This window comes from Myotis myotis, unplaced genomic scaffold (genome assembly GCF_014108235.1).
Source record: "Myotis myotis isolate mMyoMyo1 unplaced genomic scaffold, mMyoMyo1.p scaffold_m19_p_10, whole genome shotgun sequence".
Taxonomy (NCBI): Eukaryota; Metazoa; Chordata; class Mammalia; order Chiroptera; family Vespertilionidae; genus Myotis; species Myotis myotis.
In genome coordinates, this window is record NW_023416314.1 from 22,161,626 (window position 1) to 22,395,803 (window position 234,178).

The following is a 234,178-nucleotide window of genomic DNA, read 5'->3' on the forward strand; positions in this document are numbered from 1 at the left end:
AGCTAACATGTTTCTGTCAAATGGGATGGAGTCTGCACACCACCACACATTAGATGCAAAGCCTAGGGAAATTTTAACATCAAACGATACATGAAATAAAACTTTTGGAACCTGGCCGGTGTGGGTCAGTGGTTGAGTGTCGACCCATGAACCAGGAGGTCAGGGTTTAAGCAGGCTCTATGCCCAGTAGGGGCCATGCAGGAGGCAGCCGATCAATGAATGATTCTTATCTCTCCCCTCCTCTTTTCTCAAATCAATAAAAACATATTTTTAAAAAACAACCTTTGGCAATTGGATTTTGCTTATTTGTTATCTTGGGAGGATGTGTACATGTAAAGTGGAAATGTCTACTCAGCTAGGAAACGAAGTTTTCCATAAACCCAGGCTGTGATTTTAAGGGTGTCATTTGGATAGTAAGTTTGGGACCAAACATTGAGCCTTCTACAGACACATAAAGACCCATTCTAAGATCTTATCCACTAGCTGTGGTCGGCAAACTACAGCTCTTTGGCCCCTTGAGTGTGGCTCTTCCTAAGTCTTAGGAGTACCCTAATTAAGTTAATAATGTACCTACCTATATAGTTTAAAAAGTTTGGCTCTCAAAAGAAATTTCAATCGTTGTACTGTTGGTATTTGGCTCTGTTGACTAATGAGTTTGCCGATCATTGCACTACAGCATTTCCCCAGTGGGAGCCTGAACAGGGATGTGTGCAGCCCTAGTCGGGAGCAGAGCTGGAGATAGCCCAGGTGGACTCATTCATGCCCTGCACTTTATTTTCCAACTGAACTATTGACTCAAGATTATGAATACTTTGACTAGTTTTTTTAAAAATTATATGTTTATTGATTTTAGAGGAAGGGAGAGAGAAACAACAATGATGAGAGAATCATTGATTAGTTGCCTCCTGCAGGCCCCCTACTGGGGATCGAGTCTGCAGCCCAGGCATGTGCCCTGACCAGGAATCAAACCCTGAGCACACTGGCTGGGTGACTAGTGTTTTTTTTTAAGCTTTTAATATTAAAACATTTTAATCTCCAGCTTTACAATTTTAAAAAGTGCATTTCCATCCATTTGGATAGCTTGGGTGATAGGATCCAATTCTCTGTCCTAGGGTGGACTTTGTGGCCATCAGGGTTTCTCCAGGAGACAACTATCTGCCTAGTGGTCCACTATGAACACAAGGTCAACGTCCATCAGATGACAGGCTTGCTCCCTTCAGACTTCCCCTGCTTACCTTCCCCTCATTGTCACTAGTGAGAATTTTTTAAAATTTAAATTTATTATTTACTGTGGGAAGCCACCTATTGTCTTCACTAGCAGAGAGGTGTGGACAAGGGACCCGGAAGGCTGGTGACCCTTGAAGCCCTGGCAAAGGTCAGAGCTATGTACCACTGTTTAGTCCAGACAATGGTAGCTGAAGCAACTTCCCCACCAAATAGTCATGTAAATCCTTACTGATAAGATAGCCTGTCTGCAATTGGAACTTGCCTGCCTAAGGGTGATGGGTGGATCCCAAACTGAATAAAAAGATGGCGAGGCCTGAGCACAAGCCATCCTCTTGGGATGGGCTCTCGCCTGGCCCCCCAATTTCCAAGTTATCTCTTGTCTCTCGTTTGTGTGTGGCCCCTCTTCCAGATACTGAACCCTGAACCACGCGGGACATGGGGAAACATACAAATATACAACATCTACACATCATTTACATTGCTTTTGCTTCACTTTACCTGTTTTTACAAATTTGATATATAATTTCACATAAAAATAAATATATCTCATGTGTTATATGTGATATAAAAAATAAGATAAAAAGACCCAGTATTTTTCTATTACTTGGCTTCTTGCTCTCTGTTTTCCTATTTTCTCTCTTCTTCCGCATTAGCGCCTACTGGGTAACCCATGGGTATCATCCAGGTTTCTGTGCTCACATTCTCTCTCTCTCTCTCTCTCTTCCCCCCCCCCCCACACACATACACACATTTGTTTGTTTTTCATATGAGTCAATATGAGATAATTCTATGATTGTTATTTTTATTCAACAAAATTTATAGAAATATTTCTAAGACAACTGGCTCTAATTCATTCTTCTGAATGGCTATGTGCAAAACTCTGTGATGTTCTGGAACCATCTGCAAGATAATTTGATAACTTAATAATTACCTCTTGCAAAAGCTACTTAGTAAATAGAAATTTTGCAATCCAGTTATAAATCATAAGAAGCTTGAAATCAACCATAATGGAAGAATTTACACCATGGAAATTGGCAAATACTACAAATCAGGACTTTTATTTTTTTCAGAGAGCTAGTACCCCCCCCCCCCCCCAATGAGAGTCACAATAATCTAATCAAGCAATCACCTTTTGACTGGCTGTTTATTTTATATCTCTTTCTGGTTTCTTTTCTGTCTTTCTTCCCCCCACCCCCCACCCCCTACCACCACCACCCAGTGTTACAATAAACTCAGAGGATTTGAGCGATGCTGTACTGAAGAGACTTGGGCAGTTCCCCAAAATCATTCTGAGTCCTGACTGGACAGGGGAGTACCAGGTATCAGACCCCAACTGCAGCTCACTTATTATTTCCTTGCTGCCTATGAGGATGGACACTTTCTATGGGGTCCTCCCATGGTGTTAAACCTCTCCCCTTCCTTCCATTTCATGTTCTCCTCCATTTAAGCCCTTCCTACCTGTTGCCCTTCGCTGCTCCTTCACCCTAGCATTCTGAAGACCCACATGGAATAAGAGGTCCGAGTTCCCTGGGTTTTGGAAATTCTTCACCTGGGGGGATTGTGGGTGGTGTGGAGGTTGGGTAGCACCAGGAAGAAGTTTGCTCTGCAGGGTTAAGCTCTTAGTAAGCATGGCACAGCTTTATGTCGCTGAGCCCATAGCATCTCCAGCCCACATCCATTGCCAGAGCTCCTGCCCTTACTTCCAGCTGTCTGCTGAGCGTCTCCACTCGTGGCCCACAGCAACTCACACAAACATCTCGGAAATAGAACGCCTCCTCTCTCCTCTCCATCTCTGCCTTTTAGTAACCGCCCGCTGGGGGCAGCACTGCCCCTGAGAACAGCAATTTCTGTGGGGATTTCAATGGTAGTGTACACATGGAAAGCCTAGGTGTTCAGCAAGGTTGGTTCCCTTACCTCTGTCCCTCGTGATTCCTTTTTTCCTTCCTTCTCTCTTTTTTTTGAGGAAGAAAATTCTCAATTTAGGGAAAAAGTAAAGTTCATAGAATTTGCTTGCACTTAAAGGTAGAACATGTTCTTTGGACAGGAAAGCCAGGCTTGACAACAGGAAAGTGACATTCAGATTAGATACATTTTGCCACATTTTTATTGGTAAAATGGGCTGAGGTGGTGATGACAAAGGAGCAGGTTGGACTCCTCCTGGCTTTCTTGTCACCACACAAAGGGGCTCCAGGCCAGACCCACTGAAACCGATCATCGTAGGCCACGGGCCAGGCTGTGGAAGGAGTGGTTTCACTGAGGCCAAATAACTCAGAGGGGAAAACTTCCCCTTGAGTTTCAGTTTTAACCCACTTGAAAATTACCGAAGGCTGCAGGCACATCCACCAGCCCCCGACGAACACGACTACATCCATCTTCCCATTGTCTCCTGAGTGGGTTACAGGAAAAAGCTCATGAAACATGTGGAGACAGAACATAATTATTAAAAAGGCTGTCAGAAGCCTCTGAGCACCAAAGCAGCAATACCAGGAGAAGCGGAAATTGCCCATGCAGAGAAGTCTGTGGTTTTGATGGGGGGAGAATATATATGGGGTAGATACAGCGCTGATGTGCTTTGTGTATAATACTCAGTGCTTTTAGAAGGTGGATCTAAAGCATGTGCTTTAAAACTGAGCCCCTACTATGTGCAAGACCCTGTTCTCAATGTGACCTTCGAAGATGTCAGTTGTCTGCCTGTCTGGGGGTCAAAGGTGGGTTCCAAGCACAGCTGCACAACCTTCTTGACGTGGGTCCACTCATTTCACCTCCCGGAGCCTCACTTTGCCGATCTAAAAAATGGGGATAATGATTTCATTTTGTAAGAATAAGGCAAAACATGTGTAAAGCTCTTTGCATAATGCCTGATACATAGTAAATGATCAATAAACCTTAGTTCTCTCCTGCCCCCACCCCACCTTCTCCCACTCCCCTATCAACAAGCTACCTATTTTCTTCACTGCTGTGTTGCCCCTGCCTACAGGCATGCACACTGGCACACGATGAGGGAGCGGGGTGGAGGGAGCGAGGCGGCAAGGTGCAAAGCTGCACTTGAAGAGAAATAAATGAACATGTTCAAAGAACAAGAAAAAACAAGAGTGGTGAATGGGAACTGTTGAAGGAAGCCCACGGTTAGACCAGAGAAGAAAAGATTCAGGATTTGGCTTGGAGAGGTAGGAGGCCGTGCTCTCCTGTGTAGGAGGCTGCTGTGGGTACGAGCTTGGGCCTTGATGGGTCTGGACCTACACACAGAGTTCAGAGCGATGGGAGGAAGCATCTTCCGCCTGCAGAGCCCTTACTGTGCAGAGAGGCGCCCTCTGGCGGTGGTGAGGGGCGAGCGTGAAGGTGAAGGTTTGCAGGTGGAGTGATGGGACTTAATTGCTGAGAAGGGGGCGAGACAACCCCTGACGACTTTCAACACTGAAGACTCTGATTCTGAGAATTCCGCACTTTTATAAATAGTCAGTGATTAAGGAGGTCAATGGTTATCACTTGTGGTCTTCCAAACTTCACTTGGAATTTCCCTGCTTCCTAAATAATGGCGCAAACTTTGTTGTTCAAGGTAATAATCGCTATTTCACTCAGCCCCTATGTTCATCTGCTTGCAGTATCTCAAATATTCCAGCACTCTCCCTGCTTCTTTTTTCTTAAAACATTTGTTCATTTATTTATGTATTTATTGTTGTTAATCCTCACCCAAGGAGATTTTTCCATTGATTTTTAGAGAGATTGGAAGGAAGGGGGAGAGACGGAGAGAGGGAAACATCATATGGATTGGTTGTGTCCCTACTGGGGCCAGGATTGTGCCTGGACTGGAATTAAACCTGGGACCCTTCAGTCCACAGGCTGAGGCTCTGTCCACTGAGCCAAACTGGCAAAGGCTGGCCATGCTTCTTGTCCTCACTCCCACTGTTCCTTCTCCCTCGACGGCCATTTCCCCCTGACAAACCATCTTTCCAAAGCATGCCCATTCCTCCTGATCCAGCTTAAACCTATGGCACACCTTCCCAGGTCCCTGAAGGTGCAATCAGCAATTCCCCTCCCACTTCCCACAGTATTTTCTCTCCTGCTGGGTTAGGAGCTTCTAGCCTCTCATGGAGGCTTATAGTATGATTTACTCTCACTTCCTCTGACCCTCAAAAAATAATGAGAGCTCACTACTTAATTTTTAATTGAATAGTACAAGTAACTACACATTATTGTCTCCTCTATAAAAACAAAGAAAAAAAGCAAGCAAAACTGAAAATCCATTTACAATCATTTTCTGTTTGTCTACCATGTTTTTCTCTTCATATGTGTGCCTAAGAAAAGGAGCTATGCAACTGTTTCCTACATTGTGAGTGCCTGTGAGGCAATGCTTAATTCATAGTTTTAGGCCCTTACATCTCATTTTTATTCCTTTGTTCGCCATCCCCCAACAAATCTCCAGTAGCGAGGAGCACCATTTTGTTTGTATTTGGGCTCAAGTTGTACCTAGCCCAAGCACAGATGACCTTCAGCAAGGTCATAGGATGGAGGAGATGGGACCCAGGTTTCCACAGCTGTCACCTGGGGTCGATGACAGCTTGCCCTCTGGATGATGTGGGAATCCAATAAAATGCAAATTTCCTTACACGTGTCAGTGGCTAATCTCATTAGTATCTGGTGCAATAATATTTTCTTTGTCAAGCAGCTAATTCCATAGCAGATGCTTTGAGAAGGGCACCTGACCCACTGGTCTCGATAGAGCTAAATGTGAGCTCAAAGGGGAGCAGGGAGGTCCCTGGCCCACCCCACCCCTGGTGCCTGCTATTTCTGCAAAGCACATTTCCTTTCCCTGGGTTTCTTGCTCTGAAAAAGAGAGACAAACACCTGTCCTGAAAAGCCAGGGCATCATTAAAACAACCCCTCTCATCTACTCTCAGTCCTTAAAAGGAGCTGTCAGCTTCCCATTGCTAAAGCATGAAAGGAGGTTAATAACAATAATAGTTCATGGAGATAATGTTCCATGAAAAATACCCTCCGTGCTAACTCAGTTCAGAGAAATGGGGCCTAAGAGGCAGTGGAATCGATATGATTACGAGCCATCCAGAGGGAGAGGTACAGAAAGAACTTAATCACCCCAGAATCCTGTCGCTTTCCCTACCTGACTCCTCCATTAAACTCAATTTGCTTTTCTCAGCATCGGCCAAATTTTTTTCAGCCGGCCTTGAGGTCTGAGCCCGCAGCACAACCCTATCTTTACTTAAAGTGATCAGTGCCTGGTTTTTGTCATTCAGATTAATGTAGTGGAAAGAGTATTTAGATACTGTCTCTGTCCCTTCAGGCTGGGTGAGCCTGGAACATGGGGAGGCTGTGCAATCATTTAAAACAATGGCATAGTGCCGACACCGGTTTGGCTCGGTGGATAGAGCATCGGCCTGCGGACTGAAAGGTCCCAGGTTTGATTCCGGTCAAGGGCATGTACCTGGGTTGCGGGCACATCCCCAGTGGGAGATGTGCAGGAGGCAGCTGATCGATGTTTCTCTCTCATCGATGTTTCTAACTCTCTATCTCTCTCCCTTCCTCTCTGTAAAAAAACCAATAAAATATATTTAAAAAACAAAACAAAACAAAACAAAAAAACAATGGCATAGTAACGAGACCATGGGTGATTGCCTGTGGGTGACAGGAATTGGCTAAGGTTTTCTCCCTTCCCTCTTCCTTTTCTTCACATTCCCTCTAAGTGCAAATGTAATACTTGTTTGTAGATTATCTTCCCTATACCACTTCCAGGCTCCTGTCTTTTTTTTTTTTTTTTAAGAAATGTGATTTTATTTTTTTAAAACATATCTTTATTGATTTTTTACAGAGAGGAAGGGAGAGGGATAGAGAGTTTGAAACATCAATGAGAGAGAAGCATCGATCAGCCGCCTCCTGCGACACCTCCCACTGGGGATGTGCCCGCAACCAAGGTACATGCCCTTGACCGGAATCGAACCCTCCCGGGACCCCCTCAGTCCGCAGGCCGACGCTCTATCCACTGAGCCAAACCGGTCAGGGCATGTGATTTTATTTTAACATAAATACTGAAAACACATAAAATACAATTGTTTGCAAACACTCTCACACACCTGATCCTTCCCACAAGTATATTATGGACTCTGTGGTTTGGTTTAAGATGTGGTCTCCCTCTGGTGTCCGGGCACCTGTATTGATTCAGTCCCTTAAGTTTCATTCATTTTTTTTTTTCTAAATATGTTTTTATTGATTTCAGAGTGAGGAAGGGAGAGGAAGAGAGAGAGAGAAACATCAATGATGAGAGAGAGAATGCCTCTGGCACGCCCCCTACTGGGAATTGAGCCTATAACCCGTCCAAGTGCCCTGATTGGGAATCGAACTGAACTCCTGAGTCATGGGTCGATGCTCAATCACTGAGCCACACTGGCCAGGCCAGTCCCTTAAGTTTCTAAGGAGAACTTTAACCCTGCCCTCACCAGGTGATTGACACAGCACAGGGATTTACCCCTTATCGCAGGGGTCCTCAAACTACAGCCCGCGGGCCACATGCAAATACAAATATTGTATTTGTTCCCATTTTGGTTTTTTACTTCAAAATAAGATATGTGCAGTGTGCATAGGAATTTGTTCATAGTTTTTTTTTAAACTATAGTCCGGCCCTCCAACGGTCTGAGGGACAGTGAACTGGCCCCCTGTTTTAAAAGTTTGAGGACCCCTGCCTTATAGTATCACATAATAGTAGCAAATCAGAAAGAGTTCTCACCAGACCTGAATCTGCCAGCACCTTGACCTCGGACTTCCCAGCTTCCAGAAACACTGAGAAACAAGTGTTTGATGTTTAAGCCTCCTGGTTTATATTTTGTTATAGCAGACTACAATAGGGTGTAATTTCCCCCCACTTATTTTATGTCTCTCATTGTGTCAGGTGGGTGCCAAGACAGAATTAGACATGCAAGAGATGTATTGGTGGGGGAGGGGGAACATGTTTGGAGGATAAAGGGGTGAGGGAGCGAGAGGAAGTGGGTGGGGCCTTCAGTCCCGGGAGGAAGGAGCACTGGGTGGGAGGAGCCTCCCCTTGCAGGAGCTCTGGGGAAGTCTCAGCCAGGCCAGTGGGGAGCCCAGGTGCAGGTGTCCCACCTGAGGCCTCTGCATTGTTGAGGGAAGGCCAGGCTGCCAGGCCTCCTCGTTGGCTGTGAATGGTGGGGGTGGGGGAAGCATGGCCTCAGCGTGAAAGCTTGGGGAGACCTAAACATGCAGCAGCTGGAGGCTGTTCCCCAGCTACCCTTCTTGCAGCAGGTTCTCTTGATGGGAGGTCTGAGTGGCCATCTCAGTGGCTGTGACACCCTGTGCCTAGCTAACTATAGACCAGCTACTCAATACCCGGCAGTCCAGAAATCTCTTTAAGCGGTGCCCACGTTCCAACTTTCCACTTTCTCTTCATCACCAAAACTTAGCTGTTTTGCCCTAGTTGGTTTGACTCAGTGGCTAGAGCGTTGGCCTGCGGATGGAAGGGTCCCTGGTTCAATTCAAGTCAAGGGCATGTACCTCGGTTGCAGGCTCCTCCAGGGTCCAGGCAGGAGGCAACCAATCCATGTGTTTCTCTCACATCAATATTTCTCTCTGTCTTTCCCGCTCTCTCCCACTCTCTCTAAAAATCAATGGAAAAATATTCTCGGGTGAAGATTAAAAAAGCAAACAAACCAAATTTAGGTGTTTTGCATGCTGTTCTCTTAAGATTCTGTGTCCTGTTTTCTTAGGACCTTAATGCCCCTCCAGGAAATGACTGTCATTGGAGAGTGGTTAAGTGTGCAGCCCGGGTCAGCGCCTGAATCCACCTACTGACTGTGGAAGGTGGGTCAAAGCACTGAACTTTGTGCCTCAGTTTTCTCATTTACAAAATTCTGACAAAAATAATGGCTATCTTGCGGGGCTGTAACAATTGCTATTTAGAACAAAGCTTTGGGAATAAGTTCTCAGAGCCCCCATCAATAATAGGATTAGTGCCCTTATAATGGAGACTCTAAATCAAAACATTTTTTTGCTTAATCTCTTTACCTTTTTCACCCAGCCCCCAACCTCCTTCCTCTCTGGCAGCTGTCAGTCTGTTCATATTTATGAGGCTGTTTTTATTTTGTTTCTTAGATTATTTTGTTCATTAGATTCCACATAGAAGTAAAATCATATGGTACTAGTCTTTCTCTGAATGACTCATTTCACTTGGGGTGGCAAGCACACAATACGATCTACAGATGATGTATTATCGAATTGTACACCTGAAACCTATATAATTTTATTAACCAGTGTCACCCCAATAATTTCAATAAAATAAAAAAAGTCTCTTCAGTTAGAGAGAGATCTTGCTCCCTTCCTCCCTTCGCCATGTGAGAATACAATGAGAAGTCTGCAGCCCTGAAGACGGTCCTCACCTGACCAAGCTGTAACCTGAACTTGGACATTTAGCCTTTAAAACTATGAGAAATAAATTCCTGATGTTTATAAGCTACCCGGCCTACTGTGTTTTGCTAGAGCAGCATGAACAGATTAGGCCAACAATTAATTAAAAATTAATAAGTTCCCGGTCAAAATTAATATTAATATGATTAATTAATATTAAACTAATATTAATATATCTCCCAGGAACACGTTTGCCTTTGAGTTTTTGCAATTCCATTTATCCTACGTGCTAACTCCTAGTAGACATTTAAAAAAAGTCTTGCAGAGGCTTTAAGGAACCCTTCATACCATTGCATGTAGGCCGGTATCCATTCCGCCTGGTTTTGGAATCAGACACAAGGTTGTTAGCATAAAGCCGAATACATAGTAAATACTCAAAATGGGAAGGCGATGTCAGCACCAGACCAAAGAAACATGACTCTTTTGTTTCTCCCTTTACATTTACAACAAATCAGACAACTATATCTCAACCAAGGATCTCCTGCTCAGCACACCAACATGCCTGAAAGATCTACAATCGAAATGGCAGCTATTTCTACCATGAGCACTGGTAAACATAGTCTCTGCCTTCATTTTTTTGTCTTTGTTCTTTTATTTACTCAACATTTATTGCGCATCTGTGGGTGTCAGACTAACCAGACACAGTTCTTGCCTTTCACAAGACCAGATGCTAAGAGGAGAGAAGGTACAAGCACAAAAGTAACTACATAAAGGGTAGAAAAATCATGATAATTTTAGTAGAGAGTTGGATAAAGTGCTAAGAGAGTAAAGAAGAGGGAGAAATTGCTTTCAGATGGGCATCAGGGAAGACATTCTGGAAAAACAGATCCATCACCTGGTTTGTAGATGCCAAGATCTACACATGGGACCCGGGAACGTGCAGAAAGAGCCCCTTGGAAAGGAAACATGTTTGGCATCGTATTTATCATCTGCCATTACCTGGCCTGGAGGAAACTATGTGTATTTTCAGGGAAGTGTTGCTTTATAGGAAACAGCTGCCTCTCAAATCACATTGTAAATATGAATGGCAGAGCCCTGGCTGGTGTGTATCGGTTGGTTGGATGTCCAAAAGGTAGTCAGGCCCAGCCAGCATGGCTCAGTGGTTGAGTGTTGGTTGACCTATGAACCAGGAGGTCGAGGTTTGATTCCGGTCAGGGCACATGCCAGGGTTTCAGGCTCAATCCCCAGTTGGGGGCATGAAGAAGGCAGCCGATTGATGTTTTGCTCTCACTTTCTCCCTCTCCCTTCCTCTCTTTGTAAAAATGAATTAAAAAAAAACATTAAAAAGTATACAAATGGCAGAACTACACAGCAAATCAGAAATAATAACAAGGATAACTTCAAGCCTCTCATCTGCTCCTTTTAAGCATTTGATAAACAATGCTCATCTCTGAATGCTTTTCTGGGACTGATGGGGGGGATACATCAAGGTCTTTTCCTTTCTTTTGATCATTATCAGAGTAATTGCATGGGGGAACCAACACCTTGTTAAGGACCCTGACTCCATCCCTTCTTGGGGGGAATTGCCACCTGTCTCCTGCTCAGCCTGAACTCCCTCCACTTCATGCAGGCCCCCCAGTAGGCTTCTAAAATGAATGCAACCTGTGAGCTGACGTCACCTGTGTTTCTGTTCCTCAAGCCTCTGCTGGGAGAAAGCCCTGGTTGAGATTTCCAGTGAAATGGGCTGGTCCTTGGCCACATGTCAATTGCCCCCATTGGGGGTCCATTTGGGGGAACAGCAGGAGACTCCATTTTCTTAACCCACTTCACCTTTAATAAGGGTGGGAGGCATGGGATGGACCAGGTGCTCTCTGGTTCCCTGATCTGATTGAAGCAGTCCTGATTTTAAAGAAGGGAAAATGCAGGAAGCTTACAGTGCCATGTGATGCAAGAGAGGACTCTGGATTCCTGGCACTGTAGACCAGAAACCTTGGGAGGAATTGGTTGAAAGAAGGACAAAGTAGGGGCAATAAGTTCAGTTTTGTAAAGGTTCAGATCCCTTTTAAATCAGCTGTGTAAAAACATAGAGTAGGCAGTTATATCTACACTAATAAAAGAAAAACATGCAAATTGACCATACCTTCGCTATGCCTTAAGCCATACCCACCATCCAATCAGAGTGACTATATGCAGATTAATCCAACCAAGATGGCGGCTGGCAGCCATGGAGCTGGAGCAAGCAGGAGGCTTGGTTGCCCCAATGATGGAGGAAGCCAAGCTTCCCACCGGCCCTGAGTCAGCTCTGAGCTCCACTCAAAGCAACAAAATTTCAATTATAGAAGGTAAATAAATCTCAGAATAAAAAAAAAAGAATTAAAGGAGAGGCTGGGAGCTTCCATCACCAGGGGGCTTGGCCAGCCTGAAAACGGCCCTCAGCCCCTCACCCAGACTGGCCAGGCACCCCAGTGGGGACCCCCCACCCTAAAGGGGGTGTGGCCAGCCTGAAAACAGCCATCAGCCCCTCACCCAGGCTGGCCAAACCTCCATGAGGTGAGGGTCCCCACTGGGGGGTGGGGGGGCGGGTTGACCAGCCTGCAAACAGCCATTAGCCCCTCAACCAGGTTGGCCAGGCACCCCAGATCCGGGACACCCTTCAGGGCAAACCAGCTGGCCCCCCACCCATGCACCAGGCCCCTATCCTATATAATAAAAGGATAATATGCAAACTGACCCTAACAACAGAAAGACTGGGAATGACTGGTCACTATGACATACACTGACCACCAGGGGGCAGACGCTCAATGCAGGAGCGCCCACTGGTGGCCAGTGTGCTCCCACAGGGGGAGCTCTGCTCAGCCACAAGCCAGGATGCTGGCTGCCAGTACAGCAGTGGTGGTGGGAGCCTCTCCCACCTCCTCAGCAGTGCTAAGGATGTCCAACTGCAGCTTAGTCCTGCTCCCTGCTGGCAAGTGGACATCCCCTGAGGGCTGCTGGGCTGCCAGAGGGATGTCTGACTGCCAGCTTGGGCCTGATCCCCCAGGGAGCGGGCTTAAGCTAGCAGGTGGACATCCTCCGAGGGGTCCCAGACTGCAAGAGGGCATAGGCTGGGCTGAGGAACACCCCCAAGTGCACAAATTTTGGTGCACCAGGCCTCTAGTATTTATATATGGAGCTCTGAAAAAACATTAAGATTAAAGACATAATAGGCATAAATAGAGAAAATTTTGGGGATCTTTAAGATATATGTGTTGTTTAAATCCATAGGACTGATAATATCACCAAGGAAGTGGATGTTTTTAAAGAAGAGAAAAAGAGCCCTAGGAATTCCCAAAGGTTTGAAGTCCAGTAGAAGATGGGGACTCAGCAAAGAGTTAAGAGGCAGGATGAATCCAGGAGAATTTGAAGTCATAGAAGAATATGAGGGAAACATTTCAAGGCCAAGGAATGATCAAACTGGCCAGCTGGCTGATGGTTCAAGAGAGGAGGCCACTGAGAACTGACGGCTGGATTTAATAACATGGAAGTTACCAGTGACCTTGACAAGAGCAACTTTAGGCAAGTTTGCCCTGGCTCCTGGGCACTGAGTTCTGAATTCCCTTCCTGGACCCTCCTCTCAGCTTTTCTATGCAACAAATGTCCTTGGAACCCTTTGCCACTGCCCTGATCTTCTGTCTCCAGACATTACAGATATTCTTAACCTTTTGCAGTCAGAGGCTCTTTGAGGAACTTATATAAGTGTGTGTTCTTTCTCCACACACTTGTACAGTTATGTATTACTAGTGGCCCAGTGCACAGATTTGTGCACATTGAACAGAAATTAATTAGAAGAAATGACAATGACAGATTGAAACACACGCGTGCGATTGGCTCCAGTGAGAGCTTGATATGTATCATGCATGCATGAGTCAACATTTATTTTTAAATTGCCAGTGCGTGTCATATGTATCTGCCAGTTGGACGGATGATGGTCAGTCACGTAGCCTTTTAGATATATAGATAATTTCAGGGGCTCACAGACTTCCTAATCCCTGACTCCAGGATGAGAAAGCCTTACTCTCAGCTCATCTGAGGAGGTTCCTTCAGCTGTGGGAGCACAAGGGTCTTATGATCCTCATTTATCCTTTTGAGAACCCAAACCTTTTTCAGGAACCTCACAGGTCGTGCCCTGAAGCAGATGCAGAGTCTCTGTCTAGGCCAGCAGTTCTCAACCTGTGGGTTGCGACCCCTTTGGGGGTCGAACGACTCTTTCACAGGGGTCGCCTAAGACCATCGGAAAACACATGTATAATTATAGACTGTTTTTGTGATTAATCACTATGCTTTAATTATGTTCAATTTGTAACAATGAAATTGGGGGTCACCACAACATGAGGAACTGTCTTAAAGGGTCGCAGCATTAGGAAGGTTGAGAAACACTGGTCTAGGCAGCCAAGCTACATTTGCATTCTTTAACCTTTTTACTCTAAAAATAGCAGCTTCCATTAAGCAGGCTTAAGTCTCAAACACTACACACTGCTTTTTTGTTGGAGTGGCTCCCTCACTTTGTGGGTCAGGGGCCCGGCTCCAGCAGTACATTGTCTAGGAGACTCGACAATATTTGAGGCCCTGTGCCCACAGCAAACCTCCGATGTGGCGCAGACCGGGTGGCAAAGTCACGGTGGTGAAGGGCTGAGAGTTTGCAGCCAGACAGAGCTGGGTGTGAATTTTGCTTTGCCATTTAATTTAGGGCTGTGAACCCTGGACAAGTTGGGTCCTGCATCTATAAAATAAGGATAATAATGCCCATCTCTTAGTGTCATTGGGGAGTAAATAAGGCATGAAAAGTGCTTCCCCCTATGTCTGGAACATAGGATGAGCCTGGTAAAGAGAGTTATTACTAGTACCACCACCACCATCACCTCCACCCAGACCACCACCACCACCAACAACAAAAACAATGCCACCTCCACCACTTGCAGCATCACAATCACCAACACCACCACCATCGCCACCATCACCACTGCCGCGGCCACTGCTGCCACCGCTGCCTCCTCTGTCACACTGCACGGTATTCATTCATTCATTTGGCTCCCCTGCTAAAGGAGGCAAAGGCAGGGAAAGGAACTGTGTATCTTCCCATCCACAGTGCCCTACCTTGTGCTCTGAAAGCACACACAGAAATTTTATGAAACAAGTCAATTGAATGGACATGCATGACAATATTTTAAAATCCCCTTTAGCGCTATATAATTTTATGCCAAGGATATGGGACCTAACATAACTTGAGTTCCTATAGCGTGAAAGGTGCTAAGTAGGTGCTTTATATCACATGCAGTCTTTATTCTCATCTCTTACCCCCAGCCATCCCTCTCTCTAATAACGCCTCTTCTCATTCGCCATCTCACTTTTTGGGGCCCACCTCAGCTGAGCAGAGTTAGCATTTTTTAATTAGGATCACTCTTTCTTGAATTCTTAGGTTTATCTGGATTCTTGACACCTCAAGAATGATTTGTGCCAATTTTAGATTGTATTTGTTGTAGGTCAGTGGTTCCCAAACTTATTTGGCCTACCGCCCCCTTTCCAGAAAAAATATTACTCAGCGCCCCCTGGAAATTAATTTTTTTTTAAATTTTAATAGCAATTAAACAGAAAGATATATGTATTAATGTTTCTACCTTTTTCATAAAATATAGTAAAGAAAGGTGTAAATTAGAAACATTGAAGTTTGAAATTATGAAACTATTTATTGAACTCAGAATAGAAAGGTAATACAAAAAAAGTTAAAACAAATGCACCTGTGGCCATCACCGCCCCCCTGGATCCCTGCAGCGCCCACCAGGGGGCGGTAGCGCCCACTTTGGGAATCACTGTTGTAGGTGGTAGGAACGGCACCAGGTGTCTGACGGGTGGGGTCAAACCTGAGCTCAGCAACCTCGGTACTTGGGTTCTGGCTGGAAAAGAATTCAGAACAAGACTCAAATTGTAAGAGAACATTTACTGGGTTAATCACAGAGGTAGAAAAAGCAATTCCTGGAAGAAATGGGCTTGGCAAACAAATTCCAGAGGTAAAGGAAGGGCCTTGGAGCTTGGGCATGAGGAAGGCAACGGTAAGGGTACTGTGCCTGGGGGGCAGGGGTTGAGGAGGAAGGGAAAGGCACGGGTGTGCTCCTGGGAGGGAGAGCACAGTGGGTCCTTGCCCTAAGGGTTTTCAGGGTGGAGATTTTAGGGGAGGCCCGAGGGAAAGATTTTCATAGAATATTCAGCAGTTTTCCAGATGTGTCCTTTCAGAGCTGTGGTCTTCCCCTGATTGATTGGCCGGCACCAGGGTGGGGGGTCATTATTCCACGCAGCTGGTGCTGACGTTATCTGGGCCCGGAGCTGAAATACAACTGAGACCTAGATGTTACATCTAGGGAGGAAAGGTCAGGGGGTCCAAACCTCTTGACCAGCGATGTGCTAGGGGAGGAAACGTCACCCTGGGGCAAGGTCCCACCCTACATTGATTGTCCTTTGCTAGGCACCCGGGGCATTCCATCCTGGTGACCTTCTACACCCGGCACATCATCCTTGCACTGCTCATGCCTAACTGCCTACAACAGCATTCATATAAAGGAGTGGTTCTCAAAGAATGTTCTGGGAACCTCATAGACATGCACATTCTGTATCCCCCACCTCAGAACTAATGAGTCAGAAACTGGGCCCACCAACCGGTGTCTTAACAAGCCCTCCAGGCGATTCTGGTGCTCACGCAAGCTGGAGAGCCACTGACGTCAACTACATGTACGTGGGTATGGGGCAGTTCCACAGACACTGATGAGTGGAAGTTTTCGTTCTTCCCCACTGTAGCGAGGCTATGAGCCTACTTGGTACTCCTGAAATAAGGCATTTACAAATGATGAGGCACTGGCAGGGGCAGGGCAGCAGGTGGAGAGGACAGGCAGAGAAGGACAGGACTAGAGATGAGAGTAAGCCTTCCGGGCAGCCCTCAGGCCTGGGCTAGCCTCAGGGAGGCTTGTAAAATTCTCCCACCTCCACCGCAGAACTGTGATTTTCAGCAGTTTTAAGTGGAGCCATATACAGCCGGAAAGACAGAGTAGGGCTGGCTGAGGGGCTGGGGCGGCCGGCCTCCTGCTCACTCCCTGCGGAGCCCCTGAGTTCCTCGGGCAAACCATATGTTTCCTCGCAGCTGTGATTCCATAATGCCAGCAGCAGAGCCACTGGTCCTGGCTTAGCCACCACAGAGCAAAGCCGCTAAGCTGTCAGCCACAGATGGGACATGCTGACAAATAGCGAGGAGGCCCAGTGGAGTCAGGGTCCCTGCCTGGGGAGGGCACCATCACACAGGATGCATGGCCACCTGGTGGGACAGTGACCATGGGTGAAGCAAGCCCCCAGGAGGCAGGGGCTGACAAGGAGACAGACTGGAATGACCGTGGACACCTGGCCGGTTTGGGTAATTTCTCCTGGACAGCCTTCCATTAGGGAGGGCATTTGGAGGAACATTTAATAGCTTGTGGTGATGTGTATACATGTAACACACATTCTGTATAGAACAGTGCCATGGTTCTCGTTCCTCGGGAAGTCAGTCACTCTCAGCAGGCCACTTTGCTGCGTTTAGAAGATGTGCCACAATCACACACCGTGATGCTAGTGCCCCTCCACCTTTGCTCTCCGAAGTGCCTTCCCCTCCCTGGGGATTCCTATCAGGGCTGCCTCCTCTTGGAAGTCCCTCGGGGTGGCCGCCCCCTCCTTCCTTTTGTTCTTGCTGCATGCGTTTCCGCACTGTGTTAACTTGCGCACAGCTTTGTTGCCCTCTGTAGACCATAAGCCCCTGAGCACAGGCTCCGTGCATGCAGCCAGCGCCAGCCCAGCTCTGCTGCAGAACACATGTTCAAGCCATCCTGGGGGGATGACGCACTGATCATTGTAGGAGGGGAGGGGCATCTCATCTGGGCAAGCCCAGCTGATGTGGAGGTCAGTTGGGGTGGGGGTACCCTCACATTCACAGCGGGCTCCTGGCTTGTTTTCCCTCCTGCTCTGAGAGCAGCTGGTAAGACAGGGAAGGCACAGATCCCAGAGCTCAGGAAGGCACAGCATCCAGTGATAAACCGTCCTGCTAACACCACAAGCAGAGACGGAACTGAGGCAGGTCTCACGGGTCCCCAGACTCAGAATATCAGATCTCATTGGCTACAAGTTCCAGCTCACCCTGATAGTCTGCCCCGTTGTTCTTTCTTGTGGCTCATTTAAGCCACTGCTCACTGAGGACATAGCGAGGAGGTCTCTACAAACCAGGAAGATGGTCCTCACCAGGAACTAAACTGCCAGCACCTTGACCTTGGTCTCCCCAGTCTCCAGAACTGTAAGGAAATAAATTTCTATTGTTTAAACCACCAGATTAAGGTAACTTGTTGCGGCAGCCCGAGCTGACTGAGACAAGGACACAGGTGGGAGTGAAACAGAGGGTGGGAGCCAGGGCCCAGCTCAGCCGCCGCCTTCCTCCTGGCCTGTGTGCACCAGGCCTGGGGTTTCTTAGCAGCTGTAGAGATGTAGGGACTGGTCACTATGGCAACAGCACTGCAGGTTCAGCTGTGGCCTGGGCGCAGACACTCCCTTCCCTGCCACAGGACCAACCACCTGCTAACCAGGATTGTCATGCCAGAGGCAGACCGTAGCATTTAGGCACGCAACCAATCTCAGGTGTCCCCTAGCTCCCCCCCACACCCCACCCCACTCCAGACCCTCGCTATAGAACAACCCAGAGCCTCACTCTCTTGGGCTTTTTGAGCCAAAGAGAAATAGTGTATGTTTGGGAGAAGTAGGAGATCAAAAAGGTGGCACACACAATCAGCAACTTTCAGATCCTGCCTTTTCTCCCACGGCCGAACTGACCAGTGGGATGTAGAGAGGCTGATAACCTTAAACGTGGGTTTGGCATGTTGCCAGATGCCAACATCTGTTCCAAGGAAAGACGGTGTGCCTCTCTGTCAACATTAGGGCAAGCCTGTTCCTCAGCCCTGCCATCCAGCCAGACCCCCTCGCCAAGACAGGAGTGGGCCAGAGAGCTGGTTACCATATGCACTTTAAAGAGAAAAGGATTAAGTAAACCCAGTCAAAAAGGTTCTCACTCATAGTAGCTGCTGAGTTCATGCAAAAAATACCAGAGAGGTTCCATTGTTTGTCCCAGGTGCTCCTTGTAAAACTAACAGAAGCTCCTCATTTCTACCCCACCTCCCCATGGCTGGCCCCACCCATCCTGAGCAACCCGGGGAGTCAAGGGTCATGGAGTCAGGGGAGCAGATGGTGACCCAGACTTGAAGTGCAAGGAAGGACTTCCTCTTCCCCATTGAGTCCTGAGCCAGAGGAAATTAAGTCAAACAGCAGGAAGAGAAATGATTTCCAGGAGAGAAAAGAGAAATTCAGACAAAAATGAGGACTCAGGTCTAGAGCGGTCCTGTCCATTTGAAGAAGCCTGGTGGTATATTGGCAGGGGCACCAGACTGGACTCAGGAAAATGGAATTATAGTTTAGGATTGGCGCCTCCTGGCTGTGCGACCGAAGATTACACTTAACCTACCAAGGACTGTTTTCTCTATTAAGTAGAGAAAACACATCCTATTCTGCTTGGTTCTCACAGCGGTCAGGATGATGATCAAACAAGGGAAAATGTGTGCAGTGGGTCTTTGTGGACATGTGATATAAACAAAACAAACTTTTAAGCTCTTTGAAAACAGACGCTGGTAAATCTGATAAGGGGAAGCCAGCCCGCTCTCTGAGGGGCAGCCATTGGATCTGCCCTTAATGACTCACGCTGGCCACTGTTCCTGGAGTCCCAGCTGCTGAGAACCCAAATAAGTCTCTTCACAGAACGGATTTATGGAGCCAAGTCAGCCAACGGCTCTCCATTCTGTAGACAGAGTCAGTCAAGCTGGATTGAGGTCAGAATTGAATTGATCAGCCTGGAAGGCTCATCTGACAGCCCCAGGGGTAGAGAAAAGCCAGGAACCTGGTAGCTAAAGCCACAGATTTAAAGGGAGGCACTCTGAGTGCACAGTGTGGCAGGGACCGCTAGCAACCACTGGCCTAGTAATATAGCACTTTGTTATTGCTGGTTGAGTTCTCATTATGTGCCAGGCACCATGCAAAGGTCTTTCTAAATATTACCCCTTTTAGTTTTCTGAACACCCTATGAAGGAGCTATTGCCATTTTGCCTATGAGAAAACCAGAGTTCAGAGAGGTTAGGTAACTTGTCCAGAATCATACAGGTGAGAGAGCTGGAATTCGAATCAAGGCATACGTGATAGCCACAGTGCCAGCGATTCCTACCCTGTAGGGGCACCAGATTCACCTGCAAGGCTTGTTGAAAGATGAACTTCTAGGCCCCATACACAGAGTGTCTGATTCAGGAGGTCTGGGGAGGGCCTGGGAATTTGTATTTCTAACAGGTTCGCCAGGGATGCTACTGGTCCTGGGGAGCAGCCTTAGAGATCTGTGCCAAAGCCGCTCCCACAGGTACCTCTGCAGGCAGGCGGTGCTGGCCCGCCAGAGGGAGCCACCTGCTGTGCACACACCTGTCCTCAACACACTTCCCGGAAACACCCTTCCTAGGAGCCTTGCCTAGACGTGGCAAACATAGGAATTCTCATCTTTCTAGAAAACTGTTTTCCACCTTCCTCTCAGTTCCTCATCCACCTGACTCATGACCTGTTGAAAATAGTCGTTCGCCTTCAAAGTGCCAGAATCTGGAAGGATCTCTTACATCATCTCAGGACTGGGTCCTCATGCTGAACCCTCTCTAGGGTGTCCATAGAGCCTGCACAGCAAGATGTCCATTACCACTGAGGCCAGGGGGTGGTAGCCATGGTAGGAGACAGTTCTGTAAGCTCTCTTCTTCCTTCCTGTGCAGACTAGCTGGCTGCTAATATGAAGCTCAGCCCTGCCCCGCAAAATGCTTGAATTCCTTCCTTAGTCTCCTGAGTGGGTTAAATGCCGCCTCCCACACATGAAAGGTTGCCAGTTCGATTCCCGGTCAGGGCACACACCTGGGTTGCAGGCTCCATCCCCAGGAGGGGACGTGCAGGAGGCAGCAGATGGATGACTCTCATCATTGATGTTTCTATCTCTCTCTCCCTCTCCCTTCCTCTCTCAGAAATAAATAAAAACATATTCAAATTTTTTTTAAAGAAAATAACTATCATTTACCAAGTACCTACTTTGTGCCAGGCACTGAGCCAGGCAGTCTGCATATATTCAGTCCTCCAACTGGCCAACAAGGCAGCTGTTACTACGACTAATGGGATCAATAAGCAACCCCAAGCATCCTCACCCCTTGACACAGCTGGTTTACCATATTTGCAGGCACTCTCCATGAGCTTGGCATGTGGCCCTGTTCCCATTTCAGACAGAGAAAGCTAAGTCCCAGAGACCGTCTCATCTGGGGCCACACAGATCATGGGGTCAGCTATGACCTCCTGCACTGTCTGCCTCCAGGTTGGGCTCCCTTTGTACTGCAGCTGCCCAGACAGTGCTTGCCCCGCCCCCCCCCCTCCCCCCAAGGCCACACGGCTCTGTCCTATATGGAGGAAAAGAGCTTTGAAATGATCTCATTTCTGCCACCAACAGTCTCTGGAAAACACAAACTCTCTGAGCTTCGGTTTCTTCATCCGTTGAAGGGGGGCTGGTGATACCTGTCTCTGCTGCTTTCTGGGGTTTTGTGAGAATCCAAAGGCATTTTGAAAAGTATGACATGGAGACAAATGCCCAGGGGTATTATCAGGGACACAGTGTTCAGAGGAAAGCCGACTTTCTTTGCATGGGAAGATTTTATGGCGACCTTTAAGCAAGGGGCCAGCGCGGCTTAGTTCACAATAGTTTAGAACGTTTTGATTCAGAGGCCTGAAAGCACAGATGCATCCAGAGAAAACATTTGCAGGCACGGTTCCCAGAAACAGCCAAAGAGGAGGAATCGGAGCTCCCATGAGGCGTGGGGGTGAGGTCAGGACGGTGGCCCAGCTCTCCTTTGCCACCAGCTCCTCATCCCAGACTCAGGAAATCCTTGCCATCCCTGGGCCCTTTCCCACATCCCCCGTGGGGGCAGGGGGTCTCCTTTGGCCTCTTAGTTCGGGGGTGAGGGGAGAGATGGAGATGGCTCTGGGTGCAGGAGTGCCCTGCCTATGGCGAGAACCGGAGGGGGTGTGGGGGCGGGAAGCGAGGGGACCCTCACTTGCTGCTCTCATTCTGCTGTATGTGGCTGGGTGCTTTATGCATTCTAGAGCACATGCTGTGTAAGAGGGCTCTACAAAGGACCTGCACCCATTTCCTTTTCAGAAACGAGGAGACTGGGGCCGGGTGTAAATGAGAACTATCACTCAGCTCTCTGAGGTGGGGGAGCTGGATTAGAACACAAGTCTGGTTGACTCCACAGCCGCAGCAACCTGCTTTCTCCTCGGGCTCTCTCTGCGCGTTCATCTGAAGAATACCCAAACCCAGCACTGCGCACTGCCTGGCACCCCCTCCCGGTAACACTCTGAACGTGAAGATTCCTCCACGCCCCAGGCTCTGGACCTCCTCTTCAGTCCTGTCTTCTGTTTTACCTTTTGTGAATATTAGGCCTTAGTCGCCTCCTTGCCTTTGCTCACAAGGTTCCCTCTGCCTAGAATTCCCTTCCAGCCTCCCTCCCAATGTTCCCCACTCCACCTCACCCCACGCCCAGCGGCCTGGCAACTACCTACTGTTAAAGGATAAACTGAAAAAAAAAAAAAAGGATAAACTGAGGCATATTACATTTTTAAAATGCATGTTACAGTTTCATTTATTTATTTATTTGTTTGTTAATAGATTTTTATTGATTTCAGAGAGGAAGGGAGAAGGAGAGAGAGAGAAACATCAATGATGAGAGAGAATCATTGATTGGCTGACTCCTGCACATCCCCTACTGGGGATTGAGCCTGCAACCCAGGCATGTGCCCTGACAGGGAGTTGAACCCAGTACCCTTCAGTCCACAGGCCTATGCCCTGTCCACTGAGCCAAACCAGCTAGGGCCCTATTACAGTTTTAAGAAGTCATTTGAGCACGTATTGACTTGAAGCCAGAGGTGGTTTGGAATGCTCCACCAGCAGGAACTGGGGATAGACTTTTATAGAGAAAATGTGGTAGCAAAGAGAGGAAATGATTGATTGACCATAACTTGAAGCCAAGTTGGCTGTTTGAGATTGGTTGTCCTTAAGTTTTGATTTTATAACCTAGAGGGGTTTACAGGCTTAGATTTGTGTGTACTTACTCCAGCAGCCACAGCATTAGAGCCAGCTCAGTGACAGCCTCCCGGCTTAGTTAATTTAACAGTGCTCATCTTCGAAGGCTCAGCTCAAGGGGTGCCACCCCTGCGATGCCTTTCCTCACCCCCACCATCCACCCAGAGGTAGAACTTATTCTCCCCTCCTTGGAGCTCCCACTGTGACCCTTACAGATTTCCATCATTTTCATTTTCCTTCTTTTTTTTTTTTTAAAAAAAATATATTTTATTGATTTTATACAGAGAGGAAGGGAGAGGGATAGAGAATTAGAAACATCAATGAGAGAGAAACATCAATCAGCTGCCTCTTGCACACCCCCTACTGGGGATGTGCCCACAACCAAGGTACAACATGCCCTTGACCGGAATCGAACCTGGGACCTTTCAGTTCACAGGCCGAAGCTCTATCCACTGAGCCAAACCGGTTAGGGCTCATTTTCCTTCTTATATAGGTCTATCTTTCCCATTGGCTGATAAGCCCTTCAGGACATGTAGTATTCATTTTTGAATTTCCATAATTTTCACAGTGCTTGGGACTTAGTAAATGCCATTTTAATTTTAAAATATATGTTAGGGCATAAATACTATAATAATACATTTTCACGGTAAAAAGTCCAAGCAATAAAGACAATGAGAAAGTCCTCTTTCACCTTAATTCAATCGCACTTCCCTTTCCAGAGTAATCAATTTGATATGAATCTTTTCAGGTCTTCTGCTATGCCCTCACATATCTGTGAACATGGAGAAAGATATAATTTTGAAGAGGTAACTAGAAATAGGCTTATATTATCAAGTGTTTTACAACTTGGGGTTTTTCTTTTAAAAAAAAAATATTTTTTTACTGATTTCAGAGAGGAAGGGAGAGGGAAAGAGAGATAGAAACATCAATGATGAGAGAGAATCATTGATTGGCTGCCTCCTGCATGCCCCCCAACGGGGATCGAGCCCGCAACCCAGGCATATGCCCTTGACTGGAATTGAACCTGGGACCCTTCAGTCCTCAAGCCGATGCAAAACACAAAGGACTGATAAAGGACTATTATCCAAAATACACAAAGAACTCTTAAAATTCAACAATAAGAAAACAAACTAATTTTAAAATGGCTAAAAAACCTAAATAGACACCTCATCAAAGAAGACACACTAGTTGGCAAATAACATAGAAAAAAACAACAACTCGATGTCATATGTCATAAGGGAATTGCAAGTTAAAACCAGATAGCACTGCAGGCCTATTAGAATGGCTAAAACCCAAAACACTGACAACAGCAGATGCTCGCGAGGATATGACACAGCAGAAACACTCATTCATTGCTGGTGGGAAAGCAATATGGCAGAGCTACTTTAGAAGACAATCTGGCAGTTTCCTACAAAGCTAAACATAAGCTTACCATATGATCCGACAATCATCATGCCTCTAAATATTTACCCAAATGAGTTGAAAACTTTTATCCACACAACCTGCACGTGAATATTTATAGCAGCTTTAAGGTTGGAAGCAACTAAAATGTCCTTCAATAGGTGAATGAGTAAACAAAGTGTGATATATCCATACAATGGCATATTCCAATTTCATGACATTGTCATCTTCATCATCATCATCACCATCATCATCATCATCATCATCATTATTGCCGGAGATCTTGTCCCATCATCAAGAAGGGTTCAGGAATCTGGAGAAGGCTGTGCATGGATTTTATAGGAGTCCAGAGACTAATAAAGAGCCTGAGACGAGATATATAATTTTGAAAGGCATTTGGGGGTCAGAGGAGCTAAGTTCTAAAGTCTTAAGTCTAAGGTCTTAGGTTCTCTCTGTCCCCAGGACCCCATGCTTTTTATTAACACAACTTGTCCTGAGGCGAGGCAGAGATATACACTTCACAAGGTCAGGGTTTGGTACAGAGTCCATTGTCAGAATGGGGGAATTGGCCTACGGCTGTTCAGGTGTTTGGCCAGTAGGAGGCAATAACATATAGATTAAGATGCCTTTTAGCTGTCTGGCAGCCACAATCAGTTTCCTATTCAGGTTTGGGGAAATGCCTTCAGCCATTCCCAACAGGTGACTACATGTGTGACTCAACTCAGTTGAGTCCCCAAGTCTCATCAACCTTTTTTTTTTTTCCTACCCCCACCCCCCTCATCAACCTTTGGATGAAACTCTTGAAATTATGACATGCTGGAATTGGTATCAGGCAATTATCATGATGTTTGCAGTCCCAGGAGAGTTCACAATGTACCTTCTCACCAGTGATCTAATCTGATCCTCACAAGGACCCCAGGGCAGGCAGGGCAGAGATCTTAATCCCAGTTTACAGACAGGGAAGCTGTGATTGGGAGATTGCACTGCCCGAGGTCACAAAGCTGGTAACAAAAATATCATCTTTCATCCTAGATCAGGATGAAAGTTCTCAAAGCTAAACTTTTATCCACACAACCTGCACGTGAATATTTATAGCAGCTTTAAGTTTGGAAGCAACTAAAATGTCCTTCAATAGGTGAATGAGTAAACAAAGTGTGATATATCCATACAATGGCATATTCCAATTTCATTGTTACAAATTGAACATAATTAAAGCATAGTGATTAATCACAAGAACAATATGTAATTATATATGTGTTTTCCAATGGTCTTAGGCAACCCCTGTGAAAGGGTCATTCGACCTCCAAAGGGGTCGTTCGCCCCCCAGGTTGAGAACCGCTGTCCTAGATCTTATACCTCACTGCCTTCAGTCCAGCCTTTTGGGCCTTGATTAAACTTGGACCATGATGCAGGGGGTCCTGGTGGTAGGAGGTACTGTGATCATGGAACTAGATGTGTCATCTTAGAAGGGAGAGATGAAGAAAGGGTCTAACACGTGGCTTCAGTGGCTCCTGCTCTCTCCTGCCCTGGTTCAGCACTGTTCTCCCTGGATCCCTTCTCTGTCTTTTCCCTGTTGGAGGCATTGCCACTCACAGCACGCAGAGACAGGGCAGCAGGATGCTTGTTATTTATTCACTGAGAGCACATCAGCCCATTCCTTCTTTTCCTGAAGGAGGCAGGTCAAGCTGTGCCAACTCGTGCCTTATTAGTTCTGGGAGCTGGATTTGCTGGCCACAGAGATGCCCACTCCCTGAAAGCAGAAAGAGGATTTTTTTCAGGTGGGAGAATGCCCTGAGATATCCATAACCGAATACAAAGGAGATTTGCTCAGGAAATGTACAGAGGGGTGGAAAATGAGAAAGAGGCGAGAGAATTGCTCTTGCTAGCATTTGGTCACCATGACAACAATGGCATCTTAACATAAGCATAACTGATCATTTTAAGTCAGAGGGGTTGATTTTCTCTCTCTCTCTCTCTCTCTCTCTCTCTCTCTCTATATATATATATATATATCCTATCTAATAAAAGAGAAACATGGTAATTGGCATACAACCGCTACCCTTCCCATTGGCTAATCAGCGAGATATGCAAATTAACTGCCAGCCAAGATGGCGGCCGGCAGCCAGGCAGCTTGAAACTAACATGAGGCTTGCTTGCTTCAGTGACGGAGGACTCCAACGTTCCCCGCCTGCTGCCTGCCGCTGCAGGCCTCTGACTTGCAACTCTAAGCAACTATGTAACAAATATAGAAGCTAAACAAAACCCCAGAAACATGCTTTAGTCCTCCGGGCTTCAGCCAGCAGGATCGCAACATTGTAAACAAAGGCCAGAAACCACTTTCAGCAGCGGAGGCCTAAGAGCTGGAGCCAAGCCTCAAAGCTAAAGCTGGCCCAGAATAAAAAAAAAAAAAAGAAAAGAAAAAAAGGAGCGGTTGGGAGCTTCCGTCACCCGCCAGCCTGAAAACAGCCCTCAGTCCCTCACCCAGACTGGCCAGGCACCCCAGTGGGGACCCCCACCCTGATCCAGGACACCCTTCAGGGCAAACCAGCCAGCCCCACCCATGCACCAGGCCTCTATCCTATATAGTAAAAGGGTAATATCCCTCCCAGCACCGGGATCAGCGGAGCTGAGAGGCCTCCCGGCACCGGGATCAGTGTGACAGGGGGCAGCGCCCAAACCCCCTGATCGCCCTGCGGCTCTGTGTGTGACAGGGGACGGGGCCACAACCTCCCTATCGGCCCTGCTCTGTTCCTGACAGGTGAAGGCGCCCCAACCCCCTGATCGGCCCTGCTCTGTGCCTGATAGGGGGGAGCTCCCCAAACCCCTGATCACCCTGCGGCTCTGTGTGTGACAGGGTACAGAGCCCCAACCCCCTGATTGGCCCTGCTCTGTGCATGACAGGGGGTGGGGCCGCAACCTCCCCATCGACCCTGCCTTGAGTGTGACAGGGGACGGTGCCCCAACCCCCCAATCGACCCTACCCTGAGTGTGACTGAGGGTGGCATCGCAACCTCCCGATCCGCCCTGCTCTGTGCATGACAGGGGGCAGCGCCCCAACTCCCCAATCGGCCTTGCTCTGAGCCCGACCAGGGGCTGCACCTAGGGATTGGGCCTGCCCTCTGCCACCCGGGAGCAGGCCTAAGCCAGCAGGTCGTTATCTCCCGAGGGGTCCCAGACTGCAAGAGGGCACAGGCCGGGCTGAGGGGCCCCCCTCCCCCCCAGTGCACACATTTTTGTGCACCGGGCCTCTAGTGTATATATATATACATGCCAGATTCCAGCCTCTTCTTTAATTCTGGAATATATAAATGGAGTATGAGACTGCATCCTACCTCGCTCAGCACCCTGGCATAATGTGACTCTGAGCCTGAAAGCCTGTGTTGAAAAAAGTCAAGCATGTTGGTGGGAACTGAAAGAGCTCATGCAGGGTGAGACTGTGGAGGAATGAGAAGTACCAGATGGGCTTACGCACCAGCAGGAGGGCGGGGGGGGGGGGGGTTTGGGGGGGGTGGTCCTCACAGCAGTAGACAAGGAAGCAGCAGCTGTGTGGGACCTGTGGTAGGCTGAATAATGCCCCCCCCCCCAAATGTTCATGTCCTAATCCCTGGAACTGATAAGTATATTACATGTTACCTTGGCCAAAGGTACTTTGCAGATGTGATTCAGTGAAGGATGTTAAGTGGGGAGATTATCCCAGATTATCTTGGTGGCCAAGTGTAATCACCAGGGTCCTTATAAGAGGACGGCAAGAGGACCAGAGTCAGAGAAGATTATGTGACAATGGAGGCAGAAGAAAATAAAGAAATAAGACAACAAAAGCAGGGCCCATGTGCGGAAGAATTCAAGCAACCTCTATAAACCGGAAAAAGCGAGAAAATAGATTCTTCCCTAGAGCTCCAGCAGGAATGCAGCCCCAGTCTAGCCTCTTGGGCCTTGATTTTAGACATCTGACCTCCAGAACTGCAAGGGTGATATATATATGCACTTAATATATATATATATTTCAGAGAGGAAGGGAGAGAGAGATAGAAGCATCAATGATGAGAGTGAATCACTGATTGGCTGCCTCCTGCACGCCCCTTACTGGGTATTGAGCCTGCAACTGGGCATATACCCTTGACCCGAATCAAACCCTGGACCCTTTTGTCCACAGGCCGATTCTCTCTCCACTGAGCCAAACCGCCTGGGCTAAACGGGTGTGATGTCTTAAGCCACTAAGTTTGTGGTAATTTGTCACAGTGGCATTGGGAAACATAAAAGACTGATTTTCAGGAATGGCACCAGCCATTGTCATGGAAGCAAAGGGACCAGAAAACAAGGGCCCACCCATGAATGAGCAGCATCTCCGCACCTCTGTGCACCCGGCATCTAAAAGCAGGACCCTCTCCGTGCAATGAGTAAGGCTGTGCTGCAGCAGGGAAAGGAGGATGCCCGGGGAGGGAAAGGGCCTGACCTTCAGCTTTTGACAACATCAGCCATAGTCAGTAATCTCAACTAGCTTTCCCAGCCCATGCAAACAGCTGGAAAGGAAAGTAGAACAGCGAGGACGGTAACTATGCTCAATACTCATTAACAAACCTGATTAACTACCTGTGGTCTACGTTCAGGGTGGCCACGAAGTCAGAGAAAAGATAGTTTCATTCTGTAGTTTAATGTAATTTAAAACCATTAACCATGCACATACAGATACACGTATACAGTGTACCTCATCTCTCTGGAGTCTTTCTCCCACAAGCATGTCTCTCCTAGTTCAGTCCATCTTCATCTGTCTTCTTGACTATGGTCACAACCTCCGACTGGTGCCCCTGCCTGCACTCTTGCTGCCCTCAAGTCCATCCTCTGTGTCCTTTCCAAGACGCTAATCTTACTCTGTCATCTCCTAGGTAACAGCCTTTCCATGGCTTCCCATTGGCCCAAAGGATGAAAGCCAAATCCCTCACTTCTCTAGACTAGAAGCTCCTCAGGTTCGGGTAGGACTCGCTGGCATAAGAACAGGGCATCGCACCGGGCAGGCACCTACTGCATATGAATGGGAGGTCTGACAAGGACCTCCATGAGTCATTTTGTGTGACTTCCACTTTGAGACTGCTCTAGCCACACTAAGTCTCTCTATTCCTTGAAAGAGGTCTATTTCTCCTCCGGGTCTTTGTACCCCCCCCCACCCCCCCCACCCCCGTTTTCTGGGTCTCCAGTCCCGCCTTCCTGGTGTTGTCATTTCCCACTTAACTTTGAGGATGTAGTTTAAACACTCCCTCCTCTCAGAGGCCTGCCCTGATCTCTAGGTTAAGTTCTCATGATAGGTTCTCACAGTGTCTTGAGCTTCCTCTACCATCATGCTCATCATACTTTATCTTAACTACTTCTTTAGGCTTTATGCTCAATGTCCCGCCTTCTCAGCCTCAGCACTGTTGAGATTTGGGGCCTGATAACTCTTGTTGTTGGGGTTCTACTATGCACTGTAGGATGTTGAGCAGCATCCCTGTAGCAACCTCCTCCCGAGTCATGATCATCAAAAGCATCTGCAGACACTGCAATGTCCGAGGGAGGAGGGGCAACATTGGCCGTGTCGAGAACACTGCTCTGTGAACGCAGGGTGTATGACTATCTTGTTTCCTTTGGCATCTCCAATGTCTGGCAAAGTGCCTGGGCCACTGCGGGCGCTAATAACTAATTATTAAACCTCATGGTGCCCAGCCTTTGTGGTTGCTAAACGCAGTTCTGCTTGTCTTCCAGGCTGGCACACGGAAGTACGGCCCTTTCCTCTCTGGGTCCTCTCTGTCCTTAGAAGGCTTAGAAAGGGCTCTTCCTGGGGTGCTGAGGAAAGCTGGGAGTCCAGAGGAGGGTTATAGACGTCCTACTGCTCTCAAATATCTATCTCCTGCCAGTGTCACACCCTAACTGGTTGATGGCTGTTAAGGGGAACCCGGAGCCCTACACAGTAGGGATACAGCCCGTCGAAAGCTGTTTGGAATAATGGGAAAAGGCAGTGGTCTGGGACTCAGTTCTACCATAAAAACCTGTGTGACTCTGGGCTATTCGCTCTACCTCTCTGGGCCTCAGTTACTCTCTCGGTGAAATAAGGGAATTGAACTAGGAGTGGCTTTTCCTAGACTGCTGTGCTTCAGCAAATAACCTCACAGAAGCCACAGGGAATAACAGACACTTTAAAAAACATTAGAAAAAGAAACAGCCCATAAGCCCAGGATCCTCTCAATGATGCTGTTGTCCCTGCCTCGGGATATGAACTGCTCTGACTTACAGTTCAGTGTTTGCTTCATGTTGGCTCGGCCGCAGGGCTGTGAGGCGCCTGCCCCTGAGGGCAGGCACACTGTGGGCACCTCTGGGCCCATCCCAAGCAATAGACCCGCAGGCACTCAGACCGGCAGAGCCTGTGAACTGGTGGGAGCTATTATTGTGTCCATTATACAGGTGTGGAAGCTGAGGCACGAAGAGTTTAAGGAACATAATCAAATTTGCACAGTTAGTAAAGTAGACAAGCCAGGCCTTTAGCCCAGGCAGGCGGGCTCAGGTGTCCACCTGTGCTGCCTTGAGCAGGTGTTCAGTGTATGTAACAAATTATATGGTGAATGAATGAGTCTGCAGACCTCAGGACAGGCCCCAAACTCTGCCCACAGCCAGAGAAAACCCTGCAGGAAGAGCACCCAGGGAAAGGGCTGGACCCCCCAAGCTGTCTGTTTTTCAGTAGGGCAAAACAAGACACCCACAATTCAGAGGCCCCACACCCACACCTGTACCTCTGCTTACACCCAGCTGTGCCCTGATTTACCCCCAGATCCATCTCTCCCAAAGCTTCGTTCATGCTCAGATTCAGGAGAAACTACCAGCTGTTCATCTTAGAGATTTAAAGAAAACAAATAGAAAGAAGGCACGCCCGGCTGGCTGCAAGTTTGCCTGTTCAGGGATTTTCTCCCCAAATGGCACACGTGACAGTGTCAGGCATCTGTTCCTCACCGTGTGCACAGGGGCAGCCCCAGAGGCAGGGGCGGTTGTCTGCGCCCAGCGCCATGGAGCTTCGGCATACGCGCTATCCCACCAGCGATGTGACATCAACCTCAGACCGTCTCGGGAGGACTAACTATGTGTGTCGTGAGGAAACGAGCCTTGTTCAGGATGGTTCCGAAAAACACACTATCCACCTTGTCTGCCCCCATCGTGGCCTGGACTGGGCACTCCCGCTGTTGGTTGGTACCTCCCGCTGTTGGTCTGTCCTGTCAGAAACATTTCCTGAATAACACGAGAAAGGGCTCTTTAATCCACGCCCTAGGACTGCAGAAGGAAGAACGGAACGGAGCGAGCACTCTGTGTGGAGCCCATGTGGCCTGGCTTATGAAGGCTGGGTTGGCAATTGCGTGGTGGCTGGGAGCCGGGCCTGGGAGTCGGGACGTCTGGGCCAAGTATGGGCTCTGCCATTGCATCTCCTCAGGAAAGAGACTGACCTGCCTGGGTCACAGTTTCCTGTTCTCTAAAGCGGGGATGACAATAGTCACCACCTCACAGGGTTGCTGTGAGTATGAAATGTGATAGTGTTTGCACGGTTTTCCAGTTTTCCAAAATAGTTTTTTATTTATTTAAATTCATTGGGGCAACATTGGTTAATAAACATGATGTAATGCCCAGGTGTACAAGATTATAATCTGATATCTGTGCACTCGATTGTGTGCTCACCCCCAAAGTCCAGGACCATATATTTGACTCCCTTTACTCACTTCGCCCTCCCCTACCCTCTTTCACCTCCGGTAACCAGCATTCTGCTGTCTGTGTCTATGAGTTTGTTTTTATTTGTTTTATTGGTTCATTTGTTACGTTTTGTTTTCTGATCCACATGAGTGAAGTCATATAGGTTTTGTCCTTTCCATCTGACTTATTTCACTTAGCATAATAATCTCAAGATCTACCTATGGGAGAATGACAATACTTCATCTTGTTTGTTTATTTGTATAGTTCTTAAGGTCAACATACCCCCCATTATTGGAACAAATGACCATCTGCTCACAGTGCACTAGCAACGTGCCAAATACAAGGCCTTAGGAACAAGTCTCTCTACAACTGGTGAGCAAGTGGCTAGTGCTGTGCACGTCCATGTCTGCACTGTCCTTCAGTTGTCTCGTTTCTGGGTCACTCTCACCAGTCGTGACCCCATTCTGGTACATTCCAGTCCAACAGAGGGGACTTCTGCCAGTCACGGTGGATCAGTGAGGCAGTTTTAGTCTCGGGATCCTCAAAGATTTGCAGCCATAGCGATGCTGATGCTTTGAATCATAATTATTCAAAAATCAGTTCCTGTTTGCAACTGCACAGTCATACATTAAAAGGGAATGTTGGACAAAGACCTTGTCTGCATATATGCATAACTCATGGACACAGACAACAGGGTGGTGAAGGTCTGGGGTGAGGGGCAGGGGCTGGCTGGAGGGGATACGTCGGGGAGAAAGGAGAACATATGTAATACTTTCAATAATAAAGATTTTTAAAAAAAGGAATGTTGGAGATGTCTTTAATTATCCCAGTGCCTTGCCCAATGCCTGGATCAAAATAGGTGCTCCATAAATATTTATTGAATGAAGAAACAATGCCTCTGAAAACTGTCTCCTACAAAATGCTGACGAATATCATCACCAAAGGTGTCTGCTGCAGCTACAGGGGAAGAAGTTTCCCAGAATTCTTGGCACTGCCCCACTTCTCAGGAGACTTTTTCTTTTGGGGGCATCAAATGTTCTTAAATGCAGCAGCTGGAGCTACAAAAACTGGTTCCTTTTCAACAAAATGTGACTTTGTCCCCATTTTTCAGGTTAACTGATTCATCCTCACTGCATGGGGATTTCAAATGTAGTTTGAAACTGGAAAGATCTATAAAAACATAATTGCTACCGTTCCATGTGAATTAACAAGCCAGTAGAGGTTTAAAGCAAAAGGAGTCTGTTACTCTCTACTCCTCATTTTCCAATAGATATAACTATTTTTAAATGGGCTTAATGTAGAAAACTGTATCTGAAAGAAACAAAGAGAGCAGAAACACAAGATCAAGAATTGTTTTGAGCAATTCACTAAACAGTAGTTTGATTGTTAGGAGCCTCTTATTCCTGCGGGCAGCAGACTCAGTTACATCCGGGAGCCAGAGCCGGAAGGGGCTCACAGAGGCTCAGGCTGCTTATTGGCTGTGACTGAAGGACGCCAGTATTTAGAATGTATGAAGCATACTGACCATCTCCCTGACTCCAATCACCCATCATCCAAAGGCCACAGGGACCTTCTAAAACGCAGGTCCATTCTTGGCTCCTGAAGCACCACTCACTTCTGGTTTTCCTCCTACCATTTTGGTTTTTCCTTCTCTGTCTCCGTGGAAGGCTCAACTTTCTTATTCGGTTCATACTATGGAGTTCTTAGAGGCTTCAGCCTAAGTCCCCTTTAAATATATTTTATTGTGTTTTGTTTTTGTTTTTTTTACAGAAAGGAAGGGAGAGGGATAGAGAGTCAGAAACATCGATGAGAGAGAAACATCGATCAGCTGCCTCCTACAACCAAGGCACATGCCCCTGACCGGAATCGAACTGGGACCCTTAAGTCCGCAGGCTGACGCTCCATCCACTGAGTCAAACCGGTCAGGGCCTAAGTGCTCTTTAATACTTACTCCATGTGCTGTCCCCTAATGATCTCAAGCACACCTAGACTTTTAACTCCAACCTACAAACAAATGACCAACATATTTCTATCCCCAGCCCAGATATCTTCTCTGATTTCTAGATGTATTTATTCCATTATTTCTTTGGTATCTTCACTTAAATATTCCAGTGGCAGCCCTAGCTGGTTTAGCTTAGTGGAGAGAGTGTCAGCATGTGGACTGAAGGGTCCCGGATTCGATTCCCATCAAGGGCACATGACCAGGTTGCAGGCTCATCCCCAGTAGGGGGCATGCAGGAGGCAGCTAATCAATGATTCTCTCTCATCATTGATATTTCTATCTCTTTCTCTCTCCAATTAATAAAAATATATTTTAAAATAATTAATAAAATAAGTATTTCAGTGACATCTTAACTTCAACCCATTCAAATGAATGCAGGCTCCTTTATTTAATTTTTTGCAGTGTTACTTGCCTTAGCCAATGTCCTGCCAATTGTCCAGCTACACAAGCCAGACCCATCTGTCATCTCCAACACAGTCCTCTCTTCCTCCAGCCACATGTCCATCTAGCACCAAGTTTTCTCTCCATCCCCATCACTACTGCTCTAGAGCAACGGTTCTCAACCTGTGGGTCGCAACCTCTTTGGGGGGTCGAACGACCCTTTCACAGGGGTCGCCTAAGACCATCGGAAAACACATACATAATTACACATTGTTTTTGTGATTAATCACTACGCTTTAATTATGTTCAATTTGTAACTATGAAATTGGGGGTCACCACAACATGAGGAACTATATTAAAGGGTCGCGGCATTAGGAAGGTTGAGAACCACTGCTCTGGAGCAAGCCCATGGTCCCTTGGGTTCTCCTTCCAGATCACGTTCCCCCCCTGAATTGCAGATCTGATTGTGTCACCCCTTCCTAACAACTTAAAAAAAAAAAAATGACTTTTTTTAAGGATTCCCAAACTATTCTGAAGATAAAGATCACCTAGGAAATATTTTAAAACAGTTTCTGGGGTCCCAATACTGATCTATTGAATTAGATTTTCCAGGAGAGATGCGCAGTAATCTGTGCATAAAATAAGCACTCCGGTGATTCTTATTGTCAGGCAAGTTCCAGCGATGAGGCTCTAACACAAGGATGGGGAACATCCGGCCCCTGAAATTACTTAGTCTGGTCCTGCCAAGACATTAATGGTGAGTTAATTAAATGTTTGACCAGCCCTAGCCCAGTTTGGCTCAGTGGCTAGACTCAAGCCTTGGCCTGAGGACTGAAGGGTCCCACGTTTGATTCCGGTCAAGGGCATGTACCTTGGTTGCAGACTTCTCCCCAGGTGAGGATATTAAAAAAAAAATGTTTGACCAAATATTGCAGGCTATGTTATTATAATGTTTAGTTCAATATTATTTTTTTTAAATATATTTTATTGATTTTTCACAGAGAGGAAGGGAGAGAGATAGAGAGAGTTAGAAACATCGATGAGAGAGAAACATCGATCAGCTGCCTCTTGCACATCCCCCACCGGGGATGTGCCCGCAACCCAGGTATATGCCCTTGACCGGAATCAAACCCGGGACCTCTCAGTCCGCAGGCTGACGCTCTATCCACTGAGCCAAACCGGTTTCGGCTCAATATTATTTTACTTAAAAATCTGCAAAACTGAAGGAAGGATCTGATCTGTTGTTAAAGGAAAGCAATTTCCCAGTATCTATTTAGTCATTTTAGCTTTGTGTGGAATAGTAACAGGAATGGAAGTTTCTGTTCAAGATCCTCCCTCCAGCACACTCAGGCAGGAGCCAGGATCTTGCAGCAAGACAACACCTTCTTGGTCTGAACTCACAGTAAACCCTCCCACCAGGTGAAACAGGAGCTCTTCCCCAGGCACACACACACCAGGTCTTCTTTTCATTGATCTACATGGGGCCCTACGAATCCTTCACTTTCAAGTTGAGAAAAATGTGAAAGGATTGCTTAACTCTCTGCCTGCAACAAACCCAACTACTCGTTAATTCTTGACAATGACAAGGATAAAATGCTTGAAATTTGTAAGAGGTTCCACTTTTAATAGAACAACTCAAACGTAGAAAATGGGGTCAAGTAACATGCTTTCCTGTTTTAAAATGTTACTTGATAAAACTTACTGAGACAAGATGCGCAGCACTTTCTTGTACTTGGTGTTATAAACTAGCAGGCTAATTCTTTTTTTTTTTCATGTTTACAATTTTTTTTAAATTGAGATATAATTGATATATAACATTATATTAGTTTCAGGTGTACAACATAATTCAATATATGTATATATTCTGAAATGACCCCCACAATAAGTCTAGTTAATATTCATCATCACACAGTTGTTTTTCTTGTGATGAGAACTTTTAAGATTTACTATCAGCAACTTTCAAATATACAATATAGTTTTATTACCAATATGCTTTATATTACAACCCTGTGATTTATTTATGTTATAGCTGGGAGTTTGTACTTTTTAACTCACTTCATCCATTTTTCCCACCCCTCACTTCTCCATGTCTGGTAACTACCAATCAATTCTCTGTATCATGAGCTTGGTTTTTGTTTCTTTACTGTTTTTTTTTATTTTTTTAATTAAATCTTTATTGTTCAGATTATTACAGTTGTTCCTCTTTTTTCCCCCCATAACTCCCCTCCACCCGGTTCCCACTCCACCCTCTGCCCTTACCCCCCCGCCCCCTCCACTGTCCTCATCCATAGTTGTACGATTTTTGTCCAGTGTCTTCCCGAATCTCCCACACCCCTCCCCGCTCCCCCCGCCAAGAATAGTCAGTCCACCCCCTTTCTATGCCCCTGATTCTATTATAATCACCAGTTTATTCTGTTCATCAGATTATTTATTCACTTGATTTTCAGATTCACTTGTTGATAGATGTGTATTTGTTGTTCATAATTTGTATCTTTACCTTTTTCTTCTTCTTCCTCTTCTTAAAGGATACCTTTCAGCATTTCATTTAATACTGGTTTGGTGGTGATGAACTCCTTTAGCTTTTCCTTATCTGTGAAGCTCTTTATCTGACCTTCAATTCTGAATGATAGCTTTGCTGGATAAAGTAATCTAGATTATAGGTTCTTGGTATTCATCACTTTGAATATTTCTTGCCACTCCCTTCTGGCCTAGCAGGCTAATTCTTAAGTGGATCATGTTGTATGGCCTTCGAATGATGTTATAAATATCCAAATGGCCCTTGGCAGCAAAAGCTTCCTCACCCCTGCTCTAACCACTTCTACGTGATCTGCAGTGTGTCCAAGGCCCTGCATTGTGCCCGCCTCTTTGGAGACCCCAGGACTCTGGACTACAACGAACCTGAACTTTCCCAGGTTCCTGGAGAGCCTGGCCTCCCTTCTCCTCACCTCCTCTAATCAAACTTAGGTAGGAAAACCAGATGAAAGGCAGTGAGGACTGTCCCACCAACTAGGGCAGCGTCTTTCCCCAATGCTGCCCCCACCAACCCCATCACCCTCTTTCTTATTGGCCCAGAGAGCTCAGTTCAGATGGCCCTCTCCTTGCCTTCCTGGTCAGCAGAACCTCAGAGGGGCCGGAGTGACTGTTAAGAACTCTCTCTTTTTCCCTTTCCTCCTGGGCACTGTTCTGTGAGGACACACAAGAGACCTTTCTTTTGCTGGGACAGGGCCCAAGGAAGTGGCTCCCCCCAGGGAAGGTCCTCAGCCATGAAGTTGACCAGCTGGGACTGGTTCTGGGGCAGACGGCTCTGTGCAGGAGGAAAGCAAGCTCTGCTGGTTGTAGGAGTTGGGGAGAGTCTGGCATCTTTGTAACGCCCCTAGTCTGCTCTTCTAATGTCTAGCATAGTGTGTGAAGTGTGATTAAGCTCTAGACCTCCTGTGTGGGATCTGCTTCAACATGACATGAGAAAAGGGAAACTGATGAGGATGCAGATGAAGTGGGATGGGTGGTGAGTTGTAATGTGGAGGAGTTGGATTTCTTCCTGGAGTGCTAAGGCGGAAGCTGTCAGGTCTTCCTCAGCCGCACGGGGCCTTGCCTCCTCCATGTGGAGGGAGGAATCGGCCCCAGGAAGCCCCTTCATCGGAGCCACTTGCTGGAGACTCACGCTCTGCCAACAGGGCTTCCATCCCTCAGAGTCCCACTTATCCTCACCTGCCCACCTACTGGTGCACCCAGAGGCCACAGCAGACATTCTATAATTTGTCTGTAAGCATATCTCCCAGGCTTTTAGGATGAAGTCCAGACCCATGAATATGGCTCACAAGTCCCCTTTCTACTTTCCCAGTCTCAGCTTCATGCGCACAGCACCAGCATCCTTCCCTTGAGCTCTGCCTGTGGCTCCTCCAAGCTTTCACACAAGCGATTTCCTCCTCCAGTTCCCTCCCCCCACCCAACCCCACCTTTTCCCACGGCAGTTTGTCCTTGGTTTAGATGTTACCAATTCTAGGAAGCTGCCCTCTCATAACAGCTGAACTTGCTGAATGGAAACTGGTGTTCCCTGGGGTATGCAGGGCCTGAGGAGTGATATATATATAGGAAGCCTTCCAGCAATTACTAGTACTTTCTTAAATAGCCAAGGGCCTCTCTGGGGCCATTTTAGGTGCATTTTCCATAAGAAATCTGCAGCCAAAAAGAGGCTGCCTGGATTCTCTTTGTTAGTAGCGGTGGGCTACTCAGTGCAGAGAGGTAAAACCTCTCTCTCCACCTCTCTATGCTCGCCTCTTTCCTATGCCATTCTTCCTCCACAGGCTGATTTGCCAAATCTCTATAGAGCAAAATCAGTAACGCAACCAAGACCAAGCTCATATCGCTTGCCACGCAACAGCTAATCAGTCAAGTGCCAAGGAATTGGAGCAAGGGAAGCAACTTTATTTGGAAAGCCAATAAGCCACGTACCTGGCAGACGAGTGTCCTAAAGAAACATCTTAAGGAAGTACAGAATGAGTCTTTTCTGCCAAGGGCAGGGGAAAATGCGAGGGGCAAGAGGTGGTTGACAACTGCAGACACCTGGGCACTCGCAGGGGTTCGAGGAAGATCGTAAAACTTCTTTGTACTTCGTCTGTTGACTCTAGTTGATGTGAGTCTAGTCTCTAGGTTTCTGCACGTCTCTTATAAGTAATCATTATTTTAACACATACTTCCCTTATCTCCTAAGGAGAGGCACTTTCTGCTAAGGGGCTGTCTTTGTACGGCTCAATCTACAAGCAGAATTCCTCTCATGATTAGCATGTCTGTGTGCAAGACTAAGCAGAAGCTACTAACCTGGAGGCTATGGGAACAAAGCAGGCTTGAACCAGGAGTCAGAGAGGCTGAGCATTTCACTCTGTTACAGTAATAATCATACCTGACATTTACTGAGCGCTCAGTATGGGCCAGGCCTGTGCCAGGAGCCTGACATGGCTCATCTGAGTAATCAGGCTGCAGGTTGCCAGCAGCAACCCCAAGAGACAAATGTTATCCCCAAACAGACACATGAAGGTGAAAGTTGAGATGTTAAGTTGCCTAAAGCTTATAGGAACATCAATTCCAGGTTTGAATCCAGGTCTTTCTTACCCCATAGCCCGTCCTCTGAGACTGCTCTCAGGGGTAAGAAGAGACTGGGGCAGTTGCTCCACCACTGCGTCAGCAAAGACCCAGTGATAAAGGTCAGGGAGCTGACCCCCTATGCTTTCTGAAATATGCCAAGTGCATTAAAAATTCCCAGAGCCATTCCACTGTGGGTGTATTGGGTGGTGGGCACTTAGGCAATACCAAGCCTTTGGAAGCCGTGAGCCAGGAACAGGGGATGAAAACCCAATACATACGAGAAATATCTTTTGGGCACCTGAAAAGCAGTGCCACAAGCATCTTCTAGGAGCCAGAGCTGCTGGATGAGAGCAGCCAAGAGCTGGCACAGTGCAACGGAAAAGAGTACAGATTCCGGCATTAAACCTACTTAATTTCTGGCTGTGTGTCCTTGGGCAAGTGAGCTAAGCATTCTGGTCTTGTCCCAGAGTAAATGGAAGATGGTTTTGTACCTAACGCATGGTCTGAGAAGTGTAAATCCTTTAGGCCAGTGGTCGTCAAACTGCGGCTCATGAGCCACATGCGGCTCTTTGGCCCCTTGAGTGTGGCTCTTCCACAAAATACCGACTTCTGCGCATGGGCCACGAAGTTTCAATCGCACTGTTCATGCGCGCCCGCACGTGGTATTTTGTGGAAGAGCCACACTCAAGGGGCCAAAGAGCCACATGTGACTCGTGAGCCGCAGTTTGCCGACCGCTGCTTTAGGTAATCAAGGCCTGTAAAGTACACCCAGGTGACTGTGATCTAAGGCATCTTCCTCCTGCTCAAGTGCCTTCTTCTTTGGGGAGCAGAGAATCTGGAAATGTAAAACTTCTTCAAATCAACTCACTAGGTCTCAGGGCTGCCCAGTGCGACTTTCTGTGATGAGAGTCATGTTCTAGAGCTTCCCCGTCTAATGTGGTAGCCACAGGTGGCTACTGAGCACTTGAAATGTACTAAATTTTAATTTAATTTTAACTTATTTAAATTTAAACAGTCACATGTGACCAGTGGCCTCTGTAATGGGTAGCCTATCAGAACCATCACTGTGTTGATTTATGGATGCAGTTTATCTCTCCTGTTCCTCACCATCTCTTTGATCCTGAGAGAGACAGGCACAATGCACTATAAATCTCATCTTACAAATAAGGAAACGGTGGCTCAGAGAGGTGCCCAGCTAAAGACCAAGCTGGACCTAGCGTCCAGGGCTCCTGAACAACCCGAGGAGGGTGATGTTCTCACCCTGCAGACATCAGAGGATGACTGCCAGGCCCAAATCATGTCTCACCTCATTGCCATGACTGTGTAAAGGGGTAGAGTTAGATGCCAGGAGCTAGCATCAGAGAAGCAAAATTTCCAAGTTGGGATCCAAGAGAGAAGGGTGGCCATTCCCATGGCCGGGCACTAGAGGGCGCTGCTGACAGAGCCGCAAGCGCTGATACGGAGTCATTTCCGTCCTTAGATGCTTTTTGAAGGTGGAACACATGGCCAACTTCTTGGTGATATTTTCATGTCAGATACAGGCACTGGCTCCAAAAGAGCGTTCCCTGAGGTCAGAATGTACTGTTTAGATTCAATGGTTTGTGTTTTGTTTTGTTTTTTACCTACTTATTCAGAGGCAACAATTTCTGAAGAGGCAGCAATCATCCTTCGGTGAACAGGGGGAGGAAAGAATAGGTGAGTAATGGGAAGAGGAGCAAGGTGGGGTGCAGTAGGATTTATGGAAGGAATACATCACTGAAAAGGGTGGAGCAGAGGAAACTGAAGACAAGACTCGATGACTAACCCAACACTTCCACTGTGACAAGAAAAACACAGAAGGACTTTAAAAGCATTCCCATTCTCCTTCCTGTGGCTGAGGGGGGAGGCAGGCAGGTTTGCATATCCTCGTGGGACAAAGCCCTGGCCTCTGAGTATTAATATTTCCAACGTATCCTAAGAGGAAAATCTCTCCCCCCGGGTCTTCAGCGACATCTCTTTCCAACTGGTGAACAGGTGGGTGCGGGGGTGGGAGGAGGGGACACTCTCTCCATTCTATCGGAAGCTGAGCCCCAGAGCCCAGCCACCTGCCCCAGGTCACTCAGCCAGGTCACTCCAACATGGCACAGCCAGTTCCCTAGCTTCTTGGGCCTCGGTTTCTGCATCTGTCGATGGTGGTGGAGGGTGACACTTTTTCACAGGTTGTTGTGAGGATTAAACAAAATAACACGCATAGAGGGCTTGGCATGGTGCCAGGCAGTCAGGGCACCACCAAGTTTTACCTACGGCTACGGCTTCTGGATGTCAGGCCAGCAGTGAGAGAGGTGGACCGGAGGGCGAGGCCGGGAATGTGGACGTCGTAGGCCTGGAGCCCAGAACCCCTCTGCAGTCCTGGCGGCAGCCCTCGGAGCCTGGGCACTGGGGAAAGGGAGCCCTATTCTCACCGAGGCCCACTCAGGCATCCCGCACCTACTCCTTAGCAGGAAGGATGTCCGGGAGCCGATCTATCCTGGGCACTGCGCGCCCTCCCCCTGCCCCCACACATTCCTGTGGGGTGTGCCAGGGGTGCCAGGCCCAGGCTGCTCCTTACGACAGACGGCTTCTCGGGGTTGTAGTTGCAGTAAGCCCCCTTGAGGGATGAGGTAATGTCTCCATGGCAAAGAGCCGGCTTGCTTACCACTCTCTACAAAAGCAGTGGCTTCCTGGAGCTCGGTGATCCTCCGCCGTGATGCAAACACACGGAGTGGAGGCACCAACATGGCCTTGGATGGGGCTCAGGAGTCAGGCAGGCAGAGGGTTTGGATGGGCGGCCGTGCTGCCAGCTGTGCCCTGGAGGAGGGTCCTGGCCTTGGAGAGGGAGTGGGGGAGGGTGGGAGGGGCCCAGCAAGGCTTTGTTGACTATGGAGTGTGCAGCCTGTCCTGCCTCCCAGGATTGGGCTGAGGCTGAGGGACTGAAATTTCAAAACTACCGTCTGTCACGGATCTTCAGCGTTATTAAAAAAGAGCTGCCACTGGGAACTTAGAGTCACACTTATCAAGGGTCTCTTGTTTTTATTTGTTTTTTAAAATAACTTATATATATTATTAATTTCAGAGAGGAAGGGAGAGGGAGAGAGAGATAGAAACATCAATGATGAGAGGGAATCATTGGTTGGCTGCCCCCTATTGGGGATCGAGCCCACAACCCAGGCACGTGCCTTTGACCAGAATCGAACCTGCGACCCTCCGGTCTGCAGGCCGATGCTCCATCCACTGAGCCAAACCGGCTAGGGCTCTTGCTTTTATTTTACTAACTATTCTGTGTGTGTGTGCCTCGCTGTGAGCCGCCTGGAATCCCGGTGGGAAAGATGAAAGATAACAAACAGGCACGCAGACAAATGTCAGAGAGAACAAAGCCCCCAGCTTGCTCTCCTGAGGGAGGTGAGAAAAGGGAGTGACTGAGGGTTCAGAACAGGACATCGATGTTTTCTTTGAGAGCTGTGTGTCCACAGAACTTTTGTAAAACTCCCCCTTGCATTGCACTGTGGGAAGTAGGGGAGAATTTCTTGACACACAATTCCTACCAGGAAAGCTGTGTTTTAAACCCAGGCATATCTGTCGTCTTTAATGTTGTTGATGTTTGTATTTCAAAAAAGGACAGGAAAGGAACAAAAAGCAGATTCAGCTACAAGAAAACCTGTGGAGTTGATATATAGACAGAGGGGAGGGGCATCCTCGAATTTGGGCCCATTGGAGGGCGGTCCCAGCAGGTCTCACAGTGGGGTCCACGGTGACGGCACAGGGCAGTCTGGTTTGGGAGCGCTCGGATGGAAGGCTGTAGGAAGCCTGCAGGGTTGGGCCAGGGTATGTGTTTCTAACGGTCCTTCCTGTGGGACATGGGAGCCAGGAGCCTCTGGTGTTCACATAATGCAGGACTCTGAGGAATGGGGGACCCGAAGGACCCAGCCCTCCAGCTTTTGCAAGAGGAGAGATGCGTTGGCTCACAGAACCAAATCACGAGGACAGGAGTGCCCCTGGGCCAGGGACCACAGGAACGCCGGCAGGAACTCAGGGATGCTCTCCTCGCTCCTCTCTGCTCCTTCTGCCTCAGCTCTGCTTCCATAGCGCTGGGCACCTGCCCACCGGACCCAGGTCTGCCACAGGAGCAGGAGTGCCGCCTGGTACAAGCTGCAGGCCGGCCTGGAGGAGTGCAGAGTGCCGGGGGGCTCTGACTGAAGGCTCCAACACAGACCCCTGTGCCATCAGAGGTGAAGGGGACCATCCCAAGGAACAAGCCTGGGAGGTCGGGAGCAGGCAGGAGGCGTGGCCTGGATATGGATGGCAGCTCCCATGTAACCAGAGGGAGGGAGGGCAGTTGGGTGGGGTGGGAGTGGGGGTGGGAGAGGTGCTGGGCTCTCCAGGTGATAGGACAGTGGTGTCCCCCACCGTGTGTAAACCAAAGAGCAGGCTGCCCTGGAGCTCTGGGGTCCTGGATTTCTCTCCGTTCTTCCAGAAGCAGCTGTGGAAGGGTCTGTGCAGCCTGCAGAGCCCGCCCGGGAGCTCCGGCCCTGCCTCCATTCCGGCCCTGCCTCCTTTCCGGCCCTGCCTCCATTCCGGCCCTGCCTCCATTCCGGCTGTGGGCTGCGCCCTGGCATCTCCGCCTGCTGGTCTGAGGAGAAGCCTCTCTGTCAGCTTCATCAGCAGCAGGAGGACATTCCCCCAGGTCATGTCTCCGCATGACAGAGGCTGGATGGGGCCGGGAGAAAATGGGCCTAATTCAAAGTCTGAGGCAGGTCCCTCTATGCTGGGCCTCCTTCTGGATGACCATGGGCCCCCTCCCCCTTTCTCTTTACAGCAGGCTGTGTATGGCTGACAGCCTGCTGTAAACGCCAACCATCACAGGAGGCTCTTTCTTGCTTGCTGGTGGCAAAGCCTCCCGCCCTCACCAGGGTACAGGGGTTTGGGCCCTGACTCAGTGGCACCCCTGGGTTTGGGGCCAGCTGTCTGCACTTTCCAACATCCATGGAGTTGCACAGTGTCTGCAAATTCCTCCTGCGGACCCCCCGCTCACTCCCCATTTCATTGGTTGGTTTATGCCTGCCTGTGGCTGGGCTGATGAACCCCACTTGCACCCCAATAAGGAACATGTAAACAGTTGCTTCCTGGCCCCTCTGCAGAACACAGCGCAAATCCCTGGACCGTGAGAACACCCGATCTGCCAGGGGATCCCACGGAGCCATGGGCACCAGCCCCGCTCCTAACACTAGCTGACGTCAGGGAGTGCTTTATCTGTGCCTGCCCCGGACACTGCCCGGCTGGCCTCGTCCTCCCACTGGGAACCTCCGCGAGAAAGGGGCTGTGTCCTCGAGTGACAGATAAGGACAAGGAGGTACCATTAAGTGACTGGCCTGAGCTCACACAGCTAGTAAATAGTGGAGCTGCTTTCCAACCGTATCAGCTTGGCTCTGGAGAGAGGCCTTCCGAACGACTCTGTGGCCAGTGGACTCACCAGAAGGCCATCAGTTCATCTGTTCGTGCATCGTGGCAGGGAAGCAGGGGGCCCCCTAGAGTGAGGGCTTCTTAGGCAATATTAACATTTTAAAAAAGTGTTTTTATTGATTTCAGAGAGAAAGGGAGAGGACGAGATAGAAACATCCATGATGAGAGAAAATCATTGATCGGCTGCCTCCTGCATGCCCCCCACTGGGGATTGAGCCTGCAAACTGGCATGTGCCCTGACCTGGAATCGAACTGTCACCTCCTGGTTCATAGGTTGATGCTCAACCACTGAGCATCAAACACTGGCTGGACTTAAATTTTTTTCCATTGATTTTTTTAGAGAGAGAGGAAGGGAGAGGGAGAGAGAGAGAGTTGCATCCTGCAACCACCCCACTGGATCGAACCAGCAACCTGGGCATGTGCCCGGACCAGGAATCAAACTGTCAACCTTTCGTGCATGGGACCATGCACAACCAACTGAGCCACACCAGCTAGGGCCTCTCGATGCAATATTAATTAATGCTTTTAGGCCCAACAACAATAATAATACCTGTTTCATAGGGTTATTGTGAACATTAAGTTAAATAATGCACAGAAAGTGCTTAGCACAGAGCCTGACAAGTGATGGGTGATCAGTACCTGCTAGCTATGACTCCTTGTATTGCAATGATGACTAGAGAAATGCTTCTCATATAGCATCTATTCAATTGGTCAGCCAGCTCTGTTGATTTAGCCTCCTATTCAGCTCATCAATCTCCTGCCCTTTTTGGTGGTGACACATTCCAGGCAAAACAATGACCTTTGAATTCGTCCGTCTCTGTGCTTTCCTTCCCGTGGCTGACGTGGACGCGGGAAGTGGGAGAGGGTTATGGGCTTGCACACGGAATCCGGCTCCCTCTCCACTCGCTGTGTCATTTCAGGTGGACCACTCAACATCTCCAAGTCCCAATTCCCTGGTGTATAAAAGGTGGGCACAATAATACCTTCTTTATATGAGGTGGAGGGGAGAAAAAATGAAAAAAATGTATGTGCCGCTTTAGATACGAGGGTTGGCATATGCTCAGTGTGGCATATTTCATTTTCCAAAGTGATCACAGCACCAGCAGTATTTCCAGTCCCTCATGCTCTTCTAGCAGCTCGTCATTTCCACTTGAAGAGACAAACTACTCTGCCCTGCCCCCACCCACTGGAATCCGGAAGGCCCTCATTAATGCCTTGACAAATAGAAGAACAGTCTAGATGTGGCAGAAGTGATGCTGCTCTGAGCCCAGGGCATATAAAAGGCAATACATCTTCTGCATCTCTCTCTCTCTCTCTCTCTCTCTCTCTCTCTCTCTCTCTCTCTCTCCCTTTGACACCCTGAGGCTGTCACACTGGACAGACCACACAGGGAGAGATGCCCCAGGACTCCCTTAGCCTTTTGAGTCCCTCATTCCTACAGCTGAGCCAAGCAGAGATGAATTATCCACACCAAACCCTGCCTAAATGGCAGAATTCTGAGCAAAATAAATGGCTATTTTATGCTGCTAACTGGGGTAATTGTTACATAGCCATGGAAATGGAATCACCCAATGCCATATTGTCCCTTCCAAATAGTGCGCACTCTCTGCAGCCCTCAGTTATCTTTCTATAAAACAGCATCGGCCAGATCACATTCTTGCTTAAATATACCTTTTCCAGCTCTCAACATCCTATTGCTACGGGACAAAGGCCATATTCTTTGCACAGCAGCTCAGGGACCTAAAGGGCCCCCAGCCTCTTCTCTACCTGCCCTTGCAGACTCGAGCTGTGTGTCCTGAGCATGGCCTGCTGTTCCCTCTGCCCTTCAACCTCAGTACTGTCTCAGTCATCCGAGTTCTACTCACGTGGCACCTGGTTTTCGACCCCTCTCCTTTCCAGGGGTGGGGAACCTTTTTTCTGCCAAGGGCCATTTGGGTATTTATAACATCACTAGAGGCCCGGTGCATGACATTCATGCACTGGGAGTGGGGGTGGGGGTGGGGAGGGGAGTTCCCTCAGCCCAGCCTGTGCCCTCTCACAGTCCAGGACCCCTTGGGGGATGTCTGACTGCCAGCTTAGGCCCGGTCCCCACAGTCAGACATCCCCTGAAGGGTCCTTAGTGCTGCTGTGGCTTCTGTCTGAGTGGCACTCCCCTGTGGGAGCGCACTGACCACCAGGGAGCAGTCCTGGGTTAGCATCTGCCCCTGGTGGTCAGTGTGTGTCATAGCGACCGGTCGTTCCAGCATTCTGTTGATTTACATATTAGCCTTTTATTATATAGGATTCTCGGGCCATATACAAATTATCAACTTAAAACTTAGCCTGCTGTATTTGGTCAAACATTTAATTGACTCACCCCTAATGCTTTGGCAGGGCCAGACCAAATGACTCTGCAGGCCTTGTACAGCCCATGAGCTGTAGGGTCCCACCCCTGCTTTAGACCAACAGGACAATCTGTACAACCCATAATTTTGACATTTACCATACATGGTATTGTGCTCCCCTCTGGTCTTTTCACCCAGACTATGAGCTTGGAGGGGAAGGGCAGGCACAGCATCTTACTTCTCTTTACGCCCTTCATTTAACACAAGATGAGTATGCTGAACTAGTGTGTGTGTGTGTGTGTGTGTGTGTGTGTGTGTGTGTGTGTGTGTGTGTATTGCATTTAAGCGTATTCTGGGTGTGAATTATTTACATCACGAGTTATCTGTGATGCTGTGTACATCCTGAGAATCCTGAAGAGCCAGCTGTTGCATGTGGTCTCCACCAGACGGTGGTGAGTGGCATTTCTCCAATCCCATAGCTCACCTGCAAAAGGGACCTGCATTGGCCATCAGCCCTGGTCCCCCTGGGGAAAGGACCCTGGTCTGTTTGCACCTGCCATCCTGTTGCTATGGCCATTCCCAGCTCAGCTGTGCAGTCACAGGGCTCTGAGGCTCTCCAGGGAAGTCAGACATCTTCCACGGTGACCTCACGGTACCGGGGCCGGCCCTCCCGGCTCTGCCATCGGGAGAAACCCCAGCTCCCCGATCCAGAACAGTGCCTTTGCGGAATCTCCTGGCTCTTTAGACACACAAGTCAGACTCGAGGCTCCGCTTAGGTGACTGCCGACTGATCCACAGCACACCCACCACCGCTCAGGGCCCTGATCACCAGGCAGGGAGGGTGCAGGCTCTGAAAAGTCCTGATGCCCTCAGCGTCGGTACAGATGGCCCACGCTGCCCAGAGAGTGCCAGGATGGCTGCGGGAGGGCCCAGCTCGAATCTGGCTCTGCTGGCATTTCATGTGCGAGTGGGAAAGTGCCCGGGGTTTCTCTTCTGGTTTCTGCCAGCTGTGAAAAAATAAAAATCATGATAGCCACCCCTAGGCCATGCTCACAGCACAGAAGACACACGCAGGCTCTTTAGAAAAAGGGCAGCACGCACAGGGCGCGGGATGCTACGTGGAGGCTGCACATTTGTCGGCCGCTCGTGACTGCCCAGAATGACTCTACGGAAACAGACGCGGGCAGCGCTGCTCTGCTTGCTGGTTACCAGGAGCCTCCACAGTGGCCCTTCACCTTTCCCTTCGGGCGCGGACGGTCCTGACTGAGAGGCACGGATGGCTGGAGCGGCGGCCGGTGTCTGCCGTGTCTCCTCTGGTTTATGGCTGATGCGCGGCAGTTGCACGTGCCTGGCGAGCTGTGACGGGTGTGAATTCAGTGGTGAATGATGCGGCCGAGGGAAAAACGGGACAGGGCATTTTTATTGACTAAGATATAAACTATTACGTATTGTATAAACGACTGACATGTGAAAATTTAAACTAAATTTTTTAAATTAAAGAAGTTTCATTATTGACATTAAATTTTTTTTTTTTTAAAGTAAAGACACTGACAGTTACTGCCTCTAACTACCTTTCTTCCAGGTAAAATCATATTGAGAAAGTAGCCTTGAGAGAGAAGAGGCAGGAAACTCCCGGGTCCTGTGTAGGCCCCTCCCAGCGGTTCTGGGGAGGATGGACCTGGACAGCAGCTGGCCCTGTGGCAGGGGAGGAGCCCTGAGAGGTAGTAGAAGGGGAATGAGTCCGTCTGCGCTCTCTAAATGTGTCCCAGCTGTGGGACTGCCCCCTGCAGACGTGGTGGAGCCTCTGTCTGTTCTCACGGCCACCTTGGGGCTGGGACTGCAGGGCATGGCTGTGCACCATCTGCCAAATTCTCTCCAAATGCTGAGGCGGTGGCAGGGGGCAAGGAACAAATTGTTTCCTGTACCAGGTGACTTCAGTTAGACTTAAACGGAGGCTGCATGGCATCATGGGGAAATCTTTGTGTTGAGTCAGCTAAGCGTAGGCTCGCATGCTATCCTGCCACTTCTTTGGGTAAGCGTGGACCGTGGATCATTTGCTTCATCTCTTTGCCTCTCTCTGCACTTGCTCTCCTGAGGACCAAATGCAGTGATTGATAGAAAATGCTTGGCACACAGTAGGTGTTCAGTTCTCAGTCTCCCCCCCCCCCCCCCCCAACTGGCCTTCCTTCAGGGCAGGAATGGTCCAAGCAGTCTGCACCCTCTGGCTCCCCTCCAGCATCTGAAATGTGCTGGGCACATAATTGATTTTTGGTAATAACCTGACAAGTGACGCGCAAACGGGGCTTCTGTCTACGGGCTGTTCCTAAAGCTAAATATTTAGAAAACTCTGGTGGACACCCTACAACATGGAAGTGCTAGGGACAAGGGGAGGCTAAATGCCATCCACAGCCTGGGCACAGTCAGATGCGCATCGAGCTGGATTACGCCAGGAAACTGTGTTCTTCTCTAGGCCACAGGCTGGGACACTGAACGGAAAACCAGCCCCTCCGTTAGAGCTGACAGGCTTTCTGGGAACAGGGCAGGTCCGGCCAGGGTGGGCCCGAGCCGTCTGCTGGGCCATGGGACTGTCAGGTCCTCGGGACCCCAACGTCATCATGACATTCGTCACCAATTCGTGCTCGGACAGGCGACTTGGAAATGCCACCATGCGCTGGGGAGCTGGGGGACTGCGCTTGGCCATGCCTGACACACGTTGCAAAATTTGGCCTCTTTCTTAGCCCCAAACCTGAACACCTCCCAAGGTCCATGGTCTTAGCTCTCAACTCCTGGGTAATGCTGTGGGGAAGCTGGGTGGCAGCACAGGGTCACACCCTGGGTTTCAATGAACTCCCCTCTTCCGCACAAAGAGAGGTGCCGGCGGAGGAATCTCCCTCATGAAAAAGCAAGTTGTAGGAAGTAGCATGGTCTTATTCTCTAATATTCATCCATATATATCTGTGTTCCTATCTATTCGGTTATATACAATTGTTAACAATGGTTAATAATAAAGATTTTTTATTGTTAATCCTCACCCGAGGATATTTTTCCATTGATTTTTAGAAAGCATTGGAGGGAGGGGGAGAGATAGAAACATCGATGTGAGAGACATACATCAATTGGTTGCCTCCCACATGTGCCCCAACCAGGACCAGGGATGGAGCCTGCAACCGAGGTATGTGCCGTTGGCTGGAATGGGACCCGGGACCCTTCAATCCGTGGGCCAACGCTCTATCCACTGAGCCAAACCACCTAGGACAATCATAGGGATTTAGAGGAGTGGCTTCTATTTTGTAGACTTCCATACCATTTGACTATTTTTTATAACAAATGTGCATCCTTGGCATATTTAAAAAAATATTTTACTTTTGTTTCCCTGAAAACAGTCACTGAAAATGCAAGAAACTTGGAATAATTCACATGTAGCTCAAATTTTAATGCGCATCTATTCTGTGTACCAGACGGTATTCCTTCCCCAGACAGAGGAGCTGACGGACACTCATGTGACAAGAGACAGCCTGAGGCAAGGGCTGGAATAGATGCCACGACCTGTGGGCTGGCATTGGTGGAGGGCCTACTGTGTGCAGGCACAGTACAACTCTTCTCCCAGAGTTGAGAGAATGAATCCTGCGGGTTGACTCATCCAGCCATCAAATAGCCCAGCTCCAATGGTGCCTGTCAGGTCCACCCAAGGATTTCATTTGACTGAAAAACACAGACATCTCTGAGCCACACGTTTGAGCCTGAGAGCGGGCCCTGGGACAGGTCTGCCTCTGGGTCCCTTCTCCCCACCAGGCACACTCTGTGTGATAAACAGTCAAGCTGCTCCAAATTAAATCTGTATCTTACAAACAAGCTGCCGGCTTTCGTCCAGTCCGTCCAGGACAGGCCTTCTGCCAGAAAGAGCACGTTTCCAAAAAGAGCCTCAAAATGTTACTTTTTCCAATGAGCCAGGTGCCTATCAATTCTCTTTAGAATTATTAAAAACAAAAGCAAGCTGGTGAGCCATTAAAAATAAAAGCTAAGCAGAGTCCTAAGCCGCAATGGACTGTAGGGAGAGCAGGGGCTTGGCCAGAAGCAGGCCCGAGTGGGATGGTGGAGCCCAAGGACGCACCACACTTCTGTGAGGCTGTTTGCTTATCTGCAACTCAGGGCTGAGGAAGGAGGATAACACCACCTCAGGGCTGTTAAAGGGAAGTACTATTCCAAAGCCAGCTCAGGGCCTCCCACCCTCCCTCCCTCCAACAGCCAGAGGGTATCATGAGTTTCCCGACGGGGAGGGCCTCCCTCCGGGCTCCACAGGGAAGCGTGGAGGGGACAGACTGGTCCAGGGAGCAGGCTCGCCTGGACATGCTCAGGACTATTTCTCCTTTTGGACCTCACTCCTCACGAGGAAGAGCCTGGGCAACCCAAAGGCATCGTCACCCCTAGAGTGCAGAGGTCCCAGCCCAGGACTCGGGGCAGAGACCAGCCTGCCTTCAGGGTGCAGCCACAGGGTTACCACTTGGAAGAACTGCACAGAACCGTGGTCTCGGGGTGCACAAGGAGCCAAGAGAGAGGCCGGAGCTCAGGGCGCCCCCCACAAGCTGCAAGCACAGGGAGATGGGCACCAGCTTCGAGGGTCCTTGGCTGAGACCCAAAGGCAGCGAGGCTTCCAGCTGTTCCTGGAGGGGCGCTGGGAGGGGAGGCCGGGGACTGCAGTGTGTCCTTTATGCCGCGCCAGTCACATCCGCATGCAGCAGAGGCCTGGGGGTCCCCACAGAGAACCCCTCTGGGAGGAGGCAGGACAGGTCAGAACCCAAGCAGGTAGGAGCTTGCGCTCGGCTGACGCCCAGCACCTTCCGCCTGTCCCTGCCAGTGCACAGCTCTGCGTCCTGGGCTCAAATATGCTGCCACTTCACATCACTCTCTCCGCTGAAGGAGGCAGGCGCTGAAGGAGGCCCGCTCGGAGGATAAACAGAGGGCGCCTCCTCCTCCCCAGCGGTGTCCCCTGGAGGTCACTGTCCCCTGGGGGGAGGGGGGGGAGCCTGCACCCGAGGGCCCTCACAGGGTCTACTGAACTTGACCAGTCACCAGGAGACCCCTTTCTGCCAAAGCCCCGCCCCCCTTTCCTGTGACCCTGAGACACTAACAAGGCAGTGACATCTTCTGTGCCCATCCTGGGGCGCAGGCTGGTCCCCCACACTCTGGGCCCAGGCTGCTTAGATTAATTCCTGAGTGACAGCGGCCACTGGCAGGCTCTGGACCCAGGAGCCCCAAAAGAGCAGCCCAGAGGAGATCAAAGTGGCCCTGCCTCCCGCCGGCCCTGGCTCCTGTGCTTCCTCTGTCCTTTTGGTGTGGAGAAGCCAGGAGGGGGCGGGTGGGGGAGGGGGCGGGCGACTCACTTCCTTGTCAAATCCAGAGCCTGTTGGTGGAAGCAGGGCCCACAGGAAGCAAAACAGCCAGCGAGGCTGCCTCCCAGCAACAAAGTGAAATGAAACTCAGCACACATTGATGGAGCACCCGGGGCGCAAGTTCTTTGGAAAAAAGAGCAAGCGTGAGGGCAAGAAAAGCTATTTCATCCTTTTATTATACACAATATTAAGGCACAAGTTTAAGCAGCAAAGAACAGGAAAATCTTTGGCTGACCCACAGTATCGGCGCTCTCTGGGGGACACACTCGTGTTCTTGGACCCCCCCTCCACCCCCACGCGGTACACAGACCCATCTGGCCGTGCAGCCCTGGACACCCAGGTCAGGACAGAGCGGCAGACTAACATGCCCACCTGTCGCACCAGAGTCTGCTGGAGAGCACAGCACGCTGCCCCCAAGCACAGCGACACACACGGAAAGGCGGTGGCACCGGTGCGGTCCGAGTCCTGGCCGAGGCCGCTGCAGGCACCTGCCCTTCTCACAGAATTCCACAGGCTCTGTGCGTGCCTCGTGGAGGAGGAGGTCCCACTGTCACTCCTCAGAGGGAAAAAACACCTTCACGCAAAGATAACCACCATGGATACATCTGCATACATTCTGTTCTGTAATAAATACTTACAGGCAGGTGTCTAGATGTGAACAGAATCCTAGGCAAAGTCACATGTAAACACACCACTGGGCGTCAAAGCTTCCGGGGCTGACACAAGAAAATGCGGTATAGGTACTTCATTATATTGAGAACAATATTTTAATTCTGCAACGAAGCAAAGTTTCATGACAAACACCTCGCTCAGAGCATAACATGACAATAACATGCGCTAAGTATACACGGCTTTACAGGGCACCTACCGGAGCTTAAACCAATGACTACGCGCTCACATCTGTGTGTATGCGGAGATGGGAGCTCATACAAGGCACGGCGAGAGAACAGATTTAAACAATGGATCCACTAGGAGTTACAGACTCATGACGGCTGTCCTCCTAAGAAGTGGTCACTTTGAGGGGCTCTTGGAGTCCAAAGACTCACTCCAAGGAACATCTTAGGGGTTTTCTTGTGTTTTTTTAAAGCTAAAATGGTGTGACTTACCTTAATCACACATCTTTATTTATCCAACTGAGTGAATGACTTGGGATTTCTTCCAAACCTAAGTCCATCTTCAAAGGACGAAGCGTTCTATGTCTAAGGACACTGACATGAACACGCCAGTCCCAAAGCCATACCAACAGAGGGTTCGTTCACACCAAGTTCTCCTTGGGCAGCGTGGCCGTGACCAGGGCAGAGTCGCCCAAAGGGCTGCCTTCTGAGGAGGGTGAGTGAGATGACACACTTGGATCTTCTGGATTTTAAGAAGAGAAACCCGACACACCACCTTACAGTCAGACCTCATATGTGTGCACCTACATATACATGTGTCTTTATACATCGTTACATGACTAAACAAGAGAAGGGTTTTCCACTTAAAGGAAGAGAAGGAAACTGCTCGTTGATTCTGGAGGAAATCCGCGTACTGAAATGCTGACCTTTCCATGCTCCCAGCGGATCAGCTTCTGGCAACTTCTTTTTTTTTCTATTTTTTTTTCCCTGGCAACTTCTTAATTCCTCTGCCCATTTCCCATGGAGCCACATGTCAGAGGCAAACCCATTCCACTCCTCACGCTGAATGAAGATGCTTTAAGCACACTGATGAACTAACCAGAAGGGAGAAAAGGAGACCAACATGTATATATAAAGCATAGACCACAATGGCCTCCGGTTTGGGGTGGGAAGAAGCCAACCATGGGCTGGATACCCTCTGGCTACTGACAGCCTTCACCATTTCAGAACCCTGCGGGCTCCCGCTGGCCATGACCGTGTGCGCCTTCGCTCAGGAGCGCAAGGTCATTCGGAGGGCACAGAAGCGCGCTCCACGGGCGCCAGTGCCGAGGCGCAGCGGGACTCTGGTTTTGGAAAACACACCTCCTTGCCCAGCAGAGCGCCCCATAGGATGTGCGCCAGCTCCCTGCCTGGACACCTTTTAAACCCCAAGGTATTCTTCACCGTCCTGGGAGCCCGGCCTCCCCTGACAGCTGTGCTCACATCGGGCTCAGAAGGCTGCTGCCCGGGGAGAGCTCGTCAGTCCAGCAGCACTCGCTGTGTAAAGGCCACTGCATCGTGAGGACCCAGGTGGCTGAGGGTAAAGCCAGGAGAACCAATCGGTCTCTGGAAGGTGGGCTTCTCTGCAGGGGGCGCCCTGACAGCCTCTCCCCTGAGCAACAGAACCCCGAGCTGTTCCTGTTCACAACTCATCTGGAGCCACCGTCTGGATATCCGAACCAAGCCCCGTGCAGTCAGGTGCACCCAGGAGCCCAGAGAGCAAGCCTGCAGGGCTGCAGAGGGAGGCGCTGCTGCTCTGGGTCTCCAGGCAGAGGCCCGTCGTGCATGCCTGCTTGGAACGGCTGAACTCAACACCGTGGTCAGCCAACATCGAGAGGAAAAAATGCACATGCCCTGAAGTTAGCTGCTGGAATCCGGCCGCACCTCCTAGTCCGTGCAGCACCCCGGGCGGCACACAGAAGCTGCCACCCACGTTCAAGGAGGAAGCAGAATTGCTCTGCACGTCTTCGCACAAAGTCAAAGCCTTGCCCTTCCTGCGATAGGCCTGCGAGCTCCATAATCAGACACCGCCGGGAACACCCACCAAGTCCAGACCCTGCGCAATGCACACGTGCTTCTCAGGTGGATGTGTAGCCACGCTTATAACGGGACACTAAGAGCTCCATCTATGCCAAGGGTTTATGGGCAATGCTAGGCGCTCTGGGCCCACTCCTGTTTTCTTTCTTTCTTTTTTAAAAAATCCTCACCCGAGGATATTTTTCCATTGATTTTTAGGGAGAGTAGAAGAGAGAGGGAAAGAGAGAGAAACACTGATGTGAGAGAAACACACCCATTGGTTGCCTCCTGCATGAGCCCCGACCAGGGCCCAGGCTGGGGAGGAGCCTGCAACCAAGGTACATGCCCTTGACAAGAATCAAACTCGGGACCCTTTGGTCACCAGGCTGAAGCTCTACCCACTGAGTAAAACCGGCTAGGACCCTCGTCCTGTTACTTAGCTCCTGAGAGTGGGGCAGCTGCGTGTATACACACACACACACACACACGCACACACGCACACACGCACACGCATGCACATCACAGACGTGGGGGAGAGCGGGCCAAGATGTGGCACCAAAGGACAGTAATTATCCCTCCATCAGACGCAGTCCAGCCTGTGACGAAGGCACAGCTCCTGTCCACATTCATGGTTCAGATCCAGGTAATCCTGGCGGTGAGGCTCTGGGAAGGGACTCAGCCTCTCTGACGCCCCGTTTCCTCCTGTGAAATGGGAATAAATGTGGCCCTGCTCCCGGGTAGCCTGCGGACTCACTGAAAGGTATTGCCATGGCGCCAGCATACAGTCAGCACTAAAAACCAGAGATGCTATTATTTCTTCTGAAAAATCAAATGATAACACATTGCAAACTGCCCAGAACATAGAGTGGGTGCTGAGGACAAGCACGCAGCATGGCTTCAAGCAGGTTACAGAGATGAGGTGTCAGGGGCCCTGGCCTGGCAGGAAATCTCCCATAAGAGTTCTTAAAGCTATAGGTCCCTTATGTTAGGGAAGTCTTGGCAGGTTAGAAAACAGATCCACAAAGACCACAGTGCAACTGGAACGTGGTGATGTCCCTGCTTGCATTCTGACAAAAACACGACGGGAATGTGTGCCAGTTGGTGCTGGGGATGCCACTGAGGTGTGTTAGAGCACGGAGACCAGGTCTGGGGGAAACTGGGCTGTGGCTCTCGCCCTCACCCACTTCCAGGGGAGCTGCCCAAGTTTGGGGTAGCCCAGACATGGGTGGGGATGGGGCTGACAGAGGCGACTTGCCTTCCTATCTCTAGATACTTTCTCTCCTTCCTGGTGCATCCCAACATTAATCAGGCATCAAAATGTCCTTAAGAGAGTCAGTTGCCATCTACTGACCCTCATCACCCACAAAAAGTGATGAGAACAGAGACTGGAATGGGGATCCTCTGCCCCATGCACAGCAACCCTTCCCTCACTAAGGGGCCTCTGCGCCTTCTCCTCACACGCCAGGGCATTTGGGGAGCTCCTCGCCCTGGCCGCTGCGGCTACCCCGGCTGCACAATATTCAGCGACGCTTAACCGGGGACGAAGGAGGTGGCGGGACACGCAAGCTCAGGGCGCAGGCAGAGCAGCTGGGGGGTCACACCGGACGCCAGGCCCCTCTGGGCAAAGCACTGGTTTCCTCCCTCCCCTCCGGCCTACACTTGTCATCCTTCAACCTCCTTATTTTGGGGAGGCTGTACCTCCACCCAGGTTACACTCTAAAAACCAACCCTCAAGTAAGCCAGCCAAGCAACATTTCCTGAGCAGGGCCGCCTCCAGGCTTCACTGAGGTGGTCTCAAGCCGGGGCCTCCCTCTCTTTCCTGAAGTGAGCATGAGGCGTGTGACCTGGAATAACAGCGTCCCGCCGCCAATGCGGACGCTGAGGGAGAACGGGAGAACGGCCTCAGGGCTGGAGCAGCTGCTCCTCTGTTCTGACCCAGCACCTCCTGGATCTGGGATGAAAGCCTCCCGTCTGAGGGGTGAGATGGAGACTGTCACACACAGGGACACGGGCCCCCATCTCCTTCCCTCCTGGCTCTTTAACACGATAGTCCTGTCTTTCATGTTAAAAAGACAGACCTAAAAAATCAGACCAAGCTGAAGGTTGCCAAGCAAGTTCATGGCAGAGTGGAGAGTGGGGAACGTGCTCAGGAGCCACAGGTCCGAGAAAGGGGACAGGGTACCCGCACAGGGCGGTCCCAGAGGCCATGAGTCCAGGGCCATTCGTTTCCTGGCGTGCCGTCCTGAAAGCCTTACCCTGCAGAGCCAAGAGGCGGGAACGCCAAGCTCCGTGCAAGAGCTGAAGTGAGGGAGAAAAAAGCCAGGGCTATGCTCCTCATCCTCACACAGTGGTCACACTGGCCCTGGGCCTCCCGCCTCGCCAAAGCTCACCTAGTGCACAGTCAGAAAGGCAGTAGCAGCTGCGGGGGAGACAGCAGCCAGGAGGCCAGCCTAGGGCTCTGTCCCGCTGGCCACTGAGGAACACAGCAGGAATGCTGACAGTTCAGACACCGCTCTCGAGAATCCCAGACCTACTCTGCCACGTTTCACTTAAAAATGAAGAAGAAGAAGAAGAAGAAGAAGAAGAAGAAGAAGAAGAAGAAGAGGAGGAGGAGGAGGAGGAAAGAATAAAATGAAAGAAAACAGAGCAAAGACAGAGATGAAGTCAGGCAAGTCGGGGAGGATAAGCACCAAGATCAAAACGCTCCCATTCTGTTCAGAAAACACCGCCTCAAGTCCACACAAGCTAGGAAGCCCCACCATCTCCTGCAAAACCCAAACCAAGCCGGTCATTAGACAAGGACCGGAAGGTCGCCCCTCCACATTTCATCTCATCGTCACAGCCACACACATTCACAGGACACCCCCGGGGGGCACAGGTGGTATTCATTACACCCAGAGGGGCTCCCAGAGACTTCTAGGAGGTTCTTAAACAGATGCTAGAGGGCAAGGAGAAGGGGGGTATTCCAAGGAAGATTCCGGTTCAGGTTTATGTGTTTATAACCAGAAAATGGGTGTACACAGACCCTCCCCATGAGATACATTTTCTGTACATTGGAAAATTCCATTTCTTATTTCTTCTTCGTTTCCAAACCTACATGCATTGTCTCTCTGCCACCATAGGCAATAAAAATCCATAGCGTTCACTCCATCTTCATTCGTGTAGGTCTCCTGTTTTTTTTTTGTTTTTTTTTAAAACATTTATAGAAAGTGTTCTTACGAATCTGAAATCTTTATCAGTTCCAATCATTCCTGGTTTCCCATCTACCACCTTCTCGATCGCTCTCCTTGCTCGTGCCGCTCCCTTGGCCACCCTCCTTCTCCTCCTCCGCTTGTCACTGTCCCGGCACGACGTTCCTCAGGGACACAGCGCTAGATGAGGACCTCCATCATCTCCGCGTCCGGGAACTCGGGCTTGTGCAGCAGGCTGCTGGCGCGGCCTTTGTGGTCAGGCGACTTCCCGTGGCCAGGAGAGCTCTCTGCCAAACACAAGAGAAGCGTCGGCAGCCCGCTCCTCGGTGCGGGCACCGGGTATCTCTGTGGAACCCTTTCAGACACCACCCTCGCCCCCAGGGCCTGCAGGCAAGGCTCCGAAGCCTGGCTCACGTGGGGCAGGCACTTCTCACACATCCCTGTCTTCCTCGGAAAAGTGCATTCCAGGAATTAAATCTCAGAACAATGGCAATGCTGGACATACTTATCTATTCTGTAGGATGAACAGTTCATTTATGCCCCAAATAACCCCACACTTCCTCAAAAGCATTCCTGCAGAGACCCATCCCCATGACTAAGATGAGTCCCCGTGACAAAGCCAGGTCTACTCTTTCCTGGACGCTTCTGGACTCCTCGCAAGCTCAGTCCTCCCAAGCCGTCTTCTCTTAAGTGTTTTTGGGTGACCCATTAGCACCGGCCTGAGTGCAGCGCCAGAGTTCCCCTCCTCTGCAGTTAAACCTGCCTTGTCCTTCAGGAAGGAGGCACCCCAAATTCTGAATGAGTAAGGCCCCGTCCAGGTATCCCAGCCTCGGAGGCACCTGGTGCCTGGTACTGCCGCCCCCCACCCCCCATACCTTGGACCACGTCTATTTCTGCCCCTTGTAGGAAAGGGCTGGTTACAAAGCACGGTAATAAATTAGGGGTGTCTACGCACATTGCATTCCATAAGAGCGCACAGCCTAGGTGTATTGGGGAAACCATAATCATAAAAAACACCCAGAGTGAGAGCTGCCCCCTCCCCAGCTCAACAACGGCTCCCTCTCTCAGGCCAGGGAGCTCCAGGGTGCTTCCCTACAGCGTAACACATCAGAACATCTTACCCAGTTTCTCTGCGGTCCCTTTGGCCGCTGGGTGTTTCAGGACCGGGCTGTTGGAAGGGGTCACACTCAGCCGGCCGCGGGTGGGCAAGGAGGCCATGTTGGGCCAGAAGAGTTCGGTGCTCTTGTCCGTCTGGGTGCTGCTGTCTTTGCTGCCCGTCTTGGCGTGGGCGCTGCTGGCCGACGTGGCGGACGCTGTTGGGGCCGGTGCTGTGGCGGGCGGGGCGGGCAGCGCGGGGGTGGAGGCGTGCTCGTGGTGCTCCTTCCCCAGCAGCAGCCCTGAGGACGGAAGGATAGCTTTTCAATGCTGTTTGTTAATACAAACCAAATCCCTCATCTCGGGGATCATTTTCTTCTTGACTCAGGACTCACCAAATGCACTTATAAGCACTGACTCTGTGCCTGACCAGTTGAGAAGCACTGAGGAAATTTAACAATGGAAAAGACCTACACCCCTCCCTAAAAATGTATAGCTGTTTTTAAGGAGTTGCAAAGCAAACGGATTATAATCTAATATGATAAACAGTAGGATAAAATGACTCTAAAGTGGCAAGAGATACCAGTAGCCAGTGTCGAGGGTGGGGGATTCTGCAAGGCTGTCTGGAGTTGATGCTTGCTCCGCCTCACGCAGGGCCGGGGAGGGCTGGCCTTGAGTCGTGGTTGTGGGCTTTAGAAAAACGGAGTCCTAGGCATGGCCCCACTGGCCTGCTGTGCTTCTGAACGGCCCACAGTTCCACCCGTCTTGGCACTGGATGGTCTCCCGCAGCACCGGGGTCAAATACAACCTTGTGTCCAGGTCAGACCGACACCCAGGAGACCCAGCAGCTGAGAGCCACGGCCCCGAGAAGCAGGAAACCAGCCGGGCCCTTGGGAAGAGCCACTTCGGCCTCTTCTCGCGCGGGGCCCATGGGGCCCCGGGGTAGGCAGGCTGGGGGCAGGAGCAAGGAAGCGCTCGAGGGAAAAGGCAGGCATGGTGGGCAGTGCTTTCCCTCCTCCTCAACGTCTCCCTGCAGCGCTGGGCAGGACAGCTCCGTTTTTATTTAAATAATGAAACACGGCACACATTCAGAAACGTGCCAGCACTCCGAACACTAGCCTATAGAAAATGCGTCAGCACAGTCAACTGCTTGTTCATGCGGCCGAACCAGCCAGCAATTCATACAATGTCCTCCCCAGGGCCGTCGGAGGTGCCATTCACAGCAACACAGAGCAGCTCGGTGTGCCCAGCTGCGTCCTCCAACGGAACGTGCCTCTTGGTGGCTTGGATGTGTTGTTAACAGAGGATTCCATTCAGCGGGTGGGGCCTGAGGCTGCTTCTCTAACAAGCTCCCAGGCGAGGCCGGTGATGCTGGTCCACCGGCCACACTCGGAGAGGCCGGGGACTTCGCACACGTCACCTCCCTTCGTACGTCACAGCAGCGCTGAGGTAGGCCCCGTGTTAGTCTCTGCTTTCCGGACACGGAAACGGAAGCTCAGAGAAGTGAGCATCTCACAGCTGAGAAGGCGCAGAAATGGGATTCAAGCCCAGCTGTGCCCAGCTCTACCCCAACCTGTGTTCTTCCCTCCTAACCAGCTGCAGGCTGACAGGGATGCTCTCGTGGAACTAGGTCACTGGCCAGTCATCTCACCGGAGCCCTCGCCATCAGCAGGGCGTACACTGTCACCCCCACCCCCTTCCAGGGCCCGTTGGGCAAGAGATGGTGGAAGCAGCGTGGGGACTGTGCAGAGGCCGTGTCTGCTGCCTCTGCCCCGCCTCTCAGAGAGCCTCTCTGGTTTTGTGACGCGTGGACACCAATGACAATGGCAATAATGGGAGGACACAGTGCAGAGAACACAGCAATTCTTCCTGCAGACGGGGTCCTCTCCCAGGCCTGGTGTAGACCTGCAGATGCCAGGGACACAGGCACAGAGACCAGAGAAACGCCTGTCTGGCTGCATGTTGCAAACGGACCTGGGCAAACGGGCCTGGGTACCAACTCTCGGGCTCCCTAACTGTGTGGGGAGCTAAGTGTCCTGTGGGGGGGGGGGGAGGGAAGGGGGGGCGCCTTTGATGATCCCAGCTGCTGTCCACCCGCATCCTCTTTGAAGTGCTGTCCTCAGCGCGCAGGGGCTGCTGAGGCCACCTGTGGAGGCACTTCACTCAGAGATTCTGGCTGGGAGCCTTGATCCCCCGACTCTGGCAGGTTCATACTGGAAGCTCTTATCCCCTCTGGCACGAAGCAGCCAGGCTCCTCTGGGGTTCTGTGCTGACAAAAACTGGCTCTCGGCTCCACAGATAAAGAAAACACACTCTGACCCAGGGAAATGCATCAAAGGAGGCCAGACCCTGCAGCTGCCAGAGTGCGGCAGGGGGGGCCAGGGGGGAGCACATGTGTCTGGGAATGCTGCCTGCTTCCTCTCCAGACCCAGCGAGCCGTCGACAGGCTGGCCCTCGCCCCAGGAAGCCCATTCGTGGCTAACACCACATCTGCAGAATTCTCAAAACTCTGCCCGTGCAACAACCATGCAACCAGCACCACAACCACCAGCCTCTCACGCTCGCACACTTCCTCCGAATTGCCTCTGCCCTGTTATCTCATTTCGCTCTCCCCACGGCCCAGGGGCAACAGGACAGGCACTGCCCTGCTTTTCCAGGCGCAGAAGCGGAGGCAGAGCAGTCTGACGAGTGGTCAGGGGCAGAGCCAAGTTCAGAGGCCTGATGTCTATGGGCTTTTCCATTTTATGCTGTGAGGGTCGGGCACTTCCACTTTCAACCGTGATGATAAGTACATGAGTCAACCCATGGCCAACAGCCAATCTGGTGGTATAGCCGCTGCCTCCACATTGCTCATTCAGCTTTCACAGCCAAAGTATGATTGGTTATCCTCCCCATTTCACGGATGAGTAAACTGCGACTTGGGAATACTCAGCGACATTTCTGTGTCCCATGAGGGGCAGAAGCCAGACACTACAAAAGTGTCAGGACTTTTTCCACCAGATGAGGTTGCCTCTCAAAGCTGGTGAAGAGCTCTTGCCTTCCAGACCCTAGACCCCAGCCGGATGGAGTCGTGGGACTCACCTATGCTCCCCTTCCAGGTCCTCTCTTCCTTCTTCTCCTCCGCTAACTGGCTGCTGGTCAGAGAGGTCTGGCGGGAGTGTGTCCCGGTGGCCGCAGCAATGGAAGGGACGGAGCGGGCGGGCCGCAGGCTCGAGGAGTCCGCCTTCCCGGCATCTTTGCGGGATCGCTGCTGAAGGACCTTAATCATGGCATCCCTCTCGATGATCTTGGCATGGAGATTTTTAATGCTGAATAACAAAACAAAACAAAACAAAACAAGTCATAATCACACTCCACTTGGCTAGAAAAACACGAAACGTTTTTCAGGTTGCCCAGGGACTTGAATTAGAATTCAGGATGGAGAATGAAGCGCAGTAAAGTCTTCAAACATTTCCTATCTGCAAAGTGTATAAGCTGGATCTTTGGTAGTAGATCAGAGGGGTGCACTTCCTCTGGCCCCTGGGGAGCCCCTGGGACTTGCTGGGAACCTGAGGACATAGGTGAGAAAGGCATGGCCTCCCAGCAGCGGCTCAGAGGCCCGCTCAGAGGGCCTGGGTCCCTGGCTGTGGGTGGGAGAGCAGCAGGAAGCCTCACTCAGGGCCAGCCTTCCACGGAGGTCAGTTTCCCTATTTTCTCAGAAAGACAGAAGATGAACAGGTTTTCTGGGAGAAGTTAATTTTCCCCCCAAAGGCCAAAAATGAGAATCAGAAAACACTCGAGCTCTTTTCAGACTTGGAGAGTAACTTGCCGCGCCTGCCAGCTGTTCAGAGCAGGGGCCGGCACTGGAGTGTGAGCCCAAATGCGGGCCCGGGGGTCGTGAGGTGCGTGGCCAGGGTGGAGAGCGGTGTCACGGCTGCGCACGCGGCTGTCCTTACGTGTACTCCATGTCCTGACACCTCCTGGCGGCCTGCACCACCTCCTCCTCCTCCTGCCAGATGTGGGCCTCCAGCGAGGCCTCGCCGTAGCTGCCGTTCCGCGAGTGGTTGATGATCGTGGTGTCCCTGGCAACACAGGACACATGGAGGGTGATGCGAACGCTCACTGAGAGCCGTGCGAGGCCACCGCACTAAACATCTCTCTCCACGCACTCCTTCCCCCGCTTTCCCTCCTGTATCCTGGCCCATTCCCTCCCTCAGCTTGGTAGAATGAAGACAGTATCTAAGAAAACCAAAATAAAATCCCACAGTAACAATTCCCTGCCTTCTACCAGCACCACCGTGGATCACGCTATGACGATGGACGCTGCACCTGCTGACACATGGATACTATTATTATAGTTGGTAGGGTCTCTCGTTCACACTTATCCTTTCTGACTTTCTCAATCGGAGTTTAAGTTTTATGGCTGCTCCTTACCCCCACAGCAGCTATTTCAGTATTTCACAGTAAAATGGAGAGTCAGTAAATGCTTAAAGCGGATACCGGTCCTCTTGGACAGAGAGGCTCACGCTGAAAGCTCCCATCCTGCTTGCTTTCTAGCTCGCTTCTCCTTGCATGGGCCCCTGCCTGGGACTCAGGTCCACTCGGCGTGACAGCCACGCCAGCAGCACCGCCGAGAGATGAAGACACACAAGACACCCTGTCCTTGGAGAGTGCAGCGCACAGTGGAAGACGGGAGGGACAGACACGGGGCTGTCTTATGGAAAACAACTGGCCAAAGAGAACTCTTCCTGCCGCTGGTTTTGGCAATTTGATCGCTTCTAGTTAACGACGGCTGCTAAGAATAGGATCACTGTGGCCTGGCCGGGTGTCTCAGTTGGTCAGAGTATCATCCTGGTACACTCAGGTTGCGGGTTTGATCCCCATTCAGGGTATATGCAAGAATCAACCAATGAGCCCAACTCGCAAAGGCTTTTGCAGAATCGCACGTCTGTAGGCAGCCAGAGCTGGGGAAGCCTTGCATGTGGGGTCCTGCCTCCCTATGCCATGCTCTTGCCATTAAAAACCACAGGGCATCACTGAGAGCCATGCTCCAGACCACAGCTGGCAAAGAGCCAAGCCCCTCTGTAACTCTAGGATGGTTTGTTCTCTTCCACAGGGTACAGAGGTGATTTACTAACCACCTTACAGAGCAAAAAGCTGAAAAGAAAAACATCCCAATTGTGTAACCATCAAGAAATACTTCCAAGAGCGTCAATGTTCTCACCCAGACGGTCCAAAGACTGAACTGGGGGCTGCAACCCCGTCCCCCTCTCGCATCACGACCGCAGCTTCGACACAGCACACGTCTCAAACGTCCATCCCCACCCCCGGGGGCTCGCTTGGATGGGGTTCTGTGGGCTGTTTCCCCTCAGAGCACAGACCTGCATGAACAACACTCGGGCACTAGGAACTGATTCCCAAGTGGCCATGTCCCCCGTGAATCCGCAGGTCTCCCCAGACGCGAGTGTGCCGGGGCACCCAGCGGAGGCATCGATGCCCTCATGGGTGGCACTGCCCTCCGCCCAGTCCTGGAGGCATCAGGTGAGCGTACTGCTGGCGGGTCTCCTCTATGTGAGGATGAACACAAGAGCCCATGGGCGGCTTACGAAGTCCCCCCTCTGCCTCAATGGGCCTCCTCTTCTTCAGTAGAGAAGAAATAACACATCCCAAAGAAACGTGGGGCTGACGAGCCCAATATTATGGATGCACCTTTGAAACTTGAGGATGGCCTCCAACTACACCTGTGGTCGGCAAACTGTGGCTCGCGAGCCACATGCAGCTCTTTGGCCCCTTGAGTGTGGCTCTTCCTAAGCCTTAGGAGTGCCCTAATTAAGTTATTAACAATGTACCTACCTATATAGTTTAAGTTTAAAACAACTCCGAATGAAATGTAACTTACTGGCAAAGGGCAAAGTGGTGGGAGGCGGGGTGGGGGAGCGGCAGTGAGAGAGGACGGGGAGAATGCTCGGCCGCCCCAGCGGTGCGGGCGATCACGCGTGCAGGTGAGCGCGGCGATCAAGGAGCTACCTGCTCACCCAGACAGCAGGAGTTTCACAGAATTATTCTGTCAATTATTGAACATTTTGAGCCAATTTTGAAAGAAGAATAAGGTTGTGCACTACAGAAAGGAAAGAAGGCAACAGAGGTCATAACAGACGGCGGCAGAAAACAACTGCCAGCCAAGTGGAATCAGGCTTGAAGGCAGACAGGTCTCCCTTCCCGCGTGGCCCCACCACTGACGAGCAGTGTGACTCGGAATAAACTGCCGCAGCTCCCTAGCCCCATTTCTTCACCTGCCAACGAAGGTAATAACAGTTCCTCCTTCCAGGGCTGTCAGGAGGATGAACTCTTCTTCTTGTCCGGCCTGTCACACACCCGCTGTTGAAATAAACTCTCCCAACATCACACTTGAAGACCGAATAGTAGCCCTGGGCGGTTTGGCTCAGTGGGTAGAGCGTCGGCCTGCGGACTGAAGGGTCCCAGGTTCAATTCCGGTCAAGGGCATGTACCTTGGTTTCGGGCACATTCCCAGTAGGGGGTGTGCAGGAGGCAGCTGATCGATGTTTCTCTCTCATCGATGTTTCTAACTCTCTATCCCTCTCCCTTCCTGTCTGTATGTATTAAAAAAAAAAGAGCGAATAGTATCCCGCTGTGTGAATGCACTTTACCTAGGGGAGTGAAGCCCCGTGGGACTCCAGGCTGGCCTCACCTCTCAGCTGCGGCGGTGGCTGCGGCGTTCATGGCAAAGTGCCGAATGGTGCTCTCTTCCAGATACTTCTGCTCCCACTTGGTCATGTCGGCCTCCAGCGCCAGGATCCGCTCCTCCTTCTCCCTCACAAGTTCCAGGAGGGCTGGGGCATTGTATTCCAGCATGCTGGCTGGCGGGCCGTTTCCATGTTTCTAGAGAAGCAGAGAGAGAACATCTTGATGCGAAACGGGGGCTATAACGCAGACCACGTGAACCGTGTCTGCAGTTGCCTGCGTGGAGCACAGAGTTCACCCAGAGCCCCAGCACGTTCGCACACCTTACCATCCCACTCTCGCTCCCTCTCCAGGAGGGATGACCAACCTTCGCAGATCCTAACACCAGGCTACCTCACCTACCAAATCCCTGCCTCAATGAATTGTCATGTAACTTTATCGTATAAATAGACAATATTATCCCAATTTTACAGAGGAGAAAACTAAGCTCCAGAGAGGCTAGACCAGCCGTGGGCAAACTACGGCCCGCGGGCCGGATCCGGCCCATTTGAAATGAATAAAACTAAAAAAAAAAAGACCGTACCCTTTTATGTAATGATGTTTACTTTGAATTTATATTAGTTCACACAAACACTCCATCCATGCTTTTGTTCCGGCCCTCCGGTCCAGTTTAAGAACCCATTGTGGCCCTCGAGTCAAAAAGTTTGCCCACCCCTGGGCTAGATGAACTGTTCCATGTCTCTGAGCTACAGCAGGGTCAGGATTCAAACCCACGTCTGTCGGTCCATACGGCTCTGCATGACAAGAAGTGGCTTGTCCAACGTCCTACAGCTCATTTATATCAAAAGCAAGAGCCTCCTGGTCTGGGACACTTTCTCCCGCGTTCTCAGAAGTGATTCCAGGTGTTTGTCTTCCCCGAGGCTGGGAGATAAAACGGAGAGGCCCAGGAACTGGGAGCGAGAAGCCCTGACACGCATGCTCTCCCGGCTGCAGAGCTCTCGTCTGGGAAACAAATGAATACCTGCCCCACTTAGAAGCCTGAGAGTCAAACAAGATAATGCACATGAGAGCATTTAATAAACTTTAAAGGGCTAAACAAAGTAAGGAGCTGCCAGAAAGTCTGTGATGCAAGCTCAGCCCGTTCTTGTCACCTGGGTCTGTAAGACAAGGAATAAAGCGGATGTCTTATCTGGATGCTCACAGAGGAGAATATTCACATTTCAGATTTTTTTCCCTTTTAACTCAGGCATCCTATTTCCTCTAAGCAGCACGGCTTGGAGGATGATGGGGTTTGAGGAGGTTCTGACTTCAGGGACAATGACTTCATCCCGGCTATTCCATGTCCCCTCCAGTTTACCCAGGGGTCACACACTGCAAATGCAGAGCTGGCTGCACGGTGAGAGAGGCACTCTGAACCACACACAAGCTCGAGCCGCCCTGATGGAGTCTCATCCTACCAGAGAAAGAAGAGCAATGGGCCCACAGGCTTTTGTAAACCGTATGTGTGTGTTCAATTTTATAAAGCTACAAATACCAACTATTCTAGGACCTTGCCAGTGACTAACATTTAATCAGGAGCAGAGCGAAGGCATGCACCTGTCCTCATCCACCTGCACAGGAGGTCACGGACTCCGGAGCCAGCCCCTGGCCTCAGGCAGGAGGACATCAGGTCTGGCAACACAAGAGCTCCCTTGTTCTCAGAAACGGTCCAAGAAAAAGATCCCACAGCCTCGCTCAGCTGCCTCCACGCTGGTCAGTTTCTCTCTGCATCCTAAGGTTCCCATCTCAGCTGGTTTATTCATTTTGAGCTCACATGAGTCTTCATAGAGCACCTAATTCAGGCCATTAAGACTTATTAAATAAAAGCATGAGTTTCAACACTCAAGCATAGCACAATCTAACAGGCAGGCATGCCGGCCAGGACAACGGGCCGACAGTCAGGCAGGCCAGCTTCTGCTGCCCATTCAGTTGATCAACAAATATTTACTGGGCACGTACTAGTACACCATGTGCTGGGAATACCACAGTGAACACATTTCTGTCACCTTTTCCAGTGGGACTGGAAGAGCTGGAGTAAGGGGGGGATGTGGGAGAGGGTGCCAGGATGCCCCGGGCCTTGCACATACTCTGAAGGTCATGATGATAAAACAGCAACGATAGCTATTCTTTCTCAATGAGTTGCTCAGTGTTGGGCACTGTGCGGATTTTCTTATCTGAGGTTATACGTGTAAGGTCAGCGTAACGTATTGGCCCCATTTTAGAGACAAGGAAGTTGAGGCTCAGACAGCTCACTCACCCAAGGGCACTTTCCTAGTAGGAGGAGCAGGCAGGAGTCACCCACCTTGGTCAGTCTAACCCTGGAGTCATCCTGTGAATCAACTGACTCCATGTCGCTCTGTCACCTCCAGTCTACCCACTGTTGGGAAGGTTCCAGGGCACTTCTCAAGATTAACCGCAGCTCATGTGGGGGCTTTGTGTTGTTAAGGATGTGGGTGGAGAAGTTCGGCTGTGTCCCGGCATCAGTCTAAGGGCAGAGAGCCCTTGTGTGGGTCTTGATTTAATAAGTTCTCTGAGCTACTCTCTCCAACGGTCCCTTCAGAATAACACCCTATGGGAAGTGGCTTTGTTGAGGGGGGATATGACCAGGAGCTCTGTTACCATGTGACCTCAGTGTGACCTTCCTACAAAGGTCAGATAAATGCCTCTGCAGCTCAGGAGTGAGGAGCGGGGTGCCGGTGGGCTGGTTACATCCAGGCAAGCATATGCACTAGCTGCTGCAGAGTGAATGAGGAGGAAGCTGATCAGCGAGGCCCCTGGGTGCCTTTCCCAGAAAGGCCGAGTTTCTTGGGGGACCTCAGGCACTGGAGTGGACTAGAGTGGACCTCAGGCATCCCTGCTGAGAGCCAGCAGGCCTGCACTCACCACACCGTCCACGGGCTCCAGGCAGGAGTCTGACCAAACTTTGTAGTATACTAGAGGCCCAGTGCATGAAATTCGTGCACTGGGGAGGGAGTCCCTCAGTCCGGCCTGCACCCTCTCGCAGTCTGGGACCCCTTGGGGTACATCCCTCTCGCAGTCCAGGATCCCTCGCTCCTTACCGCTTGGCTCGCTGCTCCTTAGCACTCTGCAGAGGCAGGAGAGGCTCCCACCACCACCACTGTGCTTGCCAGCCATGAGCTCGGCTTCTGGCTGAGCAGTGCTCCTCCTGTGGGAGTGTATTGACCAAGAGGGTCAGCTCCTGCACTGAGCGTCTACCCTCTGGTGGTCAGTGCGCATCATAGTGACTGGTTGTTCTGGTCATTCCACCATAACAGTCACTTAGGCTTTTATTATATAGATTCCACATGGAACTAGCTAGAAACTCAAGGTTTTGGGGTGAATTTATGTGTAATAAAATTATTACCTTTTTTGGTTATAGAATAACTAGTGTCCTGGTGCACAGATTCGTGCACATGGAAAGGAAATTAATTAGAAGAACTATTTTAATATCGCTCTTTGTCCTTTATAATAGAAGTGTCAACCAAATTCATGATTGACAATGATAGATGGAAACACACGCATGCGATTGGCGCCAGCAAGGGCTTTATATGTATGGCGCATGCGCGAGTCAACTTAGCTTTGTATATATATATAGATGTATGCTCACTGACAAAATGATAGAATACAGAAGTATTCAAGGAAAAATTAAAAAAATAATACTCATCTTTTTAATGAGGAAGTAAAACAACAAGGAAACTTTTATCATAAGAGATGGATCAACACGCTCATGAAAAGAAACTGATACTATTTTTAAAGAGATGCGGAGATAAACAAAGTTCTGTTTAGCTCTATATAGATCATCTCCCCTCTTTTTGGTCTCATGTCAGCCATAACCAGCAGGGGGTCTGCTGTCAGCCCCCCGACTAGATCCAAAATGCAAGCCAAGTAATTTTCCTGGAGAGCCTCATTATGAAACCTCTCTCTCTCCCCCCACCTCCCCCAGGTACTCCCAGATCTGCCAGCAGCCTTTAGGCATGGCAGGGACTCGTGTCTGCCCGTCTGAGAAAGCAATGGGCGTGAGGGTCATGGCTCTGAGCGTGCGCACTGTGAACAGTCCTCTGTGGCAAGGGATATTTTTCAAATCATTCTAACCTCACATTTCTCCTTGGTACACACAGCAAGGAAAATGGGGTTGAGTCTGGCTTCACAGCATTCAAAATAGAAGGTCCCAGGATAAGTCACCTAACCCTAGGGGCTGGGGACACAGGAACTGGAAACAAACATTCTCTGCAGCACTGAGTTTTGCCCGTTTTGCCAGCCAACGGTTCGTGCGGCTCACCGGTGCCAGCATGGTGCCAGCTTCCGAGAAGCCGGCCCTCCAGGGGGAAGGCTCAGACCTCAGTAACTGCACATGGGGAACAGCTGGAGGGTGGCCCACAGGCCAGGGAAGACGGCCCAGGGAGGACAGGGCAGCAGTCCAGAGACAGGCTCACCCTTCCTTATGAGCCACCAACTAAGCCAAGGTGGTGGGCGGCCGGGTGGGTTCCTTAATGTTCTGGGCGATCTCACCAACACCTCCTCCACCCGCCAAGTACACACGCCCGGGAAACGTGGGCGCCGGCCATGAGAGAGGGCGGGGCTGGCCCACGTGTGCTCTTTCAAGTGTTTCCAAGTCTTTCACCCACAGCCACTGCGCCCCGTCCAGTAGGTAATTCCACGGAGCCGTCTTGCATTCCCCTGGTTCCTGACTGAGGGCGCACCCTTCATCGCTGCAGAGGGCTTTGCCCACCGCACTGGCCGACGGCGCACGGCCAGGTGCTCACTGGAGCCAGGAGTCTGACGGTCTGGGAGGCTCCCAGTCCAGCCGCAGGGCCGTCCTGCAGGCTCGTCCCCTAGCCGAGGCGCACAGAGCCCGGCTGGGGCGTTTTACTTGAGCTTATTCATAGCTGAGTTACGCTAACTGCTGCTGCCAGGATGAAATGAGGCAGAGGAGCAGGAGCTTACGGCCAATATTACACTCCAGGGATCATCCTGAACGCCTTCCTCTCCTTTACCTCGAACATGCACTGATGGTCAGTCCTTCTAATCTCCCCCTCTGCCCGCTCCCCCTGGATTCCCACTGCCACTCCCCGTGATGACACCAACAGCCCTCAGGCCGGCCTCCTTCCCGTCGCCATCTGCCCCCCAAGACCCCCCTGACACCACCAGAGCACTCCTTCCCCAGCCCTGTGCACGACATTCCTCTCCAGCTGAAAAACTACCATCGTTGGCTCTGTTGTCACAGGACAAAGCCCAGTCCCTCACCTGGACCACATGCCTTCCATGGCTGCCTCATCCCTCCAGCGCTGCACTGGGCTGCACCCTGCTGCCCCGAACTGCCTCTCTCCTTGACATATCCTTCCTCTACTTCTGATGTTCTCCCCAGAACGCCCCAAAAACTCATCTTTCAAAGTCCAACTCAAATGTCCTCCTCTGGGAAGCCATTTAAAGCCACATTCCCGGATGCCCAGCCGCCTTCTGTGAGGACATCACTCGAGTGAGTGGACTGCCCGTCCTCCCCTGGCCGCTGTGCTGGCTCCCTAGGACAGGGAGCTCTCCTTGACCCCGGCACCCCCAGTGCCGAGAGCGGAGCCTCCTGTGCGTCCTGCCGTCTGTCAGTCCCGCCCCCGGCCACGCACCTGCTGGGTCCTCAGGGCGTCCAGCTCTCGCTCCAGCCAGGTCCGAAGTCTCCGCTCCATCTGCTCCCGCTTCTCACATGCGGACTGCAGCTGGGTCAGCGCCTGCTGCAGCTTCTCCACCTTCTCCACGTAGGCTTGCTTCTCTCGTAGCTGAGCGGAGGGAGAAAAGGAACCCAGGATCGGACCGGCGGTTCTCAGCACCGGTGTGCAGGGAGACCAGACTTCAACTACCAGTGCATGTGCCCCCCTACTCCTCCCACTGCCGTGAGCTGGCACAGAAAGGGGTTAGACACGGCCACCAGATGTACCTCACACGGCTGGGATGCTTGGAATCGAAGACCCTACTGGGGCCCCTGCCTTCAGTTACTGGTACAGCTCTGAGCGCAATCCTTGGTTACTGCTTAGTAATTATAGCATTTGCTGGCATTGGAAATGGGGTTAAGAGTTGTTAATGTTATGAGGAAATGCTTACTCTACAATGTTAACTGAAAAATCCCGAATAAAAAATTATATACAACATTATCACAACTCTATCTATCTATGAAGAAAACAAGATAGAAAGGAAACACTTAAAAGCACTAACCAGCCCGGTCAGTTTGGCTCACTGGTTAGAGCATTGGCCCGCGGACCGACTTCTGGTCAAGGGCTTGTAACTCAGTTGCGGGTTTGATCCCCGACCCCAGTTGGGGGGAGTGCAGGAGCAACAAATCGATGTCTCTCTCACATTGACATTCTCTTTCTCTCTCTCTCCCCTTCTCAATGGAAAAAATATCCTCAGGTGAGGATTAGAAATCAATAAAAAAATAAAAATAAAAGCACTAACCATGTTTATCTGTATGGCTGAATAGACATTTCTCATCTTCTTTATTCTCCTCTGGATTTTTCAAATTTTCCATAATAATTATAAATTACTATTATAATAGAGAATAATTGTGTGTGTTTATATGCACGTGTGCCCATGTGTATGTCTGAATAAAGATTAAAATTTCTCATTCTAGGTAATTGTGGAGTAACTTTCTCCTAAAGGTTTGAGCCTTTACATAGTAGCTGACAGCCCTGAAGAAGCCAGAAGGGCATGAACACCCAACACAACCACGGAGGAGATGGAAATTAAGGTCAAAATGACCGTTGGAAACGTCACGTCCAGTATGGACTGAGAATCCAGATGAACAATTTCAAGTTCTTATCCTCAGACTTTGTTTTCTTCCAGCGACAAGTTTGGGCCGTGACCATGAATCCTAGGCACGTTTCTAACTTTCTGGGAAGTGGCTGGTGTCAAAAATCAGGCCGAGGCACTTACTTATCTGGTCCTGAGTGGGGAGGCCAGATGCCACTTCCTGTCATTCTGCGTCTGGGCGTGCAAATGCCTTGCAGGTGACTCAGATCCTGGGTTTAACCCATGGCTGCACTGGCGCGGGGGAACATGCTGGGATGTAGAGCTGCTGTGAGGGGGTTCTGACTTAGCAGGATGCACTGCCCTGAGCTGAGCCTGTATGCTAGCCAGAGCCACTGGAATAAAATGGAGGGACTTCTGATCTTTCAAGGGTAGTGGCAAGAACAGCAACTTTATTATTATTTTTTAAATTATATTTTTATTGATTTCAGAGAGGAAGGGAGAATAGAGATAGAAACATCAACGATGAAAGGATTATTGATTGGCTGCCTCCTACATACCCCCTACTGAGGACAGAGCCCGCAACCCGGGCATGTGCCCTTACTGGGAATTGAACCATGACCTCCTGGCTCACAGGTTGATGCTCAACCACTGAGACACACCGGCTTGGCAAAACAGCAACTGTATAGCCTGTTTTTACACCTGCTCTTGGGATCAATTTTCATATGGCTCTTTAATTCATTGTGCCTTTGATTGCTTGATTTGATTTAATAGGCACGTGAGGTCCTACTAACTGCAGGTTCTTGTTATAGATGACTTATCTGATCAAATATTTTGTGAGTACCATTCATATACCACTTACCAATTTTCTAAGTGTGTAGTAGGTACTAGAAGAGCTTTGATCCCTGTTGGGCAGAGTGCACACTGTGTGTCCCCAATGCCTGGAACAGCACCTGGCATCCAGCAGGTACTCAATAAACACTTGTTAAGTGAATGAATTAGTATTATCCCTAATCAACTGCAAGATTCCCGAAGGCATGGCTCTCTCTCATTTACCTTTGTAGCAACCTTAAGCCTCGCAAGGAGTATATGATGATGAAGATGGTTGATAATAACGATAATCATATTCAGCCAACATTTTTAAAGCACCACCATGCCAAGCTTTGTGCTTTATATATAGTATCTCACTTAATCCTCCCAATAACAGTAAAAGGCACACTCCTTTATTATCTCCGTTTAAGGGATGAGGAAACTGAGGATGAAAGAGGTCACATGACTGCTCAAGGTCACAGAGCTGATACATCCGTCCTGGGTCACGAAGCTCGCTCATTGTGTCCTGGCCCGAGAGTCCCAGCTCCTCACCATCCTGGGGGAGCGATGGGAAGCACACACAAGAGCCATCTGGACTGAATAAGGCCCTTCAGAAGGAGCCTTAATAAGAACAAGGAGTGTGTCTGGGAGCCAGACACAGACATTCGGAGAGGCTGCACACAATCAAAGACCTTATATGGATATAATGACAAGAAAAGATCCACAATAGTGATCAGAAAGAACCTGTCTCCAAGGACTTCACAGCTTTCACTTTGATAGAAATTAAAAAAAAAGATTAAAAATGTATAACTTTCCTTTGTTCCTCACACGGAGAAGGAGCCTCAATAAGTGATTTCAGTTCTAACGATAGAAGGGGTCCTCGCCTCAAAGCAGACCCCCTGTCCTTCAGGGGCGGAGGTCACTTTCTGGGCACATGCTTTCCTACCTGATGAGTTCCTCCGTGGTGACAGGGAAGATGCAGTGAGGCTGCTGCCTGGGATGGCTCATGCTAGCATTCACACGGTTTCTACTTAGGACTTACAGGGTTGAAAAGGCTTCTCATGGACAAGACCCTGGGAGACTTAACAGTCTTCCCCTTCAGCTGCTTTAACCTTGACGTTTGCTGAGACACTGAGTGACCTGGCATCAGGAGATGTTTCTGAAGGAATAGCTTTTTATTTTCAACAGCAGCAGCAACAGTTGAACCAATCACGGCACTGTTTTCTGCATGTTGGGCACCAAGCAAAGCGTCTGCGTAGACCATCCGGGCCATGCGTCCTCCAGACTGGGGGCTCCTACTGTCCACATGGCTCCTGCCTACCCGGCCAGACCTCGTCTCCTTTGCTGACACGGTCTACAGCCGGAATCTCCTCACTCGGACCTCAGAAGGGGACATTCTACCTCCACAGCCAGGAGTAAAGGAAAAGTCCACCTCACAAAACAATCTAAAGGGTTAATCTCATCAGAAACTACTAATCCACAATGCTTACGTGGGATCACACTTTCCTGGATCTGGGGGGCGGGGGGAGTCATTGCAGGCCGAGCCCACTTCTGAAACTGGAGACAGGCTTGTTTGAAAGCCACCCCTGCTCCACCCCACAGAGGACTTTTGCCTTTCTCAATGCTATCAGGAGTCCAAAGACAGAGTAATTGAACTCTTTTTTCAAAAATTGTTAGTCTGTTTTCTGTACAGAACCAGTGGTTTCCAGTCCTCCCACTTATGTCTAGCCCTGAACACATGCCAACCAGCGGGCTGCAGGCTGAGGATGAGCTCTCTGCTGATGGTATTCATGTGTGCTGTTCATACTTTGCCTGGCTCTGGGTTGGATCAAGTCTGCTTTTATTAATTTTTATTTGGGAGATCTCCTACATTCCCCCCTTTCCCTCCGTCCCAACTCAACTCCTTGGAGGTGGCTCTAGTTGAAGGTGCTTGGTTAGAAAATGGAAATGGAGGCCCTCAGGGCTCTGCCCCCCCCCCCCCCCCCCCCGCCCACCAATCCTCCCACCCCATCTCACCTCCTCTTCCAGCTTGATGACCCTGGCCTGCGCATTGCTCAGAGCCTGGTCCAGGATTTCAATGTGTCTCCGGTGGTCCTCGCTTGCAGTCCTCACTGCTGCTAACTCCATTTCTAACTTCTCCTTTTCCTTCAAGAATTCTTTGTCTAGAAGGGAGACAGAAACAAAACTACATCTATCAGAAAAAGTGTTCCCCTCCGGGCTCACTGCCAGTCCACATCTGGCAACGATTAAAAACAAGAAGCATGGAAAGAGTAGAGGGTCGAGTTACCGCCTCTGCTCCCTCTTAATAGCTGTGGTGTGTGAGGTAAAGGCTTTCTCAGCCAGCACTGTTCGCTCTACACACACTCAGTTCCAGAGACGAACCAGGGACCCCACGTTCCCAGTAACTCACTTCTGTACATTTCCTCTAAGGCTGAAAATTAACTCTTTACCAACGATTCCATGTTATGCTTACAACCTCCCCCGTTTCCATCTTCCAAGCCAGGGGTGAAGGGCAGGCGGCACTAACAACGGCACTAATATTCTCATTCACAGAAAAATAGGCCGGGGTCCAGAAGCCAAAGCTCTTGGTCTGAGGCCAGGCAGCAGAAGGGCGCTCCCAGCCAGGCCTCCCTTCTCTGGTTGGATCCTCTTCCCACAGGACCTGGCCCACATGTTCCCCTTCTTCAGTTCAGGAGAGAAAAGGGCATTGCTTTGGGTTTAGGGAAAGGGCTTTCCTCTCCCCGACGGTGTAACGGATGCAGATCGTGTCTGCCCGTGGCCAGCACATCCGCCCGCCCTCCTGTAGGCATCCCACCTCCCGTCTCACGAAGCGGGCAGGGCCGATGGTGTCACGGGATCAGAATCATGTAGTGAAAACAATTTTCCTGTGGCAAAGCAATACATTTTATTTTTCAAATAAGTTAGAATGGTTAGATATGTTGTTTATCATATGGAAAAGCTTGATTGGGCTGAATGTGTAAGACTAAGGGGTTGGTTGAATAAACTACGGTGAGCCCTATCATGGGACAGGATGCCACCATTAAAATGAGTGAATATTAGAAACATGAGGAAAACAATCCCCGTTATTGAGAAAAAGTGGTTACAAGTCCTATGCACACTATCCCATAGTTTTAGAAAGCAGCATGTCAGTAAGCAGCAGCAGCAATGATTAGGAATTGACTTTATGTGCCCACACTGTTATCTCAGTCCTCCTGTCAACCACACTGAAACACAGGGAACCACGGCCTGTAAGAGATACCACATGTGACAGGGGCTTCATTCCTTCATGATTTCCTGCAATAGTCACACATTAACTTAACAATAGTTACCAACAGTAAGGACTAGCCGTGTGGGCACTGAAGCAATAGGAAAAACGCTGTGCTTAAGGAGCAGCAAATGTGACAGCAGGACACGAGGATGAAAAGGACGCTTTAAGGCTGCAAATACCCAGGTAACAAACACACAATCTTAGAGCCGGAAGAGGTCACAGGAAACATCACCATCCAGTTGCACCCCTTTCGCTTTAAGGGTAAGAAAAGGAAAGCCCAGGAGCGAAGGCACTTGTCCCAGATGCCCCCACCGCTGGGGCGGGGCCAGGGCCAGAATCCCAGTCCTCTCATGTCCCATGGCCATGAGCTTCCTGCTGGCCTGCACGGCCCCGCATTGTGAGGTATGTCAATGGGGTCAGTGTGCAGTGGGACAGCCTCGGGACTGACGGGAGGAGTGAGCAGCCCCGGAAGCTAAGTAATGGCCATGCAGCTTAGAAACAGTAGCATCCGCTGGAAACAAAAGGAGGCCCCAGAGACCCCGCCCAGAACAGAACACTCCTCTTGGGCTCTTTTTGCTCCACTGCGATGTCCAGCCACTCCCTTCCCCGCTTCAGTGGCATTTGAAATGCTGCCTCTGAAACTTCCTTCCCAGTCCATGGGGAACAGGCTCTGGGGCCCACCATCCACACCCTGAGCAGCCCTGGGACCAGGGCACTTCACTCTTCTGTGCACAGCCCCTAACATTGGCGCCCCAGCTCCCTGGGCGTGGCCATCCTCTCAATGGGCATGGTGCCCACTGGCACCCAGCAGTTCCTCAGCAGGCAGGCCTGGGAATGAACCACATTCAGAGCTTCTACCTGCTTATCAACACCAGCCCAAGAGTTCTTCTCTCTGCTGGAGGCAGCCAAGGACACATTGATTTTGACCAGAAGCAGTGAAATGGTAGACTGAGCCCAAGACTAGAAGCCACAACCAGGGCTTCTTGCAGTTTGCAAATCGATGATCACAATCATCGCCGTGTCACGACGACAGCTGTTTACATTTCTGAATTAACAGATACCACCTCCCAGCGCGCGCACGTGCGCACACACACACACACACACACACACGCACGCACGCACACGCACGCACGCACACACACGCACGCACGCACGCACGCACACACAAGCACGCTCCAGCACTCGCTCTTCCCTTGATCGGCAGTATCACACTGTGCTCAGGAGGGGACTTCGGCATCAGGAAGAACTGGATTCACATCCCAGGCTCATCCCTTGGCAGCTCCGAGGTGCAGTATCTGACCTCTCAGAGCCTCAGCTCCCTCATCCTCAAATGGGAAGGATAACACTACATGGCAGTGCTGTGCCGACTCTGTGGATGGCGGTAATGCATACAAAGTACGAAAGAACCTAAATATCTAACACTTTATCTGCTTGGGTCATTATTGATTCCCTGAGCCTAGAATACTGCCTGGCCCAGTAAATGTTGTTGAATGAATAAATGACTTTCTACCATCATTGCCAACTGTACAATAAATGGCAACTCTTTTTCTTTTATTGTCTAAAGTTTTACATATGTCTCCTTTTTCCCCAACTGACCCTCCCTCCCCCACAGCCATTCCCACCCCGGGCAAGCCCCCACAGCCCCTAATAAACTAAACATAGGTTATTCAATGGACACAATGTCTGTGTCCATTGGTTATGCTAACATGCGTGCATATAAGTCCTTTGGTTGCTCTCTAACCTCCCCCCCCCATTTGTTTCTAGATCGATCTATTCTTGTTCATCAAATTATGTTGATCATTATATCCCATATATGAATGAGATCATGTGATATTTATCTTTCTCCGACTGGCTTATTTCGCTTAGCATAATGCTCTCCAGTTCCATCCATGCTGTTGCAAATGGTATGTGCCTGCAACCAAGGTACATGCCCTTGACCAGAATCGAACCTGGGACCCTTCAGTCTGCAGGCCGACGCTCTAGCCATTGAGTCAAACCGGTTAGGGCAATAAATGGCAACTCTTGCTAGATGTTCGGTATTAGGCCTTTGTTACACAGCTGTCCCCTCCACCTGTGTGGCCACCACGCAGCAGATGGCTGGTGCAGACCATGGACATCTGGTTCCCTTCTCTGCCCAGGCTGCCCCAACCTCAGTGTACACCACAGGACAAAGATGTGGGTACTGGATGAAGACTCCATTCGATCTGGAATGCTTTGTAGCCTCTGGAATTCATGGGTGAAAACACTGTCCGAGTTGGGTGACTTTAGACTGAAGCGTGCCACTTACTATCCCCCGCCCTGGCTCGGAGCTCCTGGTCCACTGACAGGAAGTAGTGCTCTCGATAATAAAGTTTTAAAAACAACCATTTGTGACAACAGTGGTAACAATAACTAAACCTGCTCATGTATGTTGAATGACCATGTTCCAAAATGGTGACATACTATTCCCTTTATGTTATTCCTTTAAGAGGTAGGTACCGTTAGTATTCCCATTTCCAGTTGAGGAAAACGACGCTAAGAAAGGATAACTAATGTGTCCACAGAAGTGATGCTCACCAAATGGGAGAGCCAGAACTCGCACTCTCATCTAGGCCATGTCACAAGCATGGCTCTAACCGCCTCCCCTGAGCAAGCGTGCAGAGATAGAGAATGGCAGGACAGAAGCAGGAAGTATAGAGGAGCTCAACTATAACACAGCTCATTACTGCACAGATTTAAGTACGTCACGGGTCATGTCATAATTCTCAAAATACAGCAAGTACACCCACATGTGTTTCCACTTGCAAACTATCAATTAATTAAGCATCTATTACGTGGAAACATTACAGAGTCCTGGTTGAAAGCATGGATCCAGAATCAAGCTGCCTGGGTTCAGATCCAGCTCCACTACTTACGGTTTTGTGACTTTGGAAGCAAAAGCACTTCTTTGAGCTTCAGTTTCCTTGCTTTGAAAGTGAGGATCACAACAGTACCTGCTTCCAAATGCACATAGTAAGTGCCCAGTAGATGTCAACTATCACAACGCTGTGGCTACTGCGGTTGCTTTGAAAAGTGTGATAATTTCTGGGACTGCAGGTGAGCAGGACATAGCGTTCTGTGCTCAATTGGGTGGGAAGCGAGGCAAGGGCATCGGCACGGGGTGCTATGAGAGCACAGAGGACATCTAATTCAGGCCAGGGAGCCCATAAGGTGGACGACCTGTGCCTCTTTAACTCCCTGGAGACTTGGGGCTGAGGTATGTCAGAGCCATTGAAAAGGCACCTCTCGGGAGATGTCAAGGGAGAGTCCCATGAGTGAAACCACCTCATCGGAAGGTCCTTTTGGTTTATCATTAGCTAAGCCCCTTGGGAGGGATCTCAAGAAAGACCAGCCTTACACTGAATTTTTGGTTGGGCTCCAGTGTATATATTGAGAATTCCTAGAACAGGCAAGTTGACACAAGGGACTCTTGCCCGGAATGGTCTGTTTACTCAGTGGATATGAATTACCCTGGGCTGCATGGAGCAGGGAGTTGCTTAGCCTGATGGCTCCGGGCCCACTGACACAGAGATGCCTGCTCCTACACTGTTTACTCTGGAAACCACAGCGATGGCACAGGCTTTGTAGCCAGGCAGACCAGGTGTGGTTCTGGCACCTTCGCTACTGGCTCACCTTGGACATGTGGCTTCACCTCTGTGCCTCCATCTCTTCAGATGGAGCTCATAAGATCGATATTGCAGGACTGTTGTGAGGATTAAAAGGACTCTCTGCAAAATACCTACCACTGGGCTTGCCACATAACAGCTAAGATATATTACTGGGGGCTTACTACATCCCAGACACCGTGCCTCGAACTTTACAACTGAACTTCACTTAATCCTCACAACAACTCCATGTGACAGCGGAGGAAACGGAAGTGCAATGGGTTATGACACTTGCACAAGGCCAATGGCAGCTGCTGTTGTGCCTCCCCCCATAGGTTAGTCTATTTGTGTGAGGAAGGAGCAGAGTGGACGGAAACTAGAACTGGGCCCTGTAATCAAAGATGCTCCCATTATATCTGACCCCCACCCTCCCCTTTGCCAGTTCTGGGTAAGGCCCACTGTGGACAGCCTGTTGAAACTGTTTCTGAATTACTATTTGAGCACCAAGCTTAACTGCTGGCCAAATCACAGGATGGTGGGCCCTGGTAACCTGTCAAGAAATACCGTGGGCTGGGCTGGGCATGTGTGGGGAGCAACAGTGGGGTGTCAAGACACCATGTGTTATGCTACTAGTTTTGTGTTTTTTTAAAAAAATATTTTTTATTGCCGAAACCGGTTTGGCTCAGTGGATAGAGCGTCGGCCTGCGGACTGAGGGGGTCCCAGGTTCAATTCCGGTCAAGGGCATGTACCTGGGTTGCGGGCACATCCCCAGTGGGAGATGTGCAGGAGGCGGCTGATCGATGTTTCTCTCCCATCGATGTTTCTAACTATCTCTCTCCCTTCTTCTCTGTAAAAAATCAATAAAATATATATAAAAATATTTTTTATTGATTTTTAGAGAGCAAGAGGGTGAGGAAGGGAGAGGGAAGGAGAAAGAAACATTGATCGGCTGCCTCCTGCACACCCCCAACTGGGGATCAAACTGGCAACCTTTTGGTGCACAGGACGATGCCCAAACAACGGAGCCACACTGGCCAGGGCGGCCCTGCTAGTTTTTAACTCAGTGTTTCCAACTTACAGCTGGAGCTCATGAGGAGGGCAAAGCTCCAACCTGGCCCTTCTCAAGTAGGAATCCATTTCTAGGCTTTTCCTCATGTAAAGGTTTTTAATGAGTTTCCCCCAAGCTCAATAGAGCTGGAGGGACAGAGGAGTCCAGCTGCTGCCAGCCTGACCGAAGGGTGACTCATCCCCAGGAATGTTCGGAAGTAAAGGACGGGTCTTCCTCTCCCTCGTCTCTTCTTTCAACTGGAACCAAGGTTGGACCTTTCAACCGGCCGGTTCTTCACAGGTTCACATCTGTCCTGGATGGTGTGTGTGTGTGTGTGTGTGTGTGTGTGTGAGTGTGTGTGAGTCTGTACACATAAACACAGACTAAGCTAATCCTGTTCAAGCTCTGAATCCCATGTGCTCACACAGCAATGCACAATGAGCCCACTTGGGCACCTGGTTCTGCAGTCGTTTCTCTGGCATTTCTCAAGGAGGTACTGGTGGCCTTGGATGCGGGAGGAGCGAGTGGTGGGCATCAAATTAAGGGACGAGGAGGCAGGTATGATCCGACAACCTCTAAAATGCGAATGACAGATGAGACTGATGTTAGGAGTATAATCCCTGGGCCTCTCTGAATGAAGAGAGCTTAAAGAACGCAACCAGAGAAGAGGCCATAGATCAGTGTTTCTCAACCTTGGCTGCGCATTAGAATCACCTGGGAATCTACTTAAAATCCTGATTTCTGGGCCTCATCCTCCGGAAATTCTATTTCTTTGTTATAGGGTGGGGCCACAACATTAGTGACAAAAAATCAGAATTTCCGGAGGATGGGGCCCAGAAATAAGGATTTTAAAAAGATTCCCAAGTGATTCTAATGTGCAGCCAAGGTTGAGAACCACCACCATAGATGAAGGAGAGGCTGGGTAGGGAGGCTGAGTTTGCAGGTGGCCAACAGGGCCCAGGCCATCTGTTTGTATTTAGGGGTCTGTTTGCCAACCCCCACCACCCCCATCAGCACTGGAGGTTCACCAGGAGAGGGCCTGCCAGAGGCAAGTGATTCCTAATATGGAGATCTATATGGAGCAGACAATGTTCACATGTCTGCTCAGAAAACACTCTGTTTTGAAGAGCTATCGACTGCAGCCCTGTATACAAAGTTCTGGGAAATAGCCATTCATGCAGTGCTAAGCCCTCTCATCTGCCCCTGCCCACCACTCCCATTCCACAGGGTCAAACCTGAAGGGCCACGTGACCCCAGCTGGGCCAATCAGAGTCTCTCGTCTGGGGATGTGCCAGTAGGAGCCTGGGAGAGGTGGTGATGCAGCCGGGCCACCTGGCTCTTGGGCTAGCAGCCACATCCAGCATGTGCGTTAGAGAACAGAGAAAGCCGTGCTGTAGAAAATGAAGAATCAAGCAGATGGATGGAGAAAAGTGGATGAGAAGTTCCAAAAACCGAGGAGAACCAAGATGGCGGCATAGGTTCACGCAGGAGTTTGCTGCCTTGAACAACTACTTCAAAAGTGAAACCAAAAAACGGAAGGGACATCACCCAGAACCACAGGAATGCTGGCTGAGTGGAAGTCCTACAACTAGGAGGAAAGAGAAACGCATACGGACACTCAGAGGAGGCGCAGTGCTGAAGTCAAATTCTGAGGTGCGGAGTGCGCGAGCGGGCTGGCGGCGGAGGGCGCAGTTGGCGTTTTCAATCGGGAGGGAGTCGCAGACTCTGAGCTCCAGATACGGGCCAGTCTTTAGGGACCCAGACTCAAACGGGAGAAGCGGGACTGTCTGGCTTCGGTCAGAGCGAGTGCAGCTTTCTCTCCGAGCTTTGCAGCGGGTGCTGGGACTCAGAGAGGCAGAGCCCCTGGGGACAGGACTGAGAGCTGCCATAACTGCTCTCTCCAGCCCACCCTGTTGATCCTGTGCGACCCGCCCCGCCCAAGCCCTGCACACAGGCATTTGCCGGATAGCCTCAGGCAAAGGCTAGATTAGTACCTCCCTAGAGGACAGAAGTTCTCTCACTGCTGACACAGCTGATTCTCATAGCCACTTGGCCTGGAGGTCAAACCTCCCTGGTATTAGCTACAACAATCAAGGTTTATAGGACTGCGCACAAAGACCACTAGGGGGTGCACCAAGGAAGCATAACAAAATGCGGAGACAAAGAAACAGGACAAAATTGTCAATGGAAGATATAGAGTTCAGAACCACACTTTTAAGGTCTCTCAAGAACTGTTTAGAAGCCGCCGATAAACTTAACGAGATCTACAAGAAAACTAATGAGACCCTCGATGTTATATTGGGGAACCAACTAGAAATTAAGCATACACAGACTGAAATAACTAATATTATACAGACTCCCGACAGCAGACCAGAGGAGCGCAAGAATCAAGTCAATGATTTGAAATGCGAGGAAGCAAAAAACATCCAACCGGAAAAGCAAAATGAAAAAAGAATCCAAAAATGCGAGGATAGTGTAAGGAGCCTCTGGGACAGCTTCAAGCGTACCAACATCAGAATTATAGGGGTGCCAGAAGATGAGAGAGAGCAAGATATTGAAAACCTATTTGAAGAAATAATGACAGAAAACTTCCCCCACCTGGTGAAAGAAATGGACTTACAGGTCCAAGAAGCGCGGAGAACTCCAAACAAAAGGAATCCAAAGAGGACCACACCAAGACACATCATAATTAAAATGCCAAGAGCAAAAGATAAAGAGAGAATCTTAAAAACAGCAAGAGAAAGAAACTCAGTTACCTACAAGGGAATACCCATACGACTGTCAGCTGATTTCTCAACAGAAACTTTGCAGGCCAGAAGGGAATGGCAAGAAATATTCAAAGTGATGAATACCAAGAACCTACAACCAAGATTACTTCATCCAGCAAAGCTATCATTCAGAATTGAAGGTCAGATAAAGAGCTTCACAGATAAGGAAAAGCTAAAGGAGTTCATCACCACCAAACCAGGATTATATGAAATGCTGAAAGGTATCCTTTAAGAAGAGGAAGAGGAAGAAAAAGGTAAAGATACAAATTATGAACAACAAATATGCATCTATCAACAAGTGAATCTAAGAATCAAGTGAATAAATAATCTGATGAACAGAATGAACTGGTGATTATAATAGAATCAGGGACATAGAAAGGGAATGGACTGACTATTCTTGGGGGGGAAAGGGGTGTAGGAGATGCGGGAAGAGACTGGACAAAAATCGTGCACCTATGGATGAGGACAGTGGGTGGGGAGTGAGGGCGGATGGTGGGGCGGGAACTGGGAGGAGGGGAGTTATGGGGGGGAAAAAAGAGGAACAAATGTAGTAATCTGAACAATAAAGATTTAATTAAAAAAAAAAGAAAAGAAAAAAAAAGAAAAGTGGATGAGAGCCCATGGTTACAGGGAGAGACGGTTACAAACACAGAGACACACACAGGCTCTTAAGTACAAACTACACCTGATTCTCCGACATGCCAGCCCTGGCCCCTAGCCTTGTGAGGCCTACCTGCCCATCCTGCCTGGGGGCTCCCTCACACACCTGTGCACTTCAAAAACAGTCCTTGCTCTGGGCTTAAGCTAGCTCAAGTGGGTTTTTCTTTTATTACAAAAACATCACTAGAACCCTCTCTTTTTTTCTTTACACCTCTACTCCCTTCTCCACCAAGAGGACTTGGTATTTGGTAAAGTCTTAGACCAGCGGTTCTCAACCTGTGGGTCGCGACCCCTTTGGCGGTCGAATGACCCTTTCACAGGGGTCGCCTAAGACCATCCTGCATATCAGATATTTACATGACGATTCCTAACAGTAGCAACATTACAGTTATGAAGTAGCAACGAAAATAATTTTATGGCTGTGTCACAACATGAGGAACTGTATTTAAAGGGCCAGAAGGTTGAGAACCACTGCCTTAGATGATGCTGACTAACACTAATGCATTAATTCTGGTAACCAGAAACCTCTCCACAATGCTGATGCATGGGTTCGCTCTCATGAAAAGATGTCAGAACACTTATTTGCCATAGCATCTGTCCCTAAAATCTCTCCTCCTGCTCCTTCCTCAAGGATCCTTCATCCCGGAGCTCCCTGACACCGTATCTTGTAATACGGAACAGACGCTGGCGAGGAGTCCACTCCACGGGGCGGCTGCCATCTACTTGAAGAGCCAGATCCATGTGGACGATGTTGTGGACACCAAAAAGAATTTATTTTCTCTGCGGTTGTGGGAGTGGGAAGTCAATGGGCAAGAATTTCATTTACTTCGCTATTTGCAAAACTATTTCGGCTCATCCTGCCTCAAAGACAGTCCACCCTCAAGAGCTCATTCTTCACATCTGCTCTCACTCCCTCACCCCAGTTTGAGAGTCAAACTGATGAACCCAGAAAGAGACCCCCTCAAACAAAACCGAACAGAGCACTGTTCACATCATTTAAGGGTTATCTGTTCACATGAGGCTTATGGGATGCAAAACCACGTGAAAGGGGACACAATTCATCAACTCAGCAATGAAAAAGCAATATAACACAAAGCTAACCCACGAGCCGCCGGCTTGGCTTTTCGATGTCTTAAAATGTTGCTGAGAAAGTTTCTCAGGTAAGGAACCCTGTTGTTTCTGGGAAGGGTCTTTAGCTCTACACGGTCCCTGTAGGCCACTGCAGGTTGCCGTGGTTCTGCCAGGCAACTGGAGAAATAGGTTATGAGCGGGCGGCTGACTAAGTCTATTAACAAACACAGGAACACTCCAGTGAGGGCTTGTCTTAGATGGCTGGGAGAGAGAACTGTTTTTAAATGAGTTTTGTAATAAGGAATATTAAAAACAGGAGCGCAAACCAAACTGTCCTGCAGAGCCCTGGGAGAGAGAAGGAAAGGAGGGGGAGAAGCGATGTCGGGGACAAGCAGGAATGAGGTGGAGCTAAAACAACGCACCCCTGTCTGAACCAAAATGGATCTTCAGCTTCTATGCATTTTACATTTGGGGCTTCCAAGAAAGCTTTATTTTAAACAAGTGTTCCGAGTGTCAGAGCCTCAGGATCAGACATTACAAAAAGGAACAAAGGTTTGTGGAAATGGCTACTGTAAAAATGCAGGGAAGAAACCTTCTGGAGATGAGTCCATATGAGAAAGTGAGACAGTGCCAGATGTGTGAAGGTTTATTCAAACGTTGTTGCCCCAATTTAAGAGGAAAATAGAAATTTCCCCTTTTACATAGTATTATGGCAGCAAAATCACCCTAAAAGACGAATCCCTTTTCAAGGCCTGCCCGCAAGGCCACACACTCACGCAGCTTTCCCGATCCCTTCAATGGCAGGTCTCCCCTGGACAGGAGGACCCGCACCTGCACTTCAGGTGGGAGCAGTGCCTCTCTAACGAGTGCTGGCCACCTGCTGCCTATATCCCAGGCACAGAGGCGAGCCAGCCTGTCCCATCCTCCCTCACCGGCGCACTTCAGCGCGTGTCTACACCCTTCTAGCTCTGCAGGATTTGAAGAATCTAAGATAGCGGAAGCGCCTCCTGTATGAAGAGATGCAACAAGTGTAGGCAACAGTTAACCGAGTAAGAGGATGCTGTTGATACAGGACCATATTCTAACTCAGTCTTTAAACTAAAATTTTAAAAATGATTGTTTTCAGACACTAATCATTGGAAAGTAATAAGCCCAACCACCTAACACTTCTATTGACCTAACGGAGGAGAACATTTTGGTCTTCACATGGTATTTTTGTTAACGTTATAAAATTTACCTATTGCTCTTTAGTACCTAGGCCCCAAAGTGAGTGTGTAGCACCAAAAGAAATATATCGCAGGTAAGATTTGGTAAAATATTTACTGGTATTTGAATATCAGTAGAAGTTGTCTTGAATGTAGTAATTTTCTCTGACCCATATCCTATTTCCTATTGCATTTTATTTCTAAAAACTGTACTGACACATTGAGGTGTAACTGAGTTGTTTCTTTTTAAACTTCATCGTTTTTTTTACACATGTAGCTTGCAAACTTGCTTGACCGAATATACACCCATTCATCCAGCTCAGCTTCCACATGTACTGCTCAACCTTCCACTTTATTTTCTTTTTTACCTAAAATAAAAATGTCCGGCAGCTTCCATATCACTGCTGACAGCTTAATAACAAATTGGGCAACGAGTTAATAGTGCCACATAAAAATAGGATGCATAGGGCAGATGCTTTTGACTAGACACCTATTCGGGAATCACTTAGAAAACAAACCTGAAGACTTAAACTTTCCATAACCACCAGCAGGTCCTTTTTTGGCCTTCTCTTTCCTTAATATAAAAAGATATACAACAGACACTTCTATTTCCAGGGATGACAAAGTAAGACCCTGCCAGACGGTCTGGCTCCCCACGCAGGAAACAACCGTAAAACTTGGACACAGAACAAAGAGCAATGATCTGAAGGCAGTGAAGAGTGAACTTGTGCAGACAGACGGTGGGAGTGCAGCTCTCGTGGAGAGGAAAGGAACTCCACAGGCGCGGCAGGTGCTACGCCTCGACTGCGGCGGTGGCAGCATTTCACCACACTGTACCCTTCGAATGTGCACATTTATTTATTGTATATAAGTACTTATTTTGTTGTATGTAAACATATCTAAATAAATACCTAGATATTTATAGGTATGTATTATTAATTATATTCCTAGGTTTGTTTTAAATAAGGCGTTGGGGCATTATTAGAATACACACATATAGAACTAAGTTTTTCAAACGGGCCCTTTGGGGGCTTACCCCCCAAACTTGGCCCAAAGATCGACGTTCATGCTGGGGAAATGGTTATACGTGGATAAAAAAAGCAGTTCATTTCGGGTTGATCAGGGAGAAAGCAATGTGTTGCCTGAAATTATATTTTCTCCCGTTTGTTAACTTCTGCAACCCCTCCCATGATCATTTTTGTAACTTGCTCTGTTCCCCGCCCCCTCTTTTTTTCTACCAAACCAGTCTTTTGTAAGCAAAAAAGAAAATTAGTAACAGACGCAAGCTTATGTTTAATGGTCTAAGACCAAATTTCCTGGACTTAAAACAAACACTTTGTCCCCCAAAGTTTCGCATTCCATTAAGATATAGCTGCCTGCCCTCACTACAATTCATGAGCCCAAAATAGTTTTAAAAACAAACTGACAGAACCGACATCACAGAGTCACTCATTGCATTCTGCTTATTTTTATCATTCAGAGAACAAAAGCTTTCATTTCAAAGACATTTTGAGAAAAGTGTTTTTAAAGACTCTAAACTCTATTCTGGTCTCATCAATTTTGCTTTTGTATCTGAAGAGATACACTAGATTATCAAACAAGGCCTTTTACTATAATTGGCTCTGGTTCAAAGACAAATGTAGAAACCAGAAGGACAAACTGTGAATTCCAGTAGTTAGAACTCACCTGAGGAGAAATGGGGACCTTACTACTAAGTCACAGTACTGGGATAAATAATTTGAATCCAAAGAAGACTTTCAGTACAAAAATTATTTAACATTCACTTACTGCCCTGATACTTCTAGGGGTAAAAATGTGAAAATTTTCACCACCCCCAGAGCCAACTAAGGACAAGCTATTCGATCATTCTTGGTTGCAGTTTCTTCATCAGTGAAACATGAAGGCCATGCTCAATGAGTTCTAAAACTACTGAAGTTCACAGTTGCCACCTCTAACATTAGCACGTCTCTGCACACCCTGGGACACAGCGGTGGCTCCCCCGCAACAGCTCCATATGACTTTGGGCTCCAGTCTTAGAACGGCCTGAGTTCAAATCCGTCTGCTCTACTCACCAGCTTGATGACCCGGGACAAGTTACTCAACCTTCCCGTGCCTCAGTGCCCTCACCTGTGAAATACCTGATAGAGACAATAGCTGAGCGCTCGGCTCACAGAAAGTGCTCAATGAGTGCTGGCAGCCGTTACTGTCGTAAAATGACCAGAGCAGGCCAGCCTGAACCAGGACCTAAAGGGGAGCAAACAGGAGCCACCCTGCAACTCCACCCGAGGATAAACTTTTAACCATCAAACCAACAGCCTCTGGAGAATCTGTCATTCCTAATGCTATCAAATGGCCTCTTAATGAGCTCAAGTTCAGAGGACACATGCACTGTAGAGGCCAGACTTGTGACCTTTAAGGTGCTCCCCAACCCTGGTATTTAAGATCCACAGACCTCATCTCACAGTAGGACGGTTATGGTAAGACATATGGCACTGCTGAGAGGCACCCCTAAAAACCTCACTATCCAGCAGTTAACTACGGACCCCAGGGTTAGTCCTGCCCAGCCCTATCTTTCATCATTAGCCAATTTTGGACCCCAACTGGGTAACTAAGGATTGTGACTACATTTGCATGTGTCTGTTTATCTAAAATGAAAATGGTATGCTCACCTGATTAGGGCTTCAGGAAAAGATGACCGTGAGCCCAGCTGGTGTGGCTCAATGGTTGAGCATCAACCTATAAACCAGGAGGTCACGGTTCAATTCCCAGTTGTGGGTTCGATCCCCAGTAGGGGGCGTGCAGGAGGCAGCAGATCAGTGATTCTCTCTTATCATTGATTTTTTTTTTTCTCTCTCTCTCTCCCTCTCTGAAATATATAGCCTATTTAATAAAGAGGTAATATGCAAATTGACCATCACACCCTCACAAGATGGCTGCCCATGACCAGGCTGGCGGGGGGATTAGTGAGGTACGACCAAACAACTGTACAGCAGACTGCGTGGGGCAACCAGGCCAGCAGGGGAGTTAGTGAGGGACGACCAAATGACTGAACAAGCAGCCTGCGTGGGGCGACCAGGCTGGCAGGGGGTTCAGTGAGGGACGACCACACAACTGAACAGCAGGCTACGTGGGATGACCAGGTCGGCGGGGGGGGGGGTGGCAGGCAGTTGGGATTGATTAGGTTGGCGGGGGTGGGGGGCAGTTGGGGGCAACCAGGCCGGCAGGGGGGGCAGCAGGGGTGACCAGGCTGGTGGGGAGGAGGCAGTTAGGAGTGGCCAGGCCGGCAGGGAGGGGGCAGTTGGGGGCGACCTGGCTGGCAGCAGGGGTCAGTTAGGGGCAACCAGGCTGGCAGTGGGAGCAGTTAGGAGTGATCAGGCCAGCATGCAGAGGCAGTGAGGGGTGATCAGGCTGGAGGGGGGGCAGTTAGGGGCAACCAGGCAGGCAGGCAGGTGAGTGATTAGGAGCCAGCGGTCCAGGATTGTGAGAGGGATGTTCGACTGCCGGTTTAGGCCCGATCCCCTAAACCGGCAGTCGGACATCCCTTGAGGGGTCCCAGAATGGAGAGGGTGCAGGCTGGGCTGAGGGACCCCCTCTCCAATGCACGAATTTCGTGCACCGGACCTCTAGTATATGTAAAATGACCATGAAACTCCCCCAGGAAAGAATACCAATTGCATTCTAATTTATAAATGAGGCAATTTACAAAATAAGATCTAGAGAACTTCTGCAGTTCTTTCTTTTTCATCCTCCTTATGCTCAGGTTCCTTCTTTCTCTTCCTTCCATGACGGGAACAAGGGTCAGCCCGCCATGGCCTGCAGGCCAGGTCCACCCACAGCCTGATTCCATAAATAACGTTTCACTGGAACTTGGTCGCTCCCACTTGTTTACAGACCATCTGTGAGGCTTTGGGCTACAGGGCAGAGCTGAGTGGTTGTGGCCTGAGATCACTTACCACCTGGTGCTTCACAGAAAACGTTTGCTGCCCTGTGGCCCACAGGAAGCTAGCTCACAGGAAGTAGCCCATTATTAGAATAAATAATAATGACTATCATGTCATTCAATATCCAACAAATATTTATGAAATGCCCCTAAGTGCCAGGTTCTGGAAGCATATGACATGGGACCACAAAGGTGAGGGCCCCTGCCCCCTGGTGCATGCAGTTTAGTCAGGGAAGATAGGACAAGCACAGCCAACAGTTACTTATTCACATCTAAGCTGAGACCTGGACGTGGATTTCCCGGCTCGCAACTGGCAGGGAACGTGAGGGCTCCCGGATGCCACATGAAATGGGAATGAACTCTAGTATGCTTTCCAGTCTGGGCTTACTCCATCCACCCCACTAGCCATGCAGTGCAAGGACCAGGGACTGTAATAAAGTTTAAGACACTTGACTATTCCATCTCCAAGCTGGAAAGCTAAGCCAATAAATCAATCATAAGTCATGTGCACTTGTTGGAGCCCTGATACCAACACGTGACTGGGAGACAGTTCTTTAACGAGCTCCAGGCCTTTAAGCACAGAAAACCAGCCTCACTGAGTCACACTTGGGAGAAGATTTGATGGAGCATAAACAGATGCCCTGAAGCTCTGGGGCACTTCTGGCTGTCATGTGGGTTTGAAGTTTCTCAGTGCTGCCTGTCAAGATTGAACAAGTGGCTTAAGCATTCGCATGCTCTGCTTCCCAAATCCAGGAAGGCTTGCTAAGCCACGCCAGCATTCTCTGGGAACACAGACCATCCCCCAACCCTGAAAACTGGCAGGTCCTTCCGGACAAGGTGAGTGCTAGAATAGATGGAGGAAGGATGTAAGGAGCAGGAAGAAGTGTTGCAGAATAAATAAATGTGTTTTATAAAGTCTTCTTCACACTTCCTAGCTCTGGTTCTTCCTCCGAGCTCTACTGGCTGAATGAGCACATTTATCCCTCTGGTTAGAGGAAATGGAAGTGCAGGGAGATCAGGCATCTACCTTCAGGTCAGGAGCATGTCAGTGAGAGCCCAGGCCTTAGAAGATGCAGCAACTGTTCCAAAATTATTTGCTTGAGGCCATGCCTACAAAACTGTTCACTTCATTGAGCTGCACAGTCCCACTAAATGTAGGGGTTATCTTTAAAGAGGATCAGTTAACTTAAGGCCAGAAAATGTTCTTGATTTAAATGATACCACCTTGGCAGGCTCCACGGACAATTCCTTCCCCTTTGCCCAGGTGGGTTTGGGTATCTGGCATGGTCCATGGATTGGCCAGTGTGAGCATCTGGCCGCTGCTCCAAAAACCTTTCTATACCACAGCCAACAGTTACCTCCAACACATCTCCATCAGAGTAAAAGAGAAGTCAAGGGAGTCAGAGATCAACTATATTACACCAATTTTCATGACAAGTACCTAAGAGTGAAAGGTTCCCTGGATATCCTCCTACTTGGAAAAAAAAGGAAGGAGGGAAGAAGGCAGGCAAAGAAGAATCAAGCATTCTTAAGATGCTTCTATTCTGATAGCAGTTTTAAAAAAATAATTTTGCCAAATGCCTTGAAATAACAGAATAACTTGGGTATATCTCCCAACATGATGAGGAAATATTGAGCTAAAAAGAATGATTTTTAAAATATATTTTTACTGATTTCAGAGAGGAAGGGAGAGGGAAAGAGAGATAGAAACATCAGCGATGAGAGAGAATCACTGATCAGCTGCCTCCTGCATGGCTGGATTGAAACCAGAACCCAGGCATATGCCCTGACCTGGAACCGAACTATGACCTCCTGGTTCATAGGTCAACACTCAACCACTGAGTGGAGGCGTTCCATGCAACTAAAGGGTGCCCCTACAGAATGCAGAGGGAGGAGGTGCTGTAGTAGGAGCTTTGCAGTGACTCGGGAGGTAAACCAGTGGGCCCAGATGTGACCACATCTAACCCGTCCTCCCTGACGATGTCTGAGAGAAACCCACACAAGATGCAATGAAACGCAATGGAGATTCAGAGTAACCTCCTTGTGTTCCATGTAGGTCAACAGAATTCATGTTTATGTCACCGTGATTTCTGTTTCACACGGGCCCTTATAGAAATACAAAAATAGCCAGAGGGATCCACTTATAGAAAATTATTTTAGTCTCTTTTACGTTCTATAAGAGACAGAAAACCAAATTACCTAAAATAAGATCCAGGGTAGGATGATGATTTTAAGATTCACTGAAAATGGTAAATCACTATTATTTTCTTAAAATATTTTTATTGATATTTAGAGAGAGAGAAAGAGGGAGAGAGAGAAAGAGAGAAACATCGATGTGAGAGTGCAACATGGAACAGCTAATCTCCTATTGGGGATCGAGCCCATAACCAGGGCATGTGCCCTGACAGGGAATCGAACGAACGGGCAACCTTTCGGTGCATGGGATGACGCCCAACCAACTGAGCTACACCGGCCAGGGAAAATTACTATTATTTTTAAAACAAGGTGGTCCCACACATTCTTTTGTTGTTAACTTTTAAACCCATGGGAATTATGAGGAAAATCCAAAGTATATATGAGTTCTGACTCATTTACACACCTTACTCATCAATTTAAATGAATAAATGAATACTCAAAAAAAGTCTTTCTTCAAGAGATACCGTTTAACAGCCAGAATCCAACTCACAAAGACTTAAACACAACTTGGTTTTATCCTGGAATAACACAAGCACAAGCCAGGGCTAATCAGGTCGCGCTCAACCCAAGAAACTAATAAGATTCCCTCTACCCACCTAGCTTCCCCACATCTAATATTTTATTTTTGGCTTTCTGGTCTAATGATGATGGAAATTCTGCAGTCATCAATTTTTCAGAAAGAAACGATTAAAAAGTTTCACTTACTGAGAAGACAGTGCTAAAAGTGAATGATGACATTCCCAGGACTCTGGTGTGTGTGTGTGTGTGTGTGCGCGCGCGCGTGCATGTGTGTGACAAATGAACAAATAGAAGAAGCAGAAATCTCAATAAGTTAAAGAAGTTAAGGGACAAAGATGCCCTAGTGTCACACAGCCAGACCAAACAGGATGTCTTGTTTTTCAGGAGCAATTTGGCTGCAAAAACATTTGGAAAAACAACAACAAGCAAGCAAAAGCAGAAAGCAAACACACTAAACTCTGAATGCTACACGACGATGTGATAGAGAAAACGATTTGTCACAGTCCTCAAAGTCCTAAGCGCTTAATCCAGTGAGATTTTTAACACAGAGCCATCTCCTAACCAAGAGGAGCACAATCATCGCCCTGTTTAACGTTCCCCCAACCTGCACAGCTCAGTGGCGACTGCCCAGGCACTGCACCAAGGCCTTCATCAGGCTCCAACTAAAGAGCAGAGCTCAGTGTTTGAAGGAAAACTGCCCTGGACAGCAGGGAAATTTAGAAATCAGGCCAGGAAGGACCTTCCTCTTCCATTAACTAAGGTGTTACAGAGCTCCTACCGACAGCTCGTTCTGCGAGAGTGTGCTGGGTGTTCTTGGACTGAGTGCTTAGCTTCCCCATGAACACCTAGCAAAAGAGCCAAACATGCTATTCTCTCCTCTGACTTTCCTTCTGACTTCTCCACTGGCCAAGGTGTTTGTCAGAGGCTTCCCAACTGAGCCTCAGCTCCTTGCGAGGCATTACCCAGAGAAATCACTACTCCGCTTGGCAGGCCTGCCTTTCTCTCAGCCAAAGGCTAGCATTTCAAAAGACTCACTTGAGAAGGTTGGCTCCTCTGGAGTGCGCAATGTGAATAATTATGGTTACAAGGCATTTGGCAAGTGCTCTAGTAATAGAGTTTCAAAAGAGTATGTAGATCATGAAACACATTAATAACTGAAGCGAGGCAGTAATTCATGCCTGCCATTCTGTACCCACATGCTAAAATGAGTCTGACAGAAAGCATCGCCCATCACTAGCCTTCTGGGCATGTCTGCACCTATTGCTATTATACTTGCTCTCTTAGCTATGGGCCGCTGTGTGAGGTGACTCCACACGTTCAAACTTCAACTTATTATCTAATCCCAACGTGTTCCTTCCTCCTGATTGTTCTGGTCACACTCCTGTCTTTCTTTTACTGCCTTATTCAATTGGTCACCAAGTTCCTAATTGTCACTTGCTTATCTTCCCCTACTCTCCATTGCTACTTCTGTCTTAGTTAAGACCTCTACCTCTCTTGCCCAGATACTAAAATACCTGTTACTAGTCTCCTTGCCTCCAGGTTAGTTCCTAATGAATGTCCCTTGTACTGTTCCTAACAAGCTTCTAAAATATAAGTCTTGCAAACAATAAATTCATAAACACATTTGAAAAAAAATATAGGTGCATATTTTTTATAGTCTTGGAGTGGGAAGAAGCATTTCTGAGCATAACATAAAATCTAGAAGGCATAAATATAGTTACTAAAAAAATCTGTAAACTAAAGGACATTATCATCAAAGGTAAAAAAACAACTGGGGGAAGTAGCAGCAACACAGATGGCAGGAGACATGCTAATTTCCTTAATATATAAAGAGTTCTTACGACTCACTAAGAAAAATACCTATCTGTAAATCTGAAATAACATACTGAGTCCATCTCTTCCCCACACTAGGAGAGGAAAAGCTAATGCAAACAATTATAAAGCGTGACTATGGCACAAAGTGTCCTGTAGAGACAGGCATTAAAAAATTGCTTAGCAATCTATAAATTCAACGCACTTCCCATTAAAATACCAACGGCATACTTCAGAGATCTAGAACGAACTCTCCAAAAATTCATCTGGAATAAAAAAAGACCTCGAATAGCTGCAGCAATCCTGAAAAAGACCAAAGTAGGTGGGATCTCAATACCAGATATCAAGATGTATTACAAAGCCACTGTTCTCAAAACTGCCTGGTACTGGCACAAGAATAGGCATATAGATCAATGGAATAGAATAGAGAGCCCAGAAATCGGCCCGAACCAATATGCTCAATTAATATTTGACAAAGGAGGCAAGAACATACAATGGAGCCAAGATAGTCTCTTCAATAAATGGTGCTGGGAAAATTGGACAGATATATGCAAGAAAATGAAACTAGACCACCAACTTACACCATACACAAAAATAAACTCAAAATGGATAAAGGACTTAAATGTACGACAGGAAACTATAAAAATTCTAGAAGAATCCAAAGGCAACAAAATCTCAGACATATGCCGAAGCAATTTCTTCACTGATACAGCTCCTAGGGCACTTGAAACTAAAGAGAAAATGAACAAATGGGACTACATCAAAATAAAAAGCTTCTGCACAGCAAAAGAAACCATCAACAAAACAACGAGAAAACCCACTGTGTGGGAAAACATATTTGCCAATGTCATATCCGATAAGGGCCTAATCTCCAAAATTTATAGAGAACTCATACAACTTAACAAAAGGAAGATAAACAATCCAATCAAAAAATGGGCAAAGGACCTAAATAGACACCTTTCAAAAGAGGACATTCAGAAAGCCAAGAGACATATGAAAACATGCTCAAAGTCACTAATCATCCGAGAGATGCAAATCAAAACAACAATGAGGCACCATCTCACACCTGTCAGACTGGCTATCATCAACAAATCAACAAACGACAAGTGCTGGAGAGGATGTGGAGAAAAAGGAACACTTGTGCACTGCTGGTGGGAATGCAGACTGGTGCAGCCACTATGGAAGACAGTATGGAGTTTCCTCAAAAAACTACAAATGGAACTCCCATTTGACCCTGTGATCCCACTTCTAGGAATATATCCCAAGAAACCAGAAACACCAATCAGAAAGGATATATGCACCCCTATGTTCATAGCAGCACAATTCACCATAGCTAAGATCTGGAAACAGCCTAAGTGCCCATCAGTAGATGAATGGATTAGAAAACTGTGGTACATCTACACGATGGAATACTATGCTGCTCTAAAAAGGAAGGAACTCTTACCATTTGCAACGTCATGGATGGAACTGGAGAGCATTATGCTAAGTGAAATAAGCCAGTCAATGAAGGAAAAATACCACATGATCTCACTCATTCATGGATAATAGAGACCATTATAAACTTTTGAACAATAATAGATACAGAGGCAGAGCTGCCTCAAACAGATTGTCAAACTGCAGCAGGAAGGCCGGGGAGGGTTGCGGGGCAGGAGGTAGGGGGGTAAGAGATCAACTAAAGGACTTGTATGCATGCATAGAAGCATAACCAGTGGACATAAGACATTGGGGGATAGGGGAGGCTAGGGGACTGTCTAGGGCGGGGGGATAAAATGGACACATATGTAATACCCTTTGTAATACTTTAAGCAATAAAAAAAAAATAATAAAAAAAAAAAAAAAAAAAAATTGCTTAGATATCACTATTAGCAAACTTGCTTCAAATGCCCTGCCTAGATTCAATGATATCATATGTCAACAATGAGATACCTATAAATGCCTCTGGACTCTGTTTCTGCCTTTGGAGCACAATGGAGCATGCTCACACAGAACAAATCATTGCCATAAAGTCGGAAGAGTCTCTTGGCCTGCATTGTTAATGTTTTATTTTCTGAACTCACACAACACCAAACCCCATCATTCCATGAGCACAGCCATGGGCTAAGAGGCCAGATGGAACTAACTGGATTTCTCACTTTGACCTGAACTAAGTGAGAGAACGATATCCCCTGACATAAGGCAGAGGATCAGCAGAGCGACATTGCTGACAGAACTACCACAAGGACACCGACTCTACTCAGGCAGCTGATCACCCGACAGCCAGGGACGACACGCAGGTACCACAGGTGAGCCATTTTTCAAAGGAAAGCTCAGAGGAGGTGGTAAAGCTGCTGTACCCTCAGGAAGAGATACATTCTGTAGGAAAGTAAATAATTCAAGATGCTGATGGAGCTCTTCATGGGAACCTGGAGCACAGGGCAGCTCAACTGCTGCAAGACGACGAGGAAGGCTCTGATACAGAAGGCCTGGACGGCATGAGTGTCCGTCCGCCAAAACAAAACTTAAAAATGAAGCTGGGACTAATCCCTGGAGTGCAATCTGGAGTAAATGTGGGGGAAACAAAGGAGTTTAACCCAACCAAATAGGACTACACCTTGAAAATTTCACCAATGATTTCCCCGCCTTGAAAATGCAGGGCTGTACCAAAGGACCGGCATCAGAATTCCACCACCAACCCACATGGGTGGTCAATGTCAGGTAACATTGTTCCTTGAACTGTCTTTAGTTAGTAAACACTTAACTCACCATGTTGTTGAGATTTATGCCAGAGAAATGAATTCAGTTTTCTAAACAGCCTTAAAAAAAGGAAGTTGTATTTTTACATTTCTGATCTGTACAATGGATTTGCAGAAATTCTAACCCTGACCGATGGTTTCTCAAAACCCATTTGCCTTTGGTGAAATTAACACAATATTCTCCCAATAATCTGGAGGCACGGGAAGCCACTGTTTATTTCATTCTGGGCAGACATGGGCTCAGTGATTTTTTGGCAACGAGAGTCACATATGCAGATATATGATGTGGCCCTTCAGGTGGCCCAGGTCAGAAGGTCAGAATAAACATTACTGAAATAATACCCAATAACTTTGGCTTTATCTCTGGCAGACCTAGGAGGCCCAATGGCTTATGTGCTAAATTACAAAACCCCACAGGTACACAGCACAAAACCTACTTAAAATTAACACGATTCTTTGTTCAGGCCCCTAGGTTTTAAAAATACCAACATTGGGATGGATAAACAAGGAGACTCACTCTGGGAAGCATACAGGCCCTCCACGGCTCTGTCTTCATGGCCGTCATACTCCCTGCTGGACAGCTGCCTGTTAGCAGTCTCCAGTCGATCTGTGCACAGAGAGAAAAGGATTATGAAGAAATGTGTATGGATCTAAGTCATCATCAACTGAGAAATGACGTGGGAGCCAAGAGCTGGGTATGAAAAGATGCTCAGGCAGGAGCCCCAAACTGAACAACTTTTGGGGAGGAACAATACATTCCAAAATGTCAAAAGAAGTCTTCAGATGCCACGCTGTGCCTTTATGCAATGGAATGCCAAGATGTGCACCAGCAGGGGGCAGCTAAGAACAGATTCCAAGAAAAACCGCTTTGCTGCGTGTGAGCAAACCTCTGATTTGAAGTCCTTGAAAAGGGTTGACTCCTTGGCCCCAAACCCAGCCCTAGCCTAACCCTGACCATGAGCCCTCTGTTTTAGCCCACAAATGCTACCTGTATCTTAGAACAATTAAATACCAAAAAAGGTCAAAATGACCTAATGGATGAAGATTCTACACAGTTAGTTCTACATTTGCTCAAAGCACCTGGCAAATTTTCATTTATTCCATTAAATAATTCGGTTTAACAGGTCTTCATTGAATGTACATGATATGCAAGATAAAGAGGTTTGTAATAATAGAAAAAGTAGGATCTAGAGACTACATACAAGGCAACTGAAAAAATGGCTTGGCTGATTGAAGGTGAAGTTAAATTTTATGTGTCGAGTTATTCTGTATGTTGGAGGTTGCCAAAACCCTGTAGCAGGTGACTCCTAGTTTTGGGGAAGTATATACATATACTAGAGGCCCGATGCACAAAATTCGTGCAAGAGTACGCCTTTCTTCCCCCAGCTGCTGGGCAGGCACCTGGCACCTGGGCTTCCCTTGCAGCCCTGGCTTTATCCGAAGGTCGTCTGGTCTAATTAGCATATTACGCTTTTATTATTATAGATACACATCTGTCGGCCTATTGGCCTTTATTTTTCCACCAGAGGGACACATCTAGTCTGTCTTCTATACTATACCAAGCAAGTGTTCAGCATTGGCTTTTAGAGCATGCTACCAAATGACTCAGCATGTGTGAGAAGAGCTGTGCATCTAACACTGGTCTTTTCAAAGTTGCCACTCACATAGTCACAAGTCACAAGTCACAGTCAGGAGTTTTCAAGCCAGAAGCTACGCCCTCACTTTGCATATAGGCTGGCACTTCTTAGGCTCAGTGCTGAAACCTACACCCTACAAGGCAGAAAGGAACAATTCCGCTCTCTGAGAGCCCTTTCCCAGGTGATTGGAATTTCCAAGGTTATCTCACACAGTTGGGACCTGAAGTCAGGCAGTTGGTCACAGAGCGCTTTGGGATAGAGAGAAAACATGAACGGAAGCTGACGTGCCTCGGAGGTCCCTGTTGAAGTCGTGAAGTCTTCGAATCTCGCCCTCCAGTTTGTTTCTCATCGCCTTGTCCAGTGACTCTCGCTTGGTGGTGGACTTGACCAGACTCTCATAGGCTTCCGAAATCCTCTGAAGTTCTTTTTCAAACTACAAGAAAGAAGTGACATGAAAGTGGGACTCTGACATTCCCATCGGTGCCTGAGTTACACCAACTCTTTAAAAGAATGTTTATATTGACTTCAGAAAGAGGAAGGGAGACAGAGAGAGACAGAGTTAGAAACATCAATGATGAGAGAGAATCATTGATCAGCTGCCTCCTGCACACGCCCTGACTAGGAATTGAACCATGACCTCCTGGTTCATAGGTCAACACTCAACCACGGAGCCACACTGGCTCGGTCTACACTGCCTCTTTGACATTCCAAGTGTGAAAGCTGTATCTTCAATGTGGCCTTTTCTACATCTCAAGTTTCATGTATACCAAATGGTGTAATCAATTTCACCCCCACCCTCGTCTGCCTTCTGAGGGCTACATTAGGGTCCTGCAAATAGCAGACTCACAAGTCTGGGTGGACCATCTGATGTCACCTTGGAAAAATCTCTCTGTACCAATTCCAGAAAGGGTGAATTTAAACACAACTTAAGCCTCTTATATTTTGTACAGCAATTTACAACTATTACTAGAGGCCCGGTACACGAATTCGTGCACCGGTGGGGTCCCTCAGTCTGGCCTGTGCCCTCTCGCAGATGGGCAAGGACAGTACCTGTCACAACCAAAGGGCATCACCTAGTCTCTAGGTAAGGAGAGAGGACCATAAAACCTGATGTGTCCACCATCCACTGTAACAGAGTGCCAATGCTTCAAGCCCAGGACAACTAGGAAGCCTTCCTCAGCTACACACCCACTGTACGTTCACCTGCTGTATTCATCTGACTGAACTCAAATGTGCGTATGCATTTTGTGACTGATTTGATTGTCAATTCCTTCAGGGCAGAAATAGTCTATAGCCCAAGCACTGTGCCCTGCCAGTGAAAAAATAAGTTTAATCTTTAAATTTATACCTCCTCAAAAACAGTCTTGGGCACTGAGAAATGATACCTAATCTTGGATTTTTTCCTTTCATTAAAAGAACTTCTCTCTGCACACTACAAAAGGCAACTGCAGGATCCCTCTGACAGCCTAGTTTATAATCTCAAACACGAAACAATCGAGAATTGGGATTTGGTTATGCGCTTGTAGCTACCAAGAGAGAAAGGGCAAGAGTCTTAGTTCAGATAAGATACTTCCTGTGAGAAGTGACAGCTGTCACAATGGAGACAGATTAGTCTCCTTTATTGTAGTCATAGAGGACAGAACAATGACTATATGTAGGAAGTTAAAAGATGCAGATTTTGATTCAACGTAAGAATTTCCAAACATTTTCCAGAAGCACACTAAGCCCACTAGTGAGCTTCTCATCCCTGGAAGCATTCAAGTAAAAAAATAAAATAATAAAATAAATGACCTCCTTTCAGGATATGACACAAGGATTCCTAAGGGGTGGGAAATTGGACTAGAACCATTCTCAGAATTTCAAGTCCAAAGCTCTCTGAGTTCTAATTGCACACTCCTTCAGAACAAGAACCACACCCAATTCTTCAAATCCCTCATGTTCAGAGCATCTTAAGTCCTCCCTGACGTTTGTTAAAGACGAAGACAAGGCTGGACGGACTGGCTTTGATATAAACACCAACTGGGCCAGGTCAGAGTCTGAGTGTGACCTTGTGATGAGAATGCTGGGTTTGCCTTCACAACCCCTTCCTCCCTTCCAGCCCAGATGTCAGCAAGCTCTTAGGCCAGGTCATCCAGGGCCCTTGAACTCACAGAGAAGCACTCACTGTCCCAGAAACAGAACCACGAGCAGACTGGAAAGTCCTGGTGCCATGAAGCCAATAGGCAGACAAGGACCTTGAGAAAATCCCAGCCATGCCAAGCTCTGGGTACTGGCTTCTCCCCTGAGCACCTTCCTATGCACAGCTCAGGGACCCACAGGACCCAAGGCAGGTCTACTATCCAAGTCCCAGATGGCCTGGTCAGACAATTGAGCAGTGAGGCCCAGCCGAGGGGAGGCCTGGGACGAGGACGACCTTGGGCACACAAGGTGTGGAATGCGGAGTCCCAGACTGCCTGGTCAGAGCCACCATGCTGAGCTGACAGGAGAGGGGCTTCATTACAGCAAGCCTGGGGTAGCCGTCACTGCCTCGCATGCCTTCCAGCCCTCTCCCTCCAAATGTCCATCGCCCCGATGGCTTCTGAGGCCAACCCACTCGACAAAACACAGTCCGGTCCTGCTGGAAGTGCTGTCCATTAATTATGTTTCAGGGAAACTGGGAGGAAAGTGAAGCAAATGAGTGAGTAAAAGGAAATACTGAAAAACACCCTCCCTTCCTGAGGGTCCTCAACCCTCATTCCAACACTAACAGGGAAAATCGCCACCTTGTGCCTCTGGAAACGTCTTCCCGTCTGGGCTGTGCACTGGCGTCTCTGAGCTGGGTCGTTCTTTCCTGCCATGTTCCTGGCACAGCGTGCACAGGCTAAGCCTGCAATCAAACATTCTTCTGTTTTCGGTGCTGCCCTCACACTGACTCTCTCTGAGCACGCCCAGTGTGCGAGGATCCAGCCGGATGTTATTGCTGGCACAGGGCAGCACATCCTACAATCAGCACAGTGGCTCCACTCCAAAGCGACAGTCCCCATCACTGAGTCGTCACCGCGCCCACCTGACAGTCCCCTTCCCGGACCTGAGGCCTAAGCAGCGGCCGAGAGACAACTGAACAGTGAGGCCGAGCCGAGGGAGGCCTGGGACAGGACGAGCAGGGCACGCAGCCGGGGAATGCTGTCACCAAGTTCACCGGCTCCTCTGGCTCATGGTCCTAAGCTGTTGAGGATGGCTCCGGAACTAGTGATGGGCATGGCAAGTATTTGTCAAAATCTGAGCTTTTTTTTTTTAAAAAAAAATAAATATATATTTTATTGATTTTTTACAGAGAGGAAGGGAGAGGGATAGAGAGTTAGAAACATCGATGAGAGAGAAACATCGATCAGCTGCCTCCTGCACATCTCCTACTAGGGATGTGCCCGCAACCAAGGTACATGCCCTTGACCGGAACCGAACCTGGAGCCTTTCAGTCCACAGGCTGACGCTCTATCCACTGAGCCAAACCGGTTTCGGCAGTCTGAGCTTTTCAATTGACATATGGGCCTTTCCAGTTGGATGTGTGGTAGATCAATGAATGTAATATCTATAGAACTATTTATGGTAGTCAAAGGACTGAAGGGGTTTTGGGTTCCAGAAGGCAAACAGCTTTTATTTTTCTCCTTTTTCAGAAGTCATCAAAATCCTTTGGTCACAAAAAAAAGAAAACCAATTATATATTTATAAACTATTAAAAAATTAAATAATAAATTATAATAGAAATTATAAAAAAAAAATCCTTTGGTCACAAAGGTTAAGAATCATCCCCTGTGCAGGGAATTGAGTCACTGGGAGATGAATTCTGTTTTTCAAAATAGAAATGTGAGCCCTAGCCAGGTAGCTCAATTGGTTAGAGCGTTGTCCAGATACACTAAGGTTGTGGATTTGATCCTCGGTCAGGGCACATATAAGGATCAACCAAATGAATGCATAGATAAGTAGCACAACAAAACTGATGTTTCTCTGTTTCTTTCTTTCTCTCCCCCCACCCACCCCTTCCTCTCGCTCTCTCTCTAAAAAATAAATTTAAAAAATAGAAATGTGCATCAAAATCAAGAAAGAAATGCATGTTACACGTCAATAAAGTATATATTAATAAACAAGTCAATGGAAAATATCAAAGCCTCCCGATCTCTGCCCCCTCCACGAAACTGTGAAACACCCGTGTGAAAAGACTCAGAACCAAACTCTGCCCTCAGGTGGGTCTGCATAGCGTCTGGACGCGTGTGCCACAGAGCTCATTAGGGAGAAGAAAGAACGGCTTATTTCGCAGAAGTGCTGAGCTGGTCCTCTCCAGTTGTAGACCATGCCCTGGGAGGTGTCAGAGGCAAGCTGGGGCCTGAGCAGCAGCCACAGCCAAGGCCGGAGACGGCGGGCTGTTTCCCGCCTCCTACGGGTGTGCCTGGAGCGCGGCGGCACTCTCGCAGCCCGTGTTTCTGGCTCTCATTTTCCCTCCAATAAAGACAGCCAGAGCTCTCTGAGCCAAGCCTGGTCTTGACTCCAGACCAGTGGTCAGCAAACTCATTAGTCAACAGAGCCAAATATCAACAGTACAGCGATTGAAATTTCTTTTGAGAGCCAAATTTTTTAAACTTAAACTATATAGGTAGATACATTGTTATTAACTTAATTCGGGTACTCCTAAGCTGGCCTTTGCTAAAAATGTCCTCAATCCGATTGAGGTACGTTCGCTGAGGTCGACCCCTTCCAACTCTCCCATCCACACTCGTCTTGTCTACTTGTTTCGTTTATCTCCTTTTGTTCATCCTCTCTATATGTCCAAACCATCTCAACATACCTTTCTCAATCCTCGACACTACATCTTCTTTCACTCCACAACGTTCCCTAAAATAAACTTAGTAAACTTTACTTAAAGTTTTAAGTCAACCTCGCACTGTACATGCGCGCCCGCACGTGGTATTTTGTGGAAGAGCCACACTCAAGGGGCCAAAGAGCCACATGTGGCTCGCGAGCCGCGGTTTGCCGACCACTGCTCCAGACCTGCCGGGAGCCGGTCCATGCTTGCTGTTTCAAGGGACCTGGCATATATGGCATACTGTTCTTAATATGTTTGCTCACCTTCTTGGCACTATGTGTTTTAACCAAGGTCTCTGAGAAAGGTTGTTTCCCCAGGTAGGGATTTTCCCCTGAAGTTAGGGAGGGAATAAAACCTCTTAACTAAGTGCCAGGAGGGTAATTAATCACTTTAACTATGAACAATCATGCTTAAGCTACATAATCTTTACTCCCTGGAATGGAGATAGAAACGCCCTAACCTTTGTAATAGAGATTGATAGGATTGAATCAACTGGTATAAATACAGATGTAACAAGACAGCAAGACACAGAACTTAGAACTCAGAACCTAGACACAGAACCTACACAGAACTAGAGACAGAAGAACTTCGCTGGAGAGAACATGGCAAAAGATCCTGGACTGAACCTGACTACAGAAATGGGCAAGAGAACCTGACTAGAACCTGGTGACTGAACCTGGCTGGAGAACCTGGAGAACCTGACTGGAGAACCTAGCGAGGGAAACTGGCTACTGAACCTGCCTGGAGAACCTAGCAAGAGAACATGGACACAGAACCTGGCTGGAGAACCTAGCAAGACAACTGGCCACAGAACCTGGCTGGGAATCCAAACCAGAACTTCGCTGGAGATCCAGACCAGAACTTGGCTGGAGATCCTGGCTAGAGATCCTGGCTAGGCTGCTGATCAACTGAACGCTGTCTCTGTGTCATTCCTTCTTCGCCGACTCCATCCACACCTTTGGGGACCCCTGGACCTGCTGGGGTTGGACTCCGGCACAGACCATTCCCGTGGAAGCTCCGCACAGATGCGCTGGGGCAGATTCAGCCCGTGCACGTATTTGTCACCAAACCCACTGCTCCCAGCTGTCTACACCAGCCTCAAACGCTCAGAGGAGCTGAGTGCTCTGACACCCTGACCTGCAACGCGAGCAGGCTTCCCCTGAGGGATCCATGCTAAACAGTGACCACCAAATAGCCAGCCAGGAGCACTGCCTGTCACACAGAACCCCATGACCAGATCCTGTGGTCGGGAAGGTTTATATCCCTCCCTTTCTCTTTACCAAGGCCTCTGATTGGCCAGGGCGGAGCCAGGGACTTAGATGGGACAAGATGCCTTCCGCCACACACACCTCCTTGCCTGCAGAGAGGAAACTCCAGCGCCCTGTGGCTCTGCTGCCTTAAAACATCCATGACCTTTGCCCCCCTCACGTCTTCTGTTCTACCCGCAGCATTTCGAGTGCTGACCTTGATGGATGTTTTCCTATCGATTCAGGCTCTCAGCATCAAGCCAAAGGCCGAAGGCTGACATAGACTCTAATATTCCTACGATACTACACACGCTGGGATGACACAGCATCTTCCCACCTGACAAGTCACAAGCATGGGGAGAGGGCACAGTAACTCGACCTCGACCCTCAGTGCTGAGACAACACCGAGAATGGGCCAGCTGCTTTTGAAGGGACCAGCTAAGGAAACCAGCATGGCGATGACAGGGCTCCTGAAAATCCCCGATTTAATGGAAACCTGTCTCTCTCAACTCATTCCCTGGGCTACTCTTCCACACTGTCCACCTGGGGAAATACTCCTTAGCCGCTGAGTCTCCAGACCAGGACCACCTCTGCTGTACCTACTGGAGCCCCAGAAGTGCCACTGCAGGCATGAGCTTGGGCAACTCTCCCCTTTTGGACTGTACGCTGTAGGCAGGCACCGCGTCATATTTATGTTTGGCCTCCTTCGAGCCTTACATAGTACCTGGCATAAAAAGGGATCTAGTTAACTGCTGGCAAGGGGTCAATGAATCAACCCTCCCCACCCCAAGCAGGTAAAGAATTCTGTCCTGCCCAGCCAGCATGCCTCAGCGGTTGAGTGTTGACCTATGAACTAGGTCATGGTTCGATTCCGGATCAGGGCACATGCCAGGTTTCGGGCTCAATCCCCAGTGGGGGGCATGCAGGAGGCAGTCTATTAATAATTCACATCATAGATGTTTCTCTCTCTCTCCCTCTCTCTCTACACACACACACACACACACACACATATATATGTATATATCTACACTAATAAAAGAGAAAAATGGTAATTGGCGTATGGCGATACCGTTTTCATTGGCTAATCAGGGCTATATGCAAATTAACTGCCAACTAAGATTGGCAGTTAACTGCCAACAAGATGGCGGCTAATTTGCATATGTAGGCACAATGCAGGGAGGCGAAAGGGAAAGCAGGAAGAAGCCCCCTGCCACTGACAGTGATCGGAAACCCAGGGGGGAGCTAAGAGCTGGGGGGCAGGGCAAAGGCATTCCTGGGGCCGCCTTTGCCCTGCCCCCCAGCCATGATCGGAGAATCAGGCGACTTCGCCGCCCTGGCCAGTGATAGCAGGAAGTAGGGGTGGAGCCAGCAATGGGAGCTGGGCACGGTCGAAGCTGGCAGTCCCAGGAGCTAGGGGTCCCTTGCCTGGGCCTAAAGCGAAGCCCATGATTGCGGCGCCCCCCGCTGCCACTGCAGGTCCCCGCTGCCTGGGCCGGACGCCTAGGCCAGAGGCCTCAGGCCTGTGCAGGGGCGGAGCCTGCAACCGCGGGGAGCTGGGGGTCCCCTGCCCAGGCCTGACACCTCTGGCGGAGGCGTCAGGCCTGGGCAAGGGGCCGATCAGGCAATCGGAGGGTGATGGGGGTCAACGCCTGAGGGCTCCCAGTATGTGAGAGGGGGCAGGCTGGGCTGAGGGACACCCCCCCCCCCAGTGCACGAATTTCGTGCACCGGGCCCCTAGTATATATATAATTCTGTCCCTTTTAAAGAACCTTCTCCCTCCCCTTCCCTCGGAAGTCACATACCTTGTGGAGCTTGTCAGCGTTGTCACAGTAACCCTGAAGTTCCTGGTGAAGCACGCGGTTCTCCTCTGTTAGTATCTCCACCATCTGCTGGGCTCGCTCCACAATCGCAAAGGCATCGGGACCCAGCTGCTGGCTGGGGGAGGCGGCAGGCGGCGGCTGCGGGGCGGCCAGGGTCACCGGGAGTGGCAGCGGCAAGGAGGTGGAGTGCAGAGGCCCGCTGACCGAGGAGTTCTGGGAGGACATGGGGCTGTGCTGCTGCACGGTTGACGGGAAAGGAAGCTGGCATGGGCGGCTGCAAGGGAACAGAAGACCAGCAATCAGACCCAGGGAAGTGGTGCAGGAGGAAGGAAGGCCCAGCAGCATATGCACATCGATGCTTCCACGACCAGAGGTCATCAGTGAACTTCCCAGTGCTGGGCTGAGTACAGCAGGTTCAGTCCTTCAGGCCACAGATTTACTGCCTCCCTCCGAATCAGCACTGCTCTGGTCACTGGGCGTACAGTGAACGAGACAGGTAAGGCCTCCTCACGAAGCGCACAGTCTCAGGGAGAGGGACAGGCCCGCCACCAATCAATCAACAAACAAAGCCGGGTATTGAAGAGGAATGAGTCCTCTCCACAAACCAAGCAGAGTGGTGGGGCAGTGGATGACTGAGCGGCTAGTTCACACTGAGAGGTCAGGGGAGGAGTCTGCGAGAAGCTGATGCTTGAGTTGATGTCTGAATATCAGACTAGCAGCTGGGGGAGGGAGGAGAGAAGTGGGGAAGGAGTATTCCAGGGAGGGAATTGCTAGTGCTCGGGGCTCAGGTAGGGCCGAGAGCGGGCAAGATCTGACGCAAGCCCAACCAGCAAAAGCAGTGAAAGCTAAGACCAGAGGGATGGACAAGGGCCTTCACAAGCAAGGCCGGCCGTTCCCTAGGGTGTAAACAGAGGCCAGTGGAAAAGCCGCCTATACTCTGACTTGGTACAGATGGTACACCAGTGGCGGGAACGGACAAAAGGCGCCCACTGAGGAGGCCTCGGTGAGGTCTAGGTGGGACTGACGAAGGCTCACAGGGTAGGGCAGAAGAGAAGTAATGGGTGGATTTTATGTATATCATGGATGGGGAAAGTAAGTGAGAAGAAAAATTACTCCTAGATGTTGGGCTCCACACAAATGGGGTACCATTTAATGAAATGGGGGGAAGTCCTGGGGAAGGAACTAATTTCTTTGTGTTTTGATTTGCCGGGGTGAGGAGGTCTGGAAATCAAGTCTAATTTTAACCACGTTGAAAAGAACACATAGAGGTGTCTCCTTTACTTTTCGAATTCCGGGTCCAGCTCTACATTTAAAACATGAATTTCCATCTCCTGTCTCCACTCCCTGACAATCTCCTCCTCACTCCTGTTAACCTGTTTCATAAAAACCATCGTCTTTGCTTTCAGCCTAAGCCAAGGCCTCCTAATAGCAACCTTTACCGGTATAAACACAGCAAAGACCGCCTCCATGCCTAGCTCCCCAACCACAGCTGCCTCTCTTCCGCAGGAACTTGGGAAAACAAGGTTCCTTGTTGACCCCCTCAACCTTCAGGTCTCAATCTGGGAACCGGGGCTCTAAGAATTATAGCAACCCCCAAATCACCAACATTGTGTCTCAAAGGGCTGGGTCCTCTGGAGATCCAGCTACTTCTAATCTCTAAGCATCAGCCTGTGTCACCTCCTGTTACTTGGGGCCATCCATAGCCAAAGCTCCCAGGACTACCCCCAATTTTCCCAGGAGGTGGTCTGGCCTTGTATACTTGCTGGAATGTTTTTGGGCCTTGCCAGCCTCCAAATCTCACATTTTACAAGCATTTCTTGTAGCCAGGATTCCTCTGAGTGCTGACTCCTGGCAGCTAAAGGTCAAACTCTGGAAGGCAATTTGACAAGGGTCTCCTGAGCCCTCCCTCACAGACACCCAGCTATTCATAAAGATGGCCACACAATAAACCTGGCAGATCCTGACAGAATTCTGACCACAGGCCTTGCCTGGGTAGGGAACTAATACCAGCGGCTCCACCTGAGCTGGGGAGGAATTTCCCGACCAGATTCCTCACGCCTTCAATCCAGAAGCCCTTGCACTTCCTGTGAAAAGAGCTGGGATCCGGGTTCCCCAAGGCAAGGTGCGCCATGGAGCCAATGTGGTTCTTTAGTCCTTAAGTGAGCTTCACCTTCCAGCCATCCTCAGATTTCAGAAAGGGATGCTGCCCGAGGGAGATGTAAGCCCTCCCTCCCCTCCCTCTCCACACCTATTACACAATGATCTGGTCATCCCTTTAGAAGTAAACTGTGTGTGCACCTTGATGGAAATGTGTGATATGTGTTGGCCCGTGTGCGGGAGGAGGTCTGTGCATATGAGGTCCAACTCCATCCCAGGAGGGAAATGCCCCCGAGGGCCACTCACAATGCCCAGCTTTCACCCAGGTTCCAGGTACGCCTGTCTGGGGTGAACCCACAAAAACCACAGATCTGTTACTGAGTAAGTGCATTCCTGAAGGCTAAGTCCTGCCGATCATGTCTCATGGAAACAGGTTACCTTGGCAAAAGACAAAATAACCACCCAACACACCGCCTCGACTCAAAGGCAGACGCCCATTCCCACCTCCTAAGCCAGTGGTTCTCAACCTTCCTGATGCCGCGGCCCTTTAATACAGTTCCTCATGTTGTGGTGACCCCCAATTTCATTGTTACAAACTGAACATAATTAAAGCATAGTGATTAATCACAAAAACAATATGTAATTATATATGTGTTTTCCGATGGTCTTAGGCAACCCCTGTGAAAGGGTCATTCGACCCCCAAAGGGGTCGCAACCCACAGGTTGAGAACCGCTGTCTAAGCACCCCTTCACACTGCGTAAAATGCAAGGGATACATGCATCGGTCTCCTCGGAGCTGAGGGACCCAGGCGAGCCGACAGTCCTGGCTTTTGGAGCACCAGGGCTTCCCTCTGACCCATGCAGCTTTGCCAAGCTTAAGCGACAGGAAAGAATAGGCCTTTCCAAAGTGGGGAGTCTTCTATTAAACAGAGAACACTGGCCTCAAGATAACTTGGTGACACATTCAATAGACTCCATGTTATAATGGACGATGTGCAGGCAGGAGAGCAAACCTCTATTACTTGGTCCCACTACTCAGCCAGCTTTAGACTTAGAGTAAATGCGGGGGAGAGAGTGTGGGGAAAGAATAGGAAAATTTCACACGGGATCATCCGAGTGCTAGGAAACAACCTATCCCCAGCTTCCAAAGAGAATACTATTGATCAGCCACCAGTGGGATAAGTATCTCATAGTAATGGGGCACAGAGAAAAGGAAAAAAGAGGGGACAGAACCACCATTTATTGAGAAACTACCTGCGAAAAGAACTCCATGCTACCATTGTCTACTTTGTGAGCCTATTTCCCGTTAGATGGTGAAGTCAGAGAGCTAGCTTATTCGATATCATGTGTCTCAGTTTCCTGGGACTATATGCCATTTAGCTCATCGTTACAGGACTTAAGGAGTAGTATGTACAAAGTAAACCTTGGACAAATGTTGGCTAGGAATCACCATTACTATAATTATCATTTGTATTCCACAGCCCCAATTCGGAGCCTAGCACTGAGTATGGCATTCATGAGAAGCCCAGTAAAATTTTCCTGTTATGGTTCACATTGACCGGGCACTTACCACAGTCCAGCCACTGTGGTATGCACGGCCACATGCACCATCTCATATTGACCTACCGCCAGTCTCTCTGTTTAGATGAGAAGAGCAAAGCACGGGATGGTAACTTGCAAAATACGTGCAACAGAGATATTAGGAACATAAAGGAGATCCAAGCCCTGGCTTTCTATTTCCAGGGTCTAATGCAGGTCACCATTTCCCTGTATTGGTGAAAGCAGAGAGGACAGGCAGCCCCCACTGGTCCTCTGCTCCTGGGTTCCTGTGGCCCAGTCTGAGCCACCACCATGTCCACGATTCACACCCTAACACCCGAGGCTCCAACATCCTCCCGGGGAAACACGAAGGCTAGAAACCTGCCTGAGTTGCTCTCTTATAATCAACTGAGGCTCAGAGAACGTGTGCAATTTGTCACAAAGTGGAAGAGCCAGAACGCCAACCCCCTTGAACCTTACTTTCCCAAACTCACAGCTTCCCGATGTGTTTTCCCTTTGGTTGTGCAGACACCGTAATACTGACAGATGTTCATATTAAGACTCAACTCTTGGGTGAACTATGGTCATAACTATTGCCATGCAGGATGGATAGCGATAATCCTCTTGTTTGGAGAAGTCACTCATTTAATTCAGGACAGCTGGAATTGTGTGAGGTTTCCTGAGAAAGTAACCTGAACTTGACCCTCTCCTCTTGAAATTCCCATACTGCAGAGCTGTTTTTCAGGATAAACAGGGCATTTGACTTGGCTCAGCCAGCTATAATTCAGCTTAAAAACTGGAGAAACTCCTGAGTGCTAATGCTGGTATTCAAAACACATGTTTAGCTGGTGGAATTTAAACAAGGCTCCACGGCCTCATTTTCTTACGGACAATGCATAGTTTTTCATCCAATAGCCGTGGGCCTGGCTTACCTTTTGGCCCCACACAGCAACTAATTTTCACAACTATATAAACTGCAAATCATAACCCCCCACTTTGGAAATGCAGACTTACTGCAGACATGCTCCTTCCTCCTCCAGCCATTTCCGACTCAAGGAAGATGGGATCGTCAAACATGCTTTCTCCAGCACGTTCCAAACCTCAGGCCCGCCAAGGGTCCGCCCTGCTCTTTAGCACATGTCTTTACGCTTGTTCACGATTTAATCTACATTCTGGCAGCATTGTTGGGTTGACATGGGTTTCTTGTGGAGAGAGAGGCATTCTTTCTAATTTGCCACATGTCCTCTGGGGCTCTGTCCCCCTTTGCTCCCTGCCTCCTCCCTGCACTGTCACTTGGCATGGTCCCAAGAAAATGTCAATAACTTTGACTCCATCTATATATATAAAAGGCCAAATAACTAACTGACTGTCTGTCCAACTGGCTGACCAACCAACTGACTGGCTGGTACATATGGTGCACACTGGCAACCCTATATAATAAAAGCCTAATATGCTAAGTGTCTGGTCATCCAGTCAACCATTCAACCAATCAAAGCATAATATGCTAATGATATGCTAAGGCCACTCAAGTGCTCGCTATGACATGCACTGACCACCAGGAGGCAGATGCTCCGACCGGTAGGTTAGCTTGCTGCCAGGGTCCGGCCGATCGGGACTGAGGGAGACGGGCCAGACACACCCTGGAGCCCTCCCACAGCCCCTCTGTGGCTGGCCAACCTTCTGCATCCCTCCCCAGCCCCGACCATGCACCAATGGGGTCCCTTGGTCTGGCCTGCACCCTCTCCCAATCCTGGACCCCTTGGGGGATGTTGGAGAGCTGGTTTTGGCCTGACAGCAGAATGACCAGTTTCTATGATGTGCACCGACCACCAGGGGGCAGATGCTCAATTCAGGAGCTTCCCCCTGGTGGTCAGTGCACTCCCACCAGGGGAGTGCTGCTCAGCCAGAAGCTGGGCTCATGGCTGGGCGAGTGCAGCAGCGGAGGCCTCTTCCACCTCCGCAGCAGTCGGACATCCCTGAGGGTTCCCAGACTGTGAGAGGGTGCAGCTCCCCCCCCCCACACACACACGAATTTTGTGCACTGGGCCTCTAGTTTAAAAATAAACATTGACTCGTGCATGCACAATACATATAAAGTTCTCACTGGCACCAATCGCATGTGTGTATTTCAATCTGTCATTGTTGATAGTGAATTTGGCCATACTGTTTACATTCTGAAGCTGAAAGAAAGCGGCGTCATCGCCAGAATATGTCTGAAGACCAACTATTGGCACAACATACCTCTGAAGCCAAAAGAAGCCAGCGTTGTCAACAGAATGTATCTGAAGAACCAACTATTGGCACAACATAACTCTGAAGCTGAAAGAAAGTGGCATCCTTTCAATGTGCACGAGTCTGTGCACCGGGCCACTAGTCTTAAATAAAACCAAACCAGGAGCTTTTCTGGGTACAAATGCACAGTGCATTTTTTAAAGAAAAATACAAGAAATTCAGGGGATTGGTTGCACCATAGGTGCCCCCCCCCCCCAATTGATGCAGGAAATTGCAAGCCCCCTGCACAGATGGAAGGATGGTGGAGGTGATGACTGGTGGCGATGAAGAGAACTGGGCGAGTGCACACTGTGGAAGGAAATCACAGCCCTCTGCCTCTGAAATCTCATAAGAAGATGCTTTATCAGCTTAGGACAGAAGGGCATTCATGCTTTTATAAAGTATCCATCTACACGCTAGAAAGCAAATCCACATATTCCTACATGAATAAAATATTAACAATAAACAGCCTCCACTCTTCTCTCTGCTTCCAGGCAGCTAGTAAGTCAAGCCCGCTGTGCCAAATGGGCAAGATTTAGCCCAGAGAAAGGGCAATAAAGGCAATGGGGAGGTTCAAAGAGGAGAATATGCTCGTTTTACCAACGGAAGTGACCTTTCCTCTTCTTTTTCATTAAATGTTTTTATTGATTTCAGAGAGAGGAAAGGAGAGACAGAAACATCAATGATGAGAGAGAATCACTGACTGGCTGCCTCCTGCATGCCCCCCACTGGGGATTGGGCCCACAACCTGGACATGTGCCCTGATTGGGAATCGAGCTGTGACCTCCTGGTTCATAGGTCGATGCCCGACGAGCCACACTGGCCTGGCAAGTCTGGAATACTTAATCAGTATTCTGGTCCTCCTGAATAAAAACAAGAGGTAGGCAGAGTGCAGGCTGGACAGCAGGTGCGATATGTAAACCTGATTAGAAATTCACCGGGTAGGTCACACAGTGAAAACGTAAATCTTTGCATCCACTGCAGCATAGAGTAGACACATACACATACAGTGTGAACTCACGGGAGGCGCAGTGTGGGACAACAGATCCAGGGTGCACCCTGGCTCCTACAATTCCCACCTACAAGTCCCTGGTGCCCGTGACTAAGTTACTTTAATCTCTCTCCCTAAGCCTAAGGTTTATCACCTGTGAAAACAGGGATATTAATAGTATGCACCCCTTAGGAGTGTTGGGAAGAATAACACCTTTCGTACCGCTCACGAGCGTTCTCGTGTTTCACGCGCCATCTGTTAAGGACCGCTCACGAGCGTTCTCGTGTTTCACGCGCCATCTGTTAAGGACCGCTCACGAGCTTTCTCGTGTTTCACGCGCCATCTGTTACGGACCTTAGATGCCAACACACTGTCTTGTCCACATCGAATGAAGCGATCTCACTGGTGGAAACCGTGCAGGTCAATCTACGAAAAACTATATAATTGCACGAACCCATAAAGCATTGCAGTTACATTGTATTTTGGTCATTCGAATAGTCTTCGTCTTCAAGTTCCTGGCGCTTTTAGAAATGCCCTCTCTCAGAAAAAGGAAGGAAACCAACGAAACTGATACACTTCCTTTCGTGTTGTTCCATTCTAAGGAAAACGATGAAATGGACAAAAAAAGCAGTGCTGTACCTTATAAACTGTGGACTTTTCAATTCATTTAGAGTGTACAACGTCCTCAATCCACAAGCAAAAGTGAAGTATAAACAGTTTCTGCTGTCGGTGGCGAGAGACTGGATAAGGGATGACAGTAATGAAGGCTCTCCGGAACCAGAGACAATCTGTCCAGCCCTTCGCCTGGGGGTGCAAGGAGAGCACCCCGTAAAGATCCACCCAAAAGGCTGTCAGGTGATATGAAGCAGCATGAACCTACGTGTGTTCCAGCGAGTGGAAAGAAAGAATTTCCTATGAGAGCCTGCAGCGTTTGTGCCGCCCATGGAAAAAGGAGCGAATCTAGATACTTACGTAAATTTGGTTTGGTCCCTCTTCATAGAGGAAAATGTTTTACGCAGTACCATACGTTAAAAAAGTACTAGGAACTTTAATTGTTTAATTGTTTTTGTAAATAAAAATGTTATAATTATTGAAAAACAACACCTAAAGTGCATTATGATCTGTAGTTATGATGATTTAAATAACGTGCAGTTTGCCCAAAAACGTGTGGTCCCTGGCGTATGTCTTAGAGATTTCTATGCGGTACGAAAGGTGTTAAGGATAACCCACACCAGGCGCTTGGAGGTGCAGCCTCTTGCCAGCACCACCTGTGTTCCACTGTTACCTGCTAAGGGTGGCAACGGAGTTCTAGAAACTGAAAATCAGAGCTAGTGTCAGAGAACCAACGTTCAAGATCAGAATAATCTAACTACTATAACATACCCTCCCCAAATTTAACCTAGCTGATAACTGTTAACTTCCAGGAGTTAACACTAACTAGCAAAGTTTTTCTAATTGTACTGACCTCATGTTGGTCAAAGTACAGTGACCAGGCACTATAATATCTTTGCAAAGTTATTCAGTGTCCGAAGTCTTTTATTAAATGTTCACTACAATTTATCCAACAATTTCATTTCTAAATAATTATTCCTAAGGAACGAAACCAAAATATGGAAAATTTGATATGCATGATGATGCTCACAATGTTATTCATAAAGTGATGTAAATTATATACTTTATGAAATGCAGTAATAAAAGGATGGTTATGGAAACAAACATTGTGGAAAAACATGATAAGATACTATCTAACAAAAGCTAAGATACTAAACTCAGTATAGTCTATGATTATAACATGTGAAAAAATTAATTTGTATAGGGAAAAGTTTAACAGTGGGAGTATTACAAAAGTAGAATATTTTAAGTGATTTTTATTTTTATTTATTTTTTTAAATATATTTTATTGATTTTTTTACAGAGAGGAAGGGAGAGGGATAGAGAGTTAGAAACATCAATCAGCTGCCTCCTGCACACTCCCTACTGGGTATGTGCCCGCAACCAAGGAACATGCCCTTGACCGGAATCGAACCTGGGACCCTTGAGTCCGCAGGCCGACGCTCTATCCATTGAGCCAAACCGGTTAGGGCATTTTAAGTGATTTTTAGCATCTTTAGTTTCCACTTTGGGAATATGGACAGATTTTTTTTGGAAAATAAACATGCATTTGACTAATTATTCCAAACTGCTCTGATAAAAATCAGATCATCCACCGATGTTCATTCATGCATTCACTTCCGTTAACGGCACAGCCAGCATTAGCCAACTCATCACCCTGGAAGTGCTCTATTTTCACAAAGTGAGTCTGAATCAATATCCAAATGCTTGCCTTTTTTTTTTTTTTTTTAAGACACAATTCTCCGTAAACAACCTGTCCCATTCTCACCCTCTCTTCATTCCTACCCATTTCCACTTTGAAGATGCATGAAAGGCAAGAGGGCACAGGAACAAACCAGAGCCCTGTCCATGTCGGCTCATGGTCCCGGAGTCCCCACCAGCTACCGCAGCAAGGTGAGCCCACCTCAGTCCCCAGTCACCAGCCCCACGAGCTCACCCACACAATAGTCGAGCTGTGCACTAGGCCTTCCCTAGTGGCCCCCTCATGGCGCTTCCCACCAAGGGAGCCTAACGCGCTTTACAACAATCCACCGCACATCTCCATCTTTAGCAGATCAGAGCAGGTGAGAGAATAAGTATTCGCAACACACTGAGCCCATTTCTGCAGCTCCAGGCAAGGAAATGGACTCAGCGATCTCACTCGGAGGCCTCCCCTCTTCCAGGAGTCTATGGTGTATTGACCCAATAGCCTGTGGCTTTCTAAACCATCACCATTAATGACAAACAGAAAACCCTTTAAGCACAAGGGAATGTGTCCGTGAAACCGGAGCGTCCTGCTCATCTTTTGGGTCAAAGATGACTTGTACATCACTCAGTGTTGAGTTTCAGATCCAGCCCCTGGAGCTCAGGCCACAGCGAATGCAACTGAAGCAGAAATGGTGTGGAGGCAACTTTGTTTACCCCGTCAGCCAAGGCTGTGCCGCCGGAGCCACGCTGGCTGGCCATGGCCAGGCTCACAAAGGGGCCTTGTGGTTCTGGGGCCCAGCCTCAATGGCCTGTCTGTTGCGTCTCCCGGGACATTTTGATGTCATGTCAATCTAAGTGCCAAGTCTGGCAACTGGCTCAAATCCCTCCTGCATTTCTTTTTCTTTTTGACGTCACACATTGAGATAAATGACACTTTCCACAAATAAGGGGTAGATCTCCAGGAAGTGCTTTCCTCCTCCCTCTTACTATGCCTCCCACCTTATATCACACCTACTGCCAAGTAAAGAAAAGCAAAACAGCCCACTTTATGCATTGCCAACCGCCTTATTAACAAACAGTGCCTCCAAAGGGGAGGAAGGAGACTTCACCTGGGGATATTTTCACCTTCTGTCGAGCTCTGGAGGTTGAGTTAAAAATTCAGGGAAAAAATGTGAACTATCGCAAACTAAACCCTGTTACCATTCTATGGGATAAAACCCCATGGATTATTTTAAGCAGCTATGGTAAACCAACGTGGTGCAAACAGCAGAGATATGAAGACTACTTTATTTTCCTCTTCAAACCGATAGTTTTTGAGTTTAACTTTCTCCTTTGGCTAAGGAACTGAGAAAGGGTAAGAACAGGAGCCCCGAGCCCCATCCTGGATTCCCCAGAGGGGTCAGACTGTGCCCACGCGAGGAAGGAGTTCTGGGCCTGTCAGGAGTCTAGAATGTTGGCACACCGCTTCAGAGCTGGCTTTCCCAACCTCCTGGGGGAAGGTGTCAGCAGCTGGGCGGGGAGTGGACGGCAGGCCAGCTCTCTCTCTGCCAAGGCCAGTCACTCCCTTTTCAGAAGGTGTAGACCAAGGTATGCCCTGCATACTACCGCTGCGGTCGCAAGGAGAAGCCTCAGCACATTCAATTTAGAAACAGATAAATAAGACCTTTGTGAGAATGAAGACTGTCCAATAAACAGGCCGTGGCCACTTGTCTTCTCTCCTCATGCCCCATGCTCTCTCTCTGCAGGCAAAGTCAGCAACATCTAAATGCTGGCAAACGCCCATTTCCCCCCAACCGCCTTATTTTCAACTGCCCTATTCCTCAACTTCCACACGTAGGCAATCACTAAATCCTATCAATTCTATTTCCCCTCCTCTCTTAGCACATCATGCTCCCCTAGCCAGTGGTCGGCAAACTGCGGCTCAAGAGCCGCATGTGGCTCACGAGCCGCAGTTTGCCGACCACTCCCCTAGACCATGGTCTCAAACCTACGCCACCTTCACCATTTCCTATCTGGGCTATTGAAACTGTCCCTGGAGGTCCTCACAGCCTCCATTCTCCCTTCCCTCCAATTGGCCCTTACTGCCACTGAAGTCAGCCTTTTTATTAAACACCAACATAGTCTCTTCTTAAAAACAATTGTTTATGGCCCAGCTGATGTGGCTCAGTGGTTGAGCGTTGACCTATGAACTAGGAGGTCACAGTTTGATTCCCAGTCAAGGCACATGCCGGGGTTGTGGGCTCGATCCCCAGTAGGGGGCATGCAGGAGGCAGCTGAACAGTCTCTCTCATCATTGATGTTTCTCTCTCTCTCCCCCTCTCCCTTCCTTTCTGAAATAAATAAAAATATATTTAAAAAATACAAACAAAACCACAATTTTTTTAAATATATTTTTTTCATTGATTTCAGAAAGGAAGGGAGAGCGATAGAGAGAAACATCAATGATGAGAGAGAAGCATTGATTGGCTGCCTCCTGCACGCCCCCTACTGGTGGGGGGTGGAATTGAGCCCGTAACTTGGGCATGTGCCCTTGGCTGGAATCAAACCTGGGACCCTTTAGTCCTCAGGCTGACGCTCTATCCAGTGAGCCAAACCGGCTAGGGCCAAAACCACAATTGTTTATGGATACATTCTAAACTTCTGAGTATGATGACACTTAAAGACCTTCACCCACTGGTCTCAACTTCCACGTCCAAACACATCTTCTTCCACCTCTTACCACACCCTATCCCACCAGAGCTCTGCAGGACCGCAGCTCAATTCAGACAAAACCTCCTAAACTGCCTGCAGCAACGATAACCCCCCTGCATAGTACATCCTGCTCCTTCACCGCTAACCCCCAGCTCTGATTTATCCCTGAAGGCCCAACTCAGATGTCCCGTCCTGGTGGTGCTCTCCCCACTCCCTCTGGTCGTGAGTCATCCTAGTGCTCTCTCACACCCCTGTCCTAAAACAGCAGCCTGCACTGCAACGATGTGCTCAGATGCCGGTCTCCCTGGAGACAGTGCTGCAGGTCCTCGAGAGTAAGGACCATATCCTTATCTCCGAACCAGGGCTGCACAGGATACACTCCCGGTAAGTGTTGCTGACCCCATCAACCAGTCAGAAGAGCAGCTAAGGGTCATGGAGGGGAAGGACTTTGGCAACCAGGACACTTGAGCCGAGCTCCAGCTGCCTCGGAGTGTGCACTGTGGAAATTTATTAATCTCTCCAGGCTTTAGCTTGTCATCTGTTGACTACGGGGATGGGACTCTAGGATTTCTACGGTCCCTTTAACTCCACCGTCCCAAGCATTTAGACTACATTTTCCTTTAAAACCTACAATGAAGAAACACCCTATAAAACCCATAGTAATAATATGTTCCAGGAGTTCGGATGCTTTCCACAGAGCCAGCCAGGAAAATTCCCGCTTTGCCTGGCCACCAGGCAGAGCGCCCACGGATGGCCAACAACTCAGGCTCCTCCTCTAAACTCATAAATCCCCAACTGCCCTCGGATCGGTTCCACTCGACATATTTTGGCCCAAAATTGGCTTATTCAATAATATGCACAAGAGAAAAAAACAACAACACACCCTGATGACAAAAACCTAACATGCCTTGAAAATGACAAATGCTAAAAACGGGATTGCTGCGTTTTGAAAAGCCGAGTGAAAGGGCTAGGCTCGATAATCACCTCGTTACCCCATACTCCGGGGGTGGCTGGTACCTCAGGACGGCCACTTCCGTCCTCGCGGGCTGCGGAGCAGGGTAAGGCTTGACCATCTCGTGGACCATGCCAGGGTGCTGGTCGCTGTAGAAAAGTCCGTGCTCCTGGGTCTTGCTGACCGGGGACATCATTTGCTTGGGCTTGAAGGGGTACTCGGGTGGCGGACCCCGGGGGTCCAGCACTTTACCGGCAGGCTGGGCCGGGGCGGGTCCCCCTGCCGCCTTGAACCCCTTGCCACTCCCTGAGCCAGGGAGGTGCTGCTTAACGCCATTCCTCTCCAGCGACAGCTGCATGATTCTCTCACTGAGCGAGCGGACGTGGCCCTGCTTAAGTTCCTTCAGCGCCTCGTCCTTATGCGCCTGCCCGCTGTTGGCACGGTTCACCGTGGGCCTCCCCTCAGTCCGGGCCTTCTGGCTGGTGCCCCCCGCCATGTAGTAACCGTGACCCACGGCCCCCTGGGGCGGCGGCGGCGGCGGCTGCCCCCTGAAGAACTGGGACTGTGCTTTGGCCTCCTCGTAGGTGGGCAGCTCCTCGTTGTTCTGCTGAGGCTGCGTGGACCGGACCTGTTTCTCCATCACCGTGTTGTCCACCTGGTGTTCTTGACCCTGCGGTTCCTGGCGTGCCGACTGGTAGACCATTTGTGGGTCTTCTTGGGTGAGGTTTTCCGAGGAAGAAAAGCTGTTTGTCGGGTGGGCTGGTCCTGCACTCCCTGTGGCCTGGTGCTGAATGGCCAGCAAGTTCATGTTCTCGGTCGGGGTGCCATAGCGCAGTTGTTCCTGGATCAGCCGCTGCAATACTGTTCCAGCTGCCGCATCCTCGGAACCTCTCATTTCCACCTCTGAGATCCTCAGGAAGTTCGGGGCGTGGAAGTTACAAAGAGGATCCTCAACTACAAGGTGAACATAGGGAAAAAAGGTATCAGGCTGTTCCACAGCAACATAGGTCTGTTAGTATGCGGTAAATAATTAACATTCTAACCGGAGTAGTATGTAACAAGGCTTTAAATCCACCACCGCCTCCACGTACCTGCAGTTTCTCATGGAAGTGCTTTCTCCAATTCTAAGTGTCTCTAATACTCTCCCTTCTCTGGCCTCCTGCTTCCTCCTAGGCCAGTGATGGCGAACCTATGACACACGTGTCAGAGGTGACACGCGAACTCATTTTTTTGGTTGATTTTTCTTTGTGAAATGGCATTTAAATATATAAAATAAATATCAAAAATATAAGTCTTTGTTTTACTATGGTTGCAAAGATCAAAAAATTTCTATATGTGACAAGGTACCAGAGTTAAGTTAGGGTTTTTCAAAATGCTGACACGCCGAGCTCAAAAGGTTCACCATCACTGTCCTAGGCCTTGCTCCCTCCTTCATCCCTGCCCTTTCCTTTAATCTCCCCAATGGCCCCCTCTCTTCTTCATATAAACATGCCACGTCTTTTCCATCTTAAAAAAATACAAGCAAAAAACCAAAACCGAACAATAAGAAACCCCCGTTCATGGCCTTACCTGCATGTACCTCTAACACCCTGCCTCTCTGCTTCCCTTTTCCCTTCATTGTCCTCAGTAAGCAATGGACGCTGCTGTCTCCACTTTCCAAATGCTCTAGGCACGGCCCTCCCTCCTGCTCTGACTACTAACCAAGCCCAGTGAGAATTTTCCAGCTCTCATATGACACAACCAACCCTTCTGAAGCATCTGGCATGGTGATCGCCCACCTCCTGAAGTGCTCTCCTGACTCGGCACCCAGGTCCTGGCTCCGGCCTCTCTGCCCACTCCTTCCCAGCCTACCTTTGCTCCACCTGCCCCTCAATTCTGGTGCTTCCCACAGCTCTGCCCTCAGCGCTCTTCCACCCTCACTCAACAGAATCTCAGGGTCATCACATCCACTGCTCACCTTCAACGACTGACCCACGACCCACATACCTACAGCTGCCAGCCAATGGTCCATGAGTCCTTCAAACGCTACCTGTCCTCCCCACCCCGAGAGGCCTACCCACCAACCAACCCCCCACATCCCCGCCTTGTCTAATTTTTGACAAACCAGAAACCTGAGAGTTTTCTAAAATTCCTTCCTCTCCCTTACCCCCAACACCTGGTCAGTGACTGCTTGTCAATTCTACCCCCAAAATATCCCTCCCAACTCTCTTTATTCCCATGCCAATCTCTAGGTTGATTATTAATAACCACAATATAACGACAAGAACCATTTTAAAGTGCATATGATATGCCACCGCACTAAATTCTCTCCGTATACTCATTTGTTCCATATGAGGCAGATATTAATTCCCCCAACCTTACAGATAAGGCGAGAGGTTTAGGAAAGGTAAATCAGAGGTCACAGAGGTAGGAAGAGCCAGGATCTGATTCACTGCACAACAAGATCTGTGTTCATTCCACACTTATAAGCCCTTGGCGTCTCATCCCAGACCATTCATTCCAACAGCCTGCTCATCTATTTCTCCGACACTGGGCTCATTCCCATTTCCAAACCCACCCCTCAGGCAGCAACCTGTCTCCCACGCTACCTGGAAGATTGCTCAACCGGAAAACCTAATCACATCAATGCTTTGCACAAAATTCCTCAGTAACTAGTTACAAGATGAAACTGACATTCTATCACACACGGTGTAGCGCAAGCATGTCAAACTCGAGGCCCGCGGGCCACATGTAGCCCGCAACAAGTACTTTTGTGATCCAGCCAATAATTATCTACACAGGAATATAAGAAATGTTTTAATAAAAATTTCGTAACTTAATTTTTACAATATCTTGTTATACATAACTAGAGGCCCAGTGCACGGTGGGGTTCCTTGGCCTGGCCAGCGATCAGAGCCGATCGCGGCCATCTCGCCCAGTCCCAATCAGGCCAAAAGGGGCTGGCTGGACGGGGAGGGACCGTGGGAGGGCTCTAGGGCATGTCCGGCCCTTTACACCCAGTCCCAATTGGCTGGACCCCAGCAGCAAGCTAACCTATGGGTCAGAGCGTCTGCCTCCTGGTGGTCAGGACGCATCACAGTGACTGGTGGAAAAGTAGAATGAATGGTCAAATGAACGGTCACACACTTAGCATATTACGCTTTTATTATACAGGATTATTAATAACGAACTAGAACGTTCACTAATGACTGATTACTAATAATCGTGTTGCATTCATTTCCCTTACCTGCCTTACACTACCAAATGGTGTAGGCGCACCATTTCTCTCCACTAATACTAGCAGCAAATATTTTAGCAGCTGATTGCCACATCACTAGTCTTGAACTGACTTGTTTGGTGTGCACAACAGGAAATATTTCACTTTAGGAGAACAAGAAAAAATAAGTTTATTTGCGTTACGCTTATTAATTTGTGCAGTTATTCAGCATGTGGTAAGTTCATGTTCAATAAAATATTAATTTTTATTAACATGTTCTATTATTTTATGTTAACGATTACTCATTTATTTCAGCCCTTTGTATTCAGCATGTCTCTATCGAAATAAACCTATGTTTCTATGAAAACTGAAGCTTTTTTTGTTTTTTTTGCGGCCCACGTAAACTTAAACCTTGTTTATTTGGCCCATGTTAGCCTTTGAGTTTGACATGCTTGGTGCAGCGGGTGCTGCCTGACCTTCCAACAACATTTCAGGCCACCACCACCCCACCCTCACTGGCAACCCCTTGGAGTTTAAGCTCTAATTACACCTAAGAACATAGAGATCCCAGACATGCTGGCTCTCTCTGGCCTCAGCCTTTGCTCACATTCATCCCTCTGGCTAGAAAGATGCATGTCCCAATGCCCTCCTGGGGATTCCTTGCCATGCTGCATGCGACAGCTCCAGAGCTGCCTTCTGAGCAAGTTCTTTCCTGCTGCAGTCCAGCAGGCTCGAGCCCTCCTCCAATGTCTACTCCATTGGCACAGATCTCGGTAGATCAGTGATCACTGGAGATGGCAATTATTATCTACACAGACTCTAAACTCCTGAAAGGTGAGGGTCATGCCTTCTTATTTGGGTCTCCCTAGCACACTTCCCAGTGAGGGGGATCAAACATTTAACCAGTAAAAGGATACGTACACAAGCTCCATGAAATATAAAATTTAGCCCTGGCTGGGTGGCTCACTTGATTGGAGCATCGTCCCGTTCACTATAAGGTTGTGGGCTTGATTCTTAATCAGGGCTCATACCTAGGCTGTGGGTTCGATCCCTGGTCAGGGTGTGTACAGAAGGCAACCGATCGATATTTCACTCTCTCTTTCTCTCTCCCTCTCCATTTCTCTCTCTCTAGAAATCAATGAAAGCATATCCTTGGGTGAAGATTAAATACACCCACACACAGGGTGTCAAAAAAATGTATACACACTTTAACAGCTTATAGCTCAATTCTAAAAATGAAATGTATTTTAATAAACATTGTCTTTAAAATTATTCAAAGTGTGGGAAACCCTATATAAGTTACCCCATTTCACAACAGCACTAGTACGTAGCATACTGAAGATAACATGTAGCATGGTAGTAAAATCTGTACCACTTACCACTGGCATGACCCTGAGCAAATCACTTATGCTCTCCTACCCCGACAGCCTCACCTGTAAATTGGGGAAGATGCAGTAGATCATCGCTAAGCAGCCTTCAGTTCTACAATGCCATGCAACGATGGCTGTGTTTCTATATATACGTAGAACACGTCATTTCCCCCAAAGCCGTCTCTTTCCCAAGGTTGCCTTTTTTTAAACCTATAAATGGCATCCTCATATGACTCATCCTGATACAAATTTCAGATTTACTTCTGACCTTCTGTCTCTTTGCTCCCTCCATTTGATCAACCGCCAAGCTAGGTTTTCTTAGTCCACAGTGAAATGAGAAAAAAATAAATAAAAGTGGAGTAATATGCTTATCTATAATAAAAGCATAATATGCTAAATAGGCTAGACGCCCTTCCGGATGACCCTCCGGATGAAGCCAGGGCTGCAAGGGAAGCCCGGGTCCCGGGTGCCAGAGGGAAGCTGGTGCTGGCAGCCAGGGGAAGGAAGGCCTACTCTTGCACAAATTTCGTGCATCGGGCCTCTAGTATATATATAAATACGAGTATATGTATACTTCCACATTTACATGAGTATCCACATAGACACCTTCCATTAGGTTTACTGTCTTCTATTGGCAAGGATTATATACCACTTATCCCAGCCGTGGGCAAACTAAGGCCCGCGGGCCGAATCTGGCTCGTTTGAAATGAATAAAACTAAAAAAAAAAGACCGTACCCTTTTATGTAATGATGTTTACTTTGAATTTATATTAGTTCACACAAACACTCCATCCATGCTTTTGTTCCGGCCCTCCGGTCCAGTTTAAGAACCCATTGTGGCCCTCGAGTCAAAAAGTTTGCCCACCCCTGACTTATCCTCTTTGGTATTACAATATGAGAAAAGGTGACAGTAGATGACATCTTTAGTGTCACATGGAAGACTGTGACCCTGGCTTCCATGCCCTAGGCCCATGGTCAGCAAACCGCAGCTTGCGAGCCACATGCGGCTCTTTGGCCCCTTGAGTGTGGCTCTTCCACAAAATACCATGTGCGGACGCACACGTACAGTGCGATTGAAACTTCGTGGCCCATGCGCAGAAGTCGGTATTTTGTTGAAGAGCCGGTATTTTGTGGAAGAGCCACACTCAAGGGGCCAAAGAGCCGCATGTGGCTCGTGAGCCGCAGTTTGCCGACCACTGCCCTAGGCCATTCCCCAGGTCTGGCTCTCCTAACCAGTGACTTAGATGTCCTGATAGCCTCTGGATATCTCTAGCCTCTGGCCTCTTCTCTTTTCAATCCACACTGTATGTATCACCTGTCTTCCTCTACTAGACCCAAACACCAGCGGGTGGAGAGTTTATCTGCTACATTCACACGCTGCATCGCCAGCGCCTAGAACACGGCTCTGACCACAGGAGGCCTTCGGGAAATAATGGCCGAGTAAGGTACAGAGCTCTACAGATGGTTCCTGAAGCGAAACGCTGACCATATCACTCTCCCCGTCTCCCCAGAACCTCACCTGGGACCTCAGGCAAATTACTTGGCTTCTCTGAACCCCTCTCCCCTGTAAAATGGGCAGACTTCCTATCTGCCTCAGAGGATTGCACGCGTGGAGCACATTCAAACGTATCCCTTACCTTCAGATAACTGCACCTTAAATATAAATCCGAAGTTCAACAGCAAAACATTTTAAACAGTAAAAACAGATCATGGAAGGTCCACGCAAGGTGAACTGCCAAATAATCGTAGTAAGTGATGAACGACCCACGGAAAGAGCGATCAGTGTGGGTTGAACTGGGCCACACTCACTAAACAAAGACGGACTGAAACCTGCTACATCAGGCTTCCTGACAGATGCGGGGGCAGGAGAGTAAAAAAGGACGCCCTTACCCTCAGGATAACTGATCTGAAAGGCTTACTGGAACAAGCAGATTCAAATAAAAATCATTTTTTATTTTATTAAAATAAAAATGTATATCCAGAGGAAAATGAGTTTTTTTTGGATGAATAATAAAAGGAATGGGGTGTCATCAAGCATGAAAACGATTACATTCTCTTTTCACAAGCACATTCGGACCCTGAGATCCTTCCAAAAGTGGTTTTAAAAATTCCCTTACATGCCCTAAGCTGGTTTGGCTCAGTGGATAGAGCGCGTGCCTGCAGACTGAAGGGCCCCTGGTTCGATTCCGGTCAGGGGCACATGCCTGGGTTGCAGGCTCGATCCCCAGTGGGAGGCGTGCAGAAGGCAGCCAATCAATGATTCTCTCCTATCATTGATGTTTCTATCTCTCCCTCTCCCTTCCTCCCTGAAAGCAATTAAAAAATATATTTAAAAATAAAAACTCCCTCATAGTTTTACCTCAAAACTAGGCAGGAAATTTTTACAAAGGAGACAGTTTCCTCCCTACTATAGTTCTGAATTTCTTCTGAACTTCTGAGTTATTTGCAAAGAGATTAAAATGAAGTAGAAAGAAGGAAAAAAAAAAATAAAGAAGGAAAGATTCTAGGAAGGAGTACCAAAAATGTATTTAGGAATTAGAGAAAAATTAGGGAATAAATGGTATAATTCTGAAGTTCCTACATACCTAGGAACTCTCTCTGCTGAATCACAAGTTATAGTGAGATAGTCTATTAACACCGTAACACAAACATTAAAAATAAGGCACCTGCCAATAAAGAGACAACCAATAATCCCACATGCTGATTTTTTAAAATGAGCACAGAGAAAAAAAATTATGCAAAAGCGCTAAACATGAGACACATCAGACCTTTTTTGTGTTTCCAACACCAGTGCCAGTAAAAGAACTTACCAACTTTCTCCCTGATGGTACCGCCGGCTTCCACCGTCAAAGCAGGCGCTTCATGCCTCCCCGAGTAGAGCGGGAAGTCTGGGAAAAAGTAGCTGGGGTCTTCTAGAATCTGGGCGGGACTACTGGGACTGTAACAAGCAGGAGGGGGACCTGCGGGGACGGAAAAAAAAGCCAAGTGTCCGTTAGCGCCAAGTCCTCCCCTCCCTCCCCCCGTGTGACTCACAAGAGCCCGCGAGGCATCCTCCCACATTTCAACGTGCAGTGGGAGTTCTGTCTTTTTGATTCATAAAATTCCAAAGTTACTATTCAGAATTATCACTCAGCCGGCCACCCACCAAATGACCCACAGAGTCAAAATAACAATCTTGAAGACACGCGGAGCGGAGGCTCGGACGCTTTCACACAGCGGCAGCCCTGCCAACAAGCAAAGTCCCCAGCGACCCTGGACAAGTCGCTAAGCTCCCAACAGGCAAGGAGGGGGGCACAGGACAGGGCGAGGGAGAGGCCAGAAAAGGAACTCCGGGATGGGGAGAGCTGCTGGCTCTGGAATATAAAGGACAGAGAGGGGCGGTCTCTTCGCCATGTGTTAGCAGGAGTGCGTCCCAGTCCGGGACAGAGCACTCACCCTACTCTAGGGTTTCTGGGGCCCCCTGTGGCTGGTGGTTCTGGCCCTCGGCCAAGCACTGGCCTTTTGCTCCAGTGTTTCTGCTTCACACACAAAGTGGCATGTGCTTCCTGCTCCAATTAAACGTGACACTGTGTTCAATCCCACAGTCACTGGACACGAGATACCGCACAGACAACGTCCTGGGAAGACTCAGCAGCAGGGCCCCCAGTCCTCTCTAGCGCTGATTTCCCTGTGCGGGCACCCAGTTTATGGCTCTTTTTGGCAAAGGAACTTGGTTTATTGCTCTGGGGGAAAGAGTCATGCTGTTTTTTTAAAATTAAAGTCCTTGCCTCAAAGATAGTTCTATCATAAGGAAAATGTTTCTCAGCAGTCACTTCAAACTAGTAATTTGAAATGTATCGCTAGGTTTGCTATCTACCCCTTTCCCACAAGGCCAAGGCTAGTAGTAAATAACATTATTCTGAGGCCCCAGATGGGAACTCACTCATCGTCTTTCTGAGTTTCCTTACCTCACGACATATTTGTAGGTGTGCTCACATGCATCATAAGCATGTTTGGACTGGAGAGAAAACAGTTTTACAAGTAGAATACTTATCCTATAAAGCTAAAAATAAATCATGTTGTTGTGACTTTCACCGTAAAAATGAAAATAAACCAAGTATGAATGAGGAGTATACGAAGACGAGCCTAAAATTACAGTCCCAATGAGGGTGGCGGCTACCTGTCAGCATTCTCCTTTTGGCCAACCTGCAAGGGCTGCCCCTGGAAAGAAACTCACTCTCTGGGCCTCATCCTCTCCAATTATAAATCTAAAAGCCTAGGGCTAAAATTAGGAATCGTGATGGCCCAGATCCAAAGGCAGATCCTGACCTAGCTTCCACTTCAGGCCGGTGGAAAATGTTGGTGGAAAATTGCAGATGGGCAAGGTGCAATCGTGGCCATACGTTAGAATGACCTGGAATTTTTAAAATCCTCGTGCCCAGGCCTCACCCAGATCTGTTCAGTCAGGTCTCCAGGGACAGGGCCCACACACTCGTATTTTATAAAGCTCCTCAAATGACTCCAAATGTGCAGCCAAAGTGAAAAGCCCTCTATCAGCGGAGAGCAGCACACACGGGCAAAAAAGCAAGACACAAAAGCACATTTCTGCACCTGAGTCCCACTCCCCACCAAATCAGAGTCAGAGAGGTGTTGAGAACCCACGCACTTCAAGAAAAGAGTGTGTGATTTTTTTTTTTTACACAGATCAGAGTCAGGAATGGACTAAGAATTCTAAGTGGTAACGGAGAGCAAATTGCTAATAAAATTGAGGCCTAATTAAGGATATATGTGTATGTGCATCTAATATATAAAAAGAAGGAATAGGCAAATGAGGTCAGGACTCCGTAAGGGTCACGACCAGCTCAGGAGGTGGGGCTGGGTGCGGCCCCGAGCCTGAGAGATCAACAGAGAGGGGTGCCTGCTCCGACCCTCTGCAGCCAGACTGCAGCTTAGGCCTGCTCCCCGTCAGTAGGACATCCCCTGAGGGCTCCTGGACTGTGAGAGGGGGCAGGCTGGGCTGAAGGACTCCCCCCCCCAAGTGCACGAATTTCGTGCACCGGGCCTCTAGTATGTATATAAAGGAGAGAGAGAGAGAGAGAGAGAGAGAGAGAGAGAGAGAAAATATACACTTTCAATATGGAGCCCAGTTAAGAACTGTGCTGTAAGCCATCCCCAGTCACTAAAATGTACCTTGATTATCCACACCTGGAAGCAAGAGACTGGGGATTCCACGGAAATCTCAGAATACCACTCCCATCCTGTAAGCATGGCTCGGGCCCAGGGACTAAGTAATGATCCCGTTCTTTTTGTTGTTGTGTTGTTGTTTTTAGAGAGAGGAAGGGAAGGAGAGAGCAGAGAGAGAGAGACAGACAGAGAGAGGAACATTGATGTGAGAGAGAAACATCGATCGGTTGGTTGCCTTCCATACATGCCCTGAGCGGGGGGATTGAACCTGCAACCCAGGTATGTGCCCTGACTAGGAATCAAACTGGCAACCTTTTGGTGCACAGGGCGATGCTCAACCAACTGAGCCACTCTGGCTGGGCAATGGTCCAGCTTTTAAAGGAATCTGCGCCACTCAAGGACTCTGTTGGCTCAAGTGTGTAATCCATTCATGTGTTGCCTCTGGGGGCTTCCTAAATACTATTTCCATGTAAAGCCCTCTGTACTTAGGAACCTGCGGGCGCCTGTTTCTTTCAAACCAGCACCTTGTCTAAGGATGACCACTCACACAGCTTGTCTGCATGGGGAGAGTGACAAAAGCAAAGGGCAGCAAGCTAAGGTGAGCGAGCATACAGGAGTCAGCGCTCTGGGGACTCCCCCTCGGGGGAGGGGCCGTGCAGCTCCCAGGGCCCAGCCCCGCAGAAAAGCTGGAGATCTGTCTGTACCACACTTGACAAAGGGGGGAGTTTGGAAATTCCAGTTGGAGGGTTCAACATTTCGGCCCTATATTGACTATGACCCATGTCACCACGAATGGTCCCCTGTCTTTACAAAACCTGCATGTCATTTGTCAGCAAGAAGAATCTTTGCTTCTCCGTCTGAGCGTGACTGCTTTTGGCTTGCTCTTAAAGCACCAAGACCTTCCTTCCCATTGTGGTCTTAAGCTGTTACTTCCTTTGTATGTGTCTTGAGGCCTTTACGTGATGTGACCCTGAACAAGACTTTTTTTCCTTACTCAACAGTAGCAATAACAAAGGGCCTCAGTGTTGGAGGACAAAATGAATTAAGGCAAAATGAAGCCGTTTTCTGGGGAGTCAGGGGCACGACATGAGCCCTGGTGACCTGCTCAACAGCCTCACCTCCACCATGACTAGTTACGACCCTCAGATCAGACCCTGAGTCTGTAACCAGGGCAACGTAGCAGGTTCTCCTTTAGGTGTAAACACTGTCGGACACTCAAACTGACATCCCACTATCACCCAACACTCACGCAGCTGGGAAATCGCCCGGCCTTACATGCCACTTGCTTGCACATAACCACCCTGGCCTTAGCCTCAAGTTCCGATCTTTGGTTTCCAAGGCTGTCTACAACCAGACCCCTCCTGTAGATGCCGTCAGTCTCGCTGGTCCCCTCAGCATCCCGTGAATGTGTCACCCTCATTCTCCAAATCCTGGCTAACAAAGCCATCCTCTAGCTTCACAGCTACTGTAAAGCTCTCTCTAGTCCACTGACCCCTTCAGTTCGCCTCCACACCCTCTCCTACACTTTCCGTCCTTCCCTCAATTGCCACAGCGATGGTGATTGGAAGCACACAACTCAGCACTTACACGTCAACTGCTCTCAGAGAGTGGATTTGGAGGGATCTTTGACCTTGTCTGTAAACGAAGTAGGAGACCATCCCAGAGGACAGTGACACGTTCTCCATCAGCAAGTAGCAAGAGGGCACACACCATATATGCTGCTCGCAGAGAGTAGCATGCACATGAGTGGTGCCCATCTTCCAGCGTTCCCAGGGTGGCACCCCCAGCCTGTGCCAAATGACTGCTGCAGAACACCAGGCAGTTGGTGGGGAAGTGCTGAGTGGGGTGGTGTGCCTCCCATCATAATGCCGACTCCCATTCTAAGAACACAGCCAACATGACAACACAATCTGTCTCGAACCACAGCAACTCATGTCTATTGCCTTTGCACAAACTCTAGAGAAACTCTGGCAGCTCTCCCCAGGTTTCCTCCATCTGGGGGGCCTTCCTCCCCTACGAGTCGAGGAAACGCTTGCTTGGCACACACTAAATGCCGAAACCCGTCCTCGGAAGCTCTACTCTGGTGCCTCTTCCTCCAGGAAGTCATCTACCCTTCCTCCCCTAACATGCACTCATCTGTGCTGCCATCTCATTCCAGGCATATTTATGCCACAAAATAATACACTGCCTATGTCTTTAGGTTTTTTTCCTTGACCATTCAGTTGATTCACAGTGAGGACCCAGTCTTATTCATCTTTGTATTTCCAGTTTCTAGCAGAAATAAGATCATCATAAGTACTCAATACCTATTTATGGATTCAATGAATCATCCACAGAGGTTCACAGTACCTAGCAGTCTCAAGCACTATATGGACGCGCGATAAATATTTATTAATGGAATTAAGATACATTTTTAAATAACCAGTTATGAACATATTCTTAATACTACCGAGCTTAAATTGAAGGTGAGTTTGTCTTTTTCAAACTTCTCAGGAGACCAAGGCTGGTAAAAGCTACTGGGAAGAAAAAAAAAGCCATCTCGTGCTGAAATGGGCTAATGACAGTGGACTGTGATCCAGTTCCCGCAGGGGCTTTGTACATGACGCTACAGTAACCGCACAGGGATTGTGCAGCCTGATCACAAGCTTCCATTTACAGAAAGGTGCTGCTTCGGCCACTCCACCTGGACCACCCTGTCCTGGGCCAGGCCCTCCGTGCCGGGCCCTCTGCCGCCCGTGGCTCCTGCGTCCTTCCCAGGTCTGCGAGCAGGAGCAGAGCCTGGAGACCTCGGAGGGTGTGCGCTCCCTCACCATAAAAAGAGGAGCCATCCCAGGCCCACCAATCACACAGGGTCAAAGGGAGTAAACAATGAGAGTATCTATAATAATAAAAGTGTAAGATGCTAATTAGACCAGATGGCCAGACAGCAGAACGACCATCCGGACGACCTTCCGGACGAAGCTGGGGCTGCGAGGGCCGAGCCCCTTGCACGAATTTCATGCATCGGGTCTCTAGTCCATAATAAACGGATTTTATCTACAAAGAGGTAATAATTTTTCAAATTTAGAGCTTAACATAAAATCCAAAGGTTATTTAAGTATCTTGACTCAAACTGCACACAATATCAAAGTTCATATTTCATGTTGATATATTTGGTTCTTAAATTATCTAAAACTAGAAGTATCTAGAGACTCTGGAGATTCTTTTCCTCAGATAAGTTTTTTAAGCCACTTTATTGAGATTTGACTGACATGCAAAAAGCTGTACAGATTTAATGTGTCCAACTCGATGAGTCTGGGGATAAAAGTATTAACCTGTCAGCCCATTACCACCATTAAGACCACAGACATAACCATCACCTCCCACCTTGTTTATTATTTGTGTGTGTTTGTGTAAGAACACTTAACATAACATCTACCTTCTTAGCAAATGTTAAGTAATACAATGATAAAGTATTGTTAGCTACAGGCACTGTGCTGCACAAGAGATCTCTAGGACTCATTCACGCCGGTAAGTTTTAACAAATAAGCCCTATATTTATTAAATAACTGAGATTTAAATAATCTTTAATCATATTTGTTTATACCTATCCCAGGACCAAAAAGGAGCTCTTTGGGGTGGCCGTGGCACACATGATTCTTATTAGTGTGTAAGCGCCATTGCTTAAACATGTTTCTATCACTGTATGTAAATATCGAGTACTTAATATTTTTTGAACAAAGGAAAACAAACAGGATGGAAAGCCCTCAGAAAAACCCAAGATATAAAATGACAACATGAATGCACAATGAGGCCCCTCTGAGCTCTGCCTCTCACCCACCCTAAGGAGGGAGAGGAGAGGTCAGACGCTCTGGCTGCCCCTGATTCCTCCAGCTTCCTGGGTCCCATCAGCGCCTGTTGTCACAGCTAAGCGACAGTGCCATGTCCATCAGGGAGCGCTTTCCCAGGGACTGGGACTCTCAAGAGACAAGTACATTTCTTCCCATCACACGCACCCAACTCATAAGTCAACATCAGCTCCCAAATGAACTACATAACTTAAAGCAACCAATATTCCCAAGATACCAAACATCCATTTACCAATCAGAGTATAACCAATATAAGCAGGAGCTACCATTTGTTGAGGGCCTATTAAGTGCAGGGATGATATAAAGCTATCGTTAGTGATCACCACCCTGTTCCCATTTGGTGGAGATGGGGATCAGGCTCACATTGGTCAGGTGATGCCCAGGGCCACAGCACTAGGCACAGCACCGCCCCTCCGACAAGAAGGTCTTTTCACTAAGCCTTCCAAAGGCCCTCAAGAATCCTTCACTTAATCCTAAATCGTCTTTCCCTGACTCATTTCTTACATTAAAATCAGGAGTTTCAATGACATGCTTGCATTTACAGAAAGGTGCTGTTTCGGCCCACTCCACCTGGGCAACCCAGCATTGCCTGCTACCAGCAGTGCAAATGTCAGCAAGAGGGAAAAGGGCACGTATGTCTTAGTATTATTATGAAGATAGTTTTTAGGTCTCAGGAACCTTCAGGGTTCTACAGACCGCACTTTGAGAAACACTGCTCTATGTGACCTAGCCTCTTCTAGGGGGAAGGGACCGAAACATAACAAAACTTAAGATGAAAATGGCTGCAAACCAGTTAGAAGTGAGTCACCTCCCTGCCCAGGCAAAGGAAGATGGTGAAACCTGAAGAAGGCGCCCAGAGGCCCTCTGCTGCTCAGCGCGGCTTGAACACGGCTTGTTGGGTGAATGGACCCACAGATTAAAGAAAATGTATCGAAGAGAGAGAGCGCAGCCCCTCCAGAAAACACCTGCACATGAATGCATCTCCCGGCCCTGGAGGAATTTTTATAAAAAGGAATACAAACCTGCAGTGATATTTCACTGGCAAAACGTCTCCACGAGATTACTCTGAGGAGGTGGAGAGAAAGGAAGCTAATAACTTGCCCAGCAGGAAGTCAGGCAATCCTTGGACACAGGCAAGGATGTTGAGGCATGATGACTGGAGAGGAAAGAGAATGATGCTGTCAAGCCCAAAGACTGGAGGATTAGAAGGATTGAAAGAATAAAACAGACAGAAGAGAAAATATCTGCTACATGGAAAAAGAGGCTATGTGTGCCTTTTGATTTGGTAAGTCTGTTTCTGAAACAGTGCAAGAATCCAGGGTGGGCCATTTATGAGCTTTGTGAACTTAAGCAAATGAGTTAACTTCTTGGTGCCCATTACCTTCTCAGTAAATGGGGGTAATAATAGGACCTACTATGCCTGGCTGTTATGGAGATTGAATGAGACAACAGAATGGGCTAAAACAGTGTCCCTGCACATAGTAAGTGCTCAATAAATTCTAGCTTCTTTTTTTGAGAATGGGGAAATGGAATGGGAATCGCTGCTATAAAATTCACTTCCCAAGGAGGATCAAATCAGCGAGCTTTTAAAAAATAGACCGCACTTTGAGAAACACTGCTCTATGTGACCTAGACGCCCGGATGCTCAAGCAGATCAGAGATGAAGGCTTTTAGAGTTTTTTAGGTCAGACCGTTCAGCTGACTGACAAACTAGACTAAAATTACATTTTCAATTTTCCAAGAATTTGAAAGGAGAAAAGTCTTAAATACACAATTTCTCTGAAAATAAGTGTAGTGTTGTGGTCCTACTGGAATAACAAAAGAAAATAAAAACAAAACAAAAGAATACATAGTGTTATCCCAAGGCTCTTCAAAACTCCTAACTTGTCTGGCCACCTTGGCGTTCAGGTTTAGGGTTAGGTGGGTCTGGAGAAGGTATCAGGACTCTAACCTGAAAACCTTCAGCTGCCAGGAGGCTCCACCTTCAAAGAGGACAACAGGGTGGTTACCGGGAGTGTAACTACCAACTGTACCCAGCACAACAAATAAGAAAAACCTCTCCTTTCCTTGGCACCTTTGTTCCATAACTTTCACTCCACCTGTGGTGTAACAGGATGAAGGTCAAGGTGTGAACTCTGAATCTCTTCTCTGCACCAACTGTGGTGAATCTATCCCTTTCACTGACAATGGAGAAGAAACTGACCCCTTAGAAAGCCCAGTCCTTCAGGATCATAACATATGTGGCAATTTCAAGACTATTTTCATCCTCCAGTGAGTCTTTTTTTTTTTCTTTAAATTGCTTTTATTGATTTTTAGAGAGAGCTAGATAGAAAAACATCAATCAGCTGCCTCCTGCATGTCCCCCTACTGGGGATGGAGCCCTCAACCCGGGCATGTGCTCTGACCAGGAATCGAACTAGTGACCTGTTGGTTCATGGGTTGATGCTCAACCACTGAGCCACACTGGCTGGGCCTCCATTGAGTCTTATAATGGCCTGGCCAATACGATGAAAAATAAAAGAAATAAAACAGCTGACCTCACTTCAAGATATAGAGCATCATCAGTTGACTGGAAGACCCATTACAACATTTCTCTAGTATCCAGTGCAACAGGCAACTGAGTAATTCTCTGGGGGGGAAAAGTATGAATCAATGTGACCAGAACAAAAGGTAACATTTCTGGAGATTCTGAATCTCAGGCCCAAATCAGCACAAAAATCACCAATGCGAGCATCAGTTTCACTGCTGTATGGATGAGCTTTAAGTTTGTTTGCTTTTTAATGGAGATCTATAGCGGCTAAACAGAATGACTAGCCTGATGCTCTAAGGAGGCAAAGACCACGGAAAGTCCACCTTCCGCGGACCCAGCCTTCTATCACCCCAGACATGTGGAGAAAGAAGCCCCCAGAGGACCCAATCCCCAACCATCCGGCCCACCCCAGCCTCCTTCCCACCGACGCCCCTGCTATAGGGAGAGAAACAAGCCGCCTCTCCCGTTCCATGCGTGACACCCAGACCCACAGATTCTGTCAGATCATAAAACAGTTGGTTGAAGCTACTCGGATTTGAGGCCATTTGTTACACAGCAACCGGAACTGGAGCAATGATGATAGGGAACACATAACTCTTTCCAAGTGTCAGATATTGTTCTTAGCACTTTACATGTTTTAACTCATGTAATACATGTAATCCTTATAATGACCTTTTGAGGTAGGCATTACTAATATCTCTATTTAACATACGAGGAGACTACTTGACAGACAAGTTAAGTAATCTGTCCAAGAATATAAAACCAGTGAGGCCCTGGCCAGGTAGCTCAGTTGGTTAGAGCATTATCCCCATACACTAAGGTTGCAGCTTCGATCCCACGTCAGGGTGCATATAAGAAGCAACCAATGAATATAGAAATATGTGGAACAATAAATCCATGTCTCTCTATCTCTCATCAATAAATAAAAATTAAAAATAAAATAAAGCCAGTGAGTGGCACAGTGGGAAGTGAACCTAGGTTTTCGGCTTTGGGGTCTTCATTAAGCTCCACAGAAGAACATATCCCAACTAGCCCATTAGGCCCATTGTCCCACAATCAGACAGGGTCACAGGAAGGCACAGGAAACCAATTTAAAGAGCTTTCTAGACCGAGACACTCCACACTTCTAGTAATTCACTGGCTGCGTCTTTGATCTCCATATCCTCCCAAGCTCCCTGGCAGGGGCCCTTCCATACTTCTAGAAATCACATCGGTACTTTAAACCCATTTCCTGTTAGTCAGTTCACAGGGAAGACAGAATTCTTGAAAGGCAGTTATGAGTCCTTCCTTGGCCTTCTCAGAGTGGGATACACCAGCTCATCTGCCTGCTGTTTTCTATCACCGTGCGGCATTACATCCCTTTTAAAATACAAGTTCCGTGGGCGCAAAGGACATACGCCCCACATTTAGTCCAGTGCCAGGCGTATGACAGACTTTCACATGTCAGACGGAGGGGGAAAGGTCCGCTAGAGAAACTGTATCCTTTTTTTGGCATTCTTGCCAAATTCTCCAACTCAGTACTGACTTGTACAATCCAGACTTACTCCTTCAATAGGTACTTCCTGACCAGTGACTGCTTCTGTGCCATGGTTTATATTCTGTCCAAAAATAAGAAATGCCACGCTCCCTAATACTCAGACATGTGCCTTCTTTAACAGAAAGTGAAAATATCTCACATAAATTCAATTAGAATGTTTGTGGCGGCTGCCTAAATAAACTGTTAAATTTAATACTACAGTCTGTTCACTTTATAAACAAGCTTAATTACACATAACCCATTTTATGTTACTAAACTAACAAAGTGATCTTAGTTACTTAATACATGCTATTAACATGTAAATATTTGTATTTACTTCAGGCTTTCCTCTCTCCCCCTCCAAATTCCTAGAATTTATGTTAGAGAAAGTTGAAGGTAAGAAACTTCAGAATTTCAGAAATTTTTTTCTCTAAATCCAGGACTAAGATAATCCAAATGTCAGAGTAGAGCTTTTTAGATTTATATTCTTAAATTTCTTTTTGATGAGTATTTTAAAGGATCAAATCCAAAAGTTAGCTAAAGGAAGCTGATTCGCTCTCATGCCACCATTCATTTTTACTCTACCAGGCCAGTCACCAGCATGGGAAGTAAGTCCGGCAGGATTGTGTCTTTTAACAAACTTCCTGTTTATTATCGGACACTCCCACAATCTTCAAGGTTTGTGATGCTGTTTACATTACTTTCCCGGGTGTCTTACTTTAAGCCGTTTCCTACTCTCTTTTTCTGTCTTTCCTCATCTTTCTCCCCAACCCCATGCAAGCAATCTTGTCTGCCCTTGTATCTTCCAATCTTTTCCCACATGACTAGTCCCTCAGGACACAGGGCCTTACAGAGAATTTCATATTCTCTTCTTCCCCCAAAGCCCCCAGATAGAGAGGGCTCATTCATAAGAAACTCGGTTCTCTGCGCCCTTCACAGTATAGGAAGGGCCTGCCTCTCTCCTGCTTTCGGGGATCACACCATCCAGAGAAGCCCTTCCAGCTGAGAGCAGCTGAATGTGAGAGGCCTTCCTTCCTCGCTGGCACGGGGCCACCGGGCGTGTGCAGAGCCCCACCTCACACTGAGGAAGCAAAGCGAGCCTGGAGGCCAGGGTATCTATCATCCTTGTCTTGCTCTGTCGGTTCCGAAAAGGGTGGAGGAAAAGGTGGAGGAAAGGAGGGGGAAGGGGAGGGCAGAATAGACCAGAAGAGGTGTTAGAGAACAGAATTGGGGAGACCTGTTATGTGGCTCCCATAATAGTCCAGGAGGTAGGTTGGACTGTAGAGACACGCCAAGGAAGGGAAAGTATGCAAGACGTATGCTGCATACGTTCTGCAAAGGACCTAGTGACCGGGTGTGAGGCAAGTAAGGGAAGGAACTTTCCAGTTTACAGCACACTTTCAAAGGAGGCAGCTGCTAGGACGAGGTGGTGTGGAATGGTATCTGAGCAAGCCCACACTGGCAGGGTGGACAGGGCAGCCCCCTGCCCCTCCCTGACAAGGGCTGGTTCAGTAGCAGAACAGACCCACGTGGAGGAGTCCAAGCTGGCGCAGAGCCTCTCTCGAGAAGGACCTCTTACTGCTAAATCCACCCGAGCATTTCTATTTGCTTCCCTCAAGGACCAGATCCTGGGGAGAGTCCCAAGAACTAAACCAAAGCCTCAAACATCACTAGAAGCAGTAGATACCTTGACAACAACCTGCTAACCTGGTAAACTCTACCCCCAGCATAATGCAAATGCCTTGCTGACTGACCCACCTTCCAAATGAAATGAGTCTCCGAAACCAGAAGTGGCAAAATGAGGTTCAAGCTGCTGGAGCAGCCACCCTTTGTTATTCCTCCCAATCAGGTCCACACCAGACTTCCAAGGGAGAGATACGAGAGATATTTCACTCATAAACGTGTCCCTGTCCTGCCCCAGCTGGTGTGGCTCTGTTGGTTGAGCGTGGCCCTGTGCACCGAGTGGTTACTGGTTCGATTCTTGGTAAGGGCACATGCCCAGGTTGTGGGCTTGAATGCAAGAAGCAGCCGAACGATGTTTCATTCTTGCATTGATGTTTCTCTCTCTCTCTCCATCTCCCTTCCTCTCTCTCTCAAATCAATAGAAACACACACAAAAAAGATGTCCCTGTCCCGTCATATGAAACCCAGTGATGCTGCCACCAGATAAGCAGAGCTGATAACTCTCTAGAAGGGCAGGAGCCAATGACACTTGCTGCGATGATGGAAATGGCTGTTCCGTACTTGAATTGTGGCTGGTATGACAGAGGACCTGAATTTTTAGTTTTAAGTAATTTAAATACTACATCTGGCTAGTAGTTACTGTGGACAGAGTAGGCCTAGGAACTTAAGGTGAAAAAAGGATAGAATTTTTATTTCTCGACTACAAGCAAGCTGAATCTCTTGACAGTCCAGCATCTACTTAGGCTGTTTTCCAGCACCAAACTCTTCTTTCTTTGGTCATTACTACACTACACATCGATGTGCCTCCAAAATATGTTTGTAAGCACTCTGAGCCCCCAACCCGACGCCCCAGCCAGGAACCTTCTCCGGGACACCTCTGCAGATTTCTGCATAATCTTTACCAAGTCTCCCCAGCAGCAATAAAACTCACACCAGGTGAGGCAAGTCCATCCCCAAGTCCCTTTGGACACTGTTCCAAAGGCAAGTCGAGATCCCACAAAATAATAAGACACTAATTTTGCACCATGTTTTACTCTGACATAGCCCTTTCACATGCAATATCTCATGTAAGCCTCACAATAACCTCAGGATATAAGAATTTAGTAAACACATTTATTTCACAGAGGTTAAGTGACTAGATAAAGCAATATGGTTTGCATATGGTAGCCATATACCCTAACTTGGCATGTCTTCTACGTGAGGAGAGGTCATAAGACAATTGAGAAAAAAATGGGGTTGGGAAAGGGGGAGGTAGAAAAGAGTGATTAGAAGAGAGAATAGTTATGTGCATCAACTAGTAACCTGAGAAACCAATCAATTTATTTCCATCTCATTCATTAACATGAGTAGACACAATTTCAAAGAGTTAAGCACTTTAGTATGGGTCCAATTTAAAAGAGGACTGGGCTCTAAAATAGTGGTTCTTAATGTGCGTTCTTGAGTACTTGTTAGAAATGCAAATTCTCAGGCCCCATCCAAGATCTGAAACAGAAACTCTGGGGGTGGGGCTCTGCTGTCTGAGTTCAAGTAAGTCCTCCCAATAATTCTGATGCCCACCCCCGTCCGAGAACCCCTGCTGGAGAAATGTACATGGAAGGCCTCATGCATTTCCTCTGGGAAAGAAACAACTTGGTCAACAAGGGACAGGAAAGGGAGCTAGCTGCCAGTGTGAAGTCTGGGACGTGTCCTGGTGACAGGAGTCCTGGCTTTCTGTGCCTCGGGCAATAAACTCTGAACCAGCTCACAACAGTAGACACACCTCCCGCCACCTCCTGTGGTCAGGGCAGAGAGGAAATCGTTCTTTATTCAGAAAAATCTTGGTTTGTGGGTGGGGAAAAGGCATATCTTATGGGCAGTACTAGACAGTGAATAGAGTATTCTAGCTCCTAACCTCATTCAGTAAATATTTGGCACATGACACAAAGTTTCCAACTGTGAAAAGGTAAGCTTCTGTGAGTAGGAACTGGGGTTCCAGTTCCTCAGGGAAAGGAGATATATGAGAATACACATAACATTATCAAACAGTTTGCCTCTCTGCTGTTTTAGTCATAGCAATTATTATTATTATTATTATTATTATTATTATTGTAGTAGTAGTAGCAGCAGGCATTTATTGAATGCTTTCAATGTGCCCAGCTCAGTGCTAAATATGCATTATTTCATTTCACCCTCATGCAACTTCATGAGGTAAGAACTATTATTGCCTCTGTTTTATCCACGAGGCTTCAGCAAGTCAAATTCCCTGAGGTTACAGAGCAAGGAAGAGGCAGGACCAGAAAGCAAACCAGGTCTATTTCTTCCTAAACAACCCAAATACCACCCCCTTTTACATTTTAATATATACTCTAAATCTATTCAACTTTATTCATACTCTTTGTGCATTTTTAAGTATGCCACATGCTATTAAAAAAAGTCACCAACACTCAAGTCCTTCAGCATATACTCAGGAACCAGGATGACCCTGACACTGAAGAATCCGTGGCAATAAAGACATCCAAAAACTGGTTCAAAGGCAAGAACCAATTTTACTCACACTGTGTCCAGGCAGCACGCCCAGGGAAGCCTGCCTGACCACCTGGACCAAAGCGAGCCCTCTCTGCTCACTGCTCATCACACGGTCTCTATTATGGTCCTTAACACAGGGGAATGTCCACACACAACCCCACTAATCAGTGAGCTCTTGAGAGTAGGAACCATATATGCCTGATTCATCTGTGAGCTTCCAGAGCACTAAATACATAATAAACGACAGAAGACATACAAATTCTTAAGAGGGTAAATGTGAATCACAATCTGATTATAAGACATAAAATTGTGAAACTTCTAGAAGAAAACGTAGGAGAAAATCTTTGGGGTATAGACCTAGGCAAAATGTTCTTAGATGTGACACCAAACGCACAACCCACAAAAGAAAAACAAAATCAACAAACTGAACTTTATCAAAATTAAACATTTTTTTCCTGCAAAATATCCTGTTAAAAGGTTAAGAAGACAAACTGCATGCTGGGGGAAAAATGTGGAAGCAACATATCTGACAAAGTTTTAGTACCTAAAACATATAAAGGACTCTCAAAGCTCAATAGTGGAAAAAAAAATAACCCAGTTAGAACATGGCCACAAGACAGAGCAGACATTCCACCAAAGAGGACATACAGATGGCAAATAAGTTTATGAAAAGATGTTTAACATCATCAGCCATTAGGGGTTGCAAATTAACACCATGACAGACTAGAACCCTTTGGGAGCAGTTAGAATAATAAACAAATGCAGGTGAGGATGCAAAGGAACTGGCCCTCTCATACTCGTGGAAATCCTAATATATAAAAAGCCAGGGGCCATCACGACCAAAACAACTGGACGAAGACCGAACAGCAGGCTGCGTGGGGCGACCAGGCCGGCAGGGAGGACAGTGAGGGGCGACCAGGCCAGTGGGGGGGAGTGGGGGGGCAGTTGGGGGCAACCAGGCCGGTGGGGTGGGGGGGCAGTTGGGGGCAACCAGGCCACAGGGAGGGCAGTTAGGGATGACCAGGCCAGCGGGGGGGCAGCTAGGGGTGATCAGGCCAGCAAGCAGAGGCAGTTAGGGGAGACCAGGCGAGCAGTTAGGAGCCAGCGGTCCAGGATTGTGAGAGGGATGTCTGACTGCGGGATCAGGCAGGCCTAAACCAGCAGTCGGACATCCCTCAGGGGGTCCCAGATTGGAGAGGGTGCAGGCTGGGCTGAGGGGAATTTCATGCACCGAGCCTCTAGTGTAAAATAATGCAGGCAACTCTAGAAAAGAATTTGTCAGTTTCTTAAAAAACTAAACATACACTTACCATACAGAATCAAGCAATCACACTCCTGGGCATTTATCTAATATTAAGAACCCCCAAACTGGAAACAACCTGAATGTCCTTCAGTAAGGTGAATGGTTAAATTGTGGCACATCCATACCATGAAATACTGCTTAGCAATAAAAAGGAATGGCCTATTGAAAATGCAACAGCTTGGTTGGATCTCAAGGGTATTTGGCTTAGAGAAAAAGCCAATGTCTAAAGGTCACATACCACATGATTTTATTTATATAACATTCTCAGAATTATAGAGATGGGGTGTGGGGGGAAGGGAGATGGGTGTTACTATAAAGGGCTGGCACCAGGGAGATCCTTGAGATGATGGAATAGTTCTGTACCTGGACTGCGGTGGTGGCTACAGGAAATCTACACGTGTAAAAAAACTGCATACACACACACACACACACACACACACACACACAAACATGTGCTTGTTAAACTGGGGAAGTCTGAATATGCTCTGGGGATTGTACCAATGTCAATTTCCTGCTTCCGCTACACTAATGGCTAATGAGGTCCCACACACAGTTTAAAACATACACAGTAGGATTACATGACTTCATTTTTTTAAAAAAGTAAATCCAATTCCCTAGGCCCGTGGTCGGCAAACTGTGGCTCGCGAGCCCATGGGCGGCTTACGAAGTACCCCCTCTGCCCCAATGGGCCTCCTCTTCTTCAGTAGAGAAGAAATAACACATCCCAAAGAAACGTGGGGCTGACCAGCCCAATATTATGGATGCACCTTTGAAACTTGAGGATGGCCTCCAACTACACCCGTGGTCGGCAAACTGCGGCTCGCGAGCCACATGCAGCTCTTTGGCCCCTTGAGTGTGGCTCTTCCTAAGCCTCAGGAGTGCCCTAATTAAGTTAATAATAATATACCTACCTATATAGTTTAAGTTTAAAAAATTTGGCTCTCAAAAGAAATTTCAATCATTGTACTGTTGATATTTGGCTCTGTTGACTAATGAGTTTGCCAACCACTGCCCTAGGCCCTAGGGTCTTAGCAGGGATATATTTCCTAACACCTTAGAGCATCAATTGACAACCTTTCTCATATCACAGCACACATAAACTAAATACTAAAATTTTGCAGCACACCAAAAAATATATTCTTTGCTGATCTGACCAAAAAAAAAGGTATAGTTGATTCATTCACATTGGACAGCTATTGTTGTGCTGGCTGTTGCCATTTGTTTTTTGACAATCTAACGGAAAAGCGATCAGTGCCCCTGACTATAAAGTCAGCTAATTGCATGTGTTAAAATTCTTGCAGGCACACTGGTTGAAAATCGCTGCCTTAGAGCTATTCCCCCACCCCCCTCATAAAAGGAAAACCAATGCCTGATGTGGGAGCCCCTCTGGGAGTGCAGGAGTCCTGTCCTAAGTGCTTGGAATGAACATACCCTAAGGTTTCACAAGGGAGGCCAAGGGCCTCCCAAGTTAGAGAACGCAGCATGGTGCCAACACACAAACAAGCGCAGGCCTAGCTTCCCGCCAGCAAAAGTAGCGTACTGACCTACCCACAATGGCCAAGATTTAAATTTTGTCTTTCCTCCAAGACAAAACAAAGTCAAACCAACAGAATAATTTTTTTAATTGCTAAGCAAACAAACAGAAACTTCAACAACCCCAGACTACTTCCAACAAACCCTATAATCAAAGATGTCCTCTTACTTAACCTCCAAACTACTCCTTGCCTTTCAAGTATTCTATTGCCTAGTGAGTCTGGGACTTAAGAGCCTACAAAAATTAATGGAAAAAAAAACAGGAGAAAAATTATTCAAAACACTAGAGAATTTCCTGACCTGAGCTTCCACATGCACTTAAAATGCCAGCAGCCACATTTGGGCGGGGTGGGGGGAGGGGTATTACAATTCTCCAAAGAATTGTGCACATCAGAAATACTAATAGGTCTTACAAAGTTACTTCCTTTTAATTTATGGGCCTGGAAAATCTTTCAGGTTTTTACAATTTTTACTAGCAATTCCGTTGTTTCATAGTCATTATTTTTTCTTTAAAAGGCTTACATTATATATGGTAGCCCATGGTTTTGCTTTCCAAGGTTCCAGTAACCTCAGTCAACCTCAGTCTAAAAACATTTAAATGGAAAATTTCAGAAATCGGCAATTCATAAGTTTAACATTTCACGCGGTTATGAGCAGCATGACCAAATCTCACGCCATCCCAGTCCATCTGGCCCAGGACGTGACCCGCCCCTTCGTCCATTGTGTACACTACCTGCCCATTTGTCACTTAACTGGCTCAGTTATCACATGGACCGTCCTGGTATCGCAGTGCATGTGCTCAGGTAACCCTTATTTTACTTAATAATGGCCCCAAAGTGATTCACATAACTTTTATATATATGGCTAATATGCAAAGTGTCCCCTCGGGAGTTCCACCGGGAGACCGGGAGTTAGATCACTCGCTATGACGTTCACTGACCACCAGGGGGCGGCATGGAATGAAGGGAAGCCCCGGCCAGCAACGGGAAGGCCCCGATCGGCCCTGATCACCAGCCAGGCCTAGGGACCCTACCCATGCATGAATTTCGTGCACCGGGCCTCTAGTTATAGTATATTGTTGTAATTGTTCTATTTTCTTATAGTTACTGCTAATCTCTTACTATGCCTAATTTATAAATTAACCTTTATCATAAAGATGTATATACAGGAAAAAACATAGTATACATAGGGTTCAGGACTATCTGCAGTTTCTGACATCCACTGGGAGGTAATGGGGGAGTACTGTAGTACTTCGTCATTTTCAGAGCACTTCCACAAAGTACTAAGTAAAAACACAGCACTGGTACTGAGGGGCTGTACTTTTCAACAGAATTCTCACCAGCCAGACTGCCATCTAATTTCATAAATTGGCTCAGCCATCTCTCCCAGGCTTGGGTCCACGCTCCTGCACAAGGGTAAACCAAAAAAAGGCAGATGCCTCCAGACAAACTGTCCAAGGCAGGCATTCTCAAGTCTAATCAGCAGTGTGCCTGCCCATAAAACCACTCACATTCCTGCATTCATGTGCTTTTCTTAAGGACAGCACTTTAAAACCTCATTTCAACTGCAAGTCCTCCATTAACTTCCATGAAAAGATATATGTGCCCTTCCATACATTAGTATTCTTCACCCTCCCTCTGCACAGGACCTAAAAGACCAACACTTCTGTGCACTTTAAAAAGAAGGGGAGGGGGGAGTGGACCTTCTAAGTCCAGCACCTTCTCCCCCTCCTATCCACTTGCAGAGGTTACAAGGGTTTCCTTATCTTGAAAATGTATCTCTCCAAAAACTAAACACACCCCACCAACACCTCACCAGGGAGAGTAGGGCATCTTTAAAGCCTTCTCTATGCCCTACTCCTTTTCATTCTGGTCAAATAAGTGGCTTCCAATCCTTTACTCCTCTGTAAAACAGTTCAAAGTGTATTTAGGTATTGCTCCCACAGGGCCCATAAAGAGCAGTCATACTAACGACACTATAACGCTCAGAGCAATGTGTTGGGAAATGAATTTCACATTGGTCTAGAGCAGTGGTTCTCAACCTTTTTGGGCCATGCCCCACCTAAGCATCTCCAAAATCCTGATGCCCCCTCATGTGACATATAATTCTTATTATTCAAAAGTGAACTCCTATTCACGTGGAGAAAGCCTAAAAGGCCATTAAGTTAACAAGCTTCAAAGAAAATGGCATCCATGAAAGAGAAAAATAAAAGAACGAAAGGACATTGAAGTACTGAGGAAGAAATCACTAAGAAATTATTTTTAAAATAATAATAATATGAACTGATATGAAAAATAGCAAATGAAGTTTCAAAACATATATAATAGAGAACAGAAATGCATAAATATGTCACAATATATATTTATATACTGTATATGAGGTCCCTAGAACCGTAAGAAATGCAAAACATTGTTAATAACTCATTCTCGAATTGCCCCCTTGTGGGGCGTGTGCCCTACGTTGGGAAACCCTGGTCTAGATTCTTCAAGAGTTCGCAATCTAGACAGACCCCTAATTGTTAACCTGGGTCTGACCACCACAGGGAGCTACCAGAATCCAGAAGTGGTGGACGCCAAGAGTGGTGGGCAGTGAGGAGCAGGGGTGTCTAGGAGTGGTGGACGCCAGGAGTGGTGGGCAGCCAGGAGTAGGGGTGTCCAGGAGTGGCGGGCAGCCAGGAGTAGGGGTGTCCAGGAGTGGCGGGCAGCCAGAGGAAATCTGTCAGCTTGGCAGGGACCCAAGCGGCAGTTTGGAAGCAGAAAGCCACGACTGTTCAACATTTCAAGCCCTGACTATTCTTTTCTCTTTTTTTTCAGCTTAAAACAAAAAAAGTTTTTTTTTTAAATATATTACACAGGAGCAGCTGAATGAGGTCATTCTGTCAAGCCCTGACTTTTCACTTCCCGAAAAGCAAGGACATTTTTTTGGAATCGTAGCTATTAATACCCCTCCATTCTGGTTTTACTTGCTTATGTCAAATAGCATTACTGTTTGGAGTAGTCAGAGGCATCTCAGGGTATCATAAATGGCTCTCCACCACCACCACCACCCCCCCCAACCCTAACCCCCACCACCCAGGACTTGAGCAGCAGTACAAAAACTCAACTCTCGTCGTGATATGCCTAGAAGAAGGTCATGGGCAACCGTGTCCGCACTGTGTCAGGATGGCAAGGGAGCTCAGGGCCCAGGGGCCCAAAATGTTGGTCCAAACCACAAAGCCTCCGGAGGCTGCATGCGAGGGTCCCAGCTGCTGAAGCCCCAGTCCACCCACGTGATCCACATGCAAGCTGGGCATTTTCCAAAGCTTTTGCCAATGGGAGACAGTAAACCCACACCGAAGTCACAAAAGCAAAAAAACCTTCGAACAAAAATGGAAAGTCTTCCCTTCCACCAGTCGAGATACTAGAGAGCCAGGCGTGGCGAGGCTAGGGAGCTGCGGGCAGGCGGGAGTCGGGATTCTCCGGCTGGGGCTCCCAGGGGTAACCCGGGCATCTTCGCTGCCAGCTCAGTCCAGGCCGCGGAGGCCCTCGAGGTGGGTGCGTGCAGGGGCTGTCAGTCCAGCAGGGCTGACTACTGGGCACGTTAGGCCCCTGCCCAAGCGCAGGGCCTCGGCTCCACTCGGCTGTCATCCGATGGCTGTCATCCATCGGGCGACGCGCCAATCTCCCTCCCGCCACCAATGTCACAATCCAAGAAAAAAACAGTTCATCTTGGAAAGTTTGATCCCCCCCACCCACCCAACCAGATTCTTTTAAAGGCGGCATTAACAGCAAGGGATGTAACTCCCCGGCTTCGGTCAAATAAACCGGGGAGAACAAAGAAGAAGCTAACGCGATCCAAGCCTAGGCGGCCGGGGCGCAACCCCTGCCTCTCCCCCATCCGCCAGGGCAGACTCCCCCGCCGGCAGGAAGGGTCAGGCCGGGAGCGCGCAGCCCGTCGGGCCGGCGGGTGTGCGCGCCTTTGTCTCGCGCGGAGGGAAGCGGCCACCGGCCACCCCCTTTCCGCCTCCTCCCTCGGCAGTCGGAGACCCGGGCGCGGGCGCGTCTCCGAGAGTGTAGCCATATGGCAGGGCCCCTCCGGAAAGGCCGGTCCCCGCGTCCGGGCGCGCCCGCACCCCGGGTCCTGGGCCCGGCGGGCGGACACAACTTCCCAGTGTTGGAGGGGGCGCGGAGCAACAGGGCTCTGTGACCCAACCCGCTGGCACTGGGGGCCTACAGGGTGGCGCGGAGACGGAGTTCTTCTCTTAAAAAAAAAAAAAAAAAAAATCTGGGTAAGAGAGCAGGATTCCAGTGGCGATCACTCGGGCCCCTGGCGCCGAATCGGCTGCCCGAGTCTCTCCGAGCCGAGCTCACTCAGCCCCGAGCCCCCGAAGAGGGCGCCCAGCCTCGAGCAGCAGGGGGCGGGGAGCACCGGGTCCCTCCCGCGGGAGACCTGGAAGACGCGGAGGCGCATCCCGAGCGGGGACGGGTTACCTTTCACCGCAGACTCACAAGTTCCCCGGCGCAACTTTGCCCTCCACATGAGGCGATCATGGCTAGTTCAGTGCCGCGGTTGGAAAAGGCGGCCGCCAGGCAGCGCGCGGGGCATGGCGTGGGGCTGCGCGGGGAAGCGGCGCCCGACCATCAGCCCCATTCACACAGGAAGAAGGGAAATGCCGGGACTTCACCTCCAGCCCCAAACCCGACCACCGCTGCTGGGTCCTAGAGCGTCCCGCGCGCTCCCGCCGCGCGGGTCGGGGAGGGTCGTCCGGGCTCGTCACTGTAACCCTACACTCCACCCCGCCCCGGCGCCCGGCCGCTGGGCCCTAGAGCCCGCCTACAGCCGGGCTCCACCGTCTCGGGTCCAGGAGCCCGCCTGCTGCCCTGGCCTGAAGCTCCAGCGGACATGTCTCCCGGAGAGTTAGGAAGGCGATAGCCGCCCTTGTTTTGTCCCCCGCTGCGGTTTAATTAATGTCAGTTCCTCCTCCTTCGACTTGCTCTCCCTTCCCACCAGGCTAACTCCGGCAGATAATCGGTTTCTTATCTGTCCTCTAAGTCCAGGCTAGGTTCCGTTTAGGATTTTTTTTTTTCTTAAGTGGAATTTCCAGGTGAAAAGTGGCCACACACTTTCCTCTTTGCATTCCCCAGGCCCCTTCAGTGCTTCTGTCACACGCGGAGATTGGACGACAAGCTGCTAACGGGTCTTACACAGCCTTAGCTCTTAAATGTACTGTACATCCTGTGGCCACAAACCCCAAGCCGTTATCTGCCCCAATGGAGGCAAAGACAGTGACTCTAGGAAAATGTGGCTGATTCTCCCCCACCTCTTATTAAACCAGGCCTTACTAAGTAACATTCTTCACCCACCCCATATATTCAATTACCCAGGGCAGGCCTTGGGAGCCTTGATCTGGAGACAGGGAACGAATGCCCCACCATAACATTTCTCCCCGGCTTTCAAAGGCCGCTCTGCTGCTCCCAGGACCAGAGGCCAGGTGATACTGCGGTTTCGCAGGAAGATGTTACTAGGAGAGTTAGTGCATGCACACCCCGTGTGCCTCTCCTCTCCTTGCCCTTTCACAGACCAGGATCCCTTCGAGCATTCCAGCCGGATTGTGACAATCGCCTAATTAGACTGCCAGCAGTTGTTCCCCTTCAGGCATTCCTCTGGGATTGTGTGTTCTTCGGATGATTCCAATCTAGTCTTCTGATTCCCAGGGTGGGAAGCTCAGGAACCTCTCCAGATAAAGTCCAAATGCAGTAATTTAACAATTATTTACCAAGTACCTACTCTGTTTAAAGTCAGTTATCCTAGTACTTGATAGCACACAAAAGCAGCTAAGCCCTTCACAGATTTATTTCAGAAGACAAGATATGCAAACAAAACAGGAAGGCAGCAACACAAGGGCTGGAGGTGCCTGGGAAAGGTGGAGAGAAGTTCTGACTGCAGGAGGAAGGAGAGCACTGAAGGGTGGTGGAGCTCAGAGGCAGCTAGCATTTTAGCACAGACTGGGAAAGAACAGACAGAAAAAGGAGGGAAGGAAGGAAGGAAACGCACATTTATTATCTGACCTCTATTAGATACCCATACTGTATCCTAGGAGGCAACAGAATTTATAAGTTACAAGCACCCCTGGGAACAAAACAGGCATGGATTGAGTCATAGCGCAACCACCCACCAGCTGTGTAACCTTGGGCCAGTCGCCTAACTTCTCTAAACCTCAGTTTACACGGTGATGAAAATAGCACTTAAGCCTCACAGGGTGGTTGTAGGACTGAATGAAGTAACAAAAGTAGAATATTTAGCACAATGCATATAAGTGCTCACCATATACTTGCTATGATTATTTCAACCAAGCCTCCAATAGCTCTGTAAGGCAGAGAGGATCTGGGAAATAGTTGCAGGAAGCAATGACCTGAGAGGTTGGGGCAAAGGAGATGGGAAGGAAGAGATACCATGCAGATACCTAATCTTTGAAGATACCACATGCAATGAAGAAAGATACCAAACCTTTGGAGCAAGATTTTCCTCTTTTCGTGGACTAGATGGCTTTCCTGGGAGAAAGAGCAAAGCAATCAAGTTAATGCAGATTTTGGACCTGCGTCATGGGAGAATGGACCGTTCTTTGAAGAATGGGTCATTGGACCCATGATGGAAGAAGCAGAAGTGAGAGACTGAGAGAGGAAACTTATTTGAGAAAGATGTTAAGAGACTTACTGGCCCCTCAGCAAGAGGAAATAAGAAGAGCTTGAGGCCGAAACCGGTTTGGCTCAGTGGATAGAGCGTCGGCCTGCGGACTGACAGGTCCCAGGTTCGATTCCGGTCAAGGGCATGTACCTTGGTTGCGGGCACATCCCCAGTAGGAGATGTGCAGGAGGCAGCTGATCGATGTTTCTCTCTCATCGATGTTTCTAACTCTCTATCTCTCTCCTTTCCTCTCTGTAAAAAATCAATAAAATGTTTTTTTAAAAAAAAAACCACTGTAAGCTCTCTTGAGCGAGTGTAGTTTAAAAAAAAAAAAAAAAAAAAAGATGTTAAGAGACTTACTGGCCCCTCAGCAAGAGGAAATAAGAAGAGCTTGGGTGAGAAGCCGAGAAAAGGTATAGAGGGGAAAAAATGAAGCTGTGAAGATTGGTTTACCTGGAATGCCCACAACAAAAAATTAGGGAAAAAAGGAGAAGAGGAAGAGGTGGGAGAAGTAGAGAACTGGGCAGGTTTAAAGGCATAGAAGACAGGAAACTGAGGAATTGGGTCCCTTTCTCAGATTCCTCGACTTCTGATGAAGTGACAGGCACAGCTTGTGGGCTCAGGAATCTTCTGATTCAATTAGGTGGACCAGCCTGGACTCTTCATATTGATACCAAGTGATAACACAAGTCAAATTCATGGCAGCATCGACAGAAAGACCTGCTGGAGGCCAATTTCCCCCTCCATATACCTGAACTTCAACTATTAATAATCACTACATCAAATATGGAAAATGAATAATCTTCTACATCAATTACATCTGAATCTACTGTACAGGAACTAAGGCCTGAGAAAAAGACTTTGGATCTGATTAGCAAGAGATCATCAATAACACTTTACAGTAATATTTGGTTGGAGATTCCAAAGTATGGGCCAAATAGGAAGAAGGTATGTTAATAATAAAAACTAAATGCAGTTTCACTATCAGCCAGGTGAACCAATCAGCATCTGTGTTTTCTTTGGATCTGCACAAACACTCTAAAGGTCAGCATCTTTCCTTTCTAAAGTGACACAGGTTGTCTTTTACTCGCCCCTAGGAAAGTTGGGAAGGTGATGATGGAACAATTTCAGCGTTCTTAGGGATAGCTCAGAGAACTGTCTCCAAACCGGGCAAGCACCAGGATGTACCAGACAAGCACAGAGGCCGGAAGAAGGGTGAGGTAATAGGCATCCAGGTAAAGGAGCATGAACTTGGCCTTTAGAGTAAGTCCTGGCTCCACCCATTTCCAACTATGGAGAGTAACCAAACAAGAGCCTCGGCTTCCTCCTCTGTGAAATGGCTGCCATATTACAGGTTAAAACAAAGCATTATGGGAGCACAAAGGAGTGACCAATTTTGCAGGATTGGGGGGTGGGAGAGGGTGAGGAGAAGTTTCCAAAAAATCCATGTACTGAGAGAAAGATATTACTAATAAAGGCATGGGCATGTCACATGGCACTTGCCTCCTCTGGAGATTCTGACACACGCCTTGCCTCATCTTGCAAACTATTGACAAAATTCAGGGACTACTGGGAGTGCTTGAAGTAGAGGGTGCAGGGAGACTATTGCTCTGACAAGAGGAAGGGCAGGGGATGAGCTTTTGCCAGGCCAGAGTAATGAAGAATGGAAGAGTGACAAATGAAGAGGAGGAGGAGGATGTGCAAGGCAAGTGGAAGATACACAGGTGAGACACCTCTGTAGTTCTGGAAATTTCAGCTGCCTTAGACATGAGGGAACTCCTCCTAGGAGGATTTAGATGTATTGTAACAGATCATCTGGAAACCCTACTCTGTTTGAAACTTACCCAAAGACTCTTTATGAAAAAACTTCCCAACAAATATGTATTAAATACCTCCTAGGGGCCAGGGTCTATACTACCAACCTACATGGGCGTTTGGCTCAGTTAGCAAGCTATGGATCGGCCTGTTTGTCTGGATGTTATTAGCTTCATGCCCATGTGACACACCAGTCTCTTCTTGCCTCATGACTTTCTCCTGTGAACTTATTACCAGTATGCACTAAACACACCATTTGTTCTATCTAAAACACAAGAAACAGAGAGTAGATATGAACTTATCCAGGGAAAATGCACCTACACTAAGTAGCTAAAGAGGAAGGGTAGCCCTCGCTGGTTTGGCTCAGTGGATAGAGCGTTGGCCTGTGGACTGAAGGGTACTGGGTTCAATTCCGGTCAAGGGCACATGCCTGGGCTGTGGGCTTAATCCCCAGTAGGGGGCGTGCAGGGGGCAACCAATCAATGATTCTCTCTGATCATTGATGCTTCTATCTCTCTCTCCCTCTCCCTTCCTCTCTGAAATCAATAAAAATATATTAAAAAAAAAATAAAGAGGAAGGGTAGAGACATTGGTCCCAAATGAACCCGAGGTCAGATCCTGACTGACATACGGAGTAGCTGTGAATATAAAGAGCCTGGCATATAGCAGGTATTTAATAAATGATATGCATCTTAATTAGTATTTGCCACTATTACTACTACAAAAACCTTGGGAGTATTAAAGGTCATACTTTTTGGTTGATTATCTCAGGATTTCTCAGCCTTGGCACTATTGACATTTTGGGCTGGTAATATTTTGTTGTGAAAGATTGATCTGTGCATTATAGGATGTTTAACAATATCCCTGGCTTCTACCCACTAGATGCCAGTAGCAACACCCCACCCCAAATCAAGTTGTGGTAACTAATAACACCTCCACAGATACTGCCAAGTGTCTCTTATGGGACAAACTGCCCCTGGTTGAGAACCATTGAGTTAGTTGAGTAACTGATGTTGCCTAGTTTACAGGCTCCCAAGCTTCCAACCATATTGATCATTCTACTGAGTTGTTGGGTGAATCCAATTGCATGCTAATAAGAAGCAGCCTCGGTTTCATTTATTCTGTAGTATATCATGCTATAATAGTTTCTTCCTTTCCCTCTTTTCACGAACAAAATACTAGTCAAGGGTGCAGGGTGGAGGGGGTCAATGGGGAAAAAAGCTGACATCTGTAATACTTTCAACAATAAAGATAAATTTAAAAAATATACAATATCAGCCAAAAAGCTAATCATGTTTTACTCTCTTATTTCCAAAGATGATATAGACACTTCTTTTTTCTAAAACTAGGATCGTACTGAATTCCTAAAATAACAGCAACACAAGATGACTATTAAAAACAAGGATTGTCACAATAATTGGACATAACTTAGTCAGAATGTTCATACTTGAGATCCCTTGTGGTTGCCATTCTGAAAAGGATGCTTCGGTGTTTTATTCGGAAAATATGTGCTTTCTGCCCATAGCTAGAAAGAACAGTGAGAAGAATGGCCCCTCCACAACTTATACAACAGTTCTCGTCCTCCTCTTTCTAGAATATACACTAAACACCGATATGTCTTGTACTTTAAATGCCAAAGACAGAGAAATGGGGAAGCTTTCACCATTCCTAGTGGCTTCAGCAGCTCTGGATGGTTCGGTTCAGGAGAAAAACTTGTTTTACAGCATAAACTCAGAGTGGGGTGAGGTGTTAAAATTTAAATGATGTTATTCATCCGGAAATCAGGAAGTACTTATGGTGTATCTGTGATAGAGCCAGTGTCATACGATGCAGAACAGTCTTCAGAAAAGTTCAAGGTAGAGAGTGAAATAATTGAAATAATCAGAAAAAAATAAGTCCTAAACAGAAGGATTAACTCAAAGGAAAGCACAATACAGTTTGAAAGAAGGCAAAACTATGTGAGTGCTACAATGGTTCATTTATTCATTCATTCAAAAAATGTTATCAATTACACTGAATGACAAGACACTCCGCTTATTGCCCAAATACCTTGGTATGGGCTCTGTCTTACTAAATGTATATATATAAACCTATAATACAAATTTGTCCATGTGTGATGAAGAAAAGGAGCCATCACTGAGACTAACAAAGGAGAATGGTGGCTTCTTAGAAGGGGTGGACAGGGAAGGCTTCTGGAAGGTGATGAAGAAGGGAGAGCAAACAGCATGTGCAAAGATCTTGAAGCAGGAAAGAGCTCAATGAGTGTAAGGAACAAAGGAGGCAAAAGGAGAGAGGGCCTGCAGGTATCCAGTACCAGGGATCCAGGGATGGGTCTAGGAAGAATTCCTTAGCCATGGTACCAATCTCCCTTATCCAGTATCTGGGAATGGATCCTTTCTATTCAACCTTTATGACATAAGGCATATACAGATGAGTTTCAAACTAAGTGGAAATGAGAAAGGAAACATCAGAAAATGACCAATTGGGGGTAAAATATAAAAGGGTTAAATAGAAACAACCTGAAAGTAAACTCCATAGTCTATGTATCTGATCACAATATTTATACAAAAGATACGATCTCTCTAGAGGCTTCGAATGAGCCCCATTAAAAAAGGGGAAGACCAGGATCCCCAGTGCAGTAGGGCAGTGGTTCTTAAACTTCAGCTGCATCAGTCACCGGAAGAGCTTGTTGACACACAGCTTCTGATTCAGTAGGTCAGGGTGGGGCCCAAGAATTGCATTTCTAACAAGTTCCCAGATGGCCCTAATGCAGCTGGTCCATGAGTCACACTTGGAGAACCACTGGCGTAGAATATTTGGGGGAACCTACCTTTCTATGAACACAGACTCCCAACCTAAATAAGGCAATTGGCAAGAGTCGTCGTAGGAGAAGAATGGTCAAAGCCCAGTTCTCAGTTCTAACATAGCATGTACCGAGTAGTGTCTCCTCTGTGCCAGGTGATCTCAAACACTATCACATTTTATCGGTACCTGGAAGGTAGGTATTATCATCCAAGTTTTACACATGAGGGAAAAGTCTAGGTGAGGTTATGTGAATTTCCCGAGGTCGGGTGGCTTATGAGTGACGAGGCAGGATTCAAGCCTGTTTTAACCACTGCATTACTTTTCCTGACAAGCAAGCAGTTGCTCCTCCCAGCTCGCCTGGACAGGAGAGATGCTCCCCGCAAGTCCAGCCTGGGTGAACCAGTGGAAAGCACTCTGAGGCCTGACCCTGGTGTAGCTGGTGATGGATGGACTCACAGACTCTTGGGGGCTGCTAGGGACCTGAACTTTTACTAAGTTTTTCCCTTCTTGTGGAAGGGAGTAGGATCTTTTAAGCCTCCACAAAATCACTATGCTAGGCATGTAACAGACATCCTCTTTCTCTAAACCACCAGAGGTGGTTTCCGGTCTGTGTGGCACAGTTAAATATCTTAAAACACAGGCTGAGAAGTCAGATGGGCCTGGGATCAACTCCCCTGCTGCCACTCTATTGTTATCTGACTAGCTAACTCACTTGACCTTACTAAAGCTTGGTTTTCCTTCTTTTAATAAGTAGTAGTTAACAACAGTATCCACCTTAAAGGTTGTGAGAAATTCATGAGTCAACGGCATGTAAAGCTCTCAGCACAGTGCTTAGCACGCAGCACATACACCATAATTATTAGCTATTATTACCTACTTGTTATCCATTTTCTTTCAAAATATGGTCACATTAGAGGACTTTGAATTATTGTCCTGCTAGACACACAGTTTCTTTTTGTTTACATGTCCTGCATTTTTGGAATATTTAATAGGTAAATCCAGGATATATGAATGATGAGCATCTTGATTTCACGGCCACTCCCGCCTCAATTAAGAAAAATGTCTCCAGATATTGTTATAGACAAAACAGAGATGAAATGATCTAGATTGTGTATTTTAGGCAAATCTATAATAATAAAAGCGTAATATGCTAATTAGACCAGACAGCCAAACGACCTTCCGGACATCATTCCAGATGTCCTTCCGGACAAAGCCATGGTGGCAGGGGCCGAGGAAGAGTGGTTAGGAGCGATCAGGCAGGCATACAGGCCAGCGGTTAGGAGCCAGTGGTCCCAGATTTCGAGGGGGATGTCTGACTGCTGGTTAACTGGCAGCCGGACATCCCCCGAGGGATCCCAGATTGCAAGAGGGTGCAGGCCAGGCTGAGTGACCCTTCTCATGAACAAATTTCGTGCACCAGGCCTCTAGTTTAAAATAATTAAATAACCATCACTAATGGGTAGATTCATGGAGTGATAGTAACGTGGTTGCAGGCTTGATATCAAGGGGTCTGATGACCCCACTATGCCAAGTATTGGTCAAGTTATATAGTGAGATCATGTGCTTAGTTCTCAGTACCAGATTAAAGGGAAATACTCCTCAACTGTCAGGCAGTCAGCCGATGTTGAGCAGGATGGGAATGGATGGAGAAACCAGAGCATATTAGGAAGATAACCAACATGGAGAAGAGAAGATTAAGATACAATCTGATAGCCATCTTCAGAAAGGAAAGAGGAATGGATGAACTTATTCTATATTTGCTATATAACACACCAGAGCATTGTTTTCAAAGAGTAGTTGGCAAGCCATTAGTGGAAATCACTGAACAGCATTTTAAATAAATAAAATAAAACATATTAGAAAACATCAGATGCAGCCCATCTAATAAGGGTGTAATTGCTATGCCACAAAACTTCAATTTTAGCTGTATTCATATTAAAAATTGTACCGGTGAGTCTAAATGTAAAATGTACCCTTATGTTGGGTCACAGTAAAAAAAAAAATTTAAAGGTCTAGAACACAAACATGGAGAACTGGGTTCAAGAACAAGAAGTCAGGGTTCAGCTGCCTACATAGAAAGGGTTATAAGAATGGTCACTGCAGCTGTAGACCAGGTTTTCTCAGGAGGCTCCTCCCACATACACACAGCACCCCCTCTGGTGACGACCTGGCACAGGCTGAGTGCCCATGCATTAAGGAGGGAGGACCCTGGGTGTTCAGGGGATGAGGACACTAAGATGCTCTGACTCTTCAAAATGGAGTAGATTAGACCTCAGCTTCAGGTTACAAGAGAGAATAGAGAAAATGAGTCTTCCATACACAGACGCCAGAAGTCCTGCAGCCAGTCCAGGAGAAAGACTGGCCTGGGGTACGTGTTATATGAAGTGGAGCGCACATCAAATCCCTGAAGTTGTCCAGGATTTCTGCTGCAAGAAGGGTTAATTTTTGCATCCATTTTCTAATGAGATGATAAAATAAGACACCTATCAGCCATCACATCTCATTGACATAAGCACCCAAGTGGAATCCGATGGGGACTGAGTACCAACGGCAGGAACGGAGCCCCGCTTGAGCTCACCTAACAAAGCAAGCCAAACACAATGCAAGGGCAGAGCAGCCCAGGTGCTGCTCCCACACCCAGGGCTGCCAGATAAACCCCCAGTCGGACTTGAATTTCAGATAAGCAACAAGAGTTTTTAGTTTAGTAAATCCCAACTGGTGCAGGGGACACATATATACTACAAACGATCATTTGCTTTTTACCTGAAATTCAGCGTTAACTGCTATGCTGTATTTTTGTTTGCTAATTCTGACAATGCCTTCCTACGCTAGGTTATGTCCCTACACCTGCTTTAGGGGGTTCCTCAGTCTCTCATTTGCTAAACCGTGTGGAATGGCAGCTCCCAGGAGCTGAGAGTGGTACAAACAATAATGATGATCCTAATGGGGAAAGAGTGAAATTCACGTGAGCTTTCTCCCATGGAGCCCCACTTAGCCAAATATAAGGACCTTTCACTGGTAGGACAGACTCCTGGAGCTGTGAGGATATGCACAGCGTTTCAGGAAGGAGTTCATGAGGTGACAGTCCCACTGTGTAGACCTGTCTGAGGCAGAAGGTTCAGCGTCACTCACTGGCACTCCATTATTTCGCCCTCGGTGACACGGGCCCTGGAGGAGGAGCTGCTGTGGCTGTGGCCAGCTGTTAAGGCAGATGATGCTGTTCATGCCCTGGACCTCTGTTCTTCAGGTCACACTGGGACGATTGCTCTCCACCAGGAAGCCCGCCTGGCCTCCCCTGGGCCTCCATGACTGAGTCAGGTTCCTCTTCTCTGGGGCCCCCTGCCTCCGTGCCTGCTGCCCTCACAGCACTCACCCTAATCACTGCAACCGCTCCACTGGGGCTGGAGGCGGAGGTGTCCAGCAAGAATGCCGTCCACAGCAAATGTGTGAGTTTGGGGGGAAATGGCTTTTGAGTTTGGGGGGAAATGGTTTTTAGAGACAAAAGGAAAATATGTTTTTTTTAAAAAAAGGATGGAATAATCTAAATTCTCTGGCTGGTCAGCCACAAAGGGCCACAATAATGGACTTTTCTTTTTGGTCAACAGTCAGTAAACAGCAAACCTTTGGGGACAGAAAGAAAGGAGCCCTGGCAGGTTACAGACTATCATTCAGCCCCCTTCAACCCCGAGCTTTCCCTAGACTCCATTTTAGATGAGGTTCTACACCCGCAGATCCTTTCTCTATTTTCTTAAGAACCTGGCCAGTGTGCTCAATGGTTAGAGCGCCGGCCTTTGTACTTGGGTTGCAGGTTCGATCCCTTACCCTAGTTGGAGCACATGCGGGAGGCAACTAATCGAATTGTTTCTTTCACATCAATGTTTCTCTCTCTCTCTCTCTCTCTCTCTCCCCTCCTCTCTCCCGCCCTCCCTCCACTCGCTCTAAAAACCAATGGAAAAAATATCCTCCAGAAAAAAAAAAAGAATCGTAAGTTTCCATAAAATGCTGACTATTAAACAGCACCTGTCCACTCTGTATGTGGGGGTACAAAGGTCACCGGGAGAGGAGAATTAAGCAGCAATAAATGTACATGCGTATTTGACATGAAAATAACCCCAGGGGTGCCCTGGCGAGGAGTCCTGCAAAGGAGGGCGTTTCAGCAGGCAGCAGACAGCGAGAGACAGCAAACCCAGCCCTGAACATCTGTTTCCCCATTTTTCCAAAAAGCATTCTTTCTAAATCATTTTTATAATTTGACCTGTTCCATTTTCTGGCAGAGAGCCCCAGGAAGGCAAGCCCTGCCCTTTCTGTCCATATTCCAGCTGACGATGGGAAAAGGAAGGAGGGAGCCAGCGGAGGAAGGGGAAGGACACTGACACAGGGGACCAGAGACAGAAAGGGGGCAGGGAGAGGGAGATGAGGCCAGAGAGAAGAGGGGAGGAAAGGCGAAAGGGTAACAGGGAGAGAAACAAATGGTACTGAATCATTTTGATGGGCCCACCCTGGGCAAAACCAGTTGGAGAGAAACAAAAACAAACAGGGCATATTCCAGAACGATCATCCAGTGAGAACGTGACCCAGAAACCAGAATCACAGTTCTCCTGAGCAGGTCAGGCTGGGCATTAACACCCTTTAGACTCCAGTGTCCTTAACACAGGAAGAAATACCATCCTTTCTAAAGGGCAGTCGTGATTGTGTTTAAGACCCAGGAATAACTCGACACAGTCTCTTTCTAGACTTCTAGTAAAAACATCGCTTTGGCAAGAAAATGTCCTTTCCATTTTCGCATTCATGCGCACCACGCACGTGTGTGTGTGTGTGTGTGTGTGTGTGTGTGTGTGTGTGTTTTATCCTACTATTCCCTATCTCCCTTGCTCTTTTTTTTTTTCTTAGCCAAGGTAGCTAAGCATTTAATCCTCAGAATGTATTGTCATTTTCCCTTTCCTACTCCAATCTCTCCCTGAAAAACAAACTCTACCTCCTGGGCAATGTGTAGTATCACTTCGCAAACACCTATCTAGGGAGCCGTGATGAATTTCACACCCGAGCCTGAGTCCACCTGCCTTCAGTTATGGGTCCAGATTTCTCTCCAGGCTTCTACTGACCTGCCCTAAATGATGCTGCCACAGTGGTTTAGTTCCCTTTAGAAATCACATCCACGCCATAGGAGGTTTCCTGTCCCAGGAGCTCTACACTGGAACACAGAGCAGGAAGAGCAGGAAGTGAATGAAGCTCAGAGAAATCTTTCTGGTTGTTGCTTCGAGTCCCATGACAGACAATTCCTTTAGCGCGTATTGATCACTAGGTGATGGTCTAATAAAGTATTTATATCTTTTGAGTACCTACCATTCACTTATTCAACAAGTATATGTACTGAGCAGCCACATGCTGTCTTGCCAGGCTCTGTGCTGGTTACTTTCGCATGTTATTTACTTAACCCACAGCCAGGTCTCCCCGGGAGGAGGGCACTTGTCTGTTCTCCTCCCCAGGAAGCTGAGATTGGCTCTGGAGTCAGAGATTATATTTTGAATCTAAACTTTGCCTCTAACCAGCTGTGTGACATTGGACAGATAATGTAACCTCCTGAACCGCCCTTTCCTCCTCCATAAAGTGAAAATCCTCTCTGCGGCTTCACTGAGTTGTTCTGAGGATGAAATGAGCAGTGTGCCCAACAAGATCAGTAACAGAACAGACAGAGTTGCCCGGACTTAGGGAACCGGGACAATGGTGAACAGTTCTGTGAATGTTTTGTTGCAGCCTGGAGGTCAGACCACACCCCCTGCCGTAGGGTGAGGTTTCCTGTGAAGGGAATTGAATTTTCCACTGTCAATCATCCTGAGAAAAAGTTAAACTGGGGTGAAAACTCCCTTCCTCTCGGAAGCTATGTTCTGGGATTGCGGCGGGAGGAAGGCAGGAGAAATAGCTTCCAAGGGTGGTGAGACCTGAGGTGGGTCCAGGGGTGGGGTGCCTGGCCCCAGCCGATTGGAGGCTGGCTCAGAGCTGGCCATGGTGCCAACCTGATCCCAGACTCTCAGTGGGGCTAGGCTTGTGTAGTAATTTGAAGGACCTGGGTCCGTTCTGAGACTGAAAGAGTACACAGGAGAGCAGGGTCCTCACCCCTGAGGCCAACATAGGTTAGGACAAGGGGAAACAGACAAATGCCAAGCCTCCACGTTCTGGGGTGAGTTGGGGCAGCAGCAGTGATGTCCGAGACATGTGGTCACTGGTTTCTTAAGAGAGGACTTGGAGCAGTTATCATGGTGTCCACGAGCCTCAGCAAGACGATCTGAATTCCAGCTCCCCTGGTGAAAGGCTAGAGCAGCCAGAACTAACTCCGTGGATGCAAGGGCGCACCCCCTGAGAATTCTTGGACATAAAATTGGGGAACAGCCCTAAAGAAAGACTTGCTTTCTTAGCAATATGGGCAGAGACATGCTCAGAAATCACTATATTTGGGGGTACCAATGTCGGAGACATGTTTTAAACTCCAGGCTGGGAGGCTGAGCGGACTGTTTACACATGTAAAGTGCCCGGCACCAAGTAGGTGAATGTTAAGGCTAGGACGTTTCTCCTTATTTGCCCCCAGGAATGGGAGGGAAGAAACTTTGGATGCAGGATATATTTGACTTGGAACCAATTTTTCCTAACTCTTGAGTCTTGGCGGAACCTTCCCATACTGGGTGGGGAAGAGGAGATGAATGGCAACATTTAAAAAACTTATATGTTAAAAATTAAATCTTTCAGAAGGTTTTGACATGCCCAAAGGTGTCAGAGCATTTGCCTAGGGACATGAAAACACAGTACATGTTTAATGATGGCTATTTCATTTGCCCCTTCCTCCTAAAATGATTTATTCCTCATAATCACGCTCAGAAGCTGGTGCTTTTATCATCCTCACTGTACCTTTCAGGGCCCTATCAGAAAATGGGTGGTGTGCCCAAGAGGAGTGACAGAAGAAAGTGATGAAGGGACTGCTGACAAAAGTGTGTGTGTGTGTGTGGGGGGGGCGGTTAAGGGAAAACAAGTGATGAAGAAGCTCCTGGGGCTGCTCCCACCCCTCAGTCAGAAAGGAAGGTTCCAGAATCCAACAAGAGCTGATGCCGTAAGAGAGGGTGACTCTAGAGGAGCTGAGGCCTAGAATAACATAGCCTCCTGAAGGGAAGGGAGTAAGTAGCCAGACATCTTTCTCTCCATCCTCCCATATCCCACCAGTGCTTCTCACTGGTGAAATCCAACTGCAAGCCAGGTGGCCCGTTCCAGAAGGTAAGGTTTCCAGGGCACAAAGCAGAGCACTGAAGGGTGGTGAGTGGGCCTAGAAGAGCATCAGAAAATAGTCAGCACATGGATTGACAGGTTAGGAAGCAGAGACAGGGATTGAGTGCCTTGCCCATGGTCGTAAGGCAAATCAGAGGTGGGGCAAAAACCAAACCCACATGCTCTTAAGCACTACACATGGTTTTAACACTTCAATTTTTAAGAATAGTAATAAGAGATAAACTGGATAAGCCTAAGAAACGAACAAAGGAGAGAGAGGTCACAGGTCAAAAGATTCAGTCCCCAAGGGACCATCACTACGAGCAGAGAGGCCAATCTGAAAGCTGTATCATCACTATGAAAAGACACAGCATCCCAGGCTGACTCCCTCACTCACTTGTGCAACAAACATTTATTGAAGATTTACCTGGGCTGGGCACTGTGCTGGCTGCTAGATTTACCAAGAAGAATGAGGGGGCCACAATCAAGGGCAGTCACGGACAACTCTGGCTACATATGGGAATCACTTGAGGGATGACTTTAAAAAAATCACACATGCTGATAAAACACTGATGTTTGGGACTACACTTCAAGGATTCTGGTACAATTGGTCAGAGTCAGGACTTTTAATAGCTCTGCCTATTCGAATGTGCAGGCTTGAGAAACACTAGCAAGACATGACTCATGGGCTTAGTGTCAAAGGAGGAGGAGGAACCAGCCATGGGAGGCGAGCGGAGAGGAGGAAAGGCCCACAGACACAGGGAACAGATCTGATTTTGGAGACCACCCCATAGTTCAATATACACAGAAGGTTATAGCAAATGGGGGTAATGCAGCGGGTGGAGGTCCTCCTACGCCAAACCAATCCTCTAGGTAGTGGGGAGTCGATCAAGGCTATTAGACAGGGTCAGTCATGGTCACAACTAGGTTCACCCCAACTCCCTAGGCATCCCTCTTGCCTCCTGAGATGGCCATCGCTTCTACCTGTGGATGGGACTTCAGAAAGGCTTTGAAGAGGTGTGGGTGTTGCCTCCTCACCCAGCGAAACTGCCATAGGAGGGAGGACATATTTCTGAACTCTCCATCATGGGAGGCCTTCAACATAGCATTCATCCAGAGGTATATGCCTTTTCAAAAACCCCCTTTTTTGGTACCTTAATTTCATTATGTGATCTTGCTATAACACTGAGAAGTAATTCCTCAGGGAGCCAGTTGTGGTACATTGGGAGACTGATAGGAAAACTTGGAGGTGAAACAGACTACAGATCATGCCACAGAAAGTGGTGGGACTGTTACCAAAGGCCTCATTCCATGTGCTGCTTCAGGGACAAATAACTAGACAATTCAATTGACCTGATCGCTATGCTTGCGCATCTGTTTCTGGAAACTAGCTACACTGCAGAGAAAATTGTAGAAATAAAGGTGGTTTTGGTTACGAGGTGGGACAATTGATAAGATCTAGACCATCCTTCACACATGGGAAAGAAACGTCTTTCAAATAAATAATAATAATAAGATAACAACAACAAATACTTCCTGAATACCTGCAGATACAGCACGTGGTGCTTGACGTGCACCGTTACAGCATCCGTGCAAGGTCTCCCAGTGGGTTGCTGAGTTACCGAGGCCGCGAGCACTTTGGACACCTGCCCAAGGTCATAGTAAGTGCAGTGATAGAACTAAGTTTTCATGACCTACCTCTCCCTCCACTCTTATATTCTAGCCAGGGGTGAATCTGTGCTCCAGAAAGGATGACTGCTTGACAAGCTCATCACCGGCTGTAAGAGGCATTGTTCCTGCTGAGTCTAAGACAAGCACCAAAACCTATCCTGATTCTTTCCAAGGGAGAAACCCAGCTCCCTCTTTGACCCAAATTGCATGGAAACAATGCAGTGCCATCCAGTGAGCCACTGTCAGAGAGAGGATAACCCTTCGGAGGACACCATGCTCCCAAACAGCATGGCACTTGAATGTGAGTAATAAATACCCAACAGCTATGGGCACCCTCTGCTTTTGGGCCCCTCACAGCCGATCAGGAGGCTAGAACTGGATGACACCTTAGAGGTCATCTGGCTCACCCCCGGCTTTTCCACGATGAGAAAATAGGCTGGTTAACATATCTGCTAAGGAAGATGGAGCAGAGTGAGGGCGAGAACCCTGGTCTCAGACTCCCAGACTTGTGTTTTATATTCCCTGTCACCCTGGACGCCCAGCACCCCATGATTCCTCTCACACTCTCATTTCCTCGTGAGAAACTGGACTTGCCCCACAGGAAAGCTGTAGAGAAAAAAGGTTGCTTTCTTATTCTCTACCGCTAATTGGAAGGGCTCCCCTATTTATCAGTGACTCAGCTGGGCAGTCCTGTCAGTCTCAGAGAAAGAGATGGGGATGGAAGAGGGTCAAACACCTGGGCCCTTCTGGTGCATAAATCATTCTGTGAATGCAAACGATTTAGCAGATAGACAGGTGGTTTCTCAGAGCAGGAATGCCCTTCCTGCCACTGCTTATGCTTATCTATACTTGAAAAGGACCAAACAGCTTCCGTCACACTGTGGCGTGGCCATGCTGGCGACGTTAACATACAATTATCCACACGTGGGGCAAATCACTAAGAGTTCGCTTTTTTTTAAAAAAAAAAAAAAAAATCACTTCATGCAAAGCTATAGTTTAGATCAGCCGTGGGCAAACTACGGCCCATGGGCCGGATCTGGCCCTTTGAAATGAATAAAACTAAAAAAAAAAAAAAGACGGTACCCTTTTATGTAATGATGTTTACTTTGAATTTATATTAGTTCACACAAACACTCCATCCATGCTTTTGTTCCAGCCCTCCGGTCCAGTTTAAGAACCCATTGTAGCCCTCAAGTCAAAAAGTTTGCCCACCCCTGGTTTAGATGTCATTTTCATTTCATAAAAGGATTCACCATCGTTTGTCTTTAAAAGCTAGTTTTGCGCTTGCACTTAATTTATGATTCCATTTACAGAGATGTGATTGCCTCACAACTTGTCAGAAACACATCTGAATAAAACAAGGTACCCGTCTCCGCCTCAGAATGCCATCCTTGATCCAGACCTAGAAATCAATGCAAGGCTTGGCTGAGATGGAATTTTACTTCAGGTGGTGTGGGGCTTGACCCCAGGCTGAGAGGGAAACAGTCCCCAAGGCTGAGAAGGGCACTGTGGATAAACATTTTTAAACAGTCATTCGCCGTAGGAAGGCAAGATTTTTAAGCCGGTGATAAGAGAACAGCAAGGACAGGCCTGAAAGCCCAGATGGTTAGCAGCTAAACTAAACCAGAGTGAGAAAAAAGAAGAAAAGAGTAAGAGAAGCAGCAGCAGCAGAAAGAAAAACACACAACCACGAAGCCACCAAGTGAGACTGGGTGGCAGAAACACTGAGGGGGACCTAACGGTGCAAATGTCCTCTTCACATAAGAAAGTCTGTCGTTGACAAGTGTCTGATTCGCCCACCACAGATCTCCGCATAGGAGGATGAAATGCCCTATTTCCAGACACCTACAGCCAAATGAGGAATCGGAACCAGGAAGGGATGCAGCGCCCAGGTCCTGGAATTTAATTACTGGATCGCCGGTTGTGGTCCTGGACTTCATTACATTCAGGTTAAGGACTGTCCACAGGATGTCCTTCTCGTGCACGGTACGTGGCTAAGCAGAACCTGCCGCCGTCGCGTCCTTCCAGCCAGGATGGGTCTGGATGCTTACAGAGGCCCCAGGTCGGGAAGTTTGCTGTGCGTGGTGCCCGGAGCAGCACCCCTGGCCTGGCCCCCGCCCTCTGTCCCCCGTCGCACATTAGGACCCTGTCCCCACCACCCCGGAGCACACACCCAGAAACAGCCAGTGCTCGCCCTGAAGGAACGCGCAGACAGGAAGTGTTCCCTGGCCCTTTCCATCCCCCCCCCCAACCCCCAAGGATTTCGTCTGGGCGCCCCCCAAACGCGTGGTTTTTCGAGCAGAATTAGAGAAGAAAGGCAAAGGGGGACTTACCCAACTCCTCCGGGTTGTAAGGCGCGGGAGAGGATTCCACAAAGTCATTGTCTGGAGGGAGAAGAAAAACAAAACAAAAATGGAATTGCAACCATTCAGCGCCAATCGATTAAGCATCAGTTAGCGCGCAGGTCTTCGAGGAAAGCGCGGTTTCTCTCCCAGGGATCAGAATTCGTGAACCCGGGGCCACGCAGGGCTCGGGACGCCCGATCCCCGGGGGAGAAGAAATGGCCCAAGAAAGTCCGGGAGCAATTCCGTCGGGACCGAGCGCCTCCAGCCGCGGGCAGGTGCGCGCCAACTTTCCACGGGTGCGACCCGCGGCTCCCCGGGCCCAGCGCGCGCCGCGGCCTCATCCTCAGCCCTCAGCCCGCGGGGCTCATCGCTGCGTCCGCCGGGCCTCGCGCCGACGCCCCAGGGCCGAGAAGCCCCAAAGTTTCCCGCGCGCTCCGGGAGGCTGGAGGGCGTGCGGTGTGGGCGGCGACTGCGGGAGCTCTCTGCGCCCACCCGGCCCGCCGCCCCGCGCGCATCCCCGCCGCCCGTTGCTAGGCGACCGCGGCCGTCACGCGGGGCAGCGGCGCGCGCGCTTCCTCCCAACTCTGGGTTGGCGGGGTCCTCTCCCACCGCCTTGACCATGTATTAAAAATTCGAGCATAGCCAGTTCTGAAATGATCGCTGCTCTTTTGTATTGTGTCTGCCCTACTCCGATGCTTGGGAAATCGTGTGGTCTGTGCTTCTCGGTGGGGAGATGCAGGATGTTTAGAGCTTGAATAGGTCTCGCTGCAAGGGAGGAGGAGCTTCCAATGCTCCCACCCCTCCTTGTTCATGGACCTGAATTCTTACTTGGGTCCAAACATTTCTTCCCCTTAAGACACCACCTGGTGCAATCAGGGAAGGTAATGTCTTCATTCCCAGGCAGGCAAACTGAGCCTGGGAAGTTAAGTAACTTATGGATGACTGCACAGCACTGTGATGGTCTGTCTGTCTGTCTGAGGGAAGCAGAGCAGTGTTCCTTTTCCCATATAAAGAGCTGAGCGGTTTCAAATACATAATGCAAAAGCAGAAGTTACGCGTCGGAGTTGTACTAAAGTAATGCATGTCCGATTGTGGGAATCTCCTCTCTGGGTCCGTGGCCTGAATAAATGGGGAGGTTGTACTGTGTTTTCCCCCAGGGCTAATGGACTACCCTACCTGGGAGGGCCCTGGGCTTTTGGGATGTGCTCCAGAGAGGGTGCCCACACGCATGCAGGGGATGCAGGAGGAGTTAAGAGGAAGGTAGAAGCAAACATGGAAAATGGTTTACCTTCTCTGTCCTTGTCATTAGAGACTGACAGTTGGAGTCAACAGCCTGGGCAACCTGTTGGGGCCTTCTCTAATCTCAACATGATCAGATCACCAACTGCCGCAGCCTGAGGGCACCAAACCTCTGCCAACGGGCTGTAATTGTGCAAACACTCAGCCACCTCTGGCTTCTCCGCGGTCAGCTTTCAGTTTACAAATGACCTTGGAGGGCAGAAAGAAGCCTCTCTCGCCAGCATTGCTCATGGGGAAACAGCCATTCTTGAGCTGCCTGGCTTATCTCTCCATCTTCTTTTCCAACTCCTGACAATCAGAGCTCCCAAATCCAAGAAGCGATTGTGCTTGGGTGAATGTTTGCACACATTACTCTTGCCTTTCTCACTTCCTAGAATCCTCCCTTTTGCCCCCAGGAATTCATGGGTCATCACCAGCAACATTCCCAATACCCTTAGCCTCTTATATGAATGTTTCTTTCAATCTCTTACTCTGATCAAAACCTGGCTCCTCCTTGAAAATAACAGACCACATTACCCTACTTACTGCAGCCATCTACAAACCCGGGGGTTCTTCTACTTCATTCCTTGAAGCTATTGGCATCTGACTCACTATCAATTCCCCAATACAATTCCCATGAGCATTCTTATATCCAAGTCTACCTAATGGATCCTTCTCACACTCTGGCCTCTCAACTCTTCAGCATCCTCTCTCTTCCTTGACCTCCAACTGTCTCAGCTTTCTGCTCTCATAGTGGCACCATCCAAAGATCTCAATTCAAGCATTCCACTCTCCAGCCACCACTTCCTACCTTCTCAGCTAGTCTATTTTCTTAATTCAATGTCTCCTTGACCCTAACAGCTCCAATAATTTACTTTTCCCATGACCTTTTCTCTGTTCCTTACTGTTCTCATGGCATTTCTTCCTCTTATATCCATCTTAGTTTCCAGATTCATTATTATCAAACTAGAGGCCCGATGAATGAAATTCGTGCAAGGGGTTTGGCCCTCGCAGCTGCGGCCGCTGCCTCAGCCCTCACAGCCCTGGCTTCATCCGAAAGGTTGTCCAGAAGGTCGTTCGGCTCTTCAGTCTAATTAGCATATTACGCTTTTATTATTATAGATTGTATCAGCCAATGTTTAGGAGAATTCTGCATTATGTAGTTAAATCAAATTGCCCAGGTTCATTATTATCATCTCTCTTGATAATACATACTCAAATCTATGTCCCTCTCTCTCCATATTACTTCCTTGGAAAAACCATAACCCTGATAAAGACTAATTCTTGCTCTGCCAGCACCCAGATAAACATAATGGAGAAGCTTACAGCATGCTTTCTGGTCTTATGTTCAATTCGTTACCACTAACTGCAAGTGAACCTTAGTGAGCCCAGCAATCACTCTACCTTTGCCTGGTTTACACACTTTCCTGCACCCCTGTTACTGTGGATGAACTGTTTCTATTCCATCGAAGGCCAGCTCCTCCACTGCAGATCAAATCCTGTGCCTTCTCAGGTGACTGTCCCCCCCTCCCAACCTAAATTACAGTTTTCTTCTGTTTTAGATCTATACAGACATGCCACTGTTTCTATCTTAAAAAAAAAAAATCCTTTCTTGACTCCACCCTTCTCTCCATCTACCATTCTCAATTCTCAGCTGTCTTTTACAACAAAATTCATTAAAAAATTTTCTACACTCTTATCTATTTCTACCTTTTACTCTTAGACAAGCTTCTAGCTCACCACTTTTCCAAAGTAGCTCTTGTCAAGGTCAAGGCTGGCCTTGCCATTGCCAATTCCAATGGTCAGTTCTTGGTGCTAATACACTGATCCCATGAGTGAATGGTCTCAGATGGACTTTCTGCAGGAACAAACTCCTCCATTTCCCAATCATGTTGTTGTTGTTAATTCTCACCAGAATATATTTTTGCATTGACTCTTTTTTTAGAGTGGAAAGGAAGGGGAGAGACAGAGAGAGAAACACATCCATTGGTTACCTCCTTCATGCACCCCAGCCAGGGCCAGGGATTGAGCCTGCAACCCAGGCATGTGCCCTTGACCAGAATCCGACCCAGGATCCTTCAGTTTGAGGGTTGATGCTCCATCCACTGAGCCAAACCAGCTAGGGCTTCCCCTTCATGATGAAAGGCAAACTAGTCTTTGTGTTCTGAGAGAGACCATCTGCAGAGGGCTTTGGGGTCAGCCAGGCCTTGGCTCTAATACCAGCTCCACTATTAGCTAGAATTTTAATTTCTGCCAGCCTCTGTTTTTTGTAAAAATAGAGATAATAATCATTCCTAACTCATAAGGTTGTGATTAGAGTGCAATAAACTAATCCACGTAGAGTTCCAAGAAGAAAGACTGTCATATTGTGAAGATCTGGTAAATAATAGTTACTAGAGGCCCGGTGCATGAAATTCGTGCACAGGGTGGCGGGGGGAGGGGGGGTCCCCTCAGCCCAGCCTGCACCCTCTCCAATTCAGGACCCCGACTGCCGGTTTAGACCCGATCCCAGGCTCCTAATCACTCACCTGCCTGCCTGCCTGGTCGCCCCTAACTGCCCCCCGCTGCTAGCCAGGTCGCCACCACCTGCCTCCTCCCTGCCGGCCTGGTCGCTCCTAACTGCCCCCCCCCCCCCCCACCCCGCCAGTCTTGTTGCCCCACGCACCCTGCTTGTTCAGTCGTTTGGTCATCCCTCACTAATCCCCCTGCCAGCCTGGTTGTAGGCAGCCATCTTGTGAGGGTGTGAGGCTAATTTGCATATTATCTCTTTATTATATAGGATTATTGGATGACAAACTCCTTTTACAGCTGAGAGAATGGGCTCCTTAACAGCTTTGAGTTACTGGAAGGAGTCACAAACCACAGAATATGCTCCAAATTAAGGGTAATGTAATATCGTCCCTACTTGTGTTCTAAGAGTTGGCTTGAAAGTTGGTTATATGGAGCCAGCACCAGGTACTTCCCATAAGAAGGGCATCGCAAATGCTCCAGCAGCAGTTAGATGCTGAGCCTGCCCAACTGTTCTAACTCACAATGGACTCCCTTTTGTTCCTCCTATAAATTGATGCCTCCTAAGCTAAGAACTTTTCTTATAGTACTTTAGGTATTTGAATTTCCTAATCAACCAAAGCTAATGAGAAAATATTTTTCTTTTTTCAATATTTGCTTTTGAAAATGCTTCTAAAATGTATGATTCCAATTTCCTATCTTAGGGAGCCAGAGCAAACAATAATATTTCCTGTTAATCAAACAAACATTTATGGAGAATTTACCACAATTCCAGGTACTGGCGAGGCACTGCAGCTACAAAGGTGATCAAAACAGGGTCCTGCCCTCAACTTGCTCAACTCTTAACAAGGGATTCGATGTCAGAGGACCTTATAGAACTGCAGGGAATATCCCAAGTGCCCAGCCTTACTTGACTCTGATAGGCCTCTTGTAAAGACACGGTTCTGCTCTAGCTCATTTGGCTCAATGAATAGAGTATTGGCCCACAGCAGGCTCGATTCCACTCAAGGGCATGTACCTTGGTTGCAGGCTCGATCCCCAGACCTGGTGGTGGTGAGAGTGCCTGTGATAAGCAACCAATCAGTGTGTCTCTCTCACATCGATGCTTCTCTCTCTGTCTCTCCTCCTCCCTTCCACTCTCTCTAAAAGATCAATGGAAAAATACCCTCAGGTAGGATTAACCAAAAAAAAAAAAAAAAAGGAAACGGTTCTGCTGGAAGGCCACTGAATTATAAAAGACAGTGCATTAGTTTACGGGTTGTCAATTATTAGGGGCAATCCCAGGGTCTCATTAAGCCTCTCAGAGCCTCAGTTTCCTGACAACAACACTCATCTCATTAGATTGTCCGGACAAGCAACACAGGTAAAGTATGAGAGAGACCAAGCACAGCGCCTGACACACAGTGGAGGCTGTGTAAATGTTCCTTTCTCTCCCACATAGCAAGCTTGAGTCCCTCTTTTTATTGTCTTAGGAGGAAAGTGAGCCTCCTGCTGCCATGGCCCCTGCAGACAGAAAGAGCGAGTCCCCGCTCCTATCTCTAGGACAGTATTTATGAGACAATGGGACATGTGGCGAGAGCAGCAAGAAGAAAATATTCCCGGGACTCAGGCTTTCCCTAGGAACAGATAACACAAGGGGCTAATGTCCACTCTTACTATTGCCTGCTGCATCACAAGTTGAATGGGTTTTGGAATGTAACCTAGGAATCCAACCCCTAGTTTTAACATTTATATATATATAACATTTATATATATATATATATATATATATATATATATATATATATATATATAATGTTATAATACATAACAACACAGAATGCTAAATTAATTTTCATTATATAAGCAAATAATACATATTCAAGGCAAAGGAGAAAACACTGAGTCCAGATGGTTATAAACTGAAAAATGAAAGTCCTCTTTCTCACCCTCTCCCAGTCTTCATCCCTGAACTGAAACACCATCCAGAATCTTATGTGTCCCGCAGAGTTTTCCTTAGGCATATTCAAATGAGTATATGAATTTTTTAAGCAAGTTGGACATCGTATTATAAATCCCAAATTAAAGACAACACATTTCTAAAATGAAAAATTGGTCCAACTTCAATCATAAGCTGGTTGTGACTATTTTCTGTTTAGTAGGGCAAGAAAGAATACAAAAAACCATAAGAAAAAAGTCTTATCAACTATTAGAAAACAGTAAAATTTGGAACTAAACTTAGGCATTTAAAGGGTTATGCTCCAGTTATCTGGAAAACTCATTAAGAACCTTCATTCCTCGGCAAATGAAGTATGGTCCCATAGTGATATTGGATATAAGTCTAGGATCAAAGGAATTCTTAGCTTGATTTCTAGAGCCAAGGGCACACTCCAAATGCTTTTTGCGGTGGAAGAAGCATTCTTAGCACAAGGCCCATCACCGATATCCTGCTTAGATGCAGAACTGGGCCAGCCGCTGCTGCAGAAGTGGCAGGGACCTTAACTGCAGCTCTGCTTAGAGGAAAGACCAGCGAGAGGGACCCTGTGCTGTCCCCAGCTGGCCTTTCTGGGCTACTTTGCCTCCTGAGTCTTCTGGAGCCACACAGCTCCTTGGCCAGTAGGAAAGCGAAGGAGCTGAGTCTCCCACAGGCATGCTCCAAGAGATGGGTGAAGGGATAGATGCCACATGGGGAGAAGGGTTTTTAATCAGCCAAGTATGCTATCACTACCCTTTAAATGTCATAACAACAAGTTAGAATGGTAGCTAGAGGACACTAGGATCTGTATTCAACCTTCCCAGCCCCAGTTCCTGGAGCATGAAGACTGAAAGGTGTGGGCTGAGCCCTCTCTCTGCCTTCCTCTCCTCTCTGGCATTGCCCTTTGCTCTTCTTCTCTGCAGGTAGCCTCCTGCCTCCAGTAGGTCCTGCCAGTTAACAGCAGAGCAAGTGGAGAAGCAATGCCCACCCCGCCTCCCCTCCTCTCCTTGGTGAGCGTGGGCAGGGCAGATGTAGGGGGTGGAGTGGGGCCATGGCTGCCTGAGCACAGCATGACTCCCTTCTGCTATCCAGTCCCTTATCTGCATCCTCTTAGGACAAGCCAACAGAGGACACCAAGGACAAATGCAGGCCCCCTCCCCCATAAGGTTTCATCAAAAAGAAATTTGTACCTAATTGGTCACAGCATTAGCTCTAGGGCTAAATGGCCAAAAGGGCATTTCTCCTTCTCTTGGGGTTTAATAGTCTTTTCTTTTAGCACAACCCCACATTTTTATAATACTTGATGAAAGGGAGAAAAAAAATACAGTTGCTTGATTTCCCTTAAAAAAATAAATAAATAAAACCTCAGATAACTGCTTTAAATGCTTTATAACTTCCAGGAGAAAGAAACGGGTTCTATAGGAAGAACAGTTAACTATATCTCACCTGGAAAAAAATCATTATCAGTGCTCAGTGGTTCTCAACCTTGGCTGCACATTAGAATCACCTGGGAATATTTTTAAAATCCTGATGACTTTAAAATCCCAGGTGATTCTAATGTGCAGCCAAGGTTGAGAACCACTGAGTTAGGCCAAGACATGATATCATAGTAAGTCTGGCAGGAAACCAAGGATTCATTTTGGTAAAAATGTTAAATATGTCTTCTGAAAATTTCAAACACCAATGCAGTCGATGCTATTAACAAAAGCATGGTGTTTTATGAAATATATAAACAAATTGAATCCATCCAGGCCCCCAGGGTTCCTGTTACCAGCTATGGAATAGAGATGAAGATTTAAAAGACTCCTAACTCAGCATCACATCAAAGGGAATAAACTCTGGCTGAGCCAAGAAGCTACTGGAAGGTGTATGTGAATATGAATCAGAATAAAGAACCATTCCAAAAATACACACAGAAACAGGTCCCTGCAGAGGAAAATCATACACTTCCAACTCACACTTAGATCTATTGAGTGAAATCAAACAAAATACCCTGCGTTAAGATTAAGTGCAAAAGCATTTGCTGCAATGGATGTGTATGACTAAGCCAGTAAAACAAAGACATCTACAGTATTAATGTGAGTTTCTGCTGAGAGCAGAGACCTCTCCAATCTCATGTTTTCCACCCTGTCACTCTGGACAGAGGCCTGAGAGGGAATTGCTTCTTTTGGGGACTGCAAATAGAGTCTTCTTGGCTGCACAGGGGCCTCTCTTCTTTCATATTAAAATGATTTTTCCAAGAAGCTAAGGTCTTAGCAGTCAGCATAGTATAGGTGCTGGAAGGAGAAGCAGAGTCTGGGTTCCAGCCCGAATTCTGCCTCCAAGCCTATATAATAAAAGCCTAATATGCTAAGTGTCTAGTTGTCCAGTCGTCTGTTCAACCAATCAAAGCATAATATGCTAATGATACGCTAAGGCCACTCAACTGCTTGCTATGACATGCATTGACCACCAGAGGGCAGACGCTCCAACCTGTAGGTTAGCTTGCTGCTGGGGTCCGGCCTATCGGAACAGAGCAAGACAGGCCAGAACCCTCCCACGGCCCCTCCGGAGCTGGCCAACCTCCCACGTCCCTCCCTGACCCTGATAGTGCACCAGTGGGGTCCCTCGGCCTGACCTGCGCTCTCTTGCAATCCAGGACCCCTTAGGGGATGTCAGAGAGCCAGTTTTGGTCCAATCCCACAGGCCAGGCCGAGAGACCCCACTGGTGCACAAATTCATGCACCAGGCCTCTAGTCTTTGATAAGTCTCCAAACCTGCTCTGTAAAATGAACAGACCTTTATGAATCTTGTTTAAAAAAATGCCAATCAGAGATCATGGAGAACAGATTCCATGGTTTTTGTCCTTTTACCATACCGTATGCAAAAGAAATAGACAAAAAGGATCAAGCACCACAGAAAGGTGGAGGTGCCCAAGAGTGTTGCACTTTGGAACTGACAGCGAATTAAAGTGGACAGAGCACAGCTCTGGGGCATGAAGACCTGAGTTTGAATGTGAGCTCTACTGGCCTTTGCTGGGTGAGCTTGGCCTAGTTATCTTGCCACATTACAAGACTCAGTTTCCTCATCTGCAAAATGGAGATAATAATGACTTGACAAGATTTCAATGAGGATTTGAATAAAATGAAACAACATCCATGGGGTGCTTGGCACACAGACTGCTCTCAGAAAAAGTTCCTTCCTTCCTTCCTGATGTGTTAAAACTCTGTCTGACTGCCTGCCGGCATGGCTCAGTGGTTGAGCATTGATCTATGAACCAGAAGGTCACAGTTCTATTCCCAGTCAGGGCACATGACTGGGTTGCGGGTTCGATCCCCAGTAGGGGGTGTGCAAGAGGCAGTCAATCAATGATTCTCTCTCATCATTGATGTTTCTCTTTCTCTCTCCCTCTCCCTTCCTTTCTGAAATCAATAAAAAAAAAATATTTTAAAATGTCTGACCTTGAGAGGCACCAGAAGGGAAATCTGCTCCTTCCTGATTTTATGGGCGTAATGGGAACAGCACCACTGGCTTCCTAGATGCACCTGGCCCCCACTGCCAGGTTCTGTTTCCCAGACTCCCTGTCTGTCTTCTACACAGGAACCTAAGCAGGTTGAGTCCCCTGGGAAGAGTGGGTGGCAGCAGGAATCCCAAACAGCTGGGTGAGCATATCTATAATAGGAAAGGTGTTTCACAGATTCATCGAGAAGGGCTGCGGAGGCCTCCCCACCTGCACCAATCCCCACACGATGGTGTGGCAGCTGGCAAATCAGAGCAACAGCCACATCAGCTTGTAATGGGACAATCAGAATCAGTCTGGCCCCAAATGGCTCCCCTTCTGTTTTGTGTGTCAGGCACTGCATATGATTTCGTTTGGGAAATGTCTTCCAGACCTTTAAAATAAGTTTGCAAAAGGCCTGGCCCAAGTCCTAGAGGGTATTTTTAGGCAAGAAGGAGGCAGGAGTGGCAGGGGGACTTTCCTCCAGAAACTTCGGATCACCCCCAGACCTCCTGGATTCTCCCCAGGTAGTTTCCTGGAGGCTGTCCCACCTTCCTGGCAGCCTGGGGTGCTCTGAGGATAATACGAAAGCAGATGTTGCAAGGATCTGGTCCAGCTCAAGGCCTGTGACTCACCAGGATGACTGGGCCTCCAGGGCAGATGACACCGTCCTTGGAGGACTCCGTGAAGCCAAGAAAAAACCCCAAGGCCTGGACTCTTCCAGGACTTTCCCTAGGACTTCACTAGAAATGTCAACCCCATTAGCCCACATGGGGCCTCAGAGATGGAGCAGCTGGCACTGCCCAGGAGTGGGAGAGGAGGGACAGGGTGTGGGGTGTGGAGGAAAGCTGCTCTGGAGCAGGTAGGTCAGGCCTTGGCACTGCATCAGCTGAGGCGGCCATAGGAGGTTCTTGGATGGTAATTGCCACAACACGTTTCTTTCCCAACCCTGCTCAGAGCTAGTTCTCTTTTCTACTGTGGCATAAAGTAAGAATCTGTAACGGGGACCACCAGAGCCTGAAACTGAGAAGGCAGAGTAGGGAGTGTTGGAGAGTGAATTGAGGGGCAAAAGCCTACAGTAACTAGGGGTTAGGCAGATCTAGGTTTGAACACCCCCCCCCCCCCTCTGCCATTTTCCAGCCGAATGACCTTGCACAAGTTTCTCAGCCTCCTCTGGCTCAGTTTTTTTCATTAATAAAATGGGAATAAGGTTGTTGTGAGAATGAGTTGAGAAAAGTCTGTTTCTAGACCAAAAAAGCTTAGCATTTTGTCTGGTATAATGTATCTCCCTAACTAATGATTACAATGGTTTTTGTAGTTCGTCTGATTCTGATGTGGGTCTGGCACAGTGGGGTTTCCACTTTGTTCCTGAGTGTGAGTTTCCTTATCTCGCTTCAGCTTTTCGCTAGGCTCCCATTTGGGCCCTCTACCTAGTCCTTTAGGACCTGAGCCTTACCCTGGACCTCAGCCTATGCCTCTGAGAACCACCTAACTCCAACTGCCCACAAGAATTTTCAAATTTCAGCCACACTGATTCCTTGTTACTGTGCTTCACCCACATGCAGCAATACTACCTACTCTGCCTTGGACACCTCCATCATCACAGGCTGATTGTCTCAAGGGGACTCTCCCACTGTGTGGAGTAGTCTTGGTAGAAAGATGCAGTGGCAGGTGCAGTACAGAAGCTCAGTAAGTGCTCACTGCTGAGAATGGGGCACAGCGGAGAGAGTAGTCTGGTGATCCCTATGTCTACCTCACCCTGTCTCTCTTGTATTCCCAGTGCTTGGCACATAGTAGAAACTCAATATTTATTGAGCGAATGGATAAACAAATAAATGGAAGGCATATCCTTATTAAAAACATCATGTGACTGTGTTAACCTCCGTGGGCTTTGATCTCTCCATCCATAGACTGGCTCCTACCACCAAAGTAGATCTCCAATAATTTGGGGAGATGGGAGAAGGTTGAACTCTTAGACATGACCGAGGACCACAGCTCTGTGTCAGGGTATGGCTCTCACATTTATGCTGCAGTCCAGTACAGTAACAACAGCCCCATCATTTAATGGCGAGTTGCATTAATCAGATGCGAGGACAAAGAAAAAGAAGGGAAGGTGAGCTGATCTACTCTGTTTATGCTGGTTGCATTGTCCTCAACCCTAATCCTTGCAGGGCTGGGGAGAAGAGAGGAGAGGAGGCAAGGGGAGAAGAGACAAGCAGGAACACAATACCTGACATGGATTAGGTCTTATAGGGGTCCTCAAACTACGGCCCGCGGCCACATGCGGCCCGCCAAAAACATTTGTTTTTTTACTTCAAAATAAGATATGTGCAGTGTGCATAGGAATTTGTTCATAGTTTTTTTTTTAAAACTATAGTCCGGCCCTCCAACGGTCTGAGGGACAGTGAACTGGCCCCCTGTTTAAAAAGTTTGAGGACCCCTGGAGGAGCTCAAAGATATGTGAGTAACTTCCCACCGGGCTAGGGCTCAGCAAATGACAGCTTACATTACTCACGGTCCTATCACAGGCCTACGAAGCAGGCACTCTTACTCTCATGTTAGAGCTGAGGACACAATAGATTTTTCTCAAGGCCACATTGCTTGTAAATAGAATATTTAGGATCTGAACCCAGGTCTGCTGACTCCAAAGTCAGCTTTTGAAATGTGCTGCTTTTGAAATGACCGATGGCACTGGGCACCTACTGGGCACAGCTGGGTTAATACAGTGAGTTCGGGAGTTGAAGAGTACCATGTGTATTAGGGACGCCAAAAGCAGCCGTACCTCCTCTGGTGTTGGCAAAATGATGAATTCCAGCATGAGACAACCAGGCTCCTTCCTCCAAAGGCCATGTTTCACTGAGGTCCATGCTTCCGGCAAGTCTCTTATACCTGCAGCTCTCACATCCAATGACGCCTCCTAAAATAAAAAATGAGCACAAAAATGGAGATGAGTTACTGCTGATGCTCTCTTGAGAAGGGGAGGCTTAATGGAAGGAAAGGAGTGTGTTTCCAGCTTATTATGTTTCTTTCACATGCAAAGGTTGCAAGATCTGGGCAAGGCCTGAGTGTGCGATCTTACAATGAGACTGCTCAAGTCCAGGAACCGCGGCTCTCTCTCCATCCGTGAACAAATGTTTATAGTTAATTGAGCAACTAATACATGCCAGGCTTTGAGCAAGAAACTGACTGTTCAGTTCTGCATATTTTGTAGACTCCTAGAATTCCAGGGTTGGATTCAGTAGGGCTCAATTTCATAACAATAAATACATATATACTATATATGCCTGGGAAACAGGCTGGAAATTTTTTTAATTAAAAAGTTGAAAATAGCTATCATTGCATTGAAAATATGAGTGCTTTTTATTTTTTTGTAATTTTCTTCACTTTCCAGAATAAACATGCATTCTTTTTATGGTCTGAAAAAAATATATTATATTATCTTAAAGGAAAATTCCAGGGCCAAAAAGGGCCATGGAGACTAATCTTGTATTTCCTCTTGAAAATGATGATAAAAAGTCACAGGTCCAAGGGCCCTCCTGAAAAGGACACCTTGCTGGCTGCCCCCAAGAAGTCCCGCCTGGGGAATGTCCCCCTCATAAACTGCATCTGGGAAAACGACACCTCATGGCCAAACTTCTGCCCACATTGCAGCGCTCTTCATACCGCTCTGCGGGTAGCAGGCCCTCGAATGGGTGCGGCTGAGTAATTGAACATGACTGATGGACCTCATCAGCGAATGCAGCAACTGGACCGTCCACCGGCAGAAATCCTGCCGCCTAATTACGATGGGCAGCCATTATCATTTGTTGTAATCAGAGCGCCTGGCTTGACTTGGTCTCCAGAATGCTGTTCATGTTTGCCCTGCAGGCTCTCACACAGCTGCCTGACTGCAGTCGTGGCAGACTGACTTGTTGCTTTTCGGCCATCTGCCCAGAGAAGTGTGGCACTCTTGGGAGTCGCAACAAACCACCAAAAGTCTCTAGTCTAACACCAGGAGGTACCAAAGCTAGTACTGCTCTTTACTGGGTACTGGCTCACTAGGGACTTGTGTTTAATGCGAACACTCCAAGTATTAGGAGGGAATCCGAGACCAGAATGGATATGGCACAATACCGTGGTGAAAACATTGTATTTTTCAATAAATTCCGATTTTAGCCCTGACTCTGTGTACTAACTGGGTGAGTTTGGGCAAACCACTTACTCTCTGGACTTAATTTCCTCAACTTTAAGTGAAGAAATTGGGACTAGATGTTGCCAAAGACCTGTTTAGTCTTTCAAGACTTGCAGCCTATAATAATATGCTTTTACATACAAAGGCAGCCTCTCCTCCCACATCCGTGGGCCAAGAAATATGCATTATTTATGCATTAGCAAAGGGCAGCGTCAGCCTCAGCAGGGAGAGGTGGCTGATTGAGGCCGAGGTGTCTGCCATTGGAAGAGAATGTGCTCTCTGTGCAAAAGGGAAAGCATGTCTGGAATAGAAATCCAATCTCGGGCCATGATCACACTAGTATTACCATCTATAGTTCTAATCAAATGACCTATTTAACACCTTGTATCTTCATCAATTATGAAATAACATTAACAATAATACTACATTCTTCAAAGGCAACATTTATTTACAATGGATTGGTCACTCAAAACCATTTCATTAATCCTTGCAGGATCCCTGAGAAGGGAGATTCTAAAAGCTCTGTTTGACAAAAATCGAGCTTGATTTTTTAATTGGAGAGTGATTTGTTTGTTTTTTCATCCTCACCGAGGACATTTTTCCTATTGATTTTTAGAGAGAGTGAGAACGAGACTGAAACATCAATGTGGAAGAAATACATTCATTGGTTGCCCCCTGCATGTACCTCAGTCAGCCGGGGATCAATCCTGCAACCTAGATATGTGCCCTTGATGGGGAATTGAACCTGAGACCTTTCAGTGCGTGGGCTGGCGTTCTAACCACTGAGCACCACCGGCCAGGGCTGGAGAGTGGTTTTCAAAGTAGATTTCCCATCTTTCTTGGCCCAGTGGCCTAGGCACCCAATGGTCCCAGGAAAGAGACTTGCAAGATGACATCTCTGGATGTGTGAGGTGAGGCTCCTACATCCATGCATTTACTTTATTAATCCAGTCTGCATAGGTTCATGTTGAGTGCTTCAACTTCAACCTGCAAACCGTAAAGATTTCTCTGCTGCCTGAATTTCACACCTCAGCTTGAGAAAGCCAAGCATAAAACATGAAAGGAAATTGCATCAAACACAGGTATTTTGAGGAATATTTTGATCAGTCACATCTGTTACTGTAACTCTAACACCATCACTTCAGGCCCAGGAAGCCATAGAGTGGGAGCCTAGAAAATATTTTCCAGGCTTCTGGCCATATACAATAAATTGTCCATGGTTTTCTATACTGTGTTTAACCTTTATACAAGGCAAAACTGTCAATGACTGCCCTGGCCAGCTGCTCAGTGGTTAGAGCATCAGCCCATGCACCAAAGGGCCCCTGGTCGGGGCCTGTGTGGGAAGCAACTGATGGATGTGTCTCTCTCACATTGATGTTTCTCTCTCTCTCTCTCTCTCTCTCTCTCTCTCTCTCTCTCTCTCTCTCTCTCCACAAAACAAAACAAAACAAAAAAACCTTGTCCATGACTAAGTTCATGAAGAAGAAACTAAAGAGAGAGAAAAAAATTAATGCAACCCTGGGAAGTGAGTAAATGCTTTTCTCTAAAGCAGCACATGGCAGCTCAAACAACAGCATGCAGGATAAGGTGGGGTGGCGTGAGTGGAAAGCCTACTGAAAACTTACAGTTGTACTTCAGGCTTTAAAAAGCACTTTTTCAAAGAGATGTCTGTACTTCATGTTCATTGCCACATTATTCACAGTAGCCAAGAGATGGAAACAACCTAAGTGGCTTGTTAATAGATGAGTGGCTAAGATGTTATATTTACACACACACATACACGCACACACAGGAATATTGTTCAGCCACAAGAAAGAAGGCAATCCTGCTATTTGGGACAACATAAATGGACCTGAAGGGCATTACACTAAGTGAAATAAGCTAGACAGAGGAAGACAAATACTGAATGGTATCACTTATATGTGGACTCTAAAAAGAAAAAAAACACCACAAAACTCATAGAAATGGAGCAGAAAAGTGGTTGCCAGGGGCAGGAAGGTGGGGGGAACTGGGAGAGGGTGATAAAAGTGTACAGACTTTTGGCTATAAAATAAGTAAGTTCTGAGGAGCTAATGTATAACATGGTGACTATCGTTGATAACACTGTGTTGTGTAACTGAAATTTGTTGAAAGTGTAGGACTTAAATATGTTTACAAAAAAAGATAAGAGAGGTGAAGATTTGTTCACTAGACGGGAGGAAATCACCTCACAATGTATACTTATATCAAATCATCACAATGTACACTTTAAATATCTTAAAATATTATTTGTCAAATAAACCCCAATAAATCTGAAAATAAAATAAATAAATAGCAAAAAGGGGGAGGGGGAAAGGAGAGGGAGAGAGAAGAACTAAGCCACCTGGATAGTTGGGCACTGGGATCTCTGGAAAGTTGGAATATTATTAATACATAATTGATATTTAATAAATATTGGCTGACTGAATGGATGAATAAATGATAATAACCAGTGAACATGGTCCTTAGTCAGATGTTAAATACCATTAAGTTCCCAATAGAGACCTGTCTACGCTGAGAGAGTGGTGTGAACACGGTTGGATCTTTGGACTTAAGGAGGCTTCACTCTATGGCTCTCCCGACGACCAGAACTCTCCTTAAACCAACACAACTTCCTCCCTTTTCAGAGCTGCCTGTGGAGTGAGCCATCCGCCCAGCTACCTGAGTCAGAAACTGGCCATCCTTGCTTGATTGATTACATCTCACATCCAATCAATCACCACACTTAGTACAGTCTAACTTTCAAATGTCTCAAGAATGCATCTGCTTCTCTCTGTGTTCATTGCCTCGGCCTTAGTTCAGCCACTATCATCTCTCACCGAGATCCTGCAAAGACTTCAGTAGGTCTTTGGTCTCCCTTTCTTCCAACTATTCTCCACACTTTGCTGCAGTAATATTTTAAAACACAAAGCTGATCACATAACTTCTTTTTTTCAAGTATAGGTGTTTTGTTTTGTGTGTGTGTGTGTGTGTGTGTGTGTGTGTGTGTGTGTTGTTTTAATATGTTTTTATTGATTTTAGAGAGCGAGGAAGAGAGAGGGAGAGACAGAAACATCAATGAGAGAGAAAAACACCAACATTGATTGGCTGCCTCCTGCATGCCCCCTATTGGGGATGGAGCCTGGAACCTGGGCACGTGCTCTGACTGAGAATCGATGTGGTGCCTCTTTGTGCATGGGTCAGTGCTCAACCACTGAGCCACATTTGCTGGCTGACACATCACTTCTTGATTAACATACTTCAATGATTCATCATTCCTATGAGCCAGTTTGGACCACTTAACATGGCATCCAAGGTCCAATGATAGCGAAGCATTTGCCATCCCTGAATAAGTTTCCCTGTTTGGTCTTTTGTATATTTAGCAATTCCTGGGGCTCTGGCAAGATCGTTCTTCCTGCCTCACAGTGCTAACTACAACTTACCATTCTCATCTCATCTTAGATATGGTCACGTGTTCCCCTCAGACTTCCCTGTGCTCTCCCCATTACAGCATGTATCACACTATCCTGCGATTGACTGTTAATATGTCTCTAGAGTTTAGTCCATACTCTATGTAGTTGAGAGCAGACATCCTTACTTACGCACTCCTAGCATTTATACAGTGGCTATCACAAGGTAATCACTCAATATATGTTAAATAAATGAAAATATAAGTGAACGATGATATTTGACACAAGCATATCTCAGTTTAGCATATCCATATGGAAAGTATTCTCTTTGCTACCTCACCCTCTGCCTCTGCTTCTTTGGAAATTTCTCCACCTAAAAACCACACCCTATCTGCCTCTGATTCTTGACCTCATTCTGACCTCAGCCAGTCTAACTTGCTGAGATTCTCCCACTTAAACTCCCACTTCAGTTGGCATACCTGCTCCTCTGCCCAGCATGCCAGTAGAACCCCCTCATTCACCTGCCTCCCTCCCCAAGCTTGGGATGAAACTACACAGAAGACACCTGCCCACCTAATGCAGCCGAGTCTGCCTTGGCCTCTAACCAACAGCTCCAGGGTCATTGCTGACAGAGGAGGCTTCATTTAGGAACACAAATGCAGAGAAGTCCTGGGCATACTTTGACTCTGCCTTAACTGCCATTATAGAGCTCCATCTGTAGAGAAGGAATCAATTAACCTGAAGTGCCATGTTCAGGGAACCAAAAGGCATCTGCCATCGTACAAGTATCCAAGCAACCACGGGTTCTAAGGAATATGAACACCCTCATAACAAGCAAGTCCATTTGCTGATAACTTATACTATAAATCAAGATATACATTAACATAGAGAGACAGAGATATACAAAATGAATTCATTCATTCATTTGATAAATATTTACTTAGCATCTCCTGTGTACTAGTCACTGTGCTAAATGCTTGGGATATAAAAGGATAAATATCCCCCTTTCTCCAAGGAGTTTTTAACCTTGTGGGAGAGACACATATCTGGACATACAGTTACAGAACAATGTGGTAAGTGCAAGCATGAGGCAGGCACAAGTTAAACCAAAGATCTGCAAATAACAGAATCTGGACGTTGGAAGGGATCTTAGGGCCTTCAGTCCAACCCTTAAATTATGCATGACTCCCCAGATGCCCACCGAGCCTATTCTTAAATACCCCCAGGCAGCCTATTACACTTGTGAACACTTCTGCCAAGCAATTCACTTTTAAATTCTCAACAACATACAGATGTGCATAGGTAATCCTCAGTGCTGCTGAGCTGTTCTAGGACCTCCTGCTCCTTGTTCTGTTCTTCAAAGGCTGCTTGCAGGTGGGATACTCCACCAGGAATATCAAGGTCTTACCCCGGTTCTGATGCCCTGCAAGCCTCCAGATCTGGACCTTCTTCTTCAGTGAGTCAAGAATCAGAAGGAACGTTCCATCTTGGTTATGAGTAGAGGGTATAAATATATCTTGTCACACCCAGAAAACAAACCAAACACCTAAGTTGAAACACAAGAGAGAAGAGGTCACATGATGGGCCCTTCCTTCTCAGCAGGGCATTTCTAGCTAAAAACTACATTATCTAGGCTCTCAGTGTCCTAATGCACTTGGTATGCTTAACACACACATAGACTGGGTGGCTTGTAAACAACAGAAACTTTCTCACAGTTCTTGAGGCTGGAAAGTCCGAGATCAGGATGCCAGCATGGTCAGGTTCTTGCCAGAACTCTCTTTTGTTGCAGACTACTGGCTTCTCCTTGCATCCTCACATCCAAAAAGGAGAGCCAGGGAGCTGTTTGGGGTCCCTTTTAAAAGGGCACTGATCCCATTCATGACCTAATTACCTGCCAAAGGCCCCACCTCCTACTACCATCACATTAGGAGTTAGGAGTTCAACTTACAGATTTTGAAAGAGACACACATTCAATCCATTGTGCGAGGTCAAGCCTGGTGTCAGCTAGCAGAAAAACCCAATCACCGGTGGACCACAGCAGGCTAGAGAGCTGTCTCTTCTAGAGCTGCCCCAGGGTTTGACTCTTATGAGTTTCAATGTCTAAACTTGGAAGGTTATTTTCCTTCCAGCTCCAAATAGTCCAAACATTTCACAATACTCATCTGGGCTCTTAGCATTCAAGTGGTACAATTCAGTGGCACTTAACAATAGGAAACTCTTAAGCTTGGTTGGAAGAGAAGAGTAGAACACCCTAAGAATCGACTGTGAAAGAAAAGACCTCTTTATGTCAATACAAGGACAGGAGATGCTGGAGGCATAGAGTCTTACTCTGTTTGAAATGGCTGATGTTTAGAAAGTTGACATGATTATTCTGTCCTTCTGATGTGTTTTAAAGAATTTTTAGCAGCTTTGTAGAATTGGAATGTTTGAGTAACTTGAAAACTATTATTTCAAACTAGAGGCCAGGTGCACGAATTCGTGAACCAGTGGGGTCCCTCAGCCTGGCCTGCGGGATCGGGCTGAAACCAGCTCTCCGACAACCCCCAAGGAGTCCCGGATTGTGAGAGGGCCCAGGCCAGGCCGAGGGACCCCACTGGTGCACAATCAGAGCCAGGGAGGGATTAGGGAGGGTTCCAGGGTGTGTCTGGCCCATCTCACTCAGTCCCAATCGCCCGGACCCCAGCAGCAAGCTAACATACTGGTTGAAGCATCTGCTCCCTGGTGGTCAGTGCATGTCATAGTGAGCAGTTGAGCGGCCTTAGCATATTATGCTTTGATTGGTTGAATGGACAACTGGACGACTGGACAACTTAGCATATTAGGCTTTTGTTATATAGGACTGGCTTATCCAACTGGTCAGAGTATTTGTGGAGCTACCATGGGATTTATTGATGTTAATATTTTAAGTATTCCAGTAAATAATTTATGCTACTATTCCCTAAGAAGCCGTGGCAACAAGCCTATTTTTAGGAAACCTAATGAAGTTATAAAATTATGAGGTTCTTTGCAGAATTCTCAGTGACGCAGGCTTTGCATTTCCAAGTTAGTCCACTGAGACCAAGCTCAGAAGTCACCTCCACCATGAAACTTTTCCAGACCCAGTTATTTCCTTTTTCCTTTGTGCTTCTCAGAAGTTTTTGTATTCCATTAAGACACCCCTTTTCCACTGGAGAGGAATATTCTCTTTACAAAGTGATTGTCATATCCATTGGAAGGTGTCTTTGTCCTCAGGACAAAGTCATATCTTATCCACCCTTCCCTTCCCACAAAATGACTGGCCAGGCCTGGGGTCAGGCAACGCTTACTGAATGAATGAGACTGACCTACCTACAGCTGAGAAACTGAAATGAGTTTGTGCCTGCAAACTCTTCACAAAACTCAGGGTTAAATCAGCAATCATAATAAAATGTGTGTGGCCATATTCTGCTATCCAAGCAGCACAAGTATACATGGAAGAATGGAAGAGCAAAGAAAAAGAAATATATATAATATAATACTAATAAAAAGGTAATATGCTAATTAGAGTGGACGTCTTCTGGATGTCCATCTGGACAAAGCCATAGTGGCTGTGAGGGCCTAAGGCCGGTGCCCCGTGGGAGAGGCAGGCAGCACCACGCAGGAGGGGTGGGCCGCGGCTCAGGCAGCCATGGTGGGGTAGCCGGCAGTGGCAGCAGCAGCAGCAGGGTGATGGGGGCAGTGCCTTTACCTGATTGGCCAGGTTGCCTCCTGCAGAGGGAGGACAGACTGCAGCTTAAGCCAGGGGTGAGACAGAGGCAGTTAGGGGCAATTAGGCCAGTAGGAGAGCAAATTAGGGGTGATCAGGCCAGCAGGGGGAGAATCAGGTAGGGGCGATCAGGCAGGCACCTGCCCTCCTGTGCATGAATTTCATGCACCGGGCCTTATATATAAAAAATTAAAACTGGGTTCTTACTTGGCTTGGGGTCATTTCTTAACTTATGACCTTGAACAAATCACTTTATTTCTCTGCAGCTGTTTTTCTAGTGGGTAAAACAGGGCTCATAAAATCCTTTATTCCATCCTTACCAGAGTTTTATGAATATCAAATGCAACTGGAGAATCATCAAAACAGTGCACAATACATAGCACTGTTATCATTCAGCAAATTTGCGTATAGATATCACCTGCTATGCAGCTTGAATTGCAACTTGGAGTTGCTCAACTTGGGAGGTGACATAGCATGTGGGAGGCAGTATAAATGTGGTGGGGAACAGCAAGGACTTTGCGAACAGATCTAGATTTACATCCCAGGCCCACCAATTCTTCGCAGTGATCTGTGAGCAAGGCATATAATGTTGAGCCTATCTGTAATAGGGGATCATAATATGCCTTTTTGTGGGTTTGTTTAAGGATTAAAAGCAAAGATATGTAATATACCTAGTATAGACCCTAGCGTGATACAACTCAATAAATGACAATAGCCGTTGTTTTCATGATCGTCATTATTAACTCTTAAAGTAGATAGACTTCTGGAAGTGAGAGTCCTATCTGCAAACTTCATTCCATGGGGAAACAGGATGAACTGCGACCAGGCATTGGAAAGCAGCCATTTGTCCCCGAAGGAAAGCTGCGGGCTAGAACGCACTGCCCCAGAAAAGGGCCTGTGAAAAGTGGGTAAGAGTACAAACACCAACAATGTGCAACATGCCAGTGCTAGAAAGGGAGGGGGGGAACTAGGCTGACAGAATAACAGAGGCAAAGAGGCAGAGGAAACTCCTGTAAGGACTTGCTGGGGCAGAGCCGAGAACAAGGCTGCCTGCGTGTGGAATGTTGGGAACCCACAGGAGAGGATTAAGTGGTTCTATCTGAGACAAGGAGCCGGGCTGCAGCCTACGAGGCAAAGAGACAAAGAGCCAGAATGAGATAAACGGCCACAGCTCTGATTATGAACCAAGAATAGGATATTGACGTGGGTCCCACAGTAAAGGGCCGTTGTTCACACTCAGATCTTACAGCCACACCTGTGCAGGGGGAATATCGGTCACCGTCTAACCCAGCTGCCCACCAGAAAGGTAATATGAGCAACATGAATCATTTTAAAATAGCCACATTTAAAAAAAGTAATACTGGTGAAAGTAATTTTAATAATATATGTTATTTAAACCACTATATCCAAAATAGTATTTTGACATATACTCAATATAAAAATGAGTAATGAGAATATTAGATTTTTTTTCACATCAATGCTTTAAAATCCGGTGTGTATTTTCACTCACAGCACATGGCATTTTGTAGTAGCCACACCTCAAGTGCTCATTAGCCACTTAGCACAGATCAAATCCCAAGAGAAAATGAATTCCATTCTCCTGACCTCCTAGCCCAGTGATGGCGAACCTATGACACGCGTGTCAGAGGTGACACGTGAACTCATTTTTTTGGTTGATTTTTCTTTGTTAAATGGCATTTAAGTATATAAAATAAATATCAAAAATATAAGTCTTTGTTTTACTATGATTGCAAATATCAAAAAACTTCTATATGTGACACGGCACCAGAGTTAAGTTGGGGTTTTTCAAAATGCTGACATGCCGAGCTCAAAAGGTTCACCATCACTATCCTAGGCTGTTGACACCTTTTGAAAGTCCAAATTCATGGAGCCAGAAACAACCTCTGGAGATGTTCACAGTGCAAGGGCCATCTATCTATGCATTCATGATAGGTTTCCCCTTAGGAGCTTTCCTTGAATTTAGGCAGTTTCATACCCATTGAGAACCATCCTCCAATTAAACATTCCCAGAGGGCTGACTTGGTGGTTCACTGGACAGATTAATCATGGTGGATGTACTATCCACTCTCCCATTCTAAGGGAAATTGCCTTGGTCTGGCCCAGCTGACCAAAAGTGGGAGCATGACTCTCTGAACCATTCCATCCACTGACGTAGTCACCTGACATGGAAACTCCCACCCAACCAGGGACAGACCCTGTGGACCATCTGGGCCAATCAGGCCCTCTGTCAGGAGTATAGAGGCAGATGATGGGGAGAAGCATGGGAAGAAGACACACAAGGAGCAGAACGAGCAGTAATAATACTGGGTTCCAGTCCATCCTCAGCCTTCTTCAGGTTCCTCTTCAATCTGTTTTCCAGATCAGCCTTCCAAAAGCCACTGTATTTGAACAGAGCAGGCCTCCAGATGAAAGACCTTTGAAAGCCTCCTGTGGGAAGGTCTTTAAATAGCGCTGGTTCTGGGAGCTCAGTTGGAACCTTTCAGAACCAACCACAGTGTGGGTTCCGGAGGAGCAGCTGTTTTGCTGTTTCTGGTTTTCCAAGAGATTCCTGTATCTCTTGTGGTCATGACCAGATTATAAGAATCCCGTATGTTCTGAGGGAGCCTTGCCTCTCAACACCAAGGCCTACCACAGAGATGGAAGCTTTCACACACTTTTGAGCAAAGGTCTTTTTCACCTCTCCCCTCCAGACTGTGTTTACATTCAGGCCCATGCCAACAGTGAGCCCGGCAGAGGAGTGATGGATCACTTTGGGTTGCATTCCTAAGTAATTATTCTGAAAGGACCTCATCACAGTGGCCTTCTGGGGACTCTTTGAAGCCTCACATCATCTACAGCCGTGGTTCTCAGCGTGACTGCACATTAGGGCCACCTGGGGCACTTTCAAAGCATGCTGGTGCCCAGGCCCGCTCCCAGACACCGATCAGAATCTCTAGGGCAGGGCCCGGCCATCTGCATTTCTTAAAAGCTCCCCAAGCAATCCTAGAGGGCAACCACAACAGAAATTGCAAAAGTGATCTACAACTGATATACAGAATATGCCCTTATTATAAGCTTGGGTTTCTAGCAGAAAAATTGCATACTATACACACACACACTTCTAATCACAGAGAGGAAGGGCTGGAAGGAATAGCAAACTTTTAATACAGCTAGGGAAAGAGGAGCAGTTTCAAGCTTGGGAGTATGATAAGGCTTTGAAGGAAATATTTAATATCATACCCTTTATGTGTGTTTTTTTACCTTTTTACAATGCATATTTATTATTATTGTAATTTTTTAAATAAAAAGGTTTTCTCACTTTTAATTTGTGCTTCTATATTTGGAAGTCCATTTTCTTTTGTTATGTTTATAGGCCATTTGTATTCCTTTTCTTCTGAACAGGCTATTCATGTGCTTGGCCCATTTCTACTCAATTTATTTTTCTTGTTGAATGTACTACTTAAAGTTTAAGAAAACATATTTTTGCTATGTTATATACACTATGTAAATGATTTTTTTCCATATGTAATTTGTATTTTGATTTTGTTTATGCTGTTTTCATCAATATTTCATATAATTGTATGTATCAATCTTTTTCTGTGTAGTTTCTGAATTTGGTGTCATGCCTGAGAAGGTCTTTTCTATTTTAAGACTATTAAATAATTTACCGATTTAAAATTATTTTTATTGTATCACTAGCGGCCTGGTGCACGGATTCATGCACATTGAGAGGAAATTAATTAGAAGAAAGATTCCTGCGGTAATTACATTACTGCAAAAAAAATCACATGTCAAAATAGTATATATAATATAGTATTATAAAATTAAAATACAAAATATTTTAATATTGCTATTTTTCCTTTCTTTATAATAGAAGTGTCAGAGATGAAAGAGAATTAGTAAAATGTATATGAAAATAATATATAAATTGATTAATAAATAAACAATATTCTGTCAACAACATCGCTTTCTTTTGGCTTCAGAGGTACATTGTGCAATATTTGGTCTTCAGACATTATGGCGTTGCGTGCGCTTAGTGCCAGTGAGAGTTTTATATGTATCGTGCATGTGTGCGTGTGCGAGTCAATGTTTATTTTTAAATTGCCAGTGAGCGTCATATGTACCAGCTGGCCATCAGTCGGTCAGTCTGTCGGTCGGTCAATCGGACGAATGTCTTAGCCTTTTATATATAGAGATATTAATATTTTTTATCAATCTGGGATTTATTAGAGATAAGGATCCAGCTTAATTTTCCTTTCCAAGTGGCAGTCTTCTCCCAATACCACTAGGTTTAAATGCTACATTGCCATGCTTGTTGACTCTATTTCTGGATTCTTTATGCTCCTCCATTGATGTCTCTAATGTTACAACAATATTTTAATTATTGTATATTGGAGCAGCTTGAATATCTAGTATGGCTAAACTTCCTTTCCTACATTTTTCTTCTCTCACTCACCCCAAATTTTTTTTCTGGCTAGTCTCATTTTTTAATTTCAAAAGTTTGATAAGGGACAAGATATTATAGCCTCTTTTCTCTTCACTCGTCTCCTCTAAATTTAACTAAATAACCTGGAAATAACTCAACAGACTATCATAAAAGGAGCCTAGAAGATGGAAAACAGAAGGCTGACTGGCTATGGACCTCAGAACTCAAGAAACCATTGGTGATTTTCCCAGGTTTTCTTCTTATCTACCATATATCCCATACTGGGCACCAGGGAGGCGTACAACCCAAAACAACAGACAAGAAATTAAAAAAAAAAAAAAGACAAGAAAAGCCTTCTCTCTGTGATCAAAGGACAGGGAAAGGACGCACCCAGCAGAGACCTAGTGGGAAGATACATCCCTGACCTCCAGGTAGGCAGTGACAGGACCAAGAGACTGATCTCCTACAGCTGCAATTGAGTAGAGCTAACTCATTCCCTGCCCTGCAGCAGGATCCCTACCCTATGCCCAGAATAGCAGTGGGCTACATCTTCATCAGCATCAGTAGGGGCCTCTGTCCCACACCTGAGACAGCATCATAGAGCCTGAGTGGGATCCATCACCTGCCCCACACCCACCAAGCAGCCCAGAGGCACTTGCAGGAATAATGCAGGAGCCCAAATAGTAACCCATGTTACTACTGTAAGAACTCTGACAACAAATTGTCATTGGAACTAGAGCTTACAAAAGTAGGCAAGGACCTACACTCTAAGGGTGACTACCTACAAAAATAAAATGTTTAAATAGGATCAAGCATCTCCTATCATAATATCAAAATTTCCCAAAGTATATTTGGAAATCACTCAACATACCAAGGACCAGGAAAAATATAAGTTGAATGAGAGAAGACAGCCAATGCCATACTGAGCTATAAATCAGAGGCTGGAATTACTTGACAAGGATGTTAAAGCAGCCATTATAAATGGGCTTCAGTAAACAATTATGGATCCTCTTGAAACTAATGTAAAAATATAATATTTCAGTAAAAAAAAAAAGTTATGAGAAAGGACCCAATGAAAAATGTAAATTTAGACAATAGCAAAAATAATTTTTTTTAAAAAAAACCCTCACTAGATAGGAAGGAAATAAAAAACATAACAGTAGAAATAAATGAAAACTGAAAACAGGAACACAATAGAGAAAATCAGTAAAACAAACAGCTGGTAGTTGTAGGAAAAGAAATCAGTAAGATCAATAAAACTCTCGCTAGACTGATAAGGATAAAATGAAAGAAGACATAAATTGCCAACATCAGGAATGAAACTGGAGGTATTGCTACAGATCCTGTAGCATTAAAAGGATAATAACAAAATCTATGGACAGCTTTATCATATTAAATTCAACAACTTCAAAAAAATAGCTTAATGCCTTGAAACCATAAAGAATGAAAACTCAACCAAGATGAAATAGATAATCTGAATAGTCTACAATTATTAAAAAGTTTGAATTTATAATTTGAAAGTTCCTGAAAAAGAAATCTCTTGATCCAAATGATTTCACTGGAAAATTTTACCAAGTATTTAAAGAAGAATTAACACCAATTTTACACCAGCTCTTCCAAACTATAGATGAGAAGGAATCACTTTGTATCTCATTTTATGAGGCCAGTATTTCCTTGATATCAAAAATCAAAGACAATACAAAAAGGGAGAATTAAAAATCAATAACTCTCATGAACTAAGATACAAACATTCCCAATAAAATATCAATAAATTGAATCCAGTAGTTCTTTATAAAACATCTATAATATACCATGACCAAGTGGAATTTATTCTAGATATGCAAAGCTTGTTCAATATTTAAAAATCATTCAATTCTAGAGGTGAAAAATAATATGATCATATCAATTCTTGCAGGAAAAAAAACATTGAACAAAATCCAATACTCATTCATGACAAAAAATTTTCAACAAAGTAAGTATAGAAACTTACTAAACTTGATTGAGAACATCTACAAAAAATCTACAGTTAACACCTTATCCTATCTAATAAAAGAGAAACATGGTAATTAGTGTACGACCGCTACCCTTCCCATTGGCTAATCAGGGCGATATGCAAATTAACTGCCAGCCAAGATGGCGGCCGGCAGCCAGGCAGCTTGAAACTAACATGAGGCTTGCTTGCTTCAGTGACGGAGGAAACCAACGCTCCCCGCCTGCCTTGCCGGCCTCTGAGCCTGCAGTTTAAGAAACATTGTAACAAATATAGAAGCTAAACAAAACCCCAGAAATCTGCTTTCAGCCAGCTGGAATCTCAGAGCTGGAGTTATACATTGTTTCAATTATAGAACCGAAACAAACCAGATACCTGCTTCCAGGAGAGGAGGCCTCAGAGCTGGAGCCTCAGAGCTAAAGCTGGCCCAGAATAAAAAAAGAAAAAGAAAAAAAGGAGGGGTTGGGAGCTTCCGTCACCCGCCAGCCTGAAAACAGCCCTCAGCCCCTCACCCAGACTGGCCAGGCACCCCAGTGAGGACCCCCACCCTGATCCAGGACACCCTTCAGGGAAAACCAGCCGGCCCCCGCACGTGCACCAGGCCTCTATCCTATATAGTAAAAGGGTAATATGCCTCCCAGCACCGGGATCAGCAGAGCCGAGAGGCCTCCCGGCACCGGGATCAGTGTGACAGGGGGCAGCGCCCAAACCCCCTGATCAGCCTTGCTCTGTGCCTGATAGGGGGGAGCTCCCCAACCTCCTGATCGCCCTGCGGCTCTGTGTGTGACAGGGTGCAGCGCCCCAACCCCCTGATCGGCCCTGCTCTGTGTGTGACAGGGTGTGGCGCCCCAACCCCCACCCCCCTCCACGGGCCCTGCTCTGTGTGTGACGGGGTAGAGCCATAACCTCCCCTATCGGCCCTACTCTGTGCGTGACAGGGGGGAGCTCCCCAACCCCCTGATGGGCCCTGCTCTGTGCATGACGGGGGGGGGGTGGAGCTCCCCAACCCCCTGATCGACCCTGCTCTGTGCGTGACAGGGGGGAGCTCCCCAACCCCCCTGATGGGCCCTGCTCTGTGCGTGACAGTGGGTGGCGCTGCAACCTCCCCATCGACCCTACCTTGAGTGTGACAGGGGGCGGTGCCCCAACCCCCCAATCGACCCTACCCTGAGCGTGACTGAGGGTGGCATTGCAACCTCCTGATCCGCCCTGCTCTGTGCATGACAGGGGAAGGTGCCCTAACTCCCCAATTGGCCCTGCTCTGAGCCCGACCAGGGGCTGCACCTAGGGATTGGGCCTGCCCTCTGCCACCCGGGAGCAGGCCTAAGCCAGCAGGGTGTTATCTCCCGAGGGGTCCCAGACTGCGAGAGGGCACAGGCTGGGCTGAGGGACCCCCCCTTACCCCCCAAGTGCACAGATTTTTGTGCACCGGGCCTCTAGTTTAATGATAAAAGACTGAATGCTTTTCCTCTAAGACTAGGAACAAGACAAGGGTGTGTGTTCTCACCACTCTACCTCAACATAGTTTTGAAAATTCTAGCCAGCAAAATAAGGCAAGAAAAAGAAATTAAAGTCAAACAGATTGGAAAGTGAAAATTAAAATTATCTCTATTTTCACATGAAAGGATGGTCTATATAGAAAATCCCAATGAATCTACAAGAAAACTAGAACTAATAGATGAATTCAGCACAATTACAGGATTTACTATCAATAAACAAATTATTAATTCTATTTCTAGGAGATATAGGTCAAAGGGTACAGACTTTTAGCTACAAGGTGAATAAATTCTAGAGACCTAATGTATAGCCTGTGTCTACAGTTAATCATAATGTATTATATACTTGAAATTTGCTAGGAGTAAGATCTTCAGTAAGCTTTCTCAAATGTTCTCAGCACACAAATACACATACACATAGTAACTATGTGAGCTGATGGATATATTAATGAGCTTGATTATGATAACCACTTTATAATGCATATTATATCAAACAGCATGCTGTACACTTTAAATATAAACAATGCTTATTTTTCAATCAGACCTCAACAAAGCTGGGTAGTAAATAATAGAAAAAATAATTGTATTTTTATATACTAAACTTATACATGAAAAATGAAATGTAACAATGCAATGCCATTTTCAATTGTTCCAAATAAAATACTTAACTATAAATCTAACCAAATATGTTCAGGACCTTCATGCTGAACATCCCAAAATGCTGAGGGAAGAAACCAAGCAAACATGAATAATGGCAGAAATTTCTCATATTTGAGGACTAGAAGACGCTACACAGCAAAGGTGTCATCTCTTCAAATTAAACTACATGTTTAACAGGATTCCTATCTAAATCCCAGCAAGGTTTTTGTAGGCAAAGATAAGCGTTTTATAACATTTATACAGACAGTGAAAGGCCTGAGGGTAGCCAAAGCAATTTTGAGAAAGAACACCAACATGGGAAGAATCACGCTGCCTGCTGTCTATTTTATTATGTGGCTTCTATATAGCATGTAGAGTAATCTAGATGGTGTGGTATTGTCAGAGGGAGAGGCACATGGGTTAATGGAATAGAGTGGAAAGCCCAGAGGTAGAGTCATATAAATATACTCAATTTATTTTTGACAGAGGTTCAAAACCAATTCAATGAAGAAGAGCTAGCCTTTTTATCAAACAGTGCTAGAGCCATTGGATATACAAAGGCAAGAAAATGAACTTCAACCTAAACCTGACTCCTCAGATAAAAATGATCTCAAAATGGATTACAGATTTAAATGTAAAACCATAGAGTTCTTAGAAAAAAATAAGAGTCCATAAAAGGGAAAACTGATAAATTGGACTTTATCAAAATTGAAAACTTTTGCTCTGTGAAAGATTCTATTAGAGGATGAAGTAAAAATTTACAGAGTGGGAGAAAATATTTGTATACTACACATCTGAAAAAGGATGTGTATCTAGAATATATAAAGAACTAGCAAAACTCAACAGTAAAAAGCAAACTATCCAACCAGAAAATGGGCAAAATACATTAACAAACATTTCACGGAAGAAGATATATAGAGGGTGAATAGATATGTGAAAAGATGACCAATATCAGAAACCTTTAGGGAAATGTGAATTAAAAATCACAAGGTATCACCACCCAGCTATCAGAGTGGCTAAATAAAAAATAGGGATGACGTCAGACTGTGACAAGGGTGCAGAGAAAGTCTGTCACTCATGTATTGCAAAAGGTAATGGCCACTCTGGAAAAACAGTTTGGCACTTCCTTTTAAAACTCTTGGGCATTTATCCCAGAGAAATGACAATTTATGTTCCTGAAGAAATTTGCATACAAATACATGCTCAAGCAGCTTTATTTATGATAGCCCCTCTTCTCCAGTGGGCAAACGGGTGAATAATTAAACTCTAGCACAACCGTGCCTGTGGAATACCACTCAGCAATGAAAAAGAACCAACTATCGATACATACTTGGGTGGATCTCAGAAAATTAGGCTGTGAAAAAAGTAGGGCCCATGCATATAAATACTGTATGACTCCATTTATAAACATTCATGAAATAAAATTATATAGATGGACAACAGATGAATGACTTCAAAGGGTTAAGGAAGGGAATGGATCTCTTACCCCCCCTCGCCCCCCAACCCTCCCCAGCCTTCCCGCTGTAGTTTGACAGTCTGTTCGATGCTGCTCTGCCTCTGTATCTATTTTTGTTCATCAGTTTATAATGGTCTTTATTATCCATAGATGAGTGAGATCATGTGGTATTTTTCTTTCATTGACTGGCTTATGCATGCATATAAGCATAACCAATGGACATAAGACACTGGGGGGTAGGGGAGGCCGGGGGAATGTCAAGGGCGGGGGGGGATGCAGACATATGTAATACTCTTTGTAATACTTTAAGCAATAAAACAAAATTAAAAAAATAAATTAAAAAAGGAAGGGAATGGATACAAAGGGATAGTATAGAGAGCCTGTGGTATTCATGTGCTTTAATATCTTGATTGTGGGAATAGTTTAATGAAGTTAGCATGATAACATTGTGTTCAATTATACACATAGACACACAAATGAGTACATGTATAACTGATCATATCCAAATAAGGTCTGTGATTGCACCAATGTCCATGACCTGGTTTTGATAGTTATGCAAAATGTAAACACTGGGAGAGGCTGGGTGAAGCAGGCACACACTCATGAATCTATTAATATTTTGTAATAAAAGTATTTTTTTAAAAATACACGAATCAGTTTTTCTTTAATAGTCAGAAAGTTTGTATTATTCTTTGTTTAAAATATCCATATGACTAGACCAACCACAAATTTAATGAGACAAGTGTACCTAATGTCAGTTCATAGACTGAAGTTTCAGTAACTCTTTTTTTTTATTGTGTTTCTACCTTTGTTTTTTTTTATTTTTTTATTCTTTTTATTATTAGTTAAGGTATTACAAATGTGTCTTCATCCCCCCCATTAACTCCCAACCTCCCCCCCATACTCTTATTCACAAAATATAAATAAAGGAGAACTTAACACATTTTTCTCTCAAGAATTCTGTTACCCTTCATTTTGACTACCCTACTAAAGTGATGGCATGTGTAAACAGGGGAACCTGAAATTTCTGGACCTTCCTGGGTGCAAGTCCCCCAACTTTAATTTCTCTTTAAATAGAATTAAAAAAAAATAATAATAGTTAATATGTTTTGAGCACTAAACTACTCAACTACCTGCTACACAGTAGAAGGTAAGAAGAGGACTTATAAGAAATTGGAAAATATGGTCTCAGTTCATATTGTTTAAGATATAGGGGATTTACAGCAAGGAGGGACCTGGTGAGTATTATGCTAAGCAAAATAAGCCAGTCAGAGAAACACAAGTATCATATGGTCTCACTCATATGTGGAATCTAATGAACAAAATAGATCCAGAGGCACAGAAGCAGGGAACAGACTGATAAATCTCAGAGGGAAGGCGAGGGGAGGGAGAGGGAGTGGTGGTACAGGGAGAGATTAACCAGAGAATTTATATTTATATGCACTTATGCATAACCCATGGACACAGACAATAGTGCGGTGAAGGCCTTGGGGGGCAGGTGCAGGGTGGAGGGGACCAATGGGGGAAAAAGGAGACATCTGTAATACTTTCAATAATAAAGGTAATGAAAATTAATTAATTAATTAAGCCACAAAAAAGATATAGGGAAAATAATGCATAATTATGCTTTTTAAGCATTTGAATATATGTTTGGAAGACAAGAGAGAAAAATGGCAGTAGAATAAGTATTCACATATAGATACTTGGTTTAATTTGAACAATTATTGAACACATCTTGGGCACCTATAGTGTGACTGATTGGAGCTCTGGGCTTGCCAGGGAGCACGGTGTGATAGACACTATGCTAAGCACTCACAAATATCATCTCATTTAAATCTCCACGAGAACTCTGTGAGATGGCATTCTTATCCAGATTTTGAAGTTGAAGAAATTGAGAAGAGAGATGTCTAGATACTTTCCAAGGTCAGCCAACTGGAAAATGTCAGAATCCAGATTGCAACCCAGGTCATCTGATTTCTAAATTCAGGCTCTAACCACTATTCCATGCGTCTTCCCTGAAGCTTATTTTAAATTCTCCTGTTTGCTGCTCTTTTACAGGAGTCTCACTAGCTGTCCACCAGACCTCAGGGCTCTGGGCATTTGACGTCATATTTTTTCTGCTCTGCCCGCTCCCCCAACAAATCCCATGTGAAGGATGGAGCAGCATTGGAAGGGCAGGCAAAGGAGAGCTTCCTGCAGAGCTGAGCGTGAATAGTTAGGCGGGTAAGTGATGGAGGCAGATGATGAGAGAGAAGTGTGTGTGTGTGTGTGTGTGTGTGTGTGTGTGTGTGTGTGTGTTTTCCCCTCCACTGACTTAGTTATAAGGGTAAAGCTAGTTAGTAAAGTAATCGAGCCTCTTTCTCAGGTTTTAAAAACTAAAACATTTCCTTCCTTAGTGTCTAAGGCCTGAGAATATTCAAGGACAAAGGACTTTCTGGACAGATTCCTCTATTCTTCCATACACCCTGGGGGCTTGATCGAGGCTTGCTTCTAAGCACGACTACCACTTCCTTCCAGTTATCTATTGCTGTGAAATGAACTACCTGCAAATGATAGCACACATTGCACATGGTTGTCTCCCAGGGTTCTGTGGGCTGCCTGGGCTGAGCTGAGCTGGTCTCACTCGGGGGCTCTCACACAGTTGAGGTCAGTGGCTGTGTCTGGAGTCATTGGAAGGCTTCCTCCCTGGAGCCTAAATTTGAGTGGCTGGAAAGCCTGGGGCAGCCTGTGCTTGTCTGCATGGAGCCTCCCCACCCAGCTAGCATGGGGTTCCTCACAGCGTGGTGGTCTCAGGGTAATTAGTGGTCGTGCACTGGGGCTGGCTTGTACCAACATGTCAGAGCTGATTCTGTGTGTTTCTTTCCAACCCTGCATTCAGTGTTGTCGCTTTGGTAGCTGGAAATTGGCCGTAGTGGAAGGGAGTATTTTTACCATGAAAACGGACAAATACTGCAAATCGGGGTTTTTCTCTTCTTTCCCCGCCCCCCACCCCCAGACAGCCAGGTTGCCAGCACATGAATTTATATGGTGGTTGGCTCCCAGCCCAGAATGAGTGAGCCAAGACAACCCAAGAGGAAGCAGCAAAGCTTCTTAGAACCTAGCCATGGGAGTCCCCAAATGTCACTTTCTTCTTATTCCATTGGTCAAACAAGTCCCTAAAGCTAGCCCTAATTCAAGAGGAGGAGAGTTATCATCCATGTCCCATGGAAGAGTAGCAAGTAAATTGTGTAACATAGGACCTGGTACAGAGTAGGCACTCAGTAAGTACTTGGTGAATGAATGAATGAGTCAAGTCACGTAAACACTAATCCATATATCCTTAAATCGCTTTTAAGTATAACACTTTCTGTGAAGTTTTATTTCAACATCAGAGAGGCCAATGAATTTTAAGTCCTCAAAAAACCTAAATCTAAAAATTCCTTGATATAGATCTACTCACCCTCTGCCTGCAGGTATTCACAGATCTGATCTGTGTATTCAAGCCCTCCCTGCTTATCTACTTGACTGCTGCTGTACACATGACAATTGCTGAATGCTTGTGTTATAGATGTTTTTATACTATTTATATTTGCTTTGCTTCCCTGAGTAAACGGCAAATTCCTTAAGAGAGTCCTCATGTAGCTTCTTTGCCACTCCTCCTTCCTACCATGCCGAAAACAGGTCATTATACATGTACATACACACGAATGCTTACAAGATATATGATGGTTAGAGATTATAAGCCTTAAAAGGGAAGGAAGTAAAAATTCTTAATTGCTATGTTTCAGAGCCTTCCCTAAATGTTCTAATTGAACCCTTACGCTTGTCCAGTGAAGTAGGCATTATTATTTCCACTTCACAGGTCAGGAAAACGTGTCTCAGGAAGGTTCAGCAGTCTGGTCAAGGCTACATAGAAGTGGAGGGGCTTGGATTCAAATGCAGACCCGCATGGCTCTAAGGCCTGAGCTTTATGCACCCCCCCTCACCTACCCCCGTTCTCTCTGCCTCCCTCCTTGAAGGACCTACAAGAGTCATAAAAATGCTGATGTTTCTAAACCCCAAGAGGGGAACAGGTGTTTCAAGTTCTGCTCTTGTTTAAAAAAATGTCCTTTAAAAGCTTGGGAAGATAAGAAGTTTAAAATGCGTCAGGAAGGAAGTGAGCCTGGTATCAGGGAGGTCAGCTAGAAGGTTATTGCAGTGGCTAAGGCAAAGGGCATTAGTAGGTTGGACCAAGGGGGTGGGAGTGGAGTGGAGCGATGTGAAAATTTTTGCGGGATATTAAGAAGACAGAATCACAGGCTAGTGGATGATCGGTTTGTGCAGGTGCCGATCACTCACTGGAGAATCATCTGGCTGCACCAGGATGGCAAGGCTAAAGAGAGGAGGCCTGTGTGGGAGGTTTCTATAATCCTAGAAGAAGATGATAAGGGCTTGTCAAACTAGGAAAATAGCCATGGAACTGAAAGAATGCATGAATTTGAAAGATTAGATGGAGGCAGAATCTGTTGGATGTGTTGTCAAACTGGATGTGGGAATGTGAGGACAAAGGAGAGGTCAAGGGTGAAGTCCAGAAATCTGTTATGGACAACCAGATGCTTTTCACTGAGCCAGAGACACAAAAGGGGGAGCAGATTTCAGGTAAGGATAAACTCTGGATGCGCCAAGGGAGAGGTGAACGTGTCAGCAGGTGCTGTCAACCAATATGCAATTGCATTTATAACAAAACATCCTTATCTTATCTAATGAGATTCTTGCTCCCTTCAGAGGTTAAAAATGGACATACCACCAGCCAGTGTGGCTCAATGGGTGAGCATCAACCTATAACCAGGAGGTCATGGTTCGATTCCTGGTCAGGCCACATGCCCGGGTTGCAGGCTCAGTCCCCAGTGGGGGGCATGCGGGAAGCAGAATGTTGATGATTCTCACAATTGATGTTTCTAACTCTCTCCCTCTCCCTTCCTCTCTAAAATCAATATATCAATATATGTGTGTATATATACTTATATTTAAAAAGGAACATATCAAATATTATGTGTAGTAGGGTTGTGTGTCAGGTAATAAAAGGCTTTTGCAAGTCTCAATGTTTTCACTTCACGGTGGTTCAACTCTCTCCAAAAGCCATTTATCACCCTGTAGGTGCCTCCATCATAACCAAGATGTCTTTATTGAGCCTCCAAAGCTAATAAGAGATGTCTGATTCAATCAGGGACAGTGACTCATGTAACCCATTGAAAGTGCTGCAGGGAGACTTCAGTGGTTCCTCAGGTCACAGGTCCGCCTGCACACACACACACACACACACACACACACACACACACCCCAAAACTCATGCTCATTTTCTTAGAAGCCAAGACAGGCGCAAAGATGTGTTTGCACGCTTCTGCGCCCCCCCCCCCCCCCAAGCAGGACAGCCATTGTTTACACAGGTGCCTGCATGTCAGGGCAGGAAGCGGGCCCCTTTGTCTCCTCCACTCTGAGGAAGATGGAGCATTCACCTCGGTGAGTGAGCAAATAAAGGCTCTTGGGAGAGCTGCTGCCTTCCTGCGCATCAGCTTTTGTCATGAGATCCTACAGGAGTTCTACCCAAACACAAAGCCAGTCCTTAGGAAGGCAAAGGGGGTAGAGAGTCCCAACCCGAAGCAAACCACCTGTAGGCGCTTCCCCAATGTGCCTGTTACACAACTCTCAGCACAGGCGCCGAAACCAAGCTCGGATTAGAGTTCCCTGCCCACGGTGAGCACCCCTACTTTCGCGCCCAGCTGCGTGGGGTGCTCCTCATCCAGCTCAGAGCCCGCCGGCCCCCCCGGGTGATACCAGGTGGCTGGGAACCCACTGGCCTCCTCACCCAATCCCAAGTCCCTGACCTGACTCCACCTTTACCCAGAGATGCCCCCAAAATAAAGCTTTCTTGGGTGAAAACCCACGAAATCAGAGCTTGCTTACCTGAGAGAAGGTCCTGGCGACCAGCAGCAGAAAAAACAAGTCCTCACAGAAGTGACAGGGACTCACAGGACGAATCTGTTGGTTTCAAAAGAAGAAAGGTGACTTCATCCCCGGTGCCCTGGAGTTGAAAAGAGCAACGAGTGCTCCCTGGCTGAGCCAACTCTGCCTCATCGGCGATGACTCCATCCAAATTATGCAGCCGCTGCCCAGACATGCTCACGCTCCAGAAGGTAAATCTCTGGAATCTGACTAGCCCTGTTTTCAAAGAGCTTCAGCAAGTCCTGAAGCACCAATCACCTTGCCCAGCACCAGGGACAGAAAAAACAAACACTATTTCCCTGCACCATATCATTGTCTCCCAAGAATCCCCCTGTCTGGAAAACAGCTCCTAGGGAAAGAAAACAGGTATTTAAATTCCTGAGGGGTAAAAATTTTGCAGAAAGGAGGGTAGAGAAAAGAAGCAAATATATTTCAGTCAGGATGAGGGGCATTAAGAAGCTGGAAATAGCCCAGTCAGCGCCGCTCAGTGGTTGAGCATCAATCGATGAACCAGGAGGTTACAGCTCCACTCCCAGTCAGGGCATATGCCTGGGTTGCGGGCTCGATTCCCAGTGTGGGGTGTGCAGGAAGCAGCCGATCAATGATTCTCTCTCACCATGGATATTTCTATCTCTTCCTCTCCCTTCCTCTCTGAAATCAATTTTTAAAAAACGTTTTTCTTAAAGAAGCTGGAAATAGTCACCTTGCTAAAAAGTTTCCAGAGCTGGTGGAAGCATACAAAGGTGACAAATAAGTGACAGTTTGGACTTGGCAGAGGGGAAGGTATTCAGTTAAGCAAAAGGATGAGTCACTTTACAGAAAGTGCAATAGCCTTTCTAATGAAGGCAGCGAATTTCTATTTTCTTTTTACTGAATGTGGTGTCACTCAACCAAATTGTCACCTTAACATATCAGCTCAAAACATGCTCACATTCCACCAAGAAGACTTGGGAAAGGGGGTGTTTAAGTAAGGAATTTTCTCTTTTGTATGTTAAAGGTGAGGCTGGACAATTTAATTTGTAACATGGGATTCAAGGTCACGTCAAGCTATCCGGTAGGCCAGGCACCTCTCCTTGATGCCATGTGCTTGGGCTAACCTTTGGACAGGACTTCTGACTGTGGTGCTAAGGCAAGGAATGGCAATGGTGTGACCTCTGTTGGAAGTGGGGCAGAAGGTTGAGCATGCTTGCCCAGAGCCCTTTCCCTCTCACCCCTACTTCAGGAGACTGTCAGGGGACTTTGGGTCACTAGGCATGTGTTCAATTTCTTGCTAAGCTATTTCGAGGCTTTGGAATCTTCCTGTGTCAAGCTTCACTCCAGAGAGAGTAAAATAAGAAAAAATCTCTTTCTTTTTAGATAGAGATATTCAGGCCCAATATTAAAAAGGCTTTTTTGAACTCAGAGACTTAAGAAATATCAACATGGCAGCCTGGCCAGGTAGCTCAGTTGGTTGAAGCATTGTCCCGATATGCCAAGATTGTGGGTTCAGTCCCTGGTCAGAGCACATACAAGAATCAACCAATGAATAAGTGGAAGAACAAATCAATGTTTCTCTCTCTCAAAATTAATTAATTAATTAAAATATTTTTTTAATTAAAAAAAGTCAACATGGCTTATAAAAGGAACCTGTAAGTCTTCTGGTCAGGGTGTAAATAACAAGAAACGTAGAAGAGAAGCTGAGTTTTATCAATGGTAAGATGAATAAAAGGACAGGAGTCATTTTTATGCATTTCATCATAGTCTCCTCAAAGCCTAGTACACAAAGCAGCACACAGTCGGCACTCAGTAGGTAGAAAGTAAATAGTGCCAGACAGCCCCATTCCAGTTGCAGATTTCTAGAAGAGATCTGTTGCGTCACCATCTGGTAGACAAGGCAAGTGCAGAGAGCATGAGCCAGGGGTCTTAACGGAATGCAAGAGGAACTTGCATGTGTTTTGCCCCAGCCCCCAGGTTCATTGCCAAAGTTAGAATAGAGCAAAGAAAGCCAATTTCTTCTGGACCCGGAAGCCTCCTTTGTCCACTCTGTTCCCCTTACACAGCAGCTAGATTCCAGGATCTTTCCCCAGGGCCAGGACTCTAATGGGAAATTTGCCAACTATCCCAATGTTTGTTCTCAACAGTCTATCATACAATTTTCAGACTTAGAGATGTGTTGAAAAACTTTTACAATTAACATGCATATACTCACCTCGTAGTTCCTTCAGTTGACATTTTACTGTATTTTCTTTACCACATATTGATTCTCTGTCTATTCTTCTATCCATCTAGTAACTCATTTAATTAATTTTGTTATTGTGTTCCAAAGTAAGTTGTAGATATTGATTTCTCCCAAATGTTATTAATCAGAGTTCAATATTTATTTAGAAATATTTTTTCCAGTGCTCTCATATCATTTCCCCCTCCTACCAGCAATGCATAAGAGTTTTAGTTGTTTTATATCCTTCTGATGACAATTGGTATAGTAGTTATTTCAACACCACTTGTTGAAAAAACTTCCTTTCCCAGTGGGTTGCTTTGACATCCTTGTTGAAAGTAAATGTGTAAATGTGGATCTATTTCTTGGTTCTTTACTCTGTTCTATCAATTTGTTTGTTGATTATGTGGGGGTGGGGGGGATGGACTTGTATCAGTACCACACTGTCTTGATTACTGTAGTTTTAGGGTAAACCTTGAAGTCAAGTAGTATAAGTCTATAATCTTGACTTCTTTTTTCAAGACTTCTTCAATATTCTAAGTTCTTTGCATTTCTAGAGAAATTTTAGAACCAGCATGCTAATTTTGATGAAAAAGCATAGAATTATTATTAGGATTGTACTAAAATCATAAATCAACTTGGCAATTGCCATCTTAACGACACTGAATCTTTCAATCAATTAACTTGGTAAATCTCTCCATTTATTTACATCTTTAATTTCTCTCAGCATTGTTTTGTTGATTTTCTCTTTGTCGTTGATTTTCAGCACTTTGATTACGATATGCCTAAGTATTTTTATTTTGTTTCTTTTTTATATTAATCTTTCTTGGTGTTTATTAAGGTTTTGGAGTCTGGACTCTTTTACCAAATTTATGAACTTTTCATCCATTACTTATTCGATTATGTTTCTGTGTCATCCTTTCTCTCCTCTCCTCCTGGGACTCTAATTATAATACATAGACCTTTTGGTATTAATGCAAATATCTTTTGGATCATTTCTGCTAATGTACTAATTCATTGACTTTTCCTTCTTTCATCTCCGTTGTGCTTCTTAAGAACATCCATTGAATTTCTATTTCAGCTATTTATTTTTTAGTTTCTGTATCTGGCCCATTGTCCTTGCTCTGAAGTCTGCCTAACATTTGACCTTTCAGTTTTAATGCTGTTTTTCAATTCTGACTTCAGAATTTGAGACCACCCTCAACCAGAAATTGCTGCAAACCTGTGCATTGCAGGTCAGGTGGCCTGCTTGGCGGGTGTGGAACCCAGGTGACTGGGGCATAAATATCTATCACCGGCCCATTTCTCCTATCTCTCCATCTTGTCCCAGGGGAACTGATCAGCAACACAGCACTGAGCCTAGTTTTGTTTACCCAGGTGGCACAATAGAAGCTCCCAGGAGGTTGTAAAATACCTATTCTTAGGCCCTGCCCCAGAACAGTTAACTTAGAAAGGGGGGTGGCGGTGGTGGTGGTGATGTTCAAGCATTGTTATTTTTGTCAGAGTGCCCCAGGGACTTGGAGTATGACCCAGGGTGAGAAATATCAGTGAGGCAACTTGATGGCCCATCCCCCTGGGCTGTGGGTGGATCTGAAATGTCCCTTCCTGCTACTGGTAAAGGCAGCATAGAGGAAAGTGCCAGGCATTACAATAAAATAGGCTACGGTTGAATCCCTGCTTTCCATTTACTGGTTGTGTGACATTGGCTAAGTTACTGAATATCTCTGGCATTTCATTTAGCTAACAGTAAAAGAGGCAAAATAAGAGAACCTACAAGACTCAAGGAGACGCCATATATAAAGCAACTGTCACACAGTGAGTACCTACTAGCCATTCTCTCCTTCCCTCCCTAGCATGCCCCCTCCCCGCACCCCCAACACCCACCCTACCTCCTCGTGCCGAGTCAGCTACCCGCAGCTTGGTTTTGTGCTTGTTCTCCTTGGTCTGCCCATGACCATGACATCAGTCTGGATTTGCAGCCCTGGACCCTGGATCTGACATTTTGATCTCAGCTTCTGAACTTGATCTGGCTCTTCTCTCCTGCCATGCAGGTTTTGGGCCCAGTTTCCATCACCTGTTTCTGTTGCTCAGCTCTAAGCCCCAGTGGGCCAGTTTCTAAAAGTAACTGGCCCCCTGTTGCTCCAGCTCCAGCTGAGTTTTAGCACCAGGAGGGGGTGGGGCTAATTTTAGACTTGTCCTGAACTAACATCTGAGAAAAGGCAAGGCCAGGCAAGTCCAATCTGTCTTCTTCATATCTGGGATGGAGTTTACAGAGAAAGGTTGGGGAGATTTTGCCACAGGGTTTGTGTTTCTGTATCAAGCCAGACACCTTATATGGAAACATGATACAGGAAACCATCTGCCTCAAAATCTATTTGGATTTGAGCCTCGGGTGTTGTGCTGAGTGGGAGTAATAACAATGTAAATTGGAATTTTTGATATGCTCATACTTGTTCTCAGCTGAGATGGGTTGTTAGCTAGCATCAGGGACAGGACCAGGCAGGTGTGAGCAGGGCCCTGGGCCTGCGACCCTGCAGGGAAGAGGCTAATGAAGAGAAAAGATAGAATAGGTTATTGATTTGTTTGTGTTTTAGAGAAGCTGAGAGGAAATAAGATGAAGCAATGCCGTGACTGAAAGCCCTAACTGAGGGAAGCAGGGATGGCACAGCAGCTCCTAGAAGAAGCCTGGCCCAGAGGAGGGGTTGAATGACTGTTGGTTGCAGGAGTGTGGAACAAAAGGCCTCTACGGTGGGGAAGAAGAGATGTGTTGGGCTGCCCTGTGAGTATCTTGTGCTTTGGCAGGAAGAGCAACCAGCTCACAGCAAATTGGGCATCAACAGGCTGTCCAGGGACCCACAACATCAGAAGAAGTGTGTGACCTCTGGGTAGAAGGAAATTAGCACTTATGTGGTCAGGCCTCCAAAGAAGGCCTGGACTTACAGGATGAAGAGATAAACAAGGCAAGGAGGAATAGTGAAAAGAGTAGAGGCTGTGGAGTGAGTCAAACTAGTTTCCCCATTCCACCACTTAATGCTGTGTGATCTTATGCAAAGTACGCAACTACTCTGAGCCACAGTTTCTCCATATATTTATTCAACATTCACTAACATATGTTTATTAAAGATTCACCAACAGTTTATTGAGCATCCATTTTATGTGCCAGACACTGGATACTGTAGTGAACAGACAAGTTTCTTGCCCATGTGGACAAAAAAGGGGCCACATACTAAACCTGATGAGCTCAGGGGAGGCTTGCTGGGTGATCCTTACAAACTCAGACATCGGATGGTCTGAAATTAAACTTCCTCACTAAAGGTGAGTCATGGTTGGGTAGTCATGTTAGCCTGATATCTTCCTTCACAAAGGTCAGTGTTTACCTTAACTGAACCTGTCTATTGTCTTTTTTGCATCTACACTAACAGATGACATACCTTTGCAATGTCAGAGTAATCCCCTTTTGCCAAATCCTTCAGGGCACCATCTCCCACCAGATCATGAGATCTCAGAACCTCTCCTTGTTATCTGGCTACCCCACATATTATCTCTTTGTGCTGTAAATGTGCGCTGTAACTATCCTATGCCCAACGATGTAAAGGAAATATGTGTCTATTCATTTTGCTTTTAATCTCAGAGATGTTCCTGCTTTGCTTTCTTCTGCCTCCCTAATCTACAATCGAGGGATTTCACACAGCCGCCTTACGTCTTCCTTTGATTCTAATGTATAAAATAAGGTGCAAAACTGCCATTTACCGGAGCATTTTCTCAATCCGTTGAAATTTTGCTTCCCAGCAATTGTAGTCAGTTTGGCTCAAATGAACTCATAAAAATTCTCTACAGTTTTGGATATAGAGGAGGAGGCAAGAGAAAGGAATAAGATAAAGGCAGATGATGGGTGAAGAAAGTCAACAGAATGAAAGGATGGAGGGCTATTTGGATAGGAAAAGAGCCTGGAGGATATCACTGGAACTGAGCGCTGAATGGTGAGGAGCAAGCTCTGCGGAAGACACTCTAGGCCAGCGGTTCTCAACCTGTGGGTCGCGACCCCTTTGGGGGTCGAACGACCCTTTCACAGGGGTGGCCTAAGACCATCGGAAAGCACATATATAATTACACATTGTTTTTGTGATTAATCACTGTGCTTTAATTATGTTCAATTTGTAACAATGAAAATACATCCTGCATATCAGATATTTACATTATGATTCCTAACAGTAGCAAATGACAAATATGAAGTAGCAACGAAAATAATTTTATGGTTGGGGGTCACCACAACATGAGGAACTGTATTAAAGGGTCGCGGCGTTAGGAAGGTTGAGAGCCACTGCTCTAGGAGAGGTAACAGCAAGCGCAAAGACCCCCACATAGCAAAGACTTGACAGGTTTGAAGATCAGAAAGGTGGCCAGTGTGGATGAAGGACAGTGAGACAGAAGGAGATGGACTGAGGTGAAAGAAGAGAGGAGGCAGGAGTGCACAGGGCCTCGAAGGAGCCTGAATTTCGTAGGATGGGGTAACTCCCATCTCTTGGAGTGTGAGGAAGGCTGGGCAGGAGCTGCTCCTGAGAACTATGAAGGACATGAGCTCGGAGCAGACGCTAAGGCAGAGGAGGTAAAGAAGTGCCTGTGAAAGGGGTACCATTGGAGCCTGAGATCCTTAGAATACGGCCCAGATGTCAAGGGGGGCCAAATAGGTTAGAACCCTTACAAGAGAAAAAACATTTTAAATCTGGCCTAGGAATGATAAAATGCTTACCTTCATTTTCTGGTCAACTTTAATGAGATTAAGCTTTGTTCTGGGAATCTAATCACCCAACTTCCTACCTGCGGACTGCCCATAAATGGTTTTTGTGTTTAGTCAGTTGTTTAACCAAAAAATCTTCCTTTTCTTCTCCTTTTGTATCTTATCCTAATAAAGATCTAACCAGTCTCTTTTACCATAAGATGCCCCTAGCAGGAGCAAATTTTTGAATCAGCCTTGTGGGGCCCTTTACTTGCAGCAAGATTGCGAATTGACATGTGCTTTCAACTGAATGTTCTGAAAAGTTGTCTATAACCCCAAGTGGATGGCCAGTGGACATGAGAAGCCCTTCTTCAAGTTTTCTGTGAGCCTGTGGCCCTCCAGCCCTAAGCTCTTGCTTGTGCACATGTTACCTGTGGTGCACGTGGCCCTCGCCGTGGGAGTTCTGAGGGAATACAGCTCAACAGGTGATTCGGTGAGGAGTAAGAGGAAGGCTGTTATGGGTTGAATTGTGTCTCCACTCCCACTCCCATCAGAAAAGATGCTGGAGTCCGAACCCCCAGCACCCTATAATAGAGCTCATTTGGAGATAGGTTCTTTACAGGGGTAGTCAGGTTAAAATGAGGTCATTAGGGTAGGCTCTAATCTAATATGACCAGTGACCTTATAAAAAGGGGAAATTTTTATAGGGACACATTAAGTAAGAGGCAGACCCACACACAGCCAGAATGTCATGTGAAAATGAAAGCAGAGATTAGGGAGTGCTTCTGCAAGCTAAGGAACGGCAAAGATGTTCAGCAAATTACTAGAAGCTGGGGAAAAGCATGAAATAGATCCTTCCTCGAAGTCCTCAGAAGGAACCAACCCTACTGATACCTTAGTCTTGGACTGCCAACCTCCAGGACTGTGAAACAACACATTTCTATTGTTTAAGCCACCACACTGTGGTACTTGTTGTGACAGCCTGTTAAAGGGGATTTTGTAGAACATCTTATCTAATAAAATAGAAACATGCAAATTGACTGTACCTCTGTTACATGCATAACCCACACCCACCAGCCAATCAGGAGCGAGTATGCAAATAAACCCAACCAAGATGGCGGCAGCCACAGAGCTGGAGCAAGCAGGAGGCTTGGGTTGCCCCTGGCGATGGAGGAAGCCAAGCTTCCCGCGTGCCCTGGCTGGCCGTGGGCTCCACTCAAGGCTACAAAGTTTCAATTATAGAAGATAAATAAATCCCAGATATAGTGGGGCCTTGACTTACGAGTGTCCTGACTAACGAGTTTTTCGAGATATGAGCTGTCTCTTGGCCGATTTTTTGCTTTGAGTTGCAAGCTAAAATTCGGGTTACGAGCCAGCTTCAGATACCCCACCGTTAGTTGGCGCAGAGAACGTCACAATGAACGCCACAACATCAGCCCAGCATCACGTGTCTCACTCGTTCACTTTTGATTTGACATAGGAGTAATTTGAGTTAAACTTGTAAGTCAAGGCCCCACTGTAAAAGCCTCCATCAGCATCCCTAGCATGGAGTAGCATGGAATCTTCCACACCTGGTCCCGGCCTCTCTGTCTGACTGGATCTTCTCCTCTGTCTCCTCTATCCAATCCTCTCCTCCCACCGCCCCCACTTCAGTATTCCCCCACCTATCTCTCAGAGAAAAGCACATTTCTCATCTTGCATTATGCATAAGGGTCTCACTCCCATCCGAAACAGCCTATTAAATTTTATTTTTTAAGCAAATTTTTATGCAATTAAAATATATGTCCACAAATCCTTTTTGTTTTATGTTCCTTTTGTTAATCCTCACCCAATGATATTTTTATTTTATTTATTTATTTTTAAAAAATATATATTTTATTGATTTCAGAGAGGAAAGCAAAAGGAGAGAGATAGAAACATCAATGAGAGAATCATGGACTGGCCCCTTCCTGCACACACACACACACCCCACACACACTGGGGATAGACCCTGCAACCCGGGCATGTGCCTTTAATGGAATTGAACCGTGACCTCCTGGCTCATAGGTCAACTCAACCACTGAGCCATGTCAGCTGGGTTTTCCATTGATTTTTAGAGAGAGTGGAAAAGAGAGAGAGAGAAAGAGAGAGAGAAGCATCAATTACATCAATTGGTTGCCTCCTGCACATGCCCCAACCACAGCTGGGGATTGAGCTTGCAACCAAGGTACATGCCTTTGACCAGAATCAAACCTGGAACTCTTCAGTCCTCAGGCTGACACTCTGTCCACTGAGTCAAACTGGCTATGGCTGTCCACAAATCTTAAGAAAAAACTCGATGAAGCCCAGCTTCCTGCTGAGAGTTCCCTGCCTACCCTCCCTCTCACAGTGGATCCCAGACACTCAGTGCTGCCACTTCCCAACCCTGGAGGCTCTCCTTTCACCCAGAGATGCCCTTTCCAGTTCAATCACCCAAGGACAAGGTGCTGAAGATATCAAACAGATCAACGTGGAAACAAAAGATTACGGTATCTTTCAGTGGCATTGTTTTCAGTTCCAGACTCCATGTTGACATGGAAACAGGAAGTGCCTCTAGATTTTTGTCCTCTTTTATTCCTGATGGTGGCTCCCACCTCCCAAACTTCTCAAAGGGCATGATGCCCCTTCTCCCATGAAGGTTATTTTCCTCCGCGCTGGGCCTGTGCGTTAATTAGAGCAGGAAAATGGGCGCCCCATGGGTTGAGTTAAACTTGACAGACACAGACCTTGAGAGTTAGCAAGCCAGGTGAAAATTGCATAGAATTTAAAATAGCATAGAAAATCTCTTATAAAGGTATCATTTTGGAGACTGAAATACTATTTCTCAAAGTCCAACATGACCATTGCAACCTGTACAGAAGTAAGCCGCCATTCATTCAGCTGAGGTAGCTGGCTCTTAGACAAAAGACGTACTGTGTCTTTTATTCCAGAATCACATTCAGTGTGGCAAGTAGCTTGCACTGGAGCTGACTGAGGGGAACATAAGGCTCATGTCTCCCCTCTCCCATTTCTTCTGGAGCACACCATGAGTACTAAGTAGGATGGTTTATTAAGCAGAATTGCCCATACTATTTAAATGGTTGTTTTCTCCTTCTAACTCCTAAGTGTATATAGTTGAATTGATTCACAATCAATCTTTATTATTATACTAGTGACCCAGTGCACAGATTCGTGCAGATTGAAAGGAAATTAATGAGAACGTGGCCGGTGGAGCGGGACTAGGTGAGACGGCCAGACACTCCCTGGAGCCAACCTCTTGTGGTCCCTCCACGGCGTCTGCAGAGGGAGCAAGGTCCCTCTTGCAGGTGGGGTCCCTCAGCCTGGCCTGCAGGGATCGGGCCAAAACTGGCTCTCTGACATCCCCCGAGGGGTCCCGGAGTGTGAGAGGGCACTCTGTTGCATAGGGTGTGGAACGCAAACGCAAGTGTGCAGTAAACCAGATTTGGGGACAACAGTACCCCAGCAACAACATAACCCATGGCTGAAGGTGGAATCACGCAGCCCCCTCGAGGAATTGGGCTTCCTGCTCTCTGGTTTCGGGGTGCGTCACCCGGGAACAGAGAACCATGGCTGCCAAGTTACTGCAGCTCGGCAGCTCCTGTGTTGAGCATCTGCCCCCTGGTGATCAGTGCATGTCATAGCGACTGGTCAGACAGTCAGACGCTTAGCATATTAGACTTTTATAGATATAGATAATAATTTAGATAAATTTCTATCATCTTAAAACTCATCCACAATTCTGTAGATGAAAACCACCTTTAAGTGGAATTTTTTAAAATCCTCACCTGAAGATATATTTTTATTGATTTTAGAGAGAGAGGGGTTGGGGAGAGAGAGGAAAAAAGAGAGAAAGAGAAACATCGATGGCCTGCCTCTCATGTGCATCCTACCTAGGAATCAAACCCGCAGTCTTTTGGTGTATGGGACAATGCTCCAACCAACTGAGCCACCCGTCCAGAGAAACTGGAATTTTTTTTTTTTTAAGAGAAACAACTGACTTTATTTTCAGCAGTGCCAGCTACATCAGATTAATGTGCAACAGGCCAAACCTCCCACTGACAAACAAGCTAGCAAGCAACACCAAAGCAACACTAAAAATGACCAAGGGCTTTAGAAGAAGCCAGGACTTGAGGGACCAAGGTCTCGGAGAAAAGAAACTCCTTGAGGTAAGCCTGGCTCTCCATGCTGCTTCCCCTTGCAGTGGTTCTCAACCTTCCTAATGCCACGACCCTTTAATACAGTTCCTCATGTTGTGACCCCCAATTTCATGGTTACAAATTGAACATAATGAAAGCATAGTGATTAATCACAAAAACAATATGTAATTATATATGTGTTTTCCTGTGGTCTTAGGCGACCCCTGTGAAAGGGTCTTTCGACCCCCAAAGGGGTCGCAACCCACAGGTTGAGAACCGCTGCCTTAAAGGAATGTGCCAGCTCAGTCAGTTTAGGATGGGAGACAAGGGAGCCAGCAATAAAGGGATCAAGGGAGAAGGGAGCACAAAAAAGCAAAGGTGACTATCTGAGATGCTTTTGGTCTCAAAGCATTTGTCTCTTTATAAGCAGCATGGAGCTGAGCAGCTGAGCAGAAAGCGACTGATCAGAGGCTAAGAACTTAGGCAAACCTCACCAATCTTACTGTGCTGACAAGGGAGCCTGGAAAACTCCTCAGGCTTCCATTTGCCTGTGCCCCAGAAATCAGGGTAAATTCAAAATAGACCTAGCATCACAAACACTGACATGCACCTCAAATCAGTCCAGTCCGAGTGGACTGCCTTGGAGAAGTATTTGGGGCTATAAACTCACAGTGGTCACCATTGTCCACTGACCTCTGGTTAAAATAAGCAGAGGCTCTAAGACAGCTCAAGAAGGTAGCCCTGTGCAGAAATTCTAGAGCTGATGGGCTCTTCCCAGGGTCAGTGATACCTTGCAGCATGGCTAGCAGCACCCATCCCTGTGCTAGGAAGCACTCTGAGTACAGTCAGCAAAAAGGCATTCAAATGTATCTTTGTCCTCAAGGGGCTCACCATCTACCAGGAAGACTAACAAGTGAAGAAGTTGATGAACATGGAGTGACAAGTGCTATGAATGAATTAAAAGGGTTTCCTGGGAGCTCAGGGGACGGGCACCTTATCTATCCTTGAGGTGTGGTGGTTGTGGTATGTGTGTGTGTGTGGAGGGAGGTGGGAGTGGTAAAGCCAGAGGGGCTTCCCAGAGGAAGTAAAACTTTAGCTGAGTCCAAAGGACTAGAAGGATTTTTCCAAGTGAAGAAGGTGAAAGGTAGTAAAAGCAGTTGTTAAGAAAATAGATCTTAATAGTTCCCATCACAAGAAAAATATTTTTTAATCTATATGAGATAATGGATGTTCACTAAAGTTATTGTGGTATCATTTCATAATATATGTAAGTCAAATCATTATGTTGTCAAATATATGTAAGTCAAATCATTAAACTTATACAGTATTGTATGTCAATTAAATCTCAATGAAACAAGAAATATAAAAGCAGAGGGAATAGTATGTACAAAGAGAGACATAGAGTATGGCTTGTCCAGCAAACAACAAATGATTCTGTTCGATGAGCCTGAAAAGCACCATGTGGGGGAGAATCGAGAAGGAAAGCTGGAGAGAGAGGCGGGAACCAGATCATGAAGGGCCTCTTCCACTCGGAATTAAGGGGATCCTCAAGTCATGTTCAGCAATTTCAATAGTCTAAATCTAGCATGTCAAACTCATGGCCCTTGGGCTGCATGCCTCATTTATTTGACCCATATTAGCCTTTGAGTTTGACACACTTGGTTTAAATAGTACATTGACCAGAATCACATTATTTTGTTTCTTATGGGAACACTGGTCATCTCATACCATCAGCTCTAACTGTCTAATTGTGTGCATGTCTTTGATGAATAAACTGATCAATAAAGGAGGCAATATAGGGGGCATATCATAATGACTTGGATTGATAAAGAGCCCTTAAAAAGGAACATATTGCCCGGCCGGCATAGCTCAGTGGTTGAGCATCAACCTATGAACCAGGGGGTCATGGTTCGATTCCCGGTCAGGCACATGCCCAGGTTGCAGGTTTGATCCCCGGTGTGGGGTGTGCAGGAGGCAGCCGATCGGTGATTCTCTTTCATCATTGGTGTTTCTATCTCTCTCTCCCTCTCCCTTCCTCTCTAAAATCAATAAAAATATTTTTTTAAAAAGGGAACATATTAAAGATATCTGGCAGTCAGCCTTGGCTGATTGGCCTTGGTGAATGAGGATGAGGGAGGAGTCAAGGATGACACCTAAGTTTCTAGCTTGGGCAACAGAAGTAATTATCTTATGACAAACAATTATAATCTTGAGCTTTATCTAACATCTAGAGTGAAACCGTCTTAGATCAAGAAGTTCAGAACCACAGAATTTATTGAATTCTGATTACTTGTCAGGCACTTCCATATCCCATTCATTCCTCACAACTACCCAAAGAAGTTATTACTATTCTTTTTTGCTATTTGGCAAATAAGAAAACTGTTTTAGATTCTCCCAAATTGCAAATGGATGACTTACCATGCTGGTGGATGGCCTAACACGCTGGGGGCCGTTGGATGACTTAGACTTTGAGTCCAAGTGTACCTTACTCTAGAACCTTAACTCTTAATATTAAGCATTTCCAGGAGACCATGCTTAGATATGAACACAAGGCTGCTTTAAATTGATCTCAAATCCACCCAGTTTGGTGTGGCTCATAAAGCTGGCCCTGCAAACTGTGGAATGAGTTGGTATGTCTAGGTCCTCTTTCACTGGGAACCTTAGCTGCTGAATAGATGGAACCTGTTCCAGTGGATAAGGTGGGCCCAGCTCTGGGGATAGAACTCCAGGGACGTAGGAGCTGGTTCTTAGCCTCTCCTCTTTGTACGTCCCATTCTGGGAGTCTCAGAAATACGACCTCTTCTCAGCCATTTAGAGCTTCTGCTGACAGCTGAACTTGTGATGAGAACCAATTAGTGTCAGTCAGGAGTGCAGGGCTGTTCCCAGGAACAGCGTAGGGCGGGCAGGGAACTAATGGCAGTAGAGCTTCTATTATGTCGCTCTCCCTCCAGAAAGAGCACATGGATATGCTCTATTGCAGGGGTGGGCAAACTTTTTGACTCGAGGGCCACAATGCGTTCTTAAACTGGACCGGAGGGCCCGAACAAAAGCATGGATGGAGTATTTGTGTGAACTAATATAAATTCAAAGTAAACATCATTACATAAAGGGTACGGTCTTTTTTTTTTTAGTTTTATTCATTTCAAACGGGCCAGATCCGGCCAGCGGGCCGTAGTTTGCCCACGGCTGCTCTATTGCACGCCTCTCTGAAAATACAGCAGTTCCCTTCTCTTTCTACCCCTAAAATGGGAATCAAGGACATTGTAATCAGCACATCCTCATGACCCTTGTGCCTCATTTCCTGAAAATTATCTCCAGACTCCACCTGGATTTGTTTCCTGGGTATCCAGGTCCAAACTAGTCAGTGAACATAATCCTGATAATCATCAGCATAATCATAGCTTAGAACTTGCAAAACACTTTTACTTAGATGACCTCATTGCATCTTCACAACAAGCCTGTGAGATGGTCAGGGTAGGTTTGATCCTTCCCCTTAGTCTACAGCTGTGGGAACTGAGGCTACAGTTGTGAAGTGGAACTTGTGAATGGCTTCTCCAAGACTAGTGTGCCATCATCAGATTCCTTTAGAACCAATTGGAAATGAATGTGGGGCAGCCTGGCTGGTGTGGCCCAGTGGTTGGGTGTCGACCTATGAACCAGGAGGTGACGGTTCCATTCCCCATCAGGATACATGCCCGGGTTGCAAGCTCAATCCCTAAGGGGCATACAGGAGGCAGCCGATCAATGATTCTTTCTTATCATTGATGTTTCTATCTCTCCCTATCCCTTCCTCTCTGAAATCAATAAAAATATTTTTTTAAAAGAAAGAACATGGGGCGTATGGGCTCACAAAGGCTAAGGGACTCCTAGCCAAGGGAACCAGCTGGGTAGGGAGATCCTCAAGGTCTGCAGGGAGTTGAGTGTGTAGGAGGGAGCTGGGCGGAGAGGTCTTCTATGGGTGATTCCTTGGAAAAGGAGAACTTCGGAGCCATCCCCTGGGTAGCGAGGGCTCATTTTAGGAGCTGTCTGGGCCTGCCTGAATCTGTCTGCAACAAGCCTACCACAGTCTCTTTTGCAGGTTAGAGGGCCAAGAATCTTCACCCACAGTTGTTGGGACAGGTCTAGACCCACCCAGTTAGCCTAATAGAGGAATACCAGTCATCCTCTAATGCAATGTGGACAAGTCACTCTTGAAAAGGACCCCAAGAGAGAAGACTGGAAGTGAATACCCTCACTCCCATCTTTCTCATCCCCAGGAGCTTTTCACATCAAGTCTAATGCATGATGGACAAACTGAAGGTTCCCGTATAGGTGATGATTGCTTCCGTCCCCTCCCCATGTGCGTGTATTTGGATAAAGCTTAAGTGTCCCTTTGAAAGATGCACGTTTCTGTCTTCGGGCACAGCGGCATGCCAGCTCCCTGCCCTGGGCCCCCAGAGCTCTTTGTGAGGTCTGTGTCTCTATCAAACACAGCTCGCATCACCTTGGATTAAGTCCCATGCCCCTGAGCTGTCTCTTTGTGTCCACAGCATTCCAATAAATGAGAGGAAGAAAGAAGCAATGAAAGGAGCGAGGGCCCCTGGTCAATTACGTTACCTTGTTTACAAGGGGAAGCAATTTGGTTTTAGCATTGAATCCTGGTTCTGCCACTTAGTTCTGTGATCAGGAACAAGTATTTCCAAGTTTTTGAGCTTGGTTTCCTTAGTTATAGAATGGGGATATTGCGACATGCTCTGCCTGATTCAGAAAGATATTATGAAGATCACATAAGATAAAACAAGGCAAAGTGCCTTAGTGGAAGCCTAGGACTTGCTCTATGAGCAGTTCTGGCCGGAAGGACTACATTACCAACCCCAGCTTTGGTATGGAAATTGGGAAAAGCAGAGAAGAAGCAGTGGTCTTCAATTTGGTAACATAGGCAGGCCTGGGGCATCAGATAGAAACAAGCCTTACACTGAAAATGCAACTCCTTTCTCTGGGCCTTGAGCTCTTACACATGGGCTATCTATTACATTTATGACCTTACTAAGCCTCATGCAGTTCTGGAAGGAGACACCTTTAGCTGATGAGCTACCCAAGAGTTAGGGAACAAAGCTGGGATAAAATCTCCTGACTCCTGAGGCCCGTGCCTGTACCGTTTCTCCATCTCAGCCACCTCATTGGGGAGGAAATTTTGATTTGGAGATAGAGAAAACTGAGATTACTGGTATTTTGGAGAATGGGCTACTTCAGGAAGATTGGGCCTGGAGGGAGGGGAGCTATAGCAGTACATATCTAAGAACCACAGCATAGGATGAGGGTCCTAGGTGTCTGTGCAGAAATTTACTCATTCATTCATTAATTCACTTGCTCACTCATTCACTCTGATAGCCCTTCCAGACAAGTAGAAGCTGAAATGATCAGAACCAGACTGGCAACTCAGGGGCCGGAGAGCTCACAGAGTGGGGTGGGGATGAGGGTAGCGGTGGGGAGGATCAACCCACAGAGGTTGTTAGCGGCACCAAGGTGAGTCTGAAATCATAACCGAAGTCGGGCAGATGTGCAGCCAGTTCATTAAACCAAAGTACTCCTCAGAGAAAGATGTAGTTTCAAGACCTCAGGACTAAAATGAGGGACTCCAGATCCAAGTGAGAGAGTTTTAAAGGCTGGACTTGGGCTTCAAGAAGGCAGCCTGGGAAACTCCCTGGGTGTATGGGTTTAATAGTGAGAAGGAGCTGAGGAGGTGAGGAATCAGGTGAAAAGGACACCAAGTTAAAGCTCCAGATTTATTCTTGGGAGACTGGCAACCACAGGAAGGTCTCAGTGAAAAAAGGGGCATGATTGGGTTTGCATTCTAGAAAGATGACTCTGGGGCCTGGCTGGTGTGGCTAAATGGTTGGACATCAACCTATGAACCAGGAGGTCATGGATCCATTCCTAGTCAGGGCACTTGCCCGAGCTTTGGGCTTGATTCCTGGTGGGGTGTGTGCAGGAGGCAGCCGATTGATGATTCTCTCATCATTGATGTTTCTATTTCTCTCTCCCTTCCTCTCTGAAATCAATAAAAATATTTTTTTAAAAAATCACTCTGACTGAAGTATGGAGGATAAATTGTAGGGGTCATTAAGCTACTGAGTACCTGAATGAATTCAGTAACAATGGTGATAGAAATGAAAGGCATTAAAGAGGCAGAATCCATTGAATGTAATGATAATTGAATGTGGAATGACTCATCACGGTGAAGGAGATGTCAAGAATGACTTCCAGGCCCAGCCAGTGTGGCTCAATAGTTGACCATTGACCCATGAACCAGGAGGTCACGGTTCAATTCTCGGTCAGGGCACATGCCCAGGTTGCAGTATCAATCCCTGATTGAGGTGTGTATGGGAGGCAACTGACCGATGTTTCTTTCTCACATTGATATTTCTCTCTCCCTTCCTCTCTCTCTAAAAAATTTTTTAAAAAATAATAATGTTATTAACTAAAAGAATGACTTCCAGATTTACTGACCTGGAGACCAGAGAACTTAATTCAGACTCCCACTTTGCCATTATTACCAAGCTGTCTAATCCTGGGTCATCATACCTTTTTAGGCCGCAGTAGAAACTGATCTGGAGTAGTGGTTTTCTAATTACAGTCCTCAGGGCCATCTGGCTGGGTGGCTTGGCCTCAGGAAAAGAGCCCTAAGCTGGAGTCAGAAAGTCTGGCTTGTGTCCTGGCTCTGTCTGTGACATAGGGCAAGGCACAGTATTTCCAAACCTGGGTCATCTTTTGTACAAATGGAGATAATTATTTATTTATTCAAGAAATAATTATTCATTTATTCAAGAAATAAAGATTACCAAAATGAAATTGGGCCCTAGCTGGTTTGGTTCAGTGAGTAGAGTCAGCCCAAAGACTGAAGGGTCCTGAGTTCAATTCCGGTCAAGGGCATGTACCTTGGTTACAGGCATAATCCTTGCAGGCCTGATATGTGCGGGAGGCAACCAATGGATGTGTCTCTATCACATTGATGTTTCTCTCTGTCTCTCCCCCTCCCTGTCTCTCCCCTCCTTTTCACTGTCTCTAAAAAAAAAATAAAAAAAAAAATCAATGGAAAATATCCTCAGGTAAGGATCAGGAAAGAAGAAGAAGGAGGAGGAGGAGGAGGAGGAGGAGGAGGAGAAGAAAATTGGTCTATGCCTCATGGAGCTCACAGCCTAGAAGGAGAAAGAGACATAAAAATATATAATTACAAAGGAGTTTGCTAAGTGCCTTCATGATGTAAAATGTACACAGAGGGAGGAACCAACAAGGGCAGGGGCTGCAGGGGCTGCATCTCGGGATAAGACAGTGGTTCTCAACCTTCTTAATGCCGCGACCCTTTAATACAGTTCCTCATGTTGTGGTGACCCCCAATTTCATTGTTACAAATTGAACATAATTAAAGCATAGTGATTAATCACAAAAACAATATGTAATTATATATGTGTTTTCCGATGGTCTTAGGGTCGTTCGACCCCCAAAGGGGTCGCGACCCACAGGTTGAGAACCGCTGGGATAGGACAAGTTAATATCCAGGTAGATCAAGGAAAATGTGCTATGAATTGAGAAAAAAGGCTCAGACTTCTCTTGTCTATCCCCTCCTCCCACCTTTTTTGTTGTTCTTCTTCTTCCAAAACTCCATTCTGCCTTCTAAATGGCAGTTCTCTTTCTCACCTGCAGGTGAGACCCTGAGGGATTCTTCAGTAAGCAAGACTTGGGGTCAATTTCCTATTATTAACACCCCGCCAACAAAGAAATCAGCCAGGCCAGCATCAAGGGGCAGGCGACCAAGAGTGGACACCCAGGCATCAGAGACAGGCCTCCTCCACCTCAGTGAGCTAATATTGACACACGTAGATGATGTGCTGCAGGTTCTGGAGAGCTGCTACTGCCTTTAGTTCATGGTTGTATCCCCAGTGCCTTACACCATGCCTGGCACGTGGTGGGTGACTCATGATTGCGAGTTGAATGAATAATCTCCATAGAATCTTTCAGCCTCTAAGGATCATTGTCTCCTTTACTTCCCAGCCTCCGGGCAGGACTGCATCTCAACCACCACACCTGGGGGCTGTTCAGACTAACAGATATCATGGCACCGACCCAAGAAGTAGGCAGAGAGGTAGCAACACCTCATATTTTTTAACTCTCTCTTATTCAACAAGTACATATTGAGTGCCTCCTCTGTGCCAGTCTGGACACAGGGATGAATATGACCCAAAAATGTCACGGACTAGTTGCAGGAGAGATATTGCTCTCCCAATGGCCACACAGTAGAGGCACAAGGAGGAAGGGACTGGCTCTACTGCAGGATGTGTGTGGGAGATGTATCTTGAACGATGAATAGGTCCCCTAGAGGAGGGTAGGCTGGAGGGGCTAGGCGAGAGTAGGGTAGCTGGGGCAAGGGTGTTTGAGATGAGAAAGACCCACACGTATAGTGTCTGCAGATCTGCAATGAGATAAAGAACTCTCCCAGCACTGTTTCCTTCAAAGAGGAAGGCTTGTTATAAACGAACTGTCCTCTGAACTAAACTGTGTTTAGCGACCATTGATTTACGTCTGGCGCACGCTCCTCTGTGGAATTAGTAACCAATGGTCTGTAGACAGGCAGCTGGTCCACAGACCACACCACGGCTTTACAGTTTACCCAACGCTTTCACACAAGTTCACGGGGTTTTTGTCCCTCAGAAAACTTCGATGAGGTTGGCAGGGCGAGTATCATAATACTTATTTTTCAGGATAGAAGTTGAAACTCAGAGAGGTTAAGGTTGACATCACACCGCAAGTGAGCAGTGAGGTTGGACCTGGAGCTGGAGTCCTCTCCCCACCGTCCACTCTCCCAGGCTGTGTGGGAGCGCCCCGACTCTGAGGGAATGGCTCCACGGCCAGCAGCCGGTCCCCAGGGACAAATGCCAGGGAGAGAGTCTAGAATAAGTGGATGAAGTGGATGACCTCATATGGCATTTCTCATGTTCCCCTGTCTCATGTTACTGTCAGGTCATAAATAGAGGCAGGATGACTCTTCCTTTCCATCCAGCACCCCGCCCGCCCCCCCGCCCCCCAGAGCCACCCCACCTGCCATTCCAGGAAGCTCCCTCCAGCTCAGCTCTGCTGGACATTGCACTACCTGAAGGAGGTTGACATTGCCCCTCGGGGAGAAGATCTCATAGATACAACAAGCTTCTGCTGCTTAGAGGCTTAACTGCTCACAAATGCCATTCTGGGCATGTTGCGGTTACCTGGCCAGGTGGGCATGGTTCTGTGGTCAGCTATCCTGTCCTTGGGGCACAGCAATCTGGGCACAACCTTTTTATTTTTCAAGTGAAGAAGCCAAGAGCAGGTTGAGACAGCTACGGGTCAGAGCCAGGAGCGAAGGGAGCCTCCAGGCCCCAGGAACCTTAAGTCTGCAGTAATGGTCTGACCACTCCTCCAACCGTCAGGCTAGCGGAGAAGGTCCCAAGGCCCAGACCTGTGCTCCCACAGCCATCTCACAGTGGGGACATTCTTTGAAACTGGAGCGAATTGCCTGCTGAGAGTCCATGGCTCTAACACCCAGCCTCCTGGGACAGTCACATGATCTGTTCTGGAGGGGTTCCTGCTGGGAGAGGGGCTCAGGCAAGGCTATTTCCACCTGCAGACCCTCTGCTGGGAAGCAGTGTGGCTCCCCAGCCTTTTAGCAGTTGATTCTGGGGCACCAAGGAGAATAAAGAGGGAAACAATTGTCCTTCCTTCACCTTGGCCTGACGTCCCATATTCTGAAATAGCACCGTGTGGAGCAGGGAGAGAATGGCATTCAGGAGGTTGTCCTTATTCCAGTAGCTACTCTGCTTGGATCCAGGGCAACTCCCTTAACCTCCCTGAGCCTCTGCTTTCTGCTCTATAAAGCGGGGATGCTGTTAATTGTCATGGCTGCCTCGGGAAGAGGAGATGATCCCAACCAATGCCCAAAGGTCTGGGGAGGCATCAGACTCCAGCTGTCCCCCTCCCTGGCCACAGTGCCTGCGGTGTTATTTACTTCTCTATCCTGTTTACTTAGATTCATTGGCCAAATACATTTTTATTTTTTCTTTCCCACTTGTCTTTAGAGCAACCTTAAAATATCCTCCCATACTGATAAGTTGCTTTTTAAAAAATATATATATTTTATTCATTTTTTGCAGAGAGGAAGGGAGAGGGATAGGGAGTTAGAAACATTGATGAGATAGAAACATCAATCAGCTGCCTCCTGCACACCCTCTACTGGGGATGTGCCCGCAACCAAGGTACATGCCCTTGACCAGAATCGAACCCGGGACCCTTGAATCCGCAAGCCAATGCTCTACCCACTGAGCCAAACTGGTTAGGGCATTGCTTTTTTTAAAAGTGAATTTATTGAGGTGACACTGGTTAACAAAATTACACAAATTTCAGGTGCACAATTCTACAACACTTCATCTGTACACTGTCCTGTGTGTTCTCCACCCCACTATCTTTGTCCAACTGTGAGCATCTCCAAGTCAGAGTCCTCACCTTATTTGTATTCACAGGAGTCACAGAATGATGGATATTTCCTCCCCCACGATGGCAAAATATTTCTTTTATTTATTTTTAATCCTCACCTGAGGATATTTTTTCCACTGCTTTTCAGAGACAGTAGTAGGGAGGGATGGAGAGAAATATTGATATGAGAGAGAGAGACACACATCAACTGATTGTCTCCCACATGTGTCCCTACCTGGGGCAGGAGTGAACCCAAAGCCCAGGTACTCGCCCTTGACCAGGAATTGAACCCAGGACCCTTTGAAGCTCAGGTCAGGTTTTATCATGCTGACCTGCACTTATTTCTCTGAAGAGCCCTTCCCCCAGTGAATTTTTTTTAATAGAGAGAAAGGGAGGGATAGAAACATTGATGTGAGAGAAAAACATCGACCTGCTCCCTCCTGCACGCCCCCTATGGGGATGAAGCCTGAAACCTAGGCATGTGCTCTGACCAGGAATCAAACCAGCAACCCTTCAGTGCACAGGATGATGCCCAACCAACTGAGCCACACCAGCCAGGGCCACAGTAAACTTCTTGAGGTCAGAGTCGGTGGTTTAGTCACTTCTTTACCCCCAGGACCCAACACAGTGCCTGGAACAAGGCAGGTGTTCTATAAACACTTGTTGAATGGAGTTAAAGTCATTTTAAAACAGGGAGAAGGAAACCAGAAGAGGATGAAGGCCATGAGATAATGGAGATTAATTCAGCCTGGCAGTCAGGAGTCCTTGGTCCACCAGCTCTAACAGCAACTCTGTGTGAACATGACCAGTCACCTCCCCTGCCAGGCCTCAGCTTCCTCCTCGGCGGATTGGAGAGGGTGGACTAAACAACGCCTAAGGTCTTTCTAGTAATATGTCCCCGTAGCTGAGTTTGACCCCACAGAGGAGGAGTGGACATAGCCCACCCCGCTGTGGTCTCATGGGCCCTCTTGAGGCTGCAGTACTGGACCAGATGGTCTGTCAGTAAAACCATGGTGGCTGCTCCTAAGTCTGTCCCCTATCGTCTCCCATGGACAAATGCAGAATGAGAAGGTTTCTCACGCTCACCTGGCACCTGCCAGAAGTCTCATTCAGGACAGGCCAGCCGGAGACTGGAGGAGTGCGAGAAGACATTCTCTAGGTCCTCTTCCCCTGACGTGCCCCTGCCAGCCTGCTCTCTCTCTCCCGCTGCTCCAAGCACAGAACTGACTTTCCTGTTGAAGAAAACAGCATTGTCTCTCTGGCCAGCACAATGCTTGTCTCAGCGAGCGTGGGGAGAAAGCCAGTCCCCTCACCTCATTTGGCTGAGGGGGGCTCCTCTTTGCAGACACCCATCTCTCTGTCACCCAGGCATCTGGACATTCTCACAGAGGCGTCCAGGGGAAGGAGTGGACACAGATTCACCCTCGGCTGATGGGAGGCAGGGACCTGTACTCCCTGCGAGAGCATCTGCCTCCAAAAGGCTCTGTGGAAGCCGAGAAGTGTGGGCATGAGAGCAACAAGGGGCAGCGTAACACCCAGCCAGCTCCCCTCTTTTTATGGATGAAGGGCCCAGAGAGGGCCGGAGGTTCTCCTGGGGCCACATCATTGATGTCCAGGGTCGGGGATGGGATTTACTGTCACAATGGGATGTGGGCCCCATGGACTGATTTCATTATTGAATCACACAACCAGCTTTCTAGGCTTTTCTCATCACACGTCCCGAGTGCAGTGAGCCCACCAGCCACCCAGCAGTCCCTGGCCAGCTTTCGTCCAAAACACTGAAGTCGACTGGGGAAGCATTTGGATCCAATTATATATTTACAGCTCCAGAGGTGGGAGGCGGGAGAGGAGGCAGTCGGGGTTGTTTTTGTGGATTATGTAGTAACTGACCTAAATTTTATGTTGAGAGAGAGAGAGACAGAGACAGAGAGAGAGAGAGAGAGAGAGAAAACTGCCGAAGGTTGGAGAAAGTGCTGAGGAGATGAAATGCCCGACTGGGGTCTTTGAAACATTGTCTATTTTAATTGGATGTGTCTTCTCAGAACTAGCTGGTGGCAGGCCCATCACAGGCGCTGTTTAATCAGTGGAATTCACATTTCCCCACTGGGACTTCACACAGAATAAAGTGCAATGGGGCAGGGGCCATGGGCCAGGAGGCAGGGGCGGGGGCAGGGATGTGATTCCAATTTGAAATATGATAATTGAGGACAAGGGTTTTCCTTAAATGGAATTGGCAGGTCCTCTGTTTTATGCCTTAGTGAGTAGATTTTTCTAAGGAGCGAGAAACTGGTCTCTTCGTGGGGCAAGAGCATAGGGTGATCTTCCAGCCCACTCTCTTCTATTTTTCCTGAATGTACACGTGTGCATGGCTGTCTTTCTTTTCTGAGATTTCCAGCAGCAGAGTTCACTGTTTCCCAGGCCAAGGGGCAGAATAGAGAAGAGATGGAGGGGTGTTTGTGGCTAAGGGTGGAGAGGAGCAGACGCAGGAGCGGCGGGGCCTTGTCCTTGCAAGGGCCAGGCAAGCAAGGAGCAGCCATTGGCCTGGGACTCATACCAGGGGCCAGGTGTGTGCCTTCCTTGTTTAACCTCAGGATAGAGAATCCGACTAGAGTGGGGCCAAGGTTGTCCCTAGCATTCTCTCATTCACTCGATAAATGTTGATTGGGCTAAGCTACTCATTGCTAAGCACTGGAACTCACCTTAGAAACCTGTCCTTAGAGATCTAGGTCCCAAGCTCATCTGGGGGCCACCCTGGAGCAGATCCAAACACTCGGGAAGATCTCAGGACCAGCTGAGGTACCTGGAGCCTGTGAGACCCCAGCAGTGGGGCTATCCAAACCTTGTGGACCATGCAGCACAGTTCTAGGCTCTAGGGTACACCACATCCTCAGGGCAGCCTCAGAGCCGTTGAGATTGAGAGACAGAGGGAGGGAAGGTAAAAAGGAAGAGATGGGAGGTGGAGAGAGGGCTTGCAGTTAGGTAGAGTGTCAGACCGACTGGCAGAGACTGAAAGTGGCAGCTTAATCTGTAAGGAGGAATTGATACGAACCTCTGGATTTCCCATTTCTGGTTCAAAAACACTCAAACCTGATTCACTCAACAGTCACTTAATGAGCACCCATGGTGTTTCAGGACTCCGAGACTAGGTAGGCCCTGGCTTGAGGGATCACAGTATAGTCAGGGAGAGTCACCATGGCAACACATTGTTATCAAGTGCTTGCTATGAACCAGCTTGTTCTGGGTGGTGGGGATACAGCCAAGCTTAAGACAAGCTTTCTGCCTTGAAGGCCTATACATTCTATTGTGGAAGGGGGAAGCTGACAATAAGCATATACATACATACATACATACATACATACATACCACATAAAACATAAGAAAATATCAACTATTGATAAGTGCTAGGAAGGAAAAATAAGGTAATATGTTTGAGAGAGAGGATGTGGGGTAGGGACAGAGTTAGATAAGAAGGTGGAAGAGAAGGAGGCATGATGAGAAGGAGGCAAGGAGGACACCAGTGGGAAATGGCTTGAGGAAGAGCCAGAATAAAGGCCAAGATGTAGCCTGGTCAACATGTTTGAGGGACAGCAGGAAGACCAGGGTGGCTAGAGAAGAGTGAATAAATAGGAGTGTGAAGGATGATATCATAGGGCAGTGATGGCGAACCTATGACACGCGTGTCAGAGGTGACATGTGAACTCATTTTTTTGGTTGATTTTTCTTTGTGAAATGGCATTTAAATATATAAAATACATATCAAAAATATAAATCTTTGTCTTACTATGGTTGCAAATATCAAAAAATTTCTATATGTGACACGGCACCAGAGTTAAGTTAGGGTTTTTCAAAATGCTGACACGCTGAGCTCAAAAGGTTCGCCATCACTGTCATAGGGGGAGGTGTGGGAGGCTGATGGAGAGCCTTGATTTGATTCCATTTATGATTCCATAGAGAAGTCAGGGATCTGTCTCTACTCCCCTTGAATCTAAGACTGGCAGCTTCTACTTCCTGTACCCATGTTGTGAGGAAATCCAAACAGTCCCACACAGGATCTAGAACAAGAGTCCCAGCTGAGCTCCCTGTCAGCCATGTGAGTGGGCCATTCAGGAAGTGGATCCTACACCCTAGTCAAGCGGCCCAGCTGAACCCACATGGAGCAGAGAGAGGTGTTCCTATGAGCCATGCCCAAATTGCAAATTCATGAGCAAAATAAATGATTGTTATTGTTTCAAGCCACTGAGCTTTGGGGTGTCTTGTATGTACAATAAATAACCCAACCAGATGGGGCACCAACAGAGCAGGGGGCAGCAGAGTTTTTCTGTTAAGGACTAGATAGTAAATATAGTAGGTCTTGCAGATCAAAGGGGCTCTGTGGCAACTGCACAACTCTGCTGCTGCAATGCAAAAGCAGTCATTGTCAATACACAGATTAATTAATGAGCATGGCTGTCTTTCAATAAAACTTCAACAGTAGGTTTCTACTGAACATCTTATGGAAGTGCTACCTTGATTGCATGCTTTTCCTGTTCCTGAAACCTTCCACTCTTACATGGAGTAACCGAATTGCCAGGTCCTGCTACAGGTCCTCTGTCCTCTCTGCCTCTAAGCAGGACAGTGGTGGAACAAAGTATTTTGCCAAGAACAATAACACATGATGCCTGGCAAGTCACAAAAATATGTATTTGCCTAGCAAGAGGAATGGCTTGGGAACTCATGTAGTAACATAAACAATAGAGGCAGGCATAGAGTCTCCTCTGAAAATCTGGGCCTGGGCCACAGGAGGAATTGAAGCACAATTTGCACATTTCCAGTTAAATTTAATTAAAATTTTTAAAAAGGGGAATAAAGAAAACAGTCTTTTTCTTTGTCTTCTCAGAATGCAGTGTCTGAAAGGAAGAGACTGCAGCTAAATGCCAGCTTCTAGCTAAGGTTAAGGCTAGGAGACTCATCTTGATAATTTCCAGAAATTCTTACTAATGTATCCTAGAAAAATAAAACTGACAACAAACACAGCAAAGCTACATCACTAAAAGCCAGCAGCTTTGCATTTTTCAAACAGGTGAGTGGTTAGTAGCTGGCCTTAATGAGCAAAGGTCTTGAAGTTCATGGGAGTGAGAGAGAGAAAGGAGCTGAACATAAGATTTCTAGTTGGGAACGCAGGCATTCTTGCTTTTTAAACACCTACACTAATAAAAGAGAAAGATGCAAATTGACTGTACCTTCATGACACCCACCAGCCAATCAGGGGGCGTATGCAAATTAACCCGACAAAGATGGTGGGTTAATTTGCATATGCAGGAGTTGAGCAGTGAGGGTGGGGCAGGATGCTTGTGTCATCGCCATGGTGATGACCCAGGCGTTCTGCACCGCCCCCGCTGCTCCGGGCCTCTGGGCAGCGAGGGAAGGTGGAAAGGTGGCTCAGGGCTGGAATGAAGGCAGAAAGGCAGCTCTGGCCAGAGCGAAGGCGGTGCCAGCAGCCAGAGGAAGGAAGGCCTATTCTTGCACGAATCTTCGTGCATCAGACCTCTAGTCTTTTTATAAAAAAATTTGATTTTAGAGAGAGAGAAAGGGGGAAGAGAAAGAGAGTGATTTGTTGTTCCACTTATTTATGCATTCATTGGTTGATTCTTGTATGTGCCCTGACCAGGGATCAAACCCGCAACCCTGGCATATCGGGACGATGCTCTGACCAACTGAGATACACAGCCAGGGCAAACCTTCTTTTGATAAAGCATGTGGAAGTCATCCTCGCTCAAGTAAAATGAGCAGCAACAACCTAAAATATGTGTGCTTTTTGAACAAGGATCAAAACTTGAAGCTAAAAGTAGATGCACCGAATAATGGTGAGCAGGGATCTGGGACAGAGTGGGCTCAGTGTCCTGTAAATCAGGAAGCAGGAGAGGTTGCCCACAGCTTTCTCTCCATGTGAGCTGGGTCAGCCCTGAGGGGAAGTCCATTTAGAGTCCCCAGCTACTTACAATTCCCTGACTGCCTTTTCATACCTCCCAGGTCCTCACTAGTCTGTATGTTGAACCCTTCTGTCCTCCCTTCAAACTCACCCCAACACCCTCCATCCCTCCTCCCCTCCAACAGCAGCCCTGCTCTGCGTGACCTCTGAACCTGGAGCATATCTCCGCGGCTGTACTCCGGATGCTGTTTCATGATTTATTGCTTCACATAATTTATTTGTTCATATACCCATCCCCTCCACTAACCCATGGGATCTTCAATAGAGCATTGTACCCTACAGGTCTGGCACACCGGTGATGTCCAGACAATACTCATGACTTTGAACTGAAAATTGGTTCGAGCCCTCAAATCTCCCACGGTGGGGTCTGTTCTGGCTGAGTTTCTCTAGCAGCAGTTTCTAAAGCATATTTTTTTTAATTGTTGAGAACTCATTGAGGTGTACCTTTTAGATATAGGACAAATGACTTCGGCTTTACAGGTAAATGGCAAAGCAGTGATCTCACACATCCTGAAGCTGCCATATTTTATGCGAATCTACTCCAGGGCAGCTCATAATTGCTCAGAAAAAAAAAAATGTTCTTCCTTATTTTGTCTGTGCTAGCAGTTAGGGATTGCTTGTGGACCTGGGGAGAGTGGGTCTTATCATTTAGACCCTGCCAGCCATTGCCCCAGCCTGCCACTCCTGGCAGAGGGCAATCTCCTTTATGAGAGCACCACCCTCTCCATCCTCACTTGCTACTTAGCTGTCATAGACCTGACTGGGCTTCCTTTCTGGGTCTGTATGTCCTACCCACTAGTCTGTATGTCCGTGTCTCATACCTCTTTAGGTCTCTCTCATCACCTTGCAAAATAATCATTTTTATTGCGTAATCACATAGTGGATACTCAATAAATATTTTTCGATTTTTGAAAATCAAGCTACTTCTTTCATGAGCCCTCAATTTCAAATTGAAATTAATTTTTCTGTTATTGCTAAAGAGAGTGAAGAACTTTTCATTCAGCACCAAAGAGTCACAGCATACCAAAAAAAAACCACATCGTTTCCTTTGGATGTAAGCATACTGACAATATTGTTGTTAACATTTATTGAATGTGTACTTGGTGCCAAGTGTCATGTTGGTTTTGAATGCATTGTCTTACTTTTCACAATAACCCATGAAGTAGAGGTTTCTGTCAGTTTTCATCATTTGTGATACAGAAAGGGCCACTCACATACTCAACATCAGGCAGCTAAGGAATGAAAGAAGCAGGACCTGAACCCAACTCAGAGTCCAAAGCCCACGAATTTTCTAACACATCGCTCTGCAAGACATGGCGAGACACCCGGATGAACTGAACGGCTCCCAGTTCCTTCCTTCTCAGTCTGTACCTCTCCAGACTCTCCCTCCCCCAGAATTTTGAGGAGAAAACTTAAGAACAATTTTTTTTTAAAATTCTAAAAGTTCTGTCATCATTCTCAAGATAAGCAATCTTTGGCTTCAGAAACTTGTAACACTAATGGGGTTAACCTCAACATGGCATTTTGAGCATTTTATGTAACGTGACATTTTCCCTCTGTTACCTAACAAGTTTTTTATTTTTTCTGCCTGGGGAGAAGTTCAATGTCTTCCTCAAAGAGCCCGATCAAACAGGTGAGCCTCAAGTGGAAACATTTTGCCTGATGCTGTGGGAGTCCCTAACAATGGGATATTTGAGGAGCTTTTAAAGTTCAGTTGAAAAAAAATTAAAAATAAAGTTGAGTTGATTCTAAGAGCTTTGGACTAAATGAAGGCTTGGCTGGGCTTCCTTTGTGCTCCAGCTGCTGTGTGGAAGGGCCTGCTTTTTCCTTTGTTCTGTAAGATGCAAAGCAAACAGAAGAAGCCCGGGAGATAATGAACACCGTGGAGAGAAAGAAAGCTTTGATCCCGTTTCTCCCTCGCCGTCACCATAGCGGGTCACGGAGCCCACCCTCTTCCCTGCAT

The 234,178-nt window shown here is 47.3% G+C and overlaps 1 protein-coding gene across 12 annotated transcripts; it reads right to left on the minus strand.

Annotated features, from left to right (window-relative positions):
- Window positions 1-58,228: 58,228 nt before the first annotated feature.
- Window positions 58,229-208,805, minus strand: AMOTL1 (angiomotin like 1). Of its 12 annotated transcripts, XM_036324649.1 has the most exons (17): window positions 208,787-208,805; window positions 204,665-204,739; window positions 186,420-186,557; window positions 180,216-180,350; window positions 168,204-168,254; window positions 128,395-128,544; window positions 121,051-121,972; window positions 108,162-108,453; window positions 100,564-100,708; window positions 99,156-99,245; window positions 75,812-75,957; window positions 71,872-72,021; window positions 66,222-66,412; window positions 63,469-63,594; window positions 62,615-62,841; window positions 59,560-59,835; window positions 58,229-58,725 (listed from the first exon to the last, which is right to left on the minus strand). In XM_036324649.1, exons 4-17 carry the CDS (start codon window positions 180,298-180,300, stop codon window positions 58,619-58,621), a joined length of 2,958 nt encoding a protein of 985 aa, XP_036180542.1. In that variant the 5' UTR covers window positions 180,301-180,350; window positions 186,420-186,557; window positions 204,665-204,739; window positions 208,787-208,805; the 3' UTR covers window positions 58,229-58,618. The 12 variants fall into 12 exon arrangements, with proteins under 12 accessions (XP_036180542.1, XP_036180541.1, XP_036180547.1 ...); XM_036324648.1 differs by lacking the exon at window positions 208,787-208,805 and having other exon boundaries at window positions 204,665-204,820; XM_036324654.1 differs by lacking the exons at window positions 128,395-128,544; window positions 208,787-208,805 and having other exon boundaries at window positions 204,665-204,821.
- Window positions 208,806-234,178: the final 25,373 nt, after the last annotated feature.

Bases quoted from the DNA above. Each gene is read 5' to 3' on its own strand.
- AMOTL1 (XM_036324649.1), bottom strand. From the start codon at position 180,300: ATGGACCTCAGTGAAACATGGCCTTTGGAGGAAGGAGCCTGGTTGTCT. The intron at 72,022-75,811 runs GTGAGATGGGGT...CCCTCCGCTCAG, and splicing joins TCATCAAGCTGGAAGAGGAG to CTACGAGAGAAGCAAGCCTA. The intron at 66,413-71,871 runs GTGCGTGGCCGG...CTGCTTCTCTAG, and splicing joins ACGCCCTGAGGACCCAGCAG to AAACATGGAAACGGCCCGCC.